The sequence below is a fragment of the Barbatula barbatula genome, assembly GCF_947034865.1.
Source record: "Barbatula barbatula genome assembly, chromosome: 2".
Lineage (NCBI taxonomy): Eukaryota > Metazoa > Chordata > Actinopteri > Cypriniformes > Nemacheilidae > Barbatula > Barbatula barbatula.
In genome coordinates this window covers 26,789,738-27,021,194 of record NC_136767.1, presented here as the reverse complement: position 1 = coordinate 27,021,194, position 231,457 = coordinate 26,789,738, and the positions used below count along the sequence as shown (strand labels likewise).

General features: G+C 38.4%; 11 protein-coding genes across 31 annotated transcripts; 3 read left to right on the top strand and 8 right to left on the bottom strand.

The window, feature by feature from the left end:
* The first annotated feature begins 8,450 nt into the window (after nt 1–8,450).
* Nucleotides 8,451–11,767, top strand: LOC306909151 (uncharacterized protein). 5 transcript variants are annotated; one of them, XM_079482569.1, is made up of 7 exons: nt 8,451–8,742; nt 8,808–8,870; nt 9,023–9,172; nt 9,662–9,777; nt 9,904–10,072; nt 10,268–10,366; nt 10,635–11,767. In XM_079482569.1, exons 3-7 carry the CDS (start codon nt 9,040–9,042, stop codon nt 10,733–10,735), a joined length of 618 nt encoding a protein of 205 aa, XP_079338695.1. In that variant the 5' UTR covers nt 8,451–8,742; nt 8,808–8,870; nt 9,023–9,039; the 3' UTR covers nt 10,736–11,767. The 5 variants fall into 5 exon arrangements, with proteins under 5 accessions (XP_079338695.1, XP_079338696.1, XP_079338698.1 ...); XM_079482571.1 differs by having other exon boundaries at nt 8,626–8,742; nt 9,026–9,172; XM_079482570.1 differs by lacking the exon at nt 8,808–8,870 and having other exon boundaries at nt 8,470–8,742.
* A 7,188-nt stretch (nt 11,768–18,955) lies between these two features.
* Nucleotides 18,956–21,345, bottom strand: purba (purine-rich element binding protein Ba). The gene has a single exon (XM_079482558.1). The coding sequence runs from the start codon at nt 21,299–21,301 to the stop codon at nt 20,363–20,365; it is 939 nt and encodes a 312-aa protein (XP_079338684.1). The 5' UTR covers nt 21,302–21,345; the 3' UTR covers nt 18,956–20,362.
* Nucleotides 21,291–24,356, top strand: h2az2a (H2A.Z variant histone 2a). Its single transcript, XM_079482617.1, has 5 exons — nt 21,291–22,131; nt 23,166–23,243; nt 23,533–23,646; nt 23,741–23,870; nt 23,966–24,356. Exons 1-5 carry the CDS (start codon nt 22,129–22,131, stop codon nt 24,025–24,027), a joined length of 387 nt encoding a protein of 128 aa, XP_079338743.1. The 5' UTR covers nt 21,291–22,128; the 3' UTR covers nt 24,028–24,356.
* A 7,005-nt stretch (nt 24,357–31,361) lies between these two features.
* neff1 (neuronal intermediate filament family member 1) lies at nt 31,362–39,690 on the bottom strand. The gene is made up of 4 exons (XM_079482544.1): nt 38,836–39,690; nt 36,818–37,135; nt 35,095–35,219; nt 31,362–34,952 (listed from the first exon to the last, which is right to left on the bottom strand). The coding sequence occupies exons 1-4, from the start codon at nt 39,574–39,576 to the stop codon at nt 34,538–34,540; spliced, it is 1,599 nt and encodes a 532-aa protein (XP_079338670.1). The 5' UTR covers nt 39,577–39,690; the 3' UTR covers nt 31,362–34,537.
* Nucleotides 39,691–45,620: 5,930 nt separating this feature from the next.
* On the bottom strand, nt 45,621–65,167 carry mxd1 (MAX dimerization protein 1). Of its 3 annotated transcripts, none has more exons than XR_013788231.1 (7): nt 63,999–65,167; nt 63,255–63,354; nt 58,009–58,038; nt 53,102–53,216; nt 52,421–52,580; nt 48,196–49,636; nt 45,621–46,228 (listed from the first exon to the last, which is right to left on the bottom strand). XR_013788231.1 is itself a non-coding variant. In XM_079486117.1 (7 exons), the coding sequence occupies exons 1-7, from the start codon at nt 64,063–64,065 to the stop codon at nt 49,443–49,445; spliced, it is 699 nt and encodes a 232-aa protein (XP_079342243.1). In that variant the 5' UTR covers nt 64,066–65,167; the 3' UTR covers nt 45,625–49,442. The 3 variants fall into 3 exon arrangements, 2 of the variants coding, with proteins under 2 accessions (XP_079342243.1, XP_079342244.1); XM_079486117.1 differs by adding an exon at nt 62,500–62,532 and having other exon boundaries at nt 45,625–49,636; XM_079486118.1 differs by having other exon boundaries at nt 45,631–49,636.
* A 584-nt stretch (nt 65,168–65,751) lies between these two features.
* snrnp27 (small nuclear ribonucleoprotein 27 (U4/U6.U5)) lies at nt 65,752–69,004 on the bottom strand. Its single transcript, XM_079451361.1, has 6 exons — nt 68,597–69,004; nt 67,933–68,059; nt 67,202–67,314; nt 66,818–66,897; nt 66,376–66,440; nt 65,752–66,068 (listed from the first exon to the last, which is right to left on the bottom strand). Exons 1-6 carry the CDS (start codon nt 68,631–68,633, stop codon nt 66,014–66,016), a joined length of 477 nt encoding a protein of 158 aa, XP_079307487.1. The 5' UTR covers nt 68,634–69,004; the 3' UTR covers nt 65,752–66,013.
* Nucleotides 69,005–69,133: 129 nt separating this feature from the next.
* add2 (adducin 2 (beta)) lies at nt 69,134–85,749 on the bottom strand (the record flags this gene model as incomplete). 12 transcript variants are annotated; one of them, XM_079451027.1, is made up of 16 exons in its annotated part: nt 69,431–70,422; nt 71,341–71,406; nt 72,473–72,605; nt 73,023–73,109; nt 73,985–74,101; nt 75,286–75,525; nt 75,617–75,793; nt 76,180–76,278; nt 76,375–76,518; nt 77,180–77,329; nt 79,284–79,364; nt 80,063–80,214; nt 80,828–80,969; nt 81,720–81,953; nt 83,141–83,215; nt 85,305–85,690. In XM_079451027.1, the coding sequence occupies 14 exons, from the start codon at nt 81,867–81,869 to the stop codon at nt 70,160–70,162; spliced, it is 2,001 nt and encodes a 666-aa protein (XP_079307153.1). In that variant the 3' UTR covers nt 69,431–70,159. The 12 variants fall into 12 exon arrangements, with proteins under 12 accessions (XP_079307156.1, XP_079307157.1, XP_079307152.1 ...); XM_079451033.1 differs by lacking the exons at nt 83,141–83,215; nt 85,305–85,690 and adding exons at nt 70,617–70,650; nt 82,174–82,188; XM_079451030.1 differs by lacking the exon at nt 71,341–71,406 and having other exon boundaries at nt 69,134–70,422; nt 85,305–85,516.
* Nucleotides 85,750–85,807: 58 nt separating this feature from the next.
* Nucleotides 85,808–89,788, bottom strand: figla (folliculogenesis specific bHLH transcription factor). 2 transcript variants are annotated; one of them, XM_079451020.1, is made up of 4 exons: nt 89,389–89,742; nt 87,396–87,545; nt 87,165–87,254; nt 85,808–87,035 (listed from the first exon to the last, which is right to left on the bottom strand). In XM_079451020.1, exons 1-4 carry the CDS (start codon nt 89,608–89,610, stop codon nt 86,850–86,852), a joined length of 648 nt encoding a protein of 215 aa, XP_079307146.1. In that variant the 5' UTR covers nt 89,611–89,742; the 3' UTR covers nt 85,808–86,849. The 2 variants fall into 2 exon arrangements, with proteins under 2 accessions (XP_079307146.1, XP_079307147.1); XM_079451021.1 differs by having other exon boundaries at nt 86,578–87,035; nt 87,148–87,254; nt 89,389–89,788.
* Nucleotides 89,789–95,023: 5,235 nt separating this feature from the next.
* On the top strand, nt 95,024–127,093 carry hk2 (hexokinase 2). The gene is made up of 18 exons (XM_079484083.1): nt 95,024–95,263; nt 101,962–102,124; nt 104,460–104,608; nt 106,624–106,743; nt 106,836–106,931; nt 107,988–108,087; nt 113,403–113,586; nt 115,304–115,465; nt 118,950–119,183; nt 121,321–121,625; nt 122,012–122,160; nt 122,517–122,636; nt 122,729–122,824; nt 123,528–123,627; nt 123,918–124,101; nt 124,920–125,075; nt 125,415–125,651; nt 125,978–127,093. The coding sequence occupies exons 1-18, from the start codon at nt 95,201–95,203 to the stop codon at nt 126,117–126,119; spliced, it is 2,760 nt and encodes a 919-aa protein (XP_079340209.1). The 5' UTR covers nt 95,024–95,200; the 3' UTR covers nt 126,120–127,093.
* Nucleotides 127,094–153,237: 26,144 nt separating this feature from the next.
* npffr1l2 (neuropeptide FF receptor 1 like 2) lies at nt 153,238–160,340 on the bottom strand (the record flags this gene model as incomplete). Its single annotated transcript, XM_079471777.1, has 3 exons — nt 153,238–154,225; nt 155,055–155,154; nt 159,995–160,340. 3 exons carry the CDS (start codon nt 160,338–160,340, stop codon nt 153,238–153,240), a joined length of 1,434 nt encoding a protein of 477 aa, XP_079327903.1.
* A 36,057-nt stretch (nt 160,341–196,397) lies between these two features.
* tet3 (tet methylcytosine dioxygenase 3) lies at nt 196,398–227,229 on the bottom strand. Of its 3 annotated transcripts, none has more exons than XM_079485309.1 (11): nt 226,782–227,229; nt 226,277–226,333; nt 209,662–212,569; nt 208,227–208,317; nt 206,167–206,260; nt 205,805–206,013; nt 205,186–205,336; nt 204,914–205,003; nt 202,175–202,312; nt 201,690–202,038; nt 196,398–201,442 (listed from the first exon to the last, which is right to left on the bottom strand). In XM_079485309.1, exons 3-11 carry the CDS (start codon nt 212,519–212,521, stop codon nt 199,722–199,724), a joined length of 5,703 nt encoding a protein of 1,900 aa, XP_079341435.1. In that variant the 5' UTR covers nt 212,522–212,569; nt 226,277–226,333; nt 226,782–227,229; the 3' UTR covers nt 196,398–199,721. The 3 variants fall into 3 exon arrangements, with proteins under 3 accessions (XP_079341435.1, XP_079341436.1, XP_079341437.1); XM_079485310.1 differs by having other exon boundaries at nt 226,786–227,224; XM_079485311.1 differs by lacking the exons at nt 226,277–226,333; nt 226,782–227,229 and adding an exon at nt 214,685–215,127.
* Between the last annotated feature and the right edge of the window lie 4,228 nt (nt 227,230–231,457).

The window sequence follows — 231,457 nt, the reverse complement described above, 5'->3', positions numbered from 1 at the left end:
GATTTTCTAGCCTGGTGGCAGAATCATGATAGAACCACGTGTTTTGTGTGGAGAGAAAATTATTATGGTCAGCCAGTCTCGTCTCTGGCCCCGCCCCTCTCATTTCCTTAGCTTCCATTAGTGTTTCATTCCCCACACCTGCCTTGTGTTCATCAGCCTTTGTTGGTTTCCCCTATTTAATGCCTTTGTGTTTGCTGTCCTCTGCAAGTTTTCTTTTGTGATCAGCCGGCCTTTTAGTTTCCAATGAATAAGTGCTAATATCTAGAAAATATGTAGTTATGAAACTAACCAATAAAAGATTTCCATACCTTATGAATAAAAACAAGTACCTAATAAGTGTGACCATTAGAAGTCACCAGTTAGAACTGAATAGTTGATATCTAAATGACAGATCTTCAACGGAATAATTACTAGTCACTGATGTTACATAAATACTAGCATTTATTCATTAAATACGCTGTAAAAAAAGATTTGTTGGTTCAACATAAAAAATAAGTTACCTGGTTGCCTTAAAAATTTTAGCTACTTCAAAGTTAACACAATGAGACACACACATTGATCCAACTAGTAGCTTGTTCATACAACTAAAGATTATTTGTTACCTTTACATTGTGTTTAGTTGATCCAACTGGTAGCTTGTTCAAACAACTAAAGATTATTTGTTACCTTTACAATGTGTTTAGTTGATCCAACTGGTAGCTTGTTCAAACAACTAAAGATTATTTGTTACCTTTACATTGTGTTTAGTTGATCCAACTGGTAGCTTGTTCAAACAACTAAAGATTATTTGTTACCTTAACATTGTGTTTAGTTGATCCAACTAGTAGCTTGTTCAAACAACTAAAGATTATATGTTATCTTAACACTGTGTTCTGGCGGAAGGAAGTTGTTCCGCATTTACTTTAAAAACACGAGGGTTTTAAGACACTCCAATATTCTTTCTGATTTATCTGTACTCTTGTGCCATTGAACTGTTGTATATATGCAATATTGCTCGAGAGTGTATGTAGTGTTCTTATATCTTCATATATCAATCAGCGACGTGACGGCAGAGATGCGTTTTTTAAAGATGGCAACAGTCTGAGTAGTATCTATTCAAAACAACTAGTATCTAATGGATAAGTATCTGATTAAGTTCTAGTATCTATTTAATATACTAGTAGCTAAGGAATAAGTATCTAATATTTAGGTAGGCCTATCTAATGTAATAGTAAATTATAACTAAAAAATAAGCAGTTGAAGTCTAAAAATGGATACTAGTGTAGTGGAATAGAAATCTCACTATAACTTCCCCTGGTGGAGAACTGGCAGTATCTGCCCAGTAGATTTAGTGGTGTCAGGTAACCGGCTGGTGACGAATTACCATGACTGCGCTCTAAATAAAAAGGCAGTATTCAAATGGCTGGGTATGCGTTACTCTTTGCATCCTGGGGTGTATTCCAGAAAGCAGGTTATGTGATTTATCCGGGTAAGTTTAGGAGTAAGTAAGCGTGTAACCTCTGCTTTCGGTTCCAAAAACGGAGGTAACTTTCGGGTTATGTAAGTAACCATAGCAACTGACTCTCTGAGGATAACCTGCTCCGGAGCAGGATATGTTGCAGGGTTAGTTTGTTTCAGAGAGGTTTCCGAGCATGGCGTGCCCTTTCGATGAGGATCCTGTGGACGTAGAGGCACAGATTATACGGGGGGGGTTTTCGCAGTGAGAGGGTGATAAGACCACGTATCGATGTATTTTCTTATCCTAACGAATATTTGCAGCTATCGTTTTTCTAGGGAGTCGTTAAGTTATTTAACAAACCTACTAAAACCACACATTTCAAACGTGACAAACCGCGGGTCAGCGCTTGGCGCCGAACAAATTCTTTGTATTGCTCTGCGCTTTTTTGCTACAGGGACTTTTCTCTACAAGGTGGGCGATGCAGAGCATGTGGGAAAGGCAACAGTGTGTAGAGCAGTTCGTACAGTATGCATGGCACTGAAACGGGTTCTACACACTTTTGTACAGTTCCCTGGCCATAAACCTATGCGCTTTATTAAAGAAGAATTCCACAGGGTAGCAGGTTTGCTCTCAGAAATTCTGTCATCTACTTCAATTAAATGACATTTCTTAATAGGTTTATTTTGACTGCACACACATACACGTAAAGGCTACACAGACTTTTTAAACTTGTAATCTTAATTTCAGGGTTCCCAAATGTGATCGGGTGCATTGATGGCACCCACATTCCAATTAAAGCTCCATCAATCAATGAGGGAGACTATGTTAATAGGAAGTCTGTGCATGGCATCAATGTGCAGGTAATAGCTATATTTTGGCTCCTTAATATTGGTGTTACAAATAATAAACTTATTGTTCTTCACAGGTAATATGTGATGCAACTCACCTCATCACTAATGTTGAGGCAAAATGGCCTGGGTCTGTACATGATGCCAGAATATTTAGAGAGTCATCTCTGTGCAACAAATTTCAACAGGGTACGTTTTGTTAGACAAATGCTTGTAGTCTTTATTACATTTACAGAACACCTCAAACAGTACAGGACCTTTCTATGGTTACTTGCTGGGGGACAGAGGATACCCTTGCCTCCCCTATATGATGACACCCTACCCTGATCCTGAGCCCGGACCACAGACACGCTTCAACCGGTCTCACAGCAGAACACGGGCCAAGGTGGAGATGACAATAGGCATTCTGAAGGCAAGGTTTCAGTGTCTGCGGGGGCTCAGGGTCACTCCAAATAGGGCATGTGACATCACAGTTGCTTGTGTGGTACTTCACAACATTGCCACAATAAGAGGAGAGAGGCATCCCCCCTGTCCTGATGAAGATGACCTAGAACAACACCCATTGAATCTAGCAGACCACAGAGATGGCAGAATGCTTAGAGACATGATTTGTCAAAATCACTTTATTTAATGTGTTCTATTTCTTCATATCCTGAAATAAAAGAGTCATGACAGAGTTGTATTTATTACTTTATACACACACACACACACACAAAATAACAGATTCATGTTCACATATGATTCTCACCTTAAGACGATGCTCCAGTAGTTCTATTTCAAGGTTGGGCTTTTTAATGGCCAGCCTTTTCTCCTCTAGCTGAAGCTGTATAAGGTCCATTTCCATGACATTATGTAAATAAGGACAACCAGGGACAAGTTCTTACACTGCTAAGATGTGTATGTATGTGTAGAGGTAGATGGACCCTCATCTGCATGTACATCCCCAGCTAGATTCTGTCACAGGACAAATGACACATTTTTCACTCCATCGAAACTGATGTAGAGAAAAGTAAATGCTTGTCGAGTCATGCCACATGCTCAAAAATACAATTGTTAAACTTTGCAAATTAACAAAATGCAAGCATATTTGTTATAAAAACAATCTTACGCATTTGACTCTGTCAGTTATTTTTTGCCAAGCCAATTGTCTCTCCCTCGCATATGCAGCTGTATTGCTTTTTTCATTATAATGGGCTTGAACTCCTCATAAGCAAACATTAAAACTTCTAACTCCGCTTCGGAGAAGTACTCGGCACGTAACTTTTCACCCTTAGTTTCCATGGTGACTCCTGAATTCGGCGTTCCATTGAAAATGCCTTGATATGTTCTCCGTGCGCGCGCATTAACTCAAGGTTATTAGCAGTAGGTTGATTAAACTAACTCGACACAGGTGTTCTGGAACCGACATACCCCGAGTAAGCAGGTTTTGGGTTAATCAACCCACAGTTCAGGGTTAATCTGATGGTAAATTAACCCAGCTTTCTGGAATACACCCCTGGGGCCTGTACCATGAATGTAGCTGAACAAACTCAGGGTAATTGGATTAGTTTTGGGTTGACAAAACCAAACCAACGTGATCAAGCTTTGTTGGTACCATGAAGCAGCTCGTGGAGTTTCTTTGTCAACTCAAGCTTTGATCCTGAAGCTGAGATTAGTTTGCGCGCGTGCACATGAACGAGTGACGTCAGCGTGACTAAACCAATCGCATTATAAATGAATAAAGCGATTTCCACAACATGAACACAAAAATGAATTTCAGCCATGGAGTGATATGTTTCTGCTGTCTACGCAAGAGAGAAGTGTTTCAGAAACACTGCTGATTGCGTTAATGCGCAAGTTAAAAGACTATATAGTAGGCTACACACATTTAGTGCAAACAGGATCCGCGGGGTCCTCGGTGGAACTACAAGGGGTCCGTGTCCTTGCGGGAAACTTTTTTATGTAAGGCACGGGTACAGAAATATTACAACAAATGTTAATTGAAGCTCCCGCATATTGCAATTTTAAACCCCGTGCGGACAGAAAACATCCATTCAGGCAGCAGAAGCAGTTAACCTTACATCTGCTTCATCATTTCCCTTCCGAGTACACATGAGAGGAGCTGCGTGCAAATAAAGTTCATTCTCATATATTCTGAACTTCTGTACAAATTTGTTAAAGCTGTAAACGGCTAATTTGACAGGCAAATGACACCACAACGTTTCTGCATTGTAAACTCTGACATCTTACGTGTTTAAAATCAATGAATGCGTGTCAAACAAGTTGCCCAAAAAATAACGCGGACTGGTGCATGTTGGTCTCCTTTTAGTCTGATATGATGCTCTGCAGGAAAAAAACTAGTTTATTTTTTTGCAGAAAGACAGCGGAGCTCAGAATTATAAATAGCGGTGTGTTCTGCAACACAGAGAAGCGGAAGAAAATATAAGAATAACACTTAATAAAACGGCCTGCTTTTACAACAGAATGCATAAGCCTTTACCTTTAATAGACTAGTCTTTGCGCCATTAACCAGGGTCAGTCATTTCACTGAAGCCTTAATAAAAACTACGGTTCAGAAAAATGTCCTAATACAGTGAAACTGAAAGTGTTTCTATGTTCTGCACCACAGACAAGAATGTAAAAACTGCAATGCAAATACACGTGATAAATAAAAGTGGAATATAAGTAAGTAAATTGAATTTCATGTGAGTGTAAGGGAAAGCCAGCAAATCTGTAAAATCTGATTTTACCTATATAGTAAACAATATTTTATTTTATATTTGTAATATATATTTTTTTATTAGTATTTTTATTTTATTAAACAGTATAAAAAATAACTAGCCATTCTTACACGCACTGTGAGTCAGTTACGTCACCTATGTTTCTTTGCTCACAGCTGATTGGTCAAACTTCAGTCTGAGATCTCGAATCCAGAACATAATCTGCCCCGGAGCAGGTTAGCCGTGCAGAGTAAGATACCATGGCGACGAACACCGAATAAAGCCGAGCTACTCTCATGGTACCTAAAACCCAAGGTTGGCACAAACTAAACTGAAACATAGCTGGCTAGCCACCTAAACCAGGGGCCTGTACCATGAAGCTGGTTTAGGTGGCTAGCCAGCTATGTTTCGGTTTAGTTTGTGCCAACCTTGGGTTTTAGGTACCGTGAAAGTAGCTCGGCTTTATTCGGTGTTCGTTGCCATGGTATCTTACGCTGCACGGCTAACCTGCTCCGGGGCAGGCTATGTTCTAGATTCAAGATCTCAGACTGAAGCTTGACCAATCAGCTGTGAGCAAAGAAACATATAGGTGACGTAACTGACTCACAGTGCGTGTTAGAATGTCTAGTTATTTTTTATACTGTTTAATAAAATAAAAAAATAAAATAAAATATTGGTTACTATTGTAATGTTAGGATGGCACTCGTAGGAATAAGGACCATACACACGCACGTCTGTGTTAACTCGTAGTCGTCTTTATTAACATTTCACAGGCCATGGCATTACGGATGAACCCCGTACTACTACCGTAGTCCCCGTCTTAAGCGGGCAGTACATAACGTGCAATGATTACCGTAATGACTATCACTACAACTATATAGGTAAAATCTGATTTTACAAATTTGCTGGCTTTCCCTTACACTCATATGAAATTCAATAAACTTACTTATATTCCACTTTTATTGTATCACATGTATTTGCATTGGATTTTTTACATTCTTGTCTGTGGTGCAGAACATCTAGGAACACTTTCAGTTTCACTGTATAAGAACATTTTTCTTTGTCCTCAACAGTAGTTTTTATTAAGGCTTCAATGAAAAGACTGACCCTGGTTAATGGCGCAAAGTTTATTAAATGCAAAGGCTTATGTATTCTGTTGTAAAGCAGCCGTTTTATTAAGTGTAATTCTTATATTTTCTTCCGCTTCTCTGTGTTGCAGAACACACCGCTATTTTATAATTCTGAGCTCCGTTGTCTTTCTGCAAAAAAATAAACTCGTTTTTTTTCTGCAGAGCATCATATCAGACTAAAAGGAGACCAACATGCACCAGTCCGAGTTATTTTTTGGGCAACTTGTTTGACACGCACCATCAGTAAACGGTGCATGTTTCATTGATTTTAAACATGTAAGATGTCAGAGTTTACAATGCAGAAGCGGTGCGTGTCATTTGTCTGTCAAAATAGCCGTTTACAGCTTTAACAAATTTGTACATAAGTTCAGAAATATATGAGAATGAACTTTATATGCACGCAACTCCTCTCATGTGTACTCTGAAGGGAAATGATGAAGCAGATGTAAGGTTAACTGCTTCTGCTGCCTGAATGGATGTTTTTTGTCCGCGCGCAGGTTAAAATTGCAATATGCAGGAGCTTCAATGAACATTTGTTGTAATATTTCTGTACGCATGCCTTACATAAAAAAGTTGCCCGCAAGGGTACGGACCCCTTGTAGTTCCACCGAGGACCCCGCGGATCCTGTTTGCCCTACAGCACTACAGTAAATGTGTGTACTATAGTCGTTTAATTTAACATTAACTCAATCAGCAGTGTTTCTGAAACACATCTCTCTTGCGTAGACAGCAGAACCATATCACTCCATGGCTGAAATTCAACTTTGTGTTCATATTGTGGAAATCGCTTTATTCATTTATAATGCGATTGGTTTAGTCACGCTGACGTCACTCGTTCACGTGCACGCACGCGCAAACTAATCTTAGCTTCAGGATCAAAGCTTGAGTTGACAAAGAAACTCCACGAGCTGCTTCATGGTACCAACAAAGCTTGATCACGTTGGTTTGGTTTTGTCAACCCAAAACTAATCCTGTAACCCTGAGTTTGTTCAGCTACATTCATGGTACAGGCCCCAGCTTCATGGTACAGGCCCCCGGTGTGAACAGATGATAACTTTGCCTTCATTGCAAGCACACAGGGACATGTCGGGTTTGGCTACTGATTTCACAGTCCTCCAGTGTCCTGTTTGCTCACCCCATCGAAACCAAAACATTTCGTCAGTTGTTAACTTTTCCTTCAAAAACATATAAACAAACAGATCAAATTAAAAGTGAGTGAGTGAGTGAGTGAGTGAGTGAGTGAGTGAGTGAGTGAGTGAGTGAGTGAGTGAGTGAGTGAGTGAGTGAGTGAGTGAGTGAGTGAGTGAGTGAGTGAGTGAGTGAGTTTCAGGCAGTCATTACACCGTGCTAGTGCTGCTAGAACCTGTACAGATGTGTTAGACTGGTTGAGAACGCAGTCAGAGGGACATGCATAACAGGCTTGCGTCCAGCTGAGCTTTGTAAGCACATCTTCCCATTCATTGTTTGATCAGGTATGTGAATCAGTGTGAATGTGATCTTATGAGTGATATGTAGAATGTGATTTTATAATATTAGTGTGTAATGTAAGGTTTGTGTCCTACAGTCCTACGGATCGTGAACGCAGTCGGAGGGACGTGTATAACAGGCTTGCATCCAGTTCTGTGCAGTGCAAGCGTATCTTTAATGGCAAGACGCACTGCCCCGGATTACGCTGCTGTTTTGTTACCATTTTGAATGTTTTATTTTCATTAATGGTCTTGTTTTGTGACAATTTCTTTCAGTAATTGCTATAGTTTGGGTGCTTTGGGTTTCGTCCTTGGTTTCCCCCATTTGTGGTTGTAGACGAAGTGCTTTCCATTGAGGAAGTTCACTGACGAACCAGTAACTATTGATTTATTTAGTTTTGTTGTGATTAACTGTAATTATTGTAAGTGCTCGGGGCTCCTGTGGCCAATAGTACAAAGGGTATTTTACCCACCTCTTTTTGGGGTGCAGTGTTTAACACGAGTGAGTTTCTCATTCCCTGTTGTTCAGGGGGCAACACCAGTGTGTGTGGTTGGTTGTAGTGAGTGATTACTGTTTTAGTTGGGGCAATATTCTTTTTCCTTGTTTGTGCCTTTTTATGATCCAAGGCTGCCCGTAGTGTTTACATTGTTCTTTTTTTTACGTACCTTTTCTTGGCCCGTGTTGGTAACGTAAGGGGTAACTGTATTGGAAGGTACTTTTTAGTGACTGTCATAGGAATTGTATTTTAATAAAATAAACATTTGTTTTAATTGTTTTAATAACTGTCTCAGTCCTCTCTGGAAAGAACGAACCTGGGCTTTAGATTTCCTCTGAACACTAGTATTTCCTGGGGTGAAAGTCCTTAGGTGGGGTAGTTGGCTACAGTTAAGCCTTTCCGTATCTTAATGTGAGAATATTTTAGTTATCTTGCTCTCCGCCTCACCATCCCGCCACACTAGTAAACGTAAAGGATTAAATGACAAAATCGCTTGCGATAGTCATCACCTGAAGGCATCGAGTTTTTTTCTCCCGGGAAAGAGGTGGGCGATGGATTCCAGACGCGAGCGTCACAGTACGGTCGTGTGCAGGAATTTAAAAGCTGCGCTTCAGCACCGGACCATCAAACAGCGTGCCGAACGTCGAACTGAACACCAGCCGAGGTACATGCATGCTTACACTCTGATTTATGACTCTTTGCTATAACAACTCGATTTCTTTCTTACAGTGCACTGCAGAACTGGTGCTGCGTTAAAACCTACATTGAACGTAAATAACACCAAACTATCGGGTGGGTGAATAGATTGTTGCGTTTGCGTGTATGTGCGAGTTTGGTTTTTCTGACCCGACTCGTCAAGAGTACTGTGCATGAACTTCACTTCACTGGGGTCAAGGACCGACATCTCTGAATCTGTCTTGTCTGTTCTCGGATGTTGTGTCTAGAAGGAAGACATCTAGAAATGAACGAAGAAGGCATACCTGCGTATCTCAAGACCATGAATGAAAAGTACGTGTTCGTCGAAAGCAGAGGTGCGGGGACTCCTCAGATGGTCGTTAGGAGCTTTCAGATCAACGACAGAAACTCCAGTAAAGGTGTTAACCAACTCTATTCATGCTTTAAAGAGATTTGTAGAAAAGTAGAACGTCTAGGTCTATATATATAGACAACAGTTAAAACAGTTAAAAATTTATTTAAATTATATTGCAAGTTAAATAAATTCATTTCCCACCCACATGATAAAAAATGACAGTAGCCTAGTGAACTTTGGTATTAACTATAGTACAATGTTAATTCCTAGATAGCCGTAATTGTACTACAGCTTTTATCCAAGTGTTATAGTTTATACTATTAACAGAAACTTAAATATATATGTGTAGTAATTACTATGATAAACAATAGAATACTACATTTTACTATAGTAAAAACAATTCCAGCAAAAAAGGGCTCTTTGAGTACACACTCTTCTGAAAAATATATAAATAATACACTTTCTAGTGTGTGTAATGTTATTATTGAACGCTAATAATGTTTCCCAATTAAATACTTATTATTAACAATAACACCAATTATTTTCTTTTTAGTCACTGTAAGGATTAAGTATCAGGACATCGATCGAGTCAAATGCATGGCTTTCTGCTTTGAGCTGAACAAAAAGAAATATTTCCCTGTTGTTACTGACGATGAGATTAGATTTGAGGTAATATGTTCATGTATCCTTTGAATGTGTATTTAGGGCAAATCAAATTATGCCACAATAATATCTGAATGAACTGTATGAATATTGAGACTTTAATTTGATCTGTTTGTTTATATGTTTTTGAAGGAAAAGTTAACAACTGACGAAATGTTTTGGTTTCGATGGGGTGAGCAAACAGGACACTGGAGGACTGTGAAATCAGTAGCTAAACCCGACATGTCCCTGTGTGTTTGCAATGAAGGCAAAGTTATCATCTGTTCACACCGGGTGTCACATTTTAGAATTAGCTTCAATGGTAATTTTACAGTCTGGCTTACAAATAGAATATTAAACCAATAGGCATATAAAACATGAGATGGCTTGCAGTCATATTCGTTATGTTTAACAACATTAAGTATAGATCACATACAAACAAAAACAAAACGGTCTGTTAGCAGTTCACTTGATTTTAAGATCTGTTTAAATGTATCTTTTTGGATTTTGTACCTAGATGTCTTGGCTTCAAGTCCGGTGACGAGACTGACCAACATACCGATGTATTTCTCAACTGAACGGATGGTTGTCACTGACATTGGAAACCACGGTGAAGGTATAAATCTGTACTGCTTACCAAACGCTTCATATAATTCTATGCTCACCCAGATGATCATATTCATTGAGACTATTGTTTAACAATGCAATCGTTTTGAAATAGCTAACAACATACAGATGTTGGCACTGAAATGTACTCATTGATTTGATAGATGTATTAAAAAAATCACCTCATCTATGACGAACATGTATAAACTAATCAAAATAATACAGTCGGTCTTGGCACTTCTCATAATTGTACCAAATGTTTGTATGTTTGTGTGTAGAGAAAACTGACATCAAAATGAAACGGGACAAGAAACCTGTAAAACTCTCCCCAGCATCTTCACCCGGTTTACTCGCTTTTTACTGGACTTTTTCCCCATAATCAATTGCATCCACTTCTGATCACCATGATTACATCCGCACCTGATCCTCATCCACTGGACTTGTTATAAACCTCATGTTATGTTCTGTTCAGTGTCAAACCTAGGGCCCATTTCAACAAGGAGGGTCAACCAACTCAAGGTTCGAAAGCTGCGCTATGCAGATTCGAGTTCAATGGCTGCACATCAAAATAGTTTATAGCCTCTATTGCTTCAGTTCTGCATGTATGTCTGTATTTATGTCTTTATTCATGCACTTTATTAAGTAATTTTTCATCGTCCATAGAAAAATGATGATCTAATTCACTGTAAAGAAAAAAACTCTACAGTGTGAATAAAAATGCACAGGGACATTACAAAATTCTCCTAAATTGCTCTCCTGAAATCAAAGTGCATTGAATGAATGAATGCAGCCTCTTCATGTACTGAATCCTCCATAAAAGCACGGATGTCATTTTTTTTCACAGAGATGGTCTCTGTGTGATCATAACTTGTGCCATGAATGACTGTATTAATGAATGAGTTACACCACTTGCGCTTTTAAAGGGGGAAGATATGGAAATAAACTCTGGGTTTACCAAAGAAAACCTGCTCCCGACCAGGTTAGGTTCACATTTTTGTAAGTTTTATAGTCATATTGTATTAACTGCATATAGGAATTTATAGTCTGTCTGATATTTGACCTGTGTTTTGACTTCCATAACCTTATATGTTTTGCTTATAGTCAATGTTTTCTTGTACAGCTGCTTTGTAACAATGAAAATTGTAAAAAGCGCTATATAAATAAAGCTGACTTGACTAGTTTTATTATGCCTGTTCTAGTTACGACTTATCTTGACCTACCAAGGGACGGTAATTGTTGTTTTTGATGATCGTTTACCCATTGATGTTACCTGTCGTGTTTGAATAACTTTATCCTATACCTGTCGTGTTTTGAATTACTTACTTTTGGATTTTACATGTTGTCTGGATTTTACTTACCTGTGTACTGTTACCCGAACGATCTCATTAAAAACATCAGTATATTGCAGTTCACCTTTGTGGCATCGTCCTTCCGTCAGCTGGAGTGTTACAATACCAGTGTAACCGAATACCAGATACAGAAAGTACATGTCCATTCAAAGCAATGAAGAGTCAATTTGCCAGATGGTTGTGCAGAATTTAAAGATCAGCAACAATGGGAACCCCAGCGAAAGTGTAATTCTGTGCATTTTTGCGAATCCCTTTATATGATTCTACTATAAGCCCCGTCTCAGATGATTAAAAAAAACATTTGATAGATGCTGATATTCAATACATACTGTAAATATAGATAATCTAATAATTTGTGGTCGTCTCTTGTTTAACTGCAACATTGAAAAACTTTAGAAGTTCTTTAAAATTTGTTTTTTTACATGGCTAACAACAAAAAGTTGCCATTACAGTTCACATCATTTGATGATTTAATAGAATTTGATAGATGCAATCTGCAACGAACACTTAAACAAATGAAAAAAGTCTGTCTTTGCAATTGAATTCACCAGGTTTGATGAATCAGTCTTTTTGGACGGATTTCTTTGAATCTGAATGTTTACCTTTCGGATTTTCGATCTAGAAGAAAGTCGACCGGAAATGACACAGAACAGCAGACCAATCTATATGAAAACCAGACACGGACAGTACATGTGGGTCAGAAGCAAAGACGGGTCAACTACGGTATAAATATGTGCTGTTTAAGTCAAATCGACCACAAAAATGAATGTTATATATAAATATAGTGCTTTTATTGTCACTCTTGTAAATATGAGCTATGAAGGCTGTCAAAATAAATCAGCATTGTTTCTCCTTTTGATCTTCTATTTAAAAATCTACTATATTCCAACATTTTATGAAAGTAAAACTATTTGAAGTTGGGGTGTAGGGGATTTACAGTAAAAGACCCGTAGACCAGTTGTGATGTAAGAAGACGCGAAGTCAGGAATATAATTAATAGAATACAATTTACTGAAGAAAAATCTCAAAGAGTTCCACAACCCGACCTGCCTTACATTCAAGATAGTGATATTTATGCTATAAGAGATTCTAATTACATCAGTACTTCGTTAAATCACACTCACATGAATGGTTATCAATAGTTTCTGGAAGAACAGAAAGCTCTCAAAGAGTTCTGAAGTCATGAGACAGGACATATAGTCCAATAGATTATCAAAGATGACTAATTAAAACATGTTAAGAGCCAGTGGTCTCTGGTGTTATGTCCATCTTTGAATGTTTCATTTGTTCTCACTTCTCCTTGAAACAATACACTCTCACACACGAAGGCCCTCAAGGCTACAGTGAGTGCTAACTGCAGATGTTTTCGTACATGATGATATGAGGCCTCTTAACAGTCACGATGACCTACCAGGAAGATCGGCCTTCATGCGTTCATAGAAAACAAAATTGGATTGTTCCAGTAAAGTAGTTCATGTATATTGACAAAATGTATTATACATATACAGACTGACCACGTCGTACTTTGGTACAGTAGTACTCCTACCATGTTATTTATTAATACCACAATCACAAATAAGAGGACAAATACTGATTTATATGAATCATAACTAAATCAAAATTCAAATATGATACTGCTGATTAAAGGAATGGTTCACTTTCAACGTACATTTTCATGATCATTTACTCACCCCTGTTGTCCTCCAAGATGTGTATGTATTTTTTTCTTTAGTCGAAAAGAAATGAAGGTTTTTGATGAAAACATTACAGGATTAATCTCCATATAGTGGACTTCAATGGACTCCAAATGGTTGAAGGTCAAATGTTTCTGTACCTCTGCCCCACCACACCCTCATCTCATAGAGGGGTCACTTGCCCCACGGTGTGTCGCCTCCTCGACGTCAGGTGGTGGGGTAGGGGTCATCAATACATGGTGGACTGGGAGGGAGGAGAGATGTTGGGTTCCCAATCTCTGATTGTCACTTTCTCAGTTCCCGTGAGTAGTGTCCTTGGCTGCCGTGAAGCATCTTAGGGGAGGGGGTTCTGTTATGTTTGTTGCACTCTTTTATCTTTTTTCTATTGTTTTATTATTTATATATTGTTTTATCTAGTTACGTTCCTTATTTCCAACTCTCCTCCCGCCTGGTCGCTGTTTTACCCAAATATCATTTGTTCATTACTCACACCTGTTCCTCGTTAACAATCTATCTATTTGTACCACAGTGTTCCCCTCCCTGCTTGTTGCGTTGTTTTCTTTGCATGTCTCACCCAAGTGGATTACGGTCTTTATGTTGTGTCGTGGCTCTCTAATAGTTAAGCCGGTTTGGATGTTTCTCTCCCAGTTGGCGTTCTCTTGTACCAGATGGCCTGGGCGCTCACTTTCCCTCTCTGGATTATTGTTTTCACTCGGTGCACACTCGCCCTCTCTAGATTTTAGTTTTTGGTTATGCTTTTGAGCCAGGAGTACCCTGTCTCACTGTTTTCTGGACTATTCACCAGTGATTGACTAAACCCTTTGTTACCTCATCTTCTTGAGTCCTTATTCGCAACCGTGACAGCTTTAAGATTTGCAGAACACACAATAACTGTACCAAAGTACGACGTGGTCAGTCTGTATATGTATAAAACATTTTGTCAATATACATGATCTAAAATCTCATCATAGTTCAAAATAAACTGCATAAACGCTATAATATTTCCTTAGAGAAAATGGTCAGTTCAACGGACCGTAAGATAATAACCCAATGTTGTATAAAAGGAATGCTTACATTAAAAAGCTATTTTAAACCTCTGGAAAAATGTCTAAATCAGTTAACATTAAACAAACATTTGATGTTTCCTTTGCCAACAAGGTGGGCTATTTGAACCCTGTGTAGATAGAAACTCTGTTAATTATTAAATGTTTTAATTTTCATTGGGTTATCGAACCAACCCATTGACTCACAGCAGGAGCTTAACCCCTATGAGTTTGCTGCAGTATTTATGATTAACTTTTTATCGAGCTGCCCACAGATTGTAGGATCAGGGTGTTGCTTGATTTCTTTCTTCAAAAATATTAACTATGACTAGAACACACTACACTTGGCATTATGTGTAGGTAAAGTATTGTGAATGTTTGTCTTGGTAGAGAAAGTATCTTGACACCTGTGTCAAGGAACATGTCTGAACTTGCTGAGCTGCTGAGGAGGAGACACTGTTGGCTGATAATTTAGGTTGCATGATATTTGTACACATTTTTCTTGGTTGGGAAATGTTTTAGGTGTAACAGTAGTCTGTAGACTATTTTTAGTAATGTTTTGCACATAAATAATGTATATATCCCATCTGATTGTTTTTATGAAACAAATTGTGCATAATTATGTATTTTAACATTGGCTACTTAAAAACAATACAATACCTGCCAAAGTGTGTACTTTATACATTCAAGGGTTTATAGTAAATACATAACTGTACTGTAAGTTCTCCCCAGCTGCATCAAATGATTAATAAGTAGCTCTTTAAGTTGTGCATGCAACCTGTTTTGTAGTATATGCTTTCCTCCTTGGCTGCAGAAAGTTGATGTGCTTGATATTGTAAGTTTGGTTCTTTATATTTCCTTAAAGTTTTGTGGAAATGTTATGTGAGTCATGTGTATTATGCTTTGTGATATTTGGAATTCATTGTGATTAATTTGTGATTGTTATATTTATTTAAATCTAAAACATTTGTATGTGTTTTTATCTAGAACCTTCAACTCTGGTCTGATCCATTTCTGCTAAACAAAAATTATGATTTATTGTGATTTAATGGACACACCATCCTGGTTGCACCTTTCCTGAACCAACCTTTTATCCTCAACATATTTCACACTTTTGTCGGGTACAATTGTATTAGGTTTGTGCATTTTAATTCACAGAAATCTTACAAAGTTTGTCGTGTCCCAAAACCTTTGTCACGTCCATAACGTGTGTTTATTTCCCTTTTTTAAAATAGAAAACTTGTGCATAGACTGATATTTTACCCATTTTTAAACTCTATCAACAAGGGAGAAGTAAAATCTAAACTAATGGTTAAGTATATTGGTAAAAAGCGGTTTTCTGTCACATTCATAACGCTGGAGTATCCAGCCCCTTCGGTCAGATCGGTTGTTTTTGGTAGAATTTATTTGTCAGGTTTAAGTGAAAAGTCATTTTATTTTTACAGAAATTGAAAAATGAACATTTCTGTTAAAGACGGCGCTGTACTAAATATAGATAAACTTTTATCTCTGACTAAATTATTTTATATATAATGTTTGCATATCCAAGTTCTATATAACATCTTCGGTTGTGCTTTTTTTAATCGTCATTCTGTATATAGCAGAACATGCATGGCAACACAAAATCTAAATATAGCGTTGGAAACCCTGCAGTAAGAAGAAGTCTATTTATGAGTCACAGCCCTCTGATGCCCTCCAGTGTTCCACCAGCTCCTCATCATCACCCGTGTGTATCTGTTTTAATGTTATATGTTAAACCGCTTTTTCACTCTCAAATAGGCTCTGAATACAATACCTGTGCAAGGGCTTATTACTGATTAAAAGGGCATTGGTTTTTTATCAAATGTTACGTCTACTCCATGATTGCAGTTTTAAAAGGTTAATACAAATTTCGAATATCTGATCCGTCTGACAACTTTTTTGAGAGAGCATGAGGTCTTGAGTGAATGTTCAGGGTGAATTTGAGTTTTTGAATGAATGACAATCCGGCCAGCAGCTGCTTGCATTTTATCTCCGCAGGATGTCAGAGAATGTGAAATAATCACTAAATCAGAGAAGCTTGTGTGTGGAAATGAGATTAAGGAGTTATTCATTTGTTGGCCAAAAACTACAGTTGAAGTCAAAAGTCTGGAACATTTGGGATATTTTTATGCAACTTGTTTTACAAAAGAAATGTTAGTTCACACCAAAGAATCATAACCGAATTTCTAAAAAGACCAGGTGAAAAGTTTACATCCCCTTGATTATTAATAATGTATGATATTACCTGAACAATGAATGAAAGTTGTTATGTTTTGTAACAGTTGTTTAAGGGTTTCTTGTTTGTCCCGAGTCCCGAGTAAATTGTCCACTGATTATCCAGGTCCTCCAGAATCTTTCCCTTTTCAGCATTTCTGTTTATTTGACTCATGTCCAGCATGATATGATGTTGAGATTCATCTGTTAACTTTGAGGATAATCAAAAGACTCATACACAAATAATACAACCGATTGTACCGCAATATTTGCCATATATACTCATCAATCGATCATTAGACTGAGCATACAGTATATGCAGCATTTGATAACATTCTTATGCATGTCATTGTGCAGCATTTATGCATTTTTACATTATATTCCCCATTTTGTGCATCATTTGTGCATTTTTGTTAAATATCTCCCCGTTCAGTCATGCAAAAGGCTTGAATTAATTTTTTATCTAATACCACTATTAAAACACACTTAGTGATTTCCAAAGTAAGTAAAAGTTTATTTTGCTCAACCTTTGGTCCCAAGGGCACCAAAATCCATTTGCCCTACTAACTTTTTGACAGTTTGGTGAACACATTGTTTCTTTATTCAGCCTTATTTTCTTCTTGGCATCTCTATTCTTCTTGTATTCTTATTTTTCTAGCTTGACACAAACATGACCTTATTATTGTGATGTTGAAATGTATTCTACTACTGCTTGCTAAGGTATTCTGAGGGTTTGCATCTCATCCCTAAGTTTATGTTATCTTTTTTTTTTAAATTTAAAAATTTAAAGTTAACATTAAATGTTTGTTTAATGTTAACTGATTTAGACATTTTTCCAGAGGTTTAAAATAGCTTTTTAATGTAAGCATTCCTTTTATACAACATTGGGTTATTATCTTAGAAAAGTGATATCCTTTCTTAAACAAGCCATACAATTTGAGGTCTGTAGAAGCCAAGCGGTGTGGGTTACTTTTGTTGAAATCCAGGAGCAATAGTAGCAGTATCATCAGCCCTACAGCAAGCACCTCTAATAAGAGGCAATAGTAGTGTTTGCTTGAGCTGAACCATCCTCAGCGAAAATCACTTAAAGTGGCCATGCAACGGTGTTTCATGCATTCTGACTCATTTACAATGTTAAACGTGTCTTCTCATGGTTGACATGGTCAACTTCTCAAAAAACGAGTTGGACGTATGACATAGTATTTCTGTGCACTGTGCCCAGTTTTTTTCGAACATAAAAAATCGTTACGTAACAACTTTTTTTCAAGCCCTTATTGGACAATTTTCCCGGAAAAGCATTTGGCACACATCAACTATGGAGAGCGGGAGAAGGAGCATGCGCACAAGTCACTTTCACTTGTGTGCAGGAGTGAGAGAGAGCACTATGTTCGCCAAGTCCAGCTGTGTTGTTTGTTCACTGCATTTGGGTGATGAATGTTATATAAATGGTGGTTATAAGGCTAGATTTGGAGATCGTTTGAAACTGATAGATGGAGCGGCGTTCCCAGCCCTAAACGATGCCGGACATGAACACCCCCCACACACGTAGCATGTTTTCGGAAATAATTGTCCAACTGTATCTGTCTTTTATTAAAAAGTGAACAAACTAAAGACTGCGTATATTTGAAGGGTGCGATACTATTCTGTAAGTACTCAAGATTAAAATGAGATGTGCGGAAGCTCTGTGTGATATGGCCGCTTTAAGAAATTGTTTGGAATGGCCTCGAGGCCACACAGAATATGTGAAGTGGAACAAACCCAGTTTGCAAGGTTTTGATGCGCACCGCTGGAAGGTTCGGTGTTGTAGCTGCAATGTTAAACCCAGTCGTAAGTCATCTCATTCTGGCCATCTAGGGCACATTCTCATCAATGAATTTGTCACTGGAAATCTAATGTAGTGCAAAGATGCTGTAAATTAAGGATCATGAAATCTTGTGAAAGATTCACATTTTGTAAAGGTAAAAAATAAATATAATTATTTTAGCAGATACAGTTTGCATCGCTTGTGAAACATACTTCTTAAATCAGGAGGACAAAGAGCTGTATTTTCTCAGCAAAGAAATTCTATTTATTGTTCAATGGAAGTTTGTGGGGAATTACAGCAGAACACACTTGACTGAACAGCTGCCTTATTCACATAACACAGTACCGACAAGAATGAAGTCGAAACTCATATGGATATTAAAATGTGTAAAAATGACTATGGCTCCCAGGTGGTGTTTATGGCTAATTATTTTGGATCAAACAATAAATCTAAATAAACATCAGGAAACTGATATCTTTGTCAAAACATTTATAATACCCCCTCACAGCAATAAGAACAAAACATAGGGTGTTGCAAACAGACACACACATATTGAGAAATCTAGGAGTGTAGGCAGATTGTATTAAGATTCTTGTAGGTCAGAAACTTCAAACCAAAAAAATAATGTAACAACATAAGGAGAATTATTGTTAATAAAAACGTCGTATGTCATTTGGGCTGTTGAAAAAAGGTGCAAGAACTGTTGTCATTGTCAAGTTCATTTGAAATAATTTGTCATTTTCATATTCTCTTCTAACCATAGGACTACAGTATGTATAATGCATGGAAAATCAGTACGAAATAATCCCCTATATAACTGCATCAGTTTTATTCGTTTAAATAGCCTGTTCAGGAAGTGTTTATAATTGATTCTATATCTATATAAATATATTTCTGTATATATATGTATATATATCTTTTTTTCTGTTGTTTTTAAAAATAAATCTATTTAAACCCAGGTGGGTGTTGTTCTACATTTGATTATCTTTCCAGTTAAGTCGTCTGAGCTTGTCAATTTACCTGACGCGGTGATATAAAGCTGCCAGTCAAATTTGGACGAATCATTACCTTTAAATTGAACCCACTATTAATAATACATTTACCAATATGTGATATAAGTAGCTTCAGCTTCATTTGTGCTCGACCCATCTACTTTGTCAATTTCAATGTGCACATTCCATATCAATTTATGACATACATTCACCCTATGTCCGATCAGAGATTTCACTTACTCTATCCTGACAAAAAAACAGGAGGAAAATAAAACTCACACCCCACATGAACCTCAATACTTAAGTGGTGGAGCACTGTTTCATAGCACCATTTTGACTGCGTTTATATTGTTGCTTGAACTGTATTCTGTGTCCACAAGATTAACTCCTAAAACCTCAGAATTCTACACATTTTTAACCAAGTTATATATTTATATACATACACACATACATATTTTCAGAGAACCCTTCCTGAATGAGCTAACTATGAGATTCACTACATCATTCAGATGATGCTGGTAGGCTCTCCGTCATAAACACCAAAAACATCTAGATCATCATATTGTGATACACTAACACTAAATGTCCTCAATATTGACTTATTAGTGAACAGCCTCCGAGTTACATGGGTGAGAATGGGTTTCTTTTTACGCCAGAGGGGAACTTTAAAAATGACAAGAGCATCTAGAGCATCCAATATCCATGTATCTAGCCAAACATCATCTATACTGCTTTAAAATGGACATTCTCTTACATATACATGACAGTGTTTCTCAGTCAAACATGTTTATTCGCCTTAGTTGAGCATTAGAGTTTCGTTTCATGCACGTAAATTCTTTCCTCTCTCTCGTTCTGCGGGGTCACCCGGGCAACGGAACTCTCGTCCGGGTCAGTCGTCGTCGATGTCATCCCCCTCCGATTCCTCTTCCCCTCTCCTCTCGTATACTTTATCTCTGTGACGATCCTGGATCTCCTTCATCTCCTCGGCGTAGCGGCAGAAAGCTCCCCCGAACTTGCTCCACGCTTTGAATGGTATCGTGATAGAGTTTCTGTAACTGGGCTTCACCTCGCTCACCCGCAGAAACACCCCGTACTTGTTAGAGCCGACGTCGAAGAAGAACCGCTTGGAGTCCACCGTGATCGACGTGCCCTCGGGAAGCTCACCGTACCCCCCGGCGCAGCCGCCCCCCACCAGCTCCTCGTCATCTCCGCCGTAGTCATCGATTAGCTTGGCCAAGGCGTCGCGGAACTCGATGAGACCCTGAGCAGGAAGGGCAATGGTTTGCCCGGATTGCATGCCACCCCCGGGCACGCCTCCCGCGACGCCAAACCCACCGGGCCCGCGGTTGACGGTCTGGCGAATCCTAAGGAACCTCCCCCGCTGGTTTTCCTTCAGATCGAGGTAGTATTTGCGGTTTTCGCGCACCAAGAACTCGCTCTTCAGGGCCCGTCTAGGCCCGCCGTCCTCTCCGCTCGAAGACTGCGCGATCTGCTCCGCGGTGCTGGGCCCGAGCTGGGCGTAGTGTTCAATGAAATCCCCCAGGTAGTCCCGAAACTCCGCGGCCACTGACATGGAAAGTGTCAAGCGACTTTTGGAGCCCCCAGCGCCAACCTCGGCGATCTTGATGAACCTGCCCTTCGCATTTTGCTTCACGTCCAGGTAGAAACGTTTGTTTTGGATGTCCAGACGCTTGGACGCCAGCTCTTGAGTTTCCTGATCCCTCTGGAAAGGCTGGAAGCCACTACCACCGCCGCCACCTCCACCTCCACCGCCACCGCTGCTTCCACCGCGCTCACTCCCACTATCCCCATCCGCCATCTTCACCATCACCCAGAGCTGCGTTATTTTTTCCCACCCGTATTTCGCCAGGTCCCGCCCCTGTCCCAATCGTAAACGGGCTTTTACACTGTGATTGGCTAATGTTCCATGAACGTCACGGCCTTGGCGTTCTCCAATTGGACCACTGGTTGTCTCTTACGCCAGTAAACGTAGAACCCTATTCTCGTTGGTTCACTTGTACTGTCCGTCAAAAAATAAACCCCGCCTTTCTGTTTTGACAGTACCATGGGCCTCGAGATTGGTGTACCTTATTGCGGATACTTGACACTTCAGCACATATATAATATTACATCAGTCTGTGGCGTTTCACTACGTTATGTTCTTTACGAAAATGTAAATACTAACTCTTTGTAAACAGGTGCAACCGGTATAGTGTGCACTTTTTAATTGTACACAATTATTTTTCTTTTTGTATACATTAGACCGAAAAATAAAGGCACAAGCTTTCTAAAATTAAATATTATTCATATATCATTTTGGCATTCTCTTTCATTTACAGTTACAATGCAAAGTCATTTATTTACATTTCTGTAAGCAAAGAACATTTTGTAGTTGTCAATGTAAAGTCCCGCCTACGTGTTTTACGTACAAACATCATTCACCGATGGGGGATGGTAGAAAAACTACAAACCTATATCCTATTGGCCAGTGTAAAATTCGAACCAATAACGGGCCTTCTGATTGGCTAATGCCGTCGCTCGGTATGCCTCCATCGTTCTCCGCTAAAGGGGGTTTATTGTTCCTCCGACTCAAGAGGCGAAATAGATTTTAGCCGGACCTCCCCAGATCTTATTCACATACAACAAGTTGCTAAAATGGTAAGTGACTGTGTTAAAATGTTCCGTTTAACACGATTATGTAAGTCAATGTGCCGCACCGTTTGGTTCGTGGTTTATTTTCAGTCTTTTATTTCATTGGTAGCTCGCTGCTAACGTTGGTTGAATTTCACGCTGCTAAATCGCGCGTGTTTATTTAGTTTCTATTTGACGAGTCGCGGTGCACGAGGTTTTCTTTTAGTCGATATGGGATGTTGATCCGACTACCCGATATGTCCAAAACCCCTCGTTGATTTAAGCTAAATTACCAATGCTTGAAAAATATTCGCGTGCAGGTTAGCTAAGCTAGTTAAACCGTAACGTTAACTATCAGCGGCGGTATAGAGCTCACGCTGACCAGTTTACATTAACTTCATTCATTTTCTAGTTGTTCGCACTGCTTGCAACTGTTGCGATTTTTTTATGTTCCGCTGTTGACTATGCGCAAGTGCATTTATTGAAAGAAGATTGTTGAGATATTTCTCTCAATATTGAGCCAGTGATCATGTGACCGGGGTTTTGGAGGGCTTTACTTCGAGACCATTTGCATTTATTTTATGTCAGGTGGCTTTGCTTTAAGTTAGTAGTCAAAAGTTAATTCATGAAAATGCAGGGCTAGACCCAATTCCTATTTCGTCATCATGACCTCTCGGCGGGTGCAAGTTACACAAAGTGGGGTTTTAACCCCATTTACTAAATTTTACTACTGTTGTAGAGTTTAGGTACACTGGTAGTAGTTAGGTTGCATATGAATAATGCATTGATGTGCTGTTGCTGGAAATAAAACAAGTTAATTTATTGTTATTGTAAAATAAGTTAATATTATAATTAATAGTTTTGAACATTTATTTTTCAAACCAATTTTTATATCACATTATTCCGGTGGGTTTAACATGTTTAATTACTGTAAACTTGGTTGTGCCAAACCGCACTTGGTTGTGCCAAATAGTTATCTCTTTCTTTAAAGAAACATTACTGTGCTAACTGAAACGCTGTCTACATAATGTTTATAATCCTAAAACACTATTCTTTTACAGGCAGGAGGTAAGGCAGGTAAGGACAGTGGCAAGGCTAAGGCAAAAGCTGTGTCTCGCTCCCAAAGAGCTGGACTTCAGGTATGCTTTTCTGTTTTGTCATTCTCCTGCATGTGCTTGTTTTGAAATGACCCATGCTCCAATGTGCATTTGTAAAATATACGACATGGATGGAAAATAGTTTGTTTCGGCACATTTATTACAGTCGGTTTATTAGCATCAGACTCGTTCAACAAGTTTTCTGCATGGGCTTCTGATCATTTTCTCGAGCGTCTTATGAATTGTAGTTGTAGTAAAAAGTTTGTCGAACACCGTTTGACTTGGGTCTCATGCATACAAAATGTCAATAATATCTCATTTTGTATTTTAGTTCCCTGTGGGTCGTATCCACAGGCACTTGAAGACCCGCACTACAAGCCATGGTCGTGTGGGTGCAACTGCAGCCGTGTACAGCGCCGCCATCCTTGAATATCTCACAGCTGAAGTATGCTTTTAAGTTCTGCTCACCTGTGAATTTAATGTGAACAAGTTAGTGTTAATTGGTCAGAAGTTTTAAAGTTATTCGAATTTGTTTTTAGGTTTTGGAGCTGGCAGGAAATGCCTCAAAAGATTTGAAGGTGAAGCGTATCACTCCGCGCCATTTACAGCTGGCCATTCGTGGAGATGAGGAGTTGGACTCTCTCATCAAGGCAACCATTGCTGGTGGTGGTATGTTGGAGGTTTTTTTATTAGTCTCTTTAGCCTGTGTACTTGAATATATGGATGGTTAAAGGTGCTAAGCATAATTTTGTTGTCTTTTGCAGGTGTGATTCCTCACATCCACAAGTCTCTGATCGGCAAAAAGGGCCAGCAGAAGACCGTGTAGTTCCCATTAGAGTTGCTATGATGACATGGACTCAAGGACTTGCATTTGGAATGTGTGACCAGATCGGCTTGTTCATCCATTTATCCATTATTTTTTTAAGTTAATATTAATGTTATACTAGCTAACCACAGTGATTTGTTAGTTTTGTGTTTGTTATATCGCCAAAACTAAATTGGCAATTAAATCCTCCACATCCCAAATGTCTGGTATTTTAGAGAGAGACAAACAGGAAGTGTCTGATATTTCCTGCTGTGATTGTGGAATTGTTGTTAAATTGGCCAGAGTTATGGATCGGTTTTATACTGAAATGGTAATAAAACATTTTATACAAAACAAAAATGGGTTGTTTCTTTTGTTTACGAATTCTTTCTGCATCTGTTCAAGCTTAGGTGTGATACATTTCTGCACATAATATATTTTAATATACATATTAAACAATTCTTCCAGTGAGTAATATAGTGCCACCTTAACTGTAGGGCAGTCCGAGCAACGCAGCGGCTTGGCGCATTCATTTGCGGTCACAGGTGCGCACATCATTGCACAGCTGCAAACGGTGTTTATCTAGTCAGAAAAAAACGTGTAAAATTTCAGTTTTATTAAAGCGTTTTATGGCACCCAGAATGGTGTGTTGAGAAAAGTCACACCTATTCAGGAGTTTAAGGTAAGAGTTGATACCTAAAATGTGAGTAGAAATTTACCGCGGATTTGGGACCGTAGCCAAAAAAAAATTGTTTGTAAATAAAAAGTGGGCAATAACCGTATAGGTGATTTTAACAGTGTACCCTGGTTGTCAGAACAGACCACCATAACGCCACATATTTCTAACAGTATAAAATGATCGTTTCTTTTTGACAGACGTTCAAAGTAGGCTATGTACAAGAGTGCATTGTAGGCTATTTTTGAGGAGTAATATTAGGGGCCCATTTCACCAAAGAGGACACTTATGAGTCCATCAACCAATCAAATGTTGTCTAATTTTCCCTTTGATTTTCGAGGTTTTTATGTTTTAGGTTATGAATAATAACGTAGCCTGTTAGGCTATGCACTTGTATTGGTTAAGTTGGTTAAAAGTTTGTCATCCTAAAGTGCCCTATTTGCTCCCATTTACTTAATAAATAAATAACATAGTCATATACAGAATGTGTGTACATAGAAAACAGACTAACTGTTGAATATATCGTTATATATGATTCATATTTATAATACAAAATAGCATACGATAGATTTATCTTATTTTTATTTATTATGTTTGCTGTGACACTAATGGAACACATTTACGGTTTATTTGTCAGCTATGCACATACCATCCATTGTTCATTTATTAAGGATGTAGCTATTGTAAAATAGAACCAGTGGAAGCCAAGCTCTCATTTAGTCCTAATTTGATTTGCCCATACTGACGTCCCAGCTAACAAGTTCTAAAAACATTTTCAAAACATTGCATTTTGGTTGTGGAAACATTGCTGTGGAATGTTTCTGAAACGTTAAAATGTCCAGTTTTCTTGTTGTGGTTATAACGTTATTTAAGGGTTACAAGAACGTTCTTCGATAACTTTTGACTAACTTTATATCCAACCAAAATATGACGTTCTTTAAACATAAAAAAACCATTCTAATAATGTTAAAATGTCCAGGTTTCTTGTTGTGATTATATTATTTAAAGGTTACCAAAACGTTTTGTATAACGTTTGACTAACTTAATTTCCAATCAAAACGTTCTATAAACATTAATTTTTTATATATTAGAACGTTTTTATAGGTTTCAAATACATTTCGTACAACATTCTCCTAACGTTATTTTCACTCAAAACACAATGTTCTTTGAACACCTACTTTTTATATTCCTATAACGTTTCTGTTAATTTACTGTTAAGAAGATTAATAAAAGATTACAAAACACTTGATACAACATTCTTCAAACTTTATTTTCATTCAAAATATGAACATTAATATAGAGTATTAACAATTTCTTAAAACATAATTTTTTAACAAATTAGTATTCAAAAGTGACATGAAACATTTAGGTAACAAATTAAATTGAAAACTGCCTTTTAAAGCATTAAAACGTATTTAATTATTAAACATGTATCAACAATTTAAAAGAAGAAACATTAAAACATATATTAATAGGACACTACAATTTTAATCTGTTTGTAGACTGGACTCCATTGCACACCTGTCTTCTGTCTCCTCATTCTCCACCTGTGAAGTGAACAGATCCTAATTTATTATTTTTGATCATGATAAATACAGTTTAGCTTACATTCAACTGAATTCAGTTCTTTGCTTTAAAACGTTAAGGCTACCTCACACTGATCCAGTTTCTTAATAACAATGTTGTCGAACATTAAATTTCCAATTTCTTTACAAAAGCTTAGATCTGTAGGATCTACAATGTCAAACACAGATTGATCCATCTGAAGAGTGCACGAAGAGAGATTTGCTGTTTCTAATGGCCGTTGCTCATCACGTTAGGATAAAACCTTCACATCGCGTTTGGTTAGGACACGATGTTAACAGGTTCATTTAAACATAATATGGTGGTAGTTCTGCTGTTTAAACTTATCAGAGCGTTCCCAGAACGTTCTGGAAAAAAACATAAACTCGCTGGATAATCAGTCAACAATGATAACTAATCAACTTAAATATGTTCCTGCCATGCAAAATCGAGAATATAATAACCCGCAAACAACAAAGTACATAAAACTCTAGTGAAATAACTTTGATGTCAAACAGATCTGCCATCAGTGAGCAACCACCGAATTCAAATATTGGCGCCCTGCTCCAAGTTCCACAAAGTATTCAATAAAAGACAAGAGTGACTGAAATCGATAAGTAAACATTTACTTATTTTACTGCACTTTCGGATGGTTAAAAAATATAAATATAGCTAGTATGTTTTAAGCTGAAATAGGCTTACCCATGCTAGATTTAAATGTAAAATTTACTTCAAAACACGTCAATATACGGTAATGTAAAATCCAGTCGCATCTTAATTTAGTAATAATCGCAATAAACACATGAAGATGAGACTTAATAAGATTACATGCTCTGTACTCACCTAATGAAGCGCAATGTGGAGTGAACAAACGTTCGTTGTGCGCATGCGCGATCCGTCGCCATGCTCTTGAAAAGACAGCTTACATTTTAAAATATCAGCTTCATAATATTTCTGATTTCCCATGATGGATGGATGGATAATGAATTGATTGATTACTTACTTAATAGACACTTAAAATATGATTACACAATTAAAAAGCTAATATTTTATCACTCATGCAATCAATGATAAGTAAATATATTATTATTTAAGATTTATATAATATAAAATATGTTAATTAATGTTAATATAAATGTAATAAAATACCACTAGCCAGACTGCTCAACAAAAACAGACCAGACTTTGTGCCAGGCCATGCGTCCAGCGAATCTGTCCTCCATTTATAATTTAGAGCCATGAAAAACTATAATTGTGATATATTTTTGTCCCAGGTTATGTGCAGAGGTGTTTTGTCACTCACTGATGCATAAAAGAGCAAACATTGAGTAGTCCATTAAGTTAAAATGTTACTTAGGAGACAATTGTGCAGGTCTCAATCATTTGTAGTCAGAGCAGCATTACTGTAAATTCAGCCATAGATGTTACAATGTGAAACAAAGCATGGTGCACAAGATGACAGAACACTGTGCTGCTCAAATGTCAATTTTTGGGTTACACAGAGATCCTGTCTCAACTGGGCATACTAATCATAGACATTTACATTTCTAGCAACATTTTTTACCATATGTAGTTATTTCTTTTTTAGAAGTGTTGTTTGACCGAGTACATGTTTCCCATACTCAGAATTTGTGCTCTGCATTTCCCCCATCCAAGTGCTCACACACAGCAGTGATAGTACAGTTTTTGCATCCATTTTTGCTGTGATGCCCGCGGAGCATGAGCACGTTACTTCCGTGTTAAACAGGAAGAACCCTCGTCTGTTTCCGGTTTGCAAGACTTAAAGCAGGGAGAAATGGGAAACTAAGAAAATTTATCAATTTAGCAGATGCCTTACACTGCAGCACACCGCAGTGGTGTATAGAAGAGGAACTAATTTCTCATTTTCCCATTTCACTCTACTTTAAGTCTCCCCAACTGGAAACTGCAGAGAGTGCTTGCGTTAAACGCAGAAGTCGCATGTGCTCAAGGGCTCCTTTGGTTGTTGGAACGAGCGTGGAGAGAGTGGTGTTTATTCACTCCCCCCAATTAGATTTTCTGGTGGTCCTAAGACTCCCAACCTTCGGGTTACAGTCCAACTCTTTAACCAATGTCTAAAAAAAGTTCCAATAATGTTGTTCTAAGAACGTATAACCTTTAGCATTATGAGAACCTTCATCAAGCACAAAATAACATAAAAACCATTCGGAGAATATTGTTCCAGGAATGGTTATCCTTCAGCATTATAAGAAACTTCATGAAGCCCTAAATAACATCAAAACAACTTTCTGAAAACATTGTTCTTGGAACGTTTTCCCTTAATATTTTGAAAACCTTCATCAAGTGAAAAAAACATCCAATCAATGTTACAAGAACGTTGTTCTAAGAACATTTTCCTTTAACAGTAGCAGAACATCGATCAACTACAAATGACATCAAAACAACGTTCTGAAAACATTGTTCTTGGAACGTTTTCTCTTAATATTATAAAAACCTTCATCAACTGCAAAAAACATCAAAACAATGTTACAAGAACGTTGTAGTAAGAACGTTTTACTGTAACATTACCAGAACATTTATCAACTACAAAGGACATCAAAACAACGTTCTGAAAACATTGTTCTTGGAACGTTTTCTCTTAATATTATGAAAACCTTCATCAAGAGCAAAAAAACATCAAAACAATGTTACAAGAACGTTGGTCTAAGAACATTTTCCTTTAACATTACAAGAACATTCGTTGAGTAAAAATAACATAAATAGAACGTTTCTAGAATGTTGTTCTAAGGACGTTTTTCTTAACATTAAAGGAACGTTACTCATACTTTGAAAACATTATAAAAACGTCCCATAAACATTATTTTAAGAATGTTTTCCCCTAACCTTTAAATACCTTCAAAACAACGTTAGTGGAAGTTGTGGGAACGTTCCCTGTTACGTATCATAACCCCCAAAATATATTTAATACATGAGATCTGTATTTTGTCTAAAGAGCCCAGAGAACTGCGTTAAACCCGATTCACATTTCGCGTCTTTTGCGCGCGCAAATTCGTTATTAGACGCGAGCCGCGCTGCTTCTTTTCAAAGCGCCTAGGAGTTTGCGGTCTCTGGCGTGGCGTCCGTCGTTGCTAAGCAACAATATGCGCGGAAAATATCTTGCAATTACTTCTGGATTTATTTATGTTGTGATCATCTGTGTGTCCATCTTCATTGAACTTGTCTATATTGGATTTCGATGCGGCGCTGCCGCTCATTGAAAAACGGGAGCTTCGCACCGCATGCGCATGCGCATTGCGACCGCGTCGCCGCCTATTTGAGCGCGCACTTCGCGCATCTACATTTAAAATAACAAATATGCGCAAAATACGCGAAATGTGAATCGCCCATAAGGTGATCATGGCCCTCATTATTATGGTTTGTTCTTGACATGCAGCACGTTAGTGTGTTATAGTTTATAGGATTAGATCTGCTGTGTCATTGTGGTTAAGCAGTCAATGCATGTTTGTATCTGTGTACAGGGGAGTGTACAAGATCACAGAGCTTCTAGCTGGGAATTATTACATCTCTGCAGGCTTTGGGTAATAGGACATCTGCAATGCAGAAGCCTATATATAGCAGAGAGAGAGAGAGAGCGATGGAGAGAGAGAGCAATGGAGAGAAATACCAGAACAAAGTGGCCTACCAAAAATAAATAAGCTGCACTTTAAGTGCCTTTTTATGAATAAATCATTATAGAAAATGTTTATAAGAGTCACAGTCAAGCTGGGATGAGAGTCGGTTTCTAATCATGTACTTCAACAAAGCTGTGATTACTTTCGCACAAAATCTTCCTTTTTAATAACAAAATAATGTTGACTTTTCATGTTTCTAAGATCAGGCATGTCACTGCTATGGTAAATATTTCAAAATATTTTTATCAGGCTACGGATACGCTGAGTCTGTAATAACACCTGCAAGTTTGGAAAATATGCATGCATTTCGTCAAGAAATGCTTATGTTGTAGACAAATTTGAAAATTGTTTCGTTATAGATGAACATCACTATTCCAGATTTAGGGAAGTCGATGTGATGGATTTGGGGAGTGGCGATGGCTTTATTTTGAAGGTGCGTATAGCCAAGAGAACCATTCTGCTACCAATGTTGATGTTTGGGAGATAAATAAATAATAGGCTCCTCTTCTGCTTTAACCTTTCATGACACGCAGTACTAAAACTGCAAAAAATTTCAGTGAGGCCAAAGCAATAGCAGCCTGTATTTTGAAACGTTTGCCGTTTGGGTAGTTGACATATATAGGCCACTGTACATGTCTCTTATAGTGTGACATATATTTTATATTATTCATATTTATATTTATAATATAAAATAGCATAAGATATTTATCTTCATTGTTAGTATTTTTACGAAAATTTAGCTGTCACAGCTCAGGACACGGTTTATTTGTCAACTACACATGTGCATTTAACATTGATTAAATGTGACCTATTGAGAAATGTCTCTTTCAACTGAATACAATACAAATTTTTAACACACAAACATTGTTCTATGCTAAAAGTGACCATTTGGACAGCACAGAGAAAGGTTTTGTTCCATTTCTTTCCTTATTTGGGGATTCATTATATCTTTTTTAAATATTGTAAACTTTAAAAAGTGCTGGGTTGTTTCAACACATCGGTTCCAGCAAACACAGACAAACCTTGGGTTAAATTAATCTAGGTATATTAAAGCATTAAGGCCCAAGAAGCAGTGAGTTCCGCTTCACGTCGTGCCCCAAAGCCCTTAGCTGTTATAAAATGCATGTAACCCAATGCTTCGCGGGACCTATTGCTCTTGTAAAACGGTTATTCCATATGCGTAGGAAGGTTTAATAAAATAAAGTAAATAAAATGATGTTCAGCCAGTGTAATGCGATCAGAATCAAGGACCAGAACTGACCGTTTTATACAATTATTTAGTTTGTCCAAATCTGACTCAACCAAGGCTTGAAACAATGTTTCAATGTTATGCTGTTACAAAATTGATAGAGATAAAGAGGAGCGAATAACTTGGTAGATTGAATTAATTTAAAGTATTAACTTCTGCATAGCTTGTGAATGGGCATGTGTGCAAAGAGAAAACAAGGTTTCTGTATGATACGTTTGGTTGATAAATGGCTTTATTTGGCTTTAGTGGAAGATCACTGTATATCTAAAACAGTGTAGAGATAAAGAAAACGTGAGAACTCTTAAGCAGTCATGATTAAGGCAATGCGTACATTTTAACACATCAAGCAAATCTATCCCACCCCTCATATTGTCAAGCTTCAAGGCCATGCAAATGTCAACTCCTCTTGACTAAGTCATTGAGTTTTGAAATCACAACAGAACAAAGAATGGACAGTTTGCAGTATTGTTACAGCCATTTGGTCATAATTATTTGAAATCTCACTCCCATCCAGCTGTTTTGGATTAGATTTCAAATACGTCTGAGGCCAACAGTTTGTAAACTGTGATGTCGTTTGTTATTTCAATGTGTATGGATAATATGGATAAATCATTGGGCTTGCAGTTTCCAGTTATCTGATGACTTATTTAACAAACAACACGTGTGATGTTGTATATATGGCAATACATTTATTGATCAATGATGTGATAAATCAAGCAACCCCTTTGAAAAACAAATGTAGGTTTCGAGATCTTTTCTTGCTCTGCCATCGAGGAGTTTGTGTAATATGGCAAAATAAAAAACATTCAGATGAGTTTAAAAAAGAAAACATTGATGAATCATGAAATCACAAGAATGGTTGTATTTTGGAATGGTCAAGTCAGATCGAAATGTTTCTAGGTATGTTCCTCAGTACTTTCTGTCTTGTTCTTCGCTAGTTTTCATCTTTTGTATTGAAATTTTAAACAATGCGTTAAATAAAAAATGTGAATTGTACTGATTTTTATTTGTGTTATAAGATTGTTTATTATGACATTAGATCAGATCACATTTCCGAATTCCGGTATAAATCCAGATGTGTTCTCACAGCTTTGAATAAATATGACTTTGCTAAATGAAACTCTAACCCTGCCGCTTTGACTTATTTGCCACCTGTTATCATTCAGTCGGGCAGGCCTGCGTTGCGTATATGGTCATTGTGGGTTCTTGTGTTAGTTGTTTTCCGGAAGGGAATATTGTGACAGTAATAGCCCTTCACTATAGTTGTAGGTGTGAATGTCTGTGAACCTTCTGTCTTCTCTATGGCATGCTTGTCACCTGCAGCAAAAGAAGAGTGGCTGACCTATCACTACCAGCTGCTCTGCCGCACCCAATTTGAGCGATTGCGGACAAACACACTTGTGTACAAAAATACATAACACAGATGCACACAGATTCATGAACATGCTTTCTTCCATGATTCATCTGCAGAAACGCTCAGATAACTGATGTACAGAATAGCTTTCTCCAAGGACACGGTACCACTTATGGGAAAATAAGGACAAGAAAATGCACAGAGATTGTTGATAACAATAAAGAAGGAGAAAGATTTTAACGAATGAATCAAGAGGAGGAATTACTTTTAACATTGGAAAGGAAAGAGGGAATATTAGCAGCAATAGTCTCTAAAGCATCAGACTCTCTAAGTGTTTAATTGCCAAAAGATTATTCAACACTAGTGATGCACATTGCGCTCCTCTCCCCAAAGCTAAAGTCTACACAAATCCAGGATTTTATTATCCTTCACCGTGATGCCAAGTTTGCTGTGCAGCGGTCAGTGCAATTCAGGAAAACATGAACAACAAACAGATGACCTGTAAAAGTATTGGATGAATGGATGAATAGAAATGTAACGGTCAACGGTAAAATGACATCATGCTAAAGCGTGAAAACGTCACAGGCATTTAATTCTGCTTTTGGAGGGCCTCTGTAAACTCTGAATTTAGCTCCAGTGCGAATCAAAAGCACATTAATGTACGGTCTATTTAGTTTAGGCTTGGATCTAAACTCTACAAAACCGTGGCCCTCTATGATCAGGAATAACAAGCCTGTCAACATTTTGTCTATGCGGATATAGATGCACTAACATGCTGGGAAAATAGGAGATGTGGCTGTCCCTGTGCTTGGCTAGTGACGTACATTCAGCGCTTAAGTAAAGCTCTGCTAAGTATGATAGAAATGCTGTTTCTTTGTGACATTTACCTCTTCCAACGTCAAAACTCACTTTTGTTTAAAGCAAATAGCACCAAGATGTTGGAACCAGCAGACTTGGTCCATTTTGTACTGGATGCCTTTGCATTTGGCCTGCAAGGCATCATCTTCTTTGTGTTCTCTTGCACTACAGGTAATTATAGCACATGAACACAAGATTGCTCCTAGAACGCTAAAGCAATGGCCAGTGGATGCCATCACGCCGCCATCTTGGTATGCCCAACTGACAGAGAGCGCCATGAACCTACAGTCAAAATGACAGTTTTCCAGCTTATTAGGCACGCAGTAAGTTTTAAGTCACATGTGTGTTTAAATTAATTGTTACTTCTGATGTTTTTTCCAATGTTTATGTATTTTGGGCAGAATAGGGACATAATAGGGGCATATTTGTCATATGTTGAGGTGTCTCGTTGGTCTGCTGATCTGATATGTACGCTGTAATGAAAATGAAAGTAACTCACGCTATAAGTAGTATGACGGCAAAATTCCTGCATTAAGATATTTGAGTTGTAAGAATGTACTCTGAGACTTTAGAGGTAAAAACGGGGACTGGTAAGTTACTGTTTTTCAGTTATATGTGATATCTTCCTATTAATTTAATAGAACGTTTGGGCATACCAACATGGCGGCTCAGTAGCTTCTGTGTAATGACGTCATGGGCATTACAGACATTTATATAAATCACTGGGTGTGACTGGGGTCTTTCTGATCTTTATGCTGTCTTGTAAATGTAATAGTTCTGCCAAATTGAACATTCTCAGTCATTGATTAAGTAATGTATCTGTTTGTGTCTACAAAGAAAAGAATGGTTGGAACGCTGCAAGACTGAATAAATATCATTCTTTTATTTTTGAGTGAACTATTCCATTAAGACAGACTTTCTTTATCTTTTTTGTACTGTCATTACCGGCCCGTTCCTTAACTACAGATTAGACTATCCTGTCTGATGCTGCTCAGCATGACGCCATAGCAACCGCATCATCGGCACCCAATGAAATGAAAGTGAAGATGAAGGAATCATTTTAGTTTTGTGATAATTTGTGCATTTGTGTGCATGTGGCAAAGGGACAGATGAAACAGAAGGGTCCAGACGAAGTGTGAATTAAGTGCGTGAATTGGCCGGAGTAGTGATGGTACGCGTCTTTACTTGCTCTTGACAGCAGCGGCTTTCTCGCCTTTGTTGCTGTCCCCCTTCTCACTCTTGCTATCACTCTTCTTCTCTTTCTCCTTCTCGGTTTCCTTTTGCTCCTTCGGATCTTTCTTCTTCTCCTCCTTTTCCTTCTTCTCATCCTCCTTTTCCTTCTCCTTCTCTTCCTCCTCCTCCTCCTCTGCTTCTTCCTCCTCACCTCCTTCCTCTTCATCCACTTCCTCTCCTGCTTCTTCCTCACCTTCTTCTTCCTCTTTCTCCTCCTCCTCTTCCTCCTCTTCCTCAGGTTTCGCTCCGCCTTTCCTGTAGGAGCTCAGGACGTAAGGGCGGCTTGACGGATAAGAGTAGGCGGATTGCAGCATGGCTCCGCCAACAGAGCTTAGGCGGCATTCCTCACCTTCAAGTAGCTTCCTGTCAGGAAAAAACAAAAAGAACCAAAAAGAACAACAGTATTCTTCAACATGAATTATATTTATTCATTTTCATGTGGCAGCATGACCTTGTAGTTTTCTCCAGCTACTGCAAATGATTGTGAAGGGGAAATTGTTCAGACCTGTAAGCAGCAATTTCAATATCCAGTGCCATCTTCACATTCAGCAGGTCCTGGTATTCACGCAGGTGGCGGGACATCTCTCCTTTAGTGCTACGAAGAGCAGACTCAAGCTGCTGAATAGTATCCTGTGGGGCAGAATTTATTTGTATTTACTTGAAATATAGTATAATTCCAAAGAAAATGTATACCTTGTCATAAAACAACCAATAGAAAAGGTATTTGATAGTTCAAAAGTGATAGTTCAACCAAAAATGAACATTCTATCACTTACTCACCCTCTTGTCATTTCAAATCTGTATGACTTTCTTTATTCAATAGAAAACAAAAAAATATATTTTAAAGAATGTTGTAAACCGGCACCATGTCCCTTGCAATGGTTTTGTGCCCATACAATATAAATGAATGGCGGCCAGTGCTGTTCAGTAACCAACTTTCTTCAAAATATCTTCTTTTGTGTTCTGCGGATATCGTATAGATATACTGTATATGCGGAGTCATATAGGTTTGAAATGAAAAGATGGTGAGTAAATGATGACAGAATTTTTGGGTGAACTATAACTTGAAGCAGCTATTTATTATTTATCTAAGTCTATTTGTCATAGGCCATATTTTTGTATTTTACATGGATGTCAGTGTGTGTATATCGTAATCTTTAGTATTTGTAATCAGGTATGATATTTTGTGGTAAATGTTTATATAAATTATATTTTCAGATTTGAAAATACAATGTTCAAGTTCAGCTGATTTAAATGTATTGACTGTGTTTAAGTGCTTAAAGCAGAAACAGCAAAGCAGAAGTGGCTGTGGAGTGATATATATTTTTAATTGTCTTAAATGTTAACTGTGCTCGTAACACAAAGCCTATGTAAAGTGATTGAAGTGCATAATAAAGGAACCATACATGGGATATTCAACCCCCCCCAAATAAGTTCTTGTGCCAAGCATTGGTGCCAAACATTTAAATGATTTATGTCATATTTGGTGTAAGCTGTTTTGCTAAATTAAAAAAAGTAAGTCTGGTTCTTGACCTACACCTGTTGTTTATTTGTTTCTTTGATTTGGATCAAATAGATAATAGATAATGACTATGCCCTACTTTTTCTTTAAAAGGTATCACAAATGGAATAGGGAGCAAGAGAGCAGCTACTTGTACCTACTAGTAAAAGCACTTCACCCAAAAATACACAACTGAGTGGAAGCACACCTTAAACACTAACATTTGCAGCCTTCAACTCTTCTTAAGGTAAGTCATGTGTTTCATTCATGTTATGATGCCATCCTTGCTCTTATGATTAGGCCTGGTTACGCAGAATGTCGACTATTTTTGGGCTGTTTAAATCTATTAAGAAAGACTGGAGTGTGTGATCTATTTTTTAATGATGGTATGATCGTGAGCTTGTGGGAAAGAACAAGAATGTGAGAGGGAAGGAGATAGAGAGAAGTGACTTGCACGTAGGCTACATTTTCTGCCTCTTTTAAACTTAAAACTGCGTTGGCATGTTGGTAATATGAATTTTCAAAATAGATTGAGTTCCCTAATGATAATATGTATGTCCGCTCAAGTGGTCTAGGCTTTTTTCCCTAATTTTGTAGTTAATTTTAATATATTTTATGTTAACATTTCTGGACAGTCTATAGTGAGTTGTTTTGGAGCTCTGAGCAAACGTTGTTGGTATATTTCCAATATACATATGGTGAAACGCATGCAATAAAATGAGCTCACCTGCAGCTCGCCAATCTCGTTGCTGTGGCGGTCCTCCATCTCTGCCAGCTGCCTATCTAAAGCCTCGTTGTGCGCCCTCAAGGACTCGATTTCCAGGGTGCGCGACTGGAGCTGTCGGCGGTACTCGGACAGCTCATCCTTGGTCTGCTTCAGCGCATCGTTGTTGCGCGCCGCAACCTCCGTCACACTAGAGAATTTGGAGCGGTACCACTCCTCCGCCTGCTGCTGGTTCCGAGAGGAGAGAGACTCGTACTGGACACGGATGTCCTTCAGAGCCACAGCGAGGTCCGGTTTACTGACTTCCATCTCAACAGACACCTGGACAGGGTTGAAGGCGGTTTTAAAACGAATATTTTTATGTCAAGGAGCAAAGTGCCTTTTAAACCTATGGTTTGATTATTATACATAACTAAGTCTTCATGACCATATAGACCTATTTGTACTTAAATAGTAAATAATCTGATACACAACTACAATGCAATTGTGACCTTAAAGCTTCCAAAATATGTGGCGTGTAGTCTAATCTTAAATAATTAAATGCCAAATGTATGGTATTCCTTAACAGTCTTTAGCCGTGTGTAAGTAAGTTATGGTGTGGTATTGATCTGGTGGGCAAACCTTAATTACGTGGGTAATTATCGATTTCTAATAAATAATAAACACCCAGAATAATAATTTACATTGCATGATGTCTTCGCCTACACATTATATATAGATAGGTAGGCTACTTTGGTGTCACTTGACGCATGCCTATTAAAGAGAGGAAGCAGTTTTGTATAAAATGAAGTGTGGACCTAATATGTGCAGTACTGAAGTTGGCCCGAGGAGCGCAGACTCAGGGGTCTTATGCAAGAGGAAAGATGACACTGCTATTTCGCCTGGTTCATTTGTTTGGAGATGCAGCAGCAGTTTACATGAGTTTGTGAAATATTTGTAGTATTGATGTAAACACATGTGCAATATAACACAGTTCTCGAATGAATGCTCACCAATAATAACGTAATCATGTTTCATTTGAACTTTTTACAAAGGTGTGAGACTTTTTAGACTTAAATGTCGCAGCAAACAACCCACATTATTATTATGCTACTTGTAAGTGAGAATTTCTAAATGATTTACTGCAATATTCTGAAAGTCCGCAGCTGCAATAAAGTAGCCTATCGCTTTTATCTAGCAGCCTTGAAGTATCGTTTACATTTTTGTTTCTTCTGAGCAGTAGCTGCATGACTCTGCATGACTCTAACATGATGCAGTCCATCTCAAGGACGATGCGCTGCGGGGTCCCGTCGCCACACCCAAAATCCTGCGCACCCGGATCAATGTTTGCACGTAGCCAAAAAGGTGAAGAAGTCAAAACATCCAGAAACCACCAACTCTCACCTTAACTTCAATTAACTATTTTGTCCGATTACATTCACATCACGGCATACTTAAGTTTAAACTCACGCAAAAATAGAGCGAGGTAACGTGTGTGCTTTTTAGTGCGCTGGGGTGTGCTGGCGCAGTGCGGGGGCGCTCAATGATTTGCGCTCCACGGACGCGCACGATGTCTGAGCTGCAGTGCTGTAAATTCAGTTAGACGCGGCGCGCCGCCCTGAATGACAATGTATAGCATATCACGTCCTTCTCGTGCATTATTGATGAAATACATAGCATTTATATGACTACGTATTAATTATAGCTTTGTAGTCTAGTCTTTTTTCCTTTTTGTACGAAAAACTTCTGTTGTGTAAAAAGTGACCTGTGCAATTATTACTTGTTCTACATGATGAAATATAATTTGTATCCAATATCTCCAGGATGATATGTTATAAATAACTCGACTGTATTTAATAAACGTTTTAGGTTTCCTGTCTAAACTTGCGTTTACTACTTTTATAGTTTTGTATATAGTCCTAAGCATAAGCCGTGTTTGCCTTAATTGTAATTCATGCGTAATATTTCATAAGAAGATCACACATTTTTTTCATAGCACAGATGCAAATGGATCGTTATAAGGTCGCAGATCAACTTTTTACCTGCGTGGCCTGAAGTGACGCCTGCAGTTCCTGCAGCTCCTCTTCGTGCACTTTCCTCATGAACGCGATCTCATCCAGCAGGGACTCGACTTTTTTCTCCAGCTCCAGACGGGACAGAGTGGCATCATCCACGTCCTTGCGGTACCCCTTCAGGTTGTTCTCCGCCTCCTCCCGGAGCCGAGCCTCCTCGTCCAGCTTCTCCCTGAGGCGCTCCAGCGCCTCGTTCATCTGCAAGCAGTCGAGATGCATTTGGCTCTTCTCGTGCGTCAACTCTTCCACGCGACCGCGCAGCTCGCGGACCTCCTGCTCGTAGAGGTCGTGGAGACGCGACGGCTCGTTGTGGCGCTGACGCAGCAGGGCGACCTCAGCCTCTAGTACTTTGTTGTGCTGCTCGAGGTTGTGCACCTTCTCGATGAACGTCACGAAGCGGTCGTTGAGGCCCTGCAGCTGCTCCTTCTCGTTGGTGCGGATGATCTTCAGCTCGTTGGTGACGGCCGTGGTCTGTGCCAGATCCACCGAGTCCGGCATGGACTGGTAGCGGCCGGACGCAAGTTTCGTGCGGTAACTCGAGGATGTGATCATGGAGGGTTGAGAGGTGTAGGTGCGGTGATGCTGGGGTGCGGAGCGGTACCCCGCCGTCACCCGGGACGGGCTGCTGCTGGCCACGGTGACGCGTCGCGGCGCATCTCCAAAAACCTGCCTGTACGAGCTGCTCGTGTACATGTCGCCGGAGTAACTCATGTTGAAATGTTTCTCCTTTCAAGAACACGAACTGTGTGAGTAAGGTGTGTGGATGTGGAAAAGAGAGAGAGAAAGAGACAGAGGTGAGATGCGAGTGCCAGTCAGGTTGTCACTGGAGCATCTTTTATAAGCGGAGACTGTCAGCATCATCTGACGCAGGGGCGGTGGTGGAGAGGGGGAACCTGCAACCCTGAGCAAAAAGACAAAGTCCCAGGAGAGGACTCATTCATTCCCTTCAATAATCTCTCTTGTGATTTTTGGCCACTCATCCTTTTTTCTGATCCTGTAACCTATAAGATGATATAGATGTGCATCGGTAAAAATAAGGACGCATAAAGGTCATTCGATGTGAATACTGGTACGTTTAAATGCATTTTTAGTCATTTTAGATTTTCATGATGTCCTTTGGATGAAATAATTGGTAAATAAACATCTAAAACAATAAACCTGCACTAAAATGCTGATATCCCAAGATAGATAGATGGAAGGATGGATAGATAGATAGATTCGTGTTTTGTCTGTGTATTTCATTGAACACCAGATCTATCCCATTCCTTAAACAGAGGTACCGCATGTGCTGCATGTCTGCATGGGATTGAAGCATGTTGCAGAGAGAGTGTCTACCTCTGGGTGTGCGTGTGTTGTAATGCGGGTGGCAGTCTGTATCTCTGCAGTGTCTGCAGAATGAGGTCCTGTTTGGATGACCCTACTTGATGCAGAACTCGGTGTGAGTTCCAAATCAGAATCACATCTTACAAATTCATTAAATCACCTATTCACAAACAGTGCAAGGGCTGTCAATAGAAATCTTCTGCAGAGTTGTAAATATTAGTACATGTGACGGGCTCTGTGTAAGCTCACACTTCATCACACCTTTTTCTGATGAGTCATCAGTATTGGTCGTCAGGGAGTGTTGTGCTGGGGTTTGTTTTTTGAGCGCAAGACTGTCGCACCATCCCTTCACACAGACTTGGGTGGGGGCCAGGGGCAGTAGCCACGCCTCAGTACAGACTTTAGCATGATCGCAGCATCAAACCCCTAGAGAGATGCTGCAGGCCTCAGTGTCTTCGATCAGCATTCTCTCAGACCTGAGGCACAAGATTCGCTCTACAGAGGGAGAGACCGGGGATAAAGATGTAGGACTGAGCATTTTCTCTGTTTGAGGCAGGCAGGGATCTAGACCACTGCAGAGAAGCAGATATTGGCCCAATGGGAAATGAAAACAGATAATAAGACAGAGAAGATATGTCTCTGGATCAGATTATAAATAGCTCCAGATGCTGAAAAGAGATTGTTAGTGACAGGCATTAAAGGGATAGTTTTTTTTTTTTTAATTATTTCATCATTTACTAACCCCCAGGTTGTAACCTGTACATTTAGCTTTTTCTGCTAATTACAAAGTAAGATACTCGGAAGAATTTCAGAATCCAAACAGATATCATGCCCCATTTACTGCCATTGTAGGGAAAATTAATACTACAGGAGAAAGCGGGATGAGATCTATACTGTATATGAGACATGAATATAGACAGACAAATCTTCCTTTTTTAATTACGAAACTTATTTTTCTAAATGTTCTATTCTATATTACAAATAATTTCAACAATTTTGCAATATTACAGTCATGCCATAATCCTTGTTGATTTGAATATGGATAGATAAATTATTTTATCTTTATTTATTTTTTATGTTATTTGCTTTTTTGTTTTATTTTCTAAATGGCCTATTTCTGTACTTCAGGTAACTAACAATTTTGTAAATGTCAATAAGTCTTAATTCTGTATAAACAGGACAGTGGACAGATGTTAGAATTAGTCAATTTTCACGTGTCAGCCAATAGAGGGCGTAACAGCTCACGAAATGAGAGTTAAATGTAAGGCCTAAGTAAAAAAAATCATATACGTTTTATATTGCAACTACCTTTGATATTTTTCTTTATTACTTATTAGATAACTATATATCCATACAATTTACTTTGTAATTTAGTTAAGTATAACTACTCATAACTATTTAGTATTGTATAATTACACTATTTTTCAGGATACACTGCCACATGGGAAAAATGTCCAAAGAGTTTTTATCTGGGTAACTGTAAAGTTTCAGTCCAATTTAATGTTTTCATTTATATATATATATATTTCTTTGGACATTTATAAATATATTTATGATCATATGGTTTATAATACTTTGTCGTTTTTATGTGTTGTTCAAAACTGTAATTTTTAAACAGAAATGTCAATATTGTCATTTTTGTATATGTAGGGTAAATTCTAAATTTAACAACTCTAAAATATATTCACCCAGCTTGTAATTGTGGTATCTAAACGTTGAGGTCTATTTTTGTAACTCTATGGTCAAATCAAGTCGTCACTTATGCTTTGCATATTTATTTGCAAATGAGATAATGTAACTAAATATTTGCCATCATTTATTCACCCTCATGTCATTTAAAACCTAAAACATGACTATTTCTACAGTAGAACATAATAGAAGATATATTGAGAAATGTCTCAGGTTTTGTGTTCATATGGAAGTCAATGGAGAAGAGTGTTGTTTGGTTACCAGCATTCTTCAAAATATCTTTTGTGTTTTGTAGAAGAATGTCACGCAGGTTTGCAATGACATAAGGGTGAGAAAATTAAAATGAACTATAATTTTAAGTAGAATTTATATTGGCCAATATATATATATTTGTCATCTTTAGCAGATGTTACATAGTTTTAAATCAAAATAACTTTTTATTGTCACTCAACCATAAACACAAGTGCTGGTGAAAAACGTGTGTGCAGTTCCAACCAATATTTATTACTATGTTAATGTTCAATTTCACAAAAGTCAACAACCTTATGATTTTGCCTGGCCAATAATGGTGCAAATGTTCAAAAAGACTGAGCGTTTTTAGCAGAAAATCAGCCGAACTTGAGAAACCATCATTGGAGTAGAACGCATGTGACAACTAGCATGTGACCTCTCGGTCCCTTGACCTGTTGTTAGATATAAGAAACCCTGTCCCATAAACACTCAGTTGTCAATGTCTCAGTTCTTAATGTCAATGTTTTCAGTTGGCTAAACAGTTGACGTTATGAAAAGATGCCCGAGCAATTTGCCTCCTCATTCCACACACAAACTCACTCACGCTCACGTGCATTTTTCTCGTATGTTAGAACTAAAATAGAGTCATTGCATCCAGGGAGGGAATTCCTTGCGCAAATCCGCTTCAGGTTTAAAATAGAGGTAAATACAAACACCCTTTACAAAAAGATTACTGGACCAAGCGCGTAACACACACACGTTTCTGTCTCTTTTGTAAAAGGCATGTATGTTTCGGATGTGTCCTCTTGACACGTCTATGTGATTTGTCGGCTGTTAGCTCAGCTCATCGGGGTCTGTGTGCTCACATGTGCACAGGGTGGATCTCTAGTTTGTTGCCAATAGCCTCTCTCCCCCTCAGGTCTGCCCCCATGAGATCACAGCCCACATTCAGCCTCTCTGCTCTCCATCTGTTAGCTCACAGCCCTGTGGCAGCTTCACAGCGTTATTTCCTGGTTCACTGGGGAGGAAGGAGGCTTACTGCCCACTTATACTGACCACACAACACTTCACCGTCATCTGCTGTCACTGTCACTGTCTGCTCGACTGTGTTTATAAACGTTCAGCTCATTGCTGCGAGAAACATGAATGTGTTTTGTTTGTTACCTACCTTAGTTTAAGAGAACTAACAATGACAATACTTCACTCTAACAAAAAACACATCTAGTCTTACATTAAGGACAACACAATCCGTTACTTTTAAATTATACATAGTGTGTTAAAATGTATAACACTATGGCCAGGTTTTATAGGCTTAGCTATAAGCCAGGACTATACCTTAGTTCATTTAGGCTATTAAAGTCCATTTTATTAAAATGCCTTACCGTGCACCTTGAGACAGTGGCAAGTTATTTTCAGTTGAGACCGCTCAAAATGACCGCTCAAAATTAATTTTCGTCTGACTAGTCTTAAGCATCGTCTGTGAAACCGAGGCAAATGTTAGAAACATTTGTATTATTATTAACTAATATTAAGAACTATTAATAAATGCTGTAAATTAATGTCACTTTTAGTTCATGTTAGCAAGTGCATGAAATAAGATCACCTAATGATAAAAATCTCAATATCAAATCTATATGACTAAATCATCTATATAAGCTGTAAATTATATTTAGTTGGTTTTATTTTAAATAATTTTCATTTACATGATGCTCTGGCATCATGTGGCTCTTCAGGAGCTCGATAGGACAACCTGATTTAGAGGCCTGTGGAGAGACTAGGGGGGTTGATTCCCTTCTTGAAAATCAGTTTTATAAAAAAGTGTGTTTCAGTTCAGACGTGGCATGTTGTTGGCCGTTAACGGGTGCACGTATTATTCAGGACGGCGTGTAGTGTTTGTGTATGTGGGAGGTCGCTGTGGGCCGGCTGCAGTATAAGCTGTGGGATTTGTCTAATCTGACAGCCGAGCGAGGGGTCAAATAGATTCTGACCCCCACACACAAACACACATTGGACACGCGCAAAGGCAAACAAACACACACTTAAACTCATCCAAAGACAGCAGAACTCCTCCTATTTCTGTCGCAAAATATTGACTCACAAATTGCTACCAATTCCCTGTCATCATCCACCCCGAATTTATCAACTGCACTAAAACACTGCATAACAATCCTATTTTTAGTTGTTTTCCATAAATATAAACATTTATTGATAAATATATATTCACCTGAATGATAACAATGCTTATTCTCAAATAATATGCTTGAAATTAGTTTATTTTTATGTTCTGCAATATGTTTTAAGCATAAACTTCATATAATTGTTCAGTAAAAATTCTCAAGCAAAACATTTTTAAAAGGCGAAGCACACATATTGGTTTTCTGTGAATATATTATAGCGATGTATGCAATTTTGGTTTAGGTGAATTCATCTTATTTTAAGGAAAATAATATTGTCTGCATTTTACTGGGATGTTTTATGATAAAACTTAATAGGTAAAGACCCTGAAGAACAGCCACACTGCTAAAATCCGTCTTTATATCCTGATGTCATAAATGTCTAGCTGTCATTTTGTCCTTAAGATTAAGTGACATATATTAGCTTTATCTGAAATATTTCTCTTTAAATCCTCATCATTTTTCCTTTCTACAAAACAATAAAAGGGAAGGAAAAGAGATCACTTTAGTGACCTTTAAGCATTAGAGCTTATAGCTAGGATGTAGAAACCCTGACATCCCTCATCCATCTTTATTTCTTCTATGTTTGGTCTATTGCTTCCATTTTTGTGCAGTCTAAAAGCGACACCTACCCTCCCCCCTTTCTTTCTTCTATCCATCGTCCACCTCGGATCTAGTTATTGAATGACAGCTAAGATGTTATCTTCACATATTCAGGGATTAAACTGAATCTTATTTCATGTGAAAGAGAACAACGGTGCAGTCAGGAAGCGCATCGTCCGCTAATTTACATAACTAACACACATCAAACTTCCACAGAAATGTAAATATGAACTTTAAACTGTTGTCAAATTTGACAATTATAAATGACACATGCTTGGAATATAAACTACAGCATGCTGTCTATATAAAAAGGGACAAGCCCTTTAATGTCCCAACTTCCCGTTTCATTCTGTCAAAGCATGTAAGAAAATTGCAAACCAGAAAACAATTTTGAAACATGCCGAATTTCTGTGCCATTTGTTTTGCTTTATTTCCGTGTTATTTCTGTTACTTGTAACACAACTTGTGTTGTCCCTTTCATTAATCACAAACGAAATCAACACAAAATGAGTTAAAATGACACACAATGTGTTAAATAGCATAACAAACAACGCGTTTATCATTAACACATCCTTTTTAAGGGTGTACATTGTTTTGAGTCGGTACTATTGTGCACATTATCTACACATTATAGAAAGCACATATTTCATATTTAAATGCAGTAAATAATTATAAGACAAAAAATGACACACTTCAGCTTTGATTTGTCAGTCAATATTGTCCATTTTTCTTTTACAAAAAACCCCCACAAACAACTGCTCTTCGTTTTAAGTTTTTTATTTGAAGGTCATTCCTTTTAACCACATATTTAGCAGTCAACATCAAAGTAGCCCAATTCTTAAAAAGTAACAGCATAGAAATGTCCATTTCTGATTGAATGTAAAACAGACATAAACCTCTTTTGTTTAGCTTACAAGAGGCAGTATGTGAATGATGAGCATGTGTGTTTGTGTGTATTTGTGAAGGTGTGAAACACCTGAGATGCAGTCACAATCAATGGGAATGAAGGGCGATGGGCTCTTCTCATGTGGAACACATCTGCCATCGGTTTCTGATGACAACTATGGTATCCGTATTTTTGTATGTCTTAAGGCTATAGCCGTTTTGTTCTCAGCGTACGATAAATAACCCATATATAAAAATCAAAGTAGTACATCTACCCGCCTTCCATGGTGACATCATTGACTGTGATAAGTGCAGCGCCGGGACACGGTACGTCGGGGCAGGAATTCACATCGGTGTGTGACAGCACCAGTCTTGCACATAACGCTCACAATGCGTTAGCCATGTCCCGTCGCCGGTGTTCACAGAAGACGACGAGGTTACACATAGAAGGGGTCAGACTGCGGAAAGCAGAAGGAACTTCAGTGGGCGTGGGCCGTGAGAAACTTCAAGACAACAATTTTTAACAAGACACAATCTTGAGAAAGAATTTCACTTTTTGTTTGCACTTTTCTTAAAACACTAGTAACAAATAAAAACAAGACAAAAGCATATCAATACAAAAGGCATACAGCCTTAAACCCCCCACCCTCTCAAGAAGAAAATAAGAGAATCGAGCCCTTTCTCTCTGTCTGTGGACAGTGACGTCGAAAGCAAACATATATTTATACACACCACCCCTCCCATCTCCAACATACACGGTGCTCTAATGCTCTCATTGCTACAATGCACACACATGTTATACTTTTTTTTACATTTCATATTTATAACTACCCAACAGCAGCATTCCATATGTAAAGAATGAACAATCGTTTATTTTTTGGTGCATCATTCAAGTTCTATAAAATGACATATTGTTAAATCTGAGTAAATCTTGGCATGTGATGCGATAGTGAAGAAGTTTTCACTACATTCAGACGTGTATCCTTCACGAGGACTCGATACAAAACCTACATCATTTTACTCACTAGTGTTATAGGAAAACGTATATAGTAAACGGTTTCCCTGGACCAATCAGGCACAATAACAACCGGACTTCATTCCCGCACCCACTTTTCACAACTTCAATACCACCAACACACCAACAAATATTCCCTATTCATTTTTAATGCGTTTTCTCAATTTGTTATGCTTTTTTTAACACATTTTTACTTTTTTTGTGCAGGAAAAATAGGAAAATGAAAGAGCACCAATATTAGGTCATGTAAAGTTTTTCGAATATATAATTATACACATTTTTATGTAGTGCAAATCAACTACACATCGAAACTAACAATATAGGGAAAACAAAAGAAACGAATTCAATCACTTCTTAAATATAATCTCATATATATATATAAAGTCTATGTTTGAACATATATGTAGATCAAATATAAATACTTTATCAATATACGTACATACAGGGTAGATATCTCTCTTTTTTCTGTGAACTATATACACAACTACTTTTAGCAGAAATGGTAGATAGCTGGGTGCCAGAGTAAACTGCAATGCAGTGATGTAGCCACCAAGAAACCACACACACACACACACACACACGCACACGCATGCATGCTTCCGCACACTCTTACAATGAGCCTGATGGCACAGATGCGGAAAGGATTCATTGCTCATAGGTAACCTGAAGCCTCAGACCTTTCTATCAATGTCCGCAGTGCACGCAATAAACCCGACCACGGTGCTCTGCTTATCATGGAATGTGCTTTTACAATCGCCCTCGTACTTCTGGGGCTAAACAGTCGAGAGAAAAAAGGACGCCAAAAATTAACAAGAAGATTCAACACGCGCACATACACAAAAACGCCACTGTCCTTAGAGAGAGAGAGGAAGAGATACCTGAGATCCAGATTTCAAACCCATCCCCGCCCCATTTCATAAAACCCACCCACAAACCCTTCAAAGAATCTCATGCTCCGTTCTTCACGATGACGTCAGGTGTGTCGCCCCCCCGGTAGTAATAAAATTCAAGGTGGCAGCTCGGGGGCATTAAAAGCACAGCATAGATGCTTAAAAAAGTCAACAAAAAACAAACCCCACTGACAGCCTTCTTTTGCTCAGAATGTCAAAAACCGAGCAGTCAGTTCAGTTGAGGGGTGTATTGCTACCGACCTGATGATTCTGCACAGCATGAACATTACGAGTGCTTGCTGGGTAAAAAACAGACAACAACGACATATCAGTGATAACTCCCAGCATGTGATGGGAGTGGCAGGCGGGCGGGTGGGTATTAGACAGTGCAGGTAGATATTTTTAAGACTAGCTAACACTCTACGCCTGATACATCACTACAGTAGCTGCAGTCCCTTAGAAGAGACGTTTGAAACGAAACGACATTACAGTACATCTTTTGACACCGAGCGATCCTTGCCTGTACGGTAGAAGTAGCCCTTTGCTCCGTTGTCTCATCCGCGTTCATTCTGCGGTACGTCGAAAGAGGATTCGGTCGAGCGTAAAGAGGCCACTCCTACTTAGTGCAAAATACCATGCTCTGGTAGGTTAGCTAACTGGTCAAGTGACCCAGCCCTGTGTCTTCTGGATGGTTCATTCTGATTGAAGGAACGATAAAGGGCCGTCGAAGACAGCCTTGGGTGCGATTGTCCCAGAGCGAGACCATGAGTAGGCAGTGGGCGTGGTATGATACACATTCTTCATCTGGCTTTGAGGTCTTTAAAGCGTCCCTCTGACGAAAAAGGAAAATTCTGTAATAAATTACTCCCCCTAAAGTCGTTCGTCAACCCCAGGACCTCCGTTTATCTCCAGAACGCAAATTAAGAATCTTTTTTAAGGTTTTGTTGAGGTCCCGGAGCTTTCCGACTTCTCCATACCCAGAAAGGCAACCAAACCCAAAAAGTGAGTAAAGACATCATTGAAATATGTCCCTCCAGTGGTTACGCTTTAATAATATAAAGCGACAAGGATACGTTTTGTGCACAGACAAACCAAAATACAGACATATTCAATTATTTCCTGACTTCTGACCAAGAAGTGATGGCTCATCACGCGTTGGAGGTTTGGTTACGTATCAGGCTATGGAGGAGTCAGAAAGCTCCATGACCTCAACATCTTCATTTGCGTTCTGGAGATAAACGGAGGTCCAAGGGTTGACAAACGACATTTGGGTGAGTCATTTATGAGTAATTACAATTTTCAGGCGGAGGATCCCTTTAAGGGTCTCTGTCGGGTCTTTTAAGGAGGGAATGTCCCGATCGAGTGCCTCTCTCCGTTATTGGACGCAATTGAATGATGGGAAGGGGTGGAAAGATATGATTGCACTAAGGCAGGCGTTAACATTCTGGAGCCGATGGTGTGAAGGGATCCGTTAGGGTTGCGGAGAAGGCCTGTCTTCGGCAGGCTCACACGGGCCTTGACTCCCAGTTAGTGCGAGGTCTGTTTATTGGATGCCACGGTCGAATTCCAATACCTTCTTCCTTTGGACGCCGCACACACACGAACACAACAGACTGGATTTGTCAGAGCATCGAGAAAGGCCATTTCTGTCTTTATCATCGGTCACAAAGGAGGCAACATCATTGGAGTATTAGAGCAGGACGTGGCAGGAGGTACGGGTTGAGGTGGTGGGTGATGAGTGGCAGAGTAACGTGGTGATCTGTGCTCTTAAAGACTGCAGCCCAGCGTAGGGCTCTTCTCCTGAGAGTTGGCGAGGTGAAGTAGACTGGCACTGGAATAGCCTTCGTCGCTGCAGCTACTGCGCAAGCTTCCCCGCTCGTCCGAGTCGCTCACGCTGCTGGTGCTCCACTCCAGATCACCCAGCAGATAGTCCGTTCCCTCCACGTCGACATCCACCTCTTCTGTAATGCAAACACAAAAAAACATTCTTAAGAATATGTAGAGCACAACGCTGTTGTACATTGGATGATTTGATTTTGTGTTAAATCAACCAATAAAAGTTTGATCTTTTTTTGCACAAAGAAATATTTAAATGATGAAGAAAGCCTAAATTTTACATGCCAGGGATGAGCATTTACAAAGAAATTCACTATTTTGTAGAATGGGTCAAATTTTAACCAACTAACCTATTACTTTAAAATAACGCTGCAATCTTTTTGTTTTAATACAGATATTGGTTGGTTTATTAGTAGAAACTGTTGGCTTAATGATTCTTGTTGCATTACACGTTTAAAAATGAGGAAGCACACGTGTTCTTTTACCAAAGTTTGTGTGCTTCTAATTCAAGAAGTATTCAACACATCTTGATATTCTTTTATATTCTAGTTTTTGAAAAACAAATCTTTTGGTGTCCTCATTTATAAGGCCCTTTATGGTTCAATTTCAGAGATAAAGGGATCCCAATATGGCTCCATGTGCAATTTCAAGTCAATAATCAAATATGGATCACTTTGCATACAGCTGATATTTAATATTTAGAAACAATAATGAGGGTTTGACAGATCATGTTAACACAGCCGTCTGACACAATGTCTACATTGCAAACAAGCGTTGTGACAAGACAAACAAGGTCGCTCCCTATATAATCAATAGAATTGTCAACATCACACACTTCAGTCAGCTTTGTTAGTCATAACGGAAGCGATCCGGTTTTGATGTGTCGTTCCGCTTGCTTGCATTTTGGACATTTGTGTAACAGCATTTAACAAATATTCCTCAATGATCTTTTCTCACGTACATAGAGTATACGTATACGTGTTTGTTGTAAATTTGAATCTCACCATATTTTCTACATAGTAATGTTTGTACGAAATACAAATTTGATATTAATCTAAATAATCAAAGTCTCTATATCCACATAAAAGTGCTAACGTTAAAGAAAATGTAAATGTACAAAACATGTTACTAAAAATACAAGCTCATACAAAACTGAACAACCGGCCTAAAAATGCAATCGTAGCATATATGTAAAAACGTTACATCTGTTCACATGCGAAGACTTTTTAGATCATGTCATGACGCAAGCTGTGATTTGAGAACTTGATTAAATCGATCATTGTTGAGGTTACATTTTCAAGTGTGCTACGTTTAGGCGAGCCGGCCCATTATCTCCATGGCAACATTCCCATTTAGGTGTTAAAGCATTCATCATACACTTCACACATGCTGCAGTCTTTCTTCATGCCATCTGTTTGTGTGACAGGCCACAATACATACACAATGGGAAAAATATAATTCTGGGAAATCTGTGAAAAGCATGTGGGTTTCCTGTGTGATCATCAAACGTCCACCGCGTGTTTGAGAGACAACTAAGATCGTGTATGCCGATAGATGATAAACAGTTCTAGGTAGAAGCATTACCATGAAAAGAATCTTCAGCTGTTTCTTGGTTTTTAAAAAGGTTCTTGGAAGCCTCTAATGGGAGACAAGATTATTTGAAGAAATATATATTTTCAATGATAGAAACAGCTTGTTCCATTTTGATCAATGATCTATGTATACTTTCTATTTGTCATAATGTTTGAGTTAAATAATGTAAATGGATGTTACATAAACAAACCAACAAACCTAATTAAAAAAAAAATGATGACTAATAGCTGAACCTGCTTTTGTTTCTTTGGTGTTATTTTTGTTTAAGCACGCTGTTCTATGAATTGTGTTTGTCTTTGTGTAAAATCATGCTCGACTAAGAAAAAAATCAAAGCATGATTAGTCATCTGTTCCTTTGGCACTTTGTGCCGCTGTTCTTGACCTAAAGCCACATGCTTCCTTATATAAGACTACGTTTTACTTGTAAAATTGTATTGGAGTTTTTTTCTATGTTAATGAAATATTGGTAGGCTGGTTTTCACATTGAGATTAGCTTAAAAATATTAAATTGTAAAACAGGTTTTTTATGGTATATGCTTTAAAGTGTTTTTAAGTGATTGTTGGTTCATTTTACCAATATTATCGTTTTTAAGTTACAAATATACACTAAAATATGCAATTACGCAGGCACTGCAGCTCCCCCTTGTGTCTTCTATAGAGACGTGCAATAATTGCGATGAGCTGAAAGTCAAACAATCGAGATGAGACGTTATTTAATAACCGTGACAGCCCTGATGGTAAGAATAAAAACTTATGAGTGCAGTAGTTTAGTATATTAAGAGCACTAAGCATCTAATGGTTTCTGTAATTACCTCAACCCTGTTTTTACTTACACTTACACCTTAAATATGATGCAGAACATCATGTGGTGTCATGTGAGCTCTCATGTGATGTTGAATCAGCTCGTAAACAATGATTTAAGGTAGAATGCGGCAGTTTTACCATTACCTCTTTTTTCAAGTCTGTTTTCAAATATGAAACAAACCAAATATGAATTGAACACTGAATTCAAAACTGCTGTGGACCAGACCACTTCCTCAACCATTAACCTGCTGTACATGAGAGCGTGACTGCATGTTGTTAGTGCTTTTTACTAGGGCAAGTAAATCTTAAACATATCTGAATGGCGACAAATCATGTGCAATAAACACTGCGATAGACCTATCTGCTATGGTTAAACTGTCACTCACTCAAATAAACAGATGACATTTTAAGTTACATAGCCTGTATATGCACTACATGATGTGCTGGATTACCCACCAACCGCTTAGAATTCCAATCTGCTAGCTACATTGTCTATAACAGTGTGTATTTACCTTGGTCAGAGTCGGATTTGTCAGAGGAGATGGTGGAGCCCATGCTGTCCATGCGTGTGCGCTCCACTCCCAGCTGCTCCAGACGTCTGTGCAGGTGTCTTCGTTCTCTCTGCAGATGGTCTAAAGTGTGCTGAGCCTTTCGCTCGCCCTCCTCCAGCCTCTGCACACACACACACACACACGTTTGTGTATACGGTTTTTATAGAAAAGACAGTAAAGCTCTCAAATCCGATAAGATGAGTCGTGTTTGAAGCCATTAAAAAGTTAATATAAGAATATGTGTGACATGGAGAAATTATAAATTGGTCCATTTTATTATTTGGCTTATGCATTGAAGACTTTAAACACAGAGCTAGCAACACCAGGGTTATGGGATATAGGTTACCAGAAGTGCAGGGACAAATCAAATGCATTTCAAATGCACTGTTATGCATTTGTTTTAAACATTTAGAAAAGCTAAATAGCTTCTAAATGGTTTCTAGAGGTTCCTAAATGTTCCTAAATCACTCTTATGAATGCTGTACTTTTACTAACCAGGGCACATGTGCTGACGTGACAATAAAATCAGATAAAAAGCATTGCAATGCAAAGCCTCTTGTTAATTATTGCTGAACTATCACACCGATGCCGTTGGGTCTTCTGAGAATTTCATGCAAACACCATGGGCACAAACGCACGTACCTTGATGTGTTCCTTAGCCCTCATAAGAAGGCTAAGAGTTGTGTGCCTGTTTGAGTCTGGTCCTAAGGGCACAAGGGATTTCAAGCGTTCCAAACACAGCCGTAAATGTGCCCTCCTGGGTAACCGAGAAAGAAATCACAAAACTTTCCATTAGCAATTTTGATATCAACCACATAAAATCTAAAACAATATATTTCTGCCCTAGTTTTGGCAAAACTGTGCTTATGTTTGATTAGTGAAAAATTTTAAGGATACCACGGTCAAATGCGGTGCACTGATCTATCTTTAGTAAGTTTATGTTTCCCAACACTACTCTTAGTTTATCGCTCATGTGTGTCGGTCGACAAGATTCACAGCTGCCAGGGTGTGGTGAGCATAGGTGCCAGCAGCCACATGACCTGTTATGCAACCTGCAAGAAACTGCAGACTGCAGTACAGCTGTATTTGTACAGCAACGTGGATCGCAACCCAGCTATTTTACCTTCCAGACACTGAGCGCCAACGTCTGTTTGTTAGCGCTGAAAGAAAAAGACCTTTGTCAACAGATAATGATGTGCGTGTTTGCTTCAGGAAGCTTTTTGAAAGCCACTACAGTTTAAGGGATAGTTCATCCATAAATGAATGGATTTAGTCACCCTCAGGTTGTTTCAAACCTGTTTACATTTCTTTGTTCCAATGAACACAGAGAAAGATATTTGGAATAATGTTAGCCATTTTCAGTTCTGGGACATCATCCACTACCATAGTAGGAAAAGTTAACTTTCTTTGTGTTCATCGGAACAAAGTAATTTACACAGGTGTGAAATTGCATGAGTAAATGATGACAGAATTTCATTTTTGGATTAACTATCCCTTTAAACCTAAAGTTTCAACACGGGAATTTGTGACATTGTGTTTACATACACAAATTTTCCCCTTTTTTCGTGTCAGTCAGCACAATTGTTTACATGTCACCCAGCATGACTTTCGATCGAATGTATTTTGCTACGCGGTATCTTTCATGTTTGTAAATATATATCAACGCAATCTGATAGGACTTCCTACCTATTTCACAAGGTGGCTCATTCGTGTGAATTCCTATTATAGATATATAGAACCACATGCAGCAGATTGAAAATCATGCTGAGTGACACGAAAAGAAAGTCGTGCTGAGTGACATTAAAAAAAGATTGTGCTCGCTGACAAACACTGTTTGGATATTTGTGTCCAAGAACACGAAATAATAGACTGGGTTGAAAGTTTATTATAAATTGTACATGGCACTTAATAAAACAAAATGGTGTTTCTTTTTCCACATGGAAATGGTTATTAAATTATGCAAATTATTTAAAAATACCAAAAAATGTATATTCTACTTGTTAGTAGAAGTCCATGTACATAAATTACAAAATGGACAGATATTTCTTTCTTCTGGATGCTGATTGGTCAAAATAGAAATCCAATGCAATTGTACAATGCAAATAACCGTAGAGATCAACTATTAACTTGTTACTTTACATGCCTGTGACTCTTATTGGCTCTCATTATTAGCATGTCATGTCTATTGACGCCCTAAAGCAATGATTATATTAACAACTGCAAACCCTCAAGTCCCTCATTGATTAAGTATGAAGCATTAAGCATCTGCATTGCATTCAGGTATTAACATTCTTAAATGTTGCTTCTGCATCTCAAGGCCGCATGAGCCATTGAATCAAGCGGATGCTTTAACAAAATGGCAAATGTGAGTTAAACAAGAGCTTGAATGCATGTGTGACAGGTTTGTTTGCAAGGACTGCAGTATGCTAGACTGCTAAAGGACGGGTTGTGTGTACACCTGTCTCTCCAGCCCACACGTACACATAAACTCCCACTAGGTCATGTTTGCGGCCCTTCTCTTCGCTTTCATTCTGCATGTGGTTGGCTGGTCAAAAGGGCAGGAATACTATTACATAACTTTAAAATCTGCCACCGAAGCGGTGACATAACCCGAGTAGCCTGGTGTTTGTTAAACAAATACAGACTGCATGCTCCATCTGTCATTTACACACACAGTGCATCGTCGCACGGATCGGGGGTGGTAGCATGAAAGCATATGCAGTTTCGTTTCACTTCAGTTTTTTCCATTCGTTTACGAACCACGTTATTCTCTCTGGGGTCATTTCATGAGGTTTACTAAGAAGACCACTAAAGGCTGCAACAACGAATCAATGAAATCTATAATAATCAATAATGAAATTGATATTTCTGCGGAACACATAGAGAAGCACTTCATTAAGCGAAAGACTGTTTTTAGAAGGTGGGAATTAGGGCTGGTCTGATCCCATTTTTGGAGCATCGAAGCATCTAAAATTCGGTGTTGATTACAACCGAAGCTCGAAACTCCAAAAATGGGATTCACGAAATTAGTAATAAACATTTATACATTATTTTAATTATTGGCAAATATAAATAAATAGACATGAATACTTCCTAAATATGTATACCCGTATGTGTTTATAAATACAAAATTCATATCCACAGTACACAGACATATGTAATGTGAACAAAAATGTTTAGTAGATTAATCGCGATTAATCGGTTGACAGCCCTAATAACTATTACAATATCTGTATCCCTAAAGACCACCCTGTATCTGTACTTAACCAGAACCTTTGCACACCTGCAGCTATACTGTTCACCCATTCCCAATTCAAGCCATATGAAATTCACAGTAAATCATCATCCTCCCCCAGCCTTTGACCCCTGACTCCTAAGTAATTGTCTTAACCCCATTGGAGAAGTGTGCACGCACAGGCATCTCTGGCGGCCCGCAGCTCAGATTACACTCTTGACTCTTAAAGGCAAACAGCCCACAAGCATGCAAGGTCCATCTTAAGAATAAACCCGCCATGTTGCATGCAAACGTAACCATGTGGAGAGAATGTTTCTTACAGCTGTTGTTTGTGTATTCTTTCAGAAGCTGTTAGACTACAAAAAACACCCATTCGCTTTGCCTATAGGGCATAGTGTGCATTACATATGGCGCATAATGAGTGCAGGGTGAAATTTATAGCATGTGTGACCCGGGGGTCACTGGGCCGAGTGTGACGGATTCACACGATACAGGTGTGTGAAATTTTGCATGATACTGATAAACCCCAATAGTAGATCGAATATGGTGCATTTCAAGTAAGATTTAAAAGCTGTCGTCTTTGTGATTGAGCTAAACAATGAGAAGGATGAAAGTGAAAGTGCTAGCACCTGCTATTTGAAAAACAAACATCTAACAAATGAGCTTTAGAATTTAGCTAGTAAGCAAAGACTTAGAAACTACCTGGAACACCCTAAAACGTCATGAGAACGCATTAAAAAACACTTAATCCCTTAGCAACTGCATATCCATAACTGGGCAACCGTACAAAAGTCCCAGTACCTAGGTCTAGGGTAAAATGTATAATAGTGGCATGGTATATGAATATTGCCCACAGGTAAAGGAAGAGACATTCACTAAGAGACTGTAGCTTTAAGGGGGGGATGTTGTGTTTTGTTGGTTAACCGGTGTGTGGAAGTTTACTCTGACTAGCCGTTCTTTTATTTATTGTTTAAGTGGAGAGTATAGTTGACTCAAAGCATCTCCTTCTCTTGTCTCCTCATTTATTGCACTCCACAAATGCTTATTATCTTTAAATTTAGACTTCAGCTTGGTTTTTAGAGACGAGGTTACAATTGTATGCAAAAATACGAATTATTCTGTTGAATTTCAGTTTTATTTCGAATGTTTATAAACATTTTTTACATTTTAAAATTTTTAGGCATTTAGCAGACGCTTTTATCCAAAGCGACTTACATTGCATTATCCTATACATTTTACATAGGTATCTGCAATCCCCTGGGATCGAACCCAAAACCTTGCATTGTTAACGCAATGCTCTAACCACTGAGCTACAGGAAAGCTGTAAACATCAACGATGGTGTGATAATATTATATCATGAAAGTATTATCGTGTATTGTATCAAATAGTGAACAGAGTGTCTTTCAATACACTCATATCATGGTCGCTTCCTCTGAACGGGTGCAATGACTCAACGTGTCGACCCACGCTATCACTAGGCTATGGCTGGGTTTTTCAGAACTAGAGCGCTAACTTTACTGATTACAACACAGATGCACTGGTCTCAGATCAGTCATCCTGCCCATTTATCCAAATCTGCATAACAAATGCAGTCCCACTTGAGCTCCTTTATGAATATCAGCCCTGGACTCCATTTTGGGCAGCATGAAACAAAAAATAAACACAGGGAGCCTCTGTGCCCTTCTTTAGCTGAATTATTCTAACAGGGGATGAAAGTCTGTCTTTAGAAATGAACAGTGGATCGGTTGTCTGGGGCTTTGTGACATCAGAGCTCTGCATGAGGAAAAAAGCATGCTTTACTAAGTATGTCTGGTGTCAGGCGAGGACTGGGACTACAATATAGAATGCATTGTTAGGAGTGTAAAAGTCAAAGTCCAGACGCCCTGGTTTTGCTCACTGCTAAGCTTTAAAACATGTATTATTCAATGGATAAGGCAAGCTGAGCTCAGAGCCCGGTGTGTGTGTTAACCAAACCGCAGCACACTGGGGACGGAGACTATATGTGAGATCCTTCACATTCAAAATTTCAGGTCATCCATTTATTGAGGATTTGTCTCTAGGTCAAAACTGAATGGATACACAAGCTCATTGACTGACCTCAATACTCAGTGTTCTCTGGGTCCTAGCGGAGGCATGTGATAAGAGAAGCCTCCAAAAGACTGAAATGAGGCATTCGGTTACATTTCCCGGTCAGTTAGCTTTATCTTACAGAAGAGTATTCTAATCATTGAAAATGTATTGAAGTTTAATCCTGCAAGTTTACAGATAGGAGCTAATGGCTGAGTCAATGACATTAAGGTTATATGGACATACCTGTTCTTCTCCATCTCGTTGTGTGTAGACCTGAAAAGACAAAAAAAAGAGAAATGTTATCACACTGGCGATGTCCAATGATAATCTGTACTTCTCAAATCATGCACTTTAATGACGTGAGTTGTGTTATTGTTTTCTAAGCACTTGTTCTTATGAACAACGATGACACAGGCTTTATGGATTTACATTTGAGGAGCAGGGCTCTAGACTAGCAGGGCTCTAGCTTTTGCGACAATTTTTCCAGCCGGGCGATTGCCAAACTGATCAATATATAATTTTGCCCATTATACATTTAATTCGCAGAAACGTTATATTGTGCAAGCAACGCATCCAGTCACAATTTAGCCTCCTCTGTCAGTGCCCATGCCACCCCAAAGCCGTATTGCTGAAGCGGAAGGAAAGAGCAGACGAGTGAAGATGCACTGAAATAAATATGTTTCACCTGCGTAATGCAAGAATTTCCACGGCTAAGGTACAAAACAGTAACAATAACGAAATATGTTGACTGTATTGTCTGCAGTGTGAAGCTTATGCAGGAAACAACATTTGCATCCGGGTGTTTAAAATTTAAGCACTATACTATTGTATAAGTCTCTCAGACAATACTGCAAACCATACAAAGTGTTAGAAATAATGTTAAATAACTTTAAGCCGTTATGTATCAAAGCAGCTTTCATGAAAAAACAAAAAAACATTGAAAGCCTAAAATAAAAAAACTTGTCTTTTAAACTCTGAACTGAACTGAAAAATACATGTAAAGAAAAAGCACTGATTCCACTGTAAAGGAAATATGTGCACTGTGGATTTATACTACAAAAAAAGAGAGGATCCTTGCTAAATGGAATGTGGCACCATAATAGTTTACCTCGATAATTTAGTTTTTGTAATTGATGAAGGCTAAAATTGACAATTACGATTAATTTTCCATAATTGCACAGCCCTATTCCAAACCTGTATGACTATCTTTCTTCCACAGAACACAAAAGAAGATAGTTAACACTGGCAACCAAACAACACCGACCCCAATTAACTTTCAATGTATGGAGACAAAACCCCTTCTTAGAATGCATTGCTCAGAATATCTTCTTTTACGTCTTTAACCTATTTGTCCCTTTTTGCATTTCTACTAATAATCACATTCATATAACAAAGATTTAATGTGGTTATGCTCATGCACCAATCAATAGGTTACAACTTAACCATCACTTTCCACTATTCTGAGGTTTATAAATCACAGTGCGTGTCCGGTGCTCATTGCGGACTTTAATGTTCAGTAGGACAAAATGGTGTTTGTGGGGTGTAAAGGATGCAACTCTAAAATGGCAGAGGGCTTCTTTAGGGCCCCCGTGCTTCTTAAGTAGATGTCGTTCCCAAAATGCTAATTGTTGATTGCAAATGTATCTGTCCTTTCCGTCTCTTTCTCTGTAGCTGCGTTTGCAAAATACATAGAGGCCTTTGGCCCAACATAGCAACAGTAACTAGAAACACAAGCCCGAGACACAAGTCAGTGGTAGGGGGTAGAGGCTTCACACATCATGTGAATGGAGGCTCATTTCAAACGGACCACTAGAGGAGTTGAAAGAGAGGTGAAGCAGTGGAGGCCAAGATAAACGATTTGGAAAAACTGAGGGAGTTGTTTTTGTTGCCTACGAGGAATTAACGCATTGATGAGATCAGCCATCGCAAAGTTACGAGGCTGAACATTTTTCTATGAGCCCTGACAGAGCAATATTCCCATCATTCCGAGTGACCAGACGTTTTTCCTAAGCAATGTACAGGGGTTACCTTGCTCAAGGGCACAATAGTGAAAGAATCGAAGCAATAACCTCCCAGTTATCAAGACTGATGCTTGGAAAGAGGACGAGTGCTTGTCTTATCAAACTACTGGACCTGAACTATCCGTTGTATACAATGTGCATATTGACTGAACATTTCCATAAACGCACAAGCACGCCCTTAAACTTTGACACGTCTAACACGAGAAAACGCAAGCACTGAAGGGCAGATCGTGCACAGTAAAAGGGATAGTGCACCCAAATATGAAAATTCATATTTCCTGATGTCATTCCAACCCTGTAAGAATTTCTTTCTTCTGCAGAACACAAAAGACGACATTTTGAAGAACATTGGTAACCAAACAACATTGGACTCCACTTTAGCACCACAAAAACACAAGAGACATTTCTCTATGAAACATATTTTGTGTTCCACAGAAGAAAGCAAATCTTACGGGTTTTAAACTATATGAGGGTAAAAACAATCACCTTAAATAGTGAGCTTAGAAGGAACGCATCTCATCTCCCCCATCCATCCTGACCTTGTGACCCCATCTGCAGTAATCCTCACCCTAAAAATAACCCCAACCTCAGAGAACAGGATATCTTCTCACGCCAACGTCTCACCAGTCGTGTAGCCCCTCCCCTTAAACCTACATGTCTGGACTGAAAGCAGATGTCAACCTTCAAAACAGCTTGTATTACACGTACCCTTTCTCTTCATTTGCAAATGAAATTGGGAACGAGACACAGGCCATTCAATAGATTGTGTCTTGTAATTTTGTTGACCAATGTTTTACTAAAAACTAATAGTAAAGACATTTTAAATAGTACCACATATTTATAGCTGCTGTTCGATCGCCTCACTGTCTCATAGAAAACAAATGAAACCCCCCAACTAAGTCCATAATTGCCCCTGCAGGCCATGTTATGACATAGAGGTCGGTTAAAATTAACAAATGCATAAACAAGGTTTCTAACAAGCTTCCATATTAGTGCGGCGTGTAAAGAGCGGCGTAATCTGCTCGGCTGGTGTCTCGCTCGTGAGGTGAATTTCAGGGGGTTGGGTGAGGTGGATGGACAGATACTAGTGACAGAACAGCCCGTTTCACTGTGCACGGCCAGTTGATGCACCCTTGGCGCTACTGTATGTGCCAAGCCACCTGTTTCAACACATAAAAATACAAACAGAAAAACGCATTTGGTGCCCCATAGGAAATGGACTTGAAGTTCAGTCCGGTTTGCTGGTCATCCCTTTTACATGTCAGTTGCGTCCACACCATTAGAACTGTGTAGCAGTCACAGGGAAGGTAGGAAGAAAATACAGATCTATAAAAGAGGAACCAATGTCTGCTGTTATGTGCATTAGCCTACATATACTGTCTGTTCGTAAGGGAGACGTGGGAGGAGCCCTGTCATATATATAAATAATGGGGGTGTTGGAGCTATGCTGGTTGCCTGGATCGAGAGGAAGGGGGAGGGGCAAGAGGAAGGCACTAGCCCACTACTCTCTACACGTACATGCATCGGGGACACACACTGCCACCCTTCCCCCACAATCCATCAGGAAGCGCAGCTATGGAAAGCAGGTTTGCCAGAGAGATATACTAGATTGGAGACCCACCTGACCTACATATAATAAAGGGTACACAAAACACGCATTCCGTAAAATAAATTTATAGAAAAGTTTGACAAAGTTTGACATTTCTGTGGCATATATATTGCAACATTTTTCTCAAATATGTCATTGTTACGACACTCAGAGATCAACTGAATCACGTTCAGTCTTTGAAGCTGTATGAATAGACACAGGGACAGCCTTCTAATGTTGGAGTGACGTTGGGTTTATTCAGTGCATATATGCCAATCAGAATTCTAGAGCAAAAAGTGATGCATTAACACCAGTGCTTGGGTTGTGAATGGGTGTTGAACGCATCTTGATGGCAAGTTCAGAGTGGAAGGTACGATACAGCTAGAAAATGACATGACGCAATGCATGTCCTATATTCAAATGAAATTTTGGAAATGGAAGATTTAAAGATATCCTGTCTTATCTGTAGCAGTAACAAACATCGTGTTAACTGAATGTGCCGATATCAAATATGACAGTATATTGGTATATCTTACTATCAGAATTGTTTGGATTTCAAGAACACACATTAGCTTTCCATCAACTGGGTCAAACGCTGCTTTTTAAAAAGTATATAGGGATGAATGAAAATGCCTCAATCTTCCAATATGAATGAAACTGACATAAGAAACACAAAGAATCATATAACATTGTATAGTTGGGCAAAGCATGAATATCAAGAGGAACTGGACTAAAGCTAGGCTGTTAATACTACAAGAACAATACACCCATTTCCATTAAATGAATAGCTATAAACAAAGGGCACATTTGCCAGTCATTGGTAACCTTACAGAGCCTGAATGAACCTGTTTAGGAAACAAAGCTTTGGAAGTGAACACGACATGATCCCTTATAACATCAGTTTTCCAAATTTGCCTTGAGAAGTAGTGCACTAAGAATGCAGGTCTAGAGGCCATTACATTGAAGAGAAAGCTGTATACCTGCGTTATTTTAACACAAAAAAATTATTTTACAATGCAAAGGTTTTGGGTTCAATACCCTGAGAGAACACATACTGATAAATATGTATAAATCTTGCGCTACCCTTGTTATGTCTTATATCTTGCTATATATCTAGTTACAAACCATAGATAGGAGATGGGGCGTGTTTTCAGTTTCCTGTTGTATCAAAGAAAAGAAACAGAGAATATACCTACATCACATATCAATTTTTCAATTTCAATTTTAAGGTACATTTTAGGGCACATAAATGGTTTGTCTCTATGAAACAGATCAAATGGGTTCCATATCTGCCGAAATCTGTGACACTTTTCTGCGGCTGAGGGCTCTGTTAGGATCTGGTAACGTTTAGTTGGTTAGTGACAAATTAACGTCAAAACAGCAATCAGCACTTCAAGAGAAAAGCAATACAGGCCACCTAATTTCATTCACAGGAAGGAAACCGACAGTTTCAGGCCTGCTAATCGGGTGATGTTGATGAAATCTGAGGTGTTGACTATTGAGTAAACGATGACTGTGGGAAGTGGGTGGTGAGAGTCACGGGGAGAGAAGCGAGTGAACGTCTCTCTGCATGTCGAATGTGGGATGGTGTGTCCTGGCTGCATCTGCACGAGGATGAATCAGTGAGTATGTTTCTTTCATGCACGCGTATAACCCTCAGATACATCCAGGTCTGCTGATTTAGAAGTCACACACGGGACACGCGTTTCGTGTGATTCACGGATGTGAACAAAATGTTCCAAGTATGAGGGTATGTGGATACGCTGATGCTACGAAGTGTGAAGTAGGTAAACACACATGAGCCAATGACACAGTGGCGACTTTACGTACAGCAGAAGAGCTAACAGGTCAAGAATGCATTGTTGTAAAGGTGGATGTACCTGCTACTGCAATTTTTCTTGCTTTTGATTTTTCGCTTCGAGCCGTCCCTATCTTTGCTGCTGGTGAACGGTAACATTGAGGCGTAGCCGTGCTCCGCTTCTGCAAATCCAAACAGAAACATTTAGAAGCCCATTAGACCACACAGGAGAAAATCTGAAAATCAAAGCCATTGATCGCACCTAATGACCAATTTTGCAAAAGTTAGAGGAATGAAGCAAAACACGATCATGTTATATATTCAAGTGGACCATTTTATTTAAAAGTATTTTGCTCGTGGCTCGATGATGTCATCTGAACTGGAGTAAACCCAGTAGCCAGCCGAACCACAACACATAGAGGGAGGGGGGGTTGCACCAGGAAACCCTGCACAATACACCAACAGCAGTGCAAGAAAATGGATTTCAATTTTACATGAACACAGACACGTCACCGAGCACCATTAAATCAGATCTATGACACATATACGGCATTTTATTCCCAGAGAGCCATAAAAACACATAAGAGTCCCCTATAACGTCAAATGTTTGCTGGTAGGTCAGCACACAGTCGCAGACAACTGAAGTGACCACTTCTCCATGCTTTGGTCTCCCCAATACAATAATTAGAGAATATAATCATGCATTCGCGTCTAATAAACATAATTACTTGTTATTAGCAGACAAGCGCCATAGCAACAGTGTTGGGAGTTATTTGCATGCCAACGTGCGTCCTTATATCGCATACACATACATAGGTTACTTTACCTCTTTCTCTTCGATCGAGATATTCAGCTGCTTCGATCAACATCTGCAGTTTTTCAATAGCCGACATTTTCCGCGATTAAAATGACAATCCGGGTCAGAAAGGAGAAGGGGAAAAAACAAGCACCAGCAGCCGCGCGTTGCTTCGTGTTTTTCCGTCCTTAGCTTTGGGAGAATAAATAAATCCAGCCGGACGAAAATATAAAATATATCGATGTAAGGCAGCGAGGGAAATGTTTAGATATGGGGGCTGGTTGATATCTGAGAGAACGAAAAATGTGTAATAACAAATAAACACAGCTGGCTTAAAAAAGGCTGGATGATAAAAACGAATAAAAAACGTCCCTCAGCTGCCAGTAATGACTAGATTAACTAGTCCTGCTCATATTAGACGAGAAACTGGACATCAGATGTTAAGAAAATGAGAGCTCGAGCAACACGACCGTGGAAAAACACTCACGCAAAACCAAAACACCCTCCAGGTTTGCAAAATCAGGACAACTCTTCCTGGAAGCATGTAAATGGTGACGTCTAAATACGTTTAAAGACGAGCTGTCAAACAGATAAGTCGATTTTTAGACTCTGATACTGACAGCGTAAGCTTTTAATTAGAGACCAGTGTGCACCGTTGGGTCTGGAAAAAACAGACCAAAATACCAGACTAGCACCTCGGTCGGAACTATTGGTTGCCAGATTTGACAAAAAGGCGAGTTTGAGCAGCTGGTGGGGATATTTTTGTTATTTTATCTCGTGCTTTTCTGCTGCTGTGCTGGTTGCGTTTGGAAAACAAACAGCGTTCAAATCCAGTTCCTTTTTAGTATTAGTTAGTCAAAACGCATGTTCCTCGTCGGCGAGGTGGTAAGGAACACTTGAGTAATAAAAAAGGAAAAATAGAAGACAAATGTTGATTGGTCGTAGGGAAAAACGCGATGAAAATAGAGACGACTAACGTTACACGGCCGCAAAGTCCAAACAGTCGGCTGGTTTCGGTATTTTAAACTTGACAAGCGGTCTGGCTACTTATTAGAAAGCTCGAGCCGCACGGAATGTTTGCAGCTGAGGAAAATTCAACAAAAACAGGACAAAAACCACGCAGCTAGCAAAACCATAACGTCGCTGTGTCAGTCAGATGAGATGTTTGCTAGTTGCTGTCATGTTTCTGTTCGCCTGTCAGTGTTCCTGGGGGAAGCTACGATTTGATTGGAGGAAGGAAACAGGAAGCCGGTCTCTGATTGAATGAGTTTTCTGTCGATCTCTCGGAGCCGACCAATGGCGGAGGGGAATTCTGAAGCGTGAATATATGACCGCTGTAATGCGATTCCGCAAGATAATGGCGCAACTAAGCAGTACCGTAGTGCCATTTTGGAGCGAGGGTACAACCTGTACCGTGGTTTTATGGCATTTGCTCCTGAGCCAAAATGGATTATTATGCAAATCGTGTATTGTTGTTATGCGATTATTGGTTGGATCGTCACATGACGATCGCCTGTGATTGGCTGCCTTTAAGACGTCCCGGAACCCTAACAGCCACACCTCCCTTGTACATGCGGATTGTTAACATGACTTTACTTGATTTGGACATTTGAGCAATTATAGTTTGCATGTTTTCCCTTTGATTTTTGTGGCATAAATAAATGCATTTATAATTAAACAAATGAAGTTCTAGTTAATACAAGAATTGTTGTGAATAGTTCGTTGAATTCCAAATTTAAAAATAAAAGAGAAATAAAACAGCATGTCAAATGGACACTACATCCACTAACTGTTATGAATTTATTTCGTATTGCAAGCAATATTTTACCAAAATGATGAAAGAATCCAGTCTTTTTAAAATGAGCTGAGAGGTTTATTTACTGCAAGCTAAAATCAACACTTACATAACAACAGCCATTAAATGAAAAAATAAACAAAAAACAAACAGAGCAAAACTGTCGGAACACTTATTTAAATAAACTGCAAGGGGAAATGAATAATTGCTTCGTTGCAAAAGTCAAAGCTTGGCTTCTCGCTTCTCGTGATCATGCAATGAAATCCAAAGGTCTGTTGAAACCACCTTTCCTGTTCATGTATTGCCTGCAAGAGAAATATGATTACATCATTGATCTTCCTCCTGCACCAAAACATTACATCACTGCCCACCAATGAGAATGTTCGTCATTTAGCCGAGCAGTACCTGCAAAGGTGATTGGCCACATGCTTAACTGTTGCTGGGATATTAACTTTGTGAATCGCATGTCAAAATGTGTGGTCTATTTGCAATGTGTGTTTATAAAACAGAAAGCTAGGAAGCGTAAAACACAAAGCTTAACATTAAGTGTTTCGGGGTAAATTATGTGTAAACATATAGGTTTCTTTTAACAAAAACACTGCAAATACAGACCTGTATTTTCTCTTCTGTGACACATTGATTGCAAACGCACCAATTGAACCTTCTTTCTTCTTGCCCTGTTGAAAAAAAGAGAATGTCTACAATATAGCATTATGTTCTTGTGTCATTACAAATTACAGTTCACTACACGTTTTAGCAAATAAATACTATGAATGACAGTACAGGATCTTAATTAATTTTGAATAATAATAAAAACGTACACTTTGTCTAACTGTGCCATCTTGTGGTTAATTTGAGGATTAGCTTTGCCAGCTATGGTTTTGTCGAACGGCATGTAATGTTGCCCATTAGAGAGCACATAACTCAAACCGAAACGAGTACATTTTCAAAAATATAACAGACTAAAAACAATTCTACTTTTTTCACTCCGAATATAAAATTTCATAAACATGAATAAAAAGTCCATGTTCTTGTAAAGAAAGAGAGATCTTACCTTTGATGTGTCAAAGGATCCAAACCCCATCGTTTTCATCATCTCGATTTCCTCCTCCGTTTTCCCCTGCATATCCTCAGCTGCATGAGCAAACAGATGAGATGGCACAAAAATTCAAGAACTAGTTGCATATACCCAATGTAGAATTAAAGTCATGATACCGGATTAACAACTATACTAGTTCTGCAGTGTGACACCCTTACGATAATACTGTGTACTGAACCACTAATATTGTGTGATTATTGCCATATCCTTTTTTGTACAATACCTACAAGAGTAGGCTATTTGAACATTGGTTGACTAGATGACGTTGAATTACTTTTAGATGCTAATGCAAATTTCATTTTGGACCTTACTGAAAGGTAAAAAGACTGATATAATGACCTGATATCTGATGGACCTTGGCATGCTTCTCCTTAACTTCTTTCTTGTCATCCTCTCTTCTGTCCTTCTGCCGCAGTGGAGATAAGGAGGAGGAGCGGTGTCGCCGTGGAGATCTGCAAAAACCAAACAGGCAACAAGCTTTATGGGAAGGTCATTAACAACTAGCATTAGTCCCAGTCTCACTCTTTTACCTAACAGGATCTTGCATTTATTCATTGGGCAGAAGCTTTCATCTAAAGCACGTACAGTGCATTCAATCTATACATGTTGTTTTATTAATAAGTTATGTGTTCACTGGGTGTCGAACCCATTACCTGAGGCCAATTCTTAACATATTCCACAAACCACATTGTAATATTGTGAAGGGCTTGATTTGCACCCATTACATAACTATAAAAGTCGGTTCACTGAAAACAGTGTTTCTCAAAGTGTGGGGCGGGCCCCACTGGTGGGGAATAGAGACATGACAAGTGGGGCGCGACAAATGGGTGGACATTGTGTCATCTCTATTAATTACTTTATTATTGACCATACACAAAACAAAACAATGACATTTAATGGTAAGCCTTACATTTATCTGCACCAGCAGAGTAAACCAAGACAGACAGTGGACCTAAAGTTTATTACACTTTTTTTTGGCTATCGGGGACAGGTGGGGCTCAGACCCCTACCCTACCTCCAAAGTGGGGAATGGCAGAAATAGTTTGAGAAATACTGTCTTAAAAACTCACCTGGATCTGCGTCTGTGGGGGGAGCGCGAACGTGACCTCCGTCTGTCTCTATCGCGCGATCTAGACCTCTCGCGCTCCCTGCGCCTGCGCTCGCGATCTCGAGAGGACGAGCGCGAACGGCGTCTCTCTGAAAGAAGATAAAAGGTGATTTTTGCCCCAAATAAATGTGTAGTCATTGGCAAAGCAAAGGTCGCTGGCACGATGTTGCTATGGCATGCGAAGGTGATCTTCGTGTATACTGGCTGACGTTATTTTTACATTTATTCATTTGGCAGACGCTTTTATCCAAAGCGACTTACAAGTAGTTTTCTTTACAGTGGCACATTACTGTAGAGCAATCAGGGGTAAGGTGTCTTGCTCAAGGCCACTTCAGTCATGACCTGCTGGCACTGAGATTTGAACCAGCAACCTTCTGATCACAAGCCCAACACTCTAAACCCCAGGCAATATCAAGTCATTTTGCAGCTCCCAAACTATTTATGAACAGGGTATTATACGGTCAGCCAACTAACTCACTCCAGTTAAACACGTCCATTGTTTTAATGTTAAAATGTCAATTTGCATCAATCGTAAGAAAGAATCGTGTGATTGTTGTGATGTAAGCAAACAGCAAGCTGGAACACATTTTACGGTTATTTATTTTAAAGACAATCTGAACTCGTACCTCGCCGTGGTGGTGTCCGGCTCCTACTCTTCCCCATTGTCCGATCAGTATCAATTAAACGGCTTTATTAAAAACAGTTCTACAACAAAATACAACAGTAGAAATTTCCAGATGCAAACGTCTAATGAACGCCATTAACTGCGCACCGCTTTTAAGGGTCCGAGGAAACAAGTGGATCATGAATAATAGATCCTACCACACATTACGTTCCCTTTTTAACAAACTATTGTTTTGATAGTCAAAATAAAAAAAGTAAATGCTTTATGCATTTACAAGAGATTCTTTATATAAATGGTTCACTGATTAGTGTATAAATATGTTTTAGTATTGTGACGGCATCAAGGGTTAACAATTCAACTCTCACAAAATGGTGACAGAGACCGGAAGTAGGGAAAAACTATTTCCTGCCGCACTGCTGCCATTCGTTCAGCTTTTTTTCTGACAGTCATTCGTGTTATTTACCAAAGCAAATGTAGCATATGTTATCCGATTTGTTCATGGTGTAAAAATAGGGAAAACAACTTACAAAAACATTATAGTTTGAGCGATTTATTTATTATCAAGGTCTGATATATGCAAATAAGCATAAAGGGAGCGCTATGCTTCTAGTGTCCGCAACCGTTCCGTGTAGTGAACGGAGCAGAAGCATTGACCGGACAAGCGTTTACACTACTTCCGGTTTGTACACGTCTATGGCGGTCGGTAGGCAGCAAATATCAATTATCAGTTACAGGACCGCAGCTCTGCAAAGTGAATGTTATAAAATCTCCCTTTAATTTCACATTCATACATTGTTTTGAAATCCACCCCAAAACAGTGACTAAAAACAGGTTTACATGGATGTGATCTTTAATGAATGTTACATCCGATCCTAGCATTTTACATTCTAATATTGACATGGAATCAATCATATAAACCAGTTAATATACACACCAAAGCATTTAAATAACAGACTGATCATGAAAATAATTAGGCCTTGAACGGCAACGAAGTCTCCAGCATACATAAAAAATAAATATCTTCATAAAAACAAAACACATGGGAATGAAATAAATGCAGTTAAAGTTGGATGCTCTTTGCAGCAACAAGCCACTATCTTGCTTATATTTTAGGCTTTTGTCAGAATTGTCACTTGTAATTATATAAACACCTGGATGAGGATGATGACCGAGCAACAATCAGAATCGATAGACGTGAACAATCAATGTCTACTCAATACCACATTCTTTTTTTCTATGCATGTGCTAAGTGGAATTTCATTTTAAAGCAAGGTTGGGGTCACAAGAGCAGGTTGTGTAGGCTATCAGTCAAGCATTGTGAATTTCGCATCAGTGTGGACAGAGAGTAAAGCAAGAAGGTGCTTCAAGTCATAACCCATAATCAAAACTCATGTGGTATGTGATGATCAGTAAGTAAATACACAATGAATAGATGAGAAAGTGTGTATGTGAGTCAGTGTGTTTAAATGTCTTGGAGGAAAGTCTACAAACACTTGAGTGCTGTTCGTTTTTGAGCATGTGTGTGAAACAGTTAGCGAAGAACACTTCTCAACTCTGTAAGATTTCAAGTTTCTACTTTCTCTTTCTGTTTCTTGCTTTTCTTTAGGAAACAAGGGGCCTTGAATTTCTTCTTTTTCTTTGAGGGGGATTTGGAAGGCGAGCCCTCTGGGGTGTTGCCCGCAGGTTTGTTGGGCGGAGCAGTGGGCGGTGTCGAGGGCGTGGTTTCTGAAGTGTCAGTGGTCGTCAGGGCCTTCATTTCGTTTTCTAGCTCCCCCAGTTTCATCTCGTCGCCTTTATCGTTCTGCACAACATCTGTGGTTTGTACATCTGTATATAAAAGCACAATTGAAACAAAGCGGAGTAGAAAAAAAGTGAAATAAAAAAACTAGCCATGTAAGCAATTAATTTTCACAATTTGAGAACTTTTATCCATGACACAGTAGCAGCTGCTATGACATGATAGTTTTGGCCAACATGCTCTTCCAAGTTGTGTGCATTGTCTTTAGTTTCCATATACTCACTAGTGAGACAAGATCTCAGTACCGAACGATTGTCCTACAAATCACAATTAAACAGAAACACACAGAGAAGCACAAAGGTGTGAAGACAGATGGAGGTCACAGTACAGAGCTGAAATGTCACACATAAAAACAGAAATACGAAAATAAAAACACAGATACAGACTTGAACACTGACATCCCTTGTTACTTCATCCTTCCATTAAAGGGAAAATAATTTAAATTGTCATTATAACCTGTGCGTTGTTATTTTTTTCCTGTAAAAAAAGGAAAATGCAATCACGGTGCTTTTTCCAGATATAAGTCTTCATAAGCCAATTTTTATTAAGAAACAAAGACAGTAACTTAAACTGAAAAGCCAGTTATGTGGAAAAGCTTAATGACAGATAATGTATATAAACTGTTATATGAAAGAAAAGGAAACATTCTCGGTTGATAAGATCTGAAACTACATGAGGGTGTGTAAATAATGACAATAGTTTAATATATATAGGGTAAGCGATTGCTTTGGGGCGATTATAATTATTGGTATAAATTCGCACTGGTCAGTTTTAGAAGGAAAAAGCTTTTGGAATGACAAATTCTTATTAGTTTTGTTAGTAACAGGGGTTGTCAAGCAGCATTGAATGATGAAGCACACCAAACAGCATGTGGGAGCACAGCAGGTGTTTCCGAGGCGTTGTGTTCACAAGCGCAGGTGTTAGGTGTAGCACCCACACGCTCTCACCTGATGCTGGGGTCTTATTGGGGGAGGTAGTCGGGGGAGTCCCCGTATCATTCACCACCTCCTCACCTTTTACAACATCAGGGGAAGGTAAGGAAAGAGAACAGGTGAAGGACAGAAAACAGAAAGAGGAGAGGAAGACACAGAGGTGTTCTGTACAGCAGGGTCAGAATTATTAGCTTTTTGGAATAAATTTTCAGTGGCGGTTGTGTATTCATGTCAAATACATTAGTGGAATTAGTAAATACATATATAAAATCTTGAATTCGATATGTATTGAATTTGGGAAAAATTTAAATCAAGACATTTACCATGGGGACATATTTGCACCCATATTTTGAATATTTGGGGCATTTTAATCAACGGTTGCTTAAATTCAGACTCTGATGTACAGTAAAGAACAAATGTGAAGAGGCTTTAAAATGTTAGTGTATATGTATAAAGGTTGTCAGGATCAGACAGAAAGAATTTGAAGGAGAAACATGTTGTAGAAGGGAATGAATGTCGGGATATTCAAATCTAAATAAGTTGTTTCTGGAAAGATGCTGAAATTAAATTTTCATTGCCAGAACTTTTTAAAATACATGCATATTTGGATAGTTCAATAACATAGATGAACTATGAGGTCTATGTTTTCAAGATGAAGTAATTACACCTCATTTTAAACACATCTTAGCTATTCTGTTTACTTAAATAATTGTACAAATTTTTTTGTAATCTCATAAACTATATGAAATCACAAAATGCATATATAATTCATAATTTGACAAATTATATATTGTATGAAATATAATTGTATAATTTGTGTAAAAAATATAAACTTAAATTCGGAAAAGGCTTATAAAATAATATACACACTTCCACATGTTATCTTACTCATTTTACCAAAACAAATTTAAACTGTATATTCTTCCAAACAGTGTGCAATCTTATTATTCATAAAAATAAAAATAAACTTGACGTCCTGTCAATATTTCTGCACGGATGTGAACTGTTCACATAAGGCACTGCAGCGCTTATTGAATTTGGTTCTTTCATCCAGTAAACAAATCAATAAAATGTCAATAGGTTTTAAAAGGATAAAGTGGATCTGAACTACTGTCTTATGTCTTGTTAAGAGACTGTCAGCTCGTACCGTCCTCTCCGTCTTGTTTGCGCTGCACCTCCTTGCGGTACTCCTCCAGCTCCTGATCCGTCAGCTCATTGAAAGGATTTGGAGGCTCTGGTTCCAGAGCGACTGTGGGTTTGGGCTCCACTTGCTCTGGAGACTGAAAACACCGAATTCATATGTACACACGAGCAAACGCATGCACAAACGGAGAAAGGATCCCAACTGCTTCTAACTACAGTTATTTATAGGGGATGATTAATAATCTTTTTATTAAATAGCTTCTACAATAATGTGGAACTGGCTTGTGAAATATATAAATTAGATTTTTATTATTCTCATTATTGGTTTACAATTTATATATTTACTTATGTTTGAACAGTTTAAATCTTCTCAATGGAGCTGGTAGCTATTCTCTTTTGGGTAGCAGAAAGCTGAATAAAATTAAACAAAATATGTGATGCAACACTGTGGCAATCATTTCATGCGGATTCGGTGTGGGTCTGTGCAAAGGTTTCAGAACTAGTCCTGGCCCAAACACGTTCGTGTAGTGACTAATGCTGTTGTGTTTTCTTACCGGTGGACTGTTGTCAGTTATGACACTGGCTAACACCTGAGACTGTGGTCCGGCTGTTTTCATGTCCTGACGATTCTGCTCCCTTATCTGAAAGAGATACATCATCCTCATCCACATACCATACCACTCTTATTCTACAAGACATGCTTATAGAGAAATAAAAAAAATCAAATACATTTTATTGCTCTGTATAATCTGTAATCTTAGTGCATTCAGACAGAAGGCTAATGTTTTTCATCTTTTAAAGCACATCATTAATGTAAAATGTCAGGGTACAACAAGTAAATCATGTCTATTCATTAAGATCAGTAATAGACATGTTTATACGTTCATTAATCATTCATTCATTTTTTTCTGCTTATACACAACATGTTGCCACCCTTCTGGTGTCATTGGGATTTCATCTCACAGTTTGTGAGAACGGGGTGATATTTTTAGTACAAATCTGTTGGTGGTTTGAACAGTCATACATCAGTAGTTAATATTAGAACTGGCATTAGAATGCTTTTATGCGTCATGAACACAGTGTATTGACAGTATTATAAATTGTATTGAACTACATACGTATTACTATGAAACGTTATGTACAGAACAAGAGCACCTGCACAGAATATTAACATTTTTGTGCACCTGTTCTACCCTGACCTGCACAGCTTTATTTGTTTTTCTCCATCTAATGAATTTTAACTTTGAGTTGGGAGATCTCAAAGATATTACGCAATTACGCAAACGAGATTTAAAACGTTGATTTAAATATTGTCCCAGGGTCAACAAGATGTTGCCCTAAGGACATCAACCACTTGGTAAAAACAAGAGAGCCTTAAAAATCCCTAGTTAAATGCTCTTAAAAAACATTTGTTTTGATTTCATCTTTGTTAACATAAGCACCCTCTTCTGTTTCTAGAAAAGTGTGTAGACAACTTATCATCTAATCCAGTGAGTAATAAAAGAGCTTACTGTACCTTATTTCTAGTCTCCAGCACCTCTCGTGGGTTAGTGAATAGTGGGACAAACTGGTTTGGATTTTCCATCTTAATTCCTTTTCCACATCCCTGGTTCATTTCTTCTGACTTTAACCACTAAAGAAGATAAACAGCACAAAATAAATTCAGTCTCTTGGTAAATCAGGAACTTCGACTGGCATAAAATCAGACACCAGTGTAAATAAATCGTAAACTTAGGAAATGTGTGACTGATATAAAAGCAGCCAGCAGAGGGCAGTGCAAACACTGCAGTGAGGTTTATGACAATGAATTATCTCCCCTGCATTGCAGAGCAGGAGAAAAAAGTGGGTGGAACATTTAAGGAGGGGGAGAGAGAGAGAGAGAGAGAGAGAGAGAGAGAGAGAGAGAGAGAGAGAGAGAGAGCGAGAGAGCGAGAGAGCGAGAGAGAGAGAGAGAGAGAGAGAGAGAGAGCGAGAGAGAGAGAGCGAGAGAGAGCGAGAGAGAGAGAGCGAGAGAGAGCGAGAGAGAGCGAGAGAGAGCGAGAGAGAGCGAGAGAGCGAGAGAGCGAGAGAGAGAGAGAGAGAGAGCGAGAGAGAGAGAGAGAGAGAGAGTGAGAGAGTGAGGACACTGAGTAGTCATCGTCTTCCAATAATGTAACTGATACACCATTGTTTGACTGCAGTCTTTTACTCAATGTTTTCTATTTAATATTTAACACATTTTTACATATATATATACACTTTGTTTTTGTAATGTGAGAGACACTTCCGCTTGGAAAATTCTGCACAATAATTCCATTAAATTGCTTGGACGTTGCAATATTACGGAAGGCGATTCCTGCAAAATTTAAATAAATAAATTAAACGATGAAAATGAAAACCATATTAAAAATGTCATTATACACAACTGCGCGCACAATATGTGCCAAAAGGAAAAATAAATGAAAAGATTTTGAGATCTGGTTTTCATTTTTCAGCATTTAATTTATTAATTAAACTTTGGCAGGATTCACCTTCCATACAATAAGATATTTGTTATTCTTGGCCACCATTGACTACCATAGTAGGAGAAATGACAATGGTAATCCCAGTGATCTAGAACTGTTTGCTTTCCTACATTCTTCAAGATATCTTCTTATGTGTTCAAAACAGAACAAATACATTTATAAAGCAATTTATCCTACTATCGTGGTCTATAGTGGCCAAGAACTGTCTGGAACAACTTGAGGGTGAGTAAATGATGACAGAATTTTCATTTTTGTGTGAACTGTTCCTTTAAGTGGGCTTTTAGGAAGTTGTTGATGAATTCAAATCTCTTACCGTACTCCGATGTCCTGGGCTGGCCTGGTCCTGGTTGACTTTCTGATAGCTATTTGGGGTGTTGAGCCATCTAGTCTTCTGTTGTTGTCTCTGGGCATGGGGCTGGAAACGGGGGTGTGGATGAACACCATCTTCGTGGAAGGAAAACGACGTGACTGTAGCAGGAACTTCCACCTCGCTTCTGGTTTTAGAGCGTTCCAGCAGAACCGGGAAACGGTAGGCATATCCGGTACGGTAACCCTAGAGAACGTTTGGGAAAACAAACCTGTTATGTCGGGCTGGTAATAAACGTTGTTCAAGTCAGTCAAATTAGGTAGAAGCGTAGACCAACCAGATTGTCCAATGTCCTCATTAATGCTTCAAACTCATGTTCTCCCAGCCTGCTTTTGTGCATCGGGCCGAAGGTGGATCCGGCCCAGCCCACAGTGCCAGTAGCAGCGGGCCTGTGAATGCTGCGATCCAGCATGATTAGGTTTTGCTCCCCTCCGGCGCTGCACAGTGCTGCCACCTGTCAGAGGAGCAGAGCATTGCACAATTGCATTTGTGCATTTGACAGATGGTTTAATCCAAAGCGTTCAATTCAGCATGTGGCATCCACTTTGGAAGTACAAAACATTATTCGGCGTTAGTAATCCAGTTTATGTGCAAATATAAAAAATTTGTACAACAAGCAAATGAGTGCATTGCGGGTACAGAATTTCACATGGTTATCTCTGTTGTAAAGTGCTTATTTTGGCAAATGCACTATGCCATCCTGATATTCTATTCATACAGTATATAATGCAGAAAGAGTAGGAGTACTATGACACCTAAAAATAGCCACGCAATAGCAGCATTACAAAAGTTGCAACCCCAGATATTATATGAACAGTGGTAGATTCATGCTTTGCCCACCTGTATTTGACAGGCGTTCTGAATGTGGTAAATTGTGTAAAAGGCCTCTTCCACTGTTTCCCCCAGAGCCACAATACCATGGTTCCTTAAAACCAACACCTGTATAACAACAACAAACACATTTGTTGCAATATGAAAATATTTCTGTTTTTATAAGTTTTAATCAGCCAATAATATATTTTTTTATGATATAACCTTGCACGTAGGCCCCAGGCTCTTCTGAAGCTCAACTCTGTCTTCTTCGTCCTCCATTACACCATTAAAGTCATAATAAGCAACGTCACCCACCAGCAAGGCCTCATGGGATAGCGGTAGGAGGCCACACTTCATGGCTGATACCTACAAAGGTTAAATGTGATGTGTTAGGATCAGTGCAATTTAAGTTTCTCTTCTCTAAATTTTCCTTATATAATCTAAGATTTATATTTGTAGTCTTAGAAATGTTTTTTGTTTACTAATAATGAAAATTTATAATAATAATACTTATCATATTCATATTTTGCCATGGATTTATGTTTTTTTTAAATAATTTCAAGTATATAGTGTTCTAGTTTTATTAAAGATGAGGAAACATGCTATTGCATGCATTCTTACTTATTACACTGAACGGTTCCAGCGCTAAAAAGATGCCGACATGAACCGTATGTGGCAAGTCAAACTATCTGTGTTTCGTTGGCAAGCGGCAAGTACATGCATAATGCAAACAACACATACTTATAGAGAATCAGTGCGATGATTTATCCAACCACTCCCGCACTCCCCCGGAAATAGCTGTTTCCGTCTATTATAAATTTGATCGAACTAAATACTCTTCGAAGATACGAATTATGCAATACTAATGCATAGGTATTCAAGATTAATAGGAGATACTGCATGTTACCTCATCTTTAACATTTAGTATAAATACTACATACTTGAAAAAATCTTTGTAATCAACAAAGCATTCGTCCACTCAAATTTAAGAAAACAAATAAAGAGATTAGTTAAAAGAGGAACGTACTGCAGCGGTGGCCGGAGTGTGAAGATGCAGCAGACATCGGACGTCTGGTCTTGCAGAGTAGATTGCAGAATGAAGGCTGAACGCAGACACATCCACTCCTAGTGTTGTGCTACCTCTCTCGACCACCTCGCCAACAATATTCAGCTTTACCTGAACATCACACAGCACATGCATGAATAACGCTATAAAGCAAAACATCCATGATGACCTCATAAAGTCACCATAACAGTTTTGTGGTGTTTAGCTAAATTTAGCATATAGTCATCATCTATATGCAAGTGCATTCTTAAATGTTCACCAAATAGTCTTTTAGCAGACACATCATTCGTCGGAGAAAATGTAGCAAAATATTGAATTTCGCATCTTGTTTCCACGAACGTCAATACAGGAAAGACAATTGTGTTATTGGGGGGGGATTCAAAAACTGATGATTTAGATTAAGTGATTCTTAAGGATTCTTTTTGAAGCATGTTATTAAAATTTCATGTTGGACATTTTAACGTTATAACATTAATAAAAAAAATTCTTATAAATTAGCAATTGAAGGTCAGATTTCTATAATTAGAAGTCACTGCATTATTTAACCGTTCTAGATATAATTCGTACTGCTGAGTTTTGAATGAATTGAAGTTTTTGCAAAAGCTTTGAGGGCAGGCCGTAAAGAAGAGAATTACAAAAATCTAATCGAAATGTAACTAAGGCATGTACCAGGGTCGCTGTATTCTCCACCGAGAGAGACGCCCGAAGGCGATTAATATTACGGAAAATATGCAGTTCGAACTATACTTTACATGTGCCTCAAATGATAAGGTAGAATTGAAGATGGTAAATATTTTAAACTGAGAAGACATGGAAACTGACAAATCATCAGAAATCTTAGGAAAAACTTTCTGAATTAGCCAAGGTATTTTTGAGCCTATAAGCAAAATCTCACTTTTATTGCTGTTAAGTTTCAGGAGATTTGTTGTAAACCACTCCTTTAACTCGGCCACACAGTCAGAGATATTAATATAAAAATGTTACCAAGTGGTAAAAGGTAAAGAGAGGACCCAGGACAGAGCCCTGTGGAACCCCAGTAACAACATCAGATGGCTTTGATTTATATTGTTTCAATTGAACTAATTGAGTATGCATAATTAAATAAGACCTAAATCAAGAATGTACAGTTCCAGTAATTCCAATCAATTCCATCTGGATTGACAGAACATCATGCAAATTGTATCGACTAAAGCAGTCTCAACACTATGATGTGCACAAAACCCAGATTGAAATTTTTCATACAAAATGTTATCAGAAAGATGATGGCGGACCTTTGCAACAGTCCTTTTCAGGACTTTAGAAATAAAGGGTATGTTTGAAATATAGGACAAAACTTATCATAATTACTTGGATCAGCCCCGGACTTAAGAAGAGAAGTGATCACAGGTATAGTTACTAACTGCTGAGGTAAGAGAAGAGTGTATAATATTTGTAATAAAAGAAGAGGATAAACATGTCTTCACCAAAGATGTAGGATTGGGATCTAGAAAACATCTATTGATTTTTTGATAGATCTAACTACTTCATCCATACTTGGGAGTGTGAAAGTAGAGAGGGTGGAAATTAGTGGTTGGTTAGGACGGATACTAAAAACATGGCCACCTTTTTTTAACTCTAGGATTTGTTGGTGAATATTGTCTACTTTTCTTTTAAAAAACATAATAAAAGTCTCATAAGATTCAACTGTATCGTGGACTGTGCTCATATTTAAAATAGATGATTTTCACATTAACTACATGTAATTAATTCATAAACAATTCTCATTTACCCTTTAATGTAGTCTGTTAATGCATTTAATCTTTTGTACAATGATTTTCAGACACTACACATTGAGCCCAGACATGAAAATGATCATTCTTGCAATGCATACTTTTTTTATAAAAAGCTCTTCTAAGGCACGATGTGTCCAGTAAAATCCTGAAAGCGCTGAAATCTTCCACAGAGCATTAAAATGAAGGTCAAATAAAGAAATGCTTTCACAGAGAACACAGAAAGTGCTTCATCAGCTGTTTTCTCATAAGAAGAACCCATTCGTAATGTGTGCAAAGAGTGTGTAAAAGCTCACCAGACTGGAGGCAGTCACCTCCCCAAAGGCGAGACCTTCCGGCAGCACCAGGAAATGTTCCTGCTCTTTACTAACGCGTATCTGTGGCGAGCGAGAGAAAGTGAGAGAGAGGCCAAGTAGTCATTTAGCAGATGCTTTTATCCGAAGCGAATTACAGTACATCCATTTATTACAGGCACTATCCCCTTGGAGCGAGCTGTAGTGAAATGACTCAAGAGCACAATGATGACAGCTCGTGGCTTCAATTTTGGGGAATCGAACCAGTAACTTTCTGGTTACCAATCATGATCTTTATGCAGAGTTAGGTGGCATATTGAAACATATTTATCCAAATGCACATAGTGCAGGTGCATTGTAAGCACAAAAAGTATTTAAACACTTAAAGGTGTAGTTCACTCAGAAATTATTTCACCATTTATGCTCTCGAAATGTCATTACAAACCTGTAAGACTTTCTTCTGCAGAACGCAAAAGAAAACATTTTGATGAACGTTTGTAACCAAACAATTGAATTCCTTTGTGTTCACACAAACCACTGAGACATTTCTCAAAATATCTTCTTTTGTGTTTTATAGAAGAAAGTCACATCCAGGTTTTGGATTACATTAGGGTGAAAACATGGCAGAATTTGTATCATTGGGATCTCCTTTATTCATCTTCATACATCTCTGTATCAATCTCTGCAGCTATGTGTGATTGTTTAAAATACACAATACGGATAAAAACACAATTTCATTTCCATGAGAATGAGTTAAAAGCTTAAACGGACACATTTCTTACTGTGAGACATGTGTTGACAATCTGGGCCCAGCCGTATAGATCCAGCAGGCGATGTACACTAGCTAGCTTACAGCGCATCAGTCTCTCGCCCTTCACCATGGAGCTCGGCTCCCATCCGTGCAGATCATTAATGGGCGTCACCATGGAAACGGCTACACAGGCATTAGTAACAACAACACAAGAGCGTCAAAGAATGTGTTACTCATGAATGACTCTACATATTGTTTGTCAGATGGAGTTTAAGTGACTATGAATTTAATTCAGTTTCGATGTGAAATGCGAACGACACTGCGTCTCAGCCACAGAAGGGTGAACTGTATCAATATATGTTATATGAAAGGTTTCAATGTATCGTATGACAAAATGAAAGTAGTACAGTGCTCTTTAAATCTAGTTTATGTACACATAAGGAGTATCTATCTACATAATATATAAATGATAATTAATGACACTATTAAAAGGTGAATTCACGTGAACCATGTAAAAGCGTCTATTTTGTATAAACAATATGATGATAGAAAATATGATAGAATATGTGAAAAAAATTAAAGCCTTTCAAACTGGGAATTGTAAAGAAATAAATATATTGTTAATACTGTTGTAACAGGGATGAACACCCTGTTGTAACCCTGGAGTGTCTTTAACATGAAACATTTATGGTTCATCCCTTAAGGATTTTAACCCACAAACTCATGGTTACCAACCCAGATGTTTATCCCATAGTATGCCAGATCAGATATGGAATTAGTGCTGTGTGTTACGCACTGGATTGGGTGACAGGCAGAGCGGCGGGCGATCCGTGAGTAGCCATGTAGTCAGCGATCTGTCGAAGAGCCCACAGATTGGAAGTACTGCCTTCCTTCTTCATCTGCTCCTGAATCAACACATCCAGCTCCTCTCTGAAGGACTAAAACACACACATATATACAAATGAAGCAACCCAATGCACGCAAGTGACAATGTTAGGTTTAACCTATTATTGTTGTTCATATACGCTCTAAAGCTGCTGGGTTGTTTCAATCTTTGTTTGGGTAAATATGGACATATAAACCAACGGTTGGGATGTTCACATTTTACCCAACCAAGGGATGAATGCTTTTTTGACAATGGTTTTGTGTTCAATTGTATACTAATGCATTATTTAAAGTAAAATGTTATTGAAACTGGGTGCTTACTTACAGTATTGTAAATTCAGCATGCAATGTATAAAAAAAAACGTGTGAAAATTCAGTATGTACACATTACACGTCATTGTTGTGGATTTTTCGCAGTCTAATATTACAGTCTTGTTTTCTTGATTACAAAAACAAAAAGGGAACTACTGTTGCTATCTACAAAAAAAATGCAATATCCCTTTCTGGGTCAGATTAAAATAAATGTTTGCAGAATAACAATACAGTTTGTAAGTGCTATAATAATTCAACAAAAATTTGAAAAATCTTGCATTACAGAACAAATACAAAACAACACATTTGTAAACATACAAAGCAAGCAGGGGAAATTGTCCCGCAACAGGGCAGGAAGAAATCAATAGTCCTCCTACTGACCTCTTCCTGTCCTTTAAAACATTTCTTCATTCGCACCAACACCTAAAACACATATCTCTCTCTTATATATGGACTGTATTTATAGTAGAACTGCAGGGCTTGTCACTCACAGGACTTTGCAGGAAACTGGAAACACGTTTCTTGAGGCCGCAGGATGGCGTCGACTGCTGGGGAGACTGGAGCATTTCCATCTCCAAACACTCCCCGTCCACGGGACTGTGCTGCACGGGCGTCCCTTTAGGGGTGGGGGAGGTACTCATCTTCTTTTTCCCAGTGTGAAAGAGAGAGAGAAGAAAGATACAAGGAAGAGAGAGCAAAAAAAGAAAGGACAGGCAAAGCGGAAGCTGGCGAGATGGCAAGATGGGGGCACAAACACACAAAAAAAGATTATGTAAATTAGTCAGTTGTAAAGGAACACAGTTTTATTAAGATAACATTATTTACATTACAGAGATAAAATTCCTTAGAAGTTTGTAAATGTAAGGATATACACATGAAAAACACTTTACACGTACAAACGCAAACAGGCCGATCTGCACACACAAGATAAGAGATTATACACACCACACCCAGACTCATGTGATGGGCTGCACTAACTGTCACATATTTCCAAACACTCAGTTTAAGTGCACTTAACAGGATTATATAAGGGATTGCAATTACAGACTTAAAAACACATACACAGTTCTTTACGTGCATTAGTAAAGTGATCGATTCCTTTGCTTGTTTGGTCAAGGAAGATCTATTTATGAAATTACAAAATCTGTACTGACAACTGCAGTTTACCGTAATAGCTTGAGTATTACTGTAGTTATGTTCCATGATGCATGACACAAAATACTGTGCATCTTTTTAAAAAGAACCATCTGTGTCTTTTTACTAAAGGAAATTACTTTTTAACTTAAAGGCAATTCACTTTTTTGCAATTTGTTAACACAGTTTAAAGTTTAATGTGGAGAAGTCATTCATTGGTTGGCTTACCAAAAAGTTTACACAATGGGGCTCTGTGGCATTTTTAAAATGTTGCATGTTCAAGCAGACTAGCAGACTGATAGCAAGATATCGCAACCAATGAGGTGAATTTGGGGTGGGAATCTTTGTCGGCTGAAAATGGTCATTGGCTCTTAAAGGTGCAATGTGTAATTTTTAGGAGGATCTGTTGACAGAAATGATATATAATATATGTAACTATGTATTCAGAGGTGTATAAACCCCTTACAGAATGAAGCGTTATGTTTTTATTACCTTACAATGAGCTATTTCTATCTACATTCACAGCATATCCCCTTGCATGGAATTCACCATGTTGTTTCTACAGAACCCCTAAATGGACAAACTGCTCAACAGAGCGCATTTCTGACAAACGTTAACTCCTTCGGCAAAGAATCGAAAATGTGATGACATCTTAGTTCTGAGTCAGCCACCGTAGTGGTTTGGACCTTTAAAGAGACTTACTTTCTCCTACAAAACAAAAAATAAGATAGTTTGAAGAATGCTGTTAACTGAACAGCGACGTCACCCATTGACTTACATTGGTTATGTTTCCATTCAATAAGAATGAATTGGTGCCGCCAGTGTTCGGTTACCAATTTTCTTCTTTTGTGTTCTGCGGAAGAAAGTAAGTCATACAGGTTTGAAATGACATGGTGATTCACTGATAACAGAATTAACATTTTTGGATAAACTATGTTTTCATAACCCTTGCCAATTTTAATCTCTAAACTCATTTTATACTGTATCATTTACACTAAAAATATGTGTCATCCTGTTTTCGTCAAATCTGCATCTAAATATATTTAAGCAATCCCATAAATGCATCCAATGAAGTTAAAGCACTAGCAGTCACAGTATCTTTGTGTCTGGTCATCTAAGAGGGGCTCAGGTGCTATGGGACCCCCTTTCACAGGCCCTCTCCCTGGGGAGACTTTATAATGACAGGGGCCTCTCTGGATCCAGACACCAAACCGGCGCCGCCCTGTGCCGTTCCTTGGATCAGTTTCAAGCAGAGCTTTCTACTCTAGTGGATCTAATTTAATCAAGTCCCTCCGCTATAACAGTGATCCATTCCCAGTGTACATCAAATCGATGCCTGTCTGTAACTCTGTAATCTCAAAGACAGCCTTGTCTTTTGCTGCAGCAAGTTTTTGATGTCGTTCTGGGGAGAGATGTTACAAAAAAACATATGTGTCTGTTACGTATTGATCACTCTGAGCTTCCCTGACCGGATGAAGGCTTTCTACCCCACTGAGAGATCATAGTGCTTTTAAGTAGTATGGGAAGAGAGAAGGAATTATGAAGGGGAGGCATAATGGTGAAATTAATGCTTGATTGGATTTTAGATGGGATTTCCAATTAAGTTCACGTGTGGTTATGAATGCATTTACTACTGCATCATGCACTGAGAACTAAATGATCATGCAAAAAACTCTTAAAAACATGGCATCAACAATCATCAATCAATAAACTGCATCATAAGTGCTTTTTTGAACAGGTATTTACATGCCTCAGTGGTTACATTAATACATTCTATCAGACTATAAGTCTGATTTTATTAATACACAAAGACCAGAATAAAGATGGTGAATGCTGTTGTCCATTATTTTTATTATGATACATTTTAATACTCTAATGATTACATAAACATACTTTGACACCCTTCTTAAACTTAATTCTGAAAACTAAAGACAATTCAAGACAACAGCAGACGGTGACCCTAATTTAAATGGTCAGGTTATTATCTGATCACAATTTGAATTGCTGAAGATTGAACAGACAGGGCTGTGCCGCCCTCTCTCCAGGGCTCATCTGCCGGGGGAAAAATTCATGTGTCACGCCCACTTATTTTACAGGATCAACAAAATAAATGTGTGCGAATGGGGAGATAAAGTAAAGTCATTCACAATGATAACGAAACATGTCCGTCTTTAAAGGAAATACATTTAAGTCGACGCAGTGTTTTTAAAAAGCGCCTTTTTTGTAACAGCCACAGACAAGTGCTCGCGCGGCACGGCCTGAACGCGGCTGCCTAGCAACAGGGCGGCGACCGCAGCATCAGGACCAGCGGCCAGTTGGGCTGAGCCTCCGGGCAAAAACGACGAGAGGAGCCCACACTTGAAATAACCCATACGGAATTTTATAGGAACATTATGCTAAGTCCTAAATATCACATCGAAGTACAGCCATGTATAAACAAACACCGCGACCGTGCATTTAAAGCGTAAATGGGAGGGAAAATACAAAAACGCACATCAGGCTCAAACAATAGCTTCATGTGAAACTTGAAGTATTATGTCAAAATGTAACATGCACAATCGTGAACGCTTCAATGAAAACAAGGCCCCAGGGCCTCTGATTTTTTAAACATAACAAAAACAGTTCAGAAGACACGAAAGCATCTCAACAAAATACCAATGGAGTAGAGAAATGCATTCTGTTCTATTTTCTCCAGTGCGACATTGCATTTATTTAACGAACTGTTAAAGCAATGAATCATCTAAATCATGTAGTAGCTATAGGCTATTCATGCAATGATATATGATCATCATGGCACTGCACGTTCTCATATGCAGCAATGTCACAATGAACATAATGAATGCACGAAGTCCAAAATACCTTCATTCACATCGACTAGTGAGTAAATGCGATCTTTGGTTTGTTGAAATCTCAACTGAACAAATGAATCAAGAGATGCTCACCTCACAACATCACGTCTTTGTCCTTAATCCGCGTAGTCACAACGTAACACTTCAACGCAATGTGTCCAAACACAACGCGATCGCTGCTTAGTCTCTCTTTCCACTATGAATGGGTTTGTTTTGGCTTCAATGTTTTCTTAGACCTCCGCATCCCCTCGCTTTTGACGTTTTATTGCAGGCAAGACCAGCCCACGACCACGCCTGGCAGTTATGACCTCCCTTCTTTACTATACATTAAGCTTCTGTTCGGATTTCTTATAGACACTGCTAGTTTGCTCGCCAGCGGTGTTATTAAAAACTAGCAAACGTCTATTGAACGAAAACGTAAAGTTTACTACTATTGTGCACTGAATGCAGTGGAACGATCGCATCAGATGATTTATTCTGGATGTTTTGGGCCACAGAACGATGCAGATGCGGATTACTGAAACGTTGCACGGGCTCCACCTGCTGGTGATTTTTACGTATTGCAAGGAGCAACTGCTTGCAAGTAAGCCCGCTCTAAAAATGTTGGACCACAATGCACTTTACTCAAAACATTCTCTAGACTATTAGCACAGTAAAGACCCATAAGAAATACAATAATTCAAAATAAACAACTGGCAGGAGTGTACTTTACAGCAAGCATACATTTAATTAATTTAGCAGAAAATGCTGAATGCACCCAGATTTGTAAATCGCAAATCTTTGTAAAAATACAAAACAATTATAAATTGAACAAAACGCTTCGAAGAATCTCCGAACCAAACAAATGTAAACATTTCTCGTGGTTGTTTAAAGAGATAATTTCAGCCCAAAATAAAAAATTCTGTCATCATTTAGGCTACTCACCTTCGATTTACTCCAGATGTGTATATTTCTCTGTTCTGATGAACACAGAGAAAGATATTTGGAAGAAAGCTTATAACCAAACAGTTCTTGGACCCCGTTGACTACCATAGTAGGAAAAATAATTGTATATTGTGTTGAACAGGTTTTGAAGAATGAGGGGCAGCAAATAGTTCTGGGGCACTTTTGCCTAGAAGGAAAATTATAAATGGTAGTCAATGGGGTCCAAGTTGTTCATGTTTGGTTACAATTATTTGTCCAACCATCTTTCTCTGTGTTCATCAGAACAAAGACATTTTTGCAGGTTTGGAACAACTAGAGAGTGAGTTAATTAAGAAAGCGAGTCATTTTTGGGTGTACTGTCCCTTTAAATCAAGTTATGAGGTTAAATAGTAGAGTAATAGAAGAGAATCTATCTAATTTGTAAAAAAGAACACCACCAATAAACAATTTATTATTTATTACTTATTTGCATAAATCATACTATTAATGTGCCGTAGTGCCTCAAAAATAAACTTTGTACAGCTGTCTTTTCAATAGTTTAGGACAGTTTAAATTTATACTGAATAGACAAAATAATTTGCAGTTCAGCTCAACTGCCAACCATCAGTGCTCATAATAGCTGACAAATATTCTATAATATTAAATAGAAGCAGCAGAAGGCTACATATAAGATAAATAAAATTAAATAAGAGCTTTATTCAATGTACCAAGTTCCTACAAGGAAAGTTGTCCTGTTACCACAGTTTGGTCTGAGCCAACCACAATGTACATTGGCACGACACACTGCACCGTCATGTTGTTGAGATCCACATCATCTTCTGATCCGGTCGCCGTGGTAACCATTGGGGCAGTCACACTCACATCCGCAGACAGAAAGGGATTTGACATTGACTCCAGAGCCTGGGATAGAGACGATTGGAACATATATAGCATGAAACGCTTACTATCTATTTACACCTATAACATCAGAATGCAAGCATTTCTGTGTAAATGAATGTAAAGCCATGTTCACATTTGAACACATCTCACATCTTCCATGGTCCATATATCAGAGCAGTCAGTCTCTATGTTTGAATAGTTTATTCCAGTCTCTAGGAAAACATCCGTATTCCCACTACCCTATGAAGAACAAGCATCAAGACATTTGCTGGATTCTATACATTTAAAGGATATGCTTTTAAGACAATCTAGTCTTATTTATTGTTGTGTACAAGTTTAATTCATATCAATAAAGACGTCAGTGTCGAGCCATTGACTTACATTGGAGGATGTGTGATTGAGGACAGCTGAAAGAAGTCGAATGTACTCAGTCGCAGCTTTAAGCATGTCCACTTTGCTGGGCTTTCGGTCCTGTGGCATCACCGGCACAATGCGCCGGAGATACGAGAACATGCTGTTCAGGCTTCTTACCTTAGGGAAGGGATAGACAAATTAACCGTGAACATTACAGAGGATAATTTAACAGAGCTTTTTAATTTAAATGGTTCACCTAAAAACAAACATATTCCTTTCTTGCTGCTTTAGCCTATGTTTTCCATGTTCATTTCTATGTAAATGGAGAAATAAGGAAAGACCCATTCACTTGAATTGCAATTTAGGGAGCTTTTTTTTTTATAGTATTTCACAAGGAGTTTTTGTAGTATACATACCCCATACAGCAGCTTTAAACAAAAACAGAGCAAAAGTGTGTCAAATGTTGCACGGAGACTTTAAATATCATTTTATTTTAATAATATTTGTAGCACAGCCACAGTCATTATTGATTTACGTAAAATAACAAACAAGACATCATTAAACATTTCTCCGTTAGTAGTGTCCGTCTTATGAGTAAAGTTAAAAAAAAAAACCTACTCCTATCCTGGATCATGAGCCCACACTCTTAAAAAAGAAAAGAACCATTTTTGGTTCCACAAATAATCATCTCTTTCTTACCTTTTTAGAATCTGAAGAACCTTTTTTCACCACAAAGAACATTTTGTGAACCAGAAAGGTTAGCTTCAGATATTAAAGATTCTTTATGGAACCATTTAGACGAAAAATATAAAACAATTTTATGGCATCATGAAGCAGCTTTATTTTTAATATAGGATGAATTCAATGCAAACACATTCTGCAAGAATAGTGAAAAATGTAGAATAGTCTAAAGAACCAGATGTCGTAAATTCACAATAAAGACTAGCATCATAACAATGACCATCATTTAACTTGTCACATAAGGTTGAGTTCAATTGTGTGAATTTATCAACACTGATGACATCACCTAGTCGGTTTCCCTTAAAATCACATAAACCATTATCATAATTGCACATCTGCACCACTTAGATCCACCATTCAGAAAGAACATGGACTTCACAAGTTCACATTTGAAACAATTATCTGCAGCCTAATACTCTGTGAAAATAAGCCAATCATAAGATTGAGCAAAGCATCCATCTAAAGAGTTATTAAACTAGATTTCTATTCTAGGTTCTAGGAACTAGGCTTTCTAAGAAACAGCGGGGATGTTTAAAGACATACGGGAGAACGTTCAGGACAAAAGTCTTAAGAGGCATGAGAAAATACGAGATCTTCCACATTATCAGCCACCGAAAACTTGCCATAGCATCGCCAGAGCAGCAGTTATAATAGTCAAAGTTCTAGATTCAGCAACCGTGGTTTTACTACAGTAACCCGGTTTATTTTTTGCTTCATGTTTTGTGGCGTGTAAAGCTCACGAATAAACATCAGGCTTTTATATATTACGCAGCAAAAATGTATGATCTATTTAAAGTGATAGTTCACCCAAATATGAAAGTTCCATCATAATTTGCTCACCCTCCTGTCGTTTCGTACCTGTATAAAATAATTTCTGATGAACACAAACATATTTGGAAGAACGTTAGTAATATTCAATGCTGTGACATCATAGACTGCCATAGTAGGGCAAATATAATGCTAGTCAAAGGTGCCCCAGAACTGTTTGTGTTCCTAAATTCTTCAAAATATGTGTTCAACAGAACAAAAAATATATAAAATATTGATTTTCCTACTATGGTAGTGTATGATATCACAGAACTGAACATCCTTACAAACACCTTTGTGCTTCACAGAACAAATACATGCATATAGACCTGAAACAACTTGAGGGTGAGTAAATGACAGAATTTTCCTTTTTGAGTGAACTATCCCTTCAAGTCAACACCTCAGTGTCCATAACAATGCACAGACTTCCGCGTAAAAGGATATAGGCCCACCGACCCGCCTGGACACTCACCCGCAACCTCTCCTTTGCGTTGGCAAGCTGTCGTCTTTTAACAGACTTATCTCTGTCTTCGGTGTCTATGTAGTGTCCGTCTTCCAACCGGACAAATTTGCCGATACTCACGTGCACTGGGAGTGATGGCTCAGCACTCTCGCGCAATAAAATATCACCCATGAGCTCGCGCTCCGGGACCTTCATTAGACCCACCACAGCCCTGAGCTTTCTACCTGTCATTTTATTTCTCTATTTTCCTAATTAACTAATCAGATAACTTTTCATTTTATAATCTATTGTAAGAAGGACAAGCAAAAAAAATGCGGGGGAATCACAGCGTGCAACGGGATCTATTGTGGAATGAACAATTCTACTGGAAGCCAATCAATCACGTGATTATATACATCTAATTCAAACTAATTTCACCTGTGTGTCAAGCCCCGCCTTTAAACGATCCGGTGACAGGTGCGTTTTCAATCTTGACCGCTAGATGGCGTTACAACGATGTGTTTCCCTACTGCATGTCTAAATGATCAAGAACTTTGAGCAATGCGATTTAATGTGAAGCTTCGGTTTAATTGTTGGAGTGGCTCTGTTTCATTCTTCTCTTTTAGTTAAGGATGGAAGTAGGCCTAATTTGGAACGGCAGCCTTCCGTTATGACAACGCCCCATTTGTGCATCATTTATTCTCCATCATGTCATTCCAACCCTGTATGACTTTTTTTCTTATGAAGGAAGAAGGAAGTCCACGAGATGGACACAAACCACTGAGTAGCCTATAATCTTCTGTGTACAGAAGAAAGAGTCACACAGAATGTTAATGTTAATATTAAACCTATTATCTACATTTTTACCGTGTTTATTTTCCTAGTTGTGCAAGCACTGTTGAGCTTGAAGAGATGCTGCAGTTTTTGCCAGAGGTCTTTTTTCTACATTGGAGATTTGGGCTTCTCGCCACCATTTGCATAGTGTTTTGCACTGTTTGCCAGCCCGAGGGTCTGCTGACATCAGCTTTAGAATTAAACGTTTTCGTATTTATTAATGTAACTTTAAAATTTAACATTCTGCTTTATTTATTTATGATTACATTTAGGTATTTATAGTCCGTATAAGGGAAAAAAAAAAAAAAAAAAGGAAAAGGGTGGCTTGTCCACTTCAGGTTGGTGGAGAGTTCCTTCCTCAAGTGGAGGAGTTTAAGTATCTCGGGGTCTTGTTCACGAGTGAGGGAAGGATGGAACGGGAGATTGACAGACGGATCGGTGCAGCTTCTGCAGTCATGAGGTCGATGTACCGGTCCATCGTGGTGAAGAAAGAACTGAGCCGCAAGGCGAAGCTCTCAATTTACCGGTCAATCTACGTTCCTACTCTCACCTATGGTCATGAGCTTTGGGTCATGGCCGAAAGGACAAGATCCCGGATACAGGCGGCTGAAATGAGCTTCCTCCGCAGGGTGGCTGGGCGATCGGGTGAGAAGCTCGGTCACCCGGGAGGAGCTCGGAGTAGAGCCGCTGCTCCTCCACATCGAGAGGGGTCAGCTGAGGTGGCTTAGGCATCTGTTACGGATGCCTACTGGACGCCTTCCCCGGAAGGTGTTCCGGGCTTGTCCGACCGGGAGGAAGACCTAGGACATGCTGGTGGGACTATGTCTCCCGGCTGGCCTGGGAACGCCTCGGTGTCCCCCCGGAAGAGCTAGAGGAAGTGTCTAGGGTGAGGGATGTCTGGGCATCTCTGCTTAGACTGCTGCCCCCGCGACCCGGCCCCGGATAAGCGGTAGAAAATGGATGGATGGATGGATAGTCCGTATAAGACCTGTGTTTCTCTCTTTTATCTTAAATGTGCTTCTCTGAGATAACCACATTGTTTTTTGTTTTAACTTGTATAACTTTAAAGTTTTGCGTATAGTCAACATGTTTCATGTACTGCTGCTTTGTAACAAGCGCTATTTAAATAAAGTTGACTTGACACAGGTCTCTATCCCTTTATTTTATACACCAATTAAAAGTATTTTAAGCATACCATGGTTTTAAATAATTATTTGAGCACAAGTATACTTGCAGTAATAGTATGAATAAAACATTTCCTATTTTTGACAAACCTTAACAGTTAACAATGTAGTTGACGTGTCCTATGGTGTAACAGCAAAATAAAAAGAATAACAATGAAGATAAATCTCTCTTTCTTCTCAGAAATCATCCTTCATGATGTGATTAAGTGAAATTCATCCTCCCGTTGAAACACTTACATGATGCACTGTGATTCTAAAAAAAAGATGTCATACTTAACCGCATACTGCTTAAGAAAAGCTTCAGATTGGTTGCTTATTTGAAAATGTACAAATGCAAAAATCTTTCTGTGGCGGTTAAATTTAAGGCGTGGTTAGGGTTAGGAGATAGAACATACTGTAATGGCATTATAGCTACAATACCATTTGGTTTAGTATAAACAACTATGCACATCTCCATGAAGATAACAAAACAAACATGTGTGTATTTACACATTCAGCATGGTTAAACGTGTACACTATCCTATGTACATAAGTGTCATTCATTTCCTGTTTCTCTACTTCACATAGTCATAAAACAGCAGTAGCCACACCTGAGAACTCCAACACCTGACCTTATACTAACTGGCTCTATAATCAAATGATGCATCGTGGATTTGTCCCTCAAGTGCTGAATCTTCACCAGGTGTAAGATGAATGAGTGTTTCCCATATACAGTGATGTTCATATATCATTCGTAGTCCCAAATCTATTATTTGTAGTCCTAAATCTATTCGAACAAAGTTTGGCACTAAGAGTCTTCTTTTGAATGAATGAGGTTGATGTTGAGTTAACAAGACTGAACCGCATGTAATTGTGTCTGCTGGTCAGAGAAAACATCTCCATAATTCAAAACAATGGGCATAATGTTTTATTTTCTTCCATTCTTCATTTTCTCTTATATGCCTGGCTTTTCATTTAGTCAATTATTGTAATTATATGTTTAATTCAGTTATACTGTGTAAAGCAGTTTACACATTTATCAGCCGTATGAATCAAAAATGCAACAAATGACATTCTTACTAAGCATTTTATTATTGTGTTTAGTAAAAATACAAGCAAATAAATCTGTCAATGGGGTGAAAAAAATAAACTTGAATTAGGTACTTGAGAAAAAGGTCAATCTAAATAAAAAAATATTTTTCTCACCCAATGGACAGATTTCTTTAGATTGTTTTACCATAAATACTTAATTCTTATATTATGTTTCATTAAACAAGACTAAATATTTAGATAAAGTCTTAGATATTTTTTTACTAAAAACAAGACAACATTTTTTAGTAAGAATGTCATTTTTTTGGCAGTGAACCTGCTGACATCCTGGCACAAGAATGTCATGTGTCTTTCAATTGTTCATTGGACAAACCGTAGGTGTCTTCACTGATTTCTGGGAACAATTGAGGCACCATCGTAGGTTTGGAATCCGATCCGAGCTGCCGTTTTACATCAATTCGCCCGTAGGATGTCAAGAAGTCCACCCGTCTTAATCTGATAACCGACACTGTACAAAGATTAATTATTGTATTATTCCAAATTAGTATGCATAGTGGCACTGCAGGTATTTTACCCACGTACTGCGTGTTTAAACAGAAACGTTATTGAACACTTGAAGCCTACAGCAAAGTTCTTTAACACAACACCAATGAGCCATGTCTGGTTTTGTGTAATGTCTCAGGTTATGAAAAATATCAAGTGAAAGTTCAACGTTGAAATAACTCTCAGAAGAATGGTAACATTTTGACCTTCTGAAGTCTAAGCATCTTAAAGCGGCCCTACTCAGACAGTTTCTGTATATCTCATGGTAACCTTGAGTACTTACAGAATAGTACCTTTCAACTTCGCACCTTTCAAATATCCGCAGAATCTTTCATTTGATCACATTTATAAAAGACAGATACAGCTGTACGAGTATTTCCGAAAACATGCGACGTGTGTTTGGGAGGGGGTGCGGAACTTGGTAAACTCCATTCTGAGGCGCTGGCGGATGTAACGATGCACTGCATCGTGGCAGAACGGAGAATGCATGACGTCATGTGACAAGGGCCTATAGGGTACAAAGAAAAATAGTTACGTAACGATACGTTAATGTTCCAAAAGAAATTCTCAAACCTGTACAAACACTGGGGGACTGTATCGTGCACAGAAATACTACGTAATACGTCCAAATCGTTTTTTGACAAAGCATGAGAACACAAGGAAGTCAGAATGCATGACACACTGTTGCACCACCCCTTTAAATATGACTCATATTACACTCATTACACTATGTGTAAGAGCAGAAGAGGGATGTTTGAAATTGAGAAACAGCTCCTCTAAATTGCAGAGAGAGTCCAGAAAAACGAAGCTGTGATGTTTCTGTATTGTGTGAGACTAAAGAGACATGCTCAACGTGTATGTGTACACTTTCTTGATCTAGGTCACTTTAATTCAGAGAATATAAAGGATACTCTGTGTCATTTAAAATGATCTGGGAAACCATTCTGTTAATCTCTTTTTTTTTGCGTTTTTAAGTCACTAATGTTTAAGATGATTGGATTACTTATAAATTCCAGCTAACTTCCTGAAGCACTTGTCTGAAAATCACATTCAGACATTAGTAATACAGTTCAGAACTTTAAACCAGTGGTTCTCACACTTTTCAGGTCAACCACCTTTAATAAAGTTAGTTGTAATCTTTCTCTTTACATCGTCCTCCAATTCTAATTATTATTAATAATACAAACTCTTATGGACTCTTATGGTGGAATTATTAACTTTGTGGGGACTTGCAGAAAGCAAACCAAACTTATATTAAAGACAAACAATGTGGAAAGAATTAACACAGAAGATAAATAAATACACCTGTACTTTAACGTCAAGAGAACAGCTGTATAACAAACGGAGACACACACTTTACTGAAGCAGCCCTTGTCAAACGATACATAAAACAGTCACCAATTTCAGCTGCATTACATTTTAAAGTTAAATCAAATTAGCTTTATGAGTCAATTACACATAATTAAAAATGAGTTCTAAAATACAACTAGATGTCAGTTTAATAAAATGTAAGCGTATTTGACTCATAAAGCTAATTTGATTTAACTTGAAATTGTAATAAAGCGATTTAGCTTAAGTTTCTTTACACCGTTTATCACTTGAGGGACTTCATAAACATGCAATGACATAAAAACAACGCTACACTTTGAAAAGTTCAACTTTGAATGGCAACTTACTTTGTATAACTTGTCAAATGAGTCAGTTTAATATCATTTTAATTCGAGGACATGCAAAGCCGATTTGATTCAACTTAAAAATGTAAGGCAGCTTTTGAACTCGAGTTATTAAGTTGAAGTTTTAAATGTAAAGTGTAGAAACACTTTCTGTTTAACATTTTTACAGATAGCCTACCAAAAGTGCATCCCCACAAACCTACCTGTATAGTACAGCACATCATTGTTCGCAATATTTATGACTCAATTTATAATATTCATACACTTTTTAATATTTATACAGTATGCAGTACGCCTTTATTCCACACTGGACAACCTGGCTTTAGTTTGGAGGCAGGACACACCTTCTTCGCGTTCATTCGCCTGCAAAAGATGCAAATGACGCAAGACGCTCAAATTACTGCTGCGGAGGGGGTGGATTAATCGTGACGTCACTTCTCATCATCCTTGCGTGAGACGGCGCGAGTTGAAGAAAGAGTTTTGAGAAACTTCAAGAACATGAGCACGCGCTCAAAGTGACCTGGTATCAGTTCAGATCGCATTTATAAAGTTAAGAGACGCCAAAGTTCACAAAAGAGGATGATCGCCTCCCATTTACTGGCGTACTACTTCACCGAGCTACACCATGACGACGTTCAGAAAGTAAGTAACGTTACTCAAACCGGGCTCGTCCTAAAGCCGGCTTATCAAGAGTCATTGATTTTATCCGATCGAATAGCTCTTCGGACGAACAGAGATCGTTATCTGTCAATAGTTAAACACGTTTGTAGAGGGCGATACTATGCGTTTAGCATCCTTTATCTACACACGTGTCTTTACAAGGTCGAATACACGATTTAAGATGACTACGAATAAAATCAAACTGACACCTGAGTGCAGGGTCTGGTGCTTCTGTTGATGCGACGTGGAGCTGTTAAATGTACTGAACTATACTTACGCAGACTCCCTCAAACTGGTTTTTGCGTCACTTACGTCAGTTTGCGAGCAGCCGGTTTCCGCATTTTTTTAAGTATGGATATTTACAAGTATACCTACTGCATAGGAGAGCCCTTCAATCCTCCGACCTCGTACTTAGGGAAGCTAGTTTATACATGGGTATATACAACGTGTCGTTTAACAGTTTGGCCGATGTGTTGTGTATAAAATAAGTCGATAGGAATAAACAGAAGCGATATTGTTTAAACTAACTGGGCAAGTTAGACAAGTGAAATATGTCGCTTCCTGCCACGACGTATCTTTAAATGAATGAGACTTGCGCCCGTAACCTGAGGCGCCGGTGACGCGCATCACACCCCGCGCGCGTCTTATGGCTGTCGGATAAATTCCGCTATTACATCAACTTACGGTGACCTCTGTGACCTTATTCTGTCTTGGCACAAAGTGGATTCACATATGACAAGGTCACAAAATGTCAGACCAATGGGTATTATATGAAAGATGATAGCACAAGCGCTCTTGGCACCTGCTCTCCGTTTTAAATGATTAATTTGTTAATAAATTATTGTATTGTTTTATCTTGACTTGTTCTTTCTAAGAGTAACATCTGTGGTTAAACGTTTTTAAGAATGTATAAGAAAAAATACATTTCTGAGAAAAAGCATAAAATGTGTGTATTATACAGTATCTATCTATCTATCTATCTATCTATCTATCTATCTATCTATCTATCTATCTATCTATCTATCTATCTATCTATCTATCTATCTATCTATCTATCTATCTATCTCTATCTCTATCTCTATCTCTATCTCTATCTCTATCTCTCTTTCAAGATATATATACACACACATGTATATGTACGTCTATATATGTACATCATATCAGTCATAGCCATAACATGATACAAATAGGCAACGTCTATCACTGTAAATGATAGATTATTTGATTTTGAGATGCACCAATCGAATTTCCATTTAATACCGAAATTATTTTATTGACACTAATGATGATGTAAAATAATAAACAAAGATATCAAGATGATATTTTCATAGAATATTCTTTGCATGATGTACACCGATTTGATGTTTAAAGGGCATATGGTGTTTGGCAGCCCTTTTTACAAGTTGAGCTGTTAAATGTGGTCCGTCCATTAATAGTGATTATTTAGGCTTCTCCGTCTGCTGATTTATGTTTCCACATTGTGTTGTATTTCTAGCGCAGGTTGTAAATGTTCGGGCAGTAAAAATTCCACTGGGATCCCGTCAGATTCTCAGTTCGTGCTCTCTGACTTTCATAATATCCTGGTGCTGTAACACGCTTGTCACAAGTTCAAGAGTCCTGAAACATCTTGTGTAAATGAAAGCACTTCCTTCCGTGTAGAAGTGCTGCTTCACCTATCACGCGTTGAAGTTAAATGGTCAAAAGCGTGCGTAACAAGTTACTGGTGTTGAAATTGCCATGAACTCCATCTCGAACACAAACGACAACCTATCCAAAGAACCCGAGGCCTTGGTGCCCTATCTTAAGTCTGTACAGAGGCCATCCTCTTGTCTTTGTGATATTCTTGATCGGAGATTTAACACCGTTGTGTCTCCCATTGTATTTAGTCCTCTGATACGGTGTTCTTTTAAGTTAGTCCAAATCTTAAACGGAGACATCCTTTACTGGGGTGGGAGAAAAAGCGATTCGCAATGAATATCGATTCAATCTGCTAGCGGCTCGAATCGATTCACAAATTTCGAAAAACCGTTACTTAATATAATGATGTAAATTCTTTGGAACAAATAAGGCGGAAGTCAACTGAAAGAGCGAAACACCATTTTAGTTTTGCGTACAGCGTGTACCTGATTTCTGGGACCCGCTGAGACATTTTAGCAAAGAGAAGGGAGTTCAAGGTGACTATCTGTCTGTACTTGCAGTCCTGTTCTTTTGTTACACGCCTATGATTCCCGAATGCAGACATTTTTGAGAATCTGAATTACAGGAGAGCTGGTTACACTTTATCACCCCAGTTTACAGACGGGTAGACTCATGTGTATATTCTTATATTGCACTTAAGTAACTTAGTCACGGTTATATCACCCTTCTTTGCAAAACCCGCTTTTTTTTCTTTTTCGCAATTCTAATGGATAATATCAACCCCATCTAACATTTTCCTTCCTTATTTGATAAGCCTCTTCAGAAATACGTCGTATTACGTAAATCCATCTCAGTTTTACTTCCATGACGACTTAAAAAAGGCTGGTTTACTCTACGTGTTTTATTGATTAATGTATGTATGTACAGTGTAATGTTGACACTCCTTTATATGTCAGGCGTTGTGATGTGTTTGTCCCCCTGTAGTGGTAAATGTCATTCTAGTCATATGGGCTTCACCTCTCAGTGTAGTTCAGAGTATTAACCTAGAAAATGCCATTTCCTGTGTGTATGTGTGTTTTGGAATGTGGGTTCTTCATGATATTCCCCAGGGTGATATCCTAAAGCAGACTTGAACCATTATCGAACTAAAGTTACAAGGTAGGATTGAGTGACCAAGAAGTTTCAGTCATTATTTACTCTCCGTTCGGTTCCGTTTTGTCAGTAAAAGAAATAACTTTTAAAACTTTTCCAAAGTTGAGGAGCTCTGGCCATAGAAAGACAGCTGATAATGACCAGGGACCAGTTCGACAGTAGATGGCAACCACCTTAAAAAAAAATATATATTTTTGGAAAATTTTATTAAAACTGTAATAATTTTTTTTTTTTGACTCAAGCCCAATTTGTCTACATAGAGAGGGCTGATTTTACAACATGTACTCCATCCAGCCACCAGGGGTCAATCAAAGAGCCTGCAGCTTCACTTTTCAGGACGTATGAGACACACCCGACCATGACTCATGGGGTCACATTACAAGCGGCATAGTGTCAGGAACCCATTCAATTCAGTGGAGAACTGGCGACAGTTGGCGACTGGATGGGGCGTCACTAGCGATGCGACAAAGTTGAAATGTTTAAATATGAAAATGAAGAGCGACTTTTGAGATCGACATCCAATAGGCCGTCTTTTCACGCTTCCGGGTTTTTGACTTCTGCATCGTTCGACGCAATAATGTAAACAAGCTTAAAGGGACACTTCACCCAAAAATCACATTCGAGTTGTTCCAAATCTGTATTTTTTCTGACAAATACAGAGAAAGATATTTGGAAGAATGCTTACAACCAGACAGTACCCCCCCTCCATTGACTACCACAGTAGAAAAAACAATGATAGTCAAAAGTGCCCCAGAACAGTTTGCTGTCCTACATTCTTCAAAATGTCTTTTGTGTTCAACAGAACAAATACATTTATACAGATTTGGAACAACTCGAAGGTGAGTAAATGATGACAGAATTTTCATTTTGGCGTGAAGTATCTCTTTAATACTTTATCACCGCTGGTTTAAAGTTAAAGCGGCAATCTGTGTTTATTTTGGGATAAAAATCAGGAATCAATTGTTGACGCGAGCTAGGGTGTATAAACTCAAAACACTAGCAGACTATTAGCAGTCTGAGTGCACAAAACACACAGACATTAATTTTTATGTTTAATGTATATTGAAGTCGCAAAATAAGACTGTACAGATGAATTTAAGTGACTTTAAGTGCATTCTATTACAATGGGATTTAATCTGTTGGGGAAGTTGCTTTACTCTGCGGTGATGTAGTTTCCGACTCCTGTGAAAGGCCCGTAGGGAGTAAATATGATTCTTCTCTGAGCTTCTGCAGTGAGCGTCAACAGAAGTGGGAACGCTTCTTTTGGTGTACAAAACCTACTGTTGGTACTTACCAAAGACACGCAGTGAAAATAAGCGCTGAAAGGCATGAAGGCTTTTTTAAGATTTTAATTAATCACGGCATGCGATTTACTACAGTTTGCGCTCATCTTTGTATTCGTGTTTGGGGCTTTATTTATCGCCTAAAAAAAGCTCCCATCTGGGCTTTTTTTTGCCATTTAGTAAATCTGGCCCATGGTGTTTGCGTGATCTTTAAGGAAGTTGTCTAAAGCAGGTCTTTTCTCAACGTCTTTCAAGAGCTTTTTATGAAATCACCATTTGACCTTTCATTGCAATGTGGGACGGGACATTCCAGCTTCCCTTTCTTGTAAAAAGAGCATCAGCTGGCCGATGATCTCATGTTACCTCTGGCCTTCATACTCGATCTGTTGCTCTTTGTGAAAGGGAGTGTCAGACACACCCCTTACTGAATGCATTGTGTACACATGCAAATTCAAGTTCCTCTTTCTGTTTTGTTATTGTCTTTTAATGTTAAATGATTAGAAACCTGTTTATAAACACTCTGGTTTTTGAGTTCATAGATGTGTTCAGAATAAATGATAGCATACGGGTCAAAGATGCTAAGTTGTCCCTATCAAAATGAATTAACTGATGTGATCGTATGTCCAGTAAATGTAAGAAAAATGTCAAAATCTGGTTGAAATAATGTTACAGTGTCATTCTGTGTAACACAAAATTTATGTACATGCTTATTCTGACTTATTGAGCTTAAAATGAGTAAAAACTCTTATTGACAAATGTGCAAATCTAGGATGGTGGCAAATCAGATAAAAACAAATTACAACTAATTAGCATTTAGGGTGAAAGTAATTAGCCATAAATATAATTTTGTTGTCAGTTTGACGGACAAGATTGTTAGACTGAATGATATTTAAGTGGGCGTCTTCTGTTAATCAGGGAAAAATGAATGATATTTATTTTCTGCTCAGAAAAACTGAAATGCTATTAAATTAAACAGAAAACGTAAAATATACAGAAAACAACAATTTAAAGCAGTATTACAATTAAAATTTTTGTGCTTAAACCCTTTTTGCGTACTGCAATATATACATTGGACAAAGTATGCAGGACACTATGATAAATGCTTTAAAAAAACATTGTGCTTAAACCCTTTTTGCGTACCGCAATATATACATTGGAAAATTATGCAGGACGCTATGGTAAATGCTTTAAAACGTAGAACGCAATTTTACTTTTGTGCATGAAAGATGCCTTTGCAGTCAGTACAGTATACAAAGATAATAACGCACGTCCAGATTCCATAACATAACACTGTATACCCGGAGGTTTGTTTTGTTTTTAAAGTAGTGTAAATATATTCTTTGCTTCTTTAATCTCCCACAATGCATACATCTGCATACAATTCAGTGATTGGTGGAAAATATAAAAAGTCAATTTACCTGTTGTTGTTTTTTCATTGTTTCTTTTAAATCCCAGAAACTTTCATTGTTGTCACTAATTATTTGCTTTGGAAGGGTTTTAGAATTTTATCTTTAAAGCTCACGTGAATTTGTTTAGTTCATTAGTTTGGATTTTTACAGTACTTGTTTAACCCTGACTGACTGTCTCCATCTCTCAATCACTACTTGCATGTTTAAGTGATTTTAACAAATACATCCAGTGCTCGAATTGAAGGGGGTCTGGAGATCCAGGACCCCAGGCATAAGGCATTAGGGACCCTATGAGTGGTAAAAAATAGACATTTGCTTTAGAAATGAGTTTTAATGATAAAATAAAGTCTATTTTTTGGTCACATGTCATGTCACTTTAAGAATGTACGCTTGTGATCGTTTACTGGTTGAACGATGAAGATATATTTAGAATTGTTTTGCAGCATTTTCTATCAAAATGTCATTTCCAATAATTTTTGTTTTAAGATCATTGAAGTAATTTTCGTTTCCTACCCCCATAAGACACTATTCAATTCGAGCACTGAATAAAACTGTTGGCAATTTAAACAAATAAGCAAATTTATTAAAAAATTTGGAGTGCATTGCATTGGGTGCTATGTGTATTTAATGCATACAGAAAATGTACATTCTGCATATTGTATACATAATGCAAAAGTAGTATGAGTTGTATACTATTCCAGACGTTACCTGTGTCTTAACTTGAAATATTGGGTGAGTCAACTGGACATTATTGCAAAATAAACACATGGACATGGAGATCAGGGGTTTTATGGTGTAAAATTGACTGAACTGAATATTATCTTGTGCATTATGGGTATATATGATAAATAAATGGACACGAAATATTGATGTTGAAGAGATTATTTGGTAATTTAAGGAGAAAGAGACCGCGATGGATCTACTGTAGCACAGGGTTGGAAATTGGTTGTCAGGGACAAATTACAGTTTAATGCTCATATGAAATGAGAGGCAAATGCATTCAAGCTTTTTAGCCTTATAACAAACTATATTTGCACAGATACAAATCAAAGGAATATTGAGGTTTCTACTTTAAATGCATCATATAATAGAAGAGTGAAAAGATTTCATCAGTCTATCCGCTTTTGAGTTGATTATTTTGTTATACACAAAAACGTATTATAGAATTCGATGTTCACCTTTCATCTCTTCTTCCCAGGTGGACAAGTACCTGTTCCACATGCGGTTGTCTGAAGAGAACCTGATGGACGTCTCCAGACGCTTCAGGAAAGAAATGGACAAAGGTCTGGGCAGAGACACTAACCCAACTGCTGCCGTTAAGATGCTGCCCACTTTTGTTCGCTCCACACCTGACGGAACAGGTAACTTACATTTTTAGACTTTTAGAGAAATGACACAAACTACAGTTGAACTAAAACGGGCACAATTTGACTTCATGGGGTTTCTAATATAGGTATATATAGTATAGGTCTGCAAATGGATTTTCTCAAATCATATGCAACATAGTTCTCAAATTTGACAAATACTAGGCATCATCTATTATTATATTTTACTTTTAATATATTTTTTTAATTTAAACAACTGGTCCAAGGTGATAATTCACACACATGAACTGTGGTCGTGTTTTGTCTGACAACAAGAATACATTCAATCTAAATTTGGAAGAGTTTCAACTATTGCTACTACTCTTCAATTTAAAACCATATGTTTGCAAGTGTTGTTTAAAGGGATAGTTCACTCCAAAACATTTTTTTTAATAATTTACTTGACATCATGTCATTCCAAACCAGTTCTTATTCCATCAGCACACACAGTATATTTTGACAAATGATGGTAACCAAGCATCATTGAACACCATAGACTTCTGGACACAAAACTGAGACATTTCTCAAAATTTCAATCGTTCCAGAAGAAGAGTCATAGGCAGGTTTTCAATGACATTAAAAAGCATTGACAGAATTCTTATTTTTGGATGACTGTTCCTTTAATGGTGTCCATTGTAAGTCAATTTTTTTTAAATAATAAGGAAACTCAAGTGCGGAAAAGAGCGGGCGACGTATAGAATATTATTAAAAGTGTTTTTATTATTTATTTTTTGAGAAAATCTGTGTAGCCGTGGATGATGTACAGCGTTGTCTTTTACCTTAACACACAACAAGCTTGCATGCTGTTTGAAGACACTTTGTTCTGTGTCCCTACATGTCTGTCTGTATTTGTGAGTTGAGAAATAATTGATCTAGCTCTACAGGTGCTGTATTATCACGGGTCTCAGTGTTAAAGTGTTTGTGTGTGTTTTGCCTCTGTGACACTGACACCACACCAGGGGATAACCCTTGTTTCAGAGGACATTTGCCTGCCTCAGTCAGGGTGTGAAAACCAACTGTAATTGTGTTCCTGGAATGAATGCCTTCACACGGATCTCTAGTTATTGCAGCGGTCATGTGGGTGTGAACCACAGCTGCTTGGAAGAGTTGCCAAGGGAAACACACCGATCTGCGAGATGAGGGTGGACGCGTGTCCAGATGAATGTTTGCCGTACCGGCTTGCTCTGGGACTTCTTTTAAATGTCATGGTGTAGTTCTTGATGTTTTTTTGCTCATCCAGTTGTCGTGATAGTTCTTTGTGCCCGCCTCATCATTTCTGCAGCATTAGCACAGCTGCTCTGAAGGAAGGGATTGAAGTGTTGAAATGCTCTATGATAAATCTGTGAAGTTAGAGTCAAGGGTCTAGACACAGAAAACCCTTGACAGCTTCGAGGAAAAGCATACTGGAACATAAACAAAGAGTTTTCAAAGGGGTCATATCGTACGGTCAAAACTGTAACATATCTTAAAAAAAAGTGAGCTTGTCTTGCTGTAAGCACATTTGATTCACCCATAAAAAAGACAAGTTTTGTTGCTTTTTGTCAATTTGTGGTAGCTTTGGGGTCATTGATGTGCTAGAGGATTGCAATTTTTGTATTTTTATGACCAACCGAAAGCGTGTTCGTAATGTCTGGATTGATCAATGCATTATTGACCTTTGATCTTTTTTGACAAGCACTATAATGTTCAGAAAAAAACTTATTTCTAGATTTAAAGTATATCTTCCTTACGCAATGTGTTAGAATATGACTTTATAATATGCACACAAGGTTATGCCTAAAATGTACAGTTGAGGTCAAATGTACGCACCGGCGAGACGAAAGAACAGAGACGGGAGCCCCCGGAGCGACAGGGACGAGAGAAGGGAGAGAGGAAAAGAAAAAGAAATAGTCCGGTTCCCCGACACGCTGTCGCTCGGTCCTCAGCCAGCCGAGAAACTCTTCCTCGCGGTGCTATGCGATGGGACTGGACGCTCGATCCTCCTCCTCGTGTGTTTGATTTAAAGTCAGTTGGTTGTAAAGCATCTGAACATGATAACTGGTGTCAATTGTTTATATCTTATCTCTTAATTTAGTAATGTCTTTCTGACGCCATATAAATATATACGTTTCAAAGGAAAATAAATCCCCAAAATGTACTTTATTCCCCTAATATTCAGCACCACAACTGTATTTGAGAAGGAAAACACCATTTATTCATCCAGTTTGACTCAAAACGCAAATATGTATAAACGTTCATTCTCGCATGCATTCGTCTGAAATGCAAACCACAATCAACCGTTCTATCAAATAATGTTCTGCTGTCAAATATACATTTTAAAATTTGCTTGCAGAAACGGGTGACTTCCTGGCCCTGGACCTTGGTGGAACCAATTTCCGGGTTCTGCTTGTGAAGGTGTCCAGTAATGGAAAGCAAAAGGTGGAGATTGAGAACCAGATCTATGCCATTCCAGAGAACATCATGAGGGGCAGTGGAACAGAGGTGAGAACTATGTGTGTGTCTGGGTTCACACTACCTTACTACTCAGTGTCCCTACTACGAAGTGAAACGATACAAACGTTTGTTAAACACTTAAATGTAGTCATTTTGGCAAATAATCTTTGAAGCTTCTGTTCTCACACCATCTGTCTGAAATGAGCTGTTTTTAGACTGAACTTTTGAAGGTATAATGAGTGGATATTGTGTGTGTTGTTTGTTTTAACTGTCTCGACGCACACTTTCTTTTCTTTTTTAATTGGTGAAATGTTTAACACTTAAATGCTTAATTTAAATACTTTTTTTTCCAAAAGTTCTGCAAAACACAGGTGGCTTTTAACAACTTTTAATGCCCCCGTTTCATTTTCACAACAAATCCTAAATGTGCTGCTAAATAATCAATAATCAATCAACATAATAAACATCACCTTAAAATAATATAAAATAATAAACATCGCCTTTCTTTTGGTAAATTCTTTTAACAGACACTTTATTACCCAAAGTGTTTTACATTAGCATTTAATGTATTCAAAGCAACTTGGGATCTAACAGAGACTCTTCATCATGAGGTTCATTTAATGTATAAATGGCTCTAGAAAAGTTTGACTTTGCTGAAACCACATAAAGAAAGTGAAAAATGATAAAACAGGACACAAATAATAAGCTATTGAGAGGACAGTGATTGTCCTTCCTAGACTCCAAATTTGTTCGGATATGGCAACTCTGATAATATATACGATAAGTAAGGGATAATATACATATACGTTTTCTCGCGTATTACACGGCTACTTGCACCATAAGTAGGTTTTTGAACATTAAATATAGATTTGTTATATTTTTTTAGCTAATGCAGTTTTTGCTTTTGATTGAAAGCATGTGTCAAATGCCTAAATGTGCTTGTGCAATATAATCCATGCCATTTCGGTGCTTTAGTTTGATTTTTTGTTTCTATGTGGTATTCAGAAGTGGCATGACATAACTCATATTTCACCTTACACAAATAATTATTATGAGTTTATTTAATAGACACTTTATTAACCAAAGTGTTTTACATTAGCATTTAATGTATTCAAAGGAACTTGGGATCTAACAGAGACTCTTCATCATGAGGTTCATTAAAAGTATTAATGCCAGTAGAAACCACATAAAAGAAAGTGAAAAATTATATAAAACAGCACACGAATAATAAGCTATTGAGAGGACAATCCAAATTTGTTAGGATAAGACAACTCTGATAATATATATATGATAAGTTCGGGATAATGTACATGCAGGCTGTACGTTTATGAGCTTATTACACGGCTACTTGCACCATAAGTAAGTTATTGAATATTAAATATAGATTTGATATATTTTATTAGCTAATGCAGTTTGTGCTTTTGGTTGAAAGCATCTGTCAAATTCCTAAATGTCAAATGTGCTTATTCGGATGGCAGCTTCTTCATCACCACTTGCCGTAAGAGTTCTTTATTGGTGCGATGTGACAAGTGTGAAAAAGTACAGTTGATACCCAGCTGGCAGCATGTGATGAGTTGCACCTGCTACTTCATGCCTTTTGGCTTCACGGATGCATAATTCCAACACTTGTCTCGCTGCCTTCATGGTCCAGAGATGGCAGTGAGTCGTCTGGGCCGGCTCGTGTCTCTTCCTGTTTCTGTTCCCTTCTCTTTGCCTGGCCTGAGGACACGAAACCACTTTCCTTTTTGGATTGGATTTTCACATCTCGTTTTGGTTGTTTTCAGAGTTGTATTAACTACCAGCTACAGTAAACCATTTGTTCACTCTTTTGTTTACTACATTAAAAAACTGTTAATTGTAAAATCTGACCATACCCTGCGTGTTTATAATTATGAATATTTGCATTTAGGTTTATCTACTTCCTTTGATTTCATTTAGTTGTTGACAATTTTGAGCTACCTGTAGAGGTCTCGGCACAGGCGATTTTTGAGCGAAAGGACTCATGAATGGAAGGATGCAAATAAGTCTATCTCTGAATGAATCCTGTTAAATGTGTCTTCCAGCTTTTCGACCACATCGCTGAATGTTTGGCCAATTTCCTCCAAAAAATGGGCATCAAAGACAAGAAGCTGCCACTTGGGTTTACCTTTTCATTTCCCTGCCAGCAGACCAAACTGGATGAGGTGAGATGGGAAGGGAGAAAAATGAAACCGAAAACTAAAACGAGGGGCTTTTCAGTAAACATGTCAATCTGTTTGCGTTTGTGTTCGTACAGAGTTATCTGGTGTCGTGGACCAAAGGCTTCAAGGCGAGCGGAGTGGAAGGAAGAGATGTCGTGGCACTTCTGCGCAAAGCCATTAACAAGAGAGGGGTATGATGTGTCATGTTTTACATTCTGTTTACATTCTGGTTTTTGAAAATAAAGTAATCATGTTTTGGCATATTTAATACGATTTGTATGTTGAATACCACCGTAGCAAAAACATTGTCAATTTGTGTCTACCGTTACATTCTTACAAATAAAACAAAACAAAAACACTGTTGCTAAAGTTAATCCATGGTCAGTTTTCATTAGGGCTGGGTCAGTGTTTTGTTAAAGGAGGGGTGAAAAATGTTGCAGAAGAGGGAGGAGAAATATTATTAACTGTATTTAAGTATTGTGTAAAAAATTGACTTCATTGTGTGATTTAGGCTTGTGCCGGCATTAAATTTTTATGCGGCGGTAATTAATGAAGCTTTCATTATGGTAGACGGTAGTATCACGTGATGAAATGCATTACAAAAACATAAGCCAATATCAGTGTTATAGGGTCGAAAACAAGTTTAATAACATTTTCAAAAATCAACCAATAACAAGAAATAAATAGAAAGTACAGCATATTGATAATTTGTCAGGTGTTTAATTAAATATGATAAAACATATTTTGCTCCATATAGATTTTAGTAAGTGAACACATGTAATTGTGATGATTAAGCTAAAGATGTCCACTTTACTTGCTGTACAATAATGTAGTTAACATGCATAGTCAAATACATATGGGACATAATATTCATGGCTTGATATTTAAATGGTCATTTGAACTGAAACATCAGTTCACTATAAATAATAATTGATTGAATAATTTAATAAACATTGTGCGTAATATGTAAGTGCTTAAGGCACTTTGCAAAGGATAAACATATTTGAACCAAACAGGCCAAACTAAAAAAAAATTACACCAGCCGTTGTTTCCCAGGCTGGGATTAAATCTAATCCCAGACTAATATGCATGTTTGAGCCGTTTTAAAGGGATAGTTTCTGTCTTCCTTAACTTTCCCTAAGATTGTTCCAAACCTGTATACATTTCTTTGTGCTGCTGAACACACTGTACTTTCTACCCTTGTAGACTTACTGCTATATTTAACTTAATTTTCCCTCTCTCCTCAGGACTTTGACATTGACATCGTTGCTGTTGTTAATGACACTGTTGGCACCATGATGACGTGTGGCTATGACGACCATCATTGCGATATTGGCCTCATTGTCGGTAAGTCAGTTTCGTGCGTTCTCGCACAGTAGCTGAGATCCCCGAGAAACGGCAGCTGTGGGTGTCAGCGCTGTTGTCGGGCCTTTGTGCAAGTGAAGCGTGCTTTATTTTACCGAAGCCCTTTTGTTCTCTTGTTTGTTTAGGTTATTGGTTAAGTGAATACCGGAGCATACAGTTAAGGGCTTTTATCGTGGCCTAACAACAAATTTTAGCTGGTTTGTTGAATATGAGTTGTATGGATTCATTTTTGACAATTGGTGTTCAGATGATTACAGAGGGTTGAACAAAAGCCCTTGAGATGTTCACCGGCTCTGTGTGTTGTGCAGCACCTGAGTTATTACACTTTCTAAATTGTAGGTAATTTTATCTCTCTCACACATTAGCTTACAATTACTGTGGTCTAAAATTATTCTTCGTCATGTGAAAAACCGCAGGTCTCTCGGCACCAAGGTGTTGAAGGGGTGCAGAAGTTTACATATGCAAAATAATATTTCAGGTGTTACATAATCAAATTGCATAATTTCTATAAGAATGTACACTCCCATGACGTCACAAATCTGTGTTATCCCTTTTATGGGGGATGCCATCTTGAGATCACATGACCTTCCATTTTATGCAATTACAGTAGCTGAACTGCTACAGCTACTACTAATAATGTTTACATATTTTGGGGGCTTTCAGACCGTGCTTAAGGCACTTTGAAAAAATAAACATAAAAGCACATGCCACCAAACTTTCATATTATTCCCCAAACTAGAGAATATTTAATGCAAATGTAAAAAAATTAGAAATTTGTATAGGCCGTTTCATCGGACGCGCACGTGCAACTGACCCCCTTTTTAACTCTAGTTTGTGTTTGACTAGTGTATAATAATATAACTTTTCATTTATGTTCATATTAATTTGTATTATTATTTTAATGTATAATAACTGTATTAAATAAACGATTTTATTGAATGTTCATTTTATTCAATAAACTATTTGTAGAATGGGTCCTGTAGTCCGGTCGCATTTAAACAAACCGTATGGTACATTTACACAGGGTTGTTGAGCTTGGAATCAGAAGTTTAGCCAAGTAACGGTTCTTCTCGGTTTCTTTTGATTGTTATCAGAAATTATCTACAGGCACTGTCTTGTTTGTGAATGTTTACCGGAAAGTTCAGTTGGGGTCACAAAAGTGCACATGCGGAGTAACGTTTGTTTATGTTGTTAAGCTGAAACCGCCTTTATATTTTCTTCCAAACGTTGGTCCGGACAATGTTATTTTTAAATAAATGCATATTTAATAAATTAAGCCCCTTGTGTACATATATGTATATGTGTTTTATCAGGCCATTTATTAAATATTTTGATATCCACTGTATGAATCTATGTATTGTAGGTTCTGTGGCTAGGGGAATGCCTATATCTTCAATATTCAATATTGACTGAATAATGTAATTTTAAAGATTGAATACGTTTGCCGGCTTGGCGCTGGATAAAGATATTAGAGGATATAGCGGCAAAAGATCAATTACATAAATGTTCCCGTGAGAGCACGTGTGATGTGATTTTCCGTTGTGTAGACGCGGTCCGCCAATTGAGGATGAGTGATCTATAAACACTGTCATGTGAATGGGAATAATATCATTAAGTTTTACTTATTCAGATTCGTAAGAATCCTACAGCTGCGGACAATTAGAATATAATTTAACATTTGAAACAAACTACAGTAAATGTTAAAAAGGTGAATGGTACAGACACTTTTTACAGCACCTCAAAATCCGACCATCAGGTACATATTGCAACCCGGTATCACAATTTCCAACACCAACATTAACAACACCATGTTATATTATATTAGGGTTATGATTTTACATTTATTCAGACGTCATTTTTTGTCTAAGTGTATCATTTCGTACACACAACTTGGATGTATTTGAGCATGTAACCCGCCCCGACTCTAAATCCTAACAGTTTGTACATTATACAATATAAAACACAACATATACAGGCAGATACTGCTACATATGCTCTTTATTCAAAGTGCAATTATTCCTAGTGTTGCGAAGCCAAAGAACAGACCCGGAAGTGATCACCTTCTCCATCCACCAACATTGGACTGGCTGCGCACAGTGACAGAATAAAAAAATTGCCCCCCGGTGTGTGAACCATTACGTTAACGTCGACTGTAAAAATGGCATTGGCTCTCGTGTGTCTTGTGACTGGGTGCGTCATTACACTAGCTGTCCCACTCCGGTTGCATTACATGCTATACTTAAACATGCATTCCTGGAGTGCGATCGTCAGCTTTTATAATCTGCTGTGCTCACAGAATGATATTTCCTTGTTGCAAGTTTATGTGGTTAGGAAGTGGGTAGGAGTGGGGTTAAGTGCTGTTAAATATCAGTTGAAGTACATTATTAAAGGATTTTCAAAAATCGTTCAGAGGCAAATCGTGACACTGACACGCATTCTCTAGCGCAGTGGATCCAAAACCTTTCAGCCCATGAACAGAGTGGCTAAAGTATACAAATATTGCGCGCAACAGTGAAAGTTCGGTCTATCCAAACACACGCATGACAACAACACAAAGAACACAGAACACATATTATCAAACATAATGACTTTATACCTATTTACTCATTATTTTACTTGTTGTTATACATAAACCATGAACTATTACTACAGATTTCATCAAACTGGTTCAAGTGCTAATGGATGTCCTCTTAATGAAAACACTGGCCTCTTTTCGTACCAGAGGACGATGTCCTTTCTGTCTGCGGCGCTTCTCCGCCCTCCTCCGCTGGCCTCCCTGCGTTGTCTTTGGTCGATATTAACCAACGTTTCATTTCGACAAATAAATATATCCTAAATTTAAAGCCTGAAAAACAATCTGTGTGCACATATGGGAAATGACAATGTTTACCGTGGTACTGTAAATTGACTTGCTGCACCTAACCTAATGTGGTACAATACAGTTCTTCTCTTAAGCGCCCCCCCAGTGGACTTTTATGTCTCAACTGTAGCAAGATGTTTCCCGATGGTACGTATTTGTGGCGCTGCAAAAAGTGCATAGAGGGATGTATTTCCTAGGAGACCAGGTTGCTGACACTTAGCACTATTACTGACAGATCTTGAGCAGAGACCGAAAGCCAGCCATGCCTTGTTCCCAAAGCGTTGTTTACAACTTGGCGATTGCAAAAGACTTATAGCGATGGCCTAACCATGGCGATATGTCATAGCCCAATTACATGTTCTTGCAGATGTGATTGTTCTTGAAAAGTGTGAAGGTGTTAGGAAGACCAGATGTTAATGCTTCCTGCTAGACAGAGAGTCATTAGGTAAGATCGTGCGCCATTAATGATACATGAACTCTCATTTCTAAAGGAAGCACACAGGTCCAATGTTGTTGTTCCTGACCTTTCGTAGGCACTTTTATTTTGCAGATAAGTAGTGGGTTGAAAGCACAGAAAAAGGCTAGACCTTCATGATGAAGGGTAATTATATATTCTGTGTCTTAATACAACTTCGCCCGGCTGAGCTTTCTAAATGGCCACAGTGGTGGATGGGAGTCGGTTTGTATTGATGGATTTTCACATGCTTCAAAAAATACAGCACAGTTAAAGTAGGTAGGTTACAGTCATAATAAATACGAAAATCTACCGAGAGCAGAGCAAATTAGCAAAGGGTTTAGGACATATTTATGCCGCAACCACATTTAAATAATGTCGTAAATACCAGTAAAATGAGTAAATCGCGTTGCATGATTCATTTGAATACTCTCCTCCCATTTTGCGTCTGAAAGGAAACACCTACAAATGCATATGCAGTAAGGTTAGCCAAGCGATTTTTAACTAAGTGTCTTGGGTAAGTCCAGATAGTACTTTTTTATCTGCTGTCAAAAGCTGTCGTTTATGGTATTATTTTTGTGGTGTGGACTTGCATATTAATAATATTAATAATGACACAAAGGAACGATATCATTGGGATCACATTCAGAACCCATTTTGTTTTATTCATCAGCTGAAAAACCGGAGCTGGAGTATTTTTCAGAACATTCTCCTACAATGCTGCATCACACTAGATATGTTCTTGTATTTGCCCTTCTGAAATCTATGGAAGAGGGAGTTTAGATATGCAATGCAAAACTTTAAAAAATAAAAACTTAAACCCATTTGAAACCTCAGTCATGGACAAGGTGCTATTTTTTAGTTAGGAATTACTCATCTGCTTCGGTCGATCCCAGTCTATTTATTCTTTGTAATTGATACGAATTGTAGATATACTGAATACATGAAATACATGTACAAGTGCGCAACAGGCCAATGGCCAAAACTGATTTTATACACAACATTTACTACTCTTATCTCTAAACTAGGTGCTTAGACCCTTCTAATTTAAATACCTTCTGTTTTCCATAGTGTTCTGTACTGTGGAAATTGGTAATAGTTAGAAATAATGTACCTCTCAGCCTCGTTTTGAAATCAGCAGGGCGGCAGGTTGAATGAGGTCTATTGACAGCAGGAAAGCAAAAGGAAAACTTCTTTACAATCCTGAGCCATCCATTTTCCACATTGATTAGTTCTCTGTAGTGGAAATTCTGATGGAATATCAGAGAATTCCGATGTGATGATTTCCTAGAGCCTAGATAAGTTATGGAAATAAAAATGTCTGACTAGCTCAGCTCTGAAATAGTTAAATATATCGACCATTAGGTGTGGGAACTCTGTAGTAAGAGGATGAGGGAAGATACTTTTCAGAACATACTCCTACAACGTTGAATGCCACTAGATATTTTCTTGTATTTGCATCTGCAATCTATGGAAGAGGGAGTTTAGATATGCAATTAATAATAAGTTAACACCCAGTGAATCTATGAAACATTTAAGTTTCCTCCCAGTTGATCGTATCGCCGTATGTGTCAGTTCAGTGAAAAGTGCATTGACATGGTACTTGTGTTAAATTGTTATTGCTTTACTATACAAAATAGTTTTTTAAAAGGATAGTTCACCCAAATATGACAATTTTCATAATTGACTCGCTCTCATGCCATCCCATGTGGATGACCTTCTTCCCAATGAACACAACTAGTCACAAGATGTGCTGTTCTGTATGTCTTCATTATTACACAATCTATCCATCTGTAAAAAGCTCAAAATATAAATCCTGTTCTCACACGGCTTTCGTTTTGCCGAAAAACTTTTACCAAAAATGACCAAAACCTTTTCAAAACCTTTTCAAAACCTTTTCAAAACCTTTTAAGGATAATTGGTTGTGTTCTTTTCGCTCTGACCCCTCAACTCAAAATAAATCTAATTCTTTGTGTTTTGTAGGTACGGGCACCAACGCTTGCTATATGGAGGAGATGCGACACTTGGAGATGGTGGATGGAGACGAGGGTCGTATGTGCGTGAACATGGAGTGGGGTGCGTTCGGAGACGATGGGGCACTTAACGAAATCCGCACTGACTTCGACCGAGAGATTGACGCGGGCTCCCTCAACCCAGGCAAACAGCTGTGAGTGACAGGTCCTGCTGCTGACACTTAGCGCTATTACTGACAGATCTTGAGCGGAGACGGAAAACCAAGCCATGCCTTGTTCCTTGAGCGATGTGTACAACTTGGCGATTGCAAAAGACACACCGATGGCCTAACCGTGGCGATCTTGCGTATGTGATTGGTCTTGAAGAGTGTGAAAGTGTTAGGAAGACCAGATGTTACTGCTTCCTGCCAGACAGAGAGTCATTAGGTAAACTCGTGTGCCATTAATGATACATTAACTCTCATTTCTAAAGGAAGCACACAGGTCCAATGTTGTTGTTCCTGACCTTTCGTAGGCACTTTTATTTTGCAGATAAGTAGTGGGTTGAAAGCTCAGAAAAAGGCTAGACCTTCATGATGAAGGGTAATTATATATTCTGTGTCTTAATACAACTTCACCCGGCCGAGCTTTCTAAATGGCCACAGTGGTGGATGGGAGTCGGTTTGTTTTGATGGATTTTCACATGCTTCAAAAAATACAGCACAGTTAAAGTAGGTAGGTTACATTCATAATAACCAAACCAACAAAATCTACCAAGAGCAAATAAGCAAAGGGTTTAGAACATATTTTTGCTCTTAAATAATGTGATTAATAAAACATTAGCCAATGAAATTGTTTCATTTAAAGGCATAGGATAGGTCATATAAAAATCATAAATCATGGACAAATTCAAGAAAATGCAATGCAAAACATGAAACAAACGGCCTGAGTCACATGGAGTTCTTGAGTTTGTTACCTTTTGAAGCTTGCGAAGCTGGTCATAATCCATTTCCATTGCAAGCAATAAACTCAAAACACTCTTCAGAAGATCAAACAAACTCATTGGGGCCTTGAACGACACAAGGATGTGTAAATATTGACAATTATTAAGTAAACTATCCCTTTTCAGGGCTCTCACATAAAATGTAAAACTGCAGCACGCAGGCTTTGTATGAATATACCCAACGTTATAATCTGCTGGTGTGGACACGAGTATGTGACCCTGGACAACAAAAACAGTCATAAGGATCATACATTTTAGAAATTAGCATTTATACATCATCAGAAAGCTGAATAAATAAGCTTTCCATTGATGCCATTTTTGTTAGCGATTTTGTTGCATCCACTTAGGTTTTGATACTGTATTTAATTACGGTAGGAAATTTACTAAATATTTTCATGGAAGATGATCATTACTTAATATCCAAATAATCTTTAGCATAAAAGAAAAATAGATCATTTTGATCCATACAATGTATTGTTGGCTATTGCTACAAATAATCCTTTGTGACTTACTTATGACTGGTTTTGTGGTCCATCTGTTATGGTTTTCATTTTTGGGCTGAGCTTTTCTAAAAGTGGTTGCTAGGCTCTACATTAAAAATACCAAAGTGTGAGCGATAATAACATGTGAAATGCTTTCTTTAGTTGTCATTCAACAGAACAGCACTTGTTATGATCAGTAGAGGTGATGTTTTTTATCAATCTATTCTTAATAATTTATTCTTTAGGCTGCTCGACGCCTGCGGACGCACATGTTTTTCACTTTTCTCCTACCCTTCTGATTGCTGGTACAATCTTCCTGAAGCGACCGGGGTTTCTTATTATGTTGTTCAAGAGTAAAACTATGATTTTTGGGGATCTCACAAGTTGCGCCTGGTGTAGGATCAGTAACTGTGGGTCTGAGTGCTGGATTTTGTTTTTGTGATGCAGGTTCGAGAAGATGATCAGTGGATTGTACATGGGAGAGCTGGTTAGACTCATCCTGGTGAAGATGGCCAAAGAGGGTCTGTTGTTCCAGGGTCACACCACGCCAGACCTGCTCACCACAGGACATTTCCAGACCTCACTCGTCTCTGCTATTGAAAATGAGAAGTTGGTACTCTTTTTGTGTGTGTTGTCTTTTTTGTGTTTTTTCTCTCTTTTTTGGAAACAATTTGCGCTGTCAAAGCAATAGACTGGTGGGTCAGGAATGTCGCCATTCTGGTAGTGGCAAGAATGCTCTAAAAAAGAACAAACCAGTTAACAGAGGACCTGTGTTTTTTCTGGATAACAAGCACAATAATGACAAGTATAAAAACATTTAGTCTCCGGCTTGATGCTCCATATTAAATACAGTAGTAAATAATAATATAGTAGTTTTGTAATAATGTCAAAGTTTAGACCTTAAAGCGGCCATAACTCCGACAATTTCTGTATATCTCATGTTAATCTTGAGCACTTACAGAATAGTATCGCACCCTTTAGTTTGATCAAACCCTTTAGTTTGATCACATTTATAGAAGACAGATACACCTGTAGGATTATTTGCGACATGCGAAAACATGCGACGCGTCATATCCAGAATCTTTTAGCGCTGGAACCTCCGCTCCATCTATCAGTTTCATCTCCAAATCCAATGGAACATTATATAAACACAAAACACACTTGAAAAACCCATTTTGTAATTATTGAGCTCTAGGAGAAAAAACTCATTAAATATGGTTCTCTTGTGAGAACGGACAACTGGAAGCCGGAGAGACCCGTTCCAGATCATCAATTAACAACCATATTGAGTTCTCTCTGTCTCCACAAAACCGAAGCGCAGAGACTGCTGAGGGGAACACTTCTGCTGTCTCCATTCAAATGACATGCTTGTCAAAATTACTGGCATGGGCCTTAAGACATGCTGTCAGGTACCCAACTTTGAACGTTTGTGCTATTTTAATCCAGTAGGTTTTATATTACAGTACCCTCCACTAATATTGGCACCCTTGGTAAATATGAGCAAAGAAGGCTGTAAAAATGAATCTGCATTGTTTTTCCTTTTGATTAAAAACGTCTACAATATTCCAACATTTCATTAAAGTAAAACAATTTGAAGCGGTATGAATATCACATTACGAATTCTTTTTTTCACCATTAGAAATTCTTATGCGTAAAATATCTCTCAAGTAGCACACAAAGGTGACTAGAAACGTGTTGTTTCACAGGACAATATTAGTAACACAAACCCCCTTAATCATTTATCACAATGGATAAAACCAAAGAATATAGTTCTGATGTGCAATTTAGTTCTGTTGAGCTACACAAAATAAAACATGGCTTTGATGAAATAGTTCAAACAAAAAAAAATTTTTCCAACATAAGGGCAATGATCAAGAAGTTTTAATGGATCGGAGATGTTGAAAATCAGCTTGAAACAGGGTGTGTGTCTATACTGCCCCAATGCACAGCGAGGATAAGAATTTGAGTGGCCAAAGAATCTTCAAAGACCACAGATGGAATCAGTTGAATTTTGGGGTCAGAAAGCATTCAATGAAAATAAAGGAAAACTGCAGCTCCATCGCCACAAGTTGTTTGGGACACTGTTCAAGAAACAAGTCTTCTGCTCTGATGCGAAAGGTCTGAAAAAAAGTCAGGGACAAAATTGCAGACCTGCAGAAACCTTGAATAGGCCACAGACAGAAGCTTGGTGAGAAGGAAACAACAACCCACGTTATGGGGTAAAGATGATCATGAGAATTGCATGATTTCAAGACCGATCAGCCAAGAAGCTTGTTAATGACTTAAAGACCGTTGGGACAACAGTTAGCAAGCAAACCATTGGTAACACGCTATGCCACAATAGATTTAAATTGTGATGAACTGAAATAAGAGAGCACCAACACTTGAAGGATCGTAAAAGAGTTTCTGTATGAAGGAATGCAATGGACTCGAATGACTTGCCATATATACTCAAACCTCGTCAGATATAAAAGAAAAGACAGTTTTTCATGCTAATGAATGCTGCAGAACGTTTTTAATACAAGGGTGTTATTAATTATGACCAGGGTGTATTATATACACGTTTTTTTTCATAATGTGATATTCCTCCCACTTCAAATTGTTTTATATATTGGAATTTTGTAGATTTGTTTGCATGAAAGATCAAAAGGAGAAATGATGCAGATATAGTCTTTTTTGCTCATATTTCCCAAGGGTGCCATTATTAGTCACATATAATCACATTCCAATGACTCGATCTCTTTCGGCTGTTTGAACACGCTGCTTTAATTAACATTGTGTAAAACTAAAGCCTATAATTATGTCAACTTCAGTGATTATTAATGTAGTTCAACTGATTCTGAATAAGTTCTTTCAACAATGGGCTTATTATTAGGCGTGTGTGTTAAATTCTGAGTAAGGTACAGAACAAGGTTATTTTTGTTTCATTCAATTAAAATTGAGAGCTTCTGTTCATTGAAATCAAATAAAATATTTGCCTAAATTTTTTTTGGGAAAAACAAATGAACTGAAATAAGTTTAAAGCAGTAAAATTATAATAATAAACATAACATCCATTAATTGTTTAGTTTAGTTTATATAGCAACAAAAAAATGAAGCAAATAAATAATAAAATGATAAAAGCATAAAGAAAAATTGCTATAAATGTAACAAAATTAACTGAAAATTAAAGCTAATTTAAAATATTAATAAAAAACAAAAGCAAAACTATATCTGATATTGCAGGTGAAAATGCCTCTTTTTTTAAACTAGTCATTTCTATAGTCTATACATTAGTTAGAATAAGAGTTTTTGTTAAATTCTACATTTCTTTGCATTGGCTCCCTGTTTAGGGTTGATTTAAAAATGTTTGCATGGGTTAGCACCTCAATATCTATCTGAGATTTTAATTCCCTATTGTCCAGTGCGTGATCCTTCGCTCCTCCGAAACTGGTCTTTAGACTATTCAATCAAGCCGGTTTAGATCAATGGGTAATAGGGCTCTCTCTTCATTAGCTCAAATTATGGAATGCTTTACCGAATGAGGTTTCTTGAGTTTTGTATTTTATATTTATATAGTTTGTTTATTGTTCAATTATGCAATTGTGGATTGTTTTGTATTGAATTTTACTTGTAACCGCTTTGAGGTGCCATTTAAAGGCGCTAAAGAAAGTTCAGTCTATTAGTATTATAAAATTAAATTTTCCTTTCCAAATGTCCTTCATACTGACGGTTGAAGGCGAGGAGTTAACAGATGCTCCGCCCAAGCCATCTTATTTACGTCATCTGTGATGGATTGCCATTAGAGAGCGGAAGTGCATTTTCTGATTTTAAAAGAGAAGTTTATGAGGGCACATGAATTTTAAAGTGTATGGCTCACACTGATGAGCTATTTATAATAAACACGGCAATATTTCATAAACAATGATTTATGAATTTTTATTTCTCTGGGACTTTAAAAATGAAAAAAACGAAGAGGTTTTACAGTAAATTCTCATCAGATCAAGGAGGGTAAACTTCTGCAAGCTTGCACAACTATCGTGTTTTTAAACATGTGGCCTCTTGGTAATAAACTGTACATGCATGCCAACTTTAAGCTTTTTGTCTTCTGCAGAAATAATGAGGGTCTGGTGAGCACTGAGCAGGTGCTGAGAAGTCTGGGTCTGGACCCCTCGCCTGAAGATTGCGTGGCCACGCAGCGAGTGTGTCAGATCGTGTCCACGCGTGCTGCTCACCTTTGTGCCGCTACGCTGGCCGCTGTGTTGAGACAGATCCGGGACAATAAAGCTGCTGAGAAGCTGCGCACCACCATCGGAGTGGACGGATCCGTCTACAAAAACCACCCGCTGTGAGTTCTACGGCTGTGCTAATGTCCCGTCTAAAGTGTTTCTTTCCTTCTTAACAGTCTTTAACAGTCGGACTGCTTTTTTCAGGTAAAAGAGTTAAGTGAGGATTTTAATGCACAACGGTTGCCTCCGCAAAGTGCATTAAAATCATTTAATTCACAGCTTTTTTAATTCATATCCCATGGACATTTGCCAAGTTAAAGCTGTTCATTGATGTTTACAGTGTAATTTTTGATCAGACAAGTGAAAATGACGGTTATTTTCATCGGCTAATTTCAAACATTGATCAAACTGACTGGAACTACCCGTGCCAATCAGAATCGAGTATTCAAACAGACCATGGAATAGACCGTTTCATCGGACGCATGTGCCTGACCCGAAGTTAACTTCTGGTCTGTGTTTGGATATAATTTAGCAATTTATTCTAAATGTAATTTCTAATAATTAAAATTTATATCAATATGGTTTTATTTTGTATATTAACTGAATTAAATTAAACCTTCTCAAGAGTTAATGATTCTTTGCAGAGGTCTACTGGACGTTAAGACTGGTTAAGCTCTTGCTGATGGAAACACCAATAAATGCATTTTGGTAACTCTTTACCATGATGTTCCATTTGCTAACATTTGTTCACTAACTTACATTTGAAATAACAGATGCTATACCGTTCATAGTTTCAAAACGTACAAATACATTTTGAAAAGCAAAAGTTGTGTTAAAGTTAATTCAAAGTCATCTAAAAAATGTATTGATATGTTAGCCTTGTGGATATCTAGAATGAAGTAATTTAGTGTGCACCAAAACATTGTCAGAATTCAAATTTAGAGACCAAAAAATGATTCTGACTCTACGTTTTTGGTACGGTGATGCTGGACCAGCTGAGTTTTGTGATAATCAGACATATTTTGTTAGACAGGTTTAGTATAAAGGGTTTAGTACAAAAAACTGGCCGACCATTGAGATTGGCACTTTTGTTCACATGCCCGGAGCTGCTGAAGTAACAGTACGACACGACGTGATAGCGCTTAAGCACAAAACGGTCTTGCCGAGCACACATTGACGAAGAGGAAGCAAGATGAATTCTCTTCTCTGTGACAAGCGTATGTCAGAAGCATAAAGTTGTGAAGCACTGCCTTGTGTAACATGGTATTTATATTTAGTCATTTAACAATACCTGTTGAGAGAAAGAAAGAGGGTTAGTGTTTTTTTTCTCATTTGTCTGTCAAGTAATTCCGGAAGAGATGGGTGTTAAGTTGTGATAGATGTGGTTGACGGGACTGAGTAAGATGGAATGTTCCACCTGGAAGCTATTTCTGTTTTTCATTAAGCAGCATCTGTGTCAGGGAGTGAATTTGCATGTTCACTCTAATCGCCACTGAAAATCATTGGGGTATGAACGCCAGAAAACATCTCGGAAAACCGGTGTGTACAAGTCTTAACATGTCACATGTTGAACGTGTTCGGTGACATCATTGAGGAAGTAGCGCTTCGTTCGTTTTCAATATTTTAAATATTAACAGTCGACATGTAAGAATTTGACTCTTGAGGAATTTTTCTTTTTTTATTTGAGTTGTAGATGAACAAGAAAGTGAGACATGCTTGGTTAAAAAAACCTTAGAGAGGTTTCCTGTCCTCTAGGTTCCTTTTAAAGGAAAGTGAGTAGATAAAATTGGATGTCTAAGAGGGAAACTTATTTGACAAAGAAGGCACTACAGCATATCAGGAAATATGGGCTTGATTCTAATATACAAATGCATAGAAAAATCTCAAAGGAAATAAAAAGTCTTGTTTAATCCGTTGTTAATCTTTTGTTAGTCCTTTCATGTTTTTGACTTTCAGACGTTCTCTTGGGCCTTCATATGTGTTGTAATATTTTACCACTAAGCACAACTAAGCACAAAAGAAAAAGTTTTAAAAGTTGGATATCAGTTTTGGCCACATCTTTTAAGCTTGTAAATGTAACTGTAGATTATTTATAGTCTATAATAATAACTTTTCCTCTTGTTATATTTGAAAGATTGTCTTTATCCTTAGATCATATTTCTCAACAATTGTCTTTCTTTTTGTTCCTCAGCGAATAAATCATTTTAAAGCAAAATTTTCTGGTCCTTCTTTAGAACATTCTCTCTCTCCCTGCAGGTTTGCTCGGCGAATGCACAAGATGGTGAGGTTGTTGGTACCTGACTGTGACGTGCGTTTCATGCGCTCAGAGGATGGCAGCGGCAAGGGCGCTGCCATGGTAACCGCTGTGGCGTATCGGTTGGCCAAGCAGCACGCGGAGCGCCAGTGTGTTCTGGACACCTTACGGCTCAGCAGGAATCAGCTTCTGGAAGTAAAAAGAAGAATGGAGAAAGAGATGGCCCTCGGCCTGGCTAAAGAAACGCACTCCACGGCCACCCTCAAAATGCTGCCCACTTTCGTTAGGTCCACACCGGACGGAACAGGTCCGATTGAGCAACACAAAATTTGTACTTTGAGAAAAGTCATTATTTACCCCCGTCACTTTGGATAAACGTATCTGCTAAATGTTAATGTAATTCTGTGTTCTGCATTTACATATTACAACTTTTTTGAATGCCAAGATACGTTCATTGTATTAGTCTTTAATTGCCGTACAATGGCATTGTTAAAAGCACAATCCGAATTAAACAGACATGAATTAACATTATTGGAACTTGTTCAAAGATGGACATAAATAGTAGTCGATTTGGACTGCGCAGAACCCTCTTTTCTTATCTCCATCATCCATAAATTGAAAAGGTTGATGGTTGTGTGAATCTTATACAGAGAGACCATCTGTGTCTCTGAATCTATTGTGCTTGCTCGGCAGAGCGCGGAGACTTCTTGGCACTGGATCTTGGCGGCACAAACTTCAGGGTGCTCTTGGTGCGCGTTCGAAGCGGGAAGAGACGGAGCGTCGAGATGCATAATAAGATCTACACCATCCCTCAGGACATCACGCAGGGCACCGGTGAAGAGGTACGTTCTCAAAGCGTCCTCCACTTCAATTTAACCCATTCAATGTGACACCAGAAGCAAACTTGAATTTTTTAAGTGTACATGAAAGTGTGTGTCGCATTTCAAGATGTTTCTCTGCAACCTTTTGAGAAAAAATATATTTTCGTTATTGAGGCTGAAGTGCTCTCACCTGTTTGCAATTTATTTGGAAGTGGTCACTGCACCACAGCAGAACAATCCAGCTACGTGTCCGTGGAGAATGGCAAAATTGAACCGCATATTTCCAGGCTTGTGACCAGATGTGACATAGACAATGCACTTTGCTCATATGAATATGTTGTCCTCACATGAGCGTTTTTGTGAATGGTTCTCCACAGTTATTTGATCATATCGTGCACTGTATAGCTGACTTCATGGAGTACATGGGTATGAAGGGGGCGTCCCTGCCTCTCGGCTTCACCTTTTCTTTCCCCTGTCATCAGACTCGACTTGACCAGGTCGGTTTGGAACACACACAAAAGCACAAGTTGGGCACAATTTGATTTCTGTGTTTGCACATAATGTAGCAACCCTTGATTCTGTCTCGTAGGGTATTCTGATAAAGTGGACGAAGGGCTTCAAGGCCTCGGGCTGTGAGGGAGAGGACGTGGCAACACTGCTTAAAGATGCCATCCATCGCAGTGAGGTCAGCACCGCCGCCCACCGCTCCAAAGTTTCTGCCGCTAGCACAGAAGTGCTGTGAAAGCAGTTTCTGCACTTATTAGCCACAATTACTGAGGCTTTTATAGCAAGATGTAATTAAGAAAACGTTCAGTCACACAGAGGATGTGCAGAATGAAAGCTGGATTCGCTCAGCCTCTTTGTTCTGCCTGTCTTTATTTTTTCTATCTGTCTCTCGCTCTTTGTTTTTCGGTGTCTTGTTCTTGTCTTTGTCTCTTTTTGTCTATATTTCTGTCTTTCTTTTTGTATGTCTTTCTGCCGTTCTTTCTTTTTGTATGTCTGCATGTATTTCTGCTTCTCTTTCTGCCTTTTTTGTGCGTCTTTCAGTTTACCTGTCAGTCTTTCTGTTTCTCATATGTTCTTGGCTTCAGACGCAGACTGAAGTGGAGAATGAAATGTTTATCAGGCAAGAAAGAATAAGACAGACAAGTATTTAGACACTGATGTTAACACCGTTTTTATTAGTATGATGAAAACCAGACGGAAAGTTGATATCAATTTGTATAGCCAGTGTAGAGGAATTCATTAACATGAATGGTGTTTCAAAGATGTTGAATGCTCTGTTGTGGGATATGTTGTGGAAGTGTTTTGGGTTAAGTGAATAAATAATAAATGCAAAAACATATTTTGTGTTTTGAATAAAACCTTGGTCTTGCCCTGTATCACAGGAGTTTAATCTGGATGTGGTTGCCGTGGTGAATGACACAGTGGGCACTATGATGACGTGTGGCTATGAAGACCCACAGTGTGAAGTTGGGCTCATTGTAGGTGGGTTCCTCAGGACTCTTTAGCTTCGGTTAGGAAAGCCATTGTCTTGCACAGTTTCCCTCCAGCCCTAACCAGAAGCCAATAATTACAGTTAGATAGGAGCTCATTTCAACTACACAGTATGTGTGTTCCCTGGGAATCGTTTTCGGTGACCTTTGTGCTAATAATGTAATACTCTACCAATTGAGTAACGTTTACTACAGCACCATTTGATATTAACATCTCTAAATACACATTTGGTCCACTGTATGTATAGTATGAATCGATGCATCTCTGTCTGTGTGCTTTAGGGACGGGCACCAATGCATGCTACATGGAGGAGATGTCTAACGTTGAGCTAGTGGACGGAGACGAGGGCCGTATGTGTGTGAACATGGAGTGGGGAGCGTTTGGAGACCGTGGGGAGCTGGATGATGTCTCAACTGAGTTCGATCGAGCTGTGGATGAGCAGTCCGCTAACCCAGGCAAACAGCGGTAAGACTTAAATCACAGATTAAATGCTTCAGCACGCAGAATGAAGTCTGTAATAGAAGTCTTTGTGTATTCAGCACAAAGAGCGTTAGACGGCCGCAACAACTGCTGACCAATTGAGCGAGTCTACAGGTTTTCTCACTGGTATCCCGTTACCTATAGAATTGATTTTTAAAGTGCCATTGCTGATATATAGTCAGCTCGTAATACCTTGGGTTTGTTCCAGCCGTAATGGTGGCATTTAGTTGACACCTGCAGCTCCACGAGGATCTCAGATGTGCCTCAACAATAGCGGCAATCAAGTGTGAGAAAACAATTGTTGATCTGTGCTGTGATGGCAATTTTCATAATGAACATCATGTAGATCTCGAACAAAATGTCAAGCAGCGAATTAGGTTTATTCTTGGCTGAACTTTCCCTGCAAGTGCTGCGTTTTCAACTAGTTTCTCCGTTTTGTTTTTTCACCTATTTATTTTTCGATGAGTTTGAAAATAAATAGATTTTACCTTATCATGCCTTAGTAAAGTAAACTTGTATGGTAATTTATGGAGTGACCTGCTCGATGGTCTATGGATAAATAAAGAAGCTGATCGCAGTTTATGTAAAAAAAATTTCCTGGTTTGTTTAGAAGTTTGATATTACTTTTTAAAGTGTGTATCGTTCGTTCGCTGGGAGAAAAATCACTACACAGCACTTGCTGGAAATCCTATAGCTTTCATTTAAAGGAGGGATCTGAAACAACATCTAGGTGCTCTGCTCAAGTATGATTGTAATAAAAATGAGAGATTTGAATTATTGATGGATTCATCTGATGCTTTCAGATATGAAAAGATGATCAGTGGCATGTATCTTGGAGAGGTGGTGCGGAACGTTCTCCTGGACTTCACCTCTAAAGGTCTGCTGTTCCGCGGAAAACTCTCAGAGAGGCTCAAGACCCGTGGCATCTTCGAGACCAAGTTTCTGTCACAGATCGAAAGGTGTGTGAATAGTCCGGATTCCACCTGCAGGCGTTGTTATGGAGTTTTCGGGGCCCCTCCGGGATATAGAGCGATGATAGTCAGATGCTAAGCACATTGTTTATCATTATGGATGCCTCAGGTGCTTCGGCACATAATGACATTGTTTCTAAGGACTTAATTTTGGATATTATTCAAGCTGCAGTGATTTTGAAACAATGTTTGCATATTTATTGCTATTTAAAGTCCATTCATACAGTTGTGATGTTTCATAGCAGTTAATTTATAGCTTGTTGTGTTGTGTGGGAGAACATACAGCGTACAGTTTGTGGCGGATGACTAACTGGATATTTTTCACAGTGACCGCTTAGCGCTGCGGCAGGTTCGCTCCATCCTGCAGCACCTGGGCTTGATCAGCAGCACGTGTGACGACAGTATTTTGGTGAAGGAGGTGTGCAGCGTGGTGGCCAAACGTGCTGCCCAGTTGTGCGGAGCTGGTCTGGCAGCCGTGGTGGACAAGATACGCCTGAACCGTAACCTCGATCAGCTTAAAATCACAGTGGGAGTGGACGGCACGCTCTACAAACTCCACCCGCAGTGAGTAGAGTGAATATGGGATTGAAACTCTTTGTGTGTGCAAATGCCAGATTCCATGAAACTGTGAAAAAGAGTGTCCCGCCTCGTAAGGTTACTATCATTTCATGCATGTTGACAAAATGTAAATACTGAAATGCTTACATCTGCTAAAAAAAGATTCAATAAATAAAATGTGTCCTGCTCCATTAGTTTTAATTTAAAAGGAAGCATCAACGCAGAAAGGAAATCCCGTAAACTGTTTTTATGTGACCAGTTTTATAGCCTTTCGGTTCATTCGCATCGATTTCTTCATTCAGTACATCACTTTTCTACTTTTGTCTCATCAGCTTTTCCAGCATCATGCGAGAGACTTTAAGGGACCTGGCGCCCAACTGTGAAGTTACTCTTGTCCAATCAGAGGACGGCAGTGGCAAAGGTGCCGCCCTCATCACAGCTGTGGCTTGCCGGATGAGGGATGCTGGAAAGTAGCGATGCTACATGTGACGAAATCATAGAACGTAACAGAAAATTGTCCGAAAATGGGTCTTCCAGACGACGCTCCTGTTTATAGAAGAATGTGTTTTATTTATTTTATTGTGTTGTCATGTTTCGGATCCGTAATAACGAGGATTTAAAGGGATATTTCCACCAAAAATTCGAATTTTGTCATATTAACCTTCATGCTGTTCCAAACCCATATGACTGACTTTTTCTGTCTAATGAAATTTTTAACAAAACGTTTGTGATCGACGCTTCTAAGAGGCCCTATTCTATTGTATTGTATTGTATTTAAAAAGGAACGTCGACAGTCCTCATAATTTCTCCTTACACTGTAGACTAAATTGCCGTTTGGAATGAAATGGGGGTGAGAAAATGACACAATTTCCATTTGTTGGCAAAATGATTGTGCTGGTGGGGGGTATGGAAAGTGAAGTATCTTTCTCAAAATAGCCGAATGAGATTTTATTGACATAAAACTGTAAATGGTGTAATTAACTCTGTCTGTTTCTATTGAATGTCCTTGAAATCATGGTTTCTAGGTCACAATTAACTTTACCGTAAATATGGTCCGATTCATAGTACACTGTTTCTTGTGTTAGTCATAAAGTGTCTGATGCTGAACAGGTTATACAACATCCTGATCTAAAGATAGCCTTGAGAGCAAAGATAACTTGATGTGGTGGGCTTAGATATTTACTGTCACAGAATTTTCTACCGAATAATATATACAAAATAAATGTATACAATCCAAAACCATGAAATAAATCTGTATAGAAACTAAGCAACATGAACAACTACTTGCTCTGTGTTTGGGTACACATTCTTTTTCAATTGCATCTCTCCTTTTTATGTTTAAAACGACAGCTGTAATAACTACTGTTAGATGCTGTGTATCTTTTGGATTCGCATCTTTTGTCGCAGCTCTTGTAGGATATGTCCTATTGATGAATGCTCAGACCTTATCAACATAGAGATTTTATGTTTAGAGTGTTTGGTGTGCCATTTTCTGTAAGAGAATATCGAGTCCCTGTCCTCACAGAATGTCAGCCTCTCATTCAAAATCATGCAGGAAAATGGTCCCTTTGAGTTCGGCAAACAATTAAGATCAATACAATCACTTTAATCTCGTATCGTTTACCTTCTCTTTCTCCCCAATCTGAATTAAATTGTTGGTCAGTTTGATTTAATTGTACAAAACAATTTGGAGAGCCAACAAAAAGCACTTTATAGTGCAAAAAACAATAGCGGATGACCTTGCAGGTTCCTCCAAAGTAATGCAAAACCATTTGACAAAATCGAGAGATTCTTCTGCGAAATGTCATCTATTTTTGTGTGTAATTATTGGTTCACCTCACAAGGCGTAGAAATATTCTTCCGGCTGAGATTCCTGCTGGGCACAGCATGGTCTAGAGAAAAGACAAATGATTTTCTTTTGTTTGTTTTGCCAGTTATGTGATAATAGTAGGTATGTTAATTGGTTTATATGTTAAGCTCGCATATAAAGTTGCGCATTTGAATCGCCTTGAGGTGATGAATGGTTATGAAGGTAGAATAGTAGCAAAACTCGAGAGCACGTAGATGTGAATTTGAGACCTTGTACAATAAATATTTGCACTTGTATGCTACAATTTACACTCACAGCTTCGATGTGAAAACCTGTAAATTAAAAATCTGAAGTTGAACGCTGAGATTTGCTCTCGCAGACAATAGTCACAAACCTGTATTTTGAATTTGAAGCTGCAGACAAGTAGTCACAAATGTGTAAAATGACAGACACAGCTATACAATGACAGACACAAACTTGAAATACATATTTGCATTTCTTCTTACATTCACATTCGCAGTACAACCTCAAATAGGCACTTGCAACTTCTCAAGTCTGTAGCAGTGAGGGGCGGGAGAGGCGGGGGACATTACTACTATTCTTGACATTACTAAGACAACATAAATTGTCATGTGGTTGGTTTTGACATTGGCTGTCATGAGGCAATTATAACTGTGTCATGAATATTTTTCTTGACCTCAACTACAGTGGTACAAATTTAATTTGTCATTAAAATGTTATAATGGCCTTACGACAGCCAATGTCAAAACCAACCAGCTGACAGTTTTTAATGTAATGTTAACCCTTAAAGCTAAGTGGTTTCTTAAGTTTGATACTTAATCTGCTATGTCATGTTTATGACATATTTGTGACAGGTTGTGTTGTCTTAGTAATGTCAAGTTGTTATGACATATACACTGACAGGTTATGATGTATTGGTTTATGTCAAGTTGTCATAACAAAGACATCTCACACAATGTCAACTGTATTTACACGGTATGTTATATGTGATGTATGTTATAATTTGAATAACAAATATTGTATAAAAAGAAAACTTACCCTCGGATCGTTATATCCCGCCATCGCGATGACAACCAAAGTGTCGCGAATGCGAGGCTGCGGGTGTCGTGACGTCATCGCATAGAAAAGAAGCCCGATTTCATTGGCTAGGTGCCAACCAATAAAACGACTCAATTGCAGCCACCCACCCCCGCCTCTCCCGCCCCTCGCTGCTACTGAGTTGCAAGTGCACAAATCTGTTTTGCAACTGATATATCGCGATAAGAGTAGCAAAAGTCGAAGCGCGAAATTTGAACTTGCAGTGACAGACTTGAGAAGTTGCAAGTGCCTATTTGAGGTTGCACTGCGAATGTGAATGTAAGAAGAAATGCAAATATGTATTTCAAGTTTGTGTCTGTCATTTTATAGCTGTGTCTGTCATTTTACACATTTGTGACTACTTGTCTGCAGCTTCAAATTCAGAATACAGGTTTGTGACTATTGTCTGCGAGTGCAAATCTCAGCGTTCAACTTCAGATTTTTAATTTACAGGTTTTCACATCGAAGCTGTGAGTGTAAATCGTAGCATACAACTGCAAATATTTATTGTACAAGGTCTCAAATTCACATCTACGTGCTCTCGAGTTTTGCTACTATTCTACCTCCATAAATGGTTGATCAAACAGCATGCGTGGTTTTAAATCAAATATTTTTCATCAATACTTGTGTTAATTGAAATGCTGATGGCTAGAATTTAATGAAGACCACATATTGATAAACTCCGTTCCTCTTTAGGTTTAAAAAAGTCTGTACATGGTGCAATTGGGCACAATTGTGTCAGTTGTTTTGCATTCATGTGTTTTGCAGAAAATGTTACTTGAACTCTACTCAATGACAGATTTGCTTTTCAGTATTCCCATCAGCTCTGTGCCTCTGAGCGTCTATTTATTCAAGCACTCAATGGACAGTTCAACTCATGAATTTTCACGGTTGAATCAGGTCGCCTACACGGCAGCTTTAAAAATGTTTCTGCGGTTAAGGGGCACACGTGTACGTAAAAGTCTCTGTGCATGTTAAAGGTCTTCATATAAGGTGCCATAGCCAGAAATTATTGAAATTGAAAACCAATAAAACAACAAATTTTTATGCAATGCAACCATAAAAAGTACATTCCATAAAAAATCCTTCGATTAAGTTTGCAAGGGTTCAAAATTACAAAAGAATTCGAAGAAAATGCAATGTTTTCAAATTATTATATTTTCTCCATTTTAGTCTATGGTTCATTTAAGTTTTTTTTGTTTCTGCTGTATTAAACAGCACTGCATGCAAACCGAACAAAAGATACAGCTATAACCGAGATTGTGTTAGTATAGATGTCAACGTGTGGTTTGTATGCGTTAACTGAAAAATGTGCATCACAAATCCTTCTATTCAAGTCACTGTAGATTATTGAGATTTGAAAATATTTTCAATTCAAACATGTTTTTTGATGCCTTGTTTGCATTATCATTCATTTTTAATCGTTTTTTTTAACTGAGATAAAAGGTGAGCTTGATTTTGATTTCAGAAGCCCCTCAGTACAGTTTTCAACATTAAGGCATAATAGATGTGTCAATATGATAGAAAATAGGTTAAAACTCTGAAATTAGTGAATGTTTGGTAGTTATGATCTGGAAACGATCTGGCTAAAAAAGCAGATCAAATTTGAATGTAGAATAATTTTACCAGGGTTTTTGGACTTGGACATTTAGTGTGGTTCTCAAAAACATTATGCATAAAATTAATGTTGTTGTTAATTATTAACATATCCATAACAGGGTCTCCATGTAAACAAACAGGAATTTAAAGTAGCAGTATGTTTTTTTAATGCAATATAATATAGGTATATAAAGACCTTACGTAATGGACTGTTATGTTTTTGTTACCTTGGAATAAACTATTTCTATCTACATACAGAGCGGGCCTACATACATTGAATTGGCCGCCATGTTTTGTACTGTAGCCCTAAATGGACAAACATCTCTACAAAGTACGTTTCCTCTCCCTCTACCCTGCTGTATAAGTCCCGTTGTCCCTGACTTTACTAAGGGGAGGCCGACTGCTAAATTACCTTTTAACTGCTTTGCTTTATCATAGCTTAGACCACGCAAATAATAATGCAAATTTATAATATAAGCAACGACGACACAAGTACACTGGTTCCAGATAAACAATGACTCTCAAAACTGCTTATATTACAACAACAGCATATCTTGTTTAAAAAAACAGAAAAAAACGTGTTACTCAATACTGATCCGAATCAAAGCAATTTCCTCAGGGGTCTCCAACGTCTCTCTCCTGGAAAGTATCTTCATAGTTATCTATGAGTACCTCCACTAAAAGCCTTAGTGCCACGGGTCCCAACATCTTTACTGGAAAGTGACTACTGGTCCTAGCTCCTGTCGGACTTTTATCCTTCTTTTTATACTTAAAATCCACAGACCCTTTGTTTTATGTAATCAATATAATATAAATCCCCCTCTAGGCCTTTAAGTTATGAAAAGTCTAAAAAGGAATAAATGTTTGGTGGTTATCATAATGACTGATTCTAGTGAGAAAATAAAGTAATTGAAAGTGTGAAAAAGTATGGATACCTAATATGTTTATGACCTTTATTTGGACCTTGACATTTGTCGTCCATTTTAAGTGTGAGTTTTTAAATTGATGCACAAGGGTTAAGCTTCAAAATAAATTCGAACACATCACAGAAATGGTATTAAAAGTATCAGTTCGTATAATAACTTTATGAGAAGAGTTTTTATTCTAATCCATTCTGCTGTTTAGTACTGTGATCAGCACTTGAAAAGTGGCCTCCTGGCCTACAAGACCAACACCGGATCTGCACCATCGTATCTCCACTCGCTAAAGCAGATCTATGTTCCTGCCAGATCACTGCGGTCTGCAAAGGAACAACGACTAGTGGTACCATCCCAAAAAGGAAAAAAGTCACTCTCCCGTACCTTCTCTGGATCTGCTCCACATTGGTGGAACGATCTACCAGCTGCTACAAGAGCAGCAGACTCGGTTGCCATCTTCAAAAACTGCCTAAAAACGCATCTCTTCCGTCAACACGTCGCTGATTGATTTTTCCTAATTCTCTTCCATTTCCTTCTTTATATAAAAAAAATAAAACTTACTAACCTCACTATTCTTAGCTTTTTATACTGTGCTAGGCTTTAATGGACTAGTTTGATGCACTTATGTATTTTGTTGCCTATGTTGTTATAATTGCTTCCAATGTTTCCTCATCTGTAAGTCGCTTTGGATAAAAGCGTCTGCTAAATGATTAAATGTAAATGTAAAAGTCCAATCTGGCAACTTTTATGTTCGATCGAAGCTCAAAACTTTTGTCTCTATTTGAAAAAGCAGTCATTACATACAATTATTTCAATTATTCTGGAACAGCAGGAGGGTAGGTAAATGGGAGATTGTACATTTTATTCGTAATTCCTTGCCACTACACCTGATCTGAGTAAGGTACGTGAAATTACATTTTTTATGTGAGACCACCAACAGTTAACAAACATTTTAGCTGCATTTGTGATTGATTTTTTGATTTACTTGAATTATTGGATGTAATAACACTGTTTGAAAAAAACGTCCATGCAAACTTAAACTGAAATATATAGTGTTTATATCGGGACTGTTTCATGCTCTTATGCAAGATTTGCATAATATCTGTCATTTTATACGCATTAAGACCATTGGACTCGAATTAAAAGAAAATTCAAAAGCCTGCTAGACTGAACTTACAGCTATGTGTTGATGTCTGTATTCTGAATGGCTTCATTAGTTTTGCTGAATAGAGCGTGTGCAAAACTGTGACGGTACAATTAGCTTCTCAATTGCTCAACTTGAAGTAGGGTTTTGACTGCCAAAATAAAAATGTGCTGTCTGCTTTAAAAGAAGAACTTTACGTGCCTGCTGACAAAACAACCTTCAAACCCCAGATTGCCTACACCAGCTTTCAGGGGTTTGCAGATCTTGTCATAGCAGGATCAAACAGCTAATTACATCACATGTTGTGTCAAAGCCTCCAGGTGATAAAGAGCATCATTTCAGCCTTCAGGATGTGATTTATCCTTTCTTGATAAACTGTAGAACCGAATGTCAATCATGTAAAGGTCAGGCTTCAAATGAATTGTTTGATGTAATATGCTCTCATGTCCACTTGACTGGATATCCAGCGGCCTTTTGATGTACAAACCCCAATTCCAATGAAGTTGGGACGTTGTGTAAAATGTAAATAAAAGAAGAATACAGAATGCTTTCCTTTTAAAAACACCTAATAAGCGTTTGAGAACTGATGACACTAATTGTTGAAGCTTTGTAGGTGGATTCTTTCCCATTCTTGCTTGATTTACGGCTTCAGTTGCTCAACAGTCCAGGTTCTGCGTTGTCTTATTTAGCCCTACATAATGCGTCACGCATTTTCAATGGGAGACAGGTCTGGACTACAGGCAGGCCAGTCTAGTACCCACACTCTTTTCCTACGAAGCCACGCTGTTGTAACACGTGCAGAATGTGGCTCGGTATTGTCTTGTTGTCTTGAGCACGGACATCCCTGAAAAAGATGTTGCTTGGATAGCAGCATTTTCGCTCCAAAACCTGTATGTACCTTTCTGCATTAATGTTTCCTTCTCAGATGTGCAAGTTACCCATACCGCGCAGGCACAAACAAACCCCCATACCATCACAGATGCTGGTTTTGAACTTTGCGCTGATAACAATCTGCAGGGTCCTTTTCCTCTTTAGCCCGGAGGACACGACGTCCATGATTTCCAAAAAAACTATTTGAAATGTGGAATCATCAGATCACAGTACACTATGCCACTTTGCATCAGTCCATCTCAGATGAGCTCGGGCCCGGAGAAGCCGGCTGTGTTTCTGGTTGCTGTTGATGTTTGGCTTTCGCTTTGCGTGGTAGAGTTTTAACTTGCAGATGCTGCGACGTGTTAACTGACAATGGTTTTCCGAAGTGTTACTGAGCCCATGAGGTAATATCCTTTACCGAATGATATCTGTTTTTAATGCAGTGCCGCCTGAGGGGTCGAAGGTCATGGGCATTCGGTGTTGTTACTTACATGCAGAGATCGTTCCACATTCTCTGAATCTTTTGCTGATATTATGGTGTACAATGTATATAAAAGTCCTTGCAGTAGCACGTTAAGTTACTATTTGCTCACGCAGCTGTTCACAAAGTGGTGAACCGCGGCCATCCTTGCTTGTGACTGACTGAGCCTTTTTGGGTGCTCCTTTATAACTATTCATGTTGCTTACCTGTTTCCAATACGTTTGTTCACCTGTGGAATGTACCAAACTGGTTTTCTTTTAGCAAATCTCAACTTCCCTGGTTTTCTTTTTGCCCCGTCCCAGCTCTTCTGGAACGTGTTGCAGGCATCAAATTCAAAATGAGTCAATATTTGCAAAAAACAATAAAGGTTATCAGTTTGAATATTAAATATCTTGTCTTTGTGGTATATTCAATTAAATACGCGTCAAATTATTCTGCTTTTATTTACATTTTACACAACTTCATTGGAAATGGGGCTTGTGTGAAAGAAAGTTACAACAGAGCCGGCACGAGTTGCATATTTTTCCTTGCTTAAATCACAAAGACAAAAAGTGGCGCTCCAGTGTCGTTTTTCGCTTTGACTGGCCTCACAGACCCTATCTGTTGTGGATTCAGTGTCATGCTGAATTGGTGACACTGGGTATCCTTGACTTCACTCAGACAGTCCATCCATTGAAAATCCTGTTTGTTTATCTGCAGTCTCTTCTATGCTTCAGGCTATACTGTTCGGTGACAAAAACTGCACTTTTAAATGCACTAATGCACAATTATTATGAGGAAATGAATACAAACATGACCGATAGATCCAGATGGTAATTTTACAACTCATTTGGCTAGAAGGACAGATAATGAATACACTTCTCGTGTGCTGTGTTTCAAGCCTGACCATAGCTCTGTGTGAGAAGAATCAAAATGGTTTGTTTCGTAAACACATTTGGTGAGCTACTGAATTTGTTTAATTCGAAAAGGGCCCCAAGAAATATGGTCATAGCTTCATCAATTGTTTCATTATGACATGTGAGTGATGGAGAGAAAATAGAGTAATTGTTTAATGATGTTAGTGAAATTCTGTGCCAGGTTTGGGTGAGCGACGATAAAGGGATATTTCACCCAAAAATAGAAATGTTGTGTCATTTCAAACCTGTATGAGTTTCTTTCCTCTGCAGAACACAACATAAACCAACAGAAGTCATTATGTACTGCTGTTGTTCGGTTATGAACGTTCCTCAAAATATCATCTTTTGCTCTGCAGAAGAAAGAACGTCAGGTTTGGAATGTCAAAAGAGGGAGTAAATGATAACGTTGTTTCATTTTGGGCTGAATGATCCCTTTAAAGTCATTGGTTTAAGTTTCAATGTTGTTTTTATGAACGATTCACTTTCTCTGACACACACACACCTGCGTTCATATGCCTATGACTCCAACCCTTCGGAAGATAAAGAACAGAGACTCAAGGATCTAAGAGAATAATGACAACTGGAGCTCTGGAGCTCTGGCATAATGAGGAGACACAGGGGAAATGGAGCCAGTTTCCATCCACTTCACCCCAGGGACAGGCTACATTGAATTCTGTATCTGATAAAAATCCTGATTTAATCACAGAATACTGAGCTGAAAAACTGAGTGCTGGCAAGTGGGATTACATGAACAGGATCTCATCTCCGTGTGACAAGAATACCTTTAGGCTCGGAATGACAACGTTTAATTATATCTCTTTGTGTTTGAGGGGAAAGCGAAGCACAAGAATACAAAATCATCAGATGCGCATGTGAAAAGCATCCAGTGATGAAAACAAAGCGGTGGCTTTTGTTTAGATTAGGGGATGTATATGAGCACGCCGTTGGAATGGTCCAATCAGCCATCATGCAATTGCTCTCTGAAGTTATTAGAATAGAATGCAACGTAATTTGCATCAATGGAGAATCTCTTTAATGATAGGGGTCCTCTTTGGCTATGTTTTTCAAATGAAGTTCTGCATACTTTACCCATCATACCATCACATGAGCTTTTTGTAGAGTCTTGTTGCCAGGGAAAACAGCGGTAACAGTCACATGGTTTACTTACAGCTATTCTGCTTTCAAAGAACACAGGTGCTTTTGAGACACAGTTTGTAATTCTTCCTAGGACCTTGTTTTTGTGATCGATTGGTACAATAAAAAAATAGTGCTATCCACCTTATTTTTGGTGTAAAGGTGTTGCGCCGCCATCTTTGAGCTGTTTGTCTTAAGACTTCCGGTGAGCCACTATAGCTAATGACAGTCGTATAGCGAGTGAGACGAGTGTGCTGTTTTGACTATTGTTAATATTTATCATAGAACCCAAAGGTATAAGTGTAATTTGTGCAGTTAGAGGTTGCCATGATAGCAATTTAAAACCCCCAAAAATGTCTAAACAAAGCATTTGCTTTGATCATGATACACGCACCAGAGCTGAATCTGGATGTTGCGCACCTTATGATTCTCATCCTTTACTTTAGCCTACTGGATGTCCTTTCTCCTGGACAATTTACCATCTTGACAACAAAAAATTAACTATTACTAACGTTTATTAATAAAGATTCAAAGGCAGGAGTTTATGGGGAGAGTGACAATAAATGTAAAATATCAGATAAGCATTTTTATATCTATTTAGCAGTTAAAAACTATGGCTAAAGCAAACCTTCCAGAAGATCGCAGCTGCATGACTAACAGTTACAGGACTTGCCCTGTCATTACATGTGCCAGTCGCTTTTATCCAATGCACATTTAACATTTTGTCAACAAAAAGTACATCAGATCGTTTACTTCCACGTTAAAAAATCAGCTGGCTCGTAATCATAGGGGAACCACTTTAAGTGCTTTATAGAAACATATCTTGGTGCTTCAGTGGTTCTTCTGAGGTTCTCTGGAATGACTGAGGTGCTATATAGAACCGCTGAAGAACCATTCATCACCTCTTCTGTATAAAGTACCTGTTAAGCCCCTGTATAGTTCTTCAGCAGTTCTACGGCATATACTGGAGATCCATATACTGTATAATTGACCTCTCAGACTATTCATCCTTTAAAATACTTGCCTGTTTTTGAAATACACTTGAATTTTAAATGCTGGGATTCTTCCATATTTATTACCGCTGGTATCCTAAATCGATAGGAATGTCTACATTTTGACAACCACGCTTAATACAGTTGCAATGTGTTTGTGAACCCTCCCATCCAATAACAGAACAGTCTATCCATTGCCTATTTTTGATGCCCTCTTGTCGTTGTTGTTGCTTGTGTTGTATGCTGTGGCATTGCATTATTGTACTATATTGTTGGCATGTGTGTTATGCGATGTTTGGCACTGAACATTTTACTGAACACAAAGTGATTTATGTTTTTTCCCTGTACTTCAGGTCGAATTTGCATCTCGAGAGTACTTTCTGAACACGCTTTTCAGTACCTGAGGTCATGACTGCATTATAGGAAATGTCTGTACATAGAAGAAATTGCATGGTTACAGTCATTCCCCTGAAGTAAAGCAAAAATATGAATTCATGGCAGGCAGATAAGAAATATTGCAAAGAAATATTTGCTTTGCGATGGATCATCACTGCATGATAAACAGTCAAATGACTTTCTCGCAATCGCCTTCTGATACGCTGTCGCTACTTAACATGTCCGGTGCTAACTGTGGTGTCATCTGACTAATGAATCACGTTGCTGGAGGCGTCGGGTAAACAGAGCTGTCACCAGCAAGTTGATCTTCATCCCAATTTGGATTTCCAATGAACGCCATGCCTCAAAGCAAAAGGATTTGCGCCATTTTTCTGTTTTTTAAAAGGTAATTTGCCAAACGTTCGGTCGAAAGGAAACAAACTGGTGAGATGTTGAGGCTGTTTTGTTGTTGATAAATAAGCAAACAAACAAAATAGCGACGCTTCTTAGCAATTTGTTTTGTTTGTGTGAGATGCTGTTTAAAATGTAATTTTAGGAATAAGAGCCGAGCGCAGCACACAGATGCCTTTATTGTTTGAAGATTTACAAAAGCCCTGCATCTGCTGCCTGTTTGACACAAAAAACAACAAAATTCAGTTTGGAGACAAAATTATTTGCCACATGTGAAAGACTACAAGACCGCTGCTAAGTATTGAGGGTATTATCTCTCTAATACCTTTATTGACATCTTGAACTTATTTTCTCACAAACCCGGGAGGCTGGAATGATTAGTATTCGGTTCATATTGATATATTTGTATCTTTGAAGAAAATGTGATGCGCTACAATGAAATGTTATAGTTGTATAAGCCTTTGTCACGAAAGAGCAGCTCTTTTAAGTTTCAAATATACAGTAAACAGTTATGAAAACACTCTTTATTCTTTCAACAATTTGACAATTTGAAATCGCACTTTCTGGGCTTGAAATTGCTACCTTAGCCTCACTTCACAGCCTCGTGTACGTAGTTTGGATTCCAAACTGTTACTGTATATCTTTGCTCGAGGTATCATGGCCTCTTGACCCTTCGAATGTATTTTTTTGTTCTGTGATGCCTGTATTTTAGAGGACCTCCTCACACCAAGTGCATTCAGACCCAGCCTGTGGTCAGAACCAGAAAGGGTTGGAAGAACACAAACTGTGCGCAAACCGTTCTTCATCTCCGCAACCAAGGTCGGATCTGAAAGAAAGTATTACATTATTTGAACTAAAGCTTTTGCAGCACAGTGGTTGTTTGTGAAACTGTTCATGCAAACCAGGAACATGCTGTACAGGAAGACATTAGACGAACATAGTAACATTTTACATTAGTGCGTTTAATACAAAATATAAGATTTTAGTGCATGAGCTTACAGTAGAGTTCAAGAAGTGTTCCGCAATATACAGTATATACTGTATATATATATATATATATATATATTGATATATATATATATATATATATATATATATATATATAGCAAATGCTATGATTTAAAATAATGCAAGCATTATGTGCGTTTATGATGGCAATATGATTTTGTTGGGAGCGACGGGGTGCCTTGGGTATAAGTGTATACCAGCTTATGCAATTCGCTAAAGTGCAATTAAGTGCTTAATTTTTCGGTCATCATCTCTAGGAGTGAGAAATGCAGTCATGTAGATGATTCATTAGTAGAGGTTAATGACCAGAAGGGATTTGCTTCGGTAACACTGTGCTTTAACATTAACATTGGTTGGAATGCTGACGATCTGAGCCCTCCCTTCACTTCCCATCAGGGTTGGTTGATAATGGCTTTCTCTCTTTCTTCGATGTGCTAATTGATATCTTCTGGCAGATGCTTTTCTGAAAGACACAAGTGCGGCTTGCGTAATCGAGAGTTTTGAATTCGCAGCGTTTCGGTGAGTCTGCAGGCAAAGGTCCTTAGTGGATAATGCTTGCATTCTCGTAAAAGTTATATGAAAATAAAGCTATCCCTTTGAAGACGAATTCCTTTTTGCACCGTATGCTGTGGGGAACCAGGTGTCTCTGCTATGTGGAATGACTATATTGAAGTGTGAAAAAAAACTTGCACCAAAAACAAAACTGTTCGGTTTTTGTAAAACTGTTTACAAACTTAAAATCGGTGAGGTGGACTGTCTCAAGTACCTTTTCATCCTTATTTACTTTTTGGAAAAGTTTTACTTTAGTACAAGGCTTATATCATACTTTTTTCTCCACTACATTTCATAAATATATTTTCTATGTTATATAAATATATATTTAGAAATAAAATAAGGTATCTTTAATACTTAAGTACATTAAAATGTATTATGATTACCGGTCATAATGCATCTGAATGCTGCACTGTAAGTGCACGAAAATCTTAGTTAATCGTACTTTCTTATTTTTAATTTAAAAAGGTAAAAAATTATAAAATCATAACATTTTTCACTGTTTTACTCCACTACATTTCATAAATTAAAAAAAGCAAATAAAAATGTAACTGTAAACTGTACATTGAAACTGTAGCAGGCCATATACATGTCATATCATTCTTCTCATACGTGCTGCAAATTGTCATTTAAATATCTCTAACGGTGGGAATTATGCTGGCCACTTTTGCATGTTGTTGGCAGTTGTGTTGTGACCGTTCTGCCCTGAGCTGTTTTCCTGCAGTGGTATTTATCTTCAGTCGAAATGCAGGTCATCGATTTGTTTGTTTCATCCATCAGCATCAGCGTGTCTGGACATTTGGCTTTCACACTCATTCTGTTTATTCTGATGGATCACACATAAATGCATTGTGCTCTGTTGTTATATTGTGTCTAAAAAAAACAGTTTTTCGCGTTTTAAAATATTACTCTTCATAATTATCTGTTAAGGTAAAAATATCATTTTTTTATTCTGTGAACTGCTAACAAAATGTCTAGCATAATTCAATTCAATTCAATTCAATTCAATTTTATTTATATAGCGCTTTTCACAATTTGCATAGTTCCAAAGCAGCTTTACAGGGGAAAATTTTTAAAAATAAAACCCCCAAAAAGGGTAAAACACGCTACATGGTGTTTTATATAATAAATTAAATTATTCTAGTAAATAATATCTAATGTCAGCATCTCCTGGTGGTTTATTTAGCATATGTTGCATTAAGTGAATGCTTGGCTGAATATTTGCATTTATTTGCAGAGACCGCTCAAAACAACTGAAAAGATGCTCTTTATTTTTTCAGACCTCAAATACTGTAAAGAAAACATATTCACACCCTTAAGCAATACAACAAGAATATTTTGCATGTGTTTAGGAAAAGTTTAAATTGTTTTTTATGTGATAACCTTGTCACGCTGTCAGTCTTTTTCACATTACTGTTGAATGACTTTGTCACTCTTGAGGTTGTAACTCAACAGACACTGGACTTGGAATGGCTTTTGTAGGAAAAGTGAAAACCGGTCATATGAATCAACAAGAACCGACCCTGCAATGTTTTTAAAAGGAGGATGGTGCACAGCACATTCTGGGATACATTTTTAATCACAGGTCTTGTACAGTGTGATCCGAAGCTGAATATGGAACTCAGTGGTGTGAGAGTTGCGTGGGATCTGAACATGATGCACCTGCAAATCTGATGAAGTTGTGGTGAGGCTCGGTCTGAGCTCTGTAGCTCAATCTTCGGTCCAGTGCTTTTTTTATTGTTCAATGGCACAGAAAGCAATACCAACATTATGCGTCAAGGTCCTTAGCTGACCCCTTTTCAGACCAGACCTATTCAAACAAGCCAGCATTTGACAATTTCACTTATTTCATATATTTCACTTCACATGCAAAAAACATTGCAAGTTATTTTCTCCTATGTGGATACAGAAGGGTATCGAATTTGAACAGCACAATCTGTATCCGTGGTATATAAGAACCAATATAAGAAAAGTGAGTGGTGATCTTTTTGGCTTATATTCACAAGGTGCATCGATATTACTTTTTTATGATCTACTTGAAAACAATTGTTTCTCGTGTGATGGATGCATCCTGTGGAGATCAGGGAATTTGTCAATGATGAGGCTTTCAAGGGGTACACCATGGAGCTTTACGCTGAGTTTTAGACCAAGCTAAAGATCATAGTTTCTATGCCATGGTATGCAATAGTACTCTTTTATAATACTCTTTGCAACAGAATATGTCATAATTTAGCAACATTTCTAAGGTGAAAAATGCTGTTTTTATGACATTTGAGATGTGATTTCGAAATGACAGGTTGCTGTCTAATATAACGCCTAGATCTTTTACCGTATTTGGTGGACATATGTCCTTTGAGAGCCGCAGAAGTGTTTCAAAAGGGAGGGAGGGGCAGTGGAGTGAACCTCACCGCTAAAGAGTTGTTTGAATAAATGAAAACCCCACAGCATTATGATTAGATTAATCAAGAAAGGTTAAGCTTTATGTTAATTCAATTAGATGATCATGAATATACATGCATTTGCTGCCAAATTTCTTGATAATTATGGATTTATTAAAATATAAATCCAACAAGCCTCATAAGAATGTGAAATCAAATTAGCAAATCAACAAACATATGATTTGTGGTTTGAAAAAAAAAGAATAATAAAATCAACAGAGGCAAAACATTCAATTGGATATAACACATGGGGGCATGTCTACAAATCAAAAATGTCAGTGTCAGTGTCAAATGTTGATGATTGACATTTTCTAGAGGTGGACGAGGTACTTCCCTAAGTTAAAGTACAGATACAACTGGTCAAATAATACTCCACTCCACAATTTTATTGCCGTACACCTTATACATCTGAAGCAACATACTGAATACACGGAGTAGCTCACAGTATCAGTGGCATTAAATGAGTAGTTCACTTCAAAATTGGCCCGCATAGACTTTCTAGTCAATTTTTATTCCCACTATGAAAAGCCAATGGGGGCAAATTTTGAGTGAGCAACTCATATATAGCATATATATGTTTAGGATTTAGTTATAATCCTGAATGATTATTAAGCCTAAATATTTATGAGCAGTGTTTAGTTTTTTTGTATATTCCCTTTACCAGTTTTAGCAGCAATTTACCAGTAAATAATAATGTTCTTGTATATAGTAAAGTGTAGAAGCCATGTGTAAGTTGGATTTATTACAATAGTTTTTATTGTTTTTATTTCAGCAGTAATACTTCAACTATATTTGCTTCAGTAAAAACGTACTTCATTTTCCAAATTATAATACAATAAATTATATAGCAGCAGATCAGAAGTTTATACGGACGCATGCTCACTTCCTTAAAGGTCCAGTCAGTAATATCTAGCGGCACGGTTGCGAATTGCAACCAACCGCTCACCCCACCCCTCCCTTTCGAAACACTACTGCTGACAGAACATACCGAATGCAAGGGGACCCGTGGTGTATGTAGAAAGAAATAGCTTATTCTAATGTAGTAATAAAAACAACGTTTCATTGTGTACGCTCACTATACACCTCTGAAGGCATAGCTATGTATATTATATTGCATTTCTATCAATAGACATCCCAAAAATTACACACTGGACCTTTAACTCTAGCTATGAGATCTCATGAAATTTCGAATGAAAACTTTATATTTTCCATTTTCTGTGTCATGTAGTACAAGGTGTATGTGATGTTTATTTACTGTTTAGCCGTTATGCCTATCATTTTCATGACAATGTCTTCTATGATCTTTGACCGATCGTAGCGCTCGTTCTAAGCAATGCATAAAACACAGTTTTATGACCGTACCACACTTTAGCATGTGCCTTTTTCGTCTTTTATTGTTCTATTTGCCTTTTAAGAGTGCTTTCAGCTGTGTAGTAGCGCCGACTTTTACATTGGTTTAGCGGGGAAGATCCCAGAGTTGCCAGATTAGCGTAAAATAAATCAGACAAAATTGTCATCAAACCACGCGCTTAGAAAACTGAAATACTTGGCCACAGTGAAAGGTCCTGGCAGATCCCAAGCCAGATAAATTGCACACATAGGAAAAGGGCTATGGAACTTATTATATGTGTAGTGGATTTAAAAGTATGATATTTGTCTTTCAAACGTAGTGAAGATAAAATACAAGTACACAGAATAAAATATACTCAAGTGAAGGACAGATGCTCTAAAAGTGTTCTCAAGTTTACTATAACATTGAATATTTCGCTTGGAGGTGCGTCACATTTGTTCCTGTTGCAAGACATTTCCCAGAACATATAATAACATTTATTTTATCTGGTTTTATGCTGTTGATTTCCTCTTTTTTGACATTCCAGCACTCGTCTGAATATTTTCAAAGGCCGTTCATGAATCTCTCACGCACTTGTCACACGAATCCTCCAACATATCTCACATTTTTTGTCTCAAAATCATGTTCGACTTTGTATCATATGAATTGACTGATTTTGAGCATCTGTTTTGTCATCTGAAGGTACTTTAAAATTTCTGCTTATTTTCCTGTCAAGAATCTAAATGCAAAGAATCACCTCAAGGATGAAAAATTGTGATGGAGGCGCAAAATGAAGAGGTGAAAATGAAATGCGGAAGAGAGCGATGGAGGAGACGTGTGACAGATGGAGATAAAGCAGTGAAAAAAAGAGAAGAGCTGAGAGAGCTCTGTTGACCTGATGTGAGCTTTTAATGGTTCCTGTAATATGTTTAGGTGTGTGTGAAGAAGATAAAGATAAACACGAGTGACCTGTCCATAATCAAGTAAAAGTCTAGGTTGAGTCTAAATTGAGTCAATCCTCAGTCAATATATTTGCCATCAATATCTGTTTTTGTCAGGCAAACCTATTACACTATAAACCAATATGCATGTGGGGTTTCAAGTCTTTTTTTAATGGCTTTTTCAATTAAAATACGGGTTGGTGATTTCAGAGAAGTTAATCGCGTGTTAAATGCAAATAAATGGAGACAGATTTCTAGGTATTTTCCTCTTTTTCACACAGAAGACTTACAGTATCTGTCCATTTGCTCTACATTTAATCACACTGATGTCTATGAAACATCACTGATATACTGAAGAAGATTTTATTTCATTCTTATAGGTGTCAACAATGTCATTTTGCGCTCAATACATGTGGTGTTATGTAATATGGAATGTGCTTTGTTACATCTGAAGGCTAATATTTATTTCGTTAACATAACTTTCGTTGCAAACAAAGAAGCAAATGTCAAGTACTTTCCACATGATTCATTTGAAAGTTAGAAAGGAAAACAAATCTCCTTTTCATACAGTTTTTTTCTTTTATTTCTTGTTCTTTTGTCGCTTGCATCCTGTTTTTGTTTCCTCTTTTTCCTGTTTCTCAAATTCATATACAGTATTTCCTTTTGACTCACTGCATCCCGATTATAACTTCATTCACACATGTTAGCTACATGCTGCCAGTAATTCAGCTGTGCTGATATTAAGTACAACAGCACAGCTGTGATATTCTATTTTTGTTCATAAAGCACATTTGAGGTAACGTTTCACAAATGTATACTGTATAAAAAATCCAGTCAGACAACTGACTTTGCCCACGACCACAGTGTCAAGAAACCGAAAAATAATAATGAAATCGAGAGGTGGCAAAAGACAAACAACCTTCAGCGAATCACAAATGACTCGAGAGGTAGATGATTCAATTGTAGTGCATTCTTCCGTTATTAGCCAATCAGTCTCTTTTTGATTTGAGCAATCATCCTAATGGGCATATTTGTGTTGTTTCTGCAGGAGGCTCTTTTGCTATCAAGTCCATTGTGATTAGAAGTGCTGCCCTCTATAATCTGAAGGCGCCGGCTGCTGTACAGGTACAACAGAGGTGATGAGGTGAAGGTCTGACAGATGAATTACTGCTGGAAGTGCCATGGCTATTGTCCAGGGGAAAACATACTCACGTTCACCTGTCCTTCTTTAACCTCCTCTCTCTCTCTCTCTCTCGCTCTTTCTTGCTTTTCTATTTGCAGAAAACTGTACCATATCTACAGCTCATTTGTGGAGTTACTGCACCAATTTTTTATTATTGCAGCTGTCACTTCAGATTTTCGCTGCACGGTTATTCTTGCCAAAATAATTCACAGTGACAATATTATTGTCATAGCTATTGAAATGTAAGTACATTACTAAAAAAACTAAGGTAAAGAAAAATCTGATATGTGAAATTTTATGTCGTTTCTTTATTTCTGACCAATGAGTGCAGGAAGGTAGAAACTTTGTTGTCATTGTGAAACCAGATAATTGCACCAAGTTATGTGTGATTATATATTTATATATATTAATAACTGTGATATCACTGTTATTAATAGCACGGTAACTGTCAATATTGCCACATCTCTTAGTGCTCATAGGTGCAATCTGTGAGAGTAACTTAAAAAGAAGCAGTTCACTAAATATTGCATCAGTTTGCTCTTTTTTTTCTTTTCTGTTTTTTATTTATAGGCAGACCCACACAAGTCTGCACATGCAGAAGCTTTGCAGAAATCAGCAGAATTTCAACATCTGTCAATCACAAAGTTCTATGCTTCCTGGATTTCACAGATTTAGACACTTATTTTGATGGATGATATTCTTTAAATAGGACTGGTTCAACGTTGCATAATTAAGTCATATTTTATAAAAAAAGTGTCATTTGACAAACATTGACATTCTAGCCTTAAGGTTTGGATCTTTCCCAACTACTGCTATTGCCTCCGCTGCAGCTCTCCTCTGGGGAAAGAAAGAGCATAATAAAATGGTATGTGTATGGTACTGTGCCTGAAACCGCTCCCTCGCTGACTCCTTCACTAATCCCGTATGACATTTGAGTCCACTATATGGGGAAGAAAATAATGAAAATACGTGAAAATACGATTACGGAAACTGAAGTAATACTGCATCTGTACTGTCGCGGACATTCAACATAATGGTGATATTACACCTGTGTCGCTTCATGGATTACTTAATAAAATGGTAAAGTTCACCTTATTTGTCACGTTTTTGTATTAGTATTTATTAAAAAGAACAAAACAACTGTTTGCCATGTTTATTTACTTTTATGTTTAATAAAAGTATTTTATATATTTCCAACAAAGCACCACTGTCTATAACATTCATTTAATCTGTTTATGCTCAAAAACACGAAAATAAGTGTATGAATGTGCATCTGTTGCATTGACGGTCACTCTCCTCCAGCTGATACTAATCAAGCGGTCGTCGCGTGTTGTATCATGGGAAATAGTGAGTGAGCTAGTGTACATGGAATGTACACTCAAAATCGGAGTGCATTCTGGGTAAAGAAGAGCGAACGGATGTAGGAATTAATGTAGTTCACACAGGTTTCGGACACCAAAACGGTTATATAGGAGATAGGGAGCGGTTTCAGACACACCCGAGGACACAAAACCGCTGAAGAACGCATATTGAGAAGGGGCCGTGGTGCGTTCAAAATAAGCCAAACCAAAGTCTGAAAAGCTAGAGTTTTCCCCATTCCTCATAACCGTGAATGACTATCCAAGTTTAAATATCCAGACTTTAATTGACAGGAGACTGTTTAAACCGTTTGAGAGATGTAGTACAGTGCCTATGTAACGTTAAACATGTTTATCTCTATGTTTAAGTCAAAAATAACATGTACTTATGAAACACGTTATGTTTTGTGAAAAAGTTAGCCGATTGGTCTATTTATAAACTAATTAAAATGTCAGGGCTTCATAGCACAAAACATTTTAGCACTGACAGCTGTGTGATTCACAGAGATTTAACATGACAGTAGAGTAGGATCCACTTTAATGAGATCATATCTGTCTCGAAGTGCAGCGTACAGAGTTTAAAGTGCTTAAAAGTTTCAAAATTGTTCAGAGGAGTAATATATTATTATATTTAAATATAAGCATACAAATAGTCTTCTGTTTGCTTCTCTTCTGAAAAGGGTCCTTCTTGAAAACATTTTTGAATAATTGGAATAAAAGGGAACAATTGCCTCAGACGCTTGAGAAAGCATGTGGTGTAGCAATAACAATTTTAGGAGCATATTTTCATTATTATTTAATATAATCATATCTGTTTTAGATTGTGTATTTCTAGAATCAGTAATCCCCGAACAGTGGATGCCTACCCGACCAACCCATTGAAGCCTCAGACCTCCTTTTCCTAAATTCATATTCTTGACTGCGCCCTTGTTCTTTAGTATTGTTGGCCCATATTGATAGTATAGCATCTTGCAGTTGATGGAGATTTGTGGGATGCACATCCAGGGCACGATGCTCCCGTTCCACTACATCCCAAAGATGCTCTATTGGGTTGAGATCTGGTGACTGTGGGGGCCATTTTAGTACAGTGAACTCATTGTCATGTTTAAGAAACCAATTTGAAATGATTCGAGCTTTGTGACATGGTGCATATTTGTTTTTCTATATTGTTCTAACTTGCTGAAAGTTAATTCATACCCATAGAATATTTTTCGACCAAACAGATTGAAGCATTCCAACATCCCCTGGTATAAATCACTGTACCATTTACATGCTGATCTCTCTAAAAAATAAAAATTGAACTTCCATACAGTTGAAGTTCAAGCGGTAGAAAACGGTCTTGAATGGGTCAAGTAAAACAAACTGTTATATTTCTCTTTCTCCCCCTCCTTTTCTTGTTAATGGTAAAGACACACACAGACACACACAATGTGATTAGTATTTTCATTGTGTACAATGAATGAATTGCAAATGTTTTACGAGACAAAATTTGCATCTTTATTTTCAAAGCCAGGGGCAAAGCAACAATGTACAAATAGCAATTTAGGACGTGAATGTTTTATATCTTCATTAACAGGTATGAGAGACGATATTACGGTTGTTGTCAATGCCAGGTAACAAACAGAAAATAATGAAAACACAACACACAGTATGATGATAGAGCTGGGAATGTGTCATAGTTTTTTTAATCACCAATTGTGACGCTGCCTGTGAAAACTTAGCTGTATAATTTTGCTTCCTATAAAGAAAGTACTGGGGACTGGTATCATCTATTCATCTATAATAATCCATTTTATAGCCTGGATTTCACAGACAGTCTCACTTGATAGCTGTGAGCTGAATGAGAGTATTTATCGTGTCAATTCTTGAACAAGCCAAATTGAAATCCCAATGGACCAGCGAGCAGACTACATTGCTTTTACCGTAGTGCTTTAACAAAAGGTTCACCCTTAAACCTATTTAAACAGTATGGTTAAGAACAATTAAGTGAGCATTTCTTTCAGACAAAACTAAATGGCATACTGTATACACTAGACAAATTTAATAAGTCTCACATTAAAGGCAGATTGGTCACAAGCTACAAGTAAACATCATAAACAACATTTGCTGTGTCTTCACACTTGCATGGACAATATCACTTTAATAAACACTTTTTTTGACCAATTAAAAGTTATAGTACACATAAAGGGAAAGAACTTTGTTGTGATGATGTGACATCATAGAGAAGATACAGGCTGTGTAAACATTGCACCCACAGGACCGCTATTTTACAGCTGAACATAACAGATCTGTTTGCTTGCATGGTGTTTTGAATATCTAACACAGAAGGTCTATGATTTTACATACTTGTGATGCCTAAAGCCTTATTCTGTGTCACATCTGTATCTATCATTGTGGGGAAAAACTGAAACAAAATGAGCAATAGGGCAAAATTAACATTACTAAGTTCACTGTATAGTAAATGACATAGTTCAGTAGACACAAATGTAGATTCTGCTGTACGTACAGGTATGTGTGTATGTTACTATATACATGTATTCTGAATGATGTTACTGCATGTCTACTTTAGTCTCGATCTAGTACATTAGCCACTTTAAACCACACTATAAGTAGTATAAACGTAAGTGAGTCATAGTCGGTGTTTGATCTTCTAAGCACGGCTGTCATAGTAAACAACATTAGTTGGTTTTTCAGCATATCTCCCATTTGGTGATCTATATAAATAAATGGATTGTGCCTAGAATGCTAAACCAACCAAGTGTTTCCAATGCTTATGTTTATTTTGGTCAGAATAGCGACATATACAGGGGTGGACTGGGCAGAAAGCGTCCGTTGTTGGCGATTGGTCCATTGGTTCATTGAATGACCAGCCAAAAGGCATTGGTTATTTCAGTAAAGTGACTTTGAAGTTTGTTTACTCGGATCAAATTGTTTATTACCTAGTACTTAGAACTGGTTCATGTGTAGCAAGCATCTCAAGAAGAATTGCAATGAATAATAATGTATCGTTTGAAATGCGTGCGAAACCAAAACAATGGTCCAGGAAACTCACTTCATTCATGTGCACTGTTTGCTTCAGCCTATTTGATATAAGAAGATTCAAATACTCATTACCTAGCTCATCACAGAGACTCTATTTTTCTTCTCTGTGGATCATTAGTGCTGGTAGCCTTTCATTTTACCAATATATTAGGTTATTCATATGTTCTACAGAGAACTGCCTGGACCGGTCGCTGCTCTCCTACTAAAGAAATAAAAAAGCTCCAGTTGTGTCACGTAGTGCAACCCGATAATAATATGTCCAGGCATTTGAGCTCATTTATTTGCCACAAATGATTTTTTTAAATAATTGGTCCTTGGGAAATGTTTTTGTGGGCTGCTAAGCTGCTAAGAACCTTTTTGACGTATATAACAGCGTGTTGCAGACCTTTATTTAATTTAAGGGGGTCATATGACATGGCAAAAACGAATATTTTCGTTTATTTATGCAATGGGTATACACGATTTAAAGGGTTCATTTGACGCGGCTAAATTGAATATTATTGTTTGCTTTAGATGTAATACAATGTGTAAAAACGCTGTATTTTCCACATAGCGTGCATGTTTGTATCTCCTCTTTGCCCCGCCTCTCTGAAGCGTACAGATTTTGTACAAAGCTCATCGCTCTGAAAAGCAAGGTATGATATGATTGGCCAGTTAACCAGTGGGTAGTGATTGGTCGAATACTACAAGCGAATGGTGGAATGTTACGATTCTTACCATATTGCATAAACACCTGCACCTTACTGCATAAACATTTGGGTGGTCTTAGTCAAATAATTCCAGTAACTGACGTAGATTAATGGGGGTGTGGGTACACCAGTCGTTTCAGGCAGGTCTGGGTGAGCATTCGCTTTTAGATAGAATGCATCCTCTGTTCCGACACTTACATTTTTGCAATTTTACGTGTCTAATACATGCACGGGCAACTTATAACATACCAAAGACACAGAAAAACACATATTCGGATCATATGACCACTTTAAGTGACTCATTTGTATGTTCCTCTTCATAGTAAGCTTTATAACGTTTCTAAACTTTTATAATAGGAATGTTAAAGCCTAAATGAATTATTTGATCCACTGGTGTCACAATTTCCCAGAAAAAAGCAAACAGTGAGGGTTTTGAAATCGATAAAAGCTGTTAAGGTCTTGAAGGCCCAAGGTTAACCCAACAAGGTTGACATAATCCATCATTGGGACGGTCCCTGACATGTACATTCAGTTTTCTTTCTGTAAACCTCAAGGGCATTCTTCTATCCTTTGCCACATTGTACAGAGAAGCAGACATGGAGAAATGACATGCAATTAAAAAATCATCCTCTAAATTTAAGTCTAAAAACAAGATTAGTTTTCCAGTGAATAGACTTCCTTACTCTATACAAGTCATTTTGAGTAAATTTGTTGCGATGGGGTTTCACAAGATTAGTTTTTTGTTTACGTGTTCATAAATTCCGTTTGCTTTACTCTGTATAAAATATTTTTAGTCAATTCAATCTGATCTCACAGGAATTTGTAACTATCTGATAAGGTGGTAAATTCGAATGAATTCGTACATTGTGAATCGTACAAAAACGTACGAATGAGATTGTTCTGATTCATGTGAATTAGCCAATACGTTAAATAATTATGTTTTTGCCGTGAGATTATTTGTTATTACAAGGAGTTTTGACCAAATTTGTTTTTTGTTACTTGTTCATAGACTCGGTTTTCCTTTATCTGAATGAATAATTTTCAGTCAATTCAACCTGACCTCACATAAATATTTGACGAGGTGGCTAATTCTTATGAATTCTTAAGTGAATGAATCGTATGAAAACGTACGATTAATAGGAATAAAGCAATACTGAAGCCGCACCCCTAATGTTTTCTTTACTCCCAGTTTTCTTTACTCTGTATAAATTATTTTGATTCGATTTGCTGTGATGTAGTTTTTACTAACAGTTCAAACAATTCACCGTAAAACCATAAAGTCTTTGTAAAGTTTGTCACAAAAGAGAAAAATGCGCCATTAACTACCCAGCCAAATTTGAAAAGAGAAAAAAACATCAATGTAAATTAAATAAGTTTTTACATTTTGGGAAAATAACAAGTACTCTCTGCCTTCAATTGCTGGGGGCGTGTCCGCTTTTGGCGCTGAAGCCATGCCCACTCACCTACTTTTAATGTGAGGTTTAGAATTTTGACACCATGCACGCGATATTCATCAATAGATAATCACTGAACCATGTCACGATCACACACAGTGATCCCCTGCGTTTTTCCCCTCCATCCATACGCGTCTACATTACTTGCTATGTGGAGTGAAATTGGTTAAGTTTGGCAGAGCAAGAGCTTGAGAGAGCCAGAAAGCGTGTTCGTCACGTGAGAGCTTGGAACCCTGAGCTTGCAATTGAGCAGGCGTCTGATGCTAGGTGCTCTGGTGAAAGAGGTGGGGTCGTACAACTCTCCATTGCGTCATCAAACCATCGTTTTAGCCCCGCCCACACAAATTCTGAACAGAGAATGGTTTAACTCCACAATTCTACAGTCTTTGTAATATATTTCAGAAATACATTTCAAACATTTATAATTTGTTTTGAAACAATTCTTAGAACCCGGACTTTAAAATTGTGGTATTGTCATGAAGGCATCAGCCTACGGTTGCCTTTGTCGATGAAGTTGTCAATTAAAGCTAGAAAATCACTTTGTAAGACATTAATGGCTTCTCAAATTAAGTTTTCATGTATGGCTTTGTTATCTTGAGTGTGTTGTGAGACATAAAACATATTTTGACATTTAATGTAGACTATATTTAATTTAATGTAACCTATATCTATTTGAAAGTTAAATGACAACTGCATTTATTTGGTGTTACAACTTACTAGTATGTTCAACACTCATTCGGTACACTTATAAAGATCAAAATACTGTGACTTTTCTGTTTATAGCATTTACAACTACATGGTGCTTAGACTGTCTAATAAAAGTGCTGGTTTGCTGTGTTCCAGATCATCTAACAGGTGTTGTGTGTGACCTTTCTTGAACATCTGCTGGAGATGTAACACCTAGTCTCATCCTGGTACACAGTAATGGCCCTTCATATCATTTTCAACTCTCAGTTGAAAACTTAACAATCATCGCGGCATTTACAGAATACTGTTGCATCAAGTACGCAATACGTCACCAATAGGCACAAAAAGCGAAAGCTTGCAATACATGAGCCGCTTGGAACTTCAGTCATACAGACATGAAGTGTTTACAGAATGCTAAAAGATAAACATATAAGTGAGTCAAAGTCACAGGTTCTTCTCATTCCAATTAGATGCTTCAGTTCACCCTTTCCCTCACTGGATCTTCTAAGCGCTTCTATTATAGTAAACAACATTAGTTGGTTTTTCACATGACAGCATCTCACTCATCTGACTCATCACATGATGAGGCTGTGATTTTCATAATACTTACTGGATATCTGAAAATGTAGCCTATATAATGAATATAGGGGCTATTTACACGTGTGTCCATAAATATGACTTTACATTCATATGTCTCTCTCGTTTGTCTTTCCAGAGAACAAAATCGGTCTCACAGAAAGGTTATCCATGTCTAAAAGTAGTTCATTTAGATTCTACGAGAGGAATAATTTTCTTCCCTGTGACACACAGTGATTCTTACAGAAATTGTCGAAAATGATGAAACTCGGTAGTCTCAGCCTCAGACGTCACGGACTGTTGGGGTCCATGCCTCTAAATATGACGCTGCACAAAACGAAACGTGATTGGTTGCTTTACCTGTCAGTCATTTGGGCATTCCTTGGCCAAAGAAAGGGGCGAAAGATTCCAAACCTTCGGTATTACTGGCTTTATGAGACTATAAACTCGGGTACAAGATGTGCTAAGCGGTAGCACTGACATCACCTTCCTACCCCATTCATTTTTTGCAATTCGCTTAGATTTGAAGAGAGTACAATACAGTAGGATCTTAACTGAACCCAACCTGAGTAAATCATCAGAATAAATACCATCAATAATCCACCTACTGGTCCCAGGCTTGATTTTTGCCAACTCTGACTGGACTTATTTTCTCTGGTTCCTCCATCTGAAATACTTTTTGATTTGCAACTCCTTTTATTTCAGATCCTGCATTGGATACCGTGTCGTTGGTGCAGACGGAGTTACAAAGCTGCACGGATCTCTTCTGCTCCATCTCCAGACGGGTTCCCGTGTTCTTAAGATCGCCATCGGTGTACACTCTGTTCCTCATGCCAAAATTCACAGCAGGTTCCCGCACCTCTCCTCGGTTGGCTTTCCGGCACATTGCGTTCCCAGCCGGCACCCCACAGCAGCACGAATGCGTCCTGCACACCGCCTTAAAGCCTCTCTTGAAGTTCTCATTGTAGTACCCGTAGATGATGGGGTTGACGCTGGAGTTTGAGAACGCCAACCAGTGAGCGAAAGGAAAAATGTAACCGGTCAGTAATTCCAACTTGTCCTCATCCAGACCTCCATAGTCCGTGAGGAGCATCAGGGTCCACAGAGGCAGCCAGGACAGTGTGAACAAGAGCGCCACGATACCCAGCATCTTTATCACCTTGATCTTCTTTTGCGAGATGATGGGACGGCCCTCGTGCTGGACCCCGTGACTCGGAGGAGAGACCTGAGGCTGGCTGCCTTCCAGCTGATCGTTCCCTGTGATCACAGAGGTGGTGTAGAGTTTGATCCCGATTCGCCCGTACATAAGCGTGATCAGGGTGAGGGGAATCAGGTAAATGTGCACGAACAGGACGGTGGTGTAGACCTTTCTCATCTGTGGGTTGGCCCAATTCTCAAAACAGGAAAAAAGAGGGTATGTGTGGTTGTAATCTTCATTGTGCACCATGTAATGATGCTCCACTCTCTCAACTGTTAACGTCACAGCCGAGGGACACATTATCACCACCGCCAGCATCCAGATCATCACTATGGTCACCTTGGCAACCAACAGGGTGAGTTTGGGTTGGAAGGGGTACACAATGCAACGGAACCTGCATGGAATCGGAAGAGAATACTTCTCAGCAGGGATAAATCTATCAGGCATTCCAGTTTTGGTGTGCATTAAACCCCTCTCTGTATTTATAATCCTTTTCATCCACTCACACTTTGAATACTATTGTTCTATTGCACTCCCTTTCATCATTTGCACATTTTCTGGGTATTCTCTACGCTCAACCTATTGTACTATTATATTGTGTTGTTTCAGAGCAGCTTTTTTAGAAAAATAGTATTGAGAGGTGATATGATGTACAATTCTAAGCTGTAAATTAGCATAAATTATACAGTAGATTTAAAACCAACGTACAGCAATAATATTGTTACTATATGAAATGTCAACGGAGGGATGTGGTTTTAATTTCTAGATATGTTTAATTGATGGCAAGTTAACATTTAGATCTCGTATAAAGAATCTGCTATATTAGAAATAAAACTTGTTAAAGCTTTGCTTATATTTTCTACAGTGATCAGTTTGTAGTGCAGGCTTCATTTTAGTATTATTTGGCTGTTCACTATTTCACATTACTTTTAAGGTCATACTATATGACTCTGGACCACAAAAACAGTCAGATACCAAACTTGAGTGGGTAATTTCCAAAGATTGGGCAGTATGGCCAGTATCCGGCCATTTTTGTTTGCAATTTTACTGCATCCACTCACAATTGTTTTATACATTTACGGTAGAAAATGTAAAAAATATCTTTGAATTTTCTAATTTTAATGTATATTGCTATTTCAGCATTTTTTTTCTTTTTATTTTCAGGAGAAATATCCCTTCTATACAGGTCTATGTAGTTTTCCGTATGTGATGTCACTACTAACCTGTCCACGGCGATGGCCACCAGCGTGAACACGGAGGCAGATACTGACATGCCCTGCACCAACCCGCTCATCTTGCAGACTGTGTTTGTGAATGGCCAACCTTGGGTGGAAGATAAAGTATACAACATTATAAAAAAGGTAATCCGTGGTCCGCTCAATCTTTTGATGCTGAGAGAGAGAGCACAGAAAAGGATCTCTAGCATTATTTCAGTGCCATAAACTACGGTAAACCTGCAAAACCGGTTTTTCTCTCTGTAACCTTACAGTGAGTTACACACTGCATTAAGATTCTCTAATATTAAAGGATATGTGCACTAATATCACAGACGACTCTGTGATCACGACTCCATACCCGTCAAACATGCCCATCATGTACACTATATGCTGTATGAAAATACTTTAATGTACCTTTGGAGACTGGAAACGTAAAATTGAATAAATGCAGCGCTGTAATAACTGTGGACAGGATTTCGGTAAAGCTGTTTGTTTTTCACAAACTTATTTTTTTTTTTGTTCATGGTAAGGTAAGGGGTAATAGGGATGTCTTTGTTAAAATAAAGAATAATAATTTCCATTTTATTGGCATATGTCAACAGTCACATAACAATCTCATCTGCCCAAGCCATGTATGAATATTGCAAGATGAATAATATTTGTTACATTCTGTGTATATATTTAAAATTTTAACTTTACTCCATGTGCCAGTGTTGCACAGTCGCAGTTCATTGCGCTTAATATCCGCGCGCCTATTGGATTAAGTTACCTGTTTTTATATGGATGTCACAGATTTGAACTGCTTCCGCTTCTCATGCAATAAACTGCACTGTGACAAGGTAAAACATGTTTTGTATTTAATCCTGCATATGATCAATCAATAATCATTGTTTAGATACAATGTGGTATAATTTGTGGTTCCGTTATTTTGGAAAGTTGTTGTTGTATGGCCAGAGGAAATTTTGCCATTCCCTAGGTTTTGGTGAAACGCCGCCACTGCACACAATGCTGACCTCCAAACTGAAGTTTTGTGGTTGCCTTGACTCTCAATACCCACCACAATTTTCTAATATTCTGTCTTGGACATTTGCTGAACTGTGTAGAATAGTCCTGAAATGGTAATGTGTTAAATGGAGCTAAAACTATTTTTTTCATGCTTTTAATTTTGTTCTTTCACCTGTCTCCTCCAAAAGATGTATACACAAGGTCTCAGAAACTACTTGAATACTCAAGTCTACAATTGAAAATCAAAACCTCACACGTTTCTCATTCAAACCTTCCGAAGCCAAAGTAACAATTATACAATCCATATTCATGGTATTCATAGCTCCATTTACATAATGGCAACAATTTCGTTTTTTTAATTTCTCCTGAGAAATTACCGTAATAAACAAATATATAATACAAAAAAATCTCTCTGGGGTATATGTAGCGTTTTATGAATGATAAGTAAGGGATAATGTACAGGCAGCCGGTTGTGATCGCAGAAATAATTAGAAATATTTTATACGATTTATTAAGATTTATAAGCAATTTTGTTTGATCATTTGAAAATATAATGTCATATGGGTTATTAAAAGACATATTTATATTTAACGAATCAAGCATTCCAATAAAATCAATAGTTAAGTGCTGATTGAGTGATTAGTTGGGGCTCATTCTGGACAGATGTGGCAGGTGGCTTAAATAAGAAATAAAGACTTCTAGACTAGACTGAAAAGAGAGTTGAAGAAAGACCAGCAGGGTGGACCACCTGAGGTGGCTCGGGTCTTTCAACAGTTCTAATCTAGTAGTCTGCTGTGGCCAATATATTTTTCTTTACAGTGTTTTTTTGCTTTTCCAGAGGAGCAGCACCAGCTCGCCAGCTGTGATTCCAAACACATCAAGAGATCTGTGTTGTAGTCTCACCATGGACTAACTGGGGCAGTGTGAGAGAAAACAAGTATTGCGGTCCATCATAAAGAATTGTGTTATTTTATTACGTCTTGGCTTTAAGAACCCCACAGCCCCATCAATACAGCTCAAATAGCCCTTCATTGACACCGACACTGGAACGTATGTTGCATTACATTGCCTATTCAATACTATGGATAAAAAACAGCACTTGAAAACCTTGTACACACATTAATTTGTTGTCTGTTGATATAAAGGCAACTGAATACAAAGAGAAATGATGAATCTTAGTAATTGCTAGATGTTTTATTCTATTAGTTTAATATGACAGTAAGTGAATACTTTTCTTAGTACTCTCTGGAAGACACATGCCGCTGGCTTGGAATAGTTTAGACAATGCTTCGATTCAGAGAAGTTTTATAGCCTGGGCACATACAGACTGCGCTGGCCTCTATATACTGTATATCCAGTATGTCCATAGCATCATAGACCTGTACTGTATGCACCATAGTTGAAATGATCAGCAGAATTGGAGTTACAGTACAGCTACGGAAAAATTAGGAGACAATTTTTGAATTTACTACTTATAGGTATGTGTTTAGGTCAGATTTTTGTTTCATTCTGAAAAATACTAACAATATAACTCTGAAAATTCCAACATTTATTTGTAGAAAATAAAAACAGGTCAAAATAACAGAAAAGATGCTCTGTATTTTTTCACAACTCAAAATCTGCAAAGAAAACAAGATCGTATGCACTTTTTGACAATACAATGTATTTAGGAAAAGTAAATAAAATTGATAATTTCTGTTTTGATCAAAGTTTACATATGTCTTGTCATGACGTTGCTGTTGGATGACTTTGTCACTCCTGAGGTTTGATTGATTGATCTCGATGTATTGATTTCAATGGCCACAATACATCTAGAAATGCTGATTAAAGGAAAATGTGGAATTGTCTCATAAATATTATAGTCCATGTTTAAAAAACATACAATACATATAAAAATATTTACATGTATCTCAATTTATAAGATGTATTGTTTAGAAAATTGATTTAGGTTGTATGAATGCTTTCAAAGGGTTTATTACAGTAATGCCATAAAAGCAAAATTTTGGTTTCTCCAAAGAACATTTTCAGTCAGTTCTTGATGTAAGAAAGATTGTTTTTATTTAGTCTGTAGAACAAAGTGCCACAAAGAACCGTGTTTTTTTTGTTGCAACAAACGTTCTGTGAATGTTCTCCATGAACTACAGCTTGACATGGACCATTTTGTAAACCTTCCTTTCCAGAGCTTGCCAAATCTACAATATTTATGTATAAAATGTATACTTTTTTTACAGTTTGAATGGAAACTCTAGTCCCCATTTCCAGCCAAGGCATTCTACAGCTACTTACCCTGCAAAGAAAATAATAGAGCAAATCCAGGCAATACAGAATGTTTACATCCATTGTAACAATTGAAAAACCTGCATTTAGAGTTACACATCGGTTGAATTACTCACGAAGATGGTCTGAATTATGCCTGCTCAAATGCAGCTCTCTTGATAAGTACTCTGATGTGTCTTTCTATGCTATAAGAGAGGGTTCATTGCTGAAATGTCTTATTTTATCCATTAGATACAAAGAAAACAGCACATATAATAGTCGTCTATGCACTGTAAATATGATGGTGAACCAGGCAAACAAGCAGTAAAAACCATAAAAAAAAGTTTTGAGTGCAAATACAGAAATGGCTACCCCGGAGCATGGTACTATAAAATAAATTGAAGTAGTAACAAAAGTCGGCACACCAGAGCTCCAAAAATATATAAAAAATACTTTATTATTTAAAAGACTTTCGCATGGCGCTTGGCGTTTCGAGCACACAGGCTCTTCATCAGATAATTCAACAATACTTATGAACCCCAATGTATACCTCCAGGTGTACAAGGATCACATGTCATCCAAAACATGTTTTTTAAATAAAATACAATTATAATAATAATAATAATGCATCAATAAATATACACACGCAAAAGTCTAATTCAAATTTCATTTAAAAAGATCATAATCCAATAAAATTATAAATGATGCACCTGCAAACATACAAAAGAAACAAAACATTATTAACAATTATTGAAACCAAAATCTTTGAAAAAGTGTACAAAAACATCATATTAAGGAAGAAGCATAATATTGAACAAATGGACGAATGTCAAAGTCTTCGTGTCCAATTTAACTGACTCAATACCGATATACTTTAAAGTAGAAACTGAATGTCTCATTCCTACAAATGCCGCGCTGACAAACTCTTTTGATCCTGGTGTCTAATTCCACAACGATGTTCAGCAATCCTATCTTTTACTTTAAAATAAAATTGAAATGTGAAGCAGGCTTTAAAATATCCCCAAGAAACGAGATGTTGTTACATAGAAAGAAACTTTAACCCTTGTGTAAAAGTAATGTGTCATTCAAGTTTTACTAAATGGAGTGCAAACCATAGCAACAACAAAAAAGATTGAAATATACATAGCAATTTATATAACCACCTTCTTTTTAACATTTTGATTTGAGGTTTTGATGAGAAATGGTCACGACTTCTGTTGCTACTAATGGCCAACCACAAGCCAATTTTCAATGCGCCGTTTAGTAGCAGAAATAACTTTTCAGGTATACAACCTTGCTCGAAATCATAATTTCACTGGGGCGTTTCAAGTGAAGTACAAAATCATCAACAAATATAAGATTAGATGTGTGTGCTGTAGTTTGATAAGGTCAACCCTGTATATGAGCTACATTGCGAAGAATAAGAAACGTCTGACTGCAGGTTTACTTCAATAGTCATTCAAGACACTTGCTCTACAGAGAGACTTGGTTAAATGTTTTAAGATTAAGAGTTAGAAATGTTCCTTCTCATTCACGATTACATTCTCTCTCTTCTAGGACATATAGCAAGAACATCATTTACTTGTATGTGCATGTCTGGACCGCAGTGAGTAACCAACTTAATCCATACATGCTACCATCTCAACATCATATTTTAGCATGCGGCAAAGCTTTGTATGTGTTACCTGTAATGAGGTTGTCTAACAGGGTTGTCGGAATGCAGAAAACCCCCACAAGAAGGTCGCTCACGGCAAGGTTGAGGATAAAGAGGTTCGTGACTGTTCTCATGCGTCGGTTCTCCAGCACGATAAGACATACCAGGCCATTTCCCACCATGCAAAGCAGGAAGATGAAGAAATAGGCCAGGGTCAGGCCGGCGGCCACAGGCAGTGAGTGCTGATAGTAGGGGTAGTATGTTATGCTGGTGAGGTTGGTTACGTTACTGCCGTTTATGATGGCGTACGGGAGGCTGCTGTTTGAATAAAGCGCAGAAAGGCCTGACATCTCCATTTCCGAAGGTTCTTTTTCCATGCTGCCCGGAGTCTAAATGTTCCTTTTGGGAGTCCTGAGAACACACACACAGCGCAGTAGTCAATTTACATATATTAATGAATAGTATGAATAAAATTCATTTATATATTAGTCGTTTCAAAACAAAGACACCTGATGACTTTTAATTGCGAATTGTGCAAATGATTTGAGCAGCGGAGAGTAGGAGCTAATGACGGTAGGCGTCAAGATAATGGGAATGTGGAGTCGAATTTAACAGGACAGCTGGACGTGTCTGATGCGTGCCGTATGAAGGCTTTCTTTTTCTAAAATCTCTCTCCAAATGCAAACAACTCAAACAGTATTTCACAGCGGATGTTAGCAGTAATCTTCTGGCCTTTTGTGATGGTTTTACAAGTTGGTTATGTGCTTTATTACAATCTCATTAGTATGTTTTACTACGAACTGCTTTTCCCCCATGTGATACAGGTTTATGAGTGGGGTTAGGGGTAAGGTTAGTTAATTCTTTATTGTAAATACATTTTATTGTTAACGTTTTTGGACAATGTGCATCGTACAAGTTCATCACACTGTGCTTGTCGAAATCAACCACACTGTAAACGATTCCAGTTAACATGGTATTATTTCATCTGGGGCGCCAGAAAAAAATTTTTACTTTTTAAATGACATGTTTTTCGTCTAAGCTAAAAATCATTCACAATTTTCAATTCACTCACAATCAATTTTATTATTTATTGTAATTCTTTATTTTAGTGTACATTTTTGGACAATTCCCATCGTATATCAAAATTAGCTGCACTGTAAAAAATCCCGCAAAAAATGAGCGCCAGAAAAAGTTAAAAGAACTTTTTTGCAAAGTTAAATGGTGTGGTTTTTTCTCGTGCTATTGTACACTCAACGTTTTTACCACATTCAAAAACGGCAAAATTCTGTAAAATTACAGTTTTTTTACAATGTATGTTTTCCCCCAAGATCAATTGGATTTTAATGTAAATGTTTAAAGTCCAGTGTGTAATTTTGTGGAGGATCTATTGACAGAAAGGCAATATAATATACATAAATATGTCTACAGAGGTGTATAAAGACATTGCTAGTGCCATGCTTTATCCACTGAGCTACAGAAAAGCTATTACCTTATTACTTTAAAATTTGCTATTTCTATCTACATACACCACGGGTCCCCTTTCATGGAATTCACCATGTTTTTCTACAGAAGCCCTAAATGAAAAAACTGCTCTACAGAGCATGTTTCATAAATACGTTATCTCCTTTGGCAAAGAAGCGAAAACGTGATAACATCTTAGTCGAAAGGGGGGGTGGAGTGAGCCATTGGCTGCAATTCACAACCTGACACATCACAAAGAAGTAATTTTGAGGGAATCTCAATTGAGGAGATGATACTGACGTTCATGTCCTAACAGCCCTTATTGTTCTGTCTGTTCTGCTTTGGAAGCCGGTAATCAATGTTTTTCACAAGTCAGTCCGACATCATTACCAAACCAAATGACCACTATAAATACCGATCAGCAAGAAAATAGACACCTTTTAGACACAAATATACAGCTTTTAAATATTATTTTCTTCTCACTGGGTTCTATTTATAAGATTGCGATTGGAAAAGGGACTGAAGCAACCTGTGCGGTCTCAATTTCAGCAATGTCTTGTAGCATGCTGAGCAGTGAGGCTGTGAATATTCTCTAAAATCTGCATCAATGTCCGCACGGCCCGAGGACTGTGTTTGTGTTCGTGTGAGACTGTCTACAAGGCCACTGTTAATGACAATAGAGGGCAGCATTTACAGTGAATCTGTTTTTCTGAACCACACATCAATTACTGTGAAGTGTTTTAAGAGATATTGCTCATTTATTTGTCTTAATGAACTAAAATTGTTAGTGGAAAATGAGACGGACAAAGTGCGATCCACAGTTGTTGATTTATTTTTGAACATATGTCCAGGAAAGTGTACCGCTTACATTGCAAAACAGCACGGCAGTATTTTTGCTGTCCATAAAATTGTCACCAGGAACACATACAGAAAGCATCAGAATCGCAACGTAATTGACAAGCACGATTTGCAAATGTCACAAGGACTGGTTTCCATGTATTTTAGTGATCCTTTTACGGAGCGATTATAGGTTGCTTTTAAAATCTCCACTTAATAAACACCTATTTACAAGAATATTGCAAGAATAAGGAAATCATTTGACATTAAATAAAATAGTTCACCCAAAAGCTTTTGTAGCATGCACAAAAAAAATAACAGCAATTTTTTGTATGTCTATGCGATGCATCTGCAGGAGAGCAACAGTGAAAGAGCTTCATTGAACAGAAATATTGTTAGTTCCACTTTTATTTATTCCATACGTATGTTGTGCTTTTGTGTCACGAAGGATTTCAACAGTCCCCATTCACATTCATTATTGTTGTGATTCCAGTGGGTTTTCCCTTGTTTTGTGTTGTTTACATTTACATTTAGTTATCCAAAGCGACTTACAAAGAGTTCGGGGAGCAATAAGCGACATGTCATACTAAGAGAAATAGTACAATAGGTGCTAATACAAAGTTACTAGTTTCAACAAAACCACTACATGTTGAGAGAAGAGGGTTAGTGTACGTATTTTTTTTTCATATGTCTGTCAAGTATTCGCCGAAGAGGTGTATTTAAGTAGTTTTTTGAAGGTTGTGAGAGATGTGGTTGACCGTGTTGTTGGCTTAGTTTGTATTATTTACTGTTCCTGTTTATGTTGTAGTTCGTTGTAGTTTTTCTTGTTGATTGGTCTTCCCCATGTGTGTCTTTTTGGTTTGTTACCCTATTTGATGCTGTCGATATAGCCCTCGTGTTTAATTTGCCAGTTGTTGTTTCAGTGTCCCTGTTATTTGATGGTTTTATGGATTAATGTTGTTTCTTGATTTTTCATTCTTTCATTTGTACTTAAGTTTTTTTGTTTAATCAAATCTTATACTGCCCATGGATCCCCTTCCTGTCTGGCTTTTTTCGTTAAAATAACTGTATATGCACATTTTTTTCTGTTAAACCCAATTACCACATCAAATAACAGAAAAAAAAGCTTAAAGCACAAAAAATCTTTTTTTAGAAGCAAATTAAAGAACACATGTGCTTTGAACACTGTCCTTTCATTATTAAACCGAGAATAGGAAGCTGTAATGCCTGACATTATGGTCATTAGGAAGATGGCATGTAATGTTACATGTCTTACAAAAGTAAGTTAAGATTAGAAAGGCCAGGGGTCCGTTTCGGAAAGGAGGTTTAGTGAAAACTCTGAGTATATTATCCCTGAAATGAGGGAAACTCTGGGTTTTCCGTCTCAGAATGTGAGGTATGTCAAACCTCAGAAAGCAGGGGAACTCAACCCCATTTCTAAAAGAGAGGTCACTTATACTCAGAGACAGTAACCATATTAACTTACTCTGTGAACCTATCTTGGTCGGGAGCAAGTTTTCTTTTGTAAACCCAGAGTTTATTTCCATCTCCCCCTTTTAAAGCGCACGTGGTGTCCCTCATCATTCATTCATTACTACAGTCGTTGATGGTACACATTTTGATCACACAGAGACCATCTCGGCGACTAAAATGTATTATAACAATTAAAAAAAGTAATTTTTGTACAAGATATTTTAATAACCCTTATCCTTGCTTACTTGTTTGAATAAAGCAAAGATTATTATTTGGTATTCACTTATTTGTATGAAAATATGCTATATAAATACATTTGAACACTTTATACTTACTGCATGAATTGAGTCATTTAGAAATTTCTCATTTAATCAACTTTGCCAGCACAACGTTTCCAGCAGAGAGTAACAGATCAGTAAGGTTTTATTTTGAAAAACTATTAGGTTTAACAACTAGCTAACTATAGCCAACGTCTTGACGCTATGTCTAGACGCAATACATTTTTTGTGCAGCGGACAACAGCCATAGAAAACGAGGCTGAATCCTAGGACCGACAAAAAGCTTATGTTTGAATAGTCAGTTTCAAATTCTTTCATTATGAAACTCATGTACACACAGGCTGTGAGTGAGAAGCAGACTGTCCTTAAAAGGTTGGACATGGCCCCACTTTTTAGAAGCAGTCTTTGTGCACAACCTGGTGTTGATGTTCTCCAAATGTTTTGAAGTTCTGCAGTTTTGGAACAGTGTTGTAAATAAAACCACTGATTTCTAATTGTGTCTCGTTTGGAAGACCCAACTAAGTAGTTTTCCTTTTGTAATGAAACACAGTATCTCCAAGACATGGTGGCAGCAGCAACAACACTACAGCAACACTACAGCTGGCAAAGACACGCCTTCTCTCTTTGTGTTTACATTTTGGCTGGTGTTCTTCAACGGTTCTCACGAAATGACGTAGAAATGTGGGGGCTTGTTTAAACAAGGCGTTTAAGGCAGGTTTGGATGAGCCTCTGCTTTTAAATAAAACAACTCCTTTGGTTTGGGATTTAAATTTGATCAATTTTACATATGCATGGACAACACGAAATCGCATCATATGACTCACCTTATACAATTATTATACCATAAAATAAAATATAGATTAATATTAACATAAATTAAATGAAATATAAATAGTTATACTCTAAGACACTAGCCAAACCCAAACCGCAAGGCGTGTGCGTCCGGTGAAACGTCTATAGTTAACCCTTGCCTGTATGCATGCATGCTAGTATTTGTTTTATTAAGTTGACTTATTTATCCAAATAATATTATTTATATTGCAATCTAGTGTGGAGGACAGAATTCAGAAATATTGTTGCAAAGGAATGTTTCTGAATAAGATATTTAAAAACGGTTCAGTGGCACAGAGAGAACACACACATTATTGCCACCTTATGCCAACTTTCTGTGACAACTAGCCCCGACTATCTGTATGATGATCCGCAGGTGAATCATACAAACTGCACTTTCAATGCAGGAAGTATAGGCTGAATGAAAACAATTATTTGATCAGTGCTCTGATAGCTTGGCTTGAGTTCTCCCATAAATCCAGTTCATATACTTTTATAGTTTTACAGTATAAACCGAGGTCAATTTGTGTCTGATAATTGGTTTCTGTGTAAGAACTGTAGCAGTAATTTTGACTGTAACTTGCTGAACTCAGGCTATAACTGGTTCCAGATATGAAACTATAATTAAAATAGTTTATAGTGCCCTCGCTAAGTTGGTCAAAACCATGGGAATTTTGCCACACATGTAGAACAATAGAGCTATTGCTAATTTTCTTTAAAAAATAAGAGCTTTTTGAAATTCCAGATGTCCAAAAAAAGGATAGAATTGTGTTATTTCCTGAGGCATGTTTACTGATCTTGTGATGGATGTGCTTATGAAGACGCTTTGTGTGGCTTTTTCATATTGAGAGTGACTTTGACAAATCTTCTGGGGATTTAAATCACTGTCATTTATTATTCCCTTTAAAATGAAACATTCGCAGCATTCTGGGACACATTGTTTAACGCCACCACGTATTTATCAATTCGATTTTTTTGACATTCTTTTTTATTATACTTAAAGTACAATAGTTAATTTATTATAGATCACAAAATTTTTATAGATCAAATATTCTTTTTCATATTCGTAAAGCCTTTATAAAGGAATATTCATACTAAATATTCACTACATGAAGTTAGCTGTCTAGCGATGTGTGTTAATTTGCATATTGATATAATAGGCTGCACACTAGTTTCGGAAAAGAGTAGTTTTATAAGTTCTAAGAAATGCATGGAGGATGATTAACTGTACATGTTTTTGTACATACAAGCTTTTTCAGGCATGTACAACTGTTCTACATTAATGCCCTGGGCTTTAGAATTCATTGAGGTCAAAGGACCATAGCAACCCTTTACCAAGAAATGTCTATTTTTGCCTACACTCCCACAGCATCCTCAATACCCAGGAAAATTATTAATTCACCCTATTACCTTAAGCAAACTAAGATTCTCTGTGTTATGAAAGTCCAGCGAAATACTGGTGTTAAAAAGGAATTAAATGAAATTAAAAAAGAAAAGCATAAGTGAAATGAATTTATCTCACTGTTCACTTTTTCGATCCACAGATATTTTAAAATCCATTAACGGTGTGACTGCTTCTCACTCTGCCATTGTGGAATTTGGTTATTTTGTAAAAACACTTCAGTACAGTAAAGTACTCCTCAAAGTTGCTCTTCTATATAAAAAATATTTTAATCTTTATCGCTGTGTCGCAATAGCGTATATTATTCAGCGCAGCGTTTGTATTTTACAGTATGTCTATTTTGCTATATTGTGTTCACATATACTGTTGTTTACTAAATACAGTTACTGAAAATTTCAATTAAGCTTTTCTAACTTCTCTAACTGTCCTTCTGAAACCTTGTATGTCCAAATTCGTTGTTTTTCAGGAAATGGAAAAAACACTGTACTTTTTTAAATGATTGTATACTGTGTTGTCAAAATTGACATGCACTTTTTAATAGGCAAGGCAAGGCAAGTTTATTTATATATCATATTTCATACACAATGGTAATTCAAAGTGCTTTACATAAAAATGATAAAATTCGTCATCAAAATGCATTCATTTAAAGTGAATTAAAACAGTTTAGAATAAACTGATTAAACATGAGATATAGTGCAGTCAGTTCGGACAAGGCACAGTGCTCATTCAGCAAATGCATGGCTAAAAAGATGAGTTTTGAGTCTGCATTTAAATGTTGATAATGTTTTAGCACATCTGATCTCTTCTGGGACCTGATTCCAGCTACGGGCAGCATAAAAGCGAATTCTCCTTGTTTAGAGTGAACCCTTGGTATCTAACTGACTTGATCCTAATGATCTAAGTGGTCTGTTAGTTTTATATTTAGTGAGCATATCTGCAATGTATGGGACGTTTAGTGATTTATAAACGAGTAACAAACAGTTCACTTTTGATAACCATTGTCATTTTTCCAGATATCTTTCTCAGTGTTCATCAGAACAAAGAAATGTACACAGCATGACGGTGAGTAAATGATGACAGAATTTTTATGTTGGGTGACTTGTTCCTTTAAGCACCTTTGTTTTTAAAAGTGCAGACTGCTTATTTCAAGAGCTGCCATATTTTCATCCTTTTGTGTAAATTGTTTGACCATCTTTGGCAAGAACTTGAAAGTTTTAATCACATGAATTGTTTAAATTATTGTTCTAGAATAGATTAACATGTTACATTAACACCCCTAAATAAACTTTTCATTAGTCTAATCGGAAATCGTCGGCAAATCTACTTACTGTTATTCCAAGCTTTAAATAAATCTTGACGTGTGTGAATAACAAAGGAGTCTTGCTGTAGTGAAAAATGTGGTGTATTTCAGGCCAGTTCCTTGAAGGGAACTCGATTTAAAATGCTTGCGGGTTGAGAGGTGGCTATTAGACTCTAGGTGCTTTTGAAAGTCTGCAAAGCTTTTCTATGCGCCTGTGTTATTCTCGGCTTATCTCAAAGTGAAATTTAAATGGGACTTAATTTTTGATTCTGACATTTTTACAATGACTAGACATGTGTCACTTCCAGGGGCCAAGTCTAGTCAACTTTATTTATATAGGGTTTTTTTTTATTTTCATTGTTACAAAGCAGCTGTACATGAAACATATTGACTATACCATACACAGAAGACAGACACACACACAGGTTTATACACTTCCACATGCATAGAACACAACTCCACACGCACCGAGCACAATATACACGCACGCACGAACGCACACACACACACACAATATGGTTATCTCAGAGAAGCACAAATTTAAGATAAATGACAAACACAGGTCAAATATTATACGGACTATAAATGACTATATGCAATAATAAATAAATAAAGCAGAATGTTACATTTAGAAGTTATATAAATATATTCGAACACTTTAAATTCTAAAGCAGATGTCAGCAGCCCCCCCCCGGTCAGGCAAACAGGGCGAGGAACCCAAAACTCTAATGGAGGAGAAAAAGAAATGAAGAAAGATCACCCTAAAACATGTTAGGTGATTCCAGTTTTGTGCAATTCTTTCTCGTGAAGTCATGTAAAGCAAACATTCCCTGATCAGAGCGTGTCTGTCATTTTTGGTGGATTGCAGGATTTGATGATGGAGCGCGGATGTTGATTACTAATCACATTGTCCCTTTTGTTTTGAACAACCAGGGGCGTCGCAAGTGGGGGGAAAAGGGTGACTGAGTACATAGGGCCTTGGCATGCGAGGGGCCTTAAATTATGATTATTATTAATTTACAATTGTGCGCCTATATTGCGTGTCTGTGCAACTTCTCTGTTCTCTGCTAATTTTGAGAAGCTTCGTCAGACGTCTGTGTAAATGCCTGACATGAATACAGTACGCATGCAACAGCGAACTTGGCGAAAGTGAAGTGAAAGAGACTCAAATCCCCGCTGAAATCATTCTGTAATCACTCCGCTAGAGAGCAGTGTATCCGCTCCGGGTTTTCCATTTCCCACTCACAGTCTGCGTTCACTGCAGATGAGGGATAGTCTCATCGACAGGTAGATGAAGTTCATACACTTTACAGCTAGTGCTTGATCGGATAAAGTAGTATTTGGGTAGTTTGTTTTTTTAGTATTTGCGTCGGGAATGTTTAAGTTCAGTGGCAGTATTTTTGGATTTTTGGAAATTAGTTCTTAGCCTTAACAAAAATGAGGCAGGGAACGGTGAGAGTCATTTTCAGCAGACAACCCAAAATTTTTTGGAATTGAATATACAGGGCAGGCTGCTAACTTTAAAACTTGAAAACGATGCATAACGGACTACGGAGTGCATGAAGGGACAAACGTCTTGACTAGAAGGGATGCGCACTTCTAACAACAACTCGTAAACTTTTGATATGTACGACGTTGAGGCAGTTCTTCTCAATTTATCCCTAATAATACACAAACATTCAACTAAAATAAAAACATGCCAAAGTTTAAAAGGTCAATAAATATGTTAGTAATAAAAAGATGTGCTATCGTATTAAGGCCTTTTTATTTTCAATAAAATTTGATAAGAGGGGAGACATTTTTCCTGACATTCTCGACTTTGCAAAATATTGTTTTTTTAAGAAATATAAATTGTCTCAGTTACAGTCATGAAGTGGGATTATTACTACCATTTATGCATGACTAGCCTATAACACTACACACGTCACTGTGAGTAACATATAATACCTTTTTTTTACTGTTCAATAATTAAATGTGTAGTATTTTGTACTACAATGCACAGTGTGTCTATTAATGAAACACAATTAAAATAAAATATAGTTCAACTGTCAGTTCATGTTTAAGGGGAGTCTGAAGTGATCTATTAATGTTTAGCATATTACAATTCAGAAAGAAATGAGATTCATTGCTCTATTGTAAATAAATATAACAATTTACTTTATATAATACTCTATACATTTGCAATATAGCGTGGAGGGGCCCCACACATTGCCTTTGCACAGGGCCCTAGATTCTGCGCTACGCCCCTTTGAACAACCACACATCTCTTCTGCTCCATTACACGATATGCAAGATAATAACAACTGCATGTAACAATTAAAATTTGAATGCTTGGATGCATCCAAACCTGAACCCTTGAATCTGTGGCCTCTTTAGAGAAGTTAATAATCAGTGTCATTAAAGTCTGGGCAATGCAAAGAAAGTTTTTTAGAACGCTGATCAAATCAATGCAAAAACAAAGCTTTTATATTGTGGCAGGTTTAAAACCAGTTACGTTTCTTAAAGATGGAGCTGTTTTCCATTGCATTGCAAGCATGTTTTTTTATTAATAGAGAATGTGAAGAGGACGTCACACACTATGTTGCAGTGGTGCCGCCATCTTGGGAGGATCATACTCCACTGCTATTTTTGTTTTAACATGTACAGTTACTTGTTTTGATTGATAAATGGAGAAATCGAGAGCAAAACGAACCGGGGGCTTTTCCTCAGATTTGTACATTTTGTCCGATAACTATAACCGACGATTCTTTAACATTGAAAGCCGATAACCGAAACTTTGGCCGATAGAGCATCTAGTTATAAATATAACATTTCCTAAGACTGAATCAAAAGGCAAAACGTGGACAACTGGCCCCTAAAAATCATGTACCAAGCATCCTTTACACTAGTTAAAGATTATTTTACCTTCAAACTTTTATGTTTTTTTTTTTGAACAAACAAATTATAGATGTTCTTCCAGAGCAACCCAGAAAAGTTTTCTTAATAGCCACAAGTCTAACAGGTCTCAAGACAGAAAGCATTCAGACAGCAGTCTGATTCTAACAATATGCTTTTGTTCCTATAATTTACACATAAATACTGTCTCTACATACTGTACCTACATCAACATGTTTTGCTAATAGCAGTAAGTAAATTATCATGACAGAAAGAAAGTACTGTACTGTATTTTAACTGTGAGCAGCGTGCAGCTGAAGAAGTTTTAACAGAGGAAATGATTTATGATTTATCGGCTATAATATATAGGCCAATAATTTATCATGCATCCCTAATAGTTATATTTCCTAATCAAACAAGAAAAACAAAAACACTGCATTGAACGCACTAGCAGCAATCGTCCCAAAATGGTGCAACATTCAACACGGCACGATGTAGCTTCACATTCTCTATACGGCACTGCAAAATTGTCCTTTGTGTACTGGCTTGTCAAAACAGCTTTTGGTGTTGATCTGGCCTTGTGTCTTTGATCCACAGTTTGATAACAGATGTGTCGGGTAAAAGTGTAAACTCTGCAACATAATGTGTTAGAAATATTTGATAATTCTCTTTGGAGTTGAAACAGGAGCCCCACTGTCGACTATCAACACATACAAAGCAAAAGAGTGAACAGGCCTGTATGCGCGTCTGATCACCCCTGTCTGTCTGTCTGAAAATCTCTCTGAATCACAAAGAGGGAAAAGACTCTATAGGGGTCTCATATTGTTAGTCTTGTCTTCAGTGTGTATCACCTCTTGTGCCAAGTCTGGTATTTTTAGAGTATGGCGTTGATGTTTGGTGATTTGGATACTTGTTTTGGTACCCTATGTTTTGGATTCCTGTTTTGCCTTGGAAAACGAAGCTGTACATCATTTGCTCTGCTCAGGCCCGACATTACAAGCACAAGCACTTATGCTGGGGCCACACCAAAAGATTTATCATATAAATCTTATTTGAGTTTTAAACGGAGAGACCACAAACATGAGGAGAAAAAATCCTAGATTTAATCAGTTTGCTCCTATAATGTGTTGCGCGCCGCGCCGTGACGCGACGAAGACAGCCCACTACACACCAACAGACTTTCAAATGGAGTCCTGACTGTGAATACAGAACATTCTCTCGAGACTTCAGAATGAGTTATTTATTATTGCACTGTTAGCTTTGTTTATTATATATTTGTTCAATATAAACAAATGTGTACATATAACCTTTTATGTCATTTAAAAAATATTATTCATCGTTGAGAAATTGCTCAAGCAGCGTCGTCTAAAGCATTTAAGGTGGCACAGCACTAGATATAATCTTATTCCAACTCAAATATTGTGGTATTTATGTCTTCACACCGAAAGAGCTCCACTGGACCTATTTTTTCCACCTTTAAGCATCCGCACACTCGGACTCCAACAACTACCGTTACTTGCACATAGACTGGGTTTTATTGAAATTATGATGATAGTGTTTGAAATGCTTTTGACAGAAAATTGACAGAATAAAGAAAAGGGTTTGTTGGAGGGATAACTACTGTTGTCATACTTCTGTCAGCTGGCTTTCTGATTGGGTATTGACAATCAACAGAGTTCTTGTGCATTTTTCCTCGGGTTTCCCCCACACATCAGGATTTCTGATCGTAAATATTCAACATGTTGAATATTTAAGATTCGCGATCGGGGCGGCTCCGATGTTATTCCTATCAGGTTCATTCACTCTTAACACACATCAAACCAAAGTGAAATCTGATAAGATTATCTTTAGAGCCGTTTAAAATCATCAGGACTTTACCTAGGACTTCAATCCTGAAGGGGAGACATCGGCCCGCTAATCTTTTGGTGTGGCCCCAGCATTAGCTGTCGGAGACCTCTTGAGTTGAACATTAAAAGAAACTACAAAGTGTGTTTTCAATGACCATAGGTAACTATTTATTAAATGAAATCAACGGAAGTCATTCGCCATCTTCAAACGATGGAATCGATTGCTCATCAAATCTCAAAACAAAGGGAGATCAAGTATATTTACACTTATAATTTCCAAATGCTAACCAAGATGAAATCAATCATAATTAATCGAAGGTTATTGTAGATTCGATAAAATCAGTCAGAGGCAATACTGTCTCTATAGAGTAGATGCATCATTATGTGCCTCCTGTGAACATTAGTTTTTTCTTTAATCTGCAACAGCTTTTAATAGTGAGGAACGCATCTGTCTGCCGCTTTCCACACAGATTAAATGTGACATTCTATAAAAACTAGTCCAAGGACTTTCAACATCTCTGAGAAAGTGTGCTATGCTGGACTAAGGCCCCTTTTTCTGCTTCTGTTCTCTTTGTAACAATTTACAGAACACCAGATGGTCTGATGTCAGTGACACACTTCTCCAAATAACATATTAGAGAAATAACATTTTGGTTAGGGTTTCTTTTCAATTATTCATTCATGTTACTATTTCATTTCGAGCGTCGACCCGTAGCACTTGCGGAAAAGCTTGACTGAAGTGCAGGTATCTCTCAGCGGCTCTCTCATCCTAATAGTCTGGCACAAGGACTGCGATATCAATTGCTTGAATTATACATTTGTTTCATCTGCTCCATTCTTCAGACGGATGTCAGCATATATATACGGACGTGTTTCACCATGAAAATAGACTCATTTGCACAACCAATTCTTTATTCCGCTAGAGCTTCATTTAGCATATAATAAATCTTACCACTAATTTTATCAATGGAACCTAAAGTGCATTCTATATCAAGTCATATAGCAGAAATTATACACTTCACATTGGAACCCTTGTATGGTTTTCATGTTGTTTTTCTTACTCACCCTGTTTGTGGTGATACAGGACCATAAACATTCGAGCAAAAATATGTCACAGATGTTAAATATATCTAAACTACGTCATATGCAGTCACCCTCAGATGCAAAGAAGTTAATTCATGTATTTACGACATCAAGACTAGATTACTGTAATGCACTATTAGGTGGTTGCCCTGCAGGCTTATTACAAAAACTCCAACTGCTCCAAAATGCGGCAGCTCCAATTCTTACACATACAAAAAAGTATGAGCATATTAGTCCGGTTCTGTCAACCTTGTTACCTATAAAGCATCGCAATAACTTTAAAATCTTGCTTATTGCCTATAAAGCCCTACATGGTTTAGCTCCTCACTACTTGAGTGAACTTCTCTTTTATTACAATCCTTTATGTCCACTACGCTCTCAGGCGTACGGTCAGTTGGTAATACCTAGAATTTCAAAATCAAGTAAAAGTGGCAGATCCTTTTCCTATCTAGCGCCTGAGACACACTGTCAGTTTAAATCTAGACTAGACGCATCATTAATACGTTTTTCTTTATTAATAAAGGAATTTATAGGAATTTATAGTCTGTTTAATATTTGACCTGTGTTTTTCTCTCCTTATCTTGGGTGTGTGGTTCTAGGTGTTGGCCCCTGTGTGTGTCTGTGTATGTGTGTGTTGTGTGGAGTATTTTGTGTGAGTGTGTCTGAATCTGTGTGTCTGTGTCTGTCTTTTTTTTGTTTTGACTTGCATACCCTTATATTGCTTATAGTCAATATGTTTTCTTGTACAGCTGCTTTGTAACAATGGAAATTGTAGAAAGCGCTATACAAATACTGTTTTTCCAAATTTCAAGCAACATATACAGCATACAGGCTATGGTTAATATTTGTCATTTCACTTGTTAAATTACATTTATGAAATAATTGTTTTTTAAATGTACTTAAAAATATGGGTAAAAACTGATTATATCTAAATGTCTGAGGTTTACAAAAAAATTAAATGCATGGTGATTTTTCAATCTTTAGTCAAAATTAAAAATGGGTCCCGAAAACCTCACATGGGTTAATATGGGCTTTATAGCGTGTATTCAATAAATAAGCAAAAACAGGTCTGCTTTCACATCCTTAATTGTACAAAATGCTTAAGATTATGCTCTGCAGTGTTGCCTAGCAGACTTCTGTGAGACGCCACACTAAGTGAGTAACCCATGGTAATGGAATCTGATATACTAATTATAATTGTATGAGAGCTCTGTTATCTCAGTGTCTTTAATATCTAAATGACATATTTCATAGAGCCATGGGTGCTTTAGTAATACAACTGCGTAAGGAAAGGCTGAAAAGATCCTCTAACGTATTTCGTCAGGCTATAGCTTTTAAATACCTTTGAAACCGTGCTGTGATTTCAGACCTAAATAACAAATGCTACGACTGCAGCTGCCTTCATAGTCATTTATTTGTTCCAAGTAGGCTAAGTTGGAGTCATTTCTAATAAATGCGTCAGATCTCTCGAGCAAGCTAAGAGGGAAACGAAATGTATTGCCTATATTTTAAAGTTAACATTCAAATGCATCGTTTGGAGCAGCTGTTTTGTTATAAATGAAAAACACAGTAATGATGCTTTTGCAAGCCAAGAGCTGATTCACTTCGAAGCTTTCGTCCAGAGAACCAAAACGCATGATAGATCAAATCAAATGACGTTTAGTATTTGCGTGACTTGAACAAATTGTTGTTGTGCATGTACGTGTTTATGCTGACCGAGCAAATACAACCGCAAGTACTTTATTTCTGTATGTAAATTGCGATAGTAAAACGCACAATTGACTTAAAACATGCGCAATTACAACTTTGGATTTAGCGCCCAGTTGTTTTTTAACACCAGACTACCACAACGGCGACACTTCATCTCCGTCTCCAAAAAATACGCACGATATAAACTTACCAGCAAACGTGGACGTCGCGCTATCCTCGATCTCCCGCGTTCTGATGGAGACACCTTTTGAACTGAAGCTCCAAAAGACACAAAAGCTCTCGACAATGCAATGACTGCACAAGACGTCTCCGTTGCGCGGTTCATAAATCAGCTAGTTGGAATGATGAAGCTAGGACGCGCCGGGTTTTTGGCATCTCCAAAAGATCCGCTCTGCGCCCCTGTCCAATGAGTCAACAAGTAGCGAGCGCACGAGAACCTTTCAATGAGCCCCTGCGCACCTGGTCTGTCATCCACGACACGTCTGCTACTCCCACTGTCTCACAAAACTGTAAGCTACCGTGAGCTCTGTGCGCACCAGTTCTACCATTCTCTTCTGCCTTTTCATTAGTCGGTTTGGAAGCTGGATAAACAATACAATTCCCTTTATGCAGGGTCATTTGGGTCTTATTCCGGTTAGATTGAAGGTGTTTCTAATGATTTATATCTGCCAGATAATGTCCAGCAGATCACGGAGACAATAAAATTCTTTTAAAATCAATACAATTATCTTTATAACCATTCAATCCATTAGATGGTATCTATTGTTTCTTCTTTCAAGCACATATGTAATTGCTTCACAAATATATTACATTTTAATTTGAATATTTTTTCTAAAAGATACTGTGGTATTACAAATAAAGTGCGCTTAATAGCAAGGTTTCACAATAGCAAGGTTTCACACAAAAAAATTGTTCCTTTAAATACAAAATCTGTTTAAAATCACATACAGCTGCATTAATGTATTAATTTTACACATTGTGGAGTAGGTTTTGGATGGTTGCCATTAAGAAATGGCATAACCAGCCAAAACCTCCAGGCCCATATGCCATATGCCTTGTTTATTCATCTAACTGGCAAATGCATGCACATAAAACAACCTTTTTCTTCTTATGGATGGAATGTACTGTAGTCAGAGTCTAAAAATGTTTTGTGATCTATCCAATTCGATTCAAGCTCTATATTTTATGAATGCAACAATCCTGAAAATCTGTGCTTACCATCATGTAACAGCATTCTGTTTACTTTTGCATTGAAAGTTTATGCAATAGCTTATAGTGCTTGCCTGCACGTGTGCTCCCTGGGAATAAAACCCATAGCCTTTGTATTGCTAAGACAACGCTCTTCAAATTGCGTCACAGAAACGCTGCAGAAGCTGTTCACAGTGTTTCGAATGTACAGTACATGTTTTAATTCATCGCTGGAGAAGCGGTATCCACGCATCGAAAAAGCCCTTCAATACCTCTCCTATCAGATCTATTCTTTTTAAATAAAAACTTAGTGCTTCCATCCATCCATCCATCCATTTTCTTCCGCTTTATCCGGGTAGCGGGGGCAGCAGTCTAAGTAGAGATGCCCAGACATCCCTCACCCTAGATACTTCCTCTAGCTCTTCCGGGGGGACACCGAGGCATTCCCAGGCCAGCCGGGAGACATAGTCCCACCAGCGTGTCCTAGTCCCACCACGGGCCCGGAACACCTTCCGGGGAAGGCGTCCAGGAGGCATCCGGAACAGATGCCTAAGCCACCTCAGCTGACCCCTCTCGATGTGGAGGAGAAGCGGCTCTACTCCGAGCTCCTCCCGGGTGACCGAGCTTCTCACCCGATCGCCCAGCCACCCTGCGGAGGAAGCTCATTTCGGCTGCCTGTATCCGGGATCTTGTCCTTTCGGTCATGACCCAAAGCTCATGGCCATAGGTGAGAGTAGGAACGTAGATTGACCGGTAAATTGAGAGCTTCGCCTTGCAGCTCAGCTCTTTCTTCACCACGACAGACCGGTACATCGACCGCATTACTGCAGAAGCTGCACCGATCCGTCTGTCAATCTCTCGTTCCATCCTTCCCTCACTCGTGAACAAGACCCCAAGATACTTGAACTCCTCCACTTGAGGCAGGAACTCTTCACCAACCTGAAGTGGGCAAGCCACCCTTTTCCAACTGAGGACCATGGCCTCGGATTTGGAGGTACTGATTTTTATTCCAGCCGCTTCACACTCAGCTGTAAACCATGCTGAAGCATGCTGAAGGATCTTGGCTTGAAGGGGCCAACACGACAACATCATCCGCAAATAGCAGAGACGAAATCGTGTGGTCCCCAAACCTGACACCCTCCGGCCCCTGGCTGCGCCTAGAAATTCTGTCCATAAAAATTACGAACAGAACCGGCGACAAAGGGCAGCCCTGCCGGAGTCCGACATGCACTGGGAACAAGTCCGACTTACTGCCGGCAATGCGAACCAAGCAAAGGACCACCGACCCCATACTCCCGAAGCACCCTCCACAGGATGCCGCGAGGGACACAGTTGAATGCCTTCTCCAAATCCACAAAACACATGTGGATTGGTTGGGCAAACTCCCATGAACCCTCCAGCACTCTGTAGAGGGTGTAGAGCTGGTCCAGCATTCCACGGCCCGGACGAAAAACCACACTGTTCCTCCTTAATCCGAGGTTGTACTATCGGCCGTATTCTCCTTTCCAGTACCCTGGCATAGACTTTCCCGGGGAGGCTGAGAAGTGTGATCCCCCTGTAGTTGGAACACACCCTCCGGTCCCCCTTCTTAAAAAGAGGGACCACCACCCCGGTTTGCCATCCCAGAGGCACTGTCCCCAACCGCCACGCGATGCTGCAGAGGCGTGTCAGCCAAGACAGCCCGACAACATCCAGAGACTTGAGGTACTCAGGGCGAATCTCATCCACCCCCGAAGCCTTGCAACTGAGGAGTTTCTTGCCTACCTCAGTGACTTCGGCTTGGGTGAGGGACGAGTCCACCTCTGAGCCCTCGGCCTCTGCTTCCTCAGTGGAAGACGTGACGGTGGGATTGAGGAGATCCTCGAAGTACTCCTTCCACCGTCCGACGACATCCCCTGTTGAGGTCAACAGCTTCCCACCTCCACTGTAAACAGCGTTGGTAGGGCACTGTTTCCATCTCCTGAGGCGCCAGACGGTTTGCCAGAATCTCTTCGAGGCCAGTTGATAGTCCTTCTCCATGGCCTCACCAAACTCCTCCCAGGCCCGAGTTTTTGCCTCCACAACCACCCGGGCAGCAGTCCGGTACCCGTCAGCTGCCTCAGGAGTCCCACAAGCCAACCAGGCCCGATAGGACTCCTTCTTCAGCTTGACGGTTTCCCTTACTTCCGGTGTCCACCACCGGGTTCAGGGATTACCGCCTCGACAGGCACCGGAGACCTTACGGCTACAGCTCCGAGCGGCCGCTTCGACAATGGAGGTGGAGAACATGGTACACTCGGACTCAATGTCTCCAGCATCCCTCGGGATCCGGTTGAAGCTCTGCCGGAGGTAGGAGTTAAAGATCTCTCTGACAGAAGACTCGGCCAGGCGTTCCCAGCAGACCCGTACAGTACGTTTGGGTCTGCCGAGTCTGTCCAGCTTCCTCTCTTGCCATCGGATCCAACTCACAACCAGGTGGTGATCAGTTGACAGCTCCGCCCCTCTCTTAACCCTAGTGTCCAAAACAGACGGTCTCAGGTCAGATGAAACGACCACAAAGTCGATCATCGGCCTGCGGCCTAGGGTGTCCTGGTGCCACGTGTACTGATGGACACCCTTATGCTTGAACATGGTATTCATTATAGACAAACTGTGACTAGCACAGAAGTCCAACAACTGAACACCGCTCGGGTTCAGATCAGGGGGGGCGTTCCTCCCAATCACGCCCCTCCAGGTGTCACTGTCGTTGCCCACATGGGCGTTGAAGTCCCCCAGTAGGACGATGGAGTCCCTGATCGGAGCACTTTCCAGCACCCCTCCCAGAGACTCCAAGAAGGTCGGGTACTCTGCACTGCCATTCGGCCCGTAGGCACAAACAACATTGAGAGACCTAACCCCGACCCGTAGGCGCAGGGAAACGACCCTCTCGTTCACCGGGGTAAACTCCAACACATGGCGGGAGAGCTGGGGGGCTATAAGCAGACCCACACCAGCCCGCCACCTCTCACCATGGGCAACTCCAGAGTGATGAAGTGTCCATCCTCTCTCGAGGAGTGTGGTTCCAGAGCCCAAGCCATGCGTAGAGGTGATCCCGACTATCTCTAGTCGTAACCTCTCAACCTCACGCACCATCTCAGGCTCCTTCCCCGCCAGCGAGGTGACGTTCCACGTCCCTAGAACTAGCTTCCGTGTCCAGGGATCAGGCTGTCGAGGTGCCTCGACTTAGTGATTGTATTGATCTTAAATACAACAGGTCACGAGGCAGAATTTTATGAGGGATCATTGCAGCCAGAAATAATCATTTCAGCACATGCCCTACTGTAGTGTATATTCACAGTAACAATAGACAAGGAAGTCATCCTGAATGCTTTCAACTTCTTTCACAAGAAAAAATGGGGAGTTGTTTTTCATATAAGCGCTAAAATGTATAGCTAACAGTCCACCACTAGAATGCATTCAAATATAAAACGCGTTGTCTGTTTTTGTCAATGATTATACAGCCACAGAAAAAAGGAAGAGACCATTTCTCTTTTACCATTTATATGTAAAATTATTATATTTATTATTAAATTTTTGTTTCTATTTGCATTTATTTGCAGAAAATGAAAACTGGAGAAACAGGTCAAAATAACAGAAAAGATGCTCTGTATCTTTTCAGACTTCAAATACTGCAAAGAAAACAAGTTCATATTCACTTTTAAGCAATACAACAGCAATATTTGTATATATGTATTTAGAAAAAGAAAAGTAAAAAAATATATTTTTCACAGTTTTCATCAAGCTGTCAGTCTTTCACATTGCTGATGGATGATACTATATCTCTCCTGAGGTTTGATTTAGTTGAAAACAGATACTGCACTGAAATGGCCACATTATGTACATCTAGAAATGCACATACACTAAATTAAACTTTGGAACGTTCACTTAAATTGTAGTTTTGAGGCAGTGTGGAGATCATACGAGATGATCCCAAACCTGTCTAATAAATAAATAACATTTATTTTAACATGCATTTTGACCCTTTGTATACAAACTACATTAAATAAAAAAGAGCACTTTTAAAACATCAATTGAAAAGACCATGAATATACAGTATTTGATGAATACACCAAAAAAACAGTGACAATCAAAAGAATTTTAATCAAAAGAATAACTATTCATGCATGTCAAATGTTTGCATTAGAGCTGCACTAATGCACTTCAATGTCCCTTGCTTGTTTTGTACGAAAGGTTAATTTGATTGTGGTTTTCATATTAAATTGACTTTTCCAGATAAAACACTCGGCATGCAGTAACCCTATCTGACAAACGGCTTGCACCACTTGCTGTTCAAGGCAAAGCCACCACCTCAAGGTTCTCATGTCGCCTTTCAAAAGGTGAGTCAATAGGGCATATTTAAAAGCTTTTCTCTCGTTCTTTTATACACCAGCCGCCACTCCAGAGATAAACAGCTTTCAGGCAAACTACCTCAATTAATCAAACCTGACACAAATATGTTTGCGTTCCAATGGCTCTTGATTACAAAATTACAGCGCACAGTTAAAAACTTAATGGTGGTTTTGACGGATAAATGAGAAGTCCATGCGTCACGCTCTTGTTGATTGTAAACACAGTAGTATCAGACGTCTGGGATTATTTACTAAATTTGTATGGTGTGAAACACAAAAATGGTAAGTCATTATGGATTTTTATCACATATAGGAGCTTTCCATTTATCAATCCATCGACAGAAACAACAGCACTGGCTAATGAAATAATCAGCTTCTGCGCGCAGTCGCAGAACACCTGTATCCCGAAACAAGACCTTCAGTCTCGTTCTATGCTAGTACGCACCATCGTTTAGGCAAAGCATGTGTCACCGACTTTTGTCAAAAACCCAGTTCAATAGGTCCAGTTCTCTCACCACGTGACCAAACCGGGGTGAGAGAACTGGATCCATTAAACTGGGTTTTTGACTTAAAAGTGGCCCAGAACGATCACAAACCACTGCGAGAAGAGACTGCTCCAGATGCTTTCAAATGGTTCTTGCGATACGTTGGTTAAGTCGTCAAACACACCTCATGGCAATTGGCATACAGGTAGCATCGTTTAAAGTGAATAACTTTTATCTTACAGTTGCATTTCAGTGTGTAATGGCTGACAATACTCTTAAAGAAAATACTGTATATTTTCAGACGTAGTATCAGACGTCTGGGATTATTTACTAAATTTGTATGGTGTGAAACACAAAAATGGTAAGTCATTATGGACCTGTGCGGAATAACAATGCGTTGACTTCTCAAATGTGTCGGGATTAAAAATTACTTATACATTTTTTTAAAAGAGAATCACAACATGACAAAAAATTATGTTTTTTTTACATTTATCAATACAACTCTTTCCCAGCTTGCTTTTTTTTGTAGTACACTGTCTGCATCTGCCAGAGCATCTACAAATATTAGTTCTGTATAACACTACTCATGAGCTTACAAGGTTTGTTTGATTTTGTATTTCATTTTTACGTAATTGTCCAGTCTGTTGTTGATAGGTGTCTGCTTAACCTTTGTTTGACCTTTAGGATGCTGTCACATTTGCATACTGGAATTGTATAACAACAACATAATGAGTGAAAATATTGTGCAATTTGACATTTAAGCTATATATAGAATTGGCTTCGCCAAGGTCTATGGTTCCATACGTTTCGTTGTTACAAATCTAATTATATTTTAAAGTTTGTGTAGTTTTTTGTGTAGTTTACCAAATGCATAAAACTGCTTCAAGTAGGCTACTGTAGCTGCGGCTAGCTGGTTAAGATACCTCAAATGCTTAATACAAATGATTAAAATCATAGGTTTTCAAGTCGAATGGACTACCGACCTTTATGGTGCATGGTTTTTATCATTTTTGGAGTTTGGTGACCAATACACTTTAATTGCATAGAAATGAGCTTTGTTAATATTCTTGCATTGAGTAAAACACTTTTAAGCTGCTTTGTAACCACATTAGTGTGACTTCAATAATTCCCTTATGTGTGATTTTTCTGCAAAGAAGGAAAAACTTAGGAGTGTAATGAGGAGTGCAATTCATGTAGTTGCCACTAGAGGAAATAAGGAGGGTATTCAGTTGTCAAAAGAAATGGTTTTATGTCACTGAAATCTAAAGTGATATTACGATTTCTTATTCTGTGTGTGGCCGAATGGAATTAGACTTTGCTAAACAACAGGCTTATCTCGTTTGATTTAGGAGTGTCTCTGTTTGGCTTTAGGTTGTGTTGTTAAGTTTCTTGTTTTTGTATCCTCGGTGGAGGGATATATATATAAGAAACAGCTGCTTGAAAATTCTGTTAAGCTGGATTAGACGAAGAAGCTACACCAAACCTTTGTTTACAAATCAATAATGTGGACGGCTTTCAGATGCTGAATTTCTTCTAGTTTTTGTTCCAGTTCTTCTAGATCTTGTATCTAGTTTCTATCAATTACAGTTGGTGTCTACATCTATCTAGAACATCTACCTACATTACAATCGACTATGTTATAATTGGTTGAAATTATGAATATGCTCAAACATTTAGACTTCATTTTACTTGATAAGTTTACTTTCTGTCCTAGTCTTGCTTTTTAAATAAAACTCTCTGTCATCTAAAGACTGAACTGGTAGCAAGATGACGAAGATGTCATAAGAGATTAGTCTAAGATAACTGTACCATATTTGCAACAGAGCTGGAACTTATCTGATATGATATGTGGACTTCGGAGAGCTCCACATCATAGAGACATGCTGTAATTGTCAGTGAATTCTATTAATGAATGAAACAAAACCCTTGCCTTACTGTTGCTTTTATAATGAACCTTCTGGACTCACAGCATAGAAGATTTAACATAATGTAAAGCCCTAAAATCACAAACATAAAGTGCTGTATATATGCATGTGCCCGCTCAGATCTTTGAATAGTCCGTTTTGCACAGAACCTCCAAATGACGAGTTAAACATCTATTTATCAGTTGCACGATTCTATAGGAAGAAACTGTATCAGTTATGAGCTGGTACCATGTCCTCTTTTGGAGATTTTCGCCATTTTTATCACATATAGGAGCTTTCCATTTATCAATCCATCGACAGAAACAACAGCACTGGCTAATGAAATAATCAGCTTCTGCGCGCAGTCGCAGAACACCTGTATCCTGAAACAAGACCTTCAGTCTCGTTCTATGCTAGTACGCACCATCGTTTAGGCAAAGCATGTGTCACCGACTTTTGTCAAAAACCCAGTTCAATAGGTCCAGTTCTCTCACCACGTGACCAAACCGGGGTGAGAGAACTGGATCCATTAAACTGGGTTTTTGACTTAAAAGTGGCCCAGAACGATCACAAACCACTGCGAGAAGAGACTGCTCCAGATGCTTTCAAATGGTTCTTGCGATACGTTGGTTAAGTCGTCAAACACACCTCATGGCAATTGGCATACAGGTAGCATCGTTTAAAGTGAATAACTTTTATGTTACAGTTCCATTTCAGTGTGCAATGGCTGACAATACTCTTAAAGAAAATACTGTATATTTTCCTAAATAAACCATCAATAATATATTAAATAATTTAATATAGATTTCGAAATAATTACATTGGTATATTAGTTAAAATAATATACACAATATTTTAAATTATACATAAAGAATTGACACTTTTCAAATATTTAGATTCACTTGTATTAATGTATTATATAATATATTGCATTTTATATTTTCGTTTCATAATGGAATGGAATCCATTTCGTAATGGATAATTAATCTGTATTATAGACAGTTAAATAAAAGGGTAACCATTTTGCTTAGCTTTTCTTATGTGCTCTTTATGTTCATTTGAATGCAAACAAACAATGACTCTACTTTAACTACTATAGCACAAAATTGTATACAAGATATACAAACCACGCCAGACTGATGCATTTACCTTAAAAATGTATAATATTTACTGGGAAGAAGATTCATGTATCAATCTGATAGTTTTTTAAATGTAATTCTCGCCCGGATTTGTGCAATGATTTTAATACGCTTAAGATATATTCTTTATAATATTGCTTTAAATGTATGTATTTCTACGTATACGACATGTTTCTGTGTGTTGTGCACACTGTGCCCCCTTAAAATAAATGGGTGCATGACGACCCTGATTGCAAGTGTTCATTTGTCAGCATTTCTAGATGTATTTTGGTCATTCCAGTTGCATTATAACAAAATCAAACCTCAGGAGTTTGAGCAAGGCACCTTACCCCGATTGCTCTGCAGTAATGTGTCACTGTAAAAAATTACTTGTAAGTCGCTTTGGATAAAAGCGTCTGCCAAATGAATAAATGTAAATGTAAATGTAGGAGTGACAAAATCATCCAACAGCAATGTGAAAGATTGATGACAGCATGGGAAGACACATGAAAACTGTGAGCAAAATCAAGGTTATCACAAGAACATTTATAAATGTTGAACAAGGTGAAAAGTGAATATCAACTTGTTTTCTTTGGAGTTTTTGAGTTCTGAAAAAATACAGAACATCTTTTCTGTTATTTTGACCTGTTTCTCCAGTGTTCATTTTATGCAAATAAATGCCGAAAGAAGCAATATTTTTATTTGAAATATATGAGAAATGTTGTCAGAACTGGTTAACAGAATAAAAGATAGACTAAACACATATACTTTAAAATAAATTTGGCGCAGAAAAAGTAAAACTTTGGACCTACTTAAAAAAAGGACTTTAACTTTGGACAAAATAACGTCAACCTGTTACAAGCTATTTTATTAGTTCTTCTCAAATTATATTGATGGCTTACAATGCGTTATTGTGATGTCTGTCAAGCTTTGATAAAGATGAGAAGTGGCACAAAATAATGCTTGAGTTGATCTTTTATGACTGATTTGAATATGCTGGTTTTGAAATAAAAAGATATTCTCATAAAATAAACAAACAACTGTCTTGGCACACTTAGACATCAACAGTCATCATACAAACCTCAACAATCAAACTAATTCAGATAAACAGATCCACTGCAATTTATGCGACTATATACTGTATATTATGTATATTATTTTTGTCTTGTTGAATTCATGTAAATAATTGTTCCAACAGCTTACAGTTTTATCAGATCAGTACTAAATAAACAATGACATTTTCTTATTTGAAAAAAAGAGTAACAAACAAACCTTCATTTAATCTCTTATTACTTAAAACACAAAACGAAAATGTCTCTGACATTGTGTGTCCTTAAAGAAGATCGGTTGTACACAAATAAAACGGATAAACAGTCCATGATCTTTACTACATGTAACGAGAATATATTGCTTTCGGCCATCTCACAATCATTTACACACTTCACTAAAAGGTTTTCAGCCGACTGAAAATGGATTTTAAGTGGTTGAAAACAGAGGAATCAAGATTACAGAACGGGGGTCTGATTGCTACATCAGCATTTGTTAACAGCCGTTAATAGCCGTTCTGTCAATCAGAAGGCCTGCCGCTCAGACGTCGAAATTCTGTCAGACCTTGATCATAAGCAGGTGATCATTTCATCACAGAGTTGTCCTCACTTGTTTTTTCTGAATCACAGTTTTCTTGCGTAAATCACACTATAAATAGAACTTTTAATCTTGCAATGCGTCAGTGTACTTCAAGAATTACTATCAATATTAGAAAAAGTTTTTTGAAAATCTGTGCTTTGCCCTCTTCCAGGACCATGTACACCGCTGTATGGTTTTACATCATGCAAATTAACAATTGGCTATATTTGGCTGATCCGTTTGTAGGGTTGCACGGTGTACCGGTGCTATGGTAACATCTCAATGTAATGCTGCCTTCACGTGCTCTCGGAAATTGAATCATTCCCACTAATTTATGGAATGGTGCTCTTTTAATGTGAGCAAATACTTGTAATGTTTTACCAAATCATTAGTAACATTAATGTTTATATACTTTTAATGTTACTGAATCCAGATGTTAAAGTGGGAATTATTGAATTTCCGAGAGCACATGGAGGCAGCATTGAGCTTCAAAATACCTGTGAAACCGCTCTTTATTAAACGGTATTATCGTAGTACCGTAAGTTAAGTTGCATATGTGCATTAAAATTTATTTTAACTCTTGCATCTGCCTTTTTGCGTGTTTCCCTTTTGAACGACTTGGACAAGATAATTGGATGATTTAGTAAGTCATATATCAAGACACTTCGTTCGTGCTTCGTTCTTGAATAAATAAGTTGTTTTGAATAAATTGGTTGTATGATTCACCGACTAGCGGTATTAGTTTCACTTTTAAAGTAAGCCTAACCTTCCCCTTTATAAACATCGGTGTAAAAATTGTCACACATTTAAATTCTCACGTGAAATATTCTAGTGTGCCTTAGTATTAACAGTAGCCTAAAGTACACTGACATTTTTATAAAAATGTTTTGGAGTCATATCAGAGTAGGCTAAACTACCGTCAAAGGTTTGAACAATTGCAATATTTAAGTTTGGCGGAATTAAACTGTTCTGGGCAAATTTTCCGCCTGTCTATGCAACCTATGCAAGACTCAGAAAGACTGGGAAAGACTCAGAAAGACAGGTAAGCCCAACAGGTAGGTATCATTTGAGAGTCAGTTTCTATTTGAATGCGTGGATGATGACAGGGCTGATGATGTGAAGGTGATGATGATTAGAATTCCGGTGGCACAGTATTGTGATACTACTTGATTTTGAGATATTTTTGTTGGTATAGCATCATAAGATATGTTTATGGCACCGTGACAACCTTTATGCATTGGCTCGTCGGCTTTGATATTGCTTTTGACCAAACTGGAGAATTGACAAACTTGAAGTTTTGTTGAAAATACTTTAGGTCTAGTTGCTGTGGAAGACTGTTGAAAAGCAAACAGCACTTCGGAGAGTAATATCAATTAGGCTTTATCATCAATAATGACTCAACTTTAAAGTTCTGGATGAATGCAGCGACCTGCATGTAAATCAAAGGATGACGATGATGCTGAGTGAACTTGCACGTGACTCGCACATGATCTTAGTCTAAATATATGCACTAATCAAATGGGTGAGTTCTGTTGATAGAAAAACAGCAGCAGTTGGTCGTTCATGACACAAATGAATTCAACTACATGTTCATTGTAACAATACTGTTAAAAAAATCTTGCTGACAAAATCTTACATGTTACATGTAAAGATTTAAACAGATTTCTTCGTGACTGCAATAAGCAGAGACTTATAGGAGAGTTGATGCCAGACTTCACACTACTGACGTAGAAAGGAACCTCATCTAGAAGTGTGCTTTGGCAATTTGTGTGAAAATCTGCCACAGCTATATGGGCTCCCTACCACGACACAGACTCCGGGCGGCAACAGTGCCAAAAGGATGTTTGGTGATTTGCCTTTAGAGAGAAGATTTATTTAAAATGAAAATACAAATGAAATAGGAGAATTATAGCGGCCACAGGGAACTCTGAAATAGAAAAGGGCATGGTGTTATGGGGAGGGGGGACGTTAAAGCTGGGTTTTGCACACCATGTTAAGCATTCGAATCGAAAATAATGCCCATACTTGTCTTCTAGTATTTTATGATTAAATATAACCACAAATGTGGGGAAATGAGCTGTGCCTTGGGATATATTGCCTTGGGCAGCTTTTAATTTGATGTGTTATCATTAAACATTTTAAACACATGAAGGCAGACCCTTTTGGGACCATGTCCTTGAATTTCGTATCTCAGTTTGAGAACAAAGTTCAGTTCATTTAGAAACTTAATTTAAAACTTTAAAAATGTCAATTAATAAGGAAGGTAACACGCTTCACGACTGAGCAAACAGACAAACCAATGACAAAAATGAATTTGTTCACTGTTTTAAAGGTCCAGTGTATGAAATTAGTGGCATCTAGTGGTGAGGTGCCGAATTGCAACAGCTCACTCGCCCCCTCCCTTTAGAAACACAACAGGGGCTGACACAGATCTTAGATGTTGTCACGTTTTCGCTTCTTTCAGAAACGCGTTCTGTAGTGCAGTTTGTCTGTTTAGGGCTACTGTAGACACAACATGAATGAATTCTATGCAAGGGGACCACGGTATATGTCGATAGAAATAGTTCCTTCTAAGGTAATAAAAACCTAATGCTCCATTATGTAAGGTCTTTATACACCTCTGAACACGTGGTTATGTTTATTATATTGCACATCCTCCTTAAAATCCCACATTGCCCCTTTAAGGTGTTGTAATGGTATGTGAAGTGTGCCGCTCCAGAGAGACAAATTATGCATCAGGTTTTCAATTTAGTACTCTACTAACAAAATAATGGCGCAGTGGTTACGCCACTCCACGGTGGAGTGGCAATCTTTAGGGAAATGTATTGTGTCCTACTGAGAGAACCAGAAGTCACACATTCACAAATTAGGTTGAAAGGGAAAACATGAATGAAAATAAGTTTGACCAAAGGTGTAAATGGATTTTTGAATGATGTTTCATGCAAAATAGTTTAGGAAATCATTTACTGTACTGAAATAGACACAAAGATGATTCATGAATACAGTGGAGTGGGTTTTTCAGCTGTATGCTAGAAGTGTATGTTCTAGTTTGTAGCAACAAAATTAAATGAAAGCAAAGTATCAGTTTTATTTATTAAATCATATTCCATGGCTAAACCAGTTAGTTAAAATCACAAAGTTTATATTAAGATGAATTTCTATTTAGACTCTAAAACACGCTGAGTTTGTCCTAGCATTAATCAGAGTAAACTCTAATGACAGAATCAATGGTTTACATGTCAATGACAAAAAATATCATCTGCACAACAACAGTACATAAAAATAGGCATCTGGTCAGGTGAAATAAATCGGCCAAACATAAAGATCTGATGTCTCTGTGTCACAAAAAGATATCAACCAAAGACTCATTGACATTTTGAGCCCTTCATCAGAATGTTCAATTCAATGCAGAGAAATTCAATAGGTTCCATGCAGGAGAGGACATTTAAAATCAATAAAATAAATCAAATGGAGTATAGTAAACTTGTCTATATATCGCTTTATATTTGTGAGTAATCCAATATTACATTTTCAAATGTCAGTTTATACTAGCAGCAATCGTTTTTATCTGAAGCTTGAATATGATTAATTCATGGTTTATTTTTCTATATTTCATCTATAAATAAGGTCTATAAAATTTAGAAAGCATTTACTAGTCTACTTTTTTATATGAGTTTTAATGCAATAGATTCCTCTGATTTAATATTTTATGTGTTTTATCAATATATGTTTTATATTATATTATTTAGAGCAGGAACTGGATTTTAAAACATCTCATCAATTCACATGAAGATTATAGTATATAATGTCATAGTGTTTCCTTGACACATGTGCAGTATTAGTTTTCATGTTTTAAAAAATGTGTTGCAACATGAAGGGTACGTTTTAACTGCATTTGGTAATGACAGTGTACAAATTGGGCTCTATTCCAAGGCAACGTTATTCAGAAGGAGATGTGAGGGCAACCATTTCATATTTGAAGAAATTTCATTATTAATGACTCAATCAGGCCTGACTTAGCTAAATCTGATGTGCAACCCACAAGACGAAATCAGAGAAAATTGCTGCAATAAATTGGAACGCGAATTTAAACTTGTGCTCATCTTCTGCTTACCAGACTTTGACCATGTCATATGTGTCTCTTTCGGCATTTCATAGGCGATAAATTCCGAAGCCCTAAATTACAGACACAAAATCTGAGATTTTGGTCTTTGATCTTAGTCTGGAAATGCCCATGCAAGAACATGCAACTACTTTCACCATTCATGGATATTAAACCAGGATCTAACTAAATGTAAGTAATTGCCAGAGGGACGGTTTCAAAACACGTTTTCTATACTAGGCTACATTGTATAAATTTGTATGCATTTGTTACAGCTCAAGGCTGATCGCTTTGTGGAGAATTAATCTGGGCTGCGTTTCCCAAAAGCATCGTAATTTAAGTAGCACTTGAATATCATCATAGATCTACGATTGCTCTGGAGTAATCGTAAATCCCTACTTGCATCATAAGATGACAGATTTATGAGGTCACCCACAGGACAACGGGATAATTGCGCTTAAACTTAAACACGCGTGTGACTGATCATGTTTTTATTTATTACGTTTTTGTTTGTTTAAATTTGTCAAATTACTAAACTAAATTAATAAAAAATACAGCATAATAAAAATGTACCACTGAACATACATTAAGTAAAGAATAAAAAAATATATAGTATGAAGTTGTTTGTTCTGAAAAGGGGTGCATTTTTGTTGTGGAATGCTGTATTTATATTAAAATCCAGCAACCCAGCACACTTTTTCAGAAAACCCTGCCCTGAGTGTTTCTCTGTGGTTGAATCCTATGCAACGACTTCTTTTGAAACGGCTGAAAAAAAATCGCTTTTCCACCATTGCGCCGAATCGTTCTCGTTGCTTAATCGTTCCACTCCGTGCCGATCCATTCCAGCCGGTACGTAAATGGTTTCATTTTCCACCGCAGGGCTGATAATGGAAATTTCCAATTTTCTTTGTTTTTGTGGTAAAGTATATAAACATTAATAGATTAAGATCCAATAAATGAGACAATATTTTATGGTTTGGTTTGAACATGGACCACTAAACTCCCACACTCACAAGCCTCTTTCAAAAGTCCTCATGCTTTCTCAAGAAACGAGTTTGAATTGTCTGCTAGAAACATATGGAACAATCCAAAATAAGTAGCTCTGTTGTCTGAATGCATATGTAACTTCGGTGAGAGGCACTTTCTTTTGCTGAAAGATTGAATCTTGAAAAATGTAAAAATAACATTGTAAAGATGACATATATACTGACCCATAAAATAGCAGTCTGTACGTGTATGAATGTGCTCTGTTGGCAGTAGGTGGACAAAGCTGCCTGTAGGAGCTTTAAATGACAAGACGACAATTGACAACAATTCAAACATTTCAGAAGCTCTGATAGTGGATGAAAATAAAACAGATGTTTTTTTTAACACTGATAAGACATTTGTTAAACTAATCAGCACAACATACAGACTAAATTTTGATTCTCTTTTCCTTCTTTTCTTTTGTTTCATTGTGTAATGAATGACTGAGGAGTGCGCTGTGTTTTTCTGAAATAAGCTTATTGTGATCTAAGACATGTTCGGTTTTATTGCAGCGAGATCAACAAAACACCTGTGCCGTGTCCTTCACAGAGTACCCTCTATATTTAAAAGAGATTTCAATATAACCTAAACTGAGTAGCTGCGTTCTTGAGTCTGTTTTCTCTTAAGTCTTTTGTAGCCTTAAGCCTTGAAAGCCACATATATTCAATCACGGCATCTATTCTAGTGCTCGACTGAAATTCTTTACAGGTGCCTTTTCAACTTCCTCAAGTACAATTTGTTGTGTATAAGGCTATTTTCAAGACAGCTGGCGGTTCTTTGATTTCACAGATTTACAGTATAATACACTGAACTTGAAGACTTCCGCTCTCAAACACCACGCTGAAATCAACTGCTAAGAGATATCTTCCTCGTGATATTCGTGATCACAAATGGAAAAACTGTCTTCTTCAAAAATAATCTGACCAAAAACCTATCATTGTTATCTCTGCAATGAATACAAACTGTGACTGTAAATAGAAGACTGTTGATCATAGGCATATACAGCTGTGGAAAATTGCTTTTTTTATTTTATAAATTTTAAGAGAAATTATTTACAGTTTTTATGAATTTGCTATTTATAGGTATGTGTTTAGGTAAAATTCTGTCAACTAATAACAATATTTCTCAGAAATTCAAATAGAAAATATAGTTTCTTTTTGCGTTTATTTGCAGAAAACTGGAGAAAAAGGTCAAAACAACAGAAAAGATGCTGTATTTTTTCAGACCTCAAATACTCCAAAGAAAACAAGTTCATATAACTTTTAAAATATTTGTACATTTAGGAAAAGTTCAATTTTGATTAAATGATAACCTGGATTTTTCTTGTCTTGTCATGCTGTCAGTCTTTCATATGGCTTTTGGGTGACTCTTGAGGTTTGATTTTGTTGAAAATCAACAGACACTGGACTGGAATGGTCACAATACATCTAGAAAATTTGGAACCGTCTCTTCTTTTTTCCATGGCTATATATTGAATAATTAAGATCCTATAAAACCCATTTATAGTTTATTATTTATTTTTAAACAACTACATTTATAAAATAAATCATTTCTTGATTACAAGTATGACTTTGCAGTCAGTTTCAATGTGAATGTAAAATGCAATAAAATATAGTTTCTTTGCTGATGGGACTGTGGTCACGAGAAAAAGGGGTTGGGAAACAATAACATAACTTGTCTTATTTAAAATTTGCAGATGTGCAGAACTAAGGGACTCTAAAAGTGCAGATATCATGCTCTTAAAGGAACAGTTTTGTCATGATCCTGCCTCTCCTTGTCTTGGTTTTCGAGTCTTGTGGCAGGATCATGTCAGTCCCATGTGTTTTGTGTGGAGAAAGAGCATTGTTTTGGTTTGAGAAGCCATGCTCTCTCTCCGGTGTCACGTCCTTTAGTCCCGCCCCCTTGTTTCCCCGGTTAGCGGTCCATTAGTGTTAGTCTTGTCTCCAGCCCTGGTCCATCTTTCCCTTAGTGTTTCAGTCCCCTCACCTGCCTCGTGCAATCGTCCTGTTAGCTTTCCCTTAGTGTTTCATCCATGTCACCTGCCGCCACTCTCCCTGTGTCATCAGTCCTTGTTAGTGTTTCCCTTTATCAAGCCCCAGTTTCCCTCTGTCTCTTGTCAGTTCATTTTGCACACTTTGCACATTTACCCTTTGTCTGTCTGGATTACCCGTGTTCCTGTTCCCTGGACTCAAGTTTGTGGACTTAGTTTGTTATTCTTAAGACCTTGTTTGTTTTGTCCCCCTTGTGGGAAGTTTTAGTTTTCAGTCTTGTTTGTGTTCATGTTTTCCCCATCGAGGGTCTTTGTTTTGAAATAGTCTTGTTGTTCGACACATGTCTGCCTGCGCTTGGGTTCTGTCCACAACCATAACAAGTTTACCCAAAATGAAAATTCTGTCTTCATTTACTGACCCTGGAGTAAAAATTGCTGTATAAAATTGCTTTTCTTTTCTGATGAACACAGAGAAAAATATTTGGAAGTATGCTTGTAACCAAACAGTTCTTGGCCACCATTGACTACCAAAGTAGTCTATTTTGAAGAATGTAGGAAAGCAAACCGTTATAGGGGACTTTTGACATTGTTGTTTTTCCAAATGGTAGCCAAAAACGGTTTGGTTAAAAGCATTCTTCCAAATTATTATGCAGATTTGGAACAACTCAAGGGTGAGTAAATGATAACAACGTCCCTTCCAATTTGAGTGCGTACAAAAAACCCGATGTTAACATAACATGTTTGATTAAAAAAAAATATCCATGAAGGTCAAAGTGTTGCTCATTATGCCAAGTTTTCAGCATGCTTCCAGCGCCATCATATAAAAGAGGATATCATATAGTCAAAAGATTCAATTGATCTAGGTGTAATCGGTCAGTCATCTGTAATTCTGTTTCCCTTTTGCTGTATTTTCCTCTACCTCATTGGCATTCAGTGTTGTCCTCATTAGTTTTGTTTGTACTCAGTGCTTCAAGAGCCTTGATGCGTCTCCTTGGAGCCAAGTTCACTGAACAAGCAGAACAGGCTACAATCTGCATTTCACAAACTTATTTAGCCATTAATAACATGTACAAGCTACTATAGGAGAGATATTGATTAACACTTGGGGCATTTTTTAGTGTAGCTCCCTGCAGAAGATACAGAAATATTGATGTACCACCCACAGCATTAATTCACTGTGGTGAGAAGATGATGAGATGGATATATTTGTGAAGCTTATAGGTCATGACTAATGCTAGCAAATTAAAATATCAAACTTTATTATTCATCTACACACCGAGAAGCATTCTTAGAATGAAAGCAACTAACTTTGTAAATATTATTTACGATGATGCAATAACATTTACATCAAAGTTTCTTGTTGTGCAAATGTTGAGCATTTAGATGAAAGCTACTTAATGGCTATCACATAGTTTGCTGGCGATTTCTCATTTGGCTCAATAATAAATTGAGAGGGTAGCTTCTCTATAGCGTGTATGCAAAGGTACAGAATTCGAGTTAAAAGTTTTTTACGTTCCCTGTTTAAATGTTAGTCAAAGCCTGGGGTTTTTTATTCCAGCAACCATCATTTGTTGGAAAGAGTGGATATCACAATCACATCAAGTACAAAAATAACATGAAACCCCTTAAACCCACGCGATGCTTATTTCTAAAAACCATTCTGAAAAGCATGACCTTCAGTTACTTGGTACAGTCAATTTGAACACTTGAATATGTGTCTAATGCTTAATCAAAAGCATGTACTAGGGTACAAATGTATGAATAGAAAATGCAATGTAAATCGCTATGGACGAAAGCGTCTGCCAAATGCATGAATGTAAATGTAGATTTTTGTCAAAACGAAATGAAAATAAAGTTTTACCGACCTAATTGGAATAATGCGAAGTTCTGTCAAACCCGTTGTGTCCAACAGAGGGAGCTGGAGGACAGACCAGACTACGAGGACCTCCGAACTCATATCTTACTGTAATTTAAAGAATGACTACAGTTAAAGAATGCTACGTTTTAGTGCAATGATTTTGTAACTCTCGAATAAAACACGAAATTGTAATTGTCTGTATTCTTATCAAATACCATTAAGTCGAGACTAGCCCGTTCATTTCGTGAGTGCAAGTTGTCCGTTTCTTTCTCTCGTTTAGTAACGAACAAAGTTTTGACTCAAAGTAAAACGAGGTGGAAAAAATAGTGAAAACGCTAAAACGTTCAAGTCGAGGCATGCGCAGTAAGTTCGACTAAGTTACACGCCGTGCCTGGAGAAACAGAAACACGTCGTGAGAAACAGAAGAAACAAGGTATTTGTTTATGTAATCATTTCTTCTACCGTCTAAAATTTTGTCACGTGAGTCGTGTATTTGTTATATCTTGACTGGAAGATTCCTAACTGGGTTACTGATATATCTAAGAGACTAAGGGCTAGTGTGCTAGCCTACGAACGTTACCCATATTTTAAATCAAGAAGATTATCATTTATTCTTCTTCAGAAAACACTTATGGGAAATAAAACCGAATCATTATAATTGCCGTTTGACAATGAACCGTTGTTGACGTATTCACATAATAGCTTAAACTACACGTGTGCCATCTTTTCTTGGAAGGAGCATGTATGCATTTTAATTTTGGAGGGGAATTTCATTATGACCACTCACTTTCAAAAAGACAAGGGTCCATTATTGGGGCCTGCCCCACTTATAAATGGGTTGCAGGTGTGTTCTTTTCCGTAAATCGTTGCACAATTGCCTATAGCACAGAACTCTGATGCCATCATGTGGACTTCTAGCAAAGTACATTTACACAGTATTGAGTGGACAGAATTGCGACGCACCTCTTTAGGAACAGGTTTGTTCAGCCATTCCATGTGCACACAACCTAATGCTACTACAGCATAGATTGATATTCTAGACTAGAGAATGAATGGGCATCCACCTTTATAGCAACAATTTGAGCGCGGTCCTTTTCTATTCTATGACAATGCCCCTGTGCACAAAGCTAGATTAAAAAAGAAGTGCGGAAGAACTTGACTGGTCTGCATAAAATCCAGACCTGAACCAAGCTTTTGAGCAAAACACTCATCACCCAAACCCATCAATGACTTGTACACAGGGCTACGGTCATTTCAGAACAGAAAAGGCCCTTCTAAATCTGTTGTAACAGATATGGAAACAAAATGGTATTGTAGGGTATAGCATTAATATCTGTATTGATTGGAATTACTAGAATAGTTCAACATGTTTATTAGAAGGGGGCATCCCAATTGTCCATATAGTGTATTTTAAACGTATGTACTGTACAATCTTGTGGGTTGCATGATTTATTTGATTGACAAAGCTTGAAATAATGTTGCAGTTATATTTGAGGTCTCATTTAACACCAAAACTTTACTATTTTAAAATCTACTGCTCATAAATTTACAATTGATTGAAGTTATTTTAATAGTGACCATCAATTCTTAACAAAATCCCATTTTCGATAATCAGTCAGTTAAATAAATAACGTTGCCACACTCTAGTTCTTTGAATTTTTTTATTTTTTTTCTTAGTTTAGAACATAAAACAGTATTGTGGGTCTTACCACATACACTATGTATTCACATAATACACCATACAGCTACAAGGAGAGAGACCAAACAAAAGATAACACTTTTTACATACTGCATACTCAACATGAAAAATAGAACCAAGAACAATCTTTAACTCATAAAGGAATGTAGCTGCCAGTTTCTCTTTTTTTATTTTAGTTTAGACATTTTATCCTTTTCATGTTTAAAAACTGGGCATGATACTCTTAACAGCGAGTACTTCTATGGGGGCACAGATTAGTGTGTGTATGTGAACGTGTCTGAATTGTGTATTGTGTATTTGTATAAGTTTGTGTGACAGTGTGGCCAAAAGGTAAGTGTGAATAAAGAATGAGTGTAACTTAGAAAATGACAAAATGTATAAAACTTCAAAATGAGTATAATCAGACCTCTGGGCAGTTCAGGTAGCACCAGAATATTAAATTAACAGTCTATTCACATCAAAAGCATGAGAGTACCTATTCCTCTACCTGCTATCGTGCACATCAAGTACCATTTCAGTTATTTAAGATGATGACTAAAAAGGGCGCCCGGATCGATTGGAGTGCTTTTGTTTTCATTTGCAATCCTCAGAAATGTCTCAGAAGTAAAAAGATTTAAAAACAATCAGCACCATAAAGGTTTCCTTATACTCTCAAAACGAGTTCACATCACAATTTAAGAGCCCAAAAATCTATAGCAACTGTGTATGCTATGAGTCATTTCTACAGTGAACTCTAGAGGGTAGCACCATGGTTAAAAAAGCCATTTAGGGTGAATCAAATTAAGCCCGAGTTTTAAGAGACGTAGCTTCAGGTTTAAGTCTTACATCTCTAAGAATGTCAGTGCAGCCTTATGAGCTATGCAAGACTCACCCCACATGATATTTTACAAAATAAACCAAAACATTTACATGATCTACCTAGAATTCTGAACTGAAGGCGGTCACATTTCAAGAGGCAAGTTTACACTTCCATGGGCAAATTTCACGTAAAAGTGATGCACTTCCACTCCCTTTGAGTCCCGAATCCTTGCGAGATGCTAGAATTAGTCAACAGGTTCCCGCTTTGTTTCTTTGTTGTCCATTTACGGTTTACAGATGTGGCGGGGTTGAAAGCCGGTGGTAGTACAGAGGTATTGGTGTAAGTACATTACTCACAAAAGAAAGACAGCAGTATCTTGAAAAGACCGACAAAGCTTTGTGCTCTGTTGTTGACGGCTGGACATACAGACTACTGAAGACTAAAAATTCAGAAATCATTCATGATTAGGCCATCATCCCTCACCAGTTAAATAATCTTACCTAAATATTTAACTATTTACATTTCTATCTCTCCCAATAAAATTCCATTAAAACAAAAACTAGGTTTCAAGTTGTCAATAATCCGTTCTTATCATTTTTTTTCTCCACGTTAAAATCAAGATTAAAAGTGCTTTTATAAAATCCTCTCTTCAATATTTACAAATTCTCTAAAATGAGCAAAAAAAAAAAAAAGAATGACAGCAATCACAATAACAATAATAATCATCATCATCATATAATAAATAATAATAAAAAAGTAGGTACGAATGTGGATGTAGGCAGCAAGCCTGCAGTCTGTAGCGCCTGTGTATTTGGAGCATGTTGTGGACTGGGACCAGTGTCAGTACAACACGAGGTAAAGAGCTTTAGAACCACTTTACGAGCACCAGGATCTTTCCTCTGTGAGGGTGTCAAGCATCTTACGGCCATGTGCAAACCAGTGGCAGCCCTGCATTGCTCCCTACATGTAGCTCAAGCACACACACAGGCATTCATGCTTGCACACGTACATACATTCTAACCCATGTGCATGTTTCCGAATCCATGCACACACACACACACGCACACACTTTATCTCACTTATACACTCACACAAGCAATTGAGCTGAAGCTATGCATTGCCATTCAGCACCATGAATTTCAGGTGGAAGAAGAGGGCTGCTTATTACATGAGCGGCAACTTTACTGGAGCTCTTTGTAGCACCAACTCCAAGAAATATGCTCTGTCCTTTAGGCTGGTGACTTTAACAGCTGTAGATAAATCAGGTCACAGAAGACTCGTTTAGCAAATGTAATGTTACATATGCATAGAAACTCATCTGTGATGGCATGTCATTCATTTGAAAACCTTTTTCTTACCTACAGCCGCTCAAGGTCTCTCACTAATTGCAAAGGTCTCACAATTTCAAGCCAATAGACAACATGTCTAAAAATTTTAGAATTCTGAGCAGAGAATGGATTGTTTGAAAATCATCTTAAGACACGTGATGGGTTATCTTATTAAAGTGGAATTTTGTTACCGTTACCAGCACCTCAAATGTTATATCGGTAGTGAAGAATGACCAATGAAAAAGCACCACAGGTGAATGAGTCAGCACCAATCAGATGACAAGATGGAAGGCTGAGCCAATTTACAGGGACTGGGAAGACACAGTCACTAAACATGATTGACATCTGCTGCTATAAGCACCCAGGTCCAGTATCTGCCTCGATATTGTGAGGGCAAACAGAGACACTAGAGACAGAAAAGAAGCACCATTCAAAGGGATGAGAAACCTTACATATTTCATTAGAGTGGCACCAAAAAGAAAGGCCCAAGTGGGTGTTGGGTCCTTTCTTTCTAATATTGGTCACATGATCGATCAGTGTCTAGAGCTGGGGAAATGCTCTAGTTGCCTTAATGCAGCCGCATCAATGTGAGTCACAATGATGTGAAGGCGCTTTTTTAAGAGAGAGGTTGATGGGTGAAAAGGTGAAAAGCGCAAAAGAAAAAATGCTGATTAGCATGTTCTCATGTTCATAATGAACAAGCGAGAATAAAAAAAGGAAGTCCCTCTTAGTCAAAAGAGGAGAAAAATAAAAACGATGAAAAACAATAACATTAAAATAAAAAATAGTCATCTTCATAATATAACAATACCTGTAATATCAACGTTGACAGTAACAATAGCAATCTTAATAATATTGATAATAGAGCAATAATAATTAGGATAATCAAATTCACCTAAGGAGGGGTAGCTATGGAAATCCCTCCCATGTTGGAGAGAGCAAGAGCACCATAGACAGCATGTCCGTTTGGGGTGTTCCCAAACTGCTGCCAAAATTTGAGGTAAAAGAAATAAAATTAAAAAGTGCCCCTTCCTCTATTCTTTCTCGCCTGTGGTAGCCTGAAAGAGGTGTTAGAGCTAGAAGTGGGGAAGCAAATGGAAAAGAAGTATGATTCATGATCCTTATCATATCTTTTCCCATCTCTGGCTCCAGAGGCAACAGTCTATAAGAGCTCACACAAATCGACTGTAAGGGCCAGTGATGTGTGTGGACGGGTAGGGTGAAACAGTCACTATGGTGGTGGTATGCTGCGTGGATGCCATCCGTGTCACTGCACCCTCTCGTTTGTCCTTGGCCTGTCCAGGGGACGGGCTTGCTGATTCAGCCGCCCACTTGCGCTTCTTTCCATAGGCCTTGATTTCTTCCTGTGAGAGACCCAAAAGAGCTGCTTCTTGCTGCCGCTGTCGTGCTCGTTCAGCCAGGAGTTTCATCTTGGCCTCCCACAAAGCCAGACCGTGGCAGGGCTGGTTCAGGTTCTTGTGCTGGTAGAAGACCAGGGAGATACGGCTGGGATGGGAACGGTCAGGCCTTTTAAGTGGTGTGGTGGCATGGAGCTCCCGACGAGCACATTCAATCAAGATAGAGCCATGACCAGGGGCCACCGCTACTCCTCCAATGTTGGGGTCCAAGAAATTGTGTTCACTGTCTGACCACACCTCATCTTCTTCAGGGTCATGTTGACTTTGGGTCTCTGACTCGCTGTCCCAGCATGCCTGCCCAGTCGACCTTTGCAGTGCATCGGGGAACAGTCGACCCTCAGGAGCCGGAGATGGTGTGCTGCCTGCTACTGATCCACCACCAGATTTCCAGGCTTTCTCTTGAAGTCCCAGTGGAGCAGAGCCACAATTTCCACCAGCCTGGGATAGCATTTTGTCAGGGAACGCACCAGCAGGGTTGCCTTGCAGAATACCACCAGGCCCATAACCTATGGGACCGTAAGGACCCCATGCCTTAAGTTGTGGACTAGGGGCAGGGCTGTCCCACTGTCTTGGGGTGGATGGATGCGGAGAGGGAGAAGGCCCCGCTTTAAGGGTTGGGGAGGGAGATGGAGCAGGGGATTTCATTGGAGTGTTATAAGAGTTCCACTGTTGCTGCTGTGGATACTGAGGATGTGCATTTTGGTGTGGGTGTTGCTGGTGGAGTCTCTGCTTGTCTGGAGTAAAGGCCAAATCAGTTGGATTGGGTCTCATGTTTCCATCCCAGCCTTTCGGGACTAGGCTGCCATTTGGTTTATGACCAGGCCAGCCTTCAGGTTTTGGTGTGGTACTGGGGGTACCAGGGCAGCTCTGAACCTGTCCGTCTGATCTGCCATCATACAGTGGCACATCCATGGGCTCCTGTTTGATGATGGGTGTTGAGCGGTTTTTCTGCTCATGCAACATTGATGGAGTATGACTGGGTGGGACAGGTGACTGTGAAGCCTCAGATCGGTTTGGGTAGCCTTGAATGGATGCATCAGCCATTTGTTGTTGTGACTGCCCTGGACGGTTGGCATAGGTCTGTGCCAGCTTGGCTTGGAGACACTGAACATCTGGCTTCTGGTCAAATGATGTGGTAGGGAGTTCGCCAGCTTTGGGCCAGGCTCCGTTATCATAATTCAAGAGCTCAGGGGGAAAAAGTGCATTGGAAGGGTAGTTGTAGTAACCGTAGCGTCTATCTTGGAGATTAGGGTGAAAGCCATTGATGAGGCTCTGTGCAGGAGGTTGACTGTTGGTGGGGACGTGACCTCTTGCATAGTTTCCAGGGTAGGGGAACGAACTGTTCATGCTGTGGGGATCAGGGGTTGTCTTGCCATTTCCTAGTGCTGGATGGCCATGTATGGCTCCATTGAAGGGCTGGAAGCGGTCGACAGGCTCTTTTTTGATGTTGGGCTTCACCTCCTGTTTTGGAATAGCTAGATGACAAAAAACATCAAATTAGTATCTTCCACAGTTGTAAAAGCTTAGAGGTCTGGTCCGTGTAAGAATCAAATGTTGTCTCAATAAAGTACAATACGCTGTTTAAAAAACAAAAAAAAATTCAATATTTCAATGGCACATTTCTTTCAAATGATGCCACCCTAAAGTGTAAAAAGCACCATTCAGCACCTTGGGCTAATTTAACACCCCAATGCTTTTACAAAGTTTAATCCTTTAACTGACCTTTATTGCCTTGCTGAGGGTGCGGTGACGCTGTGTGATGCATCTCCATCTTTATCGTCTTCTCTGGGGTTTCTGAAAGCTGCATTTTCTTATTCTTCTTCTCTGATGCTGCCTTTTTGGCCTCCAACCGACGCTGGCGGCAGGATTTAGCAGGCTCTGGAAGTTTTCTTACCTCTCGACGGAAGTTAGCGAGCATCTGGATGGCTCCTGTCTGCATTTTGCGGCGCTGATTCTCTTCACTACCAAATTCATCGGTTAAAGAGACCTTGTAGAGTGGAAGCACATGCAGCTGTTCGTCTTCTGGGATCGTGCCTACAGAGCGATTGTCCTCTTTTGTTAGAGTGCACACCTGCAAGTAATGATATTAGAAAATGTAAGGAAAACGTAAACAACTCCCTACACACTAATGTTTACAAAAACCAATAATAGAAATTGTATGAGTGAGTCACACATTATTCATTTAAATCTATAAATTAATAGCCTACCACAGTACAGCCGTTTTGGAGGTTATGCTGGTCTTTGTGAGCATGGGCACAAAAATCCATGCAAGCAGTGACTCCTGAAAATGGTCTTCCTTCTTTTAAACCTAATCGACAGTCTGAAGCAACTTTCTCATATGTGCACTAAGAAAAAAGAAAACTATAATTAGTACTAGGGATGTTCATTTCGGATAATTTTCTTAACCGACAATCGTTAACCGAACATTAACCGTTAACTGAGATTTTTATATAAATCGGACGTTGAAAACAAATACAGTTGCCGATTGTCTGTGACCCAGTAAAAACAAATATTTATGGGTTTATTATGTAAGTGCAAACAGTAGCGTACAAAACTGATCAACAACGATTACAAGAGAACCTTGATAACAACGAACAAACATAATATTATTCACAATATAAATGAAGAATATAATTTCGAAAATAAATAAACTCTAAATAAACCTAAAATAAAATCATATAAATAGTTAACAAATTAAGATTTTAAAATATTTTTAAAAAAGGAGCATATCCACATGCTGCAGGGATAATCTGGACCGCAGCCTGTTAACTGTTATGCCCGCGCTTGCGCAGCCGCATCATCCGACACCGCTTGTTCATCTTCTGTAGTGGCCATTGCCAAAGAGGCACACATTTCTGTCGAAATGCTCCCACATACTACTTTATTTCGCTCGCTTCATTTTGCGTTCTCAGCTAAATGTCTGTTGGCACGTGTGGCTTCACGCGCCGACGTCTTTCACGTGTTGACGTAAATTAACAAGAATTAGCACTTCTTTCGTTGTCATGCAAAAAAGATGAAAATCTATTATTTATTATCTGCATTGTAATACCAAAAAGTATATTTTTTTCTCTATTAAAAGAAATTAAACCGTTTAACTGATAGTAGAGGTGGGCGGAATGGTCAAAAATTTATTTCACGGAATGAGTAAATTATTTTACGGTAACGACATATTCATGAAATCTCGCATTATAATGCTATATTTTACACTGAATTTTTCTTAGATTGATTTAACTAATTTATTTATTTATTTACAAACAATGAGAGTACAGTTTTTGACTCATGATATAAACTGGTGTTCATGGGGTCTGTACTGTAGGTGTTTATCGTTTTCACTCTCTATTAGATGAGCAATATTCGTGTTTTGCTCTCTGTCTTTATGTTTGTTTATTCTCTATGTTTACTCCTCATGCGTCTCCCAAAACTGGATGTTGGCGCGTCACAAAGCGCTCACGTGGCAAGCATCATCGCGCATTTCAATGCAAGTTTCACCTTGGCTTGCCTGAAGTTAAATTTACAAAACAACCTGACTTCTGCAATAGGTGTTGAGATTGAGCTTTTTTCTATGCTGGAGCAGATCCCTGCACGAGCACTGCAGGTGAGAGTGGAGTGGATCACTAAACTACAGACTGAAAGAAGGTCAAAAGAATGTTTGATAGGTTCATTTGTTACAGGTGGATTCATTAATTAGTATTTTTCAGAATAGAGCCCAATTTGCTGAGCACCGAGTTAAACATGCCCACTTATTTACATTCCGCGGAATACACGGAATAGAAAAATCTCGGAACGGAATATTCTGCCCAGCCATAACTTATAATAGTAATCGGTCATAGGGTTTTACTATTGGTTAACGGTTAAACGATTAATATGAACATCCCTAATTAGTACAGAAACTATTTACATAATAAGACTATTCCTGTTTATCAATTAATGTGGTAGTTCACCCAAAAAAGATTCTGTCATCATTTACCCTCTTTTCGTTTCAAACATGAATGATTTTCTTTCTGCAGAACACAAATTATATTAGAAAGAATGTTGATAACCAAACAACTGTGACACCCATTGAGTTCTATTGTGAGGACACAAAACAATTGAGAAGTCAATGGGTGGCACCATTTTTTGGTTACCAACATTATTCAAAAATACTAAAATATGTTATTTATTTAATATATCTATGTTTTTAATAATCTACTCGTATTTCCGGCACACCCCATGGTGCAACACGATCTCACCATCCAGCTTGGCAATACCAAAATCACTCCTTCCAAAACAGCCAGGAACATATTTGATTAACAGCTGTCTTTCAATGATCACATTGCAAAGAGAACACGGTCATCCCGATGTGCCTTATTTAACATTAGACAGTTTAGACTCTCACTGAGCATTCGGCACAACTCCTTGTCCAGGCCCTTGAAATCTCAAGATTGGACTACTGTAATGCTCTCCTTCTGGTCTTCCTGCAAAGGCTATCAAACCACTCCAGCTGGTTCAGAATGCAGCACCACGCCTCGTTTTCCAAAAGCCCAAAAGGGCTCATGTGACACCCCTTTTCATCTCTCTCCACTGGCTGCTGGTTGAAGCCTGTATCAGATTCAAGTCACTAATGCTTGCCTACACGACTATCACTGGATTTGCACCGGCATACTTTCACACCCTCCTACACCCTATCAAGAACCCTTCATCCAGCAAACGAATGCCGTTTTTGTATTGCCTTCTCAAAAGGGCAGTAGATCCGTTTCCCACTCATTCTCCTTCACAACTCCTTCCTGGTGGAACATTCTTCCTAACTCAGTCTGGTTAACCACATATCTCACAACATTAAAAAAACTACTTAAAACCCATCTCTTTTGTGAATACTTGACATACAAATGAAAAAATGTAACACCAAAATGTAAATGTAATATGGTTGAATAATACAATGTCTTATCAGATAGTTTGTCTGTTTTTACCTGGTTAGAGTACGCTTGGGGAGCCAGCTGTTTATATAGAGGGCCCACATGAGTGGCCAGGTTTTGAAAGTTATCCCTGAGTTCGTCCTCCTGCACAAATGACAGCAAAAATATGTCAACGTTAATAATGACTTTACAAGGTTCAATGGTCAATGCCATCATGCATTGACATCTAAACATATTAAAACCGCTTGAATAGACAAATACAGTACTTTCCATAATATTTAAGGTGGCTGTATCCAAAAATAACCAACAACTTCTTGACAACTAACCTCTTTGGGGTGTTCTCCCTGCAGTCTGAACTTGCGAGGGTTTTTACTTCGCGCATACTTGCATCCATTGAAGTACATGCTCCAGGAGCAGCCAAAAGAGAATGAAGCTCCACATTTGTCGTTGTCCTTCCCTTGGCATGCACAGGTTCGACTGTAAAGAAGTCACCAGACATTCGTTGAATTATTACTCAATGAAAACTATTACCTTACATACTTCATATTTGAACTATTCAAAGATTACATTAGAGACTCTGGAAAGTCTGTATTTACATGATTACATCCTAAGTGTGTCAATAAATGCGTTCATATAAACTTCATAACACCTTTTCATTATATTTTTGTAACCTATTTGGTAAATTTAATTATTTCTAAGATTGAGCAACGTGTCTCAAAAAATAGATAATGTCATGTATTTTGATTAATAATAGGTAAAATCCAGACCACAAATAACTTTCTGTACTAATGTTTTTGAATGGCTGATGCTGATATCTAAACAGCAGGACAGGCCAATATAATGTCACTACACACACACAAAATATCCAAGTTTCCAGTCATGGAAATATCAGTGGTCATTGGCAAGGTTCCCAATGAAATAAAAAAGACTGAGTTGGAAACTCACTCGTCATTGAGTCCACAACGGCGGCTGGTGGGATTGCCATATTTGATGATTGTTTCTGTGAGTTCTTGGTAGAGTTTATCTCCCAGAGCACGCGGCACACCTTCCCAGGCCAGGATGACGACAACGATGACGGTATTGTCACAGTGGTGCCCAGCTCTTTGCTTTACCACACATAACAATTTCTCCGCCTCACTACTCCGACGAATCACCTAGAGTAAGAAACACAGTTAGGAAGAAACACTATGCTTATATAGCGGAATAGTTAAAAAATGCAGTTGTCACATTTATAACCAAAAAGCTTTTGAACACATATTTAATCTACAACAGGACTAGCTCATGTCATGAGAGCAAAATATACTTACCCACTTAGCAATAGGACATCCCTGAGAGCTCTTTCCTTCTCGTCCTGTGTATACCACCTTCTCAATACGAACAGCTTCACCCTTCTCCCCATACCTGTAATAAAAGGAGACAGACAATTAAATCATATTTATATAGACCGTTTTATCAGACATGTGCACCTGTTGACTGTATTAAGCCACCCCCCTTGTGTCTCTCGCTCCAAATAAAAAAAAAAAACACTTTAAAGTGATAAGATGTTAGAGGGAAAATATTTAGCTTCAAAGAGATTATTTGTATTGTATATTTACATTTATTGATTATAATTTAAAACATGTTCATAAATATTATTATCAGTTCATATAATAATTATATCAATTCATATTAAACAGCATTTAAATTTATATAAATATATTTGTATAAAAACTAACTTTAATATATAAAGCATTTTAAAGTAATGAAGTATACATATTATATGTATTGTTTGGATCTTATTGTAAACCTATATAAATAATATAAATTGTTATCAGAAATAACCTTCAGGTACTCTGTTATTTACGAATATGTCTTGGAGGTTAAGGGCAGTTCACGAACACGTGCATGCACAGTAACGTTTCTTTATGTTGTGGCTTTGACACAGTCTATAAATTTAAATATGAGGTATGTTCCATCATGTTCTTGTTTTCAGGTTGACGTAAATTAAACTCTCAGTGGACAAAACATGACAGCAGCGTGTGCGGAGTATAAATACCACTAAGCTAAAATTGCACAGTCTGGGGAGAAGCTTCAAAGATCCACGGGGGTGGACTATGAGGTCAAAGGCCACAAAAGGGTCAATCTAAGGCTTAAGAAGGCTATAGTCACTCAAACAAAGGGGCGGTTCTTCCCCTGTACAACAGCCCCCGCTCTCTCGACTCTTGCTATTGAAATACTGCCACTAGGGCCTCAATCAGCTCTCAAATAAAGCAACAAGAGTGGACAAGAGGTCAGCAGATACCGTGTCCTAATGGGTCAAGAAAGTCTGAGCTTCGGTGTGCTTACAGGAGAAAAGGTGGGTTGCACCCTGGGGATGTTTTTGAGTTCTTGTATGCCAATGAAGTGTCGCATGATCATTAAAGTAGTATTAACGAAAGTTTTCAAAAAAGGCCCCAGGCATAGACATAGCTCAGTGATGCACGTGCTGTGACATGTTGATGTTTGAGACTGGCTTGGGTCATTTCCTGGTTCCCCCCTGATCTCCCTCTCACTTCCTGTCCCCTCATAAACTGCCCTATTTGAATAAAGGAACAAAAAAAGTAACAGGCCCTGACAGTACAATTGCAAAGCAAATGTGTTCTATAGCCAAAAACATACAGTATTGGAACTGTGCAATGTTTTATTAAACAATAAAAAAACTTTACCCTTTTCATCACTTCACCCACTACTCCTTACATTTTTCCCTTTCTATCTGCTATTCATTCTTTTATTCTCCCTCGTGTGGATCTGTTGATGCTGATATTTCCTGTTATTTCTGTTGGATTCTGGGTTAGGAATTCCCTGGGGACAAGATCATGGACAAGGAAGGTGGGTGGATGGGGGTTAAGGGAGGGGAGGGGCGAGCAAATGGCAGAAAAGAGGATAAGAGATGCTTATCCTCAGCTGGCTAAGAGTCTGTTGCCATGATCCAACTGCCAGAGCTTCCAAACAACTCCAGCAGAACAATCAAAGGGTTGCTAGGGGACTCTTTACAGCAAACTATGTGTGGTCAGCAGTATTCCTTTGAGCTTTCTGAAGTTTAATACATTTTGTTTGTACATTTAAATTCAACATTTGTATATGCCCCAGCTACACTAATTTGGTAATATTCAACTTCTGAAAAGCCTTTTGAACTGAAATGTAGTTATTCAGGCTAATGCTTTTATAAAAATAGGAGAGGAACGCAACAAATTGGGGGATATAAATTTTGTTCTTGAGTTTACGCGTTTCCCCTCTAGATCAATACAGACTGGATTTTGAAGCTGGATACTAGATAGTTCCTACATCTACTGCAGAGTGTTTGCCGACAATTACCATGTAAACCCAGAGTATGACTGGTGCATCTCACCTATTTTCCATCAGTTCTCTGATAGAAGCCAGAGTTGGTCCAGATCCCAAATGATTGTAATATGGACCATCATCCTTCTCTGTGATTTGACCTAGAATAGAGAGACAAAGAGCGAAACATCTTTATGTAAGGATTAGACAAATTTCTATATAATAATGTGTAATCATCCAAATTATAAATGTCAATTTAGACAGATTATTTGTAATGGAATTAGACAATAGTATGCCAGTGCAAATATATTTCAGAGAGAGAAAAAGAGAGAGAGAGAGATCTTGTCTGGGAAAGAGGCAATTTAAGGTCATTTGGGATGTTACTGTATATAGCAATAAAGGCGGGACTAGAGTCAAAATAAGGTCTGTGAGAATTTCCTACATAAGTGATATAAAACAGTGTTTGCAAAAGAACAAAAACATGTAATGGCTGTTTACTGTGCTTTTGTAAAGATACATTACATTAAACATAAAAAAATAGGAGCAGTACTACTGAAGGTGCTATATTCAGGGTGTGTTTTAAAATTTCAAACGCCAGGGGGTGTTCCCGGTGGTGTTGACAATGCTATAGGGATTTACCTAGGAAACATCCCTTCTGTTGTCGGTTTTTCTTAGTCAAACAGTCAAGCTCAAACAAGTGTTCAGGTGCAGCTTACTACCCTTGACCGAACATGTTCTTAACACGTTTCATATACACATCACAATACAAATTAATTTAATTAGGAGATAAGATGTGATGCATTTTACACATCATAGCAATTTATCACAAAAACGTCCACGAGGGAACACCTGCAAGGTTGCCATCTATCTCTTCTTACCCTGTCCACCTTGCTCCCTCCCTTTGATGTTTGGCCTCAATGTATCATATTATATACAAGCAGACTCCCTCCATTGTGTCTGCCTCTTCTGCAGAAACTGTTCTCACTGTACCATTGACCTGAACCCAGTCAAAAGGCCCTGCACTACCCAACAGAATTACAATTGGCCCTTTTCTTCAAACCTATTGTTCCTCTGCAAGAGAGACAGAGAACAGACTGCAGCATAATGCATGTGCCCCTGGTAGAGCATACATTCTCAGACGTGGCCCTACATTACCCTGAAAAATTTGCTGATGCAGAAATTATCTGCTGGAAGAGAAACATTAGTGACTTCCTGAAGAGAATTTTCATGATCAACCTAATCCATATTTCAGTCTAATGGAGTGTATTAACATATACTTGAAATTGTAATATAGTAACTGCATTAAAATCTAAATGCAATTTTGAAACGCCTGTGGTTAAAATAGATCTCTATTTCACAACCACATTCATTGTTTTCTTCAGGCATCAAAATTATTTAAAAAATACTGTATAATGCTACATTGTATTGTATGCAAATATAAGTGCCCATGCTCAATTTTCAGAATTTGTTTGGATTAACCTCTTTCTTAAAACTCTCAGACTTACCCACACAGTCACAGGTGGGAAACTCAGACTGGGCGTCTTTCCCAGGTGTATCCAGCAGGTTCTTGGTGGGAGTGTCCAGGTAGCGCAAGGGTGACTCAAGAAAACCTTTAAGTGAAGGGGAAGAAGGAAAGATATCCTTTGAGGGAGTATTTAATTCCTCTCCCTCACCATCTGCAGAGAAAGATGCCGTTGTGGAGAGCACTGTCACACCACCAGATGACTCAATCTTTATGCGTTTATTTGGGGTGAAAGGTGGGATGAAGGGATGCTGTTGTTCCAAAATTGCTTCCTGAGCCATAGAGAGGAGCTGGCCAGTAGGTTTTACAGACACCTCACATTCCTCACTTTCTTGTTTAACAGTACAGACCTGATTAGATGGCACCAGGTTTTCTTCATCAACTCTCACAGCCAAATATCTTTTACCTTCATCCATGGGCTCAGATTCAGATGTATGAACAGGAGGGCAGTTATTTGGCTGCTTTGAGGATGGTGACTCTGGTCTGGCTTGTCCTGAGTGCGAGTTTGCTTGTGACTCGCTCACCACTGGCTGAGTAGACCCTGCCCTGTCTGTAGAAGAAGCTGAGGAAATACTGTCCCCAAACTCCTCCTCAAACTGGCGAATCAGATCTTCAAATTTTGGATCTAAGTTACCAAGACCAGTCAGAGAGGGAGTTGACTGCATTGTAGAAGTATGAGGTGTGATACTGGTTGCTGGGACATTTTTATTTGACCCTTCTGGGCCTGAACATGCTATCATCTTTTGGGTCGATGTTGATAGGGCAGACACAGGGGTAGAAGATTGTGTGTTTTCAGAGATGGATGCACTACTGCCATTTAAAATGGATTCCTGAGATTGGGCTGGAGCTGGGTGGCTCTCAACCACCTGAGAGGGGGGAAGCCCAGCTTCCATGCCTGGTAGAGATGGAACAAACTGGGACAGGGAAGGTGCATATCCTGGGGTGATGACGGGCCGTTTAGATATTTTAATCTGGCTCTGTGGGATGAAGGTTGGTTGGGAGGCTTTCTGTTTTTGTTTCTTGATGACGATCTGCTTAGGTTTTGGAAGAGGTGGACCAAGCGGACTGAACGGCCCACCTACTGTTTGCTTGAGAAGAGAACTATGAGCAGTCTTTTTCTTTTTAGGTTCCTTGTGCTCCTGTTTGATGGTTACAGCACTCTCTGGAAGAGTCTGTGGCCACCATTTACGGAGGTTCTGACAAGCCATGGGGCCTAATGGACTGAAGCCTGGAGAGTTAGAGAAAAGGTTGCGTTTATGATGAAGGTGCTGCTGTAGTGCTGCCTGAGTTGAGTGCCTAATTGTGGGGGAAACCAGCTGACCCTGGAACTGCTGCTGCCCATTCATCATGCCTTCTTGCCTCATGGCTGCACACCCTGAACCTGGGTACTCGTTTGTGTTCACTTCCTGCTTGATGTGAGGCACCCCTGTAAGGCTGCCTTTGCGACCATCCTGCAAGCTTAGGTGGGGAAACGGGAACCTAAAGGCTGTGTTGGTGTACTTTCCGCCGGTGTCACCAAGAAGCTGCTTCAGCTCGGATACTGGGTCACTGCTGCTGTGAGACGGGTTTACAAAACGGGGCTGGGACTCGGAGTTCACCATCATCCATGGGTTACGAGGGGAGCTTTTCTCACAGCTTCCAGGTGTGCCCTGATGCCACTGCTGGGGTTGGGGGTTAGGGTTTGAGGGTTGCATGCTTGTAAATGGTGACTTGGAGGATGGGTATTGAGAAGCATAGGGTGATGAGCTAGATACAGGGGCCTCACCCTGAGATTGAGGCTGCTGCTGCTCCCATGATGATGCCTTATGGTGAGAGTAATTTCCAGGAGGGATAGACTTTGGCATTGCAGAGGAGGAAGATGAAAGAGAGCCAGTGGATGAAGAGACCAATTGGGGTATACTCTGGTTGTAGGAGGCTGGCTGATGGTGATTTGCAGGTGAAGACTCAGCTGGAGGTACGACAGTTTGCGGGACAGTGGCAGACAACTGGGTCAGTGCCTCAATTGCAATGGCTGTTTGCAAGCTGACATTTCTCTCCTTGGCTATAGACAAAACACTAGGGGAGCAAGGAATTGGTGCTGGTGGGCCAAAGGGTCTAGGAGCAGAGGGCTGGTTAACAGGGGGTGGTGGGTTTGTGTCTTGTGCACACAGAGGGTTACCACCACATTGCTGAGGTTGGGACAGAGCATGATGATGCAGTAGATGTGGCTGCGGAGGACCACCAGAAACCTTACAGGACCCTTTGTCTTGGCAGTTAGCCACCATTTTGATCTGCTTCTCTAGCCACTCCAGGTAGTCAGGGCAGTCAGGGCCATCACAGTCACAGTTAGGGGGCTTATGACCATGACGGGCTTTGCTCAGTGCAGCCTGAAGTGTGTTTAGATCTTCAGGGGGACAAAACTCAGCATCCACATTTTTTTTCCTGGCCTCCTCACTACCATTAGACATCTCCTGGTTAAACCGTTCATATAGCGGAGTTGATGGAGTTTGAGAAGGTTTATGGTTGCTATAGGGGGGTAGTGAGCCCACAGTGGCAGAAAAGGCAACCAGGGTTCTTGCATCTTCCATATCCACATCATTTACTGGTGTGCTAGGGTTTGGGCCGCTCCAAGCAGCCTGTTGAGATTCAGAATTGGACTTCCCAGTGTGCTCAGGGCCCCAACCTGTTGTCTGGGAAATACATCCAGCTCCCTTGTGGTAGCTGTGCTGGTGGTGCTCCCTGGCCACACAACCTGCTTCTTCATCACAAGAATTTTCTTCATTTGCAGCAAGTTTGCTTATCCCATTAGACAGTTCCTGGTTTAACACGCCTTCTTCCAGGCGGTCATGGGACCCAATTTCCATCTGGCCTCTTCCTTTGGGGCCATCCACTGAACCCACCACAGAAACAGTCTGTAGGAAACAGAAAGACACAGTTACTTAATGTTTCAAAATACTGACAAGTGTCAATATACTTCATGATTCACCTATCCAATAAGCTTTGATTTGTGGTGCACTAGTTATATTTCCACAGAAAGGGCAAATGCTTTTAATTTTGAATGGAAACAATGGCATAATCATTGACCTCTATTAACTAGATGATGTACTCTGACATGTTGGACTGATTCATCTTGGCATTCCCTCTAAGGTAGCTGTCTCATATGAGAGAAGTCTATCTATGTTTTACCCATGAAGATCCCTGAGTCTTCTTATGTTCTTCTCCTGCTCTGCCTCTCTCTTTCTTTTCTCCTCTCAAGAGAACATATTAAATTAGGGCAACTTAAATTGACCTTTGGTTACTGCAGTGTTATATACTTAAAGTATGGCATTTAGCAGACACTAACCATTCATTTATTGCAGATACGCTGGCTTTAAATTGTGTATAATTATGCAATAAAACGCAGAGTAAAGTGTATCTAAAGTGTATATTCTGACCTGAGCTACTGCATGACAAAATATCTCAAGCACACAGACCAGTTCAACTGTCTCATGCAAATATAAAGGTATGTTTACAATTACAATAGAACTGGTAATGCCTATGTCAACACACTAATAATCTCTTCCTGTTTCCTAGTTGTTAAAGACTCAAATATATTCTGCTCTCTGAAGCCATGCACTGTGCTTCAAAATGTTTAAATTAATGATGTGGTTTCAGATAACATACATATATGATATTCTGTGTCTTCTATTCATCTGTCAGAAGAAATACATGGCTATGCATATGTACATTGTGATAAAGCATATCTTGGAAAAGAGGAAATTAATCATTTCAAAATCATTATAAAAGCAGAAGTCCATTTACTGGATCTGTTGCCAAAGTATGGTTATAAAAACACCCACTACATTTAAATTCACTCCAACCCATAAGTAACTAAAACTTTTGAAATGTTTTGACTGGATGATTAATTACACCAAAAGATTAATCTATTCAACTGAAAATTTAAGATTTCTAAGGCATAATCCTGTTGATGCATCTACAATATTGTTATAAATGTATATGTATCAACAAATAGGTTATAGTCACAATTACATTTTGAGAACCGGTGAGACTAGACACTTTAAGCTTTAAGCTCATCTCTTAATGTGTCAATACATCTGAGCCTTTCATTGTGCTTCTATTGTGACAGGGCTTTTGATACGTTCTAATGATGGGCAAGTTGTTCAGACACTTTGAATTCACCTTCTGTAAGTGGTGTCTGGTTGGATCCCCACAAGGCTGTGTGCCAGCCGCCGAGCAGACTGTGTGTGTACGTGTGTGTTTCAAAAGCATGTGTCTGACAAGCAATGCAAGCTAGATTCCCACTTGCCCAACAGTGGCCACATGTCAACGCTGTTTAAAAAGCTGAACGACGCAATTGTGACATCAGGCTCTTGTTCCTCTTTTTATTGATGAAATGAACACCCGTTTACACTCAAGCACAACTTTCACCATATACAAGAAACATTTAATACTTCGTGTGAGTTTTTATACCAAAATTCATTGCTCTTATGCATCACACGTGCAATGCAAGATCTGTATCAGATATCAAGTCGATGTCAGACTTTTATGCCTGGTACACCTGCAAACACACCTGTCTGACAGCAAAAAAAAGCACGTGCTCAAGCAATTATCCGAGGCGTGCCGGCGCTTACGTTGCTGCCAAAACTCTCTTCTCAGACCCACACAGCTACTACTACTACCAAAACATTAACACGCCCAACCAGAAGAGATTGCAAAACCGGTTTTACTTTCAAGCGCGAGCTGCCCTTTAAACTGTGCCGTGTGCAGAACTGTGCACATATGCAGTATCAATGTCTCCCAGCGCTACACACAAATAACAGCTGTCTCTGAGGTTGACTACACAGAGACAAAAAAGAGAGAGAGAGCCGATGCGATTTAAACCTTGATAGTAGACAGCTGAATACGGCGAGACGCACAACACCCCCCCCCCCCCCCCCACCTCGACCCCGTTTATTCCCATCTGTCACGTCAAAATAAACAGTGAATTTGAAACGGAGAGAGAGTAAAACAGATCAGCGTCTACTCACAGTGGTCTAGTTGTCCCAGAAACGTTGCCGGAGAGACAAAGGTGGGAAACGTGGACAGGAAAGTGCATGGAATACGGCTTTCCCGACAATACCAAAAAAAGAAGCCAGCCGGTGGAAATCCACTTAGGGTTGCCTTCTTTTCTCCTTTCAGTCTCTTTCGTTCTCTCCCTCTCTTCTCAGTCGGCCAGGCAGTGCGGCATACGGACGCTCGCACGCACGCGCTCTGTCATACACACCTCCCCCACGTACACACACTCGCTATGTTTCCCTTCTTACCGCCACTGTCGCTTCTCTCTTTCTCCCCCTCTCATTATGTCTCTCTGCTCCTCCCTTCCTTTTTTCTATATTCTCCTTTTTCTTTCTGCTTTTCGCATTTGCCGTCTGCTTTGCCTTAGAGCCCCCACCGCTCTCTCTTGCTCGCTCGCGCACTCCCTCCCCCTCTCTCGTTTTCTCCCTCCCTTCGTTTTCCTCCTCCCCCTCTTTTCTGTGTGTGCAGAGTGAGAGAGGCCATTATCTGAGCTACACTGGGCACGTACGATGGAATGGTGGAGCGTGCAGGAAACACAGCCGCTGCAGAACGGAGACTGGCTGGTAAATAAAGGACAGTATTAATGCATATAGACGGTTTAACGCCAAATCTACGGTGCAAAAAACTAAATGAACGGCCTTTTGATATTCTAGAGATGTTTTGGCATAATTATTCTCGGAGTGCTTCCATAAGATGGAGGCTGCAGTAGTTACATGCAGACCGTCCACTCAAACGCTAAATGGCAGCTGCTTTCTAATGTCTAAAGATATGACAAAAACAACAACAAGGAAAAGGACATGAGCGGCACCGACATATTTATTCCTGCCATTATAGCGCACTCTTGACTGTTCACAGTTTGCAAGGATTATTTATTGCCGTGCATTTTACCTTGCTAACATCACATGATACTGATTTTTGTTTTGATCAGAGGCAGCTGACAGAAGGAAGCTGTTAATGTGTGTTTACAGACAACACGTTTAAGCGATCTCCAACCAAACCGAACACAAACTGCAGAATTGCGCAGGAAATGTCAGTCATATATATATAGCATTCAAGCACATACAAGATTGTAGACACAGATGCACTCATAGAGACCACAAATATATACAATTCAAGCTGCAACTAAAGAGTCAAACAAACGAGGAACGCAGTATGTGAGAAGGAAAGCACAGCGGCTGACAGAGAAGCAACCACAAGGTACAGCGAGGTTGACGGAAACCGCACAGAGAGATAGAAAGCACAAGTTTAAAGAAAAATACATTATTTTGCACATAAAACAGAGAGGTTTATGCACAGTGTTGCTGTCGATTAACTTGTTTGAATTATCGATGTTGTTAGTTCCGCTCACAGGCGAGGGAGATGAGGTGCTCGCAGGGATGGAAAAAGGCGAATGTTTGGATGAGGGACTCCAGGGTAGGGAAGAGCAGACGATATCGAGAGAACTATGGCGAGTAAGTTAAGCTGTAAAGAACAAGAATCTCCTATGAGCCTTGCTCTAAATAACATTCTTATTTTTCGTGTTCCGAGCCGGTCTTGCGATTTCATTTTTGCCTAAACACCGCTCTACCATTTCATGCCAACCCATGTCTTCGAAAGCCTGTTTCCTAGCTCCTGTTAGCTTCTCAGCCTGATCTGTCTCTCTCCCTCATTTGCTGGCATCTTTTCGCTATCTCTACCTTTACATTTTCTCAGTTTTTCCTTCCATCGCCACCCCGGCTTGATTTTGTACTCAGAAAAAGGCATAGCAGTTGTCTCTGATAGTCGCCATTAAGCTTCTCCGCAGAATCGGTCTTGCATTATGAGGCTGTGATTGCAGACTGCACAGGATTCGTATAAACCCTCGAAACCTCTCGCTATGTAGTTCAAGTCGCCAATCTCTCATCTTAGTGTCTTTTATTTCTTGCTCACTTGCTCTCTCTCTCCGAGTCCTGCCAGTTGGATCGCCACCACCAACATCGTAAAGGCAAGGCAACACCGTGGACAAACACACTCAGACACAAGCCCAGGCGGAGAGGTAAAGTGCACTGTCACTGGCTAAGGAAAAGCGAGTGAATGAGAAAGTGAGCGCTGGAGAGAGAGTGAACGGAGAGAGCGAACCGTCATGACGTCGTGGTTATGTCATCAGAATCGCTCTGCGCTCCTAGTTGGCGATAGAGGGCTGGGCAGATGTGTCACAACACATAATGTGGATGTGCCTCCCCTTACACACTCACCCACTTAGATGTACTCCCTCTCTCCTTTCTAGCGTGACGCAGCAGTTCTCATGCCCTGTAGTTACCTAACCCTTTCTGTCATAAGCTACGGCACATCTACGCTATAAGGAACAAAAATGCGGCAAAACATAACGCAGATTACAGAGCAATATTAGTACCAGTGTTCTTTTTGCTAAGGCGCTTGAGTGTCTTTGTGTCTTTAATTTATCAGTTGAACAGTTTGCACCACAAAAACGTATAATTTTCCATTACGTCCTATAGTAGAATACAAAAACATTCTACAGGTCTAAAAGTAAATCCTTAACCATAACAAAGAAACAACTCTTACACTGTACATAAACTACTATTTAAGCAAAACAAACACATCCATATGATATATAAACGATGACATATGTATAGTTATATACATGTATAGTTTTGCATACTGTATATACTAAACAACATCTCTTTATTAATTTCAGTTAATGTTAGAGATGGTGTACTAGAGACTTGACGATCGATGATGAAAACGATGATCGTTTTGGTCAATAAATACAAATTGTAAACTAAATTTATTTTCTTTCTTTCTGATTGCTTATGCTGGCTTTTTGGGTGGTACCCAGAGACTTGATTGGTTGCGAGTTGAGAGTCAAGTCTGGAGCACAGAGGGGTATATAGAAAGCACGCAGCGATGCCCGATTTTTACAATCGAGTGCAAAACGTTTAGCACCAAGCTGCATACAAAACATACAAATCTACTATAAGTTTGATTCGTTATCATCCTACACTCTGTCTACATCACACGTGAGTGCCTCGATGCAACGCAAAAGAAACCAAACAAAGCCTTTGTTGTATCTCTTCGTGCTGCATCAAGTGGGCACAGAACTTCTGGTTATAATGGGTTCCAGTGTTGAATCCGCGCCGCTCGCGGAGCCATGTGAACGTGCGCTCAAGTTCATAAGAATGGATAAAAAACGCTCACCCTGCCCAAGTCAGATGAGCATAAAAGACTTTACTGTCAGACAGAAATACAACAGGGCAGATATGATGCTCACCTCACGCTGATATTTCTTTAAAATGTTTTATGTATTTTCAAAAACATTGACAGTGAATTTTTAATAATCTAACAGTGTTGATTTAATTATTATCTCAATCATGTCGTAGTTTTAACAACATACATTTTCATATCCGTGTTGTAATTAAAATCTTTTTGTCAACATGAGGGACACGCCCCACCCCAAGTACTTTCAAACCCGTCCAGTACTCGATTTGAAATATGATAAAAAATGCCCATCCTAGTTAAAGTTAATTATAAGAAATACATTTTTATAACCAAAAAGTTGTATCTGTTAACATATGTGATCACAATGATCTTCCATCAACAGTTTGTATTAACTAACATTAGCAAAGATGAACAAATGGTGTGGAGAAGAAAAAAAATGTTGCTCGTTGTTTTTGCAAATGTTATCTCTATGTTAACCTCAATGACACCAACTGAAAGATCAACGTAAATACATACTTGGCCCATATTATCAGTTCATCAAACTATACAAGAAAATCTTGATTGCCAAGAGGAACCAGACAAAATACCCTTGCTTCTGCATTACTCTAAATGCTAGAGTTGTCTTGTGTGTTTTAAAATATGAGAAAACCCAACCAAGCAAGCCACAAACATACACAAGCAGTGTTGGGTAAGTTAGTTATAAAAAGTAATAATTACTAGTTACTAATTACTTATTCAACAGTGTAACTAGATTACAGTACAATTGATTCTCTCCAAAAAAGTATTTAATTGCTTTTTACTAATTACTTTCTATATCCTATATCAACCTTGATTAGTTAAATGTTTCAAGGATTCACATGAAACAGCTCTTCTAATTCATTCAAATAAATACTATAAAACTACATAAAGTAGTTTTGTAAACTGACCAAAGTATTACAAATGTGATAATTATACATTAAACCATAGATTTTGAAGTTAAACTTTGAATTTTGATGTCTATTCCACTATTGCACACACATATATACACAAATAATTTAGTTTAATTACATCAAAATTAACTGCAAATATAGCTGCAAGCAGCAATTGCGGGTTCAATCAATACAATGGCACAAAGGGAAATACATGTGGACATTTCTGATGGTTAGTTTCTGCACAGCAGATATGTAAAAGCATTTAAGAGATATGTAAAAGCATTTAATAGCTATTCAATTATTATATAATTGCTTATAACTTTAGACCACCAAACTTGTGCCGGTGATGATGCATACCAACTTTCGTGTCAATACACAAAAGTGTTCCGAAGATACAGCCACATGACCCTATAATTGAGGCTATATATGAGAACCACTTTAATCAATCAAGAAGCTTTTATTTAGGAGTGTTATTTATATAATTCAATGTGGCAGACAGGAAGTATGGTGGAATATGACAACTTTGATATCAATGAACTCTGCTTGAGCCAACAAATACAATATACGAATGTGAATAACATTATGTTGATTTTCCACATATGTAACAAACATTTTAATACATTTCGTTATATTTCATGACCACTAGGGCCCCCACTAGGGCTGGCATATAACTTTACAGCTCCTCTCAGAATATGATCTTGATGAACCATACCAAGTTTCGTAGCGATTCTCCATTGCGTTTCAAAAATACTGCTTTTTACGACAAAATTCCAAATGGTCGACGCCTTCTCAGACCCATTAATGTAAGATAAATGTGTAAGATTTGAAGACATCTAATTTGGTTTAGAAATTATAAGCATGTACACTACAAAAAGAAAAAAATATCAAGCAGCAATGTCTTTTTGCATTTTTGGCCCACTTACCATGAACATTTACATTTGGCCTGTGATGAGTAGTAAACCACTAAATGTTTTGCGTTTCCAACGCTGGTTTCGTCTCGATCGGAGTAACGGTTGCAAAGTAATTCGAAAGTTATACTTTGCACCAAAGCACTTTACAGGTCGTAAAGCGAAACCTGTTTGGTATCGTTCGACTCTTTTAGGCCTGTAAATATATTTTCAAAACTTTACGGGCTCTCTCAGGGCATGGTGCCGAATACCAAATTTCGTAGCGATACGCTAAGGCGTTCATAAAAAACAGCATTTTGCACCATATATTTAGTATGACAGATGCCCAATATGGCCGACATGGGAACACTGGATATCGTTTGACTCTGCATGAGACCCTGCATCTAACTTGACAAACTTTTTTTATTTTTGGACAAACCGTTCGGAAGTTATAAGCAAAAATAGCCATTTTTCAAAACGTAAGACCACTAGGTTGCGCTGCGCCGAAACAACATGTTACCTCAGGTCAGGCTTGTGATGATACCTACCAAATTTCGTATCAATATGTGAAAGTTTGGCGAAGATGCAGCATCAAATCCATTCTGGTGAGCTCTCCATCGAATTCATTGACGTGCAGTACAAGAACGGATTGACCAATCGAAAATCCTTTCAGTGTCACCAGTGTCTTTAGAAGCTATATATCAAAATTTCGTACAAATCAGTCAAAAGAAAAAAACATACTTGGCCCTTCGAGCTTGACCCATAATTAAATTAGTGAAAAACTTAGGGTAATCCCTTACTTTACTTTTTCAAGGGAAAAGTAATGAAATTACAGTAACTAGTTACACCCAACACTGGTCACAAGACAGTTGATATTTGATCTAAACATAAGAGACATTGGGGATGTGAAACTTCAAATGTCTCAGAAAGGCCACAGCAATAGATGGAAAGGTTGCCAATTCAACACGACCCAAAAGAAAAAAGGTCAATAATGAATGCTCTTTCTATCAAGTTATCACTCATCAAGTGTGTCTCTGTAAATGTATAATTGTAAATGTATAACTAGGATTGATGAATTAGTTGTGAACTCTTAGAACAGCAACACATAACAAAAGGCATGCATATTCCTTCCCAGCAACATTCAGACCTATGTCTGATTCAAAACCATGATTTTAAAAATTCTTAGATTCAGAGATTCTCAGAAAAGCGATGAGTAACATGTTAACCGTTATGCTGGTGATATAGAATAGCATATGAAGATCACTTTCTGTATTTTGGTCCATCAGTCTATGACTCATCTGTAGCTCATTATCACACACATCACTAAAACAAGATCACAAAATAATCAGCTCTCCTACACAAAACCACCCACAACAAAATAGAAACACACATTCACACCCATAGGAAACACCCAAATTAGCATGAACACTCATTCCACGAGCTGGAATTCACAGAAATGTGCTAAATCATTGTGTAATGTATACACATTATTAGTCATGCAGTATTAGTATACAGCTATTTATTAGGAATTTCAACATTTAAAACACAAGACCGAAGCATGAGTAATTCATATATCCACAGGGACAAGCACCTGAATACACTGGAATCAAATCAAGAGAGAAATTAATTGATCTTTTCTTCTGTTCAGTTTGGCTAGTATTCCCAAATGCACAAATTTCAGGATATTAAAAATATGACTGGAAGAGCTGAACACAGCAAAACACAGACAACTTTTTGTCTCCTCCAACTAGTCCTTCCAAACATTTTCCTCCTCATATCACTCAGAACAACAACAACAGACAAAGACACACCCTTCCTCTCTACATCTGTTTATTAATCTGCTTCCTTCAGTACAGCTTTGGACAATCTCTCACATTTGAGGAATGCAATGGTGCTTTCTAAGAATTTCATACGATTGCAAGCGAGAGCACACACAAACCGTCGCACGTATGCACACAGCTTAGGGTCATTGAGTGCATTACGTCTGGGAAAGATCATGAATACCCCAGACATTCATTCAAGATCAAGATACCTACTTCTGTTTGTCAGTCTGTCTGTACTAACCGTTCCATTTTCCCATCTGCTTGGTAATTCCCATGGTGTTATTTATGTTATTTCCATATCTTTCTATTGTTCTCACCCCCTCAACACTTCATCCCATGATCTAGTTTTTCTGATCCTCAATTAGTTTTGTGTAAACCCAACGCAATCCATGACCTGATGCTTCTTTCTTAGGGTATGGTGGGAAGGTATATAATGTGTGTCATAATACGTTGTGCCCGACACATGGCACATGCAAGTCAGCACGCACATCCCAGATGAGCACCCCCTCCTCATTTCAGCCCACAAAGAGAAAGGGAGAGACAGACAGAGAGAGAGAGAGAAAGTGAGAGGGAAGCAAAGCAGAACAGACATAAGGAAAGTGGGGGAAGGGAGGAGCGACCCTCATCACTCAATAAGATGGTGGGAAAGGAGGTGGTATGGGACGGCGCATGGACTGAAGAGTGGTCTTTGTGCAAGAAGTTTTGGAGGAGAGGAAAAAAACAGGTGAAATTCGATGAGCAAGGGGATTCGAGAGCCAGGAAAAGCTGAAAATAGCAGAATGGCAGAAGACAAAAGCTTGTAAGAGAAGAAGGACAGACAGAATTGGAAAGACAATCACGGTGAAGGAGATATATGGACAACATCACGCAGAGGAAACCTGATACATAAACCAGGATAGGTTCATTTCATTTAGCTTTCAAACAAACCCCTGAAACATTGGCATTGAACGTACATTTTAAATGTTAAGCAGCCCAGATGCGAAAACCATACATCATAAAACCTCATTGTGGCAGATTTCTTTGACAAAAGAAGTCCAAAATGAGAATACTCTCTCTTCAGCCCTGCACGGTGGCTGGTTGCCAGTCTTGTCTTTCTCAGGAGTAGGGCTAAGATTAGCTCCACATATGTCCAAGTCCGGCGTAGCTGAATTTAAAGGGCCAGTACCTCTTTGAAAACCTTACTAAGTGCACTGCAGCATTGCATGTCCTGTTTGGTCTCAACCTTTCTTTGATATACAGTACATTTGCCATGCAAAGCGCTTTGCTTTGCTTCAACGGAGTGACAGCCAATAGTAATGCATAAATAAAATGATACTGTACATCAGAGGTAGAAATTACATTACATTCACCGTGGGTCAGGAGTAAGATGAAAAGAGAGATAACACGCCTTTATTGAGCTGATGTGCCACGGAACATCCTGTCCATTCATTTTTCATTAACTGCAGTAATGCAGTCATCCATTCCACAGGAGTGGCAAAGCCACATGCCACCATGAAGGACGAGCATGTGTGATTATCTCTACCAAAACAACAGACTTAGATAGAAAAAATACGAAGGAGCTAAAGCTAGAAATAAGCATTTGGCAAAATATTATTACGCCATGAATGTCATTCTATGTCTAACTGCAACATATTTACTATTAGTTTTTCACATGCTCTTTCATTATCTTTAATGCATCTTCACACAATCACAATTACCAGTGCGTTTATGATGGTTCAGCACCATAATGTTCTATAGAATGCCTTTTCCATGGAAACATGAAGCTGCAACCATTTCTCTTAGCTGTGAAGATCGTATCAGCTTCTAAACACCCAACATCAATAAGCTGTCACTTATACACGAACATGTTTAACCTGTTTTGTAAGGCATTCTGTGTAAATACAGTCAATGTAAACACGCACACATACTTGTTATCTCTACAAACGTTCATACACAAACCCTTTTGTATGATTAGCCATTTTAAATACAAAAGAGGATACATATCGTACATGATGTTGGTATGCTAGTTTTTAAAGACATTTTCAAATTTCAACCTTGACTGACCTATCAATGCACCATGAATAACATCTATTGTATGTCTAGCTCTTTTTTCAAGTTACAGAGTTCAAAAGCTACAGCAGAACAGGAATGACCTGATTATTTATGAACTGTACATTCGGAAAGGTGTTCGATTTTAGAAAAAAATGATATTGCAATTAAATATTAAAGTATTAAATATTAAAGTAAAGTAAATTTATAAAGATAAGATTGTGAATCTGTAAAAAGTGTTTAAAATCTTTAATTTTTGGGAAGTAAAACACTTTGCAAGTATAATTACAATCAAACTTATATAATTCTTTATTTAAGCGAAGCTAGTCCCTGTATGTTATACAAACTTATGGTATATTTCACAATTTTTTTTACTGTCGATCAGTCCAATGGACTTTGGAACGTTTGGCAAGGTGAACAGACAGAAAAAAACAGACCATGTGATGTTATGCAAACAATAAGCTTAGACTGCAGGTTGTGTTTGGTTTCAGAAAACGTATCGTGCTGAGGCGTCAGTTTACAAAGATTATTAACGGCATTACATTTTTACCATCCACCTTCCTCGAAGGTGAACACAATTTTTGTCTAATACACTTGCTGATTATCCCACACAGTGGCAGCACTAGGATACAACCAATCAATGCATCAATTAATGTTAGGGTCATCATTTCTAAGAACACAAATCCAAAGGCAGCGGCATCATTTCAGGTCCACCGATGGAAATAAAACCAAACGACATCCTGCTTTTCGCTTTTTTCGCTTTAAAAACAAACCATTTCCCCTCAAGCACACGTTCAGATATACATACACACAAATATCCCATCACGTGAGCAGCCTCAGGGGCGGGGTCTGAACTATAATTACAGCAGTGATGTCATCTGCCACTCACTGTTGCTGTAAAATCTAGGTCAGCCTTAACCCTTTCCCGTCACGCTAGGAGATTCCTCGCACCTCGAAACGAACCATTACTACAGACTTTCCATGAGCTCTTTAATGTGGTCGTTCTTTCCAGTCTTTTAAATGAACAAACTGGGGTGATGATGTACGTTTGCACCATAGATCAAACATTCAGAGTAAAGCACGCAGTCTGCTTTTATAGTCAATCTCAGAGCCCTTTCATGTGAAGGTTATCCCCATGATTTCGTTACGTCAATCGAAAGCCAAACCGAAGGAAATAAATGCTACACAGAAACAACACCTCTTCTTCTCTCCAAGGAGCCTTGATTGACATTTGTATTGCCAGGTATCGTTTAAAATGGACATGTTACCGTTTCTATGGCTTATAGGGGAAAGCTGAGCAATTACATAAGAATCAGACAATGTACGGAGGAACATTAGCGTCACCATGTGCTAAACCGTATAGTGACAGTACGTTTTGCATCATTGCCAAATGCCTAACAAAGCTTGACAATGCCAATCCACGGTTTTCACAAAGTATTTTGGGAGCAAATAAACGTGACGGAAAGAATCCTCTCACAGCAATCTGATGATTTGTGGCTGAGAGACACTGATATGCGAGAGAAGAGGGACGTGATGGCCAACTGGTAAGCCAAGCAATATCTCAAAACAACATTTTGGGAGACCGAACGTAATATTTAAATATACATCTGTGTGAGCTTAGATAACCCTGTGTGTGTGTGTGTGTGCGCGAAATAAGCCTTCCGTGACGGCACACAGTCAACTTAATCATATAATCAAAATAACAGAATTTAGTTGGAAATGGACTGTCACAGACTACACATTGTGAATGGTGTGTCGTGGCTAAAGCTAAATCCGGCATGGAGCATTCAAAGTGCAAACACGGACACCGCCGGTGCTGGAGAGACTGTCTGTTTGATTTTACAGGAATAAAAGCGCAGTGGAAATGATTACACCTACGGATAAAACCCCATATTCTCTGACACGGTCGCCGCTAACTCTCACCAAAGCTCTCAGGGCCTGTTGAGTCTGTCTTACTCTGACGCTACATGTTACTACATAAACACTCCGCCACGTGCTAGCTCACACAAATAGCAGTGTCGTCATCGCGCATGCGTGCTCGCGTGACCCATTAACTTTAACTCTCTTTACCTCAGATGACTGGAAACTTTGGCAGTCCCGCCCGCCACTCTTTCTTCTGGGCCGGATGCAACAAGAGAGAGAAGAGAGGCAGAGAAGTGGACGGACTGACAGACGGACAGACAGAGCGAGATAAAGCCAAAGAGAGAGAGAGAAAGGCCGCCTCCTCCTCTCCCCTCTCTTTGCCAGGCGAAGTTCACGCCTCCCTCTCTTCCAATGAGCGCTGAGCCCGGGTCCCTTTAAACCAGAGCCGGTGCCCGCCAGCTCTACGCCACCATCCTCTCATTCTTATTTCTGCCTGGCATCTTATGACGCATTACGACATGTTACTGTAAATGGGCTCTGATGTCGTACTGGGATTGCGGTATAAGACAGACACGAAGGCCACAAACACCAACTCACACCTGCACACACAGGTGGTGCAGCTGTCGCTTAAAGTTGAAACTGTCACACTCCATCTGGGTACGCAATGAGCCTGTTGAGTCATGCAAAAGCACAAATCGTCAGCTTAAAATATTTTAAGTATTGGGAGCCGTGCTCGTACACCAGGCGATATGAAGAAGATCAAATACAGATGACATTTGCAGTACGGCGCCAATTCTGTAAGAGGATACACACATGGATAACTTGGCCAAGGTCAGAAGAAGAGTTATTTATCTCACCTCTTTAGCCAGGTTTGGGGTGACGGACCGAGCTTTTACGTCTTCAAAATATTCCACCTGCCAGGTCGTGCATGGAATAAAGGAGAACGAAAAAATGCATTCAGAACACTGAACAAGTGGCATGAAAATTGACATGCAAAAAACACATGCATGACATGCAATCCAAAGGCTGTAATAATAATTCATAACAGCACAGATCTTTTTAACCTGCACTGAGCTTTCAAGCTGCTTTAAGATAAGATGCTTTTGATTATGACAAGATCCTTAACACATAAAACCGAAAATTATCAAATTTATTATTTATGTTTATACACAAACATACATTTATATCATAAAAAGACATTCAACAATGAGCTCAAGCCAGCGATCTGTTTTTGACCCCAGCCATTCAATATCCCAATGCTGTTCAGCTTCTACCCCGAGCCCCCCGTCCCAAAAGAATAGCCCCCCCAACCCCATCTGCCATAACTGTCCTTCATTTTTTCCACTGCTAATAAATATTTACCTACTCAGCCTTGCTGTCTTCGTGTGCAGTTCTCTGGTGGCAAGATGTGTCCCCATCAGAAGACCCAAACCATTGTCTCTGCGACCCTCTTTCTTTCTCTATCTCTTTCTTTTCTTCTCACTCTCTCTCTCTCTTTCTCTTTCTTTCTGGTCTCTGTCCATTCAGGAAGCCATCTTGTGTTCTTAATCCTGTTTTACATTAGCTCTTGTACGCTCTCGCCCTCCCTGCCTGCCTCTCTCTCTCTCTCTCTCTCACTTCCTCCAATTCATGGCTCGACCACATACACACAGGAGCATTTTTTTAAAAGGCAAAGCGATCGCTATCAGTGCTGCACTATTGCCTCCTCCCTCTTTATTTTTTCTTCTGCCCCCCTTCCCCCTCTCGCTCGCTCACCAAACGAAAAGCTAACAGAATACGTGATGCATTGCTCCCCCTCCCCCCGCACTCTGTGACCCACACACACGTACTCGCAAACACACGCGAGGCAACGTCACGCCACAGATAGCTCACAAAGAAAGGCTGTCCACCAATCGGAGGCGACTATGCGCTCTGCTGCTAGGGTGAAACAGAGAGAGACGTATAGAGAGCGGGCTCGGGGGCGGGACGCATGCGGGGAAAAGAAAGAAAAGGGGGCGCGTGCTGTGAACAATGCGTGTGCATGTGCATCTGTGCGTGTGTGAGACTGTAGCCGGACGGGGGGGGGGGGAGGGTTTCTCTCTCTTGCGCGCTGTGGCTGTCAATTATCTAACCCGGCTTGCCTTCCTTAAACAATGCATCTGGAATGTGGTATCACTGAGGGCCATCTGCGTCTCGGCTGGCTGCAACAACTGGACTGGACTGCGCACGTGCGCGCTTTGTGTTTGGTGCCGTAACGCAAGAGAACAACCTCAAAGACAGAGAAACACACTTATACACAAATGTTCATTCCTCTTTGGACAACGGCACCACGTGTCTGACATCCAAGACTAAACAGGACCAGCTGCGGTAGAAAAACACACGCAAATTTAGATTTTTGTGCCGACAACCCAAAATGTAGCCTGTTATAGACGCCAAATCAGAATACGACACCATATATATATATATTTACATCTTTAATACAGTTGGCACCGGAAATGTCATTTGGAGAATAAAAAATACTTTTAACGTCTCCTACAGCTGTTAGACTCTCAGGATTGAATGACCGTGTGATGTGTGTGTGTGTGCATACCACACATAGTTATGCCGGCTTAAATACCACTACAGAATGAAATACTCCATAGAGAAAAAAAACGCTGCGCTAGTCATGCAGGACAGACTGCAACCTCTGCTGGCAAGACCCAAAAACATCTAGCAGACCAAACAGTGAGGTTATGCGGTCATTTCGGAACGAGACAACGTTATAATAATCATCTGCGAGTCACCGCCGTACGCTCATCCATTCATAAAGTCTGTAAGCAGAAAATAGCATCTACAACTTCTCTACAATGCCAACGTCACATCGGTTTAACAAAGGAACATCCACATTGCTTTGATCGCTTGGCTTTATTTGACATAACACTTCATGCTTTTCCTCTCATTTCTCTAAGCAGAGCGTAACCCAGAGGAAGAGACGTGTGGTTGAGGAAAGCGCGGGACGCCAGGTTCTACACTGACGGCTTACGAACGAGAGGACGTTGGGTGACGCAGCAGTTGTGATGTGAGTGGATTACGCAATGTGGGAGTTCCAGCAATACCACATTCGCGTGTGTGTGTGTCTGCGCAAAGAACACGAGACCGGTCTTGCAGTTACCACAAGAATGCAGAAGGCTGCGCTGTGGGAACAAGTCGCCATTGACCCATTTACCCTTTGTGTAAATAAAGTGACGATCAACACGAATGTAATATTGTGAAATTAAATCCACAAAGGCTAATCGTTGATGTACATAGCACCGAGAAACGTTGCGGTGTTAAGCGTAAATACAATGAATCCTGTCTCGCTGATGTCATCTCACGGTTTGCTTTGACACAGTCTGGTTGCACGAGAGCCCAAGCCGTCATTAATCTAGTACGCATGGTCTCGCGACAGACCAGGTGATTCAGGCGGTCTCGGAGCAAATTCCCTTTAGGCTGTCTGAAAATACTTGTAATCCTACCTGTGACCCTCCAACCCACTTTCACACACATGCAAACTCACACCCTCGTAGTGGGTTCTCGTGGTAAGAGGAACTAGAATGCAAAAGCGTCATTAGAGCTGCATTGTTAATGATTTCCAAAGGTCTGTGTGTGTGTGCGCGTGACCGTGCGAGTTTAAATGAGGGTTGAGACATCGTTGTAATAACAGAAGGATTAACAATCCTAATTAACTCTCTCCTCCCCCATTTCTCAAACAATGGCCACCCCAAAGTGTACTTCTCCACAGAGTTGCTAAGACCCTGCTGCAATACACATTTAGGTCAATGGATAACCTAAAAACCAGGCCTGTTAGCGATGAATAAATGTCAATGTAAGTTTATTAACTATAATGTCTGCAGTGCCCCAAAACAATTTGGGGAATAACACTTTGTGTAAGCTAACTGGGTGTACCTCACAAAAACCTGTCAGGACTCATTAAAGGAGCAGTTCACCTGAAATGTCTCAATTTACGCTCTCGTCATCCAAGATGTAAAAGTTAAATTGTTAAGAAAACAAATAATTGTATTAAAATGCCATCCTGTTATAAGTGCTTTGAGATTCAAAGGCATCGACGTGATGGCTGTCTGTTGCTATGGATACACTGCATATTGATCTCCAAATAAGCTCCAAATATGAATTGTTATCCCTCATAAACACAGTTTCGCAGGAGATATAAATTAACCCAATAGGGTCGATCGTATTACTTAAATGACTGATGGACCTTTAACATTTTGGAAATATTACATCATTTTAACATAAAAATCGCCTGTTTTCAGCTATTAAATTAAGTCATATAAAGCAGGGATGGCATGAGGGTGAGTAAATTAAGAGTCATCATATTTGGGTCAACTATTCATTTGATATTACCTTGATGGGAAAATATTTTTCTATTACCGTAATGCAAATAAAAATATTTAGAATTATGAAGAGATTATTTGCAAAAGTAGATCATTTTCAAAAACCGTGCTTTTTATCGTTATCACGTTTTATTGTGTTAGTTATCCTCTTTTTTTTATTGTAACAACCCAACTGAAGTTTGATATTACTTCTAATAAATTTGCTGGTTGTATGTTACCTACTTGTACTAGTTTTAATGCACACCACTGCATTTCTCTGTCTCTTTATTTACCTCCATTTAAAGACCCTCTCTGTTCTTCATAACTCAGTAACGTAGGCCCCTGACATCAAACGTCTTTCCTTTGAGCGAGCGATGTCTATGCAGGTACCGTTGCATGCAAACAACGTCGCTAGGAAAGCACTTGTTCACAGCAAAAAAACACCACTTCAAATAAAGAGGAAAAACAAATGCAAACCAAGCACCATGTTAGCTTTGCAGAAGAAAGAGCATCAGTCAGCTTAGAAATAGTACCACATTTAGTACTTTCTTACTCTCCGCTTCTTTTTGTACATGAAAGAGACACCAGCCGTGCTGACGGTCTTCTGTAAACTAGACAGATGTTGGTCTTAGTAAGAGCTCCTCAATTGCATTAGCAATGAATAGATCAATTTATGGGCTCTGAAGACCATTTCTTAAGTGCCCTTTATAGTGTGCATCACCAACATTGACGGTCTCACACAGAACACAACGTAGAACAATTTTGATCAAAACTGTACTGTATTCTCGTTCAGCGCCTGCTTTGACTTTATTAGCATTATTCAATGCTGCTACCTGTCATGCACGCAGGGTGTGCATTCAATCTGACTTTGCGCAAGCTGTGATTGGTGGAGAGGGCTATAATGTGATTTGGTTGCCAGGCAATGGTGAAGTCAGTTGGTGGTATAGTGCAGAGGTCAGCTGTAGAGAATAATAAAATATGGCCGGTGCGGACACCGTTGCAGAGAAAGGTTTGTTGATCTCACTCTCCCAAAACAATATTTGATCTCAGATTGAAAGGCGTAAGATGTAAGTGCACAACATTAAAAGCCTGGTCGTTGGTTTTGTGCACATGTAGGGTTTAAATGGTGCTAACAATTTGTTGACTCAAACTGCAGTTTCTAATTATTTTGTGATTTAACAATGAATGGTTTACTGCATATGTGAGACTTTGAGATTTTTGCATCTATCTCCTCCGTGTGCTCGGTGACGTGAGCAGGGGAAGAGGGTGAGATGGACGAGGGGGAAGGGTCACCCTGACGTATACACACACAATGATATAATCTGATCCACCTGATTCTTTGTCTAAACTTAACTAACAAATAAAAACAGTTGTGTTGTGCAACATTTCACAGTTGCTGTTTTACCTACCGTAAATGACAAATGCAGGTCAAAAAGTAACACTTCACCAAAAAATAAACGGCACGATCTGATATGTAATGTGTGTCTGTGGTTGAACCGTCAAAACAAAATCCTATTGCATATAGAAGTTGATATCAGAGTACAAGAAACATAAGTGTAGTTACCGTAAATGGGTCCTATGGTCTAAATGTTTAGAAAACAAACTTTTAATATCATGTCATTTTTATATTATTAATATCGTTATTTATTATTTAAAATAGTTTAATAGAATCTCTCTTCATTGTTTTTTCAAACGTTTTCCTGTCACAAC

Bases quoted from the DNA above. Each gene is read 5' to 3' on its own strand.
- LOC306909151 (XM_079482569.1), top strand. From the start codon at position 9,040: ATGAACGAAGAAGGCATACCTGCGTATCTCAAGACCATGAATGAAAAG. The intron at 9,173-9,661 runs GTGTTAACCAAC...TTTTCTTTTTAG, and splicing joins CGACAGAAACTCCAGTAAAG to TCACTGTAAGGATTAAGTAT. The intron at 10,073-10,267 runs GTAATTTTACAG...TTTTGTACCTAG, and splicing joins TTTTAGAATTAGCTTCAATG to ATGTCTTGGCTTCAAGTCCG.
- purba (XM_079482558.1), bottom strand. From the start codon at position 21,301: ATGGTGAAGATGGCGGATGGGGATAGTGGGAGTGAGCGCGGTGGAAGC.
- h2az2a (XM_079482617.1), top strand. The intron at 23,244-23,532 runs GTATGCTTTTCT...TTTGTATTTTAG, and splicing joins CCCAAAGAGCTGGACTTCAG to TTCCCTGTGGGTCGTATCCA. The intron at 23,871-23,965 runs GTATGTTGGAGG...TGTCTTTTGCAG, and splicing joins GGCAACCATTGCTGGTGGTG to GTGTGATTCCTCACATCCAC.
- neff1 (XM_079482544.1), bottom strand. From the start codon at position 39,576: ATGAGTTACTCCGGCGACATGTACACGAGCAGCTCGTACAGGCAGGTT. The intron at 37,136-38,835 runs GTAAAAAGTTGA...AACCCTGTCCAG, and splicing joins CGTCACTTCAGGCCACGCAG to GTGTCTGTTGAGATGGAAGT. The intron at 35,220-36,817 runs GTGAGCTCATTT...TCTGCCCCACAG, and splicing joins ACGAGATTGGCGAGCTGCAG to GATACTATTCAGCAGCTTGA.
- mxd1 (XM_079486117.1), bottom strand. From the start codon at position 64,065: ATGTCGGCTATTGAAAAACTGCAGATGTTGATCGAAGCAGCTGAATAT. The intron at 53,217-58,008 runs GTATGTCCATAT...TCGGTTACCCAG, and splicing joins AACGAGATGGAGAAGAACAG to GAGGGCACATTTACGGCTGT. The intron at 52,581-53,101 runs GTACGTGCGTTT...GTGTGTGTGCAG, and splicing joins GGGCTAAGGAACACATCAAG to AGGCTGGAGGAGGGCGAGCG.
- snrnp27 (XM_079451361.1), bottom strand. From the start codon at position 68,633: ATGGGGAAGAGTAGGAGCCGGACACCACCACGGCGAG. The intron at 66,441-66,817 runs GTAAGATCTCTC...TTTTTTCAACAG, and splicing joins GATCCTTTGACACATCAAAG to GGCAAGAAGAAAGAAGGTTC. The intron at 66,069-66,375 runs GTCTGTATTTGC...TTTCTCTTGCAG, and splicing joins TCACAGAAGAGAAAATACAG to GCAATACATGAACAGGAAAG.
- figla (XM_079451020.1), bottom strand. From the start codon at position 89,610: ATGACAGGTAGAAAGCTCAGGGCTGTGGTGGGTCTAATGAAGGTCCCG. The intron at 87,546-89,388 runs GTGAGTGTCCAG...CCCTTCCCTAAG, and splicing joins ACGCAAAGGAGAGGTTGCGG to GTAAGAAGCCTGAACAGCAT. The intron at 87,036-87,164 runs GTGAGATGTGTT...TCTCTATCCCAG, and splicing joins ATATATGGACCATGGAAGAT to GCTCTGGAGTCAATGTCAAA.
- hk2 (XM_079484083.1), top strand. From the start codon at position 95,201: ATGATCGCCTCCCATTTACTGGCGTACTACTTCACCGAGCTACACCAT. The intron at 106,744-106,835 runs GTGAGATGGGAA...GTGTTCGTACAG, and splicing joins AGCAGACCAAACTGGATGAG to AGTTATCTGGTGTCGTGGAC. The intron at 123,628-123,917 runs GTGGGTTCCTCA...TGTGTGCTTTAG, and splicing joins TGAAGTTGGGCTCATTGTAG to GGACGGGCACCAATGCATGC.
- tet3 (XM_079485309.1), bottom strand. From the start codon at position 212,521: ATGGAAATTGGGTCCCATGACCGCCTGGAAGAAGGCGTGTTAAACCAG. The intron at 205,337-205,804 runs GTGAGTTTCCAA...ACTTCTTTACAG, and splicing joins CGTTGTGGACTCAATGACGA to TCGAACCTGTGCATGCCAAG. The intron at 202,039-202,174 runs GTAGGCTATTAA...CATTACTTGCAG, and splicing joins TCCAAAACGGCTGTACTGTG to GTGTGCACTCTAACAAAAGA.